The sequence below is a fragment of the Lissotriton helveticus genome (assembly GCF_964261635.1).
Source record: "Lissotriton helveticus chromosome 1_1 unlocalized genomic scaffold, aLisHel1.1 SUPER_1_unloc_1, whole genome shotgun sequence".
Lineage (NCBI taxonomy): Eukaryota > Metazoa > Chordata > Amphibia > Caudata > Salamandridae > Lissotriton > Lissotriton helveticus.
In genome coordinates, this window is record NW_027611648.1 from 4,444,492 (window position 1) to 4,732,849 (window position 288,358).

Below are 288,358 nucleotides of genomic sequence, written 5' to 3' on the forward strand. Positions count from 1 at the left end.
AAAACATCAGCGCAGTCGGCGACAGGGGAACCTGCACACAAACTGACAGATCCCGGATGAAGCATCAAGGGCAGTTCAGTGATTGTAAGACGCTGAGCTGTGCACCTCCACGCCACAAGACGAAGAAATTACCTTAGGAAAATTAAGGCAACAACAATAACAAACCACCTCCTGTACAAACAAGTGTCAAATACTAACTTTGATAAATGTATCGGTATGATGTGATTATCGCAGTGCTCTATTTTCTAAAAGGAAGACAAGCCATCATTCCGTGCTCTAGGAGAATTGTAAACTCTTTCTGGCCAAACCACAGTAACAAGCGGAAAGCACAACAGAGCGGAGGCAGACAACTGACGGGTAATGGAAAGAGGAGCTCTTCTATCTACAATACAATAGACTGTCCAAATTTGAAGCGGCCAGAAGGAAGATACATCTTTACCCGCAAGCGTGCATTGCCATAATCCAATCTAAAGGCACAATCGCCTACAAAGACACATTCTACGTATTAGGAGTGTGGCAAATATTTGGTGGCTATTGTATTTTATTGTTAAAACATAAATCAAACGTACAAAATACTGCGCACATATAAAGTGTGTGAGAAACACACAAGTGCTTTAACAGCCATGTCGGCCCATCAGGAAATACAGTCAAGGGATGTAGATAAATATATACCTGACCCACAGAGACTAACCAAGAAAGAAGAATCATACACATGCAGCAAGAGCTTTAGTTTGTCATCACTACTCAAGCTTCATCAGCACACGTACACAGGAGAAAAACCATTCAAGTGCAGTGAATGTGGGGAGAGCTTTAGTCGGTTATTAGGTAATGAGAGAATTTTTTTATTTAATTTAAAAATCTCTCACTATACAGGTGCTCCCCCTAGGTTAGGGGGGGACCCCAAAATCATCAGCTCTCTCATTACCTAATGTTTTCATTGTAATAGTTCATTTTTGTGAATTGGTTATATGCTGTTAAGCATGTAAAATTGCTTTATCAAAGCATCTGAGAATATTGTTGATTTGGATGCTACGCTACGTGATTAAGCACAGTTTTGGTACTGTACTACGTGCAAAGTGCGAATTAGTACAAACTTTGCATGCTCCGTCAGCGTAGCGTAGGCTCACAGGGCGAAGCTAAAAATGCTGCACCCTGCATGGAAGAGCAATTTTTTCCTCTGTATCTCTGCTCACTTCACAGCGGGCAGGGAAGCAATTGTAAAGACTGCTCCCAGCAGCCAGGTGTATTTGTTAATGCTCCTGCCTCCTGGGCGCAGACGTATTGTTTGTTCTCGCTTTTGCAGGAGCTTTACAATTGCTCCCACGAAGCGAGAGCAAACACAGGTTTTCGTGTCCGGACCAGTGCGGGCAGGGAAACTGCTATGCTCTGGGTGTGGGCACCCCAAGGCATAGCCAAGCTGGCAATGGAGTATGGGGTCCCCAGGCTTTTTAATAGCCCTGGGAGGGGTGCATGTTGCCCCATTCCCATTTGCTTTTACAGTCTGCCCCCAGGATGGGGTCCCTGGGGCTGAAATTGACCTTAGGGAGTGGGCTTCGTGTCAACCTCCCTCATGACTTTTGCTTCGTGCCTGGGGAGGTCCCCCTTTAGATCCGAAATTGGGGAGGTGGGCTGCATGGCTCCCCTTATTACAATTACGGCTGGGCCCCAGGTAATGGGGTTCCCCGGTCCGAAATTGTCCCAGGATAGGGGCATCTGCCCCCCTCCGCTCTGGTTTGGATAGCTAGGCCCCGGGGTGTTGTGGTCCCCAGGGCTGAAATCAGCCCGGGAGAGGGGCCACATGCCCCTTCCCCTTAAGTTTGGATGGCTGGGGAGTGGTGGTCTCCAGGGCCATAACTGGTCTGGGGAAGTGGGGCCACGTGCACCCCCTCTCTCCTAATTATGAAGCTAATTATCCCCCAGGATCTGGCCTACCCGGGGGCATTATAAAAAACAGCTCCTTCCTGGAAAGTTTTGTGGTGATCCATCAGGCGGGGCCGAGAAAAACAGGGGTCCCCACCTTGAATTTTTCATAGACTTCTTTAAACAGTGCTGTAGCAAAAACTGCTGAACAGCATTACACTAACTTTGGGATGAAGCTAGATCTTGGCCCGCAGATTTAGCGTTTTAGTTATTTTGTGTAAATCCGATCAGTAGTTTTTGAGAAATGAAGTATCAAAAATAATTGTATATTTAGGCAGTTGGTGTCCAGATGTGCTCTGATTGACCAAATCAAGAGGCAGTAGTCAATCCTGATTGGTTGGTTTCAACGTGAACAATACGTTTTGGCAGCCTTTATCATGCTCAGGGATATAATAAATTAATTAAACAAGCATTTTCAATGCAATAGGTTTTGCATCTGCAAGAGTTTAAGCTATAAGCATTGTAAATGACAATGCCTGTTATTTATCTTTTAAGAAACAAACGTAACTAAAAGGGATTATCATGTACAATGCCAATAACACAAACTCTCGTAAATGCGAGACCTAGTGCACTGGGAATGGGAACCAGCAGAGAGATATAGGGAAAGAGAAAGATGGAAAGAGCGAAGGAACGAGTACACATGTGGAGACAGAGAGAAAGAGTGAAAACATTGTGACCGTAGATAAATTTCATTCTACTGAAACTAAACGCAAATGTAAAACTTCAAAACATGAAAAGCATAATTATTCCACTTACCTTGGAGAAGTTGATTGAAGGGGGTGACTTGGTGACCAGTTGCAAACGGAGTTGCAGTTTCAAAAGTGCAGGACACTGTAAACATTTTAGAATAACACTGAAAGCGTGATTTGCGGGAGCTAAAGCAACCCAAGACTGGGTAACCAAAGCTGTTTTCATTGGCCCATATAAGTCCTGCAGTGGAGCAGCGAGCACTAGGATTGGCTGATGGCTTTCAAGCCAATCATAGTAGCTCTCCACAAAAAGTCTGGGCAACCATTAGAGGGTGAAAGACACCGCTTCATTGGTTGTCACCCAAAATAATGAAAATTACAGACAAATGACTTCGTATAGAGTCATTCTTATGGAGAGTCTGTGAAAAGTAGGGACGGTTAGTCACCATGGTTTTTGATGGGATTTGTGTGCAGAAATCCCATGCACCACGGCCACTACGGTGGTGATGAGAAGTCAGTTGCAGGGGCGGATCTAGGCTCATGGTGGCCCTGGGCAGAGAGCATAGGTAGGGGGCCCTGGAAGAGGGGGTCGGGTGGGACAGAGCCCCCCGGAGCTCAGGAAGGGGTTCAGGGTGTTTGGAAGTGGAACAGAGCCGGAGGTCGCCAAATCCCTGCCATAGGGGCGGCCAGGCAAATATGTATCCATCCTTAGAGGATTATTATATTAAGGATATATATTGGCGTGGCGGCCCCTGGGGTTTGGCGGCCCTGTGCAGGTGCACAGCTTGCACATGCCTAAAGCCGGCCCTGTCAGTTGTTATTCAGGATGCGATTGCAGTTGCAACCACCTCCGCTGTTTCTTTTGTGTTGTTTTGTGGCCACAATTTTGGCTGCTATGGTGATAGGAGTGTAAAAGGACACACATGATGATTTGTATGAGAGAGGCCTGGGCATGAATGACTTTTCGTGGTTATGTGTGGCACTGAATAGGCAACTGTGTGCAAGAAGGCGCATTTACAGATTACTAGTGTTTGCACGGTACATTGCTTGTGTGTTACTGTGCCTGAAGTGCAAGGCCGTTGGATTTTGGTGTTCTGCACACATGCAAGGAAGGGGGCAGAGGGGGAGCTGAAAATGACAGAATGCTGGCTTTGCGCTTCCTTTGTCTCGGTCTGCGTTGTACATCCCTGTGCCGTGAATGCTTCAGTACTGGCAGCAGGCTCCTGCTCACCTCTCCCATCCTACACTGGCACCACCAACCTCTATGCTCTGTGAAGAGGTGGTGACTAAGAATAGTACAAAACAAATATACACATTTTCAAAAATGCTTTATTATCGCTATATAGGCAGCACCCAAACAAACTGTTTTCTGGTGCAAAATGGCTTTGTTTGGCTTATATGACACAGTTATTTATTGCTGAAACATCAAGTTACTATTTGATGAGATTAGGAACGGGAATGACTGCCTTGAATGGAGAAGTAGAAACGGGCGCCCTGCGAAACATGACGCGCGGTTCCGGTGTGGAGAAAAGTAATACGGGTGTGGATATAACGGAGACCTGGACAAAGGTAGACTGCGGGGTAGAACTTGGATGGGCCTGTCCTCCAGGCTACCTCATAAAACATGCTCCTCGAGCATCTGGCAGAGGGGGGTGGAATAGGCTATATTTTTAAAGACTCAATTTCTCTTACACAGCTGGCGGTAAAAGAAGTTCTGGGGTTTGAGCTCATGGGCTTTTCCATCATGGCCCAGGGCGGCACTCTAGTAAAAGGTCTTTTATGTTACAGACCGCCCTCTTCAACCACCACGGCCCTTCAGCCATTGAGTGATCTGATTTACGACCTTTCGAACTCTCACACTAGATTTTTAGTGTTAGGTGACTTTAACCTCAGGCCTTCTGGCCCTCAAGATCTGGCATATAGAGAACTTTGCCAAGCATGTAGCAATATACAACTTGCACAGCTGGTTACATCACCTACTCATGTTAAAGGGCATACTTTAGATCTTGTATTTGCCGATAAGGATCTAGTTATAGTTGGAGAGGTCGTGGATCAATGCTGAACTGACCATGCACTGGTCTTAATGGCTATCTCCTTGCCCGGTTCGTTAAGGACAGGTTACTCGGGTGTTACCAAGATCAGTAGGCAATGGTCTCGTCTTCTGAAGCAACCGATTAGACCTACTTTGCTGCCCAGACCATCTATGGTGAAGGATAGTGTGGACAAGAGCTACTCGGTCCTTTGCCAGCAGATTTCGACATCCCTGGATGAGCTGGTTCCACTAAGGAAGGTGAGGGACAGACCTAGAGGAACTAACGCTTGGTTCACTGATGACCTTGGACAGCATAAACTTCGCTGTAAACAGGCGGAACGACTCTGGAGGAGAGAATACAAAGAATCAGACAAGGTCGCATATAAAGTGGCCTGGCAGGAATACAAGGTTCAGTTAAAGAAGGCCAAAGCCCAATTTCTGGCAGACACGCTGGCCAAGGCCTCTAACAAGTCGCAGGCCTTGTTCAAATTGGTCGATAATCTAGCCAATCCATCCTGTACTGTACCAGCCATCCCCGTCTCTCTGGCATCTGCGTTGAGGAGAAGATCAGGACAATTTTGACCGGTCTGCAGTCTTCTGATCAGCCCACATCTTCCTTGACTTCCCTTGCAGAACCCCTCCTTCCTGCGGGTTCTAAGAAGGACTATAATCGGGAGGGTCTCCCTCAGCTGTCTCGTTTTCCTAGTCCTGTCTTTTGGCTAACGGTGTGTCTTCAGGATCACCGCTTGATCCTATGCCACATAAGATCTGGAAGACTTTCCAAGATGAGCTGTTTCCTCCGCTCCACACCATCTGTTGCCAGTCATTGAGCACAGCAGTAGTCCCAGATAGCTGGAAGTTGGCGATAGTGAAACCATTGCTGAAGAAGGTTTCTTTGGACCCTTCAAGCCCGGCCAACTACAGGCCCATTTCGCTTCTACCATTTATAATAAAAGTTGTAGAGAAATGGGTCACGAGAGTACTATCCAGCTTTCTGGAAAATAACTCCTGCCTGGATACATCACAATTCGGCTTCAGGCCGGCTCACGGCACTGAGGCTGCATTGGTCACCGTGTTGGACGATCTACGAGCGCGTGTCGACATGGGCAAGTCAGCATTTCTTGTGCTGCTTGACATGTCGGCCGCGTTCGACACGGTGGACCATGCAGTACTATTGAGCCGTCTTCAGAGCACAGGAGTAACCGGCTTGGCTTTGAGATGCTTAACATCATATCTCAGTAACAGACAGCAGGCAGTGGCGTTACCACCTTTTCGATCTGCCATACGACAAGTGAATCAGGGTGTCCCCCAGGGGTCAGCGATCAGTCCGATCCTTTTCAATCTTTATCTTCGACCCCTGTTAGACCTGATAAAGTCATTCGGCATATCCGTCATCAACTATGCCGATGACACTCAATTGATTTTCTCACTTGAGGGCACTAAAGCAGTATCGAGGGACACTTTCCACTGCTGTATGTTGGCAAAAGCCGAGTGGTTGCGAGTTAACTCGCTTCAATTTAATGGATCTAAAACGGAGGTTCTCCACTGCTCCCTAGATCGTACCCCTCGCCCGCTTCCGGACGATTTCTGGCCTACATCCACCTTAGGTACGGTAGAGGCCGCCGAATCGGCCCGTAATCTAGGAGTTCTGTTTGAACCTAACCTGCAGCTTGGTGCCTCTGTGAACAGGACCACGGCGACATGTATGGGCCTACTTCGCGCCCTACGTAAGATCTTACCGCTCCTCCCCATAGAGGCCAGGGCAGAGGTAGTGCGCAGCTCTATTCTTAGTCGATTAGACTACTGCAATGCACTACTTCTGGGAGCCCCTAAAATTTTGATCCTAAAGCTGCAGAGGATCCAAAACATGGCGGCCAAACTGGCTCTATCCCGCCCTCGCTCTACTTCTTCTTCTGCTGCATTGGCCAATCTTCATTGGTTACCCGTCCAACAGAGAATTGCCTTTAAGGCTTTATGCCTTGTCTTTAAGGCTCTGCATGGACAGGGACCGATACCGCTCCAAAATCTTTTTTCCTGGTATCATGCTGCCAGACTTCTGAGATCCTCCTCCGCGTTCCTAGTGACGGTCCCTAGGATTAACAGAGTGAGGATGGGTGGCCGTGCTTTTAGCTTCACAGCCGCCACACTTTGGAACACCCTCCCGCTGACGCTGAGGAGTAGACAAGCTCTCACCTCTTTTAAAAAGGATCTCAAGACCTTCCTGTTTCCCAGAGCAATGCAATTGTGGTCTACCTGTAGGATTGATGTGGTCTCAGCGCCAGGATACCCTTTGGGTGGCAGCCGCGCTTAACAAGCAATAAATACATACATACATACATACATATAAAAGCAGTAGTCCCCAGAGGAGCATATATACAACTACAGCGTAACAAAACTGTAGTTGGCAGGTGCTCCTGAGAGAAAAACGCAAGTGATGTTACAGGAGTGCCAACAAATCAGAAGCCAACAAAGAAGAGTGATGGAGGAGTAAACCAATGGCAAGCAGCCAGGTGGGATCAGACTCCTTGTAAAGATTACAGCAGGTCTTGCAGACCCCGCATGCGCTGATGCTCAACCTAAAAAATATGCAAGGGGGCAGAGTGGGCACACCGGAAAGGAACCCCTCTTTTACAGGCTGGCCACAACATGGACAACATGCCGTGGCAGCCGTTACAGGTCTCTTGGACATGGAGCCAATTGAAATGAAAAGATGATGACAGTTACAATATAAATTATTTGTGGATGGTAATTTTAGGAATTGTCTGTTTTAAGGTGATTTTATCCTGTGAAATTAAAGGATGGTAACAGTTACAATATAAATCATTTGTTGTCTGTTCTAAGCTGTTCTAAGCTGATTTTACCCTGTGAAAAATGCTGAGCCTCTTATGAGATTTCTTAAATCATGTTTAAGAGAAAACAGTTTTCTCATGATTTTCTCACCGGGGTTATAGAAGGTGCTCCAAAAGCTAAAATGAGAGCATGCTTCCTGTAAATCCACACTATCCATGTGAGAATAAAGTCTGACATTTTCAGTAAATCACGCACATCCAACCGGAGCAGTGAATGTCAGCTGATACCCAGTGTTCTACTGCTGCCTCCCAGAGTGTTCTAAAGAACAACTAGAGCGCTAACAGTGTTCCTTATGACAAAACTTTAGCACACCTGAAGCCATCTTGATTGAATCAAACTGATAAACCTAAAAACATTTCATTTAAAAAAAGGAACAAAAAGAGGCAGTCCATTTTGTCATAGAAATGATGGTTAGTGCTGTAGAAAGCAAAATTAGAAAACCTTTTAAATGAGTTCTCAAATATCTTCGTCTATTTCATTAAAACGTTTTGGCATGCAGACTGAAACATGCACTTTCAACGCCAGCAGCAGATTGCCAGTTAACTCCCCGATGTCAGCAGCTCTACCACATTGTTCTTCCAACAGCCAGTGACGAAGCATTCCCTTGAATTGCTTCATTCGGGGTTTCCTGTGTTTGTGTATTAGTTTCCAATATTTTTAACAGGTTGGCATCGTTGGCTAGTGAAAAGTAGTACTACCTGTTCAACTGATTTGTTTGTTTTTCCTTCCAAGTACTCGTTTTTATTGTCCTGTTTTGGTATGTTGAGGGATTGATCTGGTGTACTCGGGCTGTTACAGTTGCCAACCTGCTTGCTGGAATTTCTATGCTTGATTTCTGTAAAGCTGAATTTTCTATTAGTGCGCTAATGATATTTGGCTGTTGCTGTATAGAAGGAGAACTTGTTTTAATGTCAATAGATGTGCACTTTTCTTTTGGTCAGTCCTTCCCGGATTAACCTGTCCTTTATTAGCCCTTGTGTCTGGTGCTATTGGATTTGGCAACCGGACTGTCTCTAAGGTTGATGCGTAAATGGCGGCCATTGGGTTCTTTACAAAGAAGAATTTTTGGATCCTAGTTTGTGATGTTATTTTGGGTGTTGGCGCAGACAAGCCTCTTTCTCCGTCTGGGGGTCTTTCTTTTTTGGCTCGTTAGTGGCCCTTGTTCTATAGGTTTTTTTTATTTTTGCCTTTAATCACCTGACGCACTCTCCTAGATCTCATGCTCCTTATAGCAGTATTGGATTGTTCAAGTTGTTTAGCTCATTTCCCCCTGGGTGTACCACAGCAGGGCACACTGGTGAGCTGCTAGCTAAGTCCAACCTAGTTGGACTGCTTCTGCAGTGTCACCGAGCCTCACTTATCGTCTGCCACTAATGGCTGCCGCGCTCACCACCCGGTGTTTCCCTCTGTATTAGCGCTGTTGTGGCAGTTGCTGTTGCTGCTATCTCTGCTGATCCTTAATTGTCCCTTGACCTGCACTGTCGCTAGCTCTGGCTTCTGTCACTTCTGTCATTCTTACTGCCAGGGTCGATGTGCTGTGTTAAAGTGGGTCGTTTGTAGCTTGTTGTCGATTTGCTCAAATTGTTCAAATTACTATAAGAACGTAGAGATGGTAAAGTTGCTGGCGGATTAAGTGATAACTTTCCAGCGTATTTTCAGTACTGGGGGACACTTCTGGTAAAGCCAAGGCAGTACGGGGCTAGATGGGAAAAGGCTGGGGAATGCTGGAGGTTTACTCAATTGCTGTGGATGGGGATGGCTGGGGGTTTGTGGCAAGCCAAATCAAGCCCACACGGTCCTCCCAGGTTCTCTCCCACAGCTCTCCTCTGTTCTCTGAACAGTTATGCTCCTGCCGCATTGAAAAACTGCCTCTCGACCTCTGCAAATGTTCTGCGGCTCCTGCCACGTTGAGCAAAAGTTTTGCCGCACCACCGCTGCACTGGAAAGTGACTTGCAGCCCCTGCCGCGCCACGTGAAGGTGAATGCCTCGTGGTTCCTGCCGCACTGTAAAATGCCCCCGCGGCTTTGGGCGTGCTTGGCAAATGATCTGTGGTTCCTGGTGCGTTGCACAGACTTTTGCGGTTCCCGCCGCGCCGGGCAGCAGGACAGCACGTCAGCGGTAGCCTCAGGCGAGGGAGGGCCAGTTGGGGAGCCAAGTGGGGGACCGAGCCAGTCTCGTCACCGGCTGCAGCTTTCCGGCAGCCCCAGCAGCGGCGTTTTGCAGCACTCTGGACCATCACCCCCTGAAGAACAATGTGAGACAGCTAGTGGAACTGATTCAGTCACCAGCAGCGACGTTGATGTAGCCCAAAGTAAATGAAAGATGAAAGATGGCTAAACAGACAAGGGAAAACTGGAGTCCCTACAACGTTTTTAGACAAGTTTCGCATCATGATGACAGAAAGACAAACTCCAAGAGTAACACCCACCCTGAGAACACGAGGAAGAAGCAGGGGAAAGCGAGGGAGAGGCCGGGGAAGAAACATGGACGAAACAAGCGGACAAGAAAGTGAGACAAACAGAGGGCACAGAAGAGGCTGCGGACGAGGAAAATGCCAGTGGAAAACAAGGCAACCACCTCCAACAATCAATGATGGATAATGACATGGTAAGCAAAACTATCGTAAACTTATCAAATAGACCACTCACTACACTAGAAAAAAGAACGTTGTGTCTAGCTCTTTCCTTTTGCCCCACCAACCACTTCAACTACCCAGAAACAAGAATTGACATTTTTAAATACATCGGAAAAGCAAAACTAAAGAAATGGCATATACTATATAAACCATGTCAAGTAGGATCAGAGATCTTGCCGGATTCCCTGAATTTACAAACCATGCCTCAAATATTACACCTACAGAGAATGCAACACTATGTATCAGAGACATAGGTCCCCTCCTAGTCATGCAAAGTTTACTGCCAGAAATAGACCCAGAAGAGACAGAGAAATTAACAAGTATGGACATCATCACCAACCAAGCGACCATAACAGGTTTTAAACCCAAATCTAAATTCTACCGTAACCTTTCGCACAACAGCATCGACACATTCCAAGAGACCATGATGCACGAACTCCTTAAAACCCCGAGAGCAAAAGAAACATAAAGCCACTAACTGGAATATATCCCAAACCCAAAATTATATAATGCAATCCTTGGCTAAAGACAACACTATTGTGATCCGCCCTTCGGATAAAGGAGGGAACATAGTGATTTGGGACAAAGAAATGTATATACAGGAAGCATTGAGGCAACTAGAAGACAAACACTTCTACTACAAAAAGCGAGATAAGGGAATACAAACAAAGCATCACAGCCATGTGGGAAAGACTAGATGGATGGAGAACCAATGGCATTTTACACTGGGAAGAGTTTTGTTATTTAAAACGTGACTACCCATGACTCCCTATTTGTTACCTACTCCCTAAAATACACAAGAATCCATCACACCATCAGGGAGACCCATTGTTTCCTCTATTGGGAGAAAACCAAAATTACAAGAGTAACGTTCCCTCAAATTTCTTTAAATAGTGGCTTCTCAAAGCTCAAACCTGGGGCATAGTAAACATTATTCTCCACACAGGACAGTTACTTGTTCTTACGTATTTTATTTCATATTTTTCTTTTTTTACTTTTGGTGTTTCAAATCGTATAGAACATTTTTGGGTATATATATATATATATATATATATATATATATATATACATGCCTGAATACTCGTTCCACCACTCCCGCCGTCCCCTCGTGCCCGGGACTCCACATGAAAAGAAACGAGGGCCGACCCAAACGTGAAGGTGAGAATTTTTATTTTAGTTTTTCAGCAGCCTGCTCGCATAACGTTTCAGCCTACAAAGAGGCCTTGGTCACATAACGCCCAATGAGAAGCAAACAACGTTTAAAGTGCAAAGTGCAAGAGAGCTAACACGTGATTGGTTGTCACTAAAACCAGCAGCATGGGCACTGAAAAACTACTTACAGGTTCATAGATGTATTAAAAAACCCATATTTTTAAGTAAAACATGCACAATAAAACCAGTCATTATTAAAAAAGGCTTATAAGCATTTTTAAAAGACTAAATAATTGGAAATGTTAATGAATAAATTCATTTTTAAAAAACATTTCCTATATGTGCAAATGTAATGCAGATGAGCAAAATAGAGCAAATACAAGAATAGAACCCAAGTGGGTTAATATGTTCTACTGTAGTGTAGCTCCTATTTTCCCAATAGGCTCTGCGCATTGGAATAGTACCTACAGCAGTAAAGGCCTAGGCCAGACGTTAACTAGGTCTACTACTGTCGATACTAGACTTAATTTTGGGGTTTGCCAGCTAAGCTCAGAGTTCGCTAGAAACTTTCTCGAATGTTCAAGGAAGGATTAACTTCCCTGATTAGACAAGAAGGGATTTAGTTTCTGACAACCATAGAACATGACAACTTTGCTCTCCCCTAATCAAGAGTCAATCTCAAGAGTCGTGTGAGCACAAGGCAATTATTTTACTCAGTCAGTACGTGCATTCTTAGTCTCATCAGAATGTAGAGAAAAGGAAGAGACGGGCGTGTTCAATAAAAAGGTGTTATTTATTGATCAGTCTCTTTTCTCGTACAAGAGAAATGGATCGATATTATTGCAATACTTATAGTTAAGTAAAGTGCATACATTAAAAGCAATAGTATAAAATAATACTGTAAAAACATTGATATGGTTTCTGAGCCATATAATGTTTAAAATGATTAAAATATATTTACATACACATATACATTTGACTAAACGTACTCAACTGGTGTTTCTAAATACGCCTACCCCGTGTACCTGACCTAAGTCTAATGCGTGGGCGGGAATAGAAAGTTACAGTTTAAGTTAAGTTTGTTTTTGCCAAGTGAATAACTAAAGAATTCTCTGTGAGGGGTTATTCAGTTCTGTACCTGGAAGTTAGGATGAATGAGGAATGGTATCTCTTTCTCTGCTCTCGATATTCCAGGCTGCCTGCGAGGGCTGCCCAGAAGCGCCGGTGCTGGGTCTCTCGGCTTGAGATAGCAGCGCGTCTCTCAGCGCGTCAGGAAGGCGGGGCTGCTGCCAGCGGGGTCTGCTTCTGCTCTCGGCTTCGGCAAGTATGGCTGCTCCGTCTTGTCACCACGCGTGTCTTTGCATAGGGCAAGGTCGGCAATATTTATACCTTAAAGGTGCCGAGATTGACGTAAGGATGGACATAGGTACGTCAATAAAGATGTCATACGACTTGCTCGTTAGCACATTCTTTTGCAAAAGTTCTCTGTGAAATCAAAACAATGGCCGCACGGATTTTCCAGGTTGTCATAGGTTTGATTTGTTATGAGAACGTCGTATGCCTTATCAGGGGCTGGAGGAATGTCGCTTGTCTAATTAGATCTCAAGCGTTATGACCTAATCAGATAACACGTTCCTGTGCCGTAGTGTGACTGCGTCAGATAACGGTATCTGCATCATGGGGGTTTTTCTTGCCTCATGGGCTGACTGTTAGTTAACTTGATAGTTAGTTTAACCAGAATAGGGTCAGGAATAGGGGGACTGATTCAGAACCTATAGAAATACACGACACCCACTCCACGCTAACTATGGTCATATCTACTAATCTATGCATAGTATAACATAGTACAACATACTATAGAGTATAGTGTATACCTTACCACCCCAAAATACATAAATGCATTTCGAAATTTTCAAATATACTGAAAAATTGCAGTCATATATATTGTATGCACTTAAGCTATGAATTAAATGCAAAAGTAAACACGCATTGTTATGCATTATTGCTTTTTGGTATATGAGAAATACACATGAAATGGCTCTTAATATGGCTATACAGAAAGGAAGTCCGAGACCATTTCATCACATAATAAAATATTTGTGAACCTACCAGCGGGCAGCTAAAGTCTATATAAAGTATCTAAAAATAGAAATCTTAGTTCTCTAGGAATAGTTTCTTACTTTAAGCAGAAGATCAGTGTCCCGGAAAAAATATAGGAAGAAAAATATTTTAGGGGCTTGCTGAAAAAATCGCTGTCCGTGAACTGGATTGTAATTGTTCATGTGACTTTATTTTTAAAGTTGAAGGCCGAATTCAGGGAACGCCGTGTGCGAGTTTACTCAAAAGTCTCTATTTCTGTTCTGGAGAGAACATCATATCATTCAGGGTTTCGAAAAAAACTGTCAACAGCTTCATGGGAAAGTTCCACTAAGTCGGAAATAGGGGTAACCATGCATTCGTGCGCATGATTGTCTCCATTGACATTCTGATTCGCATTGCTGACAGAAGGTCGTACCTGTTCGATGTTGCTTTCATCTTGAACTTCACTACTCTTCAATCGTAGTGGTGAAGATTCCAGGAATGCCGTCATCAGGATTGGCAGCCTTTGAGGGCAGCACAAAGCGTGAACCTTGGTAGGAACCAACAGTGTATCTGCATCCACTGGCGCATCCGATTGTAGCGTCAGACAGGTGTCTAACACGCATTCTTCTCCGCATAGCAGACACCTTAGTACAGGTAAAACACACCTTTGCCACATTGGTCGAAATGATAGAAACCAAGTCATGTTCAGGTCTCTAAGCCGGGAGAGTCCCAGGATTTTTGATATCCGGTCCCGGTATCCAATGGCTAGGATCGTATCTTCCATTGTCGCGAGAGTTTGATCTGTGACAAGGGTTGCCATAACGAAAAATAAGGACTAGGAATAGGATTCCTGCAATTAGTCCCAGGATCAGGGGAAGTCCGCCAAAAATCGAATGGACGAAATCTGGAAAAATACCCAGTATGGCTTTGAATGGTGTTAATGCCATCGAAAATACTGTCTTAAATACCTTTGAGACCCCAGTGGTATCAGAAATATTTAAGATTTCGCTCAGGATTTCCGCGAAATGTACGGGGGAATTAGTTGATAATAATGTATGTATCTCTGCAGTCGTCCTTGCGACTTGTAGATCATACGTTTCTTTTGATGACGTGAGCCTTGTAGGCGTCTGAAGAAGCACTGTTTTCATTCTGCTTAAAGTGTCTATTCGAATAGAAGTAATTTTCAAACTGGGCCATGCCCTCGCCTCCCTGTCTGGAAAGGAGCTGGGGAACAAAGAACGTCCACAGCACTTGACCTTCGCTGTTGTAGTTACTAGATAAGGAGTCCCGGGCATAAGACTGCAACATCTGCGGTCTACAATAAGAATGTAACTCCCATTATAGAGTCTTTGAAAGAATGGTTCTATTTCAGTTGCAGGTGCGCCTTGCTGGTGACATGAAAGGTTGTATGAATTCCCTTCACAGGCTCCGTGCAAACTAATTCCGTTACACAGAAGCGTGCCGCTTAGTGACATATCACAATTGTTGCCACTAAGAAACACTTTCTGTCCTTTATTACTGACACATGCATGTGAATAGGGCAGGTTCCAAGTTGTTTTAAGGTACCCCTTTCCCAATTTCTCGTACATGCCAGCCTGTATATATTTTTGGCAGTATTGAAACCTGAAGGTTGAGATTGGAATATTTATGATTCCGTGGATTATCCATTCACTGACAGGTCGTTCTGACATTGTCATTGGTAATCTTTCTAGTTTTTCAATGCTCAAGATTGTATAATCAGCACCCTTTTGCGCCATACCGATTTGTCTATCAGTAAGGTTAAAGATTTGGAATAGTGACGTTGTGTTGATTAAACGCCAAGGCACATAGCCTGAACGCAGATTTTGTAACGTCCAGCCAAGCTGTACAATGGAACGCAATTGTGACTGACCATGTTGTAATAACAGTAAGTCTTGCGATAATATATCGATTGCTGAAGACACAATGCTGTCCAATGAAAAAATTCTGGAGGACAGAGTCATTAACCCATTGTCCACTACAGAAAGTGATTTTTCCAAATTGATACGGTCAATTTCCCGTATTCTTTCTGCTGTCTCAATTTGAGTAACCTTCCAGGCCTCATTGTATGCTGCATATACAGAGGCTGCTATGAAACGCTTTTGACGCTGTTTGCGTGGTCCCATTATGAAATCACGCAAGTCAGCACCATCAGTAAGTAAAGTTAGGTGTTGCTTAATTTCAGGCAGTGTGGAAGTCTGTAGCCATTGAAGGCATAATTTGCCCACACTGTAGGTTGTTATTATCCCTGGGTGATGTCTTTGGGGATATCTAGGGTCTGGCCTGGTCATTTTGAAACCCTGTGTTTTATTCAGGAATCTATCTTGACAGTTATTTGTATCTGTGGGCCAGATCAACCATTGTTTCCAATCAGGATGTGTTCTGTTTTGGTTAAGTATATGGTTTACGTCTATCTCTTCATCTGTATCAGAGCTATTGCTAAACATTGTTGGCTTTGGAATAGACGGGTTATTTAAATCTTTGATTTTGGCTAAGCCAAGACAGGTGGTTTGTTGAACAGTGTCATTTAAAAATATCATTTGTTCTGGGATCATGCAGGCTCTAAACAAAGCTTCTAAACCCTGTACTTGCCATTCTTTTGTACCCCAAACACTTTTCAAATCAACATTTTTGTCCCAATAATCAAATCCAAAAGTATTCATTTTTTCAAAGAATGAATCTGAATATATCAATTTTGTGTTGGTTATCATGGTTTTCATCCCTGTCTTGTTTGACAATTTAAAATAAAATGTTTCAGCATTACTTGTGTTAAAACCTGAAAAATATGAATATTTGTCGTAAACGGTTCTAGAGCTTCCTTTAGGAGGCGTAGCACAATGTTCCCATTGATTATAATTTAAAACATTTCTAGGTTGTGCAGATTTATGCAAAAAATGGTTACCATAATGGTTATAGCAATACATACTATCATAATTTGTAGAACCTTGCAAATAATCATGTTTTGTAAATTTAGCAGACATTACTAAGTCAGACATCATGTTGTTAATACTCTCGAAGTCCCAATCATCAGCAAATGAGTTTGGTTTTGTAAAGTCACTCAAAGAGATCTTGATTTGGTGTGGATATTTCAGGATCTCGACCGGACCATAAATTTCATAGTCAGTGTTGTCCCAGGCTACCCCACCAGGTATAGGATTGGCTGTGAAGTTGGCTGAAGAAAGTTCTGAAGAAAGTTCTCTTTTCTCGACGTGTGAAGATGTGTGTGGTTTGAGGATCAAGTTGATGTTCTGACTTGCTGTGTCCATTTTAGCATATTTTCCCTCAATGAAGCGTCCCAAAGTAAATACCATGATGAGCCAAAGTATGAGGATAAATGTACCAAAACCCACCCAAAATTCAATCCATGGAGAAACCAGATATGTTTCTTTCAGTTGTTTCAAAAGTTCCTTCGCTTTGTCTTTAAAGGATTTTGATGATGGCTGTGTCTTTGATTCACTGAGGCTTTCAGAGGAATCATCGAAGTTGATGAAGTACCCGGATGCAGTTCTGTCAATTGTTCCAATTGCTTCAGGATTTTTGTTCCTTGCATTTTCACTTGGTACTTCAGTATAGATTGGTGTGTCTCTGCTAAATGTCTTTATTTGGGTTTTCAGAGGTCTGAGTTCTATTGCATTGTTGCATAGTCCTTCTTGTTCTTCTGTAGGCGTTTCGAATGTGATGAGCCTTTTTGTTAGGACCTCTGTGCTGGTAGCAAACCTTGGTGTTCTGCTACTTATTGGGAGTCCACTTGGCCTACTGTTTGTTATTGGCCACATGTTGTGGTTTTACCAGGTCGATGGATACAACTCGGTTCTCCTTTTTACCAGCAAGTGGCGGTAGTACAACTGATCTTGTCCCGTTGACAGACAAGACAGGAACTGCTTTTCTGTAAGAAGGCCCAAATTCCTTCTTTACCGCGATCTTCTCCCTGACTAGATCCCCGACTTTTGGAATCCAGACAGGTCTTGCTGGGACAGGTGGTGATTCTTCAGTGGTCGTTGGCTGTTGTTTCAACTGTATGTTGCTCAGGTCTTTTCTTGTTTTGTTTAAGTCCTGCAAAATAGCCAAACGGTCTTTGACATCAAAGGTTTTTTTTATTACCACTGAAGTCTGACTATCAAGGTCAGAGATCAACATCCTAGTTCCGAATAATAATTCGTACGGACTGAATCCCTTCAGAGAATTTCTTGGCAAGTTATTTAGACTACGTTGGACACTTATTAGATGTTTGACCCACCCAGGTCCCGAACCTAATATCCTTTCTATTATAGATTGCTTTCTGCCTTGGTTTTTTCTTTACACCATCCCGTACCCTCAGGAAGGAAGTGAGAAGATTCCCGCTGGACTGTGCTCATTTGGCCATGTTTCCCCCCCAGGCTGGATTGCCTGAGTGAAAACAATGGTCGAACGTAGCATGCTCTTAGCGTATATGCCATTTAGACTCGCAAATCTTGTATAACAGTCCGGACGTCAGCCGAGTGCTGGTGATCTACATTATAAGTGGAAACTAGCCTGTATATGTTAATCGCAAGCCATTCTTTTTGCTGGTAATATTATCTGCCTTGATTCGACGAGGTATTAAACTGCTTCTCTCCCCTCTGCGATCTCTGTTGCAGTTTGGGCAGTTTTTTACAAACATGGTGTAGTGCAGGCTCATGCCTGGCCACCAGTACCGTGATTGTAATTCTTCCAGAGAATCTTTTAATTTAAGGTGTCTGAGACCCTCGCCCATGTGTGCGTCTGCGATTAACAAGTTTCTCCTGTCCATGTTTGGAATCACTCTATCCCCCACTCCAGGGATTCGAGCAAAAGGGACGGAGTTTGCATCGATTATGTATGTATAATTGAGTGGATAGTTGATCGGTAACGCTGAGCAGTCGCCTTTTGATGACGTTTTCACCGCCAGCAATGTTTCACCGTCAATGTATTTTAATGTACGCTTTTTTCGATCTACGGGAGCCGATTTAGTGGCTGCCGCTGCGGCTGTTTCAGCCAATGAATTCCCCACAACGTGAACGCCATCACGTTGATGACTCAGTGAGTGTGTCACGTGAGTCTTTGGTAGTTCTTTTTTCAAAAGAGCTACTTGTTCCCAGAGCAGTCTCTGCTTTATTGGTGCATCTGTGTCATCTTTGTAACCGTTCTGAATCCATGTCTGCAAATCCTTGTTATATGCTTTGACGCAGTAATATGAATCTGACACTATAAGTGTCGGGAATTCGCGATCCGCATTATCTAGCGCCATTTTCAAAGCTATTATTTCAGTTTGTAGTTCTGAATTAGTTTCTACTGAATGTGATTTTGTTAATAGAGGTCTTAGTTTACCTCCGCGCCACACTTCTTTTGTAATCTCACATGTGGGATTGTATGCATGTTCTCCCCAAACGGAGGGTTGAGCATGTCCGTCTGTATAGATTACACAGGCGTAGTGTCGTAGAGGCAGAATGTCGATTGGCAGAGGATACGTCTTTTCATATTTTAGATTTTTTAATTCTTCTAGTTCTGGATCAAAGTAGTAGTATACTTTGTCCGTTGTGATTGAATTCACCCATTGTATCCATTCCGGATTCAATGTTGTTGTTGGTAAATTACACGGTGTTGTTAGTGCCTCAAAGGCTGATTCTGCTGTTCTGACTGTGATATGTCTACCGTCAGCTATGTCTTTTCCTCTGGCTATTGCGGTTTGAACTGCACGAATTATTTTTTCTGTATTACTGAATTTCTGTTCAGCTTCTGTGTACATGTGTGATTTGAATGCAATTGGTACCTTATCTCCCTCATTAGAGGTCAGGTATGTGAATCCGCATCTCCCTGGGATGACTCGGATCACAAGATTGCGTGTGTTATCACGTGTTTCTAATTTTGTTTTAATTAGCATGTCTGTTTGTAAGGATCTCAAAATTTCTGTGTGTGTTTGAGTCCAATTGGATCTTTTAAAGTCTGGTTTAATTAGATCATAAAGGGGTTTGACCCTTTCTGCGTAATTTGCAATGTATGTTCTTCCGAAATTTAGGAAGCCTAGAATTGACTGTAGGTTTTTTAGTGTTTTAGGAGCTTGGATTACGGCACATTTCTCTAGGAAATTGTCTGCCAGGCTTTTGCCTTCACTTGATAACTCATATCCTAAGAATAGGACCGTCAGATGGGCAATTCTGGATTTTTTAAAGTTGAATTTGTAACCCTCTGCAGCGAACCCAAGTATTATGGTGTTCACCCTTTTCAAGTGAGTCTCCAAGTCATCATCTGTTAAGTAAATGTCATCGACATAGGATAACGCTTCATCATCATATAGTTGTAGTAATTCTGTTACTCTCGCTGAGAATACCCCCGGGCTGTTCTTGTACCCCTGGGCTAACCGACAGAATTGTTTTTGAGTGCCATTTACTGAGAATGCAGTTAAATATCTGCTCTCTGGTGCTATGTTTTGACAAAAGAATCCATTGGAGATGTCCAAGGTTGTTTTGTATTTTTTGCGCACTATGTTATTCATTAGTGCAGCACTGTGTGAGTTTTGCACTGCAAAGGTTTTGCAACATGTGTTAAGGTGTCGGTAATCCAAAACTAGACGGTACGAATTGTCTGGTTTGGAGACCGGAAACAAAGGATTGTTCATTTGTGAGGTGCAAGTTTCAATCACCCCCTGGTATTCTAGCTGATCTAGTATTTCATTTACTTGTTTTTTAGCTTCTTGCTTAATTGGGTACTGCCTTTGTGCAGTTGGTTGTGATTTTAACTGGATTTTGTGAGGAGGAGAATCCTCATCCCATCCTACATGATTTTTATATAAAGCAGGTGCTAAGGCCACTGCCCACTTTCTAGCAAGTGTGTATTTTTTATGAATCGGTATTTGATTCGAGAAGGCAGGCATAATTACTTCTTCGCCATGAGGGCACTCCCTGACAAACTCTGGTGGCCAGTCTTTTTCAGCTAGAAGGATGTCATAGCCTTTGGAGAGGTTATCCCAAAATAGTCCCCTTATTTTCCTAGTCTTATCTCCCTCTATACGTAATGTTATCTCGTATATCTTGTGGGGCTTGCTAATTCTGGTGTCTGCAGTTTCCACTTGAAGGTATTCATTCGTGTCCACTGTCTCCAGATGATTCATAAGGACTTTGCGAGCTATGCTCACCTCTGCTGCGCTGTCTAGCATTGTCTGAGCCCACTCTCCGTTTTTCAGTTGTGTCCTCAGTATTCTCGGCATTTTTAACTACCTTGATACTGGCTACCTTCTTTTTTGGAAATTGTAATTTCTTTTTTAGTTGAGCAGGTTCCTTGTCTTTGGACTTGGCGTGCTCTTCTGATCGTCCTCTTCTTTCCGATTTCTGCGAGGAATTCTGAAAAGATTGAGAGGGACGTGTATCAATGTCTTGATATCTATCAGGTTTTTTAATATTATCCCTATTTCTAAGGTTATATCTATTCCCAGAGGGGTCACTCTGTGGTGACCTCTGTCTTTGGTTTGGAGATTTCTCTCTTCGCCTGGGAGACCTTCCTCTGGACTGGAATTTCTTTTCTTTAAGATTGGATTGTTTGTTTCCATCCCAGTTCTTTTTTGGTGAATTATTATTATTAAAAAATATTTTTTCTGGACTTGTAGTCAGTTGCGGTTTTACTGGTATTCCACCTAGACTATCTCTGCCTAGTTCTTCATAGGATTTTTCTATGATTCTGGCAATTTCAGCTGGTTGGTCTGCTATATCTGTCTCTTTTAACCTCTGGCGGATCGCCACGTTTGCTGCTTCACCTTTTATGTTGGCTAGTAATATAGCCGAGACCTGCTTGAAGTCTTTCAGTAATTTCATACCAAGAGTTAAAGCAGGTTCTGGACCGTATTCATCTTGAATTTGTTTTAGCACATCTGGTATTACCGAAATGGATGGAACACCGTGCGTTTTTGTGTAGATGGAAGCAAAGACTGTACCCCAAGTGTCACAGTCCTCAATGTGTGGTGCGATTCCCATTGGGAGACATATAGTCAGAATCCTGTGTTTTTCCAGCGGGGTGGTGTCAGGAAACACCGCCTCTATTTGGGTGATTTTTTGTGCCAACCAGAATGGTATTTGTTCCCGTTTAGCTGGAACTTTACCTAGGCAGGATTGGATGTTCTGTGGTGTAATTTTATTTGTGTTCCCCTGGTGAGGGGTCAGCTGTGGAAGTTTAATCGCTGGCTGAATTGTTGAAGTCCGCATTACATACTGAACTAATTGTCTGTGAATTTTTAGTAATTGTTTTAGCTGTATTAACAGCTGTGGGGCAGGCATCTCGTCGATGTCTGGATGTGGTGTGTATCCGGCTAAGACCGGCCACGTTGCTCCTGGTCTTCCTAAAGGACCGAGCCTTGTAATGTGATTGTTATGTTTTAGGGCGCCATCAAATAAGAGCAAATGCTCTTGGAATTTGAGTGGTACTTCCACCTCCTCGAAAGGAGTGTACGTTTCAGGAGGTTCCTCTACTTTGTAATAGTGGAAGTACTTTGTTACAGCATTTGCTGCTGGAAAATGTATCCATGAATAGTATACCTCTGTCTGCCGATATTCGTGTGCCTCAATTACGAATATGACTGTACCACCTCTAGGTGTCAGTCCATTTTCTATAAGTTTTAAGGTTATAGATCTCCTTTTAATGACCGGAATGAGTGTTATATTCGGGTCTGCTGCTTGCATGGTAGCATCAGCATCTGCGAGTTCAGTTGCTAATCTAACTGCCTCTCGTTCATCATCACTCTCTGCCATTTTACAGACAGGATGGTATTATGTTTGTTTGCAGATCAGGTTTCTTTATGGAACAAAGATAAGATGCACAATATTTTGGAACTGTTTATCCTTCAACGTTGACTTGACCAAGAACCATACATAGGAGTTCCCTCCTGCGAGGTTTTGGAGGATATAACCTTTCACCCACTCCAGACGTCTTTGGAGTATTCGGGAAAAGGGGTCTGAGTGAGAAAGCACGACTGAGTTACTCTAAATGTCTTACGTTAGTTTTATCGCCCTTTCCAAACACGTTGGGCGCCATGTAGTGTAGCTCCTATTTTCCCAATAGGCTCTGCGCATTGGAATAGTACCTACAGCAGTAAAGGCCTAGGCCAGACGTTAACTAGGTCTACTACTGTCGATACTAGACTTAATTTTTGGGTTTGCCAGCTAAGCTCAGAGTTCGCTAGAAACTTTCTCGAATGTTCAAGGAAGGATTAACTTCCCTGATTAGACAAGAAGGGATTTAGTTTCTGACAACCATAGAACATGACAACTTTGTTCTCCCCTAATCAAGAGTCAATCTCAAGAGTCGTGTGAGCACAAGGCAATTATTTTACTCAGTCAGTACGTGCATTCTTAGTCTCATCAGAATGTAGAGAAAAGGAAGAGACGGGCGTGTTCAATAAAAAGGTGTTATTTATTGATCAGTCTCTTTTCTCGTACAAGAGAAATGGATCGATATTATTGCAATACTTATAGTTAAGTAAAGTGCATACATTAAAAGCAATAGTATAAAATAATACTGTAAAAACATTGATATGGTTTCTGAGCCATATAATGTTTAAAATGATTAAAATATATTTACATACACATATACATTTGACTAAACGTACTCAACTGGTGTTTCTAAATACGCCTACCCCGTGTACCTGACCTAAGTCTAATGCGTGGGCGGGAATAGAAAGTTACAGTTTAAGTTAAGTTTGTTTTTGCCAAGTGAATAACTAAAGAATTCTCTGTGAGGGGTTATTCAGTTCTGTACCTGGAAGTTAGGATGAATGAGGAATGGTATCTCTTTCTCTGCTCTCGATATTCCAGGCTGCCTGCGAGGGCTGCCCAGAAGCGCCGGTGCTGGGTCTCTCGGCTTGAGATAGCAGCGCGTCTCTCAGCGCGTCAGGAAGGCGGGGCTGCTGCCAGCGGGGTCTGCTTCTGCTCTCGGCTTCGGCAAGTATGGCTGCTCCGTCTTGTCACCACGCGTGTCTTTGCATAGGGCAAGGTCGGCAATATTTATACCTTAAAGGTGCCGAGATTGACGTAAGGATGGACATAGGTACGTCAATAAAGATGTCATACGACTTGCTCGTTAGCACATTCTTTTGCAAAAGTTATCTGTGAAATCAAAACAATGGCCGCACGGATTTTCCAGGTTGTCATAGGTTTGATTTGTTATGAGAACGTCGTATGCCTTATCAGGGGCTGGAGGAATGTCGCTTGTCTAATTAGATCTCAAGCGTTATGACCTAATCAGATAACACGTTCCTGTGCCGTAGTGTGACTGCGTCAGATAACGGTATCTGCATCATGGGGGTTTTTCTTGCCTCATGGGCTGACTGTTAGTTAACTTGATAGTTAGTTTAACCAGAATAGGGTCAGGAATAGGGGGACTGATTCAGAACCTATAGAAATACACGACACTACCAGTGCCCCAAATCCAAGGTATGTTGGGCGACTGCGCCTGTCTGGTACTTTAGTGCAAGCAAAGTGATTTAGTGCAGAAATGTGCAAATTTTATAAAAACGTGAAAAAAGAAACTCTTTTGAAATAAGACATGTAAACAGGTATATTAAAAACAATGTGATCTGCGGGAGAAATGAGGGAGCACCATTGCCCATCCCAATGCCAGGTGGTTATCAAACAATGGGGAATTTCCAGTTACATTCAGCTCACAATGGTGCTTCTGTGCTAGGGATTTAAACTAGAGACAAGTATAAAAATAAAATCTTCACTAGAGTTCAGGCCTAGAGGGGTCTTGCAGTCTAATTCCACAATGTACCTAGTTTCTAGTGCGCGTAAGATGGCCTCACGGTTTCCTCCATAACAATGGGGCAACATCTCGCCCCAACAAACCACACTGCTGAATTGTGCCATCATAAGCGACATCATTGTACACAACTTCATCTTGGTTCATTTTTTATATTATTTCTCACTGCATTCTTGAAATTCCACACACGGAATGACACAGCATCTATAACAAAGTACTGTAACAGCTGACTTTTATTTTTATGATGTTCTTTGAAATGACGTGCAACCGGATAAGCGGCATCACTAGTGTTGATTGCCCTGATGTGCTGGAATATCCGTTTGTGGACCTGCAATTTGGTACTACCAACATATTGCACGCCACACTGACACTCCAGCACATAAACCGCGAATTCAGTCTTGCACGTCAGCTGTCTGTGGATGAATCGTGGAGTGTCAGAAAAAGGAATGTTGTACTCAGTTCTGCTAACCGCATGTTTACAGGCTTTACAAATAGAGCATTTCCTGAAGCCCTTACTGGCCTGCAACAATGTTGTGTTGGCAACAACCTCAGACTAGACTTGTCCAGAGCATCGCTCACTGAGCGTGCTTTCCTGAAAGAGATTTCAGGCTTGACTGTCATCATGTCCCCAATGACAGGGTCATTGCGCACTAAGCTCCAGTTTTTATTGATGATCTTATGGAGATAATATATCGATTGCTGAAGACACAATGCTGTCCAATGAAAAAATTCTGGAGGACAGAGTCATTAACCCATTGTCCACTACAGAAAGTGATTTTTCCAAATTGATACGGTCAATTTCCCGTATTCTTTCTGCTGTCTCAATTTGAGTAACCTTCCAGGCCTCATTGTATGCTGCATATACAGAGGCTGCTATGAAACGCTTTTGACGCTGTTTGCGTGGTCCCATTATGAAATCACGCAAGTCAGCACCATCAGTAAGTAAAGTTAGGTGTTGCTTAATTTCAGGCAGTGTGGAAGTCTGTAGCCATTGAAGGCATAATTTGCCCACACTGTAGGTTGTTATTATCCCTGGGTGATGTCTTTGGGGATATCTAGGGTCTGGCCTGGTCATTTTGAAACCCTGTGTTTTATTCAGGAATCTATCTTGACAGTTATTTGTATCTGTGGGCCAGATCAACCATTGTTTCCAATCAGGATGTGTTCTGTTTTGGTTAAGTATATGGTTTACGTCTATCTCTTCATCTGTATCAGAGCTATTGCTAAACATTGTTGGCTTTGGAATAGACGGGTTATTTAAATCTTTGATTTTGGCTAAGCCAAGACAGGTGGTTTGTTGAACAGTGTCATTTAAAAATATCATTTGTTCTGGGATCATGCAGGCTCTAAACAAAGCTTCTAAACCCTGTACTTGCCATTCTTTTGTACCCCAAACACTTTTCAAATCAACATTTTTGTCCCAATAATCAAATCCAAAAGTATTCATTTTTTCAAAGAATGAATCTGAATATATCAATTTTGTGTTGGTTATCATGGTTTTCATCCCTGTCTTGTTTGACAATTTAAAATAAAATGTTTCAGCATTACTTGTGTTAAAACCTGAAAAATATGAATATTTGTCGTAAACGGTTCTAGAGCTTCCTTTAGGAGGCGTAGCACAATGTTCCCATTGATTATAATTTAAAACATTTCTAGGTTGTGCAGATTTATGCAAAAAATGGTTACCATAATGGTTATAGCAATACATACTATCATAATTTGTAGAACCTTGCAAATAATCATGTTTTGTAAATTTAGCAGACATTACTAAGTCAGACATCATGTTGTTAATACTCTCGAAGTCCCAATCATCAGCAAATGAGTTTGGTTTTGTAAAGTCACTCAAAGAGATCTTGATTTGGTGTGGATATTTCAGGATCTCGACCGGACCATAAATTTCATAGTCAGTGTTGTCCCAGGCTACCCCACCAGGTATAGGATTGGCTGTGAAGTTGGCTGAAGAAAGTTCTGAAGAAAGTTCTCTTTTCTCGACGTGTGAAGATGTGTGTGGTTTGAGGATCAAGTTGATGTTCTGACTTGCTGTGTCCATTTTAGCATATTTTCCCTCAATGAAGCGTCCCAAAGTAAATACCATGATGAGCCAAAGTATGAGGATAAATGTACCAAAACCCACCCAAAATTCAATCCATGGAGAAACCAGATATGTTTCTTTCAGTTGTTTCAAAAGTTCCTTCGCTTTGTCTTTAAAGGATTTTGATGATGGCTGTGTCTTTGATTCACTGAGGCTTTCAGAGGAATCATCGAAGTTGATGAAGTACCCGGATGCAGTTCTGTCAATTGTTCCAATTGCTTCAGGATTTTTGTTCCTTGCATTTTCACTTGGTACTTCAGTATAGATTGGTGTGTCTCTGCTAAATGTCTTTATTTGGGTTTTCAGAGGTCTGAGTTCTATTGCATTGTTGCATAGTCCTTCTTGTTCTTCTGTAGGCGTTTCGAATGTGATGAGCCTTTTTGTTAGGACCTCTGTGCTGGTAGCAAACCTTGGTGTTCTGCTACTTATTGGGAGTCCACTTGGCCTACTGTTTGTTATTGGCCACATGTTGTGGTTTTACCAGGTCGATGGATACAACTCGGTTCTCCTTTTTACCAGCAAGTGGCGGTAGTACAACTGATCTTGTCCCGTTGACAGACAAGACAGGAACTGCTTTTCTGTAAGAAGGCCCAGGCTGGATTGCCTGAGTGAAAACAATGGTCGAACGTAGCATGCTCTTAGCGTATATGCCATTTAGACTCGCAAATCTTGTATAACAGTCCGGACGTCAGCCGAGTGCTGGTGATCTACATTATAAGTGGAAACTAGCCTGTATATGTTAATCGCAAGCCATTCTTTTTGCTGGTAATATTATCTGCCTTGATTCGACGAGGTATTAAACTGCTTCTCTCCCCTCTGCGATCTCTGTTGCAGTTTGGGCAGTTTTTTACAAACATGGTGTAGTGCAGGCTCATGCCTGGCCACCAGTACCGTGATTGTAATTCTTCCAGAGAATCTTTTAATTTAAGGTGTCTGAGACCCTCGCCCATGTGTGCGTCTGCGATTAACAAGTTTCTCCTGTCCATGTTTGGAATCACTCTATCCCCCACTCCAGGGATTCGAGCAAAAGGGACGGAGTTTGCATCGATTATGTATGTATAATTGAGTGGATAGTTGATCGGTAACGCTGAGCAGTCGCCTTTTGATGACGTTTTCACCGCCAGCAATGTTTCACCGTCAATGTATTTTAATGTACGCTTTTTTCGATCTACGGGAGCCGATTTAGTGGCTGCCGCTGCGGCTGTTTCAGCCAATGAATTCCCCACAACGTGAACGCCATCACGTTGATGACTCAGTGAGTGTGTCACGTGAGTCTTTGGTAGTTCTTTTTTCAAAAGAGCTACTTGTTCCCAGAGCAGTCTCTGCTTTATTGGTGCATCTGTGTCATCTTTGTAACCGTTCTGAATCCATGTCTGCAAATCCTTGTTATATGCTTTGACGCAGTAATATGAATCTGACACTATAAGTGTCGGGAATTCGCGATCCGCATTATCTAGCGCCATTTTCAAAGCTATTATTTCAGTTTGTAGTTCTGAATTAGTTTCTACTGAATGTGATTTTGTTAATAGAGGTCTTAGTTTACCTCCGCGCCACACTTCTTTTGTAATCTCACATGTGGGATTGTATGCATGTTCTCCCCAAACGGAGGGTTGAGCATGTCCGTCTGTATAGATTACACAGGCGTAGTGTCGTAGAGGCAGAATGTCGATTGGCAGAGGATACGTCTTTTCATATTTTAGATTTTTTAATTCTTCTAGTTCTGGATCAAAGTAGTAGTATACTTTGTCCGTTGTGATTGAATTCACCCATTGTATCCATTCCGGATTCAATGTTGTTGTTGGTAAATTACACGGTGTTGTTAGTGCCTCAAAGGCTGATTCTGCTGTTCTGACTGTGATATGTCTACCGTCAGCTATGTCTTTTCCTCTGGCTATTGCGGTTTGAACTGCACGAATTATTTTTTCTGTATTACTGAATTTCTGTTCAGCTTCTGTGTACATGTGTGATTTGAATGCAATTGGTACCTTATCTCCCTCATTAGAGGTCAGGTATGTGAATCCGCATCTCCCTGGGATGACTCGGATCACAAGATTGCGTGTGTTATCACGTGTTTCTAATTTTGTTTTAATTAGCATGTCTGTTTGTAAGGATCTCAAAATTTCTGTGTGTGTTTGAGTCCAATTGGATCTTTTAAAGTCTGGTTTAATTAGATCATAAAGGGGTTTGACCCTTTCTGCGTAATTTGCAATGTATGTTCTTCCGAAATTTAGGAAGCCTAGAATTGACTGTAGGTTTTTTAGTGTTTTAGGAGCTTGGATTACGGCACATTTCTCTAGGAAATTGTCTGCCAGGCTTTTGCCTTCACTTGATAACTCATATCCTAAGAATAGGACCGTCAGATGGGCAATTCTGGATTTTTTAAAGTTGAATTTGTAACCCTCTGCAGCGAACCCAAGTATTATGGTGTTCACCCTTTTCAAGTGAGTCTCCAAGTCATCATCTGTTAAGTAAATGTCATCGACATAGGATAACGCTTCATCATCATATAGTTGTAGTAATTCTGTTACTCTCGCTGAGAATACCCCCGGGCTGTTCTTGTACCCCTGGGCTAACCGACAGAATTGTTTTTGAGTGCCATTTACTGAGAATGCAGTTAAATATCTGCTCTCTGGTGCTATGTTTTGACAAAAGAATCCATTGGAGATGTCCAAGGTTGTTTTGTATTTTTTGCGCACTATGTTATTCATTAGTGCAGCACTGTGTGAGTTTTGCACTGCAAAGGTTTTGCAACATGTGTTAAGGTGTCGGTAATCCAAAACTAGACGGTACGAATTGTCTGGTTTGGAGACCGGAAACAAAGGATTGTTCATTTGTGAGGTGCAAGTTTCAATCACCCCCTGGTATTCTAGCTGATCTAGTATTTCATTTACTTGTTTTTTAGCTTCTTGCTTAATTGGGTACTGCCTTTGTGCAGTTGGTTGTGATTTTAACTGGATTTTGTGAGGAGGAGAATCCTCATCCCATCCTACATGATTTTTATATAAAGCAGGTGCTAAGGCCACTGCCCACTTTCTAGCAAGTGTGTATTTTTTATGAATCGGTATTTGATTCGAGAAGGCAGGCATAATTACTTCTTCGCCATGAGGGCACTCCCTGACAAACTCTGGTGGCCAGTCTTTTTCAGCTAGAAGGATGTCATAGCCTTTGGAGAGGTTATCCCAAAATAGTCCCCTTATTTTCCTAGTCTTATCTCCCTCTATACGTAATGTTATCTCGTATATCTTGTGGGGCTTGCTAATTCTGGTGTCTGCAGTTTCCACTTGAAGGTATTCATTCGTGTCCACTGTCTCCAGATGATTCATAAGGACTTTGCGAGCTATGCTCACCTCTGCTGCGCTGTCTAGCATTGTCTGAGCCCACTCTCCGTTTTTCAGTTGTGTCCTCAGTATTCTCGGCATTTTTAACTACCTTGATACTGGCTACCTTCTTTTTTGGAAATTGTAATTTCTTTTTTAGTTGAGCAGGTTCCTTGTCTTTGGACTTGGCGTGCTCTTCTGATCGTCCTCTTCTTTCCGATTTCTGCGAGGAATTCTGAAAAGATTGAGAGGGACGTGTATCAATGTCTTGATATCTATCAGGTTTTTTAATATTATCCCTATTTCTAAGGTTATATCTATTCCCAGAGGGGTCACTCTGTGGTGACCTCTGTCTTTGGTTTGGAGATTTCTCTCTTCGCCTGGGAGACCTTCCTCTGGACTGGAATTTCTTTTCTTTAGGATTGGATTGTTTGTTTCCATCCCAGTTCTTTTTTGGTGAATTATTATTATTAAAAAATATTTTTTCTGGACTTGTAGTCAGTTGCGGTTTTACTGGTATTCCACCTAGACTATCTCTGCCTAGTTCTTCATAGGATTTTTCTATGATTCTGGCAATTTCAGCTGGTTGGTCTGCTATATCTGTCTCTTTTAACCTCTGGCGGATCGCCACGTTTGCTGCTTCACCTTTTATGTTGGCTAGTAATATAGCCGAGACCTGCTTGAAGTCTTTCAGTAATTTCATACCAAGAGTTAAAGCAGGTTCTGGACCGTATTCATCTTGAATTTGTTTTAGCACATCTGGTATTACCGAAATGGATGGAACACCGTGCGTTTTTGTGTAGATGGAAGCAAAGACTGTACCCCAAGTGTCACAGTCCTCAATGTGTGGTGCGATTCCCATTGGGAGACATATAGTCAGAATCCTGTGTTTTTCCAGCGGGGTGGTGTCAGGAAACACCGCCTCTATTTGGGTGATTTTTTGTGCCAACCAGAATGGTATTTGTTCCCGTTTAGCTGGAACTATACCTAGGCAGGATTGGATGTTCTGTGGTGTAATTTTATTTGTGTTCCCCTGGTGAGGGGTCAGCTGTGGAAGTTTAATCGCTGGCTGAATTGTTGAAGTCCGCATTACATACTGAACTAATTGTCTGTGAATTTTTAGTAATTGTTTTAGCTGTATTAACAGCTGTGGGGCAGGCATCTCGTCGATGTCTGGATGTGGTGTGTATCCGGCTAAGACCGGCCACGTTGCTCCTGGTCTTCCTAAAGGACCGAGCCTTGTAATGTGATTGTTATGTTTTAGGGCGCCATCAAATAAGAGCAAATGCTCTTGGAATTTGAGTGGTACTTCCACCTCCTCGAAAGGAGTGTACGTTTCAGGAGGTTCCTCTACTTTGTAATAGTGGAAGTACTTTGTTACAGCATTTGCTGCTGGAAAATGTATCCATGAATAGTATACCTCTGTCTGCCGATATTCGTGTGCCTCAATTACGAATATGACTGTACCACCTCTAGGTGTCAGTCCATTTTCTATAAGTTTTAAGGTTATAGATCTCCTTTTAATGACCGGAATGAGTGTTATATTCGGGTCTGCTGCTTGCATGGTAGCATCAGCATCTGCGAGTTCAGTTGCTAATCTAACTGCCTCTCGTTCATCATCACTCTCTGCCATTTTACAGACAGGATGGTATTATGTTTGTTTGCAGATCAGGTTTCTTTATGGAACAAAGATAAGATGCACAATATTTTGGAACTGTTTATCCTTCAACGTTGACTTGACCAAGAACCATACATAGGAGTTCCCTCCTGCGAGGTTTTGGAGGATATAACCTTTCACCCACTCCAGACGTCTTTGGAGTATTCGGGAAAAGGGGTCTGAGTGAGAAAGCACGACTGAGTTACTCTAAATGTCTTACGTTAGTTTTATCGCCCTTTCCAAACACGTTGGGCGCCATGTAGTGTAGCTCCTATTTTCCCAATAGGCTCTGCGCATTGGAATAGTACCTACAGCAGTAAAGGCCTAGGCCAGACGTTAACTAGGTCTACTACTGTCGATACTAGACTTAATTTTTGGGTTTGCCAGCTAAGCTCAGAGTTCGCTAGAAACTTTCTCGAATGTTCAAGGAAGGATTAACTTCCCTGATTAGACAAGAAGGGATTTAGTTTCTGACAACCATAGAACATGACAACTTTGTTCTCCCCTAATCAAGAGTCAATCTCAAGAGTCGTGTGAGCACAAGGCAATTATTTTACTCAGTCAGTACGTGCATTCTTAGTCTCATCAGAATGTAGAGAAAAGGAAGAGACGGGCGTGTTCAATAAAAAGGTGTTATTTATTGATCAGTCTCTTTTCTCGTACAAGAGAAATGGATCGATATTATTGCAATACTTATAGTTAAGTAAAGTGCATACATTAAAAGCAATAGTATAAAATAATACTGTAAAAACATTGATATGGTTTCTGAGCCATATAATGTTTAAAATGATTAAAATATATTTACATACACATATACATTTGACTAAACGTACTCAACTGGTGTTTCTAAATACGCCTACCCCGTGTACCTGACCTAAGTCTAATGCGTGGGCGGGAATAGAAAGTTACAGTTTAAGTTAAGTTTGTTTTTGCCAAGTGAATAACTAAAGAATTCTCTGTGAGGGGTTATTCAGTTCTGTACCTGGAAGTTAGGATGAATGAGGAATGGTATCTCTTTCTCTGCTCTCGATATTCCAGGCTGCCTGCGAGGGCTGCCCAGAAGCGCCGGTGCTGGGTCTCTCGGCTTGAGATAGCAGCGCGTCTCTCAGCGCGTCAGGAAGGCGGGGCTGCTGCCAGCGGGGTCTGCTTCTGCTCTCGGCTTCGGCAAGTATGGCTGCTCCGTCTTGTCACCACGCGTGTCTTTGCATAGGGCAAGGTCGGCAATATTTATACCTTAAAGGTGCCGAGATTGACGTAAGGATGGACATAGGTACGTCAATAAAGATGTCATACGACTTGCTCGTTAGCACATTCTTTTGCAAAAGTTATCTGTGAAATCAAAACAATGGCCGCACGGATTTTCCAGGTTGTCATAGGTTTGATTTGTTATGAGAACGTCGTATGCCTTATCAGGGGCTGGAGGAATGTCGCTTGTCTAATTAGATCTCAAGCGTTATGACCTAATCAGATAACACGTTCCTGTGCCGTAGTGTGACTGCGTCAGATAACGGTATCTGCATCATGGGGGTTTTTCTTGCCTCATGGGCTGACTGTTAGTTAACTTGATAGTTAGTTTAACCAGAATAGGGTCAGGAATAGGGGGACTGATTCAGAACCTATAGAAATACACGACACTACCAGTGCCCCAAATCCAAGGTATGTTGGGCGACTGCGCCTGTCTGGTACTTTAGTGCAAGCAAAGTGATTTAGTGCAGAAATGTGCAAATTTTATAAAAACGTGAAAAAAGAAACTCTTTTGAAATAAGACATGTAAACAGGTATATTAAAAACAATGTGATCTGCGGGAGAAATGAGGGAGCACCATTGCCCATCCCAATGCCAGGTGGTTATCAAACAATGGGGAATTTCCAGTTACATTCAGCTCACAATGGTGCTTCTGTGCTAGGGATTTAAACTAGAGACAAGTATAAAAATAAAATCTTCACTAGAGTTCAGGCCTAGAGGGGTCTTGCAGTCTAATTCCACAATGTACCTAGTTTCTAGTGCGCGTAAGATGGCCTCACGGTTTCCTCCATAACAATGGGGCAACATCTCGCCCCAACAAACCACACTGCTGAATTGTGCCATCATAAGCGACATCATTGTACACAACTTCATCTTGGTTCATTTTTTATATTATTTCTCACTGCATTCTTGAAATTCCACACACGGAATGACACAGCATCTATAACAAAGTACTGTAACAGCTGACTTTTATTTTTATGATGTTCTTTGAAATGACGTGCAACCGGATAAGCGGCATCACTAGTGTTGATTGCCCTGATGTGCTGGAATATCCGTTTGTGGACCTGCAATTTGGTACTACCAACATATTGCACGCCACACTGACACTCCAGCACATAAACCGCGAATTCAGTCTTGCACGTCAGCTGTCTGTGGATGAATCGTGGAGTGTCAGAAAAAGGAATGTTGTACTCAGTTCTGCTAACCGCATGTTTACAGGCTTTACAAATAGAGCATTTCCTGAAGCCCTTACTGGCCTGCAACAATGTTGTGTTGGCAACAACCTCAGACTAGACTTGTCCAGAGCATCGCTCACTGAGCGTGCTTTCCTGAAAGAGATTTCAGGCTTGACTGTCATCATGTCCCCAATGACAGGGTCATTGCGCACTAAGCTCCAGTTTTTATTGATGATCTTATGGAGAGCTTGATGCTGTCTATTATATGTCAATATGAGTCTAGCTGGCTGGATGGTTGTGTTGGGGTCTGCTACCGGAGTTTTATATTGTTGTATCCCTAAGGAGTTAGGTCCTTATCAGTGATTGAGACTGAACCGTATACTTTTACACAACCAACAAAAATGTCCCAACCACAATAAATTCAAATCAGCTTCAATGGATGGAAAAATACTTATTCATTCCAAACCAGGCAAATCTTTTATTGCCATTTACTTCAAATTTTGTAAACAATTTTTACATTATACTAGCAAAAAACAAACACTGTACATTAGATATTTATACACTATTTACAAACATCACAAAAAATCATGAATCAATTAAGACGACATCAGAACAAGCTACAGAAAATACAAACAATTACAAAAAATACATATAAACAACACCAAATGAATTATTGAAATGTGCGTGGAACTGGTGCCAAATTAATGACAAATGATACAAATAACTGGACCACTGAAGCTGATTTGAACCGGAGTTTTATATAGCAGGGCCTCTTTCCTCGGGATGAGGTTGGCCTTCCTGATAGCAGTGTCTACTACTGTAGCAGTATATGCTCTAGCTAAAAACCATGCTTTGCTGGCCTCCTGAGCTTGCTGGCATTCAAAATCAGTGTTGCAAATGCGTCTGATATGCAGCATCTCCCCGTAAGGGATACTGCATATCAGATGAGCTGGGTGATGGCTCTTGGCATGCAGCACTGTGTTGCCTGCTGTAGGTTTCCTGTAAAGTACTGTCTCTTGTTTGTTATTTTTAGCAACAATTTCTACATCTAAAAAACAGACATGTTCCTGGCTAATGTTGGATGTAAAAACAAGGTTCAGTGCATTGATGTTGATCAAGTCAATAAAATCCAAAGCCTGCTGTTTTGTACCTCGCCATATTAAAAATATGTCATCAATATATCGGTACCAATGCACCACATCTTCAACAAAAATATCGTGATAGGTGCCATGGAGGACCTGCTCCTCCCAGTAGCCCATATGCAACCAGGCATAACTGGGAGAAAAGCAGGCCCCCATAGCTACACCCCTGATCTGTTGAAAATACTGGTTGCTGAACATGAAAAAGTTATTGAGCAAACAGTAGGAGATCATGGCTAGCAACATCTTGTTATGCTCAGACATTTGGATAGGTCTACTTCCCAAATAATGTTGAATAGCCCTCAGACCGTCAAGGTGGCGGATGCTACTATATAAGGATGACACATCCAACGTTATTAGCCAACAATATGAGTCCCATACTACACAATCTAGTTTCCTCAAAAAGTGACCAGAATCCTGTACATAGGATGGCAAAGCATTGAACTCCTGGAGGAAAGACTCAATATACATGGTGGTGTTTTCTAAGAGTCAACTGCGTGCAGAGATGATGGGTCTCCTTGGGGGTTTCTCAGAGTGGGAATAAGGTAGAACATGGGAATTACTGGATGTTCATTTTTGAGGAATTTAATTTTGGCTTAGTAATCCCGAGCTTCTCCAAGCCAACAGTTGTGCGTAGAAATCCGCTTGAACTTCTCCAAAAGTAATAACATCACACCGTTTATAACAGCGAGAGTCATTCAACTGAAGTTAAGCCTCCTCCATGTATAGAGAGCGTGGCCATAAAACATTACCCATTTGTCTGATAGGTGGATTATGATGTTATTATCCGCCTGTAGTTTTTTGACCAATTTTGCATAGCAGTTGTTTTGTGCAGAATATTTGCGCTTTTCTCTCAGTGTTGTTGCATAAAGTTTTTAATTCCTGTGATGGCCAGTTCATGAAAAATATCGAGGATATTATGCAACATTAATGGAGTGAAGATAGATTTGGGTTTAAATTTGGTGTTACCTGGAGTGCTTAAAACCAAATGTTCTTCTGACAAGCCAGAGCTGGGGATTTCATTGCGCAGTGCTTCCACATCCTGAATCAGTTCTAAATCATTAACATTAAAGCAAGGTAACAAGTCGGTGGTTGATGTCATATTTGCTTTGGGCTGGAATTTATTACATATGAAATATTTCTGTAGCTTCAATTTACGGGTATATTTAAAAAGAGTGCAGTGCAGTGCTGTCATTAAGAGTATATGGTGCTGGGAGTTTGTCATTACGAACTCCACAGCACCATAATGGCTACACTGAAGACTGGGAAGTTTGGTATCAAATTTCTCAGCACATTAAACCCACACTGATGCCAGTGTGGGATTTAATGTAAAATGCACAACAGAGGGCATCTTAGAGATGCCCTCTGAAACTCAACCAACTCCTAGTGACCTGACTGAGTGGCTGCTTAGGCTGTCAACACCAGACATGTTTCTGGACCCCTGGGTCGAGAGCTTGATGGTCTCGGGGGCCTGAAACAATGCTCATCCTGGGACGAGGTGCCATGCCTCCACCCCCAGGATGGGCAGGGCTCATGAAGGGAAAGCTTCAGAGGCATGCCATGCCGCCTTTGTGAGCCTCTCCAGACCATTTGCCGCTTACAGCCACTGTTCCCCACTGGTTCTACCCCCCCACTTTGGGCGGGAGAACACGCGGGAAAAACATGTGAGGAAGAGAGGTGTGCCCACCTCGGCGAACTCCACCCCTAAGGTGGGGGAGGCGAGTCGAAGCACTACCTTGAGTGCCTGCCATCTTGAGGATGGGGGGACCCAGCCAACCAGGGACAGGCTTCAGCCCCACTCTCACTGGAGAGTGGAAGAATAGAGGATGTACCCACCCCAGGGAAAGTACCCATTAGTCCCTGCCCTTTACCTACCTGTAATGCCCCAAAATTTTGTATTTAGGGGCACCCTGAACCTTCCTTACTCAGATCCAGCAACAACAAGAAAAGAAGAAAAGAAGAAGGACGAGAATCCGCGCAGAGCTAATAAGAGGACGACGCTCACTGACTTGGCCCCAGCCCTACAGGCCTGTCTCCCCTAGAACCTGCTCCTGCGAAACCCCGGCGTGTCCAGTAGCCAGCACCCTCACAAACCCCAGAGGACCTGCCTTCACTTTCAAGACTGTTTCTCTTGTGAACACCGCACATGTTTAAACTGCAGCTTCTGGTGCCAGCCAGAAACCGTGAATCCAGCCCACTGTGCACCTGCCGAACCTGGCACGAGGTTGAGTGAAACAACACCACGAGGAGGTCCCCCCGGCAATCCTGACTAGATATCCAGCGACCCCTGACCTGTCTCAAGCCTCCAGACGACACCTGCAGCCTCAATCCAGAGAACCCCCTACCGCGACCAGAGCGGGTAAGAAAAACTGATGTTGAAAGGGCCCCCTGCACTCCACGCCCCACGGCCTTGTGTGCCCAACCCAGCGGTGCCTAACCAACCCTCAACATCCCAACTTACCCCTCGAAGTGGTGGTCGCTCCTCGAAGATCCTCGTCCCCGAGCCTGCAGTGTTTTGTTTGTCCCGAGAATTTCCATTGAAATCAACAGGGCACCCGACCTCAAAACAGCCCCATGCGCCCGGCCGCCCTAGTGCCGCTGAGGGTGCACCTTTGGTCCCCAACTTGCCCTGAGCTAAACCCTAAGCGCTTTGCTCCCATAATCCCGTGGCCTGCTTGCCAACGGCCACAAACCGGTGCTCCCCTATTCTCCATAGAATAACATTGGGCCTCAACATTCTGCACCCGGCTGTCCTAGTGCCGCTGAAGGTGTAACAACAGTGCATCACTGACCCTGGGTCACCCCTGAGTCTAACCCCAGAACCTGAACACCCACAGTAGATTACTTACCTGAGAACCGTTATTCTGTTTTCCCTTCATAGGATAACATGGACACTTTTTCTCGAAAATGTTTTTAAGTGTGGAGTTTTGAAACCTCAAAATAGTCTTTAAAAAATGCACTAATAACCAAAACGTGTTTACTTACCTGTTTCTAGGGAATGTCTCAGTGCTGAATCTAGGTATCCAGCATTGAGTTAGAAAAGTAAAGCGACAAGTAACTTACCTGCAATTTATTGTAGAAGACCATTCATTTCAATGTGCTGCTCCAAAAAGTTTCCAAGTGTGGTGTTTTGAAAACTGAAAATATTCTTTAAAAATCATGTGAAGAACCAAAACGTAATTACTTACCTGTTTCTAGGAAATGTCCCAGTTCTGAATCTAGGTATCCAGCACTGAGTTAGAAAAGTAACGTAAAAAGTAACTTACCTGCAATTTACTGAAAAAGCCTATTCATTTCAATGTACTCTATTTGCTAAGTGTTGCATAATACTGCTCCCCTGTAAATCAAACAAAGTACAATTTCTACTGCATACTTGAACTGTGTTCATACAAGTAAATTATTACTGCAAAGTATTTTTATGCTTACCTGTGCCAGACTTGCATGGTTCTAGAAATAAAACAACAGTAATTTTTTTATACAAAAACAATTGGCCTAGAGTTCAGTTCTTGAGTGTGTGAATTCATTTTCTGACTGAGTGTGTACATCAAATGCTTTACACTGTCCTCTGATACTGCCTCACTGCTCGACCAAGCTACCACTTTAGAGAGTAAGTTTCTATCTAACTTTTAACTCTGCCTACCTCTGGAGATCCTTGGACTCTATACACACTGTACCTCACTTTAGTGCAGTATAGAGAGACAGTTTCTTACACTACCTCACTATATGTGTCTCTCCCAATTCACATGTGATGTTGTTGTCCAGTGGAAAGAGCAAGCTACTTCTGGGTAAACTATTACAACGCGGGAGTTACACACTCGGATGAGGGCTAAATAACTCTGTTGGCGTCTGTACTTCAGGATAGCATCCTGAAAGGTCAGAGTTATCACTACATTTTTCTAACAGGGGATTTTAACACTCATGTGTGTGGGGACATAAGGAAAGGAGGAGTGGAAGCTATGGACTGTGCACGACAAGCAGGCTTACACACGGAACATACTCCCCAGGGTATTGAGCTTAATTCCATCTTGCTTGAATTTGATCTAACATCTGTAATGAATAAGCTGCCTCCAGGGAAAAAAGACATTACTCCCACCTTTTTGGGAGATGTTGTGAGACCTTTATTGATTTCACCTTTGTATATACCCCCTTTTACTCTCTGGTTACCGAATTTTCTGAGCAGGCGAGTGAATAAAGTGACCACAACCCCATTTGTGTCTCAACAGGTGGGACCCAAACACTCAGACACACCAAGGTGGACGGGGGGCTGGTGCCCCCTTAAAGAGGTGGAAGCGGGAAGGAGCGTAAAGTGGGGGTGTATTGTCCCAGAGGTACTCCACGAGTCCCTTTTAACTCGATGTCGCAGCGAGTTTGCCACCTGTCTCGACGATGAGGCAAGTGCTCTGAACATCATGGGTGCATTTGGATCCATGTCTACTGTCATAAGGAAGTTTCTACGGGGCCGTTAGCAACCAGGTCCACAATGGTTTTACTCGGCGTGCTCCCAGGCTTCCAGGAACCTGTGACAGGCCTTGGGTGTTAAACCCCGAGACCGGGTGGAGGTCAAAGGCCTACGAAGAGGATATAAGACTGCTCTAGCAACTCGCGAGTCTGTCCTGAAGGAGGAGGCCTGGATCGATTTAGTGAAGGCTAGTACACTGCGTAATAGCTCAAAGTTTTGGGGTATTATTAACAGCCCATCTGTTAATCTGGAAAATAGAGCTAATTTACTGGATGCCCAAATCACACAGGACGATTGGGTATATCATTTCGAGAGTATCTTCCAGTCGGATACCCCTCCAATCGAGGGGCAGGAAAGGGTGGAAGGCAAGTCGGAACTTTTTTTCACCACGCAAGAGGTATTCTGGGTCTATCTAAAAACAAGGCCCTTGCGCCAGATGGGATCCCACCAGATCTCTACATCGCCCACTTAAAAACCTGGGTGCCTGTCCTCACAGCTGTCATCTATGCTGCAGTCCAGATTGGCCGCACAAATTCTTGGGCTTTATCGATTATAGTCCCGGCATTTCAAAAGGGATAACGGGACAGTACCTATTGTTATAGGCCCATTTCTCTGCTGGACTCTGTGGTGAAGGTGGTGGGCCACATGGTACTTGACACACTTGTATCATGGGTTGATGAAAACAACTTTTTATCCGATATCCAATACGGCTTTCGCCCAGGTCGTTCCACTGCGGAACAGTGTTTAAACTTGTACATGGTTCTGAACAAATACACTGTGGCTCGTTCCAGCCCCATATACCTAGCCTTCGTGGACCTGTCCTCAGCATTCCACTGGGTCAATAGGTCCAAGCTGTGGCAGTTGATGTCCTCCATTGGCATTGACAGTAACATCATTTTTATTTCTGAGGGATCTTCACCGTGATAATAATCAGTAGGGAAATCATTTACAGGGTAGCATGGTATCCCTCACAATAGCTCCAGGAGTCACAGTCCACACAATGTACGTTTTGTTCCCCCTAATTCCAACTTTACATGTACCCCCAATCACCTGCCCAAACCTCTCCATGCTGATGCCAATGTCGACCTCCGTCATCCCACAGACCAGATTTGTGGCCCCTTTGAAAGTGCCCATACAATAAAAATGTTGCAGTTGTAAATACATATCAACTACCATTTGTTGCGTTTGAAACATTTTATTGAATAATAAAACCTAATAAACATGAGCTGATTATTAAAGCAAAACATAACATCAGTTGCCATACACATAAGAGACGAAAGTTGTACATAAAAATCAAAATACTGTAACACAGCAAAGTTATGTAGAGCACAATTCTTAATTTCGGGCAATCTTTAAAGTTCAACAATAGAAACGTTCATAAAGAACAGGAAAGGAAAGAAAGAAGGTGGGATACAGTGGTTTCATTAATGTAATGCTTCCTACATATAGAAAAACAAATACTAATTATTTTCCTTAAGCAATAAAGTCCTCACATTAAAATACTAAGAGAAATATATTGAACAATGAACATTTCATGTGTAATTTGAATTCAATTTGAATATTTTAACCTCCTCAGCATTATTTTTTTTTCAGAACCAAATTTTTATTGACATTCGAAATACGATTCCGAGACATCCACAGTACTCCGAACACTGGAGGAGCTGTGAGCATGTAATCAAGAAGCAAAATATAGCAATCAGTACAGTAAGCAGGATAAGGCATTAACTTTGAACTACCCCCACCCCCTCAACCCACCCTAGCCCTGGTCACGATGGTCACCTGGAACTAAGCTAATCAGTCTATACAATATCGGTATTACACTCTCATCCTCGCCCCGGTTCTCAGAACAATCGGTCTTCAGTTGCATCTTGCCGCGGCGGCGGCTGCAGCCACAGCCCCCTGTATTCCGCCCACCGCTTCCAAATTTTATAGTGCTTTCTGGGGCAGCCGCGGGCCTCAAACACTGGACGTTCCAGTCCCATATAATAGTCCAAGCCCCTTTTCCATACCTCAATCGGGGGAGCCCTACTCCTCAGCATTATTTGACTCATGATTACAACCTGAATGATTTATGGAAAGGAACCGCCTCATGGGGTTAAAAATCACATCTTTTCCAAAAATAGGATTACAATGATAAACTTGAATTTCAATTCAATTTATTGATTTAGGCCTTTTTGGAGATCAACAATTTTAAATAAATTTTAAATCAAGCGCACGATTACCAAAAAGTCATCCTGGCTCTATTGTCATTTGAAAACCTGACAGTACGGAATATAAAATACCTAAACATTTGCCTAGCAGTTAGATGAGAGCATTAAACTATGGGCTGAAAAGAAAAGTCTTAAGTTCCTTCCTGAACTCCAATAGTTGAGGCTGACCTCAAGTGATTGGATAGAGTTCCACCATCTGGAGGTGGAGTAGCAGAAACGTCTTCCTCCCCAATGGACACTTTTTATTCTGGGTAAACATACCTGACTAGTATTGCTGGACAATAGAGTACGAGAAGGGGAATATCATTTGAACATCTTGTAGGAAGCGAGGGCCAACCTGATGCAGTGCCTTATGGGCACAGCATAAGGCTTTGAATTTAATTCTTTCCCTAATGGGCAGCCGATGGAGGTCTTAAATGGCTTCAAAGGCTGAGCAGAATCTGGGGAGGTTCTTTAGCACTCTTGCTGCCACATTTTGGACGGTTTGCAACTTATTAAGAAGACAACTGGGAGTCCATATAAAGTTCAATAAAATTTTCCCTTTTAGATACGACAACAGCCAGGATAACACTTTTCCTAAGCTCCATGGGAAGGAAGGGCAAGATTTTCTTTGAATGTTTTAACATAAGGAAACAGGAAGAGGTTACCTGATTGGAGTGGTCAATAAAAGTGAGGTTTGAGTCAAAGACGACTACCCAAATTTCTAGCCTTCTGGACTGGGAGTGGAAGGGGCTCGAGAATGTGTGGCCACCAAAAGGAGCTCCAGATGGAGGAATACTTACCAAATAGCACTAACTCTGTTTTTTCTGTATCCAATTTTAAGAAAGTCTTCTGCATCCAATTAGCAATGCTAGTCATACTTGTTCTAAAATCTTTTGCCACTTTTTCAGGTTCTGCAGTAACCAATACCACTATTTGGGTATCATTGGCATAAAAGAATGCAGAGAACCAACAGGATCGAACTAGTTCAATTAATGGAGTGCTGTAGGCGTTAGACTAAGTCAGACTTATTGAAGATCCCCGAGACCCCACAAGGAAGTGAAAATGGGGCAGAGGTAAAATCTTCCAAAGGTACCAATTGCTCTCTGTTTGACAAAAACAACCTGGTCAGTTTGAGAGCAGTTTCTTTGATGCTTATACTTACTAAACGGCTTACCAAATAGAAATGGTTAACTGTATCAAATGTGGCTGAAAGATCCAATAGGATCAAGGCCGTTTAATCTCCTCTATCCATAATGGATCTGATCTCTTCAGTCACTGCCGATATGGTTGACTCTGTACAGTAGTAGGGTCTAAAACCATGTTGAACAGGATCCATACAGTCCGTATTTTTGAAGAAGGCGGTGATCTCCTGATTCATGGCCTTTTCTAATATTTCATCGGGAAGAGAAAAGACCAATTTGGATCTGTAGTACTTTACATCTGAGGGATCAGGGGGGGGGGGGGGGGGAGTCTTTAGAAGCGGCAAAATCGATGCCTTTTTCCAAGGATCTGGAAAAAAGACAGATCCTGCCACCCCCACCCAAACTGACCCCTACCCTACCATTGTATGGGCAAATTGGAGAGGCGCCGATCTACCGTCCTGATGAGACTACGGTAATTAACTGGAAGGGTCGAAACATTGACTATATAGGGACTATTTCATATATATTATGTCTTCTAAGAATCGCCTTTGCTTAACTTGTATTGTACAAAAGTATTTACAGCCCTGTTTTTGTGTACAAAATGTGGATCGGACTGTTTTATCATCATATCACTTTCATCTTGAGCACTGTGCAGTCATCACTCAACGATTTATATATACCCTTACTGCTGAGAATACAATTAGAATTTTGGAAATGAAAAGACTTCATCTGAATTCTAATCATGATAAAAATGGTGAATTAATATCTGCCCAGGGCCTGCATATGTGATACAGACCTGTGAGATAATGAAATCATAGACCTCTGTAGTTGTTCACAGAGCGAATGGAAAGTGCTTATAGGAGTCTCTGCTTGTCACTTCTGGAGCAGAATGATGTCGACACTGAGTTGGATGTTGTCTCCTACTTTGCTTTAAAGTTGGAGGACCCAGTCTGGCGTGTGGGGGATATTCACAAGGTGAGGAATCTGCAGGTAAAGGAGTATCCACCAGAAAGAGCGTTACCGAAGGCAAGTAAATGGTTTGTTATGTTTTCATGGTGTCGTATATTATCTCATTCTGGGTGGTGAACTCTGCTCGCGGAGTTTTCCGCGGAGCTCGCATAGTTCCTAAAAACTCCGGTCCATGGAGCCTAACGAGGTTTTTACTACGCTCGAGCTCTTCAACGTCATGTGCCGGATCGGGGAAAATCCACATCCTGATGAGATTTTAACTTGCTCGCGCCCGCCATGGTCTAGTTGGCGAGCAAAATCAACCTCCTGGGGCTATTTCTCAAAGCGGGTGGTTGGATTTTTCAATGCGAGTGGTCGTGGCAGGTCACAACCACTCGCGTTGAGAAACCTTCCTTCACATTGACAAAGCTGCTGCTCGAGTAGAAGCAGCTGCTACCTCTTGCGCTGCACATGGTGCCATTCGCGATTATTTTTACAGGGCGGGACAAACACCAGGAGATCAAAATCACCACAAACGGCATGACTCTTACCCACTCCGCTGCTCGCTGAACTCCGCGTACACCGGCAGAGTTTTTTTATCACTTTGCAGAGTTCCTCATTGAGGAACTCTGCATAGGCTTAATCTTATCGTGAAAATATAGATATCAGTCATATGTTAAGAAACAAGGGTGAGTAGAAACCTTTTGGGTGGAGTAAAATTTAAGACATTATTATTGTGATTTGTTTGGCAATCAGTTGATTTTTGCAACCACTAACACTACTTTGTCTAAAGTAAAGACCTTGAGAGTTTTGTAACTTTCAGATACTCAAATTGTGAATTCTGTTGCAATTAAAAATATTTCCAGGCCTGAAATTTCTTTGGAGGTTGCATGCGGGCAGCCTAAATTATCCTGCAAGAGTTTCTTGATGAATCCTATTGCAACTACAATATGTGCTCTCTCATGTAAAGTCAGATTGTTAGAAGCTTTTCTGCAACTCAAGATACGCCTTACTTTTTACCTCATGTGGATGTATTTCTCATGTTTAGTGAGATCTCCTTTCTGAGTAAAACGTTTCTGGCTTTCCCCTCCTGTATAAGGCTTTAGTCCAGTGTGAATTCTCTCATGTGAAGTGACATTGTATTCAAGACTAAACCTTATCTGACATTCAGAAAACACATAAGGCTTTTATTTCCCCGTGTGAGTTCGCTCATGTCAAGTGAGAAGTAATTTGTAACCAATACTTTGCTTGCATTTCGAGCACTCATAAGGTTTTACCCCAGAGTGGGATCTCTCATGAAGCATAACTCTGTATTTCAGATTCAAGCTTTTATGGCATAAGGATTTTCTCCAGTGTCAATTTTCTCATGGTGAGATAGCGTTTTTCTCTGCAGCTTTTCTGGCATTCAGAGCACTCATAAGGGGGCCGATTCTGATCCTGGATTTTTATTTTCCATACAAATAGGATTTGTATTTTTTTCCATACAAATTGTAAAAGTCCCTTCCAACCCGTGTAGTACCATTTGTCCGGGAAAAATACATACAGATCGGCCCGATCTTACAAATCGGATAGGGAACAGTTGTACTACACGGACTTGTAAAAAAGACCATACAATTTGTAAAAAGGCTGTCCAACCCGTCAAGTACGATTCGTACCGGGTTGTCAGCATACGATTTGTATGGATAATGGCCTGTATACGGGGAATGACTCGTACCGGGCAACGAAGCCAACCCATATACGCCTCGTACCCTGGTATGACTCGTTCTGGGGGTATGACTCATACCGGGGTACGGGTCGTATAGGGGTATGAGGCGTACAGGGGTCCCCCCACATAAGAGGCGTGTGTATGGTGCGTACCCGAACATCGCGCATGTACGCACCGTACGTATGCGATTTTGGGGTATGGTGCGTACATATGCGATTTTGGGGTACGGTGCGTACATACGTGATTTTGGGGTACGGTGCGTACATACTCGATTTTGGGGTATGGTGCATACAGATGCGATTTTGGGGTACACGCGATTTTGGGGTACGGTGCGTACATACGTGATTTTGGGGTACAGTGCGAACATATACGATTTTGGGGTACATACGCGATTTTGGGGTACGGTACGTACATACTCAATTTTGGGGTACGGTGCGTACTAACGGGATTTTGGGGTACGGTGGGTACATACGCGATTTGGGGGTACATACGTGATTTTGGGGTACGGTGCGTACATGCACGATTTTGGGGTATGGTGCGTACATACGCGATTTTGGGTTACGGTGCTTGTACGGTGCGTACACGACCAGTACCCCTCCATCGCGTATGTACGCACCGTACCCCACTTTCCGTGTCATCCGTACGCACCGTACATACACACCGTACCCCTGTATTCATGGGGTGTATGACGCGTACATGAGGGGGTCTGTCTCGTACTGTTTTCGGGGCGTACAAGGTTTTTCCGGCACTTTTTGGCTCTTGTAAAAAAATTAGCCGTACGGAGTGCCGTTTGTACGAATCGTACTTGCCGGGTTGTAAACTGATGCCGGGAATACATGGGAACGCCGCGTACAGAGCAATCCGAATCGGAATCACTTGTATATACGAGTTGTATGTTTTTTTTACAATTTGTATGGAGTGCGTCTATTTGTACGGATCGTACTTCCTAGGTTGTAGGGGACTACTTACAAGTACGAGTTGTATGGGGAAAACACTCCATACCACGATTTGTACAGCGTTTTTCCAGGATCGGAATCGGCCTCAAGGTTTTCCATCAGTATGGAGTCGCTTATGGTTAGTGAGGCTGTGCCTATCAAATAGGAATTTCTGGCATTCACAGCATTGGTAATGTTTTACCCCTGTGTGCGTCTGCTCATGTAGAGTGAGATTGAGTTTAAAATGTATGCTTTTCTGGCATTCGGAGAACTGATTATTTTGATGGTGTGTTTGGCGCTTGTAACCATCTCTACCCCTGAATCTTTTCTGACATTTAGATCACTGATAATTTTTTTCACCAGTATGGATTCCCACATGTTCAGTGAGATGAGATTTTTGGCTGAAACATTTTTGGCATTCGGAGCACTGATAAGGTTTTTCCCCAGTGTGGATTCTTATATGGTAAGTGAGACTGCGTTTTTCACTGAAACATTTCTGGCATTCAGAGCACTGAAAAGGTTTTTCCCCAGTGTGGGTTCTTATATGATGAGCGAGACTGTTTTTTCCAATGAAACATTTGTGGCATTCAGAGCACTGATAAGGTTTTTCCCCAGTGTGGGTTCTTTTATGCTGAGTGAGACTTCTTTTTTTAATGAAACATATCTGGCATTCAGAGCACTGATAAGGTTTTTCTCCAGTGTGGGTTCTTATATGATGAATGAGACTGTTTTTTTGACTGAAACCTTTGTGGCATTCAGAGCACTGATAAGGTTTTTCCCCAGTGTGGGTTCTTATATGCTGAGTGAGACTGCTTTTTTCACTGAAACATTTGTCGCATTCAGTGCACTGATAACGTTTTACCCAAGTGTGAATCCTTGTATGTTTAGTGAGTCTCATTTTGTCACTGAAACATCTCTGGCATTCAGAGCACTGATAAGGTTTTTCCCCAGTGTGGAATCGCACATGTGCCGTTAGAAGTGATTTAACTTTGAAATCTTTTGGGCATTCAGAGCACTGATAAGGTTTTTCCCCATAGTGGAATCTCACATGTGCATTTAGAAGTGATTTAAGTTTGAAATCTTTTGGGCATTCAGAGCACTGATAAGGTTTTTCCCCAGTGTGGGTTCTTATATGCTGAGTGAGACTGTGTTTGTTTATGAAACATTTCTGACATTCAGAGCATGGATAAGGTTTTTCCCCAGTGTGGGCTATTGTATGTCGAGAAAGACTTCTTTTGTCACTGAAACATTTCTGGCATTCAGGGCACTGATAAGGTTTTTCCCCAGTGTGGGTTTTTATATGCAGCGTGAGATGTCTTTTTTCATTGAAACATTCCTGGCACTCAGAGCACTGATAAGGTTTTTCCCCAGTGTGGGTTCTTGTATGCCGAGTGAGGCGGTCTTTTTGACTGAAACATTTGTGGCATTCAGTGCACTGATAACGGGTTTCCCCAGTGTGGATTCTTATGTGCCGTGTGAGAGTACTTTTTACACTGAAACCTTTTTGGCATTCAGAGCACTGATAAGGTTGTTCCACAGAATGGGTCATTGCATGTTGAGAAAGACTTTGCTTGTTACAAAACCTTTCTTGGCATTCAGAGCACTGATAAGGTTTTTCCCCAGTGTGGAATCTCAAATGTGCAGTTAGAAGTGATTTAAGTTTGAAATGTTGTGGGCATTCAGAGCACTGATAAGGGTTTTCCCCAGTGTGGATTCTTGTATGTTCAGTGAGTCTGCTTTTGCAACTGAAACATTTCTGGCATTCAGAGCACTGAAAAGGTTTTTCCCCAGTGTGTGTTCTTCTATGCCGAGTGAAACTGTTTTTGTCAATGAAACATTTCTGGCAATCCGTGCACTGATAAGGTTTATCCCCAGTGTGGGTTCTTCTATGCCGAGTGAGCATGTTTTTGTCATTGAAACATTTCTGGCAATCCGTGCACTGATACGGTTTTTCTCCAGTGTGGGTCCTTGTATGTAGAGTGAGTCCTCTTTTGTCACTGAAATATTTCTGGCATTCCGAGCACTGGTAAGGTTTTTCCACAGAGTGGGTTAATACATGTCGAGAAAGATTTTGTTTGTTACAAAACCTTTTCTGGCATTCAGAGCACTGATAAGGTTTTTCCCCAGAGTGGATTCTCATATGGTCAGTGAAATAAGATTTACGGCTGAAACTTTTTTGGCATTCAAAGCACCGGTAAGGGTTTTCTGCAGAGTGGGTTAATGCATGTTGATATAGACTCGGTTTGTTACGAAACCTTTTCTGGCATTCAGAGCACTGATAAGGTTTTTCCCCAGTGTGGATTCTCATATGCTCAGTGAGATAAGATTTACGCCTGAAACTTTTTTGGCATACTTTGCACGGAGAGTTTTTTCCCCCAGTGTGGATTCTCATATGCTCAGTGAGATAAGATTTACGCCTGAAACTTTTTTGGCATACTTTGCACTGAGAGAGGTTTTTCCCAGTGTGCATTCTCTCAAATTCAGTGAGATGAGATTTATGGCTGAATCTTTCTTGGCACAGGTAACTTTTTTCTCCAACTTGGGTTATTTTGCTTTGATTAAGGTGGGTTTGAACACTGAATTTGTTCTCACAGCCCGTGTTTTTATAAGGTGTATTCCTTGAGTTACATTTAATTTTCTCTTCCTTATATGCCACGGTAAGAGTGAACCCGATTTTAGAGTCGGGCTTGTTTAGATAATGTTCAGTATTTATCTCTAAAAGAAATTGTGTGTTTTACACTTGAATTGAGCAAAATATGTCTAGAAGCAGCCCTGTAACACCTGTCGAAATGTTTCTAGCAGATAATAGTCTTTTGGTTATAGCCTCTCCGGCAGCAACTTATTTTGTGACTGAAGTTTCTCTCAAATCTATTTGTATAGGTTCTTAGCAATACAGTAATAAGGTGTTAGTCTGATGTTTAATTATTAAACTGAGAAGTACCTTTTTGCACTGATGTAATGGCAGTAACTGAGAACATTAGAAAATGCACAGTACTATTGTGGATCACGAGTCAAAGAGCATCAGTTCCTTTTACCCTTTTTATGTTTGGTGTAAGGTGTAGTTCTGAAGACGAGAATTTATTTACATTAGATATAGCGCAATGGTGCTCATTTAATCAGTTTTTACACATCACTCCTGCACAACAGATAATGTCGAGGCGATTTACATAGAATTACAGAACAGAATACATTAAAAAGGAAACATTCTGAGATGGTCATGAACACAATAAAGTGGTGGATTTTTAGGTTTTCGCCAGAGTGAGCAGAGTGGGTCGTGGTGTTCTATTCAGAGGCAGATAGTCTCAAACTTGCGTAACTGGTTAAAAACGGTTGTTAAACAAAGGTGATTTTCCAATATTTTGATTGTTTGCTTGTCAGCTTTGGAGTCTTCTTTTAGCGTCTTTTCTTTGATGGTCTGCAGAAGAAACCTTTTGTTATAACTTTCTTTTTTGCAGTGTCTGGAATTAGATGATGCTTTAGATGAACGTTATTCCGTCATGCTGCAGCAATTTGTCTTTCTGATAATATTTCAGATGAGGATGCTGTGATTGGTCTTTCTGGCATTATTCCTGATGCTGTGTGCACAGATATGACTTTGCTCTGGGTTAATGAAATGCAAAATTAGAGACTTCACTTACAGGTATAGTACTTTCCTCAGCTCCCACTTCCTCGCCACACCTAGGTTTTGGAAATTGTTTAAACTTAGAATGCTGGATGTCCATCAGTTTTTCCAAATAATCCTTCTTATGGCACTAACATTCAGTTGCCTGGTGCTAAATCTTGCTTTCTTCATGCGTAATTTCAATCACCTATAGTATTAAAATTAAATAGTTAATACATGTAGATTTCAACAAAAATAATTTACAAGCCAAATCAATGCAGAATTGCAGAATTTTGAAAATGTTGAGCTGTTCTTCAGACAGAGCAGAGTGTAGAATGGTAGCTTGAGAGTACTTGGATGAGTGAGGATTTGTAGAATTTATTAAGCTCAAAAGGATACATGTACCCTATGGACTTGTAACATAGAATCCCAAAGGCAGACATTAAAGTCATATGGACTGGCACCAAACAGATATTTAAAAAAGAATACTATTAATTAAGTTTTAATGTAGATTTCTGGGATGGGAATTTCTCCTCCACGGACAACAGGCGTTTTCCCCTGCCCTGAGTTACCACCTACTTGTAGCTGGTTTCCTGACTTTTGAGTTCTGTCCTCTGCCGGACGCAAATCTATTGTGTATTGCGAGGACTATGCCTAGACCTATCCCTCAACTATGGTCCAGAGTATGAATCAAGGGCAATGAAATTAAGGCATACTTTCATGTGTTCATTTTATTCCATCTGATTATCATTTGTTAGATTTTTCTGCACCTGGATGTACCGGGTGCAAAAAAAAATAGGACACACTTTTTTTCCAGACAGAAAATCTTTACTGAAATGACGCAGCCAAGACTTATGCTGTTTTTTTACTAACTGGGGGAAACACACAATTCTTCCCTCTGTTAGAAAATGCTTTCCTCTTCCCTCCCCTGCTTCACCCATCTCCCCCCAACCAACCACATGCATATATATACCACCTGCTGGTAAATAAAAGCAGGAAAACACTATGAAATAGTGAAGGGCATGTGGTTTGACAGGCAGAAGAGTCTGTTCCTCGTGGCAACTCCCCAGTCCTTGGCGTTAAACTTGTAACTGCACGTTACTGGGGTAAATGTACCACAAAACAATTACATGAGATTTTTCTGCCACTCCAGTACTGTGCAACTTCTAACAAGGGACTATGAGAGGTCTTGGACAGGTCCTGTGACCTGGAGGGTCACACCAAGTGTGCTCTTATTTAAGGCAGAGGACTGTCATGGGTTTAACAGCTAGAGCGGTGGTGGCAATGCACCCTGTTGTAAGGATCAATAGCCTGATGAGATCTTTGCATCATGTTCAGTGAAGTGGCTTCCTACTGACACAACCATGTAATGCTCCATTTATATACCTGTGCCCAGACTTTGCGCTAACATCAAGTGCATGTTTAGGGTGTCGGTGTGCGTAGCATAAATGCAATGTGAGAGTGCGACAGAGTAAACTGCATCTCCTGCCTGCCAGTTGTGTATACAAGTGGGACCATCTATCCCTCTTTTATACCCTAGTTCGAAGTCCTCTGTTACCAAGGAATAATGTGCTCTACAAAGTACCCAGGTGCCTGCTGTGACACCAGGGATGGTGTCAGCCTGACAGTCTATCTAAGTTGAAGGAACATCACCTGCAGGCTGACTTACTTAATGGAGAGCCTAAAAGTCTGCCTAGAAGCCTGCCTGTTTGGTAAGAAAGGGAAGGGAGTTTGACTGTCCAGCAGGAGGACAAGGCTATCTGTAGGGCGGGCCGGAAAGCCATCCAGCAGGACCAGCTAGTCTGAGGGATGCCCCCCCCCCGCCCCAAGACTCTCCCAACAGTTCAAGGCAGAAAATAAAACTCTACAACAACATGATTGTTGAGGCCCAGTAGGACGATTGTGTGCTGCCAACAGGCCCATTCAAGGTTGCATTTGCCAAATTCCTAACACAACAGAGTCTGACTCTACTGACTTCCTGGAGCGCATGTGTTGGGCCTTTAGCTGCTGAATTTCTGACTACTCTGTGTCAGAGGCCCATGAGGGACTACCACTACTCCAGTGTCGAACACCCTGTCTGAGCTTACGCCTGTGGTCCAGCCAGCCACAGTGTGGCCTCGATTGCTGACGATCGGGCCTCCAGAGGGGGCTGCACTTACAGACAGGTCAGGTGTGAATGCTACCTTGGGACTAATGAGCTTCAGGCAACTGCAATGAAAAGACAGAGTGGGTGCCCTACAGTATGCAGCCTTACATCCAGGACAAAACCGCTCCACAAAAGCCTGCTGGTGGGTCACTGCTCTCTCGAGTCTTCGGGCGTGCCATTCAAGTGTCGGGAAACAGGAAAGAGACCCAGATAAGACTGACTCATCCTGTGAAAGGGTAAGACACTTACGACTGAGCATACACGCATTGGGGTGACTGGACTGACAGAACTGACCCTATACTATATTCATGATACTCCTAAATGCCCCTAGAGGGGAAGAGGGTATCAGAACCGGACGCACCTGTCTTCAGCACATGGTAGTCTGGCATGCCTGCACTATCTTTTCACCCAGACTGTCCATAAAGTTGATTTTAGAGCCGCTACACACATAGCAGGGGGAATCTCAGACCGTTCGCTGGTGGAGGTGCAACTCGATGGTCCGGTTATGGACTTCATGCTACCCCCAAGTGTTGGTCCGTGATATTTAAAAGACAAGACGGTCAAAGCTCGTATGAGAGATAGAGCAGAATTCTATTTTAAGGAGAACGGGCGGCCTGTTGAATCAGCTTGCGTGCTATAGGATGAATTCAAACCAGTGATCCTTGAGGACACTGACTACAAGGGGACAGAAATAATGGGAGAGACTTCCTGAAAGACCTGACCCTGCCAATGCTAACGAATGAGGACCGAGACGCACTAGACCAAGACTTGACATTAGACTAAATAAATAAGACAATAAGAACCTTGCAAGCAGGGCAAGCGACGGGGCCTAATGAGCTCCCCATAGAATTATATAAAAGCATGATGGATAAAATCAAGGAGTACCTCCAGAGGAGGTTTCAGACTGCCTGAAAATAAGGGTGTCTCCCAGAGGACCAAAGAATGTCTGAGGTGGTGGTCATCCCAAACAAGCATTGAAAATGCAATAGGTCTCGCATTAGGAAAGTTTGAGCTATTGGTCTTATAAATTAAATTCTTTTTTATTTATGTGTTTGTTAAAATAGCTAAATTAATAGCTCTGTCATTTACAATGCTAATAGTAATAACTTTTGCAAATGTGACACCTATAACATTTGTAATGCAACATGTTTTTTATTTACGTGACTTAGATGTATTAATATTACAAATAACAATGGCTTTTATTTTTTTTGTTAAATTAATTGTTAAATAATTTATTTAATTTGTAATGGCAATATCTTAAACTTTTGTAAATAACTTTTGTGAAGATTATATTCAGTGTTTTTATTGTGACGAAAATCCAAGAACAGAAGTGAAATATTAACATCTTTTTTGTGATTTGTAATAAAGCTTGAAAGCTTGAAAACAGCTTGAAACAGTGTCGCCTGTCGTGAACTGAGGGCTGTAACTCACTGTGTAATGCACTATGTAAAGGCGACCACAAAATACAGAAACTGTGAATTGAACTTTACAGGAAATGGGAGCCGAACAATGGGGAGAGGGAGGGCGGGGTGATTTATGCTTCCAGAATATGAGGTGGAAGTGCTCTGGCGAACACACCGCCCCCTCCCCACAGTTGCAAGTCAAACTTGAGCGAAGAGAAGAACATGCAGTGTTGCAGATCCTGAGCTAACTTTTGTTTACCTTTGTCAGTGGCAGTGTAATCCCTGTCAAAGATTACATGTTGTTTTTTATTTATTATTTACTTTGTGTTTCAGCCTGCCGCTAGTTGTGCTAGTTGTGTGCGTGTGTGTCTGAGTGGGAGTATTTACTCCCTCGCTCATCTTACATGAAACCGAGCTGCATAAAGCCTTGGGGAGTCCTCAATACTTAGGAACCTCCGCTGTCCCAATACTAAGGAAACAAGCTTGGCAATGAAGCCAGCTGGTTTAAAAGGGGGAAGGCTGTCGTTTCTCTGACATCCAAGATAACATAAAGCACAGAGTGATGTTACTATAGTGTAGCCCACTTCTTGGTAAAGTTAGTGGCAAGTAACAAGACGGTTGATGCATCATAATCCTGGTCATGGGCAAAAGCTGGATCAAGGTTATCCAGGCAAAGAACTGGTCACGGGCCACTAGTGCGTGATCGCTCATTTTAATGAACCAAAAATAGCTCCCCTTAATACACTGCTGCCAGGTGAGGCTTGCTACCTTCTTTTTGTAGCCTTTCCTGCCTGTCTCCTGACTTACGGAGACTTTTTTTTTCAAATTAATTGTGAATCGGCAGCAGCTATTTGGCCATTTGTGTGGGTGCATAGCGGCAAAGAAGAAACACATTTAACTGCTCCTGGAAAAGGCAGAGAATGTCCTTGTCAAAGCTCTAGGGGAGCTAAGTATTTAATTACTCTTCTATTCTCTGAGTACTTTAGCATACAAAATTACATAAAAATACATCCTACGCAAGAGTTTGTGATATTTCCCGTATGTGGCAGAAAATATGCTGCACATGCTTTCCTTGTGATGGGAAAACATAACACTCCTTGGATGCCGCTAGTTGTGCTGTGTGTGTGTGTGTCTGAGTGGGAGTATTCATGTGAGTGTGAGTGTGTGTGCATGTGTGTGTGTGTGTGTCTGAGTGTGCATGTGGGAGTGCATGCATGTGAGTCTGTTTGCAAGTGCATGCGTGTGTGTGTCTGTGTGTGAGTGTGTGCGTGTGTGTCTGTGTGTGTGAAGAATTCTCTCATGCTGTATTTTGAGAAAGCTTTTGTGTATGCTGTCTATGTTCGTAAGCGCTGCTTTTAAAAAACAAGACGGAGGGAAGGCAGAGAAGGGGAGGGGGGAGGAGAAATGCGACACGGCGGGCAGGGGAGGATGCCGCTAGTTGTGCTAGTTATGTGCGTGTGTGTCTGAGTGGGAGTATTCATGTGAGTGTGAGTGTATGTGCATGTGTGTGTGTGTGTGTGTCTAGGTGTGCATGTGGGTGTGTGTATGTGAGTGCATGCATGTGAGTCTGTTTGCAAGTGCATGGGTGTGTGTGTCTGTGTGTGAGTGCGTGTGTGTGTCTGTGTGTGTGAAGAATTCTCTCATGCTGTATTTTGAGAAAGCTTTTGTGTATGCTGTCTATGTTTGTAAGCGCTGCGTTTAAAAAACAAGATGGAGGCTAGGCAGAGAAGGGGAGGGGGAGGAGAAATGCAACACGGTGGGCAGGGGAGGGGCGGAGCGGGTAAAAAAAAACAAGACGGAGGGAAGGCAGAGAAGGGGGGGAGGAGAAATGCAATGACAGACTGCTATAGCGCGATCACTTGCTTCAATGAGATCTTATCACTTCAGTTAATTTGCAGGAAATAAAAAGTCCAAGAAATCTACTACCACTAATCAAAGTAATCTTACAGGAAAAGGTGAAACAAAAGCATATTTGTTTGAACAAGACGGAGGGAAGACAGAGAAGGGGAGGGGGGAGGAGAAATGCGACACGGCGGGCAGGGGAGGGGGCAGAGCGGGGAGAGCGGTGATGAGGGTGTGAAGCAGCAGGGGCCTTTGAAGTGAAGCTAAGCTTCACTTCAAAGGTGTGGGAGGAGTGCTGCTGGGGAACAGATGGCGATTTGATAATATGCACGCGCATTTTAGGTCAATGCGCTTGCGCATTGACCTAAAATGCATGTGAATGTGATTCATTCATAAGCCTGGCTCTTTCGCCAGGCTTATGAATGAATCACTTAGTGGCAGGATTCCCTTGTCCGCAGCACCCTGAAACCTTGTGGTGTGCGTGCGCTTTATAAGTATTTTTAACATAACGTAACATTTAACATCGTCTAAATGGGACAACCTGGAAAGTCCATCTGCATTGGCAGTCCCAGGTCTCTGTTTCACTTCAAAGTCTATTCCCTGTAGGGAGATGGACTACTTTAGCAATTTGGGATTTTCACCTTTCATTTGTATTAACCATCGGAGAGGCCTGTGGAAGGTTTGAATTTGGAAGTGAGAGCCATACAGGTTTGAATTAAACTTCTCAAGGGACCAAACCACAGCAAAGGCACCCATCTAAATGGCACTTCGACGCTGATCCCTGGGGATTAGCCTTCTACTGATGAAAGCCAGTGGCTGATTTTGACCTTGTGGTACAAAAGGGGGTGGTGATGGACGGAGCATCTGAACCAATCAAACACTCACACCCAGTCAACAGATCTGGGTTTAATCCATCACCGTTCTTTAGCCCACTCTGCCACCCCAATTCAGACATGGCCAAATCAGTCTGAACCTGTGCCTCATGGGAACAGTCCAGCCCGAACTGCCAAGCCATGCCTTCCGTGGACCGGAATCAAGCTTCATAGGACCAGTTTCTGGCATTCCAGCCGTCTTCAGCCAGGCTGGCTTGAATCCAGTGGCAAAGTGAGCAAGGGACTCAACGTCTGAGCATACCCTGCCACACTTACGGCGGCCAAAAGCAGTAAAAAAGGGGGTGGTGATGGACGGAGCATCTGAACCAATCAAACACTCACACCCAGTCAACAGATCTGGGTTTAATCCATCACCGTTCTTTAGCCCACTCTGCCACCCCAGTTCAGACATGGCCATATGCAAATCAGTCTGACCCTGTGCCTCATGGGAACAGTCCATAGTCTGATAGGAGCTACTACAAGAAGAGCAGAGAAACAGGACCACAGACCGCCACAGAGTGACAACTGCCCAGAAGCTGAAGAAAGAACTCTGGAACAGCAAACCTACTGCACCCTGGAGATTCTCCAGGGTAAGCAAATGATGGTAATGAAATGCAAACTGCAGCATTAAGGTCACACACTACAACATCATTCCCTTTAAACAAAAGGTAACAGCCTACAAGAAAAAACGAAACAAAAAGCCACAAAACTAGAAAATGCATTTCCAAATGTTGCAAAAGAGAAACAGTTAATACAATTGAAAAATATTAAACTTTGTTGGTACCTTAGTAATGTGCTTTCTTCTGGGCTCCACTCCATCTGCAGCAATAACGCTCTGAAAGGAGAAATTACAGCTGTGAGTCTCAAAGTCTTCAGTATTACTGGTCTCAGTCACGAAGACTGTGGTGTCGGAAGATAACTTTCTTTTATTTGGCTTTATAGTTCCACCAGTCACGCCATCGCTTTTCGCAGACACGCTGCTGTCGGCAGCATCATAACTTCAGGCAGACCTGCAATGCGGACCTCACCACACACATTGGGTGAATATTCAACAAGCATGGTCTCAGCTTCCCAAGTAGAACAAAAGAATCGGGTCTCACAACATATACAGAGCCACAGTTAGCTCTGCCGCCACTTGAGCACACCCAAACACCTCAGCACTTAAGCACCAGTCCCAGGGGAGACCATCTGTGAAGTCCTTCTGAACTGGCACCACTCCTGGGTCAGCACAAGCAGCATCATGGACAGCGTCTAACACCGCTGCCACAAACATTCATGAACATCCAAATCCTCGTGACCAAACTACCCAAAAGTGGCTTTCTAGATAAGCAGCCAGCCCTGTAGTGTCTGTCTCTGTGTACTAATTTGATGCCAAAGTTGTAATTTTAAAAACAGCCTTAGCAACCTTACAGGGGCCTTACTGACACCATTAATGGTTCAAACCAAAGGGCTGTGGTCGGTGAACTTTAAAAGATGCATGCCCCCAGACCTCTTCTGGACAATAAAAACTGATGAAACCATTCAGAGGACTTGGTATCATAAATCATGTAAGAGTTCAGTAAGCTTACTCCGTAACCTCAGAAAAACATAGCGCACTCTATGAATGAGAGGTACTGCCTGAGCTTTAAGTTTGATACAATGCTCAACCCATTCACTGCACCCACTCGGGAAACATCAGGAGAATGTAGTAAAGTATTCTTAATGTCATTGGCATCAAAATCTACATTCGATACAGGCATGTCACTCAACACCGCTGGATTATCAGGAACCGGCCTCATAGCGAAACCAACTTAGTCTGATTCTGCCATTCCATCCCTTACCTTCCATTGATAGATACATACATTTTTGAGTGAATCTTTTTACCCAATCATTCCAGCAGACTAACAAAGTAATCCAGTATATATCGATAATCTGCTCACCTAAGGTGTGGGGATTTATACTGGAGCTGGCGAGCTGTTTCTCACGGCTCTAGTTTTATCAAAGGCTACATCACACAAAATCTTGATGGGTAGTCCTGAATCCGCCATTCCATTTAACAGCACCGCACCAGCATGAATGATACACAAGGGACACATTACCTGTCGCATGAAGGTGGAACGAACTATGGAATCAATGGCTAAAACTAAGTTATTCCCTCTGGGGACATTCTTCCTCATTAACATCAATTGTGCAGACTTTTACAGTAGTGCATACACTCATACTGCTTGAAAATGCCCCAACACTGCAACACTGTCCTTGATCCGGGCATTTCCCATTACTTCCCACGTGTGCCTTAAACCCACACCTGTAACTGAATTGCTTTTTTCTCCCCTGAGGCGGAAGCCGGGGGCTCTTTATGCTATCCCTGTTGCCCACTGGCATTTAATAAATTGATTTGCTGAAAATATTTTTAAAACATTATATTTTAATCGCTCATTTTTATCAGCACTCATCCCTAACCCCTCGTGGGAGAATTACGTCGTACCGAGGCCCCTCGCAGCCGTTCCTTGACCGGTACAGCCGATTCAGGTGCTGACGCCGGAAGGCTAGGAGGGGGGACGCCATCTTGGTGGGAGGAATAGGGTAGCGGTCCAGCAGTAGGACGCTTCCCGCCCGCCCAGGTTACTTAAGGGCCGTCTTGTCGTTTTGGCTTAGAATTGCTTTTTTTCTCCCCTGAGGCGGAAGCCGGGGGCTCTTTATGCTATCCCTGTTGCCCACGGGCATTTAATAAATTGATTTGCTGAAAATATTTTAAAAACATTATAAATATTTTAATCGCTCATTTTTATCAGCACTCATCCCTGACCCCTCGGTGGGAGAATTACGTCGTACCCAGGCCCCTCGCAGCCGTTCCTTGACCGGTAAGGCCGATTCAGGTGCTGACGCCGGAAGGCTAGGAGGGGGACGCCATCTTGGTGGGAGGAATAGGGTAGCGATGCAGCAGTAGGACACTTCCCGCCCGCCCAGGTTACTTAAGGGCCGTCTTGTCGTGTTGGCTTAGAATTGCTTTTTTTCTCCCCTGAGGCAGAAGCCGGGGGCTCTTTATGCTATCTCTGTTGCCCACGGGCATTTAATACATTGATTTGCTGAAAATATTTGTAAAACATTATAAATATTTTAATCGCTCATTTTTATCAGCACTCATCCCTGACCCCTCGGTGGGAGAATTACATCGTACAGAGGCCCCTAGCAGCAGTTCCTTGACCGGTACAGCCGATTCAGGTGCTGACGCCGGAAGGCTAGGAGGGGAGACGCCATCTTGGTGGGAGGAATAGGGTAGCGGTCCAGCAGTAGGACGCTTCCCGCCCGCCCAGGTTACTTAAGGGCCGTCTTGTCGTGTTGGCTTAGAATTGCTTTAGGACGCTTCACGCCCTCCTCCACTGAGGATAAAAGAATGACGCTTCCCCGACCGCGCAGCGGGCGGGCACAGCGGGCACGCCAGCGGCGCGCCAAAGGCAAGCCCGTCTGCGCCCGTCCGCACCTGGACCGGGCTTAGGGCCAACCCCCTTCATCGCAGCCATCAAAACCAAGGTATTATAGCGCGGAATCCCTTCACAGTATGAGGCCTTTAGGACCTGGTTGCTGTTCGAACCCTTTTTATGCCCCAGAGCTACCAGCGTTTTGTTCAAGGTCTAAAGAGATCCTTAAACCGATGCAGCCTCAGGAAGCGAAGCAGGACTATTGCATGCTATTTTTGAACTGTAGATCCCTTCCGAAACACAAGATAGAACTCGCCCTTCTGTTGGAAGAACGTATGCCAGATGCAGTCTTTCTCACAGAGACATGGCTTACGACGGACTCTGACCCCGATATAGCAACAGCCCTTCCCCCGGGTTTTCAAATTACGCGGCGGGATGGCCCCGAGGGGAGAGGAGGAGGCCTAGCCATTATATATAAAGAACAATATCACTGTCGAGTCATCCCTGAATAAATTCCAGACTGCGAGAGTCTAGCGTTCAGTCTGGAATTTTCCCCTAACAACTGCTTTTCCGGTACTGTTGTATATCGCCCCCCGGGACCCTCTAAACAGTTCCACAGCCACCTTCCGACCGTCCTAGCAGAACGAGCCAGAATCGCCTCTAACTTTACTTTGCTAGGGGACCTTAATTTTCATTTTGATGTCGCCCTGGACCATACTGCTATGTCACTTATAGATGATCTAGCAGCATTACAGCTAGGCCAACGAGTAAAGGCTCCCACCCATATTAAAGGCCACTTGCTGGACCCTGTGTTTAGTAATTGCACAGAGATCGCGGTGGGACTGCAAATTCCCCTCCCTTGGACCGACCATCTATTGGTGCCTCTCACCTGGACTATACACAAGGCAGTACCTTCTAGATCTATCGTAAGGAGGGCTAGAAGCTGGGCCAAACTACCAGTCGAATTATGGACCAGTAGACTTGAGATGGGCCAGCCCTCCTACAATGAGGAGCCATGTGTAGCCAACCAGGAATTTAAAGACTGGATTGCACAGTCCATCGATGCCACTCTACCCCTAAATTATACAAGCTAAGTCCAAGCCCAAGGAGATCTTCCAAATAGTGAAGAAGTTGACCAAACTTCCCTCCCCTATCATGTACTTGGACAAATCCACAGCCCACTGCAATAACTTGGCAGATTTCTTTTCTCAGAAAGTCACTCAAATCTATTATTTTTTCCCCTCTATAGCACCACGGCCCATAGCCCAGGACCAGACAATCTGGGAGGATATGCCATCCCAATCTCTTATTACGCTAGATCACTTCCCGCCACTAGACCCTGAATCTTTAGCTTCCATAGCCAGCAAAGTAAAATCCGGATCTCCATGTGAACCAGTACCCCCAGAAATCATGATGCTGGCACCTCAGGTTATTTTGCCGACCATCTTGAACCTTCTAAATGCCTCCATTACTTCCTGTATCGTGCCGCCTGCCTGGAAGCGGGCCATGGTGCGTGCTCTGCTAAAAAAAACTTAATCTGGACCCCGGTGACTTCAGTAGTTATCGTCCTATCTCTCTGCTCCCTTGGGTAAGCAAAGTTCTCGAGAGGCACATCAACGTCCATCTGGTGCATTTCCTTGAGAACAACCAACTTTTAGATGCTACCCAGACGGGCTTTAGACCCAGACATGGGACAGAGACCGCCCTGCTGGCAGTCACTGAGGCAACCAGAAAGATCTTGGATCAGGGAGGGTCAGTGGCAGTGATCCTCCTTGATCTAAGCGCGGCATTCGACACGGTCAGCCATGACATGTTGCTGGGACGCCTGTCGAGTGTCGGAATAGTTGTCGGAGCATGGCTATGGTTCAAATCCTTTTTGAGTGATAGTTCTTTCCAAATTTTTGATGGGGACTCCGTATCCTCAAGCAGGCCACTGAAGTGTGGAGTCCCGCAGGGTTCCTCTTTAAGCCCTGCGCTTTTTAACATCTACATGAGACCACTGGCTGAGGTTGTTCGTCCGTTTGGCATCAAGATCATCTCCTATGCGGACGACACTCAGCTAGTGGTCTCCTTGGCGCAGGAGCAGTGCTTGCCATCCCCAGGTGGTTGGCAAAATGCTTAGAGGAGGTAAAGGGACTTCCTCTCTCCTTAAGCTGAATGGGGACAAAACGGAGCTGATGCTCCTGGGTCCCACTAACCTTACTTCTGTCAACCCCTTGTGGCCCTCATGTCTTGGTACCCCCCCAATACCCAAGGACAATATAAAAAGCCTTGGGGTTTGGCTAGACAAGACCCTTTCTTTTGACACTCAGGCCACAAAACGTGCGGCTACTTGCTTCGGCCTCCTAAGGATGCTGAAGAAAGTTCTTCCTCTTCTGCCGGTGGAGGCAAAGCAGGTAGCCATTCAGGGTTTGATTCAGTCCTGCTTGGATTCTAACAACGTCCTCTATCTTGGCCTTCCGGAATATACACTGCGCAAGCTCAAGATTGTGCAAAATTGTGCGGCTCGCACCGTGCTCCAGCTGCCGCGCAGGCTGTCAGCCAAACCTGGTCTGCACAGCCTGCACTGGCTTCCAGTGCGACAAAGAATCGCCTTTAAGGCGATGTGTATATTCCACCAAGCTTTTTGGGACACGGGACCGGCCATTACTCGGGACCTAGCAACACAGTTTCATCCTAGCAGAATCCTTCGTTCTAGCCAGGCATGTAAGGCTATAGTCCCCAGAATAAAAAAGGCAAGAGCTGGCGGCAGGATGTTTATTTACAACGCCGCCAAGCTGTGGAATTCACTCCCGTTTCAACTCAAGTCCAATACAAACCTTTCCACCTTTCGGAAACAGCTGAAGACTTTTCTGTTTAATGCTCCTTTCTAACTCTTTTTTCTGCCTTTTAAGCAATTTTACAGCTGGTCGCTAGCGCTTGGACGCCCCAGGGCAGCAACCGCGCTTTATAAGTTGACATTTCATTTCATTTCATTCATTCGTAACAACTGCCATGATGAGCTTTATGAGCCCAATTCCTTTTTGCTCGGTCTCTGGAGTTCACAGAACAACCCAGAGCAGTCCCTAGAATGCGACTCACTGGTGATGCGCCCTCCTCAGAGGTCAATGTTCTAGATGGAAGCGTGTAGCGCTCTATGCTTTTAGGAATGTTCACCTCTCGGGGAGAGTTGGGTTCCTGCAGCTCAGTAATCTCTCCTGCAAATTCTTAGATAAACAGTTAAACACAAACTCGTCTCTGCTACATACATCCACTCTGTTCTCAAATTTGCTTGGGGCTGTCAAAATGCAAAGAGCTGCAATATATTTGTTTTAAAAAGTTGTGACGTTCAAGCGTGAAGCTTGGTTTATCTCTAAACTGAATTTTGTAGAGGTTCTGTTCCCATACGATACTCGTCCCATATTCCAAGTGCTTCAACCCTGGTAGGTTATCAACTGCCTATTTGCAGATAATTTCTAAAAACTCTGCTAGTTTCTGCAAGAAATTGAATTATTATTTGTGGTGAAAGAGGAAAAATCACAACCCCTGTCATAGTGAATTCTCAACGCCATTAAAAGTAACCTGGAGTCAAACCCTGGTACCTAAGACACGGAACAGGCAGGCTTAACATAGGACAATATGTAAAATATGTATGCAGAAACCAAAACAGTAAAAGTCAAAATGCAAAACAATAAATATAAAAAAACAAAATAGAAAAATAATGTAAAATGTAATGAACAAAATAACACTAAAATGACAAAACCCAATAAGCGGAATCTTAGATATGAAATGTAACGCTTCAAATAGCGATAGTGCCAAGAATCACAAGGTGCCAATCATACTCCATTGTTGCGGAAGACCTAGGCATAAATTGATGGTGACCACGATGGAAGTCAGGTCGGATACACCAACCAGGTTCGTGCTGGTCAAAGATTTTACCTTTTGACTTTAGTCCTTTAAGTCTTCTTCCATAATAGGAGTGCACTTCTATAGCCTCCCAGGACCTCAGGGGAAGCACGTAGAGCCTCATATGGGCTCAGTCAAGGACCAACAGCCGGGACCAGTCCAGTCCATGCCACTGGTCAGCTGGACAGTTGCAGCAAAGGCCTTTTTAGTGTTCTGTATCCTTGTAGATTGAACACTACACAGCACATGGGCACAGCTATTGTTAGTGCAGCAGGCACAGTGGCACCAGGGCTGAAGAAGGGGTAAGAGCTCACTGAAGCCTACCCTATGCCCACACAGGAGCAGCAATCATTAGTGAAGCAGGTGCAGGGAAGCTCACCAAGGTGCTATTTCCGTAATCAGATGTAGGATAGATATATAGGCAATCACCCGGCATACCCGACGAGACTACACGCTAGTACTTATCAAAGGCAATAATCCTTTCAAGATTTTATCTGACTGGATGCGATGGCGATTACCAGCTTATTGATATTGCATCCCTTAACCCCTTCCATGCTCATGAAGAGCTGAGCTCATCATGAGTTGCGCCGCTCGCATGCTCATGATGAGCTCTGCTCGTCATGTAACGCGGCTTTTAGAAAAAAGCCGCACAGGGTAAAAATAACCGCCGCACGCATGCGGTTAATAAGAATAAGCGACTTGGTGTTCCTCAATAAGACTATTTCAATATGGATCTAAGGCATTAAATCAATCATGAATGTACCAAACTGATGCTACGTTGATTGCCTATATATGAATACTACATCTGATTACATGCTTAGGTGAAAGAACATGGACAGTGGCCCTCTACTTCAGAGGCAATCATCAGTTCTATGCCCCTTTGAACTCAGTTGGATATCTCTATCTACACTCTCCTGAGACACTGAACTGACCCACGGGGAACTCTTCTCCTCATCTGTGCAGCACCTAACCGTAACTTGTTCACAGATACATCCCAGGTGGCAGACAGTACCACCATGGCAAACAAAAGTAATCTGGCTCAGTACACCCCTTGGATCAGACTTTTGTTCCCAACCCATGGTAAACTCTGTGAATTAAGACAGCAACCAACAGAGGCCCCTGACAGCTGTCAGCTGGCAAAAACATCAAAGACAAACTGGTACGTGCTAATACACAGGTGAAGAGACCAAAGGTTTCATACAGACCATTCTAGCACTACCTCACATTAAAGGACACCACCAATGTGGAAATTGCATCTCATGCTCGCGTGCCATCGAAGGAGATACATTTGAATACAGAGGCAAAAGTATCATACATGAAGAATTCACAAATTACAATAGTACCAACGTAATATATTGTGTAATATGCCTATGACTGGTTGCATACGTAGGTAAAACAACTCAGGCAGTAAAAAAGAGGATCACTCAACACAGATCAAGAATTAAATGCAAAGTCCAGAATGCACCCATGGTACGACATTGCGAAGAAATAAAGACATGGGACACAAGACATAAAATGGACAGTCCTAAAACACGTAAAAGGATGTTGCACTGATTCCATACTATCGCGCTTCGAAGTAAAAACGATCCTACGTCTGGGCACAACAGACTATGGACTCAATGAGAAGAGCGAAATAATGCATTGCATATGAGGAGCCAACTACATAACACACAGCACAATATGCATGTAACATACAAACTGATAGTTTTTCACTAGGTCCTGATGAATCGCCACTGATCCTCCAGACTATGAGGCAACAAACATGTCGACCCCTCAGAAGTAGAGCGCAGTTATCCCGAACCATTAATTCAGAGTCGCCACTCTTCCTTTTAACCAGGTGGTGAGCCAACCTGAATAAAAGTCAGTCTTTGGACTACCCAACCTGTTTGAATCACTTACCATTACATCTCATCTACACATTATAGGTCACTTACCTCCACTGCACCAAACGGCAAAGAACAAAAGATCTCTGCCAAAGAGCCCCTCTTTGGGTGCCCGTCAGGTATTGCAGCGCCGACCCAACGAGGAGCAGGCCCAAATGATGGAGCATGGCACCTAGCTGGCTGGGGGTGTGAGAGCCCTAGTTCCGAAAGGAGGAATTCCCCTCCCGACGATTATTTTAGGACTGCCATTTCTCCTAGTGACAATACACATTGTTGAACTCTCTTTACTTCTCTTGACCCACCTAAGGAACTGCGTCCCCTCTTCTCTAGTGTTGGCCTGGGCATGTATGCTGGACCTTCCAAAAGCCCTTCTGTCCCCCTCTTGTTGAATAACATAAGGGGATTGCCTCCCTACTGTCAATGTTCGTCTAGAACCTTCCTCTGTGCCCTCTGTCGATGCTGCTCTCCCGCCCGCTCTTAACATTCCTTGCATCGCACCCTCGACGCGCGCACCCCCCTCCTTGCGCCTCACTCTCCCAGCCCCCACCGCCCCTGTCCTTGCGCCTCACTCTCCCAGCCCCCCTCCTTGCGCCTCACTCTCCCAGCCCCCCTCCTTGCGCCTCACTCTCCCAGGTCCGCGCCGCCGCCCGCCTGCTGCCCCCGCCTCACCTCTCCTCGCACTCTGTCGACGCCCGCCCCCCCTCAACTCCCTCCTCTGTGCCCGACAAGACGTTCAAAGCTCGTATGAGAGATGGAGCAGACTTCTATTTTAAGGAGAACGGGCGGCCTGTTGAATCAGCTTGCGTGCTATAGGATGAATTCAAGCCAGTGATCCTTGAGGAGACTGACAACAAGGGGACGGAAATACTGGGAGAGACTTCCTGAAAGACCTGACCCTGCCAATGCTAACGAATGAGGACCGAGACGCACTAGACCAAGACCTGACAGTAGACTAAATAAATAAAACAATAGTAACCTTGCAAACAGGGCACGCGACGGGGCCTAATGAGCTCCCCATAGAATTATATAAAAGCATGATGGATAAAAGCAGGGAGTGCCTCCAGAGGAGGTTTCAGACTGCCTGAAAATAAGGGTGTCTCCCAGAGGACCAAAGAATGTCTGAGGTGGTGTTCATCCCAAAAAACGATGAAGCAGCAACTGAGTGTGGGTCTTATAGACCTATCTCCCTGCTTAATTTTGAGACTAAGGTCCTTGCGTAGGCTCTGGCGATCTGCCTGCGGACAGTAATTGCAACAGTGGTTCATCCAGATCAATCGGGATTTATGCCACACCAGGGAACGCGCTTATATCTCCGACACATTAATGGCATACCACATGCAACAGGGGATTCCTTTGCTGAACCAGTGGCGCTGCTGTCAAGCTCTTGTATGTGGCCCCTCTAGCGTGCATGCGCCTCAATAAAACAGTCTCCCGAGTCTTTGCCGCCGACAGGGATGTTCCTTGTCTCCTATGTTCTTCTCACGTGCGTAGGTTCGCCAGGACCTCTCATATGGGGTATTCCAGTTGATCAGGAGTGGGATGAGAGAATCTCCCCCTACGCTGACGTTTTGCTGTAGGACACGTAATCAGCCTTCTCGAGTGAATGAATCCTACACATTTTTCACATATTTAGAGATTATTCAGGATATAAGATCAACTGGAAGAAGTCCTTAACATTCCTGCTGGTGGCAGATACCCTGCGGCTGCACTCTAGGTGCACAGTTCGGGTGACACTACATGGCTTTAAATATTTGGGCGTGTTTATTACAAGAGAGCCACAGGCAGGAACATACTTCCGAAATTAGACCAGCTTTGCCCCACACTTGCGGGCACTCCTGCTTTCCTTACTTGGCTGGGTGGTCCTATTTAAAGTGATGACACTCCAGGGTCTCCTGTACATCGTGTAAAAAATGTCCTTTAAGATCCCACCAAACATTTTCTTTCAATGGGTAGACCGAGAACTTTGGCTCCTGTTGTGGGATGGTGGCACTTCGTGCTGAGTAAGGTGCACAGGGGAATTTATTAAGGTAGACTGGCGGTCCGGAGCATTCACAAGTACTACTGGGCCACGCAGCTGATGGCAGTCAACAACTGGGTTTTTGTGGACCGTGAGGCTCGAGCTTACCGGGTAGATAGATTGACCATGGGCAAGAGAGGTTACCCCACCCTGGTGCTGTATCGAAGAAAGTATGAGTGCGCCCTACATACTCATACCTAAACAGTGGTAAGGGTGTGGAGAGAGGCTACCAAGTGTTTAGGCTGAGAAGGTAAGCTGACTGAAATTATTCCACTGTATGGTGGTGATCTCTTAAGTGCAGTTGGAGGATTTCAGGGCTTCACAAAATGGGGATTGATTAGCTTAGAGCAGCCGGGCGATGTGTGGAGGGGACAGGCGCTTGTGCCCTTCACGATCCTACAACAAAAGTATGAATTAGGTGACTAAAAAAGGTTCTGACATTTGCAGCTGGGTCACGCTCTGCAAGGTCACGTCTGGGAAGGGGGGTGTTGGACAGGCCACATGAAGGGCCGCTCTCCCCCGGCCCAACCAGGCCCGAGCCCAGCCACGCAAGTACCACACACCACCATTGCACGTCCACCGTCCCCGCAGGGACCCCTACACTCGAACCTGTTGACCGCGTAGGCCGACCCACTACCGGCCTGCGCGCCCATCCTGGGCGCCATCTTGGACACTCCACCACGAGGCCGCCTGGCCCCCGATCGACCTCAACCCTGGGCCTGGCCAGGCCTCAGACATTCCGGCACCAACATCCACCCAGGAGGTGAGCGGGCTACTTGGTCAGTCAATGGGAGCAAGAGGTGTCGATGGCTCTCCCCCGCCAAGTGCCGCTCGCCCATCGCCTCCCCGGGCGCTGGCTCCACCCCCCTGCTGGGTGTCTGGACTCCCTCATCCCGGACCTCCCGACCTCCAAGTGCGAGGGTCCGGACATCAAAGCACACCAGCCCTATAACTGGGGCAGCTCCAGAGCAGGACGGGAGTTGTATCTTGGAGTCGAGAGACGCAAAGAAGAACTCATCCTTGACGGACTACTGGCGCTGCCGTAGCTCTGTCTTGTGCACCCTCGTCTTGCCTGCTGGCGCTGCCGCGGCTTTGGGAACCACCCTATCCTTCATCGTCATCGGGACCTGCTGGCGTGGCCGCGGACCGTTTGTAACCACCACCTTCATCGGGACCTGCTGGCTCTGCCGCGGACCGTCGTCTTCCTTCATCCATCTCGGGACCTGCTGGCTCCGCCGCGGCCCGTTCATCTACACCACCGAGCTCGAGGATTGAGAGCTATTTCCATCTTTTTGGTAACAAGACTGTCCCGCTACCCTTTTCCCCAAACAGAGACCAGAATAGAGGGGACCCCTGAGTCCAGACCTCCTTGTACCATTCTACCGTACTTGAAGAATTGCCTATAAAGTATCGTTGAACTTTATCCTTGTGTGGTGTCCGTCTGTGGGGGGGAAGTTACTTGTCTGTACGATTCACTGGAGACGGCTCTCCCCGGAGACCTCTCCCCTTATCCTCGGCCGACCCTCCCGGTCCGTCTAACATTGGTGGCAGCGGCGCGATCCGAATCACCGCATAAACCGTACAGAGAGTAGCTCACCCCACGGCGAATCACGATGTCAACTAAAGACAGCGGATCAACGGAGAAATTCCAGATGGAGAAATTGGATGAGTACAGCCATCGTGAACTTAAACAGTTCTGTATCGAATTAGGTATCGCTACCACCGGACTAAATACCAAAGATGACTTTAAGCAGGCCCTAGAATCTTGGGCAGAAACCGGGGCTGCCGGAACCCCGATCAAAACATCGCAGCACAAACCCCCATGGCCCCTGAAGAGCGAAGAACGGGTCTCTCGCCAGACGAGATCCAGGAACGAGAAAGAACCCGACTACACGAGCTGGAAATGGCCCGGCTCAAAATGGACGTTGAACTGAAGTTGGCCAAACAGAAAATCAACTTAGAGCACCTGCGTCTCCGAGAAGAAAGAGAGGAGAAACAGAGACAAAGGGAGCTCGAGGAAAAGAAACTGGCATATGAACATGAGCGGAAACTAGCTGAAATCGACCTACGCAAACAGAATAAAGAAGCAGGGGTGTCCGAGCAACCCCACACTCCAGGGGCAACAGAGAAGAAGGTACACATCCCCAAGGATGTCGTTCGAGAATACTTCCGAGAGGACGACATCCAGCAATGGTTTAAGGCCTATGAAATCGCTATGACTGCACACCGGATCGATAGAAGCGATTGGGGGGCCGGTCTGTGGGGGAGATTCCTCAATGAGGGCCGCGACGCCCTGCTGCAACTCCCGGACCACCAGATGACCTCCTATGACCATATGAAAGCTGCACTCCTCACCCGCTATGGCCTCACACCCGAGATGTACCGTCAGAGGTTCCGAGACTGCACCCGCATCCCGGGTACAACTTGGGTGGACTATGTCAATTACTTTAGCCGAGCCTTCGAGGGCTGGATCAAAGGAAGCAAGGTCACAACCTACGAACAACTGTTCAATCTTATGGTATGGGAGCATCTGTCGAACAATTGCTTCATTGAACTTCGCCAGCACCTCCTCGACAGCAAGTTAACGGATCCCCGGCAGCTCGCAGCCGAAGCTGACCGGTGGGAGATCACCAGAGTGGGTCGAAATGGGTCCTACGAACAGAACCGGAACAACAATGGTCAGCACCGTCCCCGAGGAGGAGGAGGCCAAGGACGCGGAAGAAGCAACGCTCCGGTCACCCCCACTACCAGCACCACCCCCCCGGCCAACCGGGGCAGCACCCCAGCGCGACCGGGATATCGAGCCAATGGTACCTGCCATCGATGCCAACGAGTCGGACACTATGCAAACGACCCAAACTGCCCCCAGTACCAGAGCCCAAGACCCCGCCAAGTAGCCGCTGCTGCTCTGGGGGAGGAACAGATCTCAGAGGAACAAGAAGAATATGAACAGGAACACCAAGAATGGGAGCCAGCCGCCATGGCTCTCGCCTGCCTAGGGGGGAGAGACATGGTCCCGCGGGTCCCCCTACCCGCTAATACCCAGAAGTACAGCCAATGGGTGGGCATCAATGGACGCCGGGCTGAAGCCCTTCGTGACACTGGGGCCAGTGTAACAGCCGTCCGCTGTCACCTGGTGACCCCCGAACAATACTTACCAAACATTCTCTGCCCTGTACGTTCAGCCGATAACTCAGAAAGTCTGTGTCGGATGGCCTGCGTCCCCTTCGAATGGGGAGGGGTCTCCGGCATGTTGAAGGTGACGGTCCGAGATGATGCCCCCGTAGACTGCCTCCTGGGTAATGACCTGGAAAGCTCTCCATGGGCAGCAGTCGAACGAAAAGAGCACCTGGGGATGTTGGGCGTCCCGGACTGGGCGTGCGTCACCACCCGGTCCATGACCGCCCGTGCCAACCCCCGCCCAGAGGAACCCGAATGGCCGGCGCCACCGCCTCCGGTCGCCCCCGCCGAAACCACCGACCGTGACGTCCCCCCCGAACCAGCTCAACCTCCAGACCTCGCTAACCCCGACCAGTGGCCTCAAGAGGGGGGGCCCACGCAAGAACAATTTCGCCAAGAACAAAAGACCTGTCCCTCCCTCGAGGGACTCCGCCAGCAAGCGCTAGCCCAAAGCGCAGGGGATACCTCCGGAACTCACTGGGTCTACTGGGACAATGATCTGCTGTACAGTGAGCAAAGAATCGCGGAGCTGGGGGCCAGCCGAGTCCTAGTGGTACCCCTCCGTTTTAGAGACTTTCTGCTAAACCTGGCCCACGATGTCCCCCTGGCAGGACACCTGGGTCAAGACAAAACCTATAGCCGCCTGGTGACCCACTTCTTCTGGCCCAAAATGAGGGACAATGTACACCAGCATTGCCGATCTTGCCCCACGTGCCAAGCCAGTGGAAAGAGCGGCCGCAAACTGAAAGCCCCCCTGCAACCTTTTCCCGTGGTCACCACCCCGTTCGAGAGGGTCGGAATCGATATCGTAGGGCCCCTGGACCCGCGCACAAAACAAGGCCATCGATTCATCCTGGTGCTAGTGGACCACGCCACCCGCTACCCGGAGGCTGTTCCCCTGCGGACTGTGACAGCCCCGGTAGTCGGCCGGGCTCTGATGGGGATCTTCTCCCGGGTGGGCTTCCCCCGGGAGGTCGTCAGTGACAGAGGCACGAACTTTATTTCGAAATATATGAAGTCTCTCTGGCAACAGTGCGGGGTTACCTACCGGTTCACGACCCCCTATCACCCTCAAGGAAACGGACTCGTTGAGCGGTTCAACCGCACGCTCAAAGGGATGATCGGGGGGTTGGAAGAGCCCCTCCGTCGCCAGTGGGATGTGCTGCTGCCGTGCCTCCTCTTCGCCTATCGAGAGGTTCCCCAGAAGTCCCTGGGCTTCAGCCCATTTGAACTGCTATATGGACACCCCGTGCGGGGGCCGCTCAGCCTAGTCAAGGAAGGCTGGGAGATGCCCCCTCTAAAGAACCCACCAGATGTTTTCCGCTACCTCCTAACCCTCCGCAACCAGACCCGGCGATTCCGAGAACTAGCAAAAGCCCACCTAGAGGCCAGTCAAGAGGACATGAAAAGGTGGTATGACCGGAATGCCTCCTCCATCGAATTTGAACCTGGGCAACAGGTATGGGTGATGTCCCCCACCGAACCCTGCGCCCTACAAGACAAGTGGACAGGGCCCTTCAAAGTGGTCGAGCGCAAGGGTCCGGCTACCTATCTCATCGACTTGGAATCTTCCCGGAACCCCCTCCGGGTCCTCCACGCTAACAGACTGAAACCGCACTTTGTACGGACAGAACTCAGCCTCCTGATGGCCACAGACAATGGGGCTGAAGAGGACTCCGAGCCCCTCCCTGACCTTCTACGAACTCGGGAGAAAGACGGCTCCGTAGATGGGGTCCGACTCTCAGAGGCCCTCACCCGAGAGCAACGCCAGGAGTGCCGAGTTCTCCTGTCACAATTCGCCAGCCTGTTCTCCCTCACCCCAGGTGTCACTTCCTGGTGTACGCACGATGTGGACACGGGGGACAGCCCCCCTATCCGCCACCGGGCCTACCGCGTGCCAGATCGGGTACGGGCCTGCATCCAGGAAGAAGTAGCCAAAATGCTCACGCTCGGGGTCATCGAGCCCTCAGACAGCCCCTGGGCCAGCCCTGTAGTACTGGTCCCCAAAGCAGCTGCCCCCGGCACCACACCAGAACTCCGGTTCTGCGTCGACTACCGGGGCTTGAATGCGGTCACCAGGACAGACGCACATCCCATCCCCCGGGCAGATGAACTAATCGACCGCATGGGAGCTGCCCGCTACCTCAGCATCTTCGACCTGACGGCGGGCTACTGGCAAATCGGCCTCACACCCCGGGCACAAGAACGTTCTGCCTTTTCCACTCCCGATGGCCATTACCATTTCACAGTCATGCCCTTCGGCATGAAGAATGCCCCAGCAACATTCCAACGGCTCGTCAATCAGGTCCTGGCGGGGCTCGAAGGATTCAGCGCCGCCTACCTAGACGACATCGCTGTATACAGCAACCATTGGTCCGAGCACCTCCACCACCTCCGAGCAGTGCTGCAAGCCCTTCAGCGAGCTGGCCTCACGATCAAGGCCAGCAAGTGTCAAATTGGGCAAGGGTCTGTAACCTACCTCGGGCACCAGGTGGGAAGCGGCCTGGTGGCCCCTCTGCAGCTAAAAATTGCCGCCATCCAGTCCTGGCAGCCCCCCATCACCCAGACCGAGGTACGAGCCTTCCTGGGCCTCACGGGCTATTACCGAAGGTTCGTGAAAGACTATGGTACTATCGTGAGGCCCCTCACAGAACTCACGTCAAAAAATCAGCCCCAGAAAGTCAACTGGACCCCAGAGTGTCAAGCTGCATTTGAACAATTGAAAGCCGCCATGTGCTCCGCCCCTGTGCTCCAGGCCCCCGACTACAGCCGGGAGTTCATCGTCCAGACGGATGCCTCCGACCATGGCATTGGGGCAGTCCTGTCTCAAGTGAACACCGAAGGCCGTGATCAACCGGTGGCCTTCATCAGCCGGCGACTCCTACCACGGGAACAACGCTGGAGCACCATAGAGAGGGAGGCCTTCGCGGTGGTATGGGCCCTCAAGAAGCTCCGGCCCTACCTTTTTGGCACACACTTTCGGGTACAGACCGACCACCGACCCCTGCAGTGGCTGATGCAGATGCGGGGGGAAAACCCGAAGTTACTACGCTGGTCCATCTCCCTACAAGGGATGGACTTCACAGTTGAACACCGGCCTGGGCCAGATCACGCCAACGCAGATGGCCTGTCCCGGTTCTTCCGCCTCGACGAGAAGAGTCCCCAAGAGGATGGGTAACTCTCCCCGCCTTCAGCTGGGGGGGACGCATGTTGGACAGGCCACATGAAGGGCCGCTCTCCCCCGGCCCAACCAGGCCCGAGCCCAGCCACGCAAGTACCACACACCACCATTGCACGTCCACCGTCCCCGCAGGGACCCCTACACTCGAACCTGTTGACCGCGTAGGCCGACCCACTACCGGCCTGCGCGCCCATCCTGGGCGCCATCTTGGACACTCCACCACGAGGCCGCCTGGCCCCCGATCGACCTCAACCCTGGGCCTGGCCAGGCCTCAGACATTCCGGCACCAACATCCACCCAGGAGGTGAGCGGGCTACTTGGTCAGTCAATGGGAGCAAGAGGTGTCGATGGCTCTCCCCCGCCAAGTGCCGCTCGCCCATCGCCTCCCCGGGCGCTGGCTCCACCCCCCTGCTGGGTGTCTGGACTCCCTCATCCCGGACCTCCCGACCTCCAAGTGCGAGGGTCCGGACATCAAAGCACACCAGCCCTATAACTGGGGCAGCTCCAGAGCAGGACGGGAGTTGTATCTTGGAGTCGAGAGACGCAAAGAAGAACTCATCCTTGACGGACTACTGGCGCTGCCGTAGCTCTGTCTTGTGCACCCTCGTCTTGCCTGCTGGCGCTGCCGCGGCTTTGGGAACCACCCTATCCTTCATCGTCGTCGGGACCTGCTGGCGTGGCCGCGGACCGTTTGTAACCACCACCTTCATCGGGACCTGCTGGCTCTGCCGCGGACCGTCGTCTTCCTTCATCCATCTCGGGACCTGCTGGCTCCGCCGCGGCCCGTTCATCTACACCACCGAGCTCGAGGATTGAGAGCTATTTCCATCTTTTTGGTAACAAGACTGTCCCGCTACCCTTTTCCCCAAACAGAGACCAGAATAGAGGGGACCCCTGAGTCCAGACCTCCTTGTACCATTCTACCGTACTTGAAGAATTGCCTATAAAGTATCGTTGAACTTTATCCTTGTGTGGTGTCCGTCTGTGGGGGGGAAGTTACTTGTCTGTACGATTCACTGGAGACGGCTCTCCCCGGAGACCTCTCCCCTTATCCTCGGCCGACCCTCCCGGTCCGTCTAACAGGGGGAAGTTGCCGGATGCATCCCCACTGGAGGACCAGCTGCTAAATAATCCCCTGACCGAAAAAACAATCTCAACCATCTATAGGAAGTTGATCTACAATTCTCTGGATCCCTTGGGGATGTTTCAGGTGGCCATTCACCAACTTTTGTTATTTTCAAGAACAAGCTTCCAAAGCTGGAGTTTGTTTTTAAAAAGCAATAACTAATGACCCTCACACCCCTGGAACTTTCTCCCTGATTAATATACTCCCAGGAAGTGGGATTCATTTAAAAACAAATTCTCATCACCACTGCCAGGTATTCCCTGGTGGTCCTGAATAAGAGAAAAAAACCTCAGACAGCCTGTTACAGGCGACCAGGTGTCTCTTGCCTGTGACTTCTGAGGAAGTAATGGTGCACAGTTAACAGCAGCAACATTGCAAAGTGTCAAGAGCCTGATTTAGAATTCGCTGGCCGGGTTACTCAGACACAAACGTGACGGATATCCTGGCCGCCGTATTACAAGCACCACTGAATATAATATGTGGGAGCCTCATTTCTTTCTTTCGTACTTTCTATGTCCCTTGTTTTTATTATCTTTATTTTACTCTTTTGCCTCTTTCTTATTTCTTTTTCTGTTTCTCTCTATTCCTGGCTTATCTTTCATTCATTTCTTAATTTAAGAAGGCTTAGCTTGCTAAAGCATTTTATTCATTCATTTGCATTTCTTCTTTCCTGTCATGGGGATGACTGCACAGATATCCTTACAAGAAGGATCTTTTGAATTCTGCATGAACCTATTTACTAATGGTCCTAGTTGAAGGTGTCATAAAGAAGTTAAATATATGTTTCTGATGTGAGGTAGGGTGGGTATGTGTGAGAATGTGTGTCAGAGAGAGTGTGTGTGTGTCTGTGTCTGTCTGTCTATGTCTGAGTGTGTGTGAGTACTTGAGCGTGGGGAGTCGGCTCTCACTATACTATACCAAAAAGAGGTTTTGGGCCAGATGTAGGTCGCCAATTACCGGTCAGTAACGGCCGATTTCGGCCGTTACCGACCGGTAAATGGTTTTCGAGATGTAGGGGCCATTATTTCACAGAATCGGTAAATTTACCAAAACGGTAAATTTACTGAATCTGTAAAATACCGAATCGGTAATTTTACCGATTCGGTAAAACCCAGATGTAAGTAGCACTGTTTACAGTGCCACAGGCCTTCAGAATTCAGTATTTTACCACCCAATCAAATTGGGTGGTAAAATACCGAATTCAGGTGTGCACGCACATCTGTGTATGCACACCTGTTCCATGTGACACACAGACATGCCCTTAGGGCATGTGTGTGTGCCACATGGCACACATGCCTGTATTTGGGGTGCTAGAGGGTGTCAAAGTGACACTCCCTGCACCCTTGCTGGAATCGGTATTTACCGAATCAGTAAATACCGATTCGGTATTTTACCACTTCTTAAATACCGAATCGGTATGATTCGGTATTTAAGAAGTGGTAAAATAAAATTACCTTCATCTGGCCCATAGTGTGCAGAGAGTCCAGTGGATCCCCAGAGATTTTACAGAGACTAAAGTAGATAATACTAATGCTCTTTTGTGGTAGTGTGGGGGAGCAGTTAGATGTATACGAGGGTAGTTTTAGCATTTGTTGTACACACAGTGGCAATAAATGACACACACTGTTGTACACACAGTGGAAATACATGACACACTATCAATGAATAAATCTGAGACCAATTTATAAAATGACACTTGGTTAGATTTATTTTGCGGAACCACAGAATTTCATCTTGAGTAAATAAGTTTTGCTATAGAAATTCTGGTCAATATAAAAAGTGGACAATTAGTGCAATTTTCAGACTTTGCAATGTTAACCTATGGGGTGAAGAAAATATTCAACAAACGTATAGCCAACATCTACTTACAAGGCCATTCTTCATAAGTTAAGGTCAGTATTGGACAAGGTTCACTTCAGAACCAACAGTGCACCACCAGCGGCACGTGGGCGCCCGGGTGCAGGTGCAAGTTCAAGGTTGGAAACCCAATACAAATGAAGGGGGTCTGGGGCAATCGGACAGAGGCTCCTTACAAGTAGGTAACAGCGGCTTAGGGGAACTAGGTGGTCAGGAACTGAAGTTCAGGGACTGGGGATGCCACCTGAAAACTTGATTTAAGGGCGATACAAGAAAGTGACAAGTAGTGTCCAATGGGCCCTTTGCCTGGGTGTCTAGGTCCTCTAACATGCCCACCTTGTGTGAGAGGCGGACACAGTCCTAGCCATAACTGAACATGTCCCACCATCTTCAAGATGGTGGGCACTGAAAAGTGTACTTGACCTAGCCTCCAGCACCCGAGGGCTGGAGTTGACAGAGGGGGGGCACATCTCCTATTCTATCAAAGGTTCCCCACCTGTCCTGCTGCCAAAAAGGGGGTGAGGACGCGACGGAGGCCCGCTCCTTCGAACAGGAGAGGCTGGGGTCGCATTACAAAGGGGGCAAGACCTTTGAAGCTCCCCACCACGGATGGCTCTTCCTGTCCAGGGGAGAAGTGAACACCTCCACCCAGGAAAGGCATTGTTCTCAGCCACAAAGTGTGCAGGCACTCTCCCCTGACTTGGGAACTGGGGATACGGGTTTGAGTCTCTGCTTCAGTGCAACATTCTGTGATTCTGGGCAAATCACTTTATCAGCCTGTGACCATAGACAGCATCTAGAAATCATCACGGGTGATGAGCCGCAATATATAAATCTGTGAATTTTAACTCACTGCCCGAGATATGTGTAAGACATCCCTAGAGTAGTGTTCATGGGAATGGCACAAAGTGATGTGTGCCAGGTCGTCTCTTCAGTTTTGTCAGTAGATGACGCAGTCTGAATTTAATAATTGTCCCACTCAGTAAGGAGGGATCTATCACCCACTCCCCTTCTTCGCTGTCATCGTCAGTTGTGTGTGCGTCCTCAGGGAGATGAGACATCGATGCCACCGGAGGGGTCGGCCTGATGATCGATGAAGGCAGAGGAAGAGGCATCTGTGGGACAAATGAGGCCGACTCCCAGGGAGGAAATCGGCGGTAGTAGTCATCAAGCACATGTTGCAAATTAGAGATGAGAGACATGGGCATCTGCACAGTTGGATCACAAGTGGTGGTTGAGTATTAGGCTCAGGGTAATAATCATATCCTTGGTCATCATCAATATCTTGTCATTTGATGAGAAGCTCAGAAGGAGTACAAGCAGCACGGAACCGGTCATTCTCTTCCGAAACCTCCTCATTAGCCCCATAGTCAAAAAGCTCCACAGAAAGATTTGGAGATGGTTGAATCGGCAATAGATCCAAAGAAAAGTTCCTACGTTGAAGTAAGGAAACATCCGACGTTCCTGAAGGTGGCAAAAGTGTTGCTGAAGATTTCAAGGGGACTAGAGACATCAAAGCTGAAGGTGGAACCAAGGATGCCGCCACCGACTCAGCGGTCGACGACGAAGAGAGGGGTTGAAGTTCCGTAAGGAAAAGCTTCTGTGCTGTCGACGAGGCAACCGTCGACGAGGCAACCGTCGACGAAGCAGGTGGAGCCTTGAGAGCCATCGACCGTCTCGTCGGCGAGAAGGCATCCGTCGACGACTGACCGGAGACAGACCTCTTTTTTGTCGATGATGAAGTGAGGGAGGTGGCAGACGAGCGAGGCTTCACCGACACCATGACAAACGTCGACAGAGAGGACGCCGACAACATAATCATTGTACGTTGAGGAGAAGAGAAGGTGGAAGTTCTTGTTGTAGCAGTGGCGACGGAAATCATCGTCGACGAGGAACCCATTTTTTAGGCAAATTTGTCTCAGGAAGAGACTTAGACGCCTGAGACTTAGATCTCGGAGGTGTAGAGGGCATGAGTAGTCCCTTAGAAGGAACAGGAGCCCTTTTTGAGGAAGAAGTCTGGTCTTCATGAGAAGAGGTGTGGTCTTTCTTGAGCAGCTTAGCCTTAGCAGATACCATCTCCGTCTCACAAGCCCTCTTCTTAGAGATGACAGTCCTGAGAGAGGAATCACTCTCAACATCTGATATACTTAGTCTTGAGTTTCTGTAACCACAGAAGTTGACCTCCCTCTCTGTCTCTTAAAGTCTTTTGAAGAAAAGTCCTGCAGATTTTACAATCTCTCACCTGATGTTCAGGGTGGAGGAAGTAGATACACTTTTTGTGGGGGTCTTCGGAATGAAGCCAGAATTTCCCACAAGACTCATAGTGTCTGATGAGTGACCTTTTTGTAGTAGACAAAGCAGTTAAGATATTCTGAAGAGTTTCTGAAGGGAAAAGGTAGAGTTACTGAGCAGAGCTCAGGGAGACTCCCTTCACACGACGTGCAGTAGAAAATCTGAGAGCCTGAGCCTCTGAGGAGAAGGTTCCAGAGGGTGCTGTTGCCTGATTGGCTGGAGTTTGTACCATATCTAGTAACTTGGACAAGTTATTAAAGTGACATGTTTTTTCCTATTAACGTCCATGTTACAATACTTCCTATTGCTCTTTTAGCTGTGCTTTCGGTATGTTATTGCTATATTGCTCTTCTATGTCCTGTGGGAATCCCACTTCAACGACGGGGAATGATTCAAGCATGTGAATCTATGAAAGATACCCCATCATTGGAGAACAGCAGATTTCTCACTACTGAAGCTCTTACCTAAGTTGCTTTTGCCTTAGTCATCTCTCACATTGACTACACTAACTTCATACTTTGGCATTCCGGCATATCAATCTAAAAAACTGCAACTAGTGCTGAACCAGGCTGCTAAATTAATCTATTGCCAGGCAAGAATGCAGTATGTCACCCATCTTATGAAAAAGTTACATTGGTTTCTGGTAGTCGAACGCGGTGCATTCAAGTTGGAATGCCTCTTCTTTAAAGCGCCCCATGGCAACTGCCCAGTCTCTGTATCTACTCAGGTACAGAGACATATCCGCATTCAGGATCTTAGGTCATCCCTTTTGAATCCCCTAGCTACTCCGTCCTTTAAACGCTAGAAATTGGGGGGACTAAGATTTACGGTTCTGGCCACTCAATTTCGGAATTCTCTCCCTCAGGACATTAGATCGATGATATCATATCCTCAATTTTGCAAACTCTTAAAGACCTGGCTCTTTCGCCAGGCTTATGAATGATTCACTTAGCGGCAGGATTCCCTTGTCCGCAGCACCCTGAAACCTTGTGGTGTGTGCGCGCTTTATAAGTATTTTTAACATAACGTAACATTTAACATCGTCTAAATGGGACAACCTGGAAAGTCCATCTGCATTGGCAGTCCCAGGTCTCTGTTTCACTTCAAAGTCTATTCCCTGTAGGGAGATGGACTACTTTAGCCATTTGGGATTTTCACCTTTCATTTGTATTAACCATCGGAGAGGCCTGTGGAAGGTTTGAATTTGGAAGTGAGAGCCATACAGGTTTGACCCAAACTTCTCAAGGGACCAAACCACAGCAAAGGCACCCATCTAAATGGCACTTCAACGCTGATCCCTGGGGATTGGCCTTCTACTGATGAAAGCCAGTGGCTGATTTTGACCTTGCGGTACAAAAGGGGATGGTGATGGATGGAGCATCTGAACCAATCAAACACTCGAACCCAGTCAACAGATCTGGGTTTAATCCATCACCGTTCTTTAGCCCACTCTGCCACCCCAGTTCAGACATGGCCATATGCAAATCAGTCTGAACCTGTGCCTCATGGGAACAGTCCAGCCCGAACTGCCAAGCCATGCCTTCCCTGGACCGGAATCAAGCTTCCTAGGACCGGTTTCTGTCATTCCAGCCGTCTTCAGCCAGGCTTGCTTGAATCCAGTGGCAAAGTGAGCAAGGGACTCAACGTCTGAGCATACCGTGCCAACTTATGGCGAACAAAGCGGTACAAAAGGGGGTGGTGATGGACGGAGCATCTGAACCAATCAAACACTCACACCCAATCAACAGATCTGGGTTTAATGCATCACCGTTCTTTAGCCCACTCTGCCACCCCAGTTCAGACATGGCCATATGCAAATCAGTCTGACCCTGTGCCTCATGGGAACATTCCATAGTCTGATAGGAGCTACTATAAGAAGAGCAGAGAAACAGGACCACAGATCGCCACAAATGATGGTAATGAAATGCAAACTGCAGCATGAAGGTCACACACTACAACATCATTCCCTTTAAACAAGGTAACAGCCTACAAGAAAAAACGAAACAAAAAGCAACAAAACTAGAAAATGCATTTCCAAATGCTGCAAAAGAGAAACAGTTAATACAAGTGAAAAATATTAAACTTTGTTGGTACCTTAGTAATTTGCTTACTTCTGGGCTTCACTCCATCTGCAGCAATAACGCTCTGAAAGGAGAAATTACTGCTGTGAGTCTCAGAGTCTTCAGTATTACTGGTCTCAGTCACGAAGACTGTGGTGTCGGAAGATAACTTTCTTTTATTTGGCTTTATAGTTCCACTAGTCACGCCATCGCTTTTAGCAGACACGCTACTGTCGGCAGCATCATAACTTCAGGCAGACCTGCAATGCGGACCTCACCACTCACATTGGGTGAATATTCAACAAGCATGGTCTCAGCTTCCCAAGTAGAACAAAAGAATCGGGTCTCACAACATATACAGAGCCACAGTTAGATCTGCCACAACTTGAGCACACCCAAACACCTCAGCACTTAAGCACAAGTCCCAGGGGAGACCGTCTGTGAAGTCCTTGTGAACTGGCACCACTCCTGGGTCAGCACAAGCAGCATCATGGACAGCGTCTAACACCGCTGCCACAAACATTCATGAACATCCAAATCCTCGTGACCAAACTACCCAAAAGTGGCTTTCTAGATAAGCAGCCAGCCCTGTAGTGTCTGTCTCTGTGTACTAATTTGATGCCAAAGATGTAATTTTAAAAACAGCCTTAGCAACCTTACAGGGGCCTTACTGACACCATTAAGAATTCAAAGCAAAGGGCTGTGGTCTGTGAACTTTAAAAGATGCATGCCCCCAGACCTCTTCTGGACAATAAAAACTGATGAAACCATTCAGAGGAATTGGTATCATAAATCATGTAAGAGTTCAGTAAGCTCACTCCGTAACCTCAGAAAAACAGAGCGCACTCTATGAATGAGAGGTACTGCCTGAGCTTTAAGTTTGATACAATGCTCAACCCATTCACTGCTCCCACTCGGTAAACATCAGGAGACTGTAGTAAAGTATTCTTAATGTCATTGGCATCAAAATCTACATTCGATACAGGCATGTCACTCAACACCGCTGGATTATCAGGAACCGGCCTCATAGCGAAACCAACTTAGTCTGATTCTGCCATTCCATCCCTTACCTTCCATTGATAGATACATACATTTTTGAGTGAATCTTTTTACCCAATCATTCCAGCAGACTAACAAAGTAATCCAGTATATATCGATATCCTGCTCACCTAAGGTGTGGGGATTTATACTGGAGCTGGTCAGCTGTTTCTCACAGCTCTAGTTTTATCAAAGGCTACATCACACAAAATCTTGATGGGTAGTACTGAATCCGCCATTCCATTTAACAGCACCGCACCAGCATGAATGATACACAAGGGACACATTACCTGTCGCAGGAAGGTGGAACGAACTATGGAATCAATGGCTAAAACTAAGTTATTCCCTCTGGGGACATTCTTCCTCATTAACATCAATTGTGCAGCAGTAGTGCATACACTCATACTGCTTGAAAATGCCCCAACACTGCAACACTGTCCTTGATCCGGGCATTTCCCATTACTTCCCACGTGTGCCTTAAACCCACACCTGTAACTGAATTGCTTTTTTTCTCCCCTGAGGCGGAAGCCGGGGGCTCTTTATGCTATCCCTGTTGCCCACGGGCATTTAATAAATTGATTTGCTGAAAATATTTTTAAAACATTATAAATATTTTAATCGCTCATTTTTATCAGCACTCATCCCTGACCCCTCGGTGGGAGAATTAGGTCGTACCGAGGCCCCTCGCAAACGTTCCTTGACCGGTACAGCCGATTCAGGTGCTGACGCCAGAAGGCTAGGAGGCCATCTTGGTGGGAGGAATAGGGTAGCGGTCCAGCAGTAGGACGCTTCACGCCCTCCTCCACTGAGGATAAAAGAATGACGCTTCCCCGTCCGCACCGGGACCGGGCTTAGGGCCACCCCCCCCTTCATCGCAGCCATCAAAACCCAGGTATTATAGCGCGGAATCCCTTCACAGTATGAAGCATTTAGGACCTGGTTGCTGTTCGAACCCTTTTTTATGCCCCAGAGCTACCAGCGTTTTGTCCAAGGTCTAAAGAGATCCTTAAACCGATGCAGCCTCAGGAAGCGAAGCAGGACTATTGCATGCTATTGTTGAACTGTAGATCCCTTCCGAAACACAAGATAGAACTCGCCCTTCTGTTGGAAGAACGTATGCCAGATACAGTATTTCTCACAGAGACATGGCTTACGACGGACTCTGACCCCGATAAAGCGACAGCCCTTCCCCCGGGTTTTCAAATTACGCGGCGGGATCGCCCCGAGGGGAGAGGAGGAGGCCTAGCCATTATATATAAAGAACAATATTACTGTCGAGTCATCCCTGAATCAATTCCAGACTGCGAGAGTCTAGCGTTCAGTCTGGAATTTTCCCCTAACAACTGCTTTTTCGGTACTGTTGTATATCGCCCCCCGGGACCCTCTAAACAGTTCCACAGCCACCTTCCGACCGTCCTAGCAGAACGAGCCAGAATCGCCTCTAACTTTACTTTGCTAGGGGACCTCAATTTTCATTTTGATGTCGCCCTGGACCATACTGCTAAGTCACTTATAGATGATCTAGCGGCATTACAGCTAGTCCAACGAGTAAAGGCTCCTACCCATATTAAAGGCCACTTGCTGGACCCTGTGTTTAGTAATTGCACAGAGATCGCGGTGGGACTGCCAATTCCCCTCCCTTGGACCGACCATCTATTGGTGCCTCTCACCTGGACTATACCCAAGGCAGTACCTTCTAGATCTATCGTAAGGAGGGCTAGAAGCTGGGCCAAACTACCAGTCGAATTATGGACCAGTAGACTTGAGATGGGCTAGCCCTCCTACAATGAGGATCCGTGTGTAACCAACCAGGAATTTAAAGACTGGATTGCACAGTCCATCGATGCCACTCTACCCCTTAGCAAAATTACATTGAAACGTTCTCAAAAAACTGCCCCCTGGTACTCAGAGCTCCTTAGGGATAAGAAACGCCAATGTAGGAAAATGGAAAGACGCTGATGTTTAGGCTACGCACTGGACGATAAAGTCCAATATAGAGAGGCAATTAAAATCTATTAAGCTGAGGTCAAATCTGCGCAATCTATATACTTCGCTGATAAAATTATACAAGCTAAGTCCAAGCCCAAGGAGATCTTCCAAATAGTGAAGAAGTTGACCAAACTTCCCTCCCCTATCATGTACTTGGACAAATCCACAGCCCACTGCAATAACTTGGCAGATTTCTTTTCTCAGAAAGTCACTCAAATCTATTCTTTTTTCCCCTCTATAGCACCACGGCCCATAGCCCAGGACCAGACAATCTGGGAGGATATGCCATCCCAATCTCTTATTACGCTAGATCACTTTCCGCCACTAGACCCTGAATCTTTAGCTTCCATAGCCAGCAAAGTAAAATCCGGATCTCGGTGTGATCCAGCACCCCCAGAAATCATGATGCTGGCACCTCAGGTTATTTTGCCGACCATCTTGAACCTTCTAAATGCCTCCATTACTTCCTGTATCGTGCCGCCTGCCTGGAAGCAGGCCATGGTGCGTGCTCTGCTAAAAAAAACTAATCTGGAACCCGGTGACTTCAGTAGTTATCGTCCTATCTCTCTGCTCCCTTGGGTAAGCAAAGTTCTCGAGAGGCACATCAACGTCCATCTGGTGCATTTCCTCGAGAACAACCAACTTTTAGATGCTACCCAGATGGGCTTTAGACCCAGACATGGGACAGAGACCGCCCTGCTGGCAGTCACTGAGGCAACCAGAAAGATCTTGGATCAGGGAGGGTCAGTGGCAGTGATCCTCCTTGATCTAAGCGTGGCATTCGACACGGTCAGCCATGACATCTTGCTGGGACGCCTGTCGAGTGTCGGAATAGTTGGCGGAGCATGGCTATGGTTCAAATCCTTTTTGAGTGATAGGTCTTTCCAAATTTTTGATGGGGACTCGGTATCCTCAAGCAGGCCACTGAAGTGTGGAGTCCCGCAGGGTTCCTCTTTAAGCCTTGCGCTTTTTAACATCTACATGAGACCACTGGCTGAGGTTGTTCGTCCGTTTGGCATCAAGATCATCTATGCGGACGACACCCAGCTAGTGGTCTCCTTGGCGCAGGAGCAGGGCTTGCCATCCCCAGGTGGTCTGGCAATATGCTTAGAGGAGGTAAAGGGATGGATGACTTCCTCTCTCCTTAAGCTGAATGGGGACAAAACGGAGCTGATGTTCCTGGGTCCCACTAACCTTACTTCTGTCAACCCCTTGTGGCCCTCATGTCTTGGTACCCCCCCAATACCCAAGGACAATATAAAAAGCCTTGGGGTTTGGCTAGACAAGACCCTTTCTTTTAACACTCAGGCCACAAAACGTGCGGCTACTTGCTTCGGCCTCCTAAGGATGCTGAAGAAAGTTCTTCCTCTTCTGCCGGTGGAGGAAAAGCAGGTAGCCATTCAGGGTTTGATTCAGTCCCGCTTGGATTCTAACAACGTCCTCTATCTTGGCGTTCCGGAATATACACTGCGCAAGCTCAAGATTGTGCAAAATTGTGCGGCTCGCACCGTGCTCCAGCTGCCGCGCAGGCTGTCAGCCAAACCTGGTCTGCACAGCCTGACAAAGAATCGCCTTTAAGGCGATGTGTATATTCCACCAAGCTTTTTGGGACACGGGACCGGCCATTACTCGGGAACTAGCAACACAGTATCATCCTAGCAGAATCCTTCGTTCTAGCCAGGCATGTAAGGCTATAGTCCCCAGAATAAAAAAGGCAAGAGCTGGCGGCAGGAGGTTTATTTACAACGCCGCCAAGCTGTGGAATTCACTCCCGTTTCAACTCAGGTCCAATACAAACCTTTCCACCTTTCGGAAACAGCTGAAGACTTTTCTGTTTAATGCTCCTTTCTAACTCTTTTTTTCTGCCTTTTAAGCAATTTTACAGCTGGTCGCTAGCGCTTGGACGCCCCAGGGCAGCAACCGCGCTTTATAAGTTGACATTTCATTTCATTTCATTCATTCGTAACAACTGCCATGATGAGCTTTCTCAGCCCAATTCCTTTTTGCTCGGTCTCTGGAGTTCACAGAACAACCCAGAGCAGTCCCTAGAATGCGACTCACTGGTGATGCGCCCTCCTCAGAGGTCAATGTTCTAGATGGAAGCGTGTAGCGCTCTATGCTTTTAGGAATGTTCACCTCTCGGGGAGAGTTGGGTTCCTGCAGCTCAGTAATCTCTCCTGCAAATTCTTAGATAAACCGTTAAACACAAACTCGTCTCTGCTACATACATCCAATCTGTTCTCAAATTTGCTTGGGGCTGTCAAAATGCAAAGAGCTGCAATATATTTGTTTTAAAAAGTTGTGACGTTCAAGCGTGAAGCTTGGTTTATCTCTAAACTGAATTTTGTAGAGGTTCTGTTCCCGCACTATACTCGTCCCATATTCCAAGTGCTTCAACCCTGGTAGGTTATCAACTGCCTATTTGCAGATAATTTCTAAAAACTCTGCTAGTTTCTGCAAGAAATTGAATTATTATTTGTGGTGAAAGAGGAAAAATCCTAACCCCTGTCAGAGTGAATTCTCAACGCCATTAAAAGTAACCTGGAGTCAAACCCTGGTACCTAAGGCACGGAACAGGCAGGCTTAACATAGGACAATATGTAAAATATGTATGCAGAAACCAAAACAGTAAAAGTCAAAATGCAAAACAATAAAAATAAAAAAACGAAATAGAAAAATAATGTAAAATGTAATGAACAAAATAACACTAAAATGACAAAACCCAATAAGCGGAATCTTAGATATGAAATTTAACGCTTCAAGTAGCGATAGTGCCAAGAATCACAAGGTGCCTATGATACTCTATTGTTGCGGAAGACCTAGGCATAAATTGATGGTGACCACGATGGAAGTCAGGTCGGATACACCAACCAGGTTCGTGCTGGTCAAAGATTTTACTTTTTGACTTTAGTCCTTTAAGTCTTGTTCCATAATAGGAGTGCACTTCTATAGCCACCCAGGACCTCAGGGGAAGCACGTAGAGCCTCATATGGGCTCAGTCAAGGACCAACAGCCGGGACCAGTCCAGTCCATGCCACTGGTCAGCTGCAGCAAAGGCCTTTTTAGCGTTCTGTATCCTTGTAGGTTGAACACTTCACAGCACATGGGCACATCTATTGTTAGTGCAGCAGGCACAGTGGCACCAGGGCTGAAGAAGGGGTAAGAGCTCACTGAAGCCTACCCTATGCCCACACAGGAGCAGCAATCATTAGTGAAGCAGGTGCAGGGAAGCTCACCAAGGTGCTATTTCCGTAATCAGATGTAGGATAGATATATAGGCAATCACCGTTGCATGCAAGGCCGTCTGTCTATCAGATCGGATAGACGGCCTTGCATAACCGATGAGACTACACGCAAGTACTTATCAAAGGCAATAATCCTTTCAAGATTGTATCTGACTGGATGCGATGGTGATTACCAGCTTATTGATATTGCATCTCTTAATAAGAATAAGCGACTTGGTGTTCTTCAATAAGACTATTTCAATATGGATCGAAGGCATTAAATCAATCATGAATGTACCAAACTGATGCTACGTTGAATGCCTATGTATCAATACTACATCTGAATATTAGCTAATAGAACGTGGACAGTGGCCCTCTACTTCAGAGGCACTCATCAGTTCTGTGCCCCTTTGAACTCAGTTGGATACCTCTATCTACACTCTCCTGAGACACTGAACTGACCCACTGGGAACTCTTCTCCTCATCTGTGCAGCAGCTAACGTAACTTGTTCATAGATACATCTCAGGTGGCAGACAGTACCGCCATGGCAAACAAAAGTGATCTGGCTCATTACATCCCTCGGATCAGACTTTCGTTCCCAACCCAAGGTAAACTCTGTGAATTAAGACAGCAACCAACAGAGGCCCCTGACAGCTGTCAGCTGGCTAAAACATCAAAGACAAACTGGTACGTGCCAATACATAGGTGAAGAGACCAAAGGTTTCCATACAGACCATGCTAGCACTACCTCACATTAAAGGACACCACCGATGTGGAAATTGCATCTCATGCTTGAGTACCATCGAAGGAGATAAATTTGAATACAGAGGCAAAAGTATCATCCATGAAGAATTCACAAATTACAATAGTACCAATGTAATATATTATGTAATATACCCATGCCTGCTTGCATACGTAGGTAAAACAACTCAGGCAGTAAAAAAAGAGGAGCACTCAACACAGATCAAGAATTAAATGCAAAGTCCAGAATGCACCCATGGTACAACATTGCGAAGAAATAAAGACATGCGACACAAGACATAAAATGGACAGTCCTAAAACATGTAAAAGGATGTTGCACTGATTCCATATTATCGCGCTTCGAAGCAAAAACTATACTACGTCTGGGCACAACCGACAATGGACTCAATAAGAAGAGCGAAATAATGCATTGCATATGAGGAGCCAACTACATAACACACAGCACAATATGCATGTAACATACGAACTGATAGTTTTTCACTAGGTCCTGATGAATCGCCACTGATCCTCCAGACTATGAGGCAACAAACATGTCGACCCCTCAGGAGTAGAGCGCAGTTATCCCGAACTATTAATTCAGAGTCGCCACTCTTCCTTTTAACCAGGTGGGGAGCCAACCTGAATAAAAGTCATTCTTTGGACTACCCAACCTGTTTTAATCACTTTCCATTACATCTCATCGACACTTTTTAGGTCCCTTACCTCCACTGCACCAAACGGCATAGAACAAAAGATCTCTGCCAAAGAGCCCCGCTTTGGGGTCCCGTCAGGTCTTGCAGCGCCGACCCAACGAGGAGCAGGCCCAAATGATGGAGCATGGCACCTAGCTGGCTGGGTGTGTGAGGGCCCTAGTTCCAAAAGGAGGAATTCCCCTCCCGACGATTATTTTAGGACTGCCATGTCTCTTTGTGACAATACACATTGTTGACCTCTCTTTACTTCTCTTGATCCACCTAATCAATCAATCATTCACTTGTAAGCGCACGACATACATAGCAGACGGTAAATATCACGCCCATGGAGCGTGGAAGCGGGGCCTGCTGCGGCCAGGCTCACGCGCCGTGCAGCGGGGCCTTGTTTATGGTTCTCACGGGCTGGATGTGGCAGAACGGCCGGAGTGCGCGAGGCCCAAACAAACACCAGGAATCAGACACCAGGATCACCTGGGATAACAAACCACCCACGGGGACGGGATTATATGAAACTATTTGACTATGGCGATGGCAGGGTCTCTCTTTTGTTATTCATAAATAAAAACAAAAAAAAATTTTTTTAAACATAATAGCCAATAAAAATATTTAAACCTCACACACATGGCTGGGCGCTTTGAGGTCTCCTCCCCTCTCCTTGTTCACCGCTCAGTGGGGGCTGCAGGGCCTGGGGGAGAGGTGGGGCACCGGGGGCTGTGAGAAGGGAGCCGGTGCGTTATTCCCCCTCCGAGTGACGCGCAATCTCACGACGCTGCACGAGCCACCATCGCGCACGAAAAAAACATGGCGTCTAAGACCGCGCGTCTCAGCTGCGCATGTGCGGGGCGAAGACACTACATCCTATCGCCGATTTAGGACCTTGCACGGGGTACAGACTGAACTGCCCTGGACAGAGGGCGCTCAGCCTCACTGCGCCTGCGCAGAGGAGAGACACCAAATTCCCATAGAGAAGCTTTGCACAGAAATACATCTCAGCGCGTGCTCCGCTGCGGGAGCCAGCTGTTGTCTCTCATTCATTTTTGTCCCTGTGCGGCCCCCGTCCCACCTGTCCTGGCCCTGAGCTGTGGCCCCTTCCTGCGCTCCGTGCTGTCGGGGCCGGTGCTGTGAACGAAATAAAGAAAACTTTCTTGCACCGACTCCCGGAGTTACATTGTAGTAACAGCGTGTCTGTCCTCCGCGCATGCGCAGTTGTTCATCCATAGGGCCGTCTTTCACCGGGTCCCGCTGTAGGAGGCAGTGTCTATCTCCAGCGCATGCGCAGTTGTTCATCCATGAGGCCGTCTTTCACCGCGTCCCGCTGTAGGAGGCAGTGTCTATCCCCAGCGCATGCGCAGGTGTCCATGATCAGGCCCTCTCTACCCCGTGCTCATGGTTCAGTCCTGGCCTCGACCCCAGCAGGGCCTACAGCACCCACAGGAAACCCCAGGTGAGGGAATGACATACAAAGATGGGCTTCTTGAAGTGTATTTCTCCGTTTCACTCTACAGTCATACAATGTTGCACAGGCGGGGTGGCGAGCTCTTCCAAGCCACGTTGAGTGGGCACCTTTCAGTACAATGAGGTATTGCCTAACGAGATGTTCATGACATACCCAGTAATTGAAATCCTGGGTGGGGAGGGGTTAGCTGAGAGAAGCAATACTGTGACAGATCTATCCTATGTAGCCTGCTCCGGTTCTTGAGAGGACAGGAGAGTCTCTCCCCTTGCTGAGCTATCCACAGCCACTGCACATTTCCTACACATCTCTGTCAGGCATCCGGTCAACAACCCTACGCCACATCTCCCCCCCCACTACAATGACTGCGGGTGGAGCCCACGCAGGAATATGCAGTGAATGGCGTAGCAAATTTGCCATAAGCAAGTAGGAAATTGGAACCCTTTCGGTCCACAGTTTGGGCGGTGAAGTGCAGCTATAGTGGGGTACAGTGGGGCCCTAAGACTCCGGTGCCACTGCACCTGCTGCACCACCGATAGCTGTTCCTCTGGTTAATATTTAGTACCACCGCCATGATTTTCTAAACTTTGTTTGCAGTACATATATAAATATTATCTTTACATTTCTATGGTATCATAGCACCCTTTGCAATGTAAATGGTCTAGCCCCTTAACAATCACTCAGTGGTTTAATTCATAGTTAATGATGGAACACATCATAACTAGTCTGGGGTATGCGGACGAGCCTGTGAGGGAATGGAGGGAGAATGAGAGGCAGATTGCTGGTGGCAATGAGGCAAACAAGGGGAGGTGGAAGGACTGTCAGACTGCCCAAGAAAGAGGTAATGAGAGAAAGGTCAAATGTGAAATGCATGCAATAATAGAAAAATATTGCATTTATGTAAGGACAGCATCTGTTCTATTAACCAGCATCAGGTAATTTTTCACCCGAGGAGTTCTGTCTATATTTTAAATTTGAAAGTGCTTGTACTCTATCCTAAAGTGTTTTTATTGCAGAACTGAGAAGCACAGGTACTCTCCTTTTCAAATTACTCAGTACCGGACCACTTAAAGCACTGATAAAGCCACAACAAATCGCTAGTTTAAGTGAGCGCATGTGTGCATTGTCAATTTAAATGAATGTGGATACATACTAGCTGTAGCATTGTCTTTTACTTGTGGCAAAAATAAATGTGGCTAAATACAGAACCAATGCCCCAAAAGTAAATATGGATAAATACAGACGGAAATGGCAAAAAAATAAATACCATAAAACCGGGAGCCCTACTTATAAGTGTTTAGCCACGCAACAGTTGATGTGGTTGCACCAAGGATATTGTGCTGCATAACTGAATACTTAGAAGGTCCCAAAAGCGAGACCTATTGGCTATGCCAATGCTTGTTCTTGTAGGCTGTTACCTTTGGTTTGAGGGGAAAGATGTTGTGGTGTGTGACCTTAATGCTGCAGTTTGCATTTCATTACCATCATTTGCTTACCCTGGAGAATCTCCAGGGTGCCGGAGGTTTGCTGTTTCAGAGTTCTTTCCTCAGCTTCTGGGCAGTGTTGCTCTGGGGCGATCTGTGGTCCTGTTTCTCTGCTCTTCTTATAGTAGCTCCTATCAGAGCTTCATCCTCCCGCCAACGATAATAAGATGCCAGGCATCACCCAGCACACAACACAGACTATGTTGAGCTACGTCTATCTGCTCGGCGCAGTTAGAGCGAGGATAAAGTTATCCGGATCTATCAGGCTTGACTGTAACCTAAGGGCTTAAGATGAAATGAAGAACATACCTCCTTCCTGAGTGGCTCCAGTCTGCTGTGTGCAGACCCGATAGCTGGCAGCACCCTGGAGTATGTATTTATAAATCAGAATATGTTGGAAGTAACCTGCAATATAGTGGCAGACAGCACCCAGCCATAGAGTAGGATTTCGCATAGTGTTTTATTTCCTGGCACATTAATGGTGATAGTCTTTTAACTGGCAGAAGAACAACACTAACCATACATTTTCCTGGGTTTGTCTTTAAAATGATGTACACATTAGGAATGGCATTTCGTTCTGCTGGAATAATAACACAAGTTATCTTGCACTCTGCTATGATGTTGCATAGATTGTTGGCTGCAATGCATTCCATGTTTCATTCAAACATTCTTTCTACAGGGCACATACATGATTTGCTGCTGTAGAGAAATAATGCTCCTGTGTACTGTGGCAGACTCAGAAATATTGAAAAACTTCATGATTTCTCTTTCAGCACTTCCTAGTAAAATCTTTCACTTTTTGACTCAATCATTTGGCAGAAACATAACTTACTACCATTAAAATAGTTGTGATGGGGAACATTCATGTGGGGTTAGGACTGGCTCGACCAGAGTGCTTGCTGACTTGGAGGAGTATGGAGTTGACCACCTTGCCTGGTCCGGTGTGGAACCAAGCCAGCGAGGCTTTGCTGCAGGCTCATTTGCCCTGATAGCTGGTCAACAGTTTGAGGAGGAGGAGGTGAAGAGCTGGCTAAGTGTGCCATGAGGCTGGCATTTCAGTACATCCCTGAGAAGAGAGCTTTGAGTCGATGTAGTGTTCCTCTTATACCACGTGCAATTCATCCTCTCCAAAGCCTCAAGAATTCCTGGGTGTGACGGGCAGCTGATTCTGATTGGGTGCTTGATAGTTTTCCAGAAACTCATGTTCTTGATTGTTCATGTTTGTCAGTAGTTAATTAAACACGTCCAGGGGTTTTATCTCTTCAGTTGACACAAGCTGCAATAAAAGTTTCTTTGTCGTTGCAAAAAAATATGAACGGCTGACGAGCCTCTTTCTGTCAAAGAATGGAAGGGCTGGGGAACTGTCAGTCATCTCACTGCTAAGCAGAGCAGTGTCATGCTTCACCCTCACTCAGGCCTCTGATTTTAACTAACATCGCTTAGAACACTGGGACTTTAGAGCCCATCCTTTTAATGAGAAAAACAAAACTACAAGTCCCATAAGCAATAGTGGTGGGAGGTGTCGCACGTGACCTGGGGCATCATCGATTCAGCACATCCAGTTCCATTTTTTAAGTATTTGACATAATATTGAATTTATAACCTTTGTTTTGATGGTCATGAGTCACCAGAATACTAAAAACGTGTTTTTTATTTTCAGGGTCAATTAAGTAATGGTCACCAGCTTGGAAGCTCTGTTCATTCTTCAGTATTTGTCATTGATCTCCACGTGTGGCTGGTTTGGGTCTGCCCCCTGCATCGTTCCCGATAACTCGCACAGGTAAGGAGCTTGTAGCAGCAACATGATAACCCCATTGTCGTCAGTAAGAAGTGCGCTCCGAGGCAGGTATCCGATCATTTTTGTGAAACAAACAAGCGCCAATATCTTCTATGTACATTTTTTAAATAAAACACAATCAAATCACAGTATACTGTTCCGGAGGTTCAGTCCCAGAGTCATTATCTGTAACTGAACGCAGACACCCTAGGAAGCATGTGCTTTTAAGGCAAGTTGCGTTCACTCACCTGATGGTGACATGCTTCATCATTGGGCTATACTCCTCACCAGGCAGACGCTACAATGCCTGGCGGGCACCACCAGAGGGCACTTTGTTGGCGATCCTTTATTAAGTACGCCGGATGAGTATAGTAGGACAGAGGATGTTGTCATAACATGTGAGATTGGTGAAAGTGTGAATATAAGATCAACTATCGACCAGTTGCCGCAATATAGTTAATGTGATCTTCCTGGTCCATGTTGAGATTAAAAACAGTGACAGAGAAATTGAGCAACTAATGGCCCCTATCACTGTGTGAAAGTGTCGATCACCTATGGACCTGCTGGTAAGCTGGGGTCTATACTTCAGGTTAACTTTTTTCATGCATTGTGTAGTCATGGAGCAATCTGTTGGCATTTCATCAGGACCAAATATGGGAAAATGGGTAAATGTGACCTAATCTTCTCCACAGCGAGGGGAAGTCTGTAATTCAAAGCCCTGCACGGGTCATAGGTGATAAGGTGCCTATTAACATCTTACTACCACAGGTGAGCGCTGCCTAACAGAGTGCACTAGATACGGTAACCCTTCTAAAATTCAAGACATACTGACTTATCCAATAGCGAGGACGCCGCATCAGAGGGCATCTGGTTTGAAAAGCACATGCTTCCTAGGGTGTTCAGTTAGACATAATGTCTGTGGGACTGAACCTCCAGAACAGTATACTGTGAGTTGATTTATATGAAGAATGTGTATACTGGACTGTCATGTTCCTCAGCATCTCCTGTGCTATGTAAAATAAAACACAACACACCGGGAGGCCAACACATCTATCATACATTTAATGCAAAAATAGCAAAAGGCCAAGCAAACAAGTGATAATTGTCTTTGCAATGGACGAGAGCATCCACCCTAAAGCAAGTTGAAGTATATAATGCTAATGCTACACAATGCATTTTTATACACTTTTCTCCTAATACAAATCAATGAAACATGAACACGTGATAGAAACAGTTACTGAAACAACACTAATGAGTAGGAGGCAGGATCTTCTCTCGAGAGGAATGTGAGGAGTCTGTGAGGTGCAGAATCCTTGAGGTGCAGATAAAAGATACACAATCTGCAGAATTCACTGTTTCTGGAAATAACACTTTTGTTTGTCAATATTCAATTTACTACAGCATGCAGGAAAGTGTGCAGATGGACTTCACTAAATAAAATGGTTCTGAGCCCTAATAGAATTGTGTAACTTTGCAGGCATATTAAGGCGAACAGTCACATCAAATTATTATAAGAATATTGTAATTTGGTGATGTAATATATCAATGCAAGTTGTGACAGTGATGTGTAAACAATTATCGGTATTAAAGAAACCAGTATGTCCAGTTATGCTTTCTCTATTCCTTCTTCCTAGAGGCCACCACTGCTGCTAGCCAGCTGTATTCAGCAGTGCCACCTGTGACCTATAATCCTGCATTTAATCAATACCAAAGGTTGTCAATGCTTCGAGCCAACTCCGGTCACTGGTGCCACTCGCACCCCCACCATCCTTGGGCCTGTTATTCTTTTAGCCAGCTCCAGTCAGTAGTAGCCCCATGGGCCTGTATGTAAGCCTACTAGCCAGCTCCTGTTTGTACTGGCCCCTGGGACCTGTTATCATTCTAGCCAACTTGAGTCATTAGTAGCACCTTGGGACTAGTGATCATACTAACCAGCATCAGGCAGTATTGGCTCCCTGAGACCTATTATCCTGCTAAGTAACTCCAGTCAGTAGTGACCCCTGTACCTTAAATCCTACAAATATTCAAAACCAGAGGTCAACTCTACTGCCAACCAGTTCCAGTCAATATTGACATGCATTGTTAGCCTGCTTGTCATGAATAGCAGAGGCTAGCGTTGTTGCTAACCAGCTTCAGTCAGTATTGGCTCCCTGAGACCTATTATCCTGCTAAGTAACTCCAGTCAGTAGTGACCCCTGTACCTTAAATCCTGCTAATATTCAAAACCAGAGGTCAACTCTACTGTCAACCAGTTCCAGTCAATATTGACATGTATTGTTACCCTGCTTGTAATGAATACCAGAGGCCAGCATTGTTGCAAGCCAGCTCCAGTCACCAGTGGCCCGTCACATATTATCCTCAATAGGATCAATGCCCAAGGCCTGTGCAGCCGCTAAACTGCCCCAGTCAGTAGTGACCTCCCAGACCTGTTATTCTGCATATAATCAGCAAGGCTTCGGCCCTAAATACACTCACCCCCACATCCTTACCATATAATAGCAGTGTAATTTATTTACTTACATCATACGGTAGGTACCGCACTACATCACACAATCCCAAAAACAAAGAAAATAAAAAATCCCCTAACCATTCAGCACTCCACCTTATCAAAAATGGCTAAATCACACCAAGCACTATAGCTTGCCACATCACATGACACACTCAGCCACAACATGACAAGATACCACGGCAGGGATTTGGGGCCATTAATCCTATGTTCGAGGCATGTGTGCTGTAGATGCACATGCTTTGCATACTCCTGCCATCTTGTCTTGGGTCCGCATGTTTGCAAGTTGTTTTTCTTTGAAGAAGTCTTTCCAGTCATGAGGTAAGGTGATGACTCCTTTCGGTGATAGTGCACATGGGCATTGACTCCATTGTTAGATTGTTTTTTACCCCCAACGGGTTTGGATGTGTATTGCTGCGCTCCGAAACCATTTCTTTGGGTTCCCCTCGGTGCGCAGTCCACTCTACCCTTGACAGTATTGTTTCAGTAGGCATTTCTTTGTTCTCCGCATTTCAGATTGAGCGACAAACTCTCCATTATCGATAGAAAACCTTGTGGGCAACCGTTGGGCTACGTAGGGCCAGCCTTCTAAAAATGGAACGGGCTCCATTTCATTTCTTTCCTTGGTACCACGCCAAGTACCCTTGAACTGACCTACATCAAGTTTGTGATTTATGCCTCTCTCCGGAGCACAAGGAGGAAGACTGCGACGCCTGTAAGTTGTTTCGGTCCAAGAGGACTCTACCCGATCATCAGGCTCGATGATGAGAGAGGCAGAGCCAAAGCATTCAACACACTCTGGATATCTTTGCAGAACAATCTGACCTAGAAGAGATAGAAGCGTCCTCCGTTGAAGAAGAGGCCCTCTCGATTCCAGAGTCCGATTCCGAGCTCAAAATCTATCTGGAGTCCCAAGATGTGCCTTTTGGACATGGTGCCGTGAGTACCGAAGACCCCTTGCTCCCTAAATCCTCTTCTAAAACACATAAGGCTACAGCACTACCTCTGCCTTCTGGCCAAAGTCGGCACAGAGACAATATTTCCAACGTCACGTCCCTCGGCTCGGTACCAAAACAAACCGTCAAGCCTTCCAGCTCCGGATCGAGTCAGAAGAAATTACCTTCGGATCCGAAATCATCAGGCTCCAGGACAAATCTGGTTTGGAGCCGAAACCCTCCGCTTCGAAACACCATCTCGCTTCTGAGCTGAAACATTCTAAAGACTAGCCGAAATCCGAGGACAATGTTCTCGAGCCTCCAGAACCAATTTTAGACGTTCTTAAGGCCAAATTGGATCCCAAACAAAAGAACATTTTAATTAATCCTGATACTGGACATAAATCCAGCGAACCACAAGCATCCTGGAGAGGACACTTCTGATAAGATTCCCTTAAAGAAGAAGGACATGGCTACTAGCCATGTTTATCCTGCCCCACAACCCTCCCCACCGCCACCTTCTTCTCCACAGGTAATAATTGAAGAGCCCTTATGTTAGAAGGCGACCTCAGGGGAGCCAGGAAGTGTACCCGGGCACCCTAGGATCTACCCTCAAAGTATCGTAGCCGAGCACTGGCGAGAGACTCCTCAGGAGGAAGAGCCTTGAATCTAGGATCGTACACGCTGCACAAGCACCACACGACAAAGAGGCACCACACTGTAGATGCTTAAGAACAGATCTTTATCAAAAATATCGGAGGATCTTTATGATCAGGCAGGTTGTAATATATGCAAGGGAGCACGAGGGCTCAAGAGTCTTGGTAGGGAAAAGGGTAGCGGGACAGTCTTTGTAGATCAGGGTCACCTGCAGGTGCGTATCCGGCGCACAGCTCACAATCCTCGAGCCGGGGGATACGGTACGGTCTTTGGGGTCCAGCCGGACCGAGAGTATCGTAGGAGCCGCGAGTCACTCAGCAGGGCTCAAGCCAAAAGGGTCGGAGTTCTTACGAGTTCAGGGGAGCCGCGAGTCACTCAGCAGGGCTCAGGTGTTCCAAGGTTGCAAGGGAGCCGCAAGTCACTCAGCAGGGCTCAAGCACGATGTCGGCGGTCTTACGATCTTTAAGGAGCCGCGAGTCACTCAGCAGGGCTCAGGTGTTCCAGGGTTGCAAGAGAGCCGCGAGTCACTCAGCAGGGTTCAGAGGTGTCGGCAGAAGTCCTTCTCTACCTGGGGAGCCGTGACCACGTCAGCAGGGCTCTCGTCGTTCCAGAGTCGAATCTGCCAGATAGGCCCAGAGCACCCCTGGTTATAGTCCACCTCCGCTTTGATGTCCGGAGTCTGTCCAGCAGGGGTCGTGACACCTGGGGGTTGCTGGTTGGGGTTCCCTGCCATGTCGTCCTTTGATCCTTTCAGGACCGGTTCGGAAGGAGTCCCAGACACACAGCAGTCGTGGAGCCAGGCATCAGGGAGGCCGGAGGGGCGATCGAAACCCATCTCCCAGGGGGAGGTCGAAGGTGTGAGAGATACTGCTCCTCCCTCTCTCACTCGATGGAGCGCGTTGTTTTCTAGACTGGGTGGCGCCGCTAGGCCGGGGTCGGGCTGGGGCTGGGCGGCCATCTTAGGTGCTCGAGAGTGGGCACACGGGCCTTGTGGTGCTGGGGAAAATGGAGGGCACGGACGGGGATGTCCGGGTTTGTGTATGCGTGTGCCCTAAAGGGAAGGGTCGGCTAGGCCGTGTAATTCGGGGTGTGAGGGATGTGCACGAATCAGGGTTTGTGCTGGGGTCTGGAGGGCCACGCTAGGCGGCCGGGTCTAACACGCGTCCCCCCCCAGCTGAAAGCCGGAGAGAACTACCCATCCTCTTGGGGGTTCTCTTCGCTGAGGCGGAAAAACCTAGAGAGGCCGTCAGCGTTGGCGTGGTCTGTACCTGGGCGATGTTCCACGGTGAAATCCATCCCCTGGAGGGAGATTGACCATCGCAGTACTTGGGACAGTACTGCTCCAATCCCGTGCTCGGAGGCATCGGTCTGTACCACGAACTCCTGGGAGTAGTCGGGGGCTTGGAGCACTGGGGCGGTGCACATGGCCCTTTTCAGGGTGTCGAATGCCTGTTGGCAGGTGGGGGTCCATTGTGCACGCTTGGGGTGCTTTTTGGAGGTGAGTTCGGTGAGGGAGCCTACAAAGCTGCCGTACCCTCGGATAAATCTCCGGTAGTAGCCGGTGAGGCCCAGGAAGGCTCGGACCTCGGTTTGTGTGGTTGGTGGTTCCCAGGCTAAGATGGCGTTGATCTTAGACTGCAGAGGGGCGACCTGCCCGCTTCCGACCTGGTGCCCCAGGTAGACCACCGAACCTTGCCCAATTTGACATTTACTCGCTTTCACTGTGAGGCCTGCCTGGCGCAGAGCCATCAACACCTTCCGGAGGTGCTGGAGGTGCTCACTCCATTCGGTACTGAAAACCGCGATATCGTCCAGATATGCGGCGCTGAACTCTTCCAGCCTGGCCAGGACTCTATTCACCAGTCGCCGGAAAGTGGTTGGGGCATTTTTCATACCGAAGGGCATTACGCGAAAGCGATAGTGCCCATCCGGGGTGGAGAAGGCGGACCGCTCCTTGGCTCCCTCTGTGAGCGCAATTTGCCAGTATCCGCAGGTCAAATCAAATGTGCTAAGGAAACGAGTAGCCCCGAGACGGTCAATTAGCTCGTCTGCTCGGGGAATGGGGTGAGCGTCCGCTCGGGTGACTTCATTGAGGCCCCGGTAGTCCACGCAGAATCGCAGTTCTGGGGCTACACCGGGGGCGGCTGCTTTCGGGACCAGCACCACGGGGCTGGCCCAGGGGCTGTCTGAGGGTTCGATCACCCCCAAGGTCAACATCTTCGAGACCTCGGCCTGGATGCAGGACCGGACTCGATCAGGGACTCGGTAGGCTCTGTGCTTCACCGGCGGGCTGTCTCTGGTGTCCACATCGTGGACACACCAGTCGGTGACGTTGGGGACAAGAGAGAATAAATCAGAGAACTGCCCCAGGAGCTGGCGGCAGTCCTCGCGCTGTTGGGGCGTGAGGGATGGAGAGAGGTTCACTCCTTCCACTGAGCCATCCTTCTCCTTGGTACACAGGAGGTTAGGGAGAGGATCGGACTCCTCTTCCACCCCGTCGTCTGTGGCCAACAAAAAGCTCAACTCCGTCCGCACGAAGTGAGGCTTGAGGCGGTTCACATGCAGGACCCGAAGGGGGTCTCGTGGGGATTGGACGTCCACCAAGTATGTGACCTGGCTCTTTCTTTGGATGATTTTGAAGGGACCTGTCCACTTGTCCTGGAGGGCGCACGGTTTTACTGGGGCCATGACCCATACCTGCTGGCCCGGCTGGAACTCGACCAGAGTGGCATTCTGGTCGTACCAGCGCTTCATCTCTTCCTGGCTCGCCTCCAGGTTGGCTTTGGCCAGCTCTCGGAACTTCCTCGTTTGGTTCCGGAGGGCCAGGATGTAGCGGAACACATCTTGGGGGGGTCTCCGGGCGCCGTCTCCCAGCCTTCCTTGACCAGGCTGAGGGGCCCCCGGACGGGATGACCGTACAACAACTCGAACGGGCTGAACCCCAAGGACTTCTGGGGAACCTCCAGGTAGGCAAACAAGAGGCAGGGGAGCAAGACGTCCCACTTACGCCGGAGGGGCTCTTCGAGTCCCGCGATCATCCCCTTCAGGGTCCGGTTAAACCGTTCGACTAGGCCATTTCCTTGGGGGTGATACGGTGTGGTAAATTTATAAGAAACTCCACACTGTTGCCACAGAGATGTCATGTATCTTGAGATGAAGTTCGTCCCGCGATCGCTCACGACTTCGCGGGGAAAACCTACCTGGGAAAAGATTCCCATCAACGCCCGGCCCACCACGGGGGTCGTGACGGTGCGTAGGGATATGGCCTCAGGGTATCGGGTGGCATGGTCCACCAGGACGAGGATGAATCGGTGACCTTGCGAGGTCGGGGGATCCAGGGGTCCCACAATGTCGATCCCGACCCGTTCGAAAGGAGTACTGACAACCGGAAAGGGTTGGAGGGGAGCCTTGCGCTTACCTCCACTTTTCCCACTATCCTGGCACGTGGGGCAGGACTTGCAGTGGGCCTCTACATTGCTCTTCATTTTGGGCCAGAAAAAATGGGTCACTAGGCGACTGTACGTTTTGTCTTGGCCCAAGTGACCTGCGAGGGGGACATCATGGGCCAAGCCCAGGAGGAAGTCGCGGAAGCGTAGGGGTACCACCAGCACCCGGGCTGATCCTAGTTCCACGGACTTCTGCTCGCTGTATAGGAGGTCATTCTCCCAGTATAGTCGATGGGTTCCAGATTGGTCGCCCGTGGCTTGGGCCTCTGCTTGCTGCCGGGGTCCGACCAGGGAAGGACAGGTAGCCTGTTCACGGCAGAACTCCTCTCGGGAGGGGCCCCCCTCGTGGCGCCACTGGGCAGATCGCCTAACTCGGTGACCTATGCGGGGTCAGAAGGTAGGGGTTCGTCGGTGGGGACAGATTCTCCTCGTGGGGAGACGTCTGGGACCTCGACGGGGTCGATCCTGTTCTCTTCGGGTGGAGAGTCCTCGACTTCCCCGGGAGGGGGTAGTGGGCCGGTCATCGATCGGGTGGTGGCGCACACCCACTCGGGGAGACCCATCATCCCTAGGTGGGTCCGGCACTCGACGTGCTGCCAGGGGGAACTCTCCAAGTCATTCCCCAGGAGGCAGTCAACCGGCTGGGCGGTTCGCACTGCTACCTTCAATTTGCCCACTACTCCTTCCCACTCGAAGGGTACCAGGGCCACTCGACATAGGCTCTCAACATTATCTGCGGAAATCACCGGGCAAAAGACATGGGGAAGGATCGGATCCTCCCGGACTAAATGGCTGAGGACACTTGTGATACTCGCCCCGGTGTCGCGAATGGCTTCGGCCTGCTGGCCATTGATCGTGACAAGCTGCCTGTACTTTTTCGTGTTGGGGGGTAGGGGGTTCCCAGGGACCATCTCTCTATCTCCTAGGGACACTAAGGCCATGGCGACGGGCTCCTGCTCCCATTCTTCGATTTCCTCGATCTCCTCCCCTAGGGCGACATTGGCCATCTGTCGGGCTGGGGGCGCTGCAGCGGGGACGCGCGGGGCCATGGGGCACTCGGGGCACTGGCGTAATGGCCAGGCTTCTGGCAGCGAAAACAGGTAATGGTCACCAGGTGCCCTCGTCTAACCTGGGGACAGGATACAGCTGGCGGGGGTGCCGGGAAGTTCGGGGGTTGGCTCTTGGGCGGATTCTCGCTGTCCTCCTTGGTTTCCTCCCCCTCTCTGGCGCTGGGGACCCTGACTAGAGCGGGAGTGTTCTCCTATGGGGCCCCGGGAGACCCGGGTATTCACCCAGCGATCTGCCTCGACAGCCAGCTTCCTCGGATCCGTGAGCTTGCTGTCGAGCAGGTGCTGGCGTAGTTCTACAAAACAGTTCGTAGCCAGGTGTTCCCACAACATGAGGTCGGTTAGTTCTTCCAGGGTGGTTACCTTGCTGCCCTTGATCCACCCATCAAATGCACGGCTGAAAAAGTTTACGTATTCCACCCAGGTGGTGCCGAGAATCTTTGTGCTGTCCCGGAACCGCTGGCGGTACATTTCTGGGGTGAGGCCGTACCTTGTGAGGAGGGCCTCCTTCATGTGGCTGTAAGAGGTTTGCATGGAGGATGGCAGGTCGAGCAGGGTGTCCCTACCCTCACTCAGAAATCTGCCCCACAACCCGGCCCCCCAATCCTTCTGCGGGACTCGGTTGGAGGTCATGGCGACCTTGTAGGCCTTGAACCATTGCTGGATATCATCGTTTTTGTAGTATTCTTTGACGACATCCTTGGGGATGTGGACCTTCCGTTCCACCGGGGGGGCGGCCTCTCCGGATCGCGGGGGTCGGGACTCTTCTCTCCGGGCCTTGAGTTCAAGTTCCTTCAAGCTCCGTTCGTGCTCCAGTTGGAGTCTCCGTCCTTCATGCTCCCGTTGGAGCTTCTTCTCCTCGAGTTCTCCTTGAACCCGTAACTGCTCTACGGCTAGCTTCTTTTCAGCTAGTTTGAGTTTGCCTTCGATTTTTAATCTTGCCAGTTCCATTTCGTGATGGCGACTTCTTTCTCGATCTGCCAGTTCTTCTGGGGATAGGCCCCCGTCTGGTACGAAGCTCCGTACCGGGGTGCTGCTGCTCTCTCTTTGTGGGAGTTCGGCTTCGTCGTGCAGCCCCGTCGCTCCTCCTGTGCGGGGTGCTCCGGAGTCCACCCAAGCCTTTAGCGCCTTTTGCATGTCTTCTTTAGTCTTGAGACCGGTGGTAGCGATTTTTAATTCTTTGCAGAATTCTTTCAGTTCTTTGTGTGTGTACTCTTCCAATTTTTCTACCTGGAATACAGTACGCGCATCGGTTTCTGTGAGGCTCATGGTGGTTTCTTCTGTCGTCTCTGTCGGTAGTGTGTCAGCCGTTATGGTACGATCTCTAGATTATGGGTTGTAATCCTTTCGCTGCCACCAATGTTAGAAGGTGACCTCAGGGGAACCAGGAAGTGTACCCGGTCACCCTAGGATCCACCCTCAAATGTATCCTAGCCGAGTACTGGCGAGAGACTCCTCAGGAGGAAGAGCCTTGAATTTAGGATCGTACACGCTGCACAAGCACCACACGACAAAGAGACACCACACTGTAGATTCTTAAGAACAGATCTTTATCAAAAATATCGGAGGATCTTTATGATCAGGCAGGTTGTAATATATACAAGGGAGCACGAGGGCTCAAGAGTCTTGGTAGGGAAAAGGATAGCGGGACAGTCTTTGTAGATCAGGGTCACCTGCAGGTGCGTATCCGGCGCACAGCTCACAATCCTCGAGCCGGGGGATACGGTACGGTCTTTGGGGTCCAGCCGGACCGAGAGTATCGTAGGAGCCGCGAGTCACTCAGCAGGGCTCAAGCCAAAAGGGTCGGAGTTCTTACGAGTTCAGGGGAGCCGCGAGTCACTCAGCAGGGCTCAGGTGTTCCAAGGTTGCAAGGGAGCCGCGAGTCACTCAGCAGGGCTCAAGCACGATGTCGGAGGTCTTACGATCTTTAAGGAGCCGCGAGTCACTCAGCAGGGCTCAGGTGTTCCAGGGTTGCAAGGGAGCCGCGAGTCACTCAGCAGGGCTCAGAGGTGTCGGCAGAAGTCCTTCTCTACCAGGGGAGCCGCAACCACGTCAGCAGGGCTCTCGTCGTTCCAGAGTCGAATCTGCCAGATAGGCCCAGAGCACCCCTGGTTATAGTCCACCTCCGCTTTGATGTCCGGAGTCTGTCCAGCAGGGGTCTTGATACCTGGGGGTTGCTGGTTGGGGTTTCCTGCCATGTCGTCCTTTGATCCTTTCAGGACCGGTTCGGGAGGAGTCCCAGAAACACAGCAGGCGTGGAGCCAGCCCGCAGGGAGGCCGGAGGGGCGATCGAAACCCATCTACCAGGGGGAGGTCGAAGGTGTGAGAGATACTGCTCCTCCCTCTCTCACTCGATGGAGCGCGTTGTTTTCTAGACTGGGTGGCGCCGCTAGGCCGGGGTCGCGCTGGGGCTGGGCGGCCATCTTAGGTGCTTGAGAGTGGGCACACGGGCCTCGTGGTGGTGGGGAAAATGGAGGGCACGGACGGGGATGTCCGGGTTCGTGTATACGTGTGCCCTAAAGGGAAGGGTCGGCTAGGCCGTGTAACTCGGGGTGTGAGGGATGTGCACGGATCAGGGTTTGTGCTGGGGTCTGGATGGCCACGCTAGGCGGCCGGGTCACTTACACTTAACACCTAAGGGATCTCCACATCCAGATGTGGACAAGGTGGTGATGATACTCATTTGCCTGCACACCCATGGAATGATTACACCATTGACCTCCAGTAGACAATGAGCCAGACCTTTACCCAGCAAAGCCATCACCACCAGATGAGCAGAGTATCATGGGAGTACCATTACATAAAGAAACATTAGAGGAGGACTTTCTATTTGAAACACTTGAGTCTACGCACAGGTCAAGTCAAACACTCCCTATGCTTGAAGGCATGATGAGGCATGCAGATGATATCTTTAACCCCTCCCACGCTGGTGACGGAACCGCTCCGTCACTCCCCTCAGGTGGGCTGTGCTGGTGACGGAGCGCTTCCGTCACGGCCCGCTCGCCGTGCCTGCGCGGCGCAGATTTCGTGCCTGCGCAGCGCGTTCTATTGAGCGGGCGGGGCCGTGACAGAACCGTTCCGTCACAAGCGCAGCCCACCCGAGGGCCGTGACGGAGCGGTTCCGTCAGCAGCGTCGGACTGCCGCGCGGCCCCCCCGCCCTCTATCGCTGCGGCGGAATAGCCGCTGCAGCGAAAGGGTTAAAGACCCTGTTAGAGCAGGTATTATAACTCCAAGGTTAGATAAAAAATATCAACCCTCACCATCAGATCCTGTGTTTATTAAGGGACAATTATCGCTTGACTCTCTACAACGCTCGCAAAAGAGCTAACCCCCAAACCTGTGGGGATCCACCTCCCCCAGATAAAGAATCCAAACTTACAGATGCCTCGGGGAAATGAGTAGCTGTTCAAGCCTCTAACCATTGACGCATCGCAAACATACAAGGCCTACTAGCTAGGTACGACAGGGCTCACTTGGATGAGATGGAGCAACTGCTCCAATATCTCGGGCGATCAATACCAGCATTCTCCTCAGAAGGCGTGCATGGCTTAGGATCTCAGCTAGGGAGATCAATTCCAGCATTCTCCTTAGAAGGCGAGCATGGCTTAGGGTCTCAGCTCGGGAGATCAATACCAGAATTCTCCTTAGAAGGCGTGCATGGCTTAGGGTCTCAGCTCGGGAGATCAATACCAGCATTCTCCTCAGAAGGCGTGCATGACTTATGATCTCAGCTAGGGAGATCAATTCCAGCATTCTCCTCAGAAGGCGTGCATGGCTTAGGATCTCAGCTCGGGAGATCAATTCCAGCATTCTCCTTAGAAGGCGTGCATGGCTTAGGGTCTCATCTCGGGAGATCAATACCAGCATTCTCCTTAGAAGGCGTGCATGGCTTAGGGTCTCAGCTCGGGAGATCAATACCAGCATTCTCCTCAGAAGGCGTGCATGGCTTAGGGTCCCAGCTCGGGAGATCAATACCAGCATTCTCCTCAGAAGACGTGCAAGGCTTAGGATCTCAGCTCGGGAGATCAATACCAGCATTCTCCTTAGAAGGCGTGCATGGCTTAGGATCTCAGCTTGGGAGATCAATACCAGCATTCTCCTTAGAAGGCGTGCATGGCTTAGGATCTCAGCTTGGGAGATCAATACCAGCATTCTCCTCAGAAGGCGTGCATGGCTTAGGATCTCAGCTCGGGAGATCAATACCAGCATTCTCCTCAGAAGACGTGCAAAGCTTAGGATCTCAGCTCAGGCGATCAATATCAGCATTCTCCTTAGAAGGCGTGCATGGCTTAGGATCTCAGCTTGGGAGATCAATACCAGCATTCTCCTCAGAAGGCGTGCACGGCTTAGGATCTCAGCTAGGGAGATCAATTCCAGCATTCTCCTTAGAAGGCGTGCAAGGCTTAGGATCTCAGCTCAGGCGATCAATACCAGCATTCTCCTTAGAAGGCGTGCATGGCTTAGGATCTCAGCTCGGGAGATCAATACCAGCATTCTCCTCAGAAGGCGTGCATGGCTTAGGATCTCAGCTCGGGAGATTAATACCAGCATTCTCCTCAGAAGGCGTGCATGGCTTAGAATCTCAGCTCGGGAGATCAATGCCAGCATTCTCCTTAGAATGCGTGCATTGCTTAGGATGTCAGCTAGGGAGATCAATACCAGCATTCTCCTCAGAAGGTGTGCATGGCTTAGGATCTCAGCTCGGGAGATCAATTACAGCATTCTCCTTAGAAGGCTTGCATGGCTTAGGATCTCAGCTCGGGAGATCAATACCAGCATTCTCCTTAGAAGGCGTGCATGGCTTAGGATCTCAGCTTGGGAGATCAATACCAGCATTCTCATTAGAAGGCGTGCATGGATTAGGATCTCAGCTAGGGAGATCAATTCCAGCATTCTCCTCAGAAGGCGTGCATGGCTTAGGGTCTCAGCTCAGGAGATCAATACCAGCATTCTCCTTGGAAGGCGTGCATGGCTTAGGATCTCAGCTTGGGAGATCAATACCAGCATTCTCCTCAGAAGGCGTGCATGGCTTAGGATCTCAGCTCGGGAGATCAATACCAGCATTCTCCTCAGAAGACGTGCAAGGCTTAGGATCTCAGCTCGGGAGATCAATACCAGCATTCTCCTTTAAAGGCGTGCATGGCTTAGGATCTCAGCTTGGGAGATCAATACCAGCATTCTCCTTAGAAGGCGTGCATGGCTTAGGATCTCAGCTTGGGAGATCAATACCAGCATTCTCCTCAGAAGGCGTGCATGGCTTAGGATCTCAGCTCGGGAGATCAATACCAGCATTCTCCTCAGAAGACGTGCAAGGCTTAGGATCTCAGCTCAGGCGATCAATACCAGCATTCTCCTTAGAAGGCGTGCATGGCTTAGGATCTCAGCTTGGGAGATCAATACCAGCATTCTCCTCAGAAGGCGTGCATGGCTTAGGATCTCAGCTCGGGAGATCAATTCCAGCATTCTCCTTAGAAGGCGTGCAAGGCTTAGGATCTCAGCTCAGGCGATCAATACCAGCATTCTCCTTAGAAGGCGTGCATGGCTTAGGATCTCAGCTCGGGAGATCAATACCAGCATTCTCCTCAGAAGGCGTGCATGGCTTAGGATCTCAGCTCGGGAGATTAATACCAGCATTCTCCTTAGAAGGCGTGCATGGCTTAGGGTCTCAGCTAAGGAGATCAATACCAGCATTCTCCTCAGAAGGTGTGCATGGCTTAGGATCTCAGCTCGGGAGATCAATTCCAGCATTCTTCTCAGAAGGCGTGCATGGCTTAGGATCTCAGATAGGGAAATCAATTCCAGCATTCTCCTCAGAAGGCGTGCATGGCTTAGGATCTCAGCTCGGGAGATCAATACCAGCATTCTCCTTAGAAGGCGTGCATGGCTTAGGGTCTCAGCTCGGGAGATCAATACCAGCATTCTCATCAGAAGGCGTGTATGGCTTAGGTTCTCAGCTCTGGAGATCAATACCAGCATTCTCATCAGAAGGCGTGTATGGCTTAGGTTCTCAGCTCTGGAGATCAATACCAGCATTCTCATCAGAAGGCGTGTATGGCTTAGGTTCTCAGCTCGGGAGATCAATACCAGCATTCTCCTTAGAAGGCGTGCATGGCTTAGGATCTCAGCTCGGGAGATCAATACCAGCATTCTCATCAGAAGGCGTGCATGGCTTAGGATCTCAGCTCGGGAGATCAATACCAGCATTCTCCTCAGAAGGCGTGCATGGCTTAGGATCTCTGCTCGGGAGATCATTACCAACATTCTCCTCAGAAGGCGTGCATGGCTTAGGGTCTCAGCTCGGGAGATCAATTCCAGCATTCTCCTCCGAAGGCGTGCATGGCTTAGGGTCTCAGCTAGGGAGGTCAATACCAGCATTCTCCTCCCAAGGCGTGCATGGCTTAGGGTCTCAGCTCGGGAGATCAATACCAGCATTCTCCTTAGAAGGCGTGCATGGCTTAGGATCTCAGCTCAGGAGATCAATACCAGCATTCTCCTTAGAAGGCGTGCATGGCTTAGGGTCTCAGCTCGGGAGATCAATACCAGCATTCTCCTCAGAAGGCGTGCATGGCTTAGGATCTCAGCTAGGGAGATCAATTCCAGCATTCTCCTTAGAAGGCGTGCATGGTTTAGGATCTCAGCTCGGGAGATCAAGTCCAGCATTCTCCTCAGAAGGCGTGCATGGCTTAGGGTCTCAGCACGGGAGATCAATACCAGCATTCTCCTTAGAAGGCGTGCATGGCTTAGGATCTCAGCTCAGGAGATCAATACCAGCATTCTCCTCAGAAGGCGTGCATGGCTTAGGATCTCAGCTCAGGAGATCAATACCAGCATTCTCCTCAGAAGGCGTGCATGGCTTAGGGTCTCAGCTCAGGAGATCAATACCAGCATTCTCCTTAGAAGGCGTGCATGGCTTAGGGTCTCAGCTCAGGAGATCAATACCAGCATTCTCCTTAGAAGGCGTGCATGGCTTAGGATCTCGGCTCGGGAGATCAATACCAGCATTCTCATTAGAAGGCGTGCATGGCTTAGGATCTCAGCTCGGGAGATCAATACCAGCATTCTCCTCAGAAGGCGTGCATGGCTTAGGATCTCAGCTCGGGAGATCAATACCAGCATTCTCCTCAGAATGCATGCATGCCTTAGGATCTCAGCTCGGGAGATCAATACCAGCATTCTCCTCAGAATGCATGCATGCCTTAGGATCTCAGCTCGGGAGATCAATACCAGCATTCTCCTCAGAAGGCGTGCATGGCTTAGGATCTCAGCTCGGGAGATCAATACCAGCATTCTCCTTAGAAGGCGTGCAAGGCTTAGGATCTCAGCTCAGGCGATCAATACCAGCATTCTCCTTAGAAGGCGTGCATGGCTTAGGATCTCAGCTCGGGAGATCAATACCAGCATTCTCCTCAGAAGGCGTGCATGGCTTAGGATCTCAGCTCGGGAGATCAATACCAGCATTCTCCTCAGAAGGCGTGCATGGCTTAGGATCTCAGCTCGGGAGATTAATACCAGCATTCTCCTTAGAAGGCGTGCATGGCTTAGGGTCTCAGCTAAGGAGATCAATACCAGCATTCTCCTCAGAAGGTGTGCATGGCTTAGGATCTCAGCTCGGGAGATCAATTCCAGCATTCTTCTCAGAAGGCGTGCATGGCTTAGGATCTCAGATAGGGAAATCAATTCCAGCATTCTCCTCAGAAGGCGTGCATGGCTTAGGATCTCAGCTCGGGAGATCAATACCAGCATTCTCCTTAGAAGGCTTGTATGGCTTAGGATCTCAGCTCGGGAGATCAATACCAGCATTCTCCTTAGAAGGCGTGCATGGCTTAGGGTCTCAGCTCGGGAGATCAATACCAGCATTCTCCTTAGAAGGCGTGCATGGCTTAGGATCTCAGCTAGGGAGATCAATACCAGCATTCTCCTCAGAAGGCGTGCATGGCTTAGGGTCTCAGCACGGGAGATCAATACCAGCATTCTCCTTAGAAGGCGTGCATGGCTTAGGGTCTCAGCTCGGGAGATCAATTCCAGCATTCTCCTCAGAAGGCGTGCATGGCTTAGGGTCTCAGCACGGGAGATCAATACCAGCATTCTCCTTAGAAGGCGTGCATGGCTTAGGGTCTCAGCTCAGGAGATCAATACCAGCATTCTCCTTAGAAGGCGTGCATGGCTTAGGGTCTCAGCTCAGGAGATCAATACCAGCATTCTCCTTAGAATGCGTGCATGGCTTAGGATCTCGGCTCGGGAGATCAATACCAGCATTCTCATTAGAAGGCGTGCATGGCTTAGGATCTCAGCTCGGGAGATCAATACCAGCATTCTCCTCCGAAGGCGTGCAGGGCTTAGGATCTCAGCTCGGGAGATCAATACCAGCATTCTCCTCAGAATGCATGCATGCCTTAGGATCTCAGCTCGGGAGATCAATACCAGCATTCTCCTCAGAAGGCGTGCATGGCTTAGGATCTCAGCTAGGGAGATCAATACCAGCATTCTCCTCAGAATGCATGCATGCCTTAGGATCTCAGCTCGGGAGATCAATACCAGCATTCTCCTCAGAAGGCGTGCATGGCTTAGGATCTCAGCTAGGGAGATCAATACCAGCATTCTCCTCAGAATGCATGCATGCCTTAGGATCTCAGCTCGGGAGATCAATACCAGCATTCTCCTCAGATGGCATGCATGGCTTAGGATCTCAGCTCAGGAGATCAATACCAGCATTCTGCACAGAAGGCGTGCATGGCTTAGGATCTCAGCACGGGAGATCAATACGAGCATTCTCCTCAGAAGGAGTGCATGGCTTAGGGTCTCAGCTCAGGAGATCAATACCAGCATTCTCCTCAGAAGCCGTGCATGGCTTAGGATCTCAGCTAGGGAGATCAATACCAGCATTCTCCTCAGAAGGTGTGCATGGCTTAGGATCTCAGCTCGGGAGATCAATACCAGCATTCTCATTAGAAGGCGTGCATGGCTTAGGATCTCAGCTCGGTAGATCAATACCAGCATTCTCCTCATAAGGCGTGCAAGGCTTAGGATCTCAGCTCGAGAGATCAATACCAGCATTCTCCTTAGAAGGCATGCAAGGCTTAGGATCTCAGCTAGGGAGATCAATACCAGCATTCTCCTTAGAAGGCGTGCATGGCTTAGGATCTCAGCTAGGGAGATCAATACCAGCATTCTCCTTAGAAGGCGTGCATGGCTTAGGATCTCAGCTTGGGAGATCAATACCAGCATTCTCCTTAGAAGGCGTGCATGGCTTAGGATCTCAGCTTGGGAGATCAATACCAGCATTCTCCTCAGAAGGCGTGCATGGCTTAGGATCTCAGCTCGGGAGATCAATACCAGCATTCTCCTCAGAAGACGTGCAAGGCTTAGGATCTCAGCTCAGGCGATCAATACCAGCATTCTCCTTAGAAGGCGTGCATGGCTTAGGATCTCAGCTTGGGAGATCAATACCAGCATTCTCCTCAGAAGGCGTGCATGGCTTAGGATCTCAGCTAGGGAGATCAATTCCAGCATTCTCCTCAGAAGGCGTGCATGGCTTAGGGTCTCCGCTAGGGAGATCAATACCAGCATTCCCCTTAGAAGGCATGCATAGCTTAGGATCTCAGCTCGGGAGATCAATACCAGCATTCTCATCAGAAGGCATGCATGGCTTAGGATCTCAGCTAGGGAGATCAATTCCAGCATTCTCCTTAGAAGGCGTGCATGGCTTAGGATCTCAGGGTTTAAGCCTGAGGTTCAACAATCCATTGTGAACACTCCCTTTGACAAAGAACACCTGTTTGGTCCTGTAGTTGACCAAGCCTTAGAAAAGAAGGAAAAGGACACTGAAGTAGCAAAATCCATTGGACCACGCCAGTCCCCATCCAATAGAGGCTCCTTTCAACGCTCGTTTTACATAGCTGGGTCCAAAACAACATCCTCAGACTCAAATGCTTCCTCTTACAAAGGTAACATCCAATCCTTTTCCTCAAGAGGTTTCTACAGAGGAGGATATAGAGGAAACAATTCCAAGCCCTCAGCGTCCCCACCGACCTCAGAAACTACCGACCCATCTCCCTCCTCCCCTTCGTGACCAAAGTCACAGAGAAGATCGTCCATGCCTAGCTAACAAAATTCATCGAAGAAAACTCCATCTCGACCTCTCCCAATCCAGATTCCCAAGCAACTACAGCACCGAGATCGCTCTCCTCACTGCCATAGACAACATCCACACCCTGCTCGACCAAGGGCACACTGCTGCTCTGATCCTACTCGATCTCTCTGCGGCATTCAACACCGTCTCCCAAAGTCTTCATGCATCTTCTGGCAATGATGGCATCCTGCATTTCAATCGTACCTCATGCAAGGCTTCCCATGTGTACTCTGCAACAATGTCTAGCGAGTCAGTGGAATCAATCACAGGGGGCCAGATGTACAACGTGATTTTGCATACGCAAATGGGTTTGCGAACCCGCTTGCACATGCAAAATCACTGTTGGCCATATACAATTCCAAAATAGCGAGTCGCAGTTTATTTTCGACTCGCTATTTAGGAAATGTCAGAGGGACGGTCGGAAGCAGAAGTGAGGAGGCCGTATGAGGTCAATATTGGAAGGGGTTTATTTGGGATTGTAACAAAAGTGGATAAAAGTAATCGTCTTGGCAGTCCCAAAATGTAGCAAACAAAGAGGAGTTGAGGTAGCTTCTTCAAGGTCCAGAGGGCTCCCTGGTAGGTTGGTCTTCTACATGGCCCAGAAGCCTATTACGGGCTTCTACAGTTGTATCTCCGGGAGTGTCTCAAAACAAAAACAAGAGAGAATTCGGTTAAGATTCCCCTGTTTTATTCTTTTCAGGATACCATCACCAAAATGAACCATGTGAGTGGGAAAGAGCTATGACTGAGGGAAAACGGCGGTTGTGTGGGTACTCGAGGTAAGGCTTCTAGGTAGAGCAGGCAGTATAGTGCACGGGAAGAGTCGGACAGAGCGTGATTCAGGCATTAAGATCACCCATTGACCCTTGGTTGCACACATACACCACTGCGTCTATCCAATGCCACCCGCCGCCCTTAACACACTCCCTTCTCCCTCCCTAAGCCCTTTTCCCCAACACGTACCGCTAGGAGCCACAACTCTCCTGAGTTGTGGCGGCGGGCGCGACTTTCAGAATCCACCACTCTTCGGTCCACGTTTCCGCGTCGTCGTCTCCAGGACCCCAGGCTCCGGCGTCGTGGGCTGCGAAGTCTTCCCGGTCCGCTGCTTGGGTGTCGGCTTGGTTGCTGGGCTAGTCTTCGGCCCGGCTTACTACGTCTGCTCCTAGGCTGTCCGACAGCGCACCTTCTGAAGCGTCTTCCCCATTTTACAGCCAGTCGTGACCTCTTTCTTCTCTCGGATTGGTTGGCTGAGGTTTCGTTCCCGCCTCCTACGTGAGTGAGCGCTTCCGCTTCCGGGTAACTTCCTGGGTTCTGCGGAAGGGAAGAATCAGCAGTTAACAGGAGTGGAGCTGATTCTTCTTCGTACCAATAAGGAGTCCAGGCTGGCTTTTGATGGTCGCTGCACATATTGTTAGAGGTATGTCCGGGGTCTACCTCACAGGAATTGTGAGTCGCAATTAGGAAGGGGAATTCCCTTCCTAATTGCGTCCTCAATGCTATGTGTGAATGTTTGTGACCACAATTGCAGTCGCAAAACACTTGCAAATGACCACCCTCTTCAAGAGGGTGGTAATGCAGTCGCAATTTCAAAGGGGTCCCCAGGCTACCCCTTCCACTTTGTGACTGTGTCTAAAAATATTTTTTAAGGGCCAGCAGTGGTCCCAGGGACCACTGCCCTTAAAGAATGAAATTTTTTAAATGCATCCTGTTTTCCTTTAAGAAAAGTGGGCTGCATTTAAAAAAAAAAAAGAAAGAAAAAAAAAGCTGCTTCATTAGAAAGCAGTCCCAGACATGGTGGTCTGCTGAGCAGGCCACCATCCCTAGTAGGGCTGGTATTCCCAATGGGTTTACAAATTGTGGGAGGCTCATTAATATTAATGAGCCTCGCAATTTGCGACCCCGACCTAGTGTTGGTAGACAGTGGCAACCATCGCTCGCTGCAGTGGTGGAAACCTCAAAACTTAGCAAAAGGGCAGCCTTTCATAGACCCGATTCCACAGTAACCGGTTGGGGTGCCCATCTTCAACTTTACAAAGTCCAGTGGCTGCGGTCAGACAAACACAAACGTCTCCACATCAACTACATGGAACTTCTAGCAGTGTTCTTAACACTCAGCTTTTCTCACGCAACTTGTAGGCAAGACTGTCTTAGTTCGCACGGACAACATGACAGCAATGTACTACCTACAGAAACAGGGAGGGACTCACTCTCTCCAGCTGTCGCACCTTGCACAAAGCATTTGGGATTGGGCGATTCGCCAGAAAATCTATCTCCTAGCAGAACACCTCCCAGGAGTAGACCATCAGATTGCAGACCTGCTCCGCAGACGCAGGCAGCAAATACACGAGTGGGAACTTCATCCCCATGCTCTTCTTCCCTATGTTCAAAACTTACATTTTCCACAGATAGATCTGTTTTCCACAGTGCACAGCGCAAAATGCCCAAACTCTGCATCCGGGTTCCCACACCCAGCATCCGAAGGCAATGCCCTATGGATGATTTGGTCAGGGATATTTGCTTACGCTTTTCCGCCTCTCCTGCTAATTCCATTACTAGTTCGGAAGCTCAGACAAATGTCCCTCACTGATCTTAATATGTTCTCGTCAACCTTGGTACTCTCATCCTTAGAACTACATCATCAAAAGCTACATCTCACACCTTGTCTCCTCACTCAGAGCCATTGGGAAATCAGACATCCAATTCCCAGAGAACTCAACCTAGCGATTTGGCTCCTGAAGTCATAGAGTTTGGTTATTTACAACTACAACCAGACTGTATGAATATTCTCAAGGAAGCTAGAAAGCCTACTACCAGAGCATGTTATGCAGCAAATGGAAACTTTTTGTTGCCTATTGTAAAACAATATCAATCGTCTTGATGCGTTTGTGCAGAACATCATTTGTTAACTGTTGTATTTACAGTAATGTGGATTCACTTACACATCCATTTGATGCATACTTGCAAATTAGACAACACCTATCTCTCTTCAGAGTACCAGTGATTAAAGCCTTCATGGAAGGATTAAATAGGGTTATACCGCCAAGTATTCACCCTGCTCCAGAGTGGAACTTAAACAGTACTTACAAGGCTAATGGGCCCGCCTTTTGAACCAATGCACAAATGTCCGTAGAGTTCATGAACTTCAGGCATTACCTATACAAGAGCCTTTCTTTCAACTTCACAAAGATAGAGTGGTACTACGTACCAATCCTAAATTTCTCCTTAAAGTAGTTTCTGCTTAGGGGTAATTCGTGTGCAATATCAAATTAAAATAACATAACATTTGCATTTTCATTATTAATTGAACTATCGTAATTCTTATATAGAATTTATGTGCTGCAATGATAATAGAGCAAAAGACACACAATTGATGGACGGAATGCAGAACAAATCAAAACATTCACCCCCAGTCAAGGGATCTGGGTTAAATCCATCATTATTTTGCTCACCATGCCATCCCAGTTTAGACCTGGCCATATGCAAATCAGTCTTGACCCTGTGCCTCATGGGAACAGTCCAGTCCGAACTGCAATGATAATAGAAGCAGATAAAAGTAATTAGCAAAATAAGCACATTGAACAGAATAAATAGTTCCACCATCTTTCTAAAACAATGTAAAAACGGTATATAGCGTTTTCCTACTATGCTTTCCCGTGTGTGTGTGTCTGTGTGTGTGTCTGTGTATCTGTCTCCCATTCCCTGTAGGGAAAGTATGTAGCTCCCCGTTGTAGAAGAGTCGGTCAAGAGGGAGCACACTGCATTGAATAGTTTCTTGGTATGCACTATTTATTAGTATTACAGGAAATCACAATGATTGATTGTCTCCGTTATATTCTTCTTTCCCACAGGGTCTTCCTCTTCAGTCCCTTAGGTGTGCCTCGGCCGCCGTCGTCCCTCGGACAGAAGGAAAAGACTCTGGTAAGTGTTTTTGCTTTATGGTTTAGTCAAGGGAGGACGCGAGGGATAAATAATAGCTATGCATAAATGTGAAGGGAGGGTGTAGAGGTTGGAGCAACCAAAAGAAAAAGAGTAGCCGATGATTTCTGCTCTTGTCTTTGTTTCCGTCTCACTTATTTACTTTTCCCTGGGTCCCTTTCACCCCTCAGCCTCCCCTCCTGTCCCTCTCTTACTCAGCCCCTTTCCAAGAACCCCGTAGACGCCCACGCACCTGGAAGAGCCACGTCCCTCCGGGGCCATGGCGTGGTGACTCCGCGTCCTTCAGTGAGGTCTGGTAATCTGCTTCGGCTTTCCCTCCTCCGCCAGGTTCGGGTGTTCTGCTCGCCGACAAGCTGTGACCTCCCCTGGGCTCCGGTTCTCTCTCTTGTAAGGCTGTCAGTTCTTCTCTGTCTTTCCGGTCTTCCCCCGCTGGTTTCTCCGCCTCGCGTTCCCATACCGTGTGTAGCTGGACCAACTACTGACCAACCTGATGCGCTCTCCGTCCCCGCCTTCTTCAAGTGTGTATCCCCTGATGTCCGTCCTCAGCTCTGGCTTAAAGGGGCCGCCTGCCGATTCCCCTCTCTGCACTTCTTGATGACAGCAAATCGGACAACTGGTTAAAGGGGACTGTGAATATAGGAGGGGAGAAATATATGAAGGGATGGCATGGCACTCCTTATCCTCTATCCCATCGTCTACCACAAGGGCTACCTGACACACCCCACCGCCAGACGCACCCAAAAATAGCTTATCCTAAAAACCCACCTCCCAAAAACAAGATACCAAACAAAAGGAAAATCTTAGGAGCTTCAGGTGATGTCCCTAGTGTCTTATTATTGGTGTTTGTTTAGGTTTACAGGAGTCCAGATGTTACATAGCAAACCTTGTCTATGCATGCCGTGTATTTTTCATTAATTATTGTCGTATTTATGAAATCCACTCATCGCGTGCCAGAAAGTAGATGTATTTGGCTACATTTGTTTATATAGCTCCAGATTAGATCTGGTCTGTGTCTCCTGCTCCACAGCTTGTTCCCGTAAAAGTGCATCAATGTCTCCTTCCCTTGGAAGCAAATCCACCTGTATTCCAGTTTAAGCATATTTATTCTCATCAAATCACTTTCAAAATCCACTGTTCCGCAAGTAAATTCAAATTCAGTCTGCCCAATTCATTTTGGGGGTTCTCCCTTCATCAGGGTATGCATGTGAGGAATCTATGTTGTATGTTGTGTGCGGAAAATAGTGACATAAGAATGAACTTGCATTGCAATCTAATCCTACAGATACATAAATTAATAGTTTACTGCATGTCCTGGTAGAGCCTAACCGCATGTCTGCGTTTGTGTTATACCAGGGTCTTTGCCTTTTCAATAGTGAGAGCTACTTCTGATCGAGGAGAATCATCCTGATCTACTGCCTATGTCACGTGGCTTTGCTAAGGGTAGATGAATGCCAAGCAACTTAATTGCGCCCCTAGAGCGCCCGGTCCTGCTGCAATGAGCACATATCATTTGTAGCACTGGCTTAGGAAAGGTTTACCTGTAGGGCCCCTAAGCCTTTGTAGCACTGTTAGGTTTACCTGCTGGACCCCAAGCATTTATAGTACTGGTAGGAACGGTGCATCTGTGGGGTCCCCAGGGACGCATTATGTTCATTTTATTCTTATTAACGAATCACATCTGAGAGGTGAGTGTTTCACTGAGGGTTGTGGTCTCTTTGTCATGCAATACATGGGATGGCATTGTTCTCTCTGAGTGAGTGTGAAGACAGAAGACTTCTATTATCTGCTGAGTTGCCCTCCTGTTCATTGGCTCCCGTCCAGATCCTGGCCCTGCTTTAACAATTCAAGATTAATGTTCAATAGTGGCAGTCACAGTATAAGGACTGTGAGCAAGGCCTGCTGTAGAGTTTTCGCTGTCCTAGGAAAAATGTCTCAATGTAGGAAAGGGCCTGTTTTGGACATGGTTAGCCTTCACTTTTTACCTGGAAAATGATATAGTATTTACTGGAAGTGCACAGGGTCCCTGCCAACCAGGTCTCCTGAGCCAGATCTCCTTCCCTAAAGTGTACCTGTCGTTTCCACGATTGTCACCCCATTAGCTCACTTATAAGTCCCTTGTAAAAGATACCTCTGGTACCAAGGGCCTTGTTGTTAAAGAGGGTCTCTAAAAGCTGCAGCCCAAATTATGACACCCTAAGGGACGCCTCGCCAAGCACATACTGCCACTGCAGCTGTGTGTCTTGGTGTAGACAAAAATGAAGAGTCGACGTGGCACACATCCCTGTATGCGATGCCCATAGGGACTGTCTGAGATGTAGATAAGACACCCTTCTAGCAGGCCTTATAGTGCACGCTGCTTTAGGGATATCTCCTGTGAGGGCATATCTGCATGAGCAGATATGCCCCTGCAATATCCTTGTCGATTCCGGGATATTGCAAGTGACCAGGGAAACTCTATAGCAAGTACGTTGGCTGGACACTTGTCATTACGAGTTCCACTGCTCCATGAAGGTTTCACTGAAATATGGGATATTTGCTACCAAACATCTCAGCTTAATAAACCTGTGCCGATTGCAGTGTCCAATTTATTAAAAATTGCACACAGAGTGCCCCTTAGAGGTGTCCCCGAAGATCTACCAATCCTTAGTGTGGTCATCGACTGGCCTGAGCCAGCCTGCTACCACCAGACAGTATCCTGTCCTCTTGGGGAGAGTGCCTGTGCACTCTGATGTCGAGAACAACGCCTTTCCTGTGTGGAGGTGCTCACACCTCCCCCTGGTCAGGCAGAGCCATATGTGGCAACGATTTTCAAAGGCCTTGCCGCCTTAGTAATGCGACCCCAGCCTCTCCTGTTAGAGGGAGCAAGCGATCTTCCTGTCCTCACCCCCTTTTAGGCGCAAGGACAGGTGGGAAACCTTAGATAGAACAGGAGGTGCGCCCCGCGCTCCCTCTGTCAACTCCACCCCTCAAGTGCTGGAGGCGAGGTGAAGTACACTTTGTAGTTCCCACTATCTTGAAGATGATGGGACTTATCCAATCAGGGCTAGGACTGTGTCCCCTTCCCACAGGAGGTGGGCATGATAGAGGGTATAGACACCCCAGGAAAGGGGCCCATTAGCCTCTACCTGTCACTGCCTTGTAACACCCTTAAATCAAGATTTTAGGTGGCATCCCCAGACCCTGAATTTCAGTTCTTGGCGACCTAAGAATAGCCGGGCACTGCGGCCTTCTCTGCTGGTGAGGATCTGTGGAGAACTATGGACTTGCAGCCCAGCGACCTCCAGAACCTTGGGAGGACTACCTGCCTTCAATAAAGGGCAATCTAGTTTTGTGTAGTGGGATTTGGCCAGGGAGTGTCAGGACAAGCCAAGCTATGTTACTCACTCTATATTGGCAGACTTTGTGTTTTTGGTTCAATCACTCTCACTAATGTGCCCCGTATTTTCGGTGTCAACACTATCGATTGAGCACTAGTTCAATAAAAAGAGTTTTACAAAGTACCTGTGTCTTGGCAAGATAAGCAGTGTGCAGGTCATTTATTCAATCCAGTCTGTTGTTGAGCTCTGAGTTCAAGCTGCCCTTTAATGTAAACAGGGTAATTGATTTGGCAGTATCAGTATCTGCAGTTAAATTAGACAAAAATGAGTTCTAAATGCCACCTGCCTGGCATCCTGAATGGCCTCCACCCAATCGCCATCGCCAAGCGTGCCTAGATCCCTCTCCCTCACAGCTCTCTGCGTCCCCAAGGGATCCAGAGAATTGTAGATCAACTTCCTATACATGGTTGAGATTGCTTTTTCGTCCGGGATTAGTTAGCAGCAGGTCCTCCAGTAGGGATGCATCAGGCAACTGCCCCCCTTCCCGGATGTGACTTTGCAGAGCGTGGCCACCTGCAAATGTCAGAACTGTTTTTAGTCCCCTAATTTATACTTTTGTTGTAGGATCGTGAAGGACACAAGCGCCTGTCCCCTCCACACATCGCCCGGCCGTTCTAAGCTAATCAATCCCCATTTTATGAAGCCCTGCAATCCTCCCACTGCACTTAAGAGATCACCATCTTACACTGGAGTCATTTCAGTCAGCTTACCTTCCCAGCCTAAATACTTGGTAGCCTCTTTCCACACCCTTACCAATGTTTGGGTATGAGTAGGTAGGGTGCACTCATACTTTCTTCGATACAGCAGCACCGGGGTGGGGTAACCTCTCTTGCCCATGGCCAATCTATCTACCCGGTAAGCAGGATCCTCACAGTCCGCAATAAACCCAGTTGTTGACTGCCACCAGCTTCGTGGCCCAGTAATACTTGTGAATACTCCGGACTGCCAGTCCACCTTAATAAACTCCCCTCTGCACCTTACTCAGCGTGACGTGCCGCCATCCCACAACAGAAGCTGAAGTTCTCAGACTACCTTTTGAAAAAAAATGTCTGGTGGGATCTTAAAGGACATTTTTTGCACAATGTACAGGAGACCCTGGAGCGTCATCACTTCAAATAGGGCCACCTGGCCCAGTAAGGAGATCGTCCGCAAGTGTGGGGCATCCCAGCGAAGACTGTCTAATTTCGGGAGTATGTTCCTGCCTGTGCTCTCTTGTAATGAACACAACCAAATATTTAAAGCCATGTAGTGCCACCCTAACTGGGCACCTAGACTGCAGCCGCAGGGTCCCTGCCACCAGCAGGAATATTAAGGACTTCTTCCAGTTGATATTATATCCTGATCAACTGGAATACCCCATATGAGAGGTCGTGGTGAACCCAAACAAGTGTGAAGAGCATAGGAGACAAGGAACATCCCTGTCGGACGGCAAAGACTCGGTAGACTGTATTATTGACGCCCATGCGCGCTAGAGGGGCCACAAACAAGAGCTTAACAGCAGCGCCACTGGTTCAGCAAAGGAATCCCCTATTGCATATGGTACTCCATTAAGGTGTCGGAGATTTAAGCGCGTTCCCTGGTGTGGTATAAAGCCCGGTTGATCAGGATGACCACTGTTACAATTACTGTCCGCAGGCAGATCGCCAGGGCGTTTGCAAGGACCTTAATCACAATATTAAGCGGGGAGATAAGTCTATAAGACCCACACTCAGTTGCCGGTTTGTCCTTTTTGGGATGACCGCCACCTCAGACGTTCTTTGGTCCTCCGGGAGACACCCTTATTTTCATATACTCTGGAGGTACTCCCTGATTTTATCTATCATGCTTTTATATAATTCTAACGGGAGCTCATCAGGTCCAGTCGCTTGCCCTGTTTCCAAGGTTCCTAATGTCTAATTTATTTAGTCTACTGTCAGGTCTTGGTCTAGTGCCTCTAGGTCCTTATTTGTTAGCATTGGCAGGGTCAGGTCTTTCAGGAAGTCTCTCCCAGTGTTTCCGTCCCCTTGTTGTCTGTGTCCTCAAGGATCCAGTTCCGTCCTTTGTCTTGTCTCTCTAACCATGTAAGCAACTCATTGGCTTTATCACCGACATCATAGAGACAATGCTGGGTAGCCAGCGCATGAGTGCCCGCTATTTTCCATTAGTGCTCTTAATGTGTGCTGCTTCAGTTGATGGTGTAATGGGAGAGAAACTGATTCCCCACTTGCCAAGCGAACCTCCAGGAAAGCACATTCCTTGTCCTGAGCCTCGCACTTCAATTTACGTTCCTTCGACATTCTCCCAATCAAGGCTTGTGTCTGGCCTCAAATCACTGCCTTGAATTCACCCTATAGCACGCAAACTGATTCAACAGGCCACCCATTCTCCTTAAAATAGAATTCTGCTCTATCTCTCATACAAGCTTTGAACGTCTTGTCTTTTAAATATCACGGATCAACCCTTGGGGGTAGCATGAAGGCCACAACCGGACCATCGAGGTGCACCTCCACCAGCGAATGGTCTGAGATTCCCCCTGCTATGTGTGCAGCGGTGCTAAAATCAACTTTATGGCCAGTCTGGGTGAAAGGATGATGCAGGCATGCCAGACTACAATGTGCTGCAGACAGGTGCGTCTGGTTCTGATACCCTCTTCTCCTCTAAGGGCATTTAGGAGTATCATGAATATAGTATAGGTGCAGTTCTGTCACTCCAGTCACCCCAATGCGTATATGCTCTGTCGTAAGTGTCTTATCCTTCCACAGGATGAGTTAGTCTTGTCTGGGTCTCTTTCCTGTTTCCCGGCACTTGAATGGCACGCCTGGGCACTCGAGAGAGCAATGACCCACCAGCAGACTATTGTGGAGCGCTTTTATCCTGGATGTAAGGCTGCATACAGTAGGGCACTCACTCTGTCTTTTCTTTGCAGTTGCCTGAAGATCAGCAGTCCCAAGGTAGCAGTCACACCTGGCCTGTTGGTAAGTGCAGCTCCTGTGGATGCCCGGCCGTCAGCAATTGAGCCCACACTGTGGCCGGCTGGACCACAGGCGTAAGCTCAGACATGGTGTTCGAACCTGGAGTAGTTGTAGTCCCTTATGGGCCTCTGACACAGAGTAGTAGGAAATTCAGCAGCTTAGAGCCCAACACAGGCTCTCCAGGAAGTCAGTAGATTCAGACCCTGTTGTGTTAGGAATTTGGCAAATGCAACCATGAACGGGGTGTTGGCAGCTCACAATCGTCCTACTGGGCCTCAACAATCACGTTGTCGTAGAGTTTTATTTTCTGCCTTGAACTGCTGGGAGAGTCTTGGCAAGGCGGGGTCCCTCAGACTAGCTGGTCCTGCTGAATGGCTTTCCGGCCCGCCCTACAAATACCGAGGATGTGTCGGACCTTGCTTCTTCCAGGACAGCCTTGTCCTCCTGCTGGATAGTCAAACTCCCTTCCCTTTCATACCAGACAGGCAGGCTTCTAGGCAGACTTCTAGGCTCTTCAGGACAGGTACACAGCTTCTCCATTAAGTAATTCAGCCTGCAGGTGATGTCCCTTCAACTTAGATAAACTGTCAGGCTGACACCATCCCTGGTGTCACAGCAGGCACCTGGGTACTTTGTAGAGCACATTATTCCTTGGTAACAGAGGACTTCAAACTGGGGTATTAATGAGGGATAGATGGTCCCACTTGCATACACAACTGGCAGGCAGGAGATGCGGTTTACTCTGTCGCACTCTCACATTTCATTTATGCTATGCACACCAACACCCTAAACACACACTTGATGATAGTGCAAAGTCTGGGCACAGGCATAGAAATGGAGCATTACATGGGTGTGTCAGTAGGACGCCACTCCACTGACCATGATGCAAAGATCGCATCAGGCTATTGATCCTTACAACAGGGTGCATTGCCACCACCGCTCTAGCTGTTAAACCCATGACAGTCCTCTGACTTAAATAAGGGCACACTTGGTGTGACCCTCCAGGTCGCAGGACCGGTCCAAGACCTCTCATAGTCCCTTGTTAGAAGTTGCACAGTACTGGAGTGGCAGAAAAATCTCATGTAATTGTTTTTTTTTTACTTTGTGGTACATTTACCCCAGTAACGTGCAGTCACAAGTTTGACGCCATGGACAGGGGAGTTGCCACGAGGCACAGATTCTTCTGCCTGTCAAACCACATGCCATTCACTATTTCATAGTGTTTTTCTGCTTTTGTTTACCACTAGTTTTAGGCAGATGGTAGATAAATGCATGTGATTGGTTGGGGGGCGATGGGTGAATCAGGGGAGGGAAGGGTAAAGAAATGTCTAACAAGGGGAAGAATTGTGTGTTTCCCATAGTTTGTAAAACAAAACAGCATAAGTCTTGACTGCTTCTGCTGCACCCAGAGTCTTGTGCGTCTTTTCAGTCTAATTTTCCTGTCTGGAAAAAAATTGTGTCCTGTTTTTCTGCACCCGGTACATCCAGGTGCAGAAAACCCAACAACTGGTAATCAGGTGGAATAAAATGAGCACATGAAAGTACTCCTTAATTTCATTGCTCTTGATTCATACTCTGGACTATAGTTGAGGGATCTGTCTAGGCATAGTCCTCTCAGCACACAATAGATTTGCTTGAGGCAGAGGCCAAAACTCAAAAGTCAGGACACCAGATACAAGTAGGTGGTACCTCAGGGCAGGGGGAAACACCTGTTGTCCATGGAGGGGAAATTCCCGTCCCAGAAATCTACATTAAAAATTAATAAATAGAGGAGGAGCTACGCGGGCATCCAAGATGGTCGCGTGAGCACAGAGCTCCCCGGACCCGTGCCGCCCCTCATGATTATCCAGGCTTCATCCTGACTTCATCGACGGGCCTTTGTTCGCTAATCCTAGCTGATCGTCGAACTCTTTGAAAATTCGAAATTGGACTTCGGGGTCCACTTTTACTCCGTTTCTACATTCTGAGGCCCACCCCGAGACGGACCGGGGGTTCGGGTTTGGAACAGGCCGTGGAGCAGTCGATCAACAACGGCCACCAGGGTCCCCACAGGGTCGGCCCCTCCTGAGTTTCGGTTTCGGTTTCCTGGCTCGACTGGCAGGGGCGCGGCTTCTTCTTATTCACGACTGGCCCGTTGCTCTCTCTCCTGTGTGGGGTTCCCTGGCCGCCTGCACCCGGCTCTGTCTACTTTTGTTTGCAAAGTCTGGACTTGGTCTTACTGATTCTTTGGACATTTCCACCCGGCCATTTTCACAAGGTCGCAGGGACCCCTTCGGGGTCCCTTTTCCAAGATGGCCACTGGCCTGCCTCTCGAGAAGCGGAAGACTAAGGCGCCTCAACGGGGCGGTCAGCAGCAGACCAACACCATGGATCACTACGCACATGCCAAGGGATCGCCCGGTGCTGTGAGCCGTGTCTCGGACACTTCTAAGACCCTCCTCCCAGAGGCCTCGGACCCGTCATTGTAGGATGTTATGGGAGCCATTGCCGCCATGCAGGCCTCTATGGTGCAACAATATGAGGCCTTGGTGACCAAGATCGACACGATGGCCATCGATATCACGCTGATTACAGCGGATCTTTCGAAAACTAACGAAAGAGTGGAATCGTTGAGGCTGAAAACTTCTAGTTTGGTCACCGATGTCTCGGATGCCCAAGCGGAACTTGGTAACCTTCGGTCCTCACACGACCTCATGGCTCGCCGTCTTGAGGATTACGAAAATAGGGCCCGCCGCAACAATGTACGCCTTATTGGTGTTCCGGAGGGTTCCGAGACCGAAGGGGCTGATCTCCTGGTTGAAGACCTGATATCCAACCACTTGGCCCCCGGGGGACTTAGTAAATTCTTTGCGGTGGAACGTGCTCATCGTGTTCCCAGCGGGAAGGCTAAGCTGGTTCCCCTCCGAGGCCCATCATCGCGAGGCTGTTCCATTTTCGTGATCGGGACGCAGTGCTGCAATCTTCCCGGGACAAAGGACCGGTGAAATTTGAGAATGCCTCCATTTCCTTTTACCCTGACTATTCGCCTCTTGTCCAGAAGCAGAGACTTGGATTTCAAGGTGTCAAGAGGCGGTTACGAGACTTGGGCTTGAAGTACTCCTTACTGTTTCCTACCAGGCTGAGGATTGTGTATCGGGAACGTACTTTCTTTTTTGACCGCCCTAGTGATGTCAGTGACTGGCTTGATACTCTGCCTGAGGGTCGGGATCGCTCCGGATACCGTGGCGGCGCTGATGGAGGTGTGGCCGAGTGATGACCTCGTCGTTGGACCCCGTCGTCTGGACTTTTGTCTGCTGTATCAGCTGAGTTTGTCCTTGGAACTTATTGGACCTTGATCGGCCCGGGGGTGGCGGGGCGTGAACGGGGACTCTTCCTCCTCCTGGGTTCTTAGCGTAGTTTAGTTTAACTATGGGGCGACAGGCACACTGCAAGTTGGGGTGGCTTCTTAGTCTTATGCAGGGGTGCAGGGTGGGGGGTTTGTCATGGGTGAGTTTAGGGGTGGGGGGTGTTTGTGTGTTTTTGTTTCTTCACGAGGCGTCGTATTGATTCTTGTGTTCTATGTGGGTCTTGCTCCTTTCACGCATTGGGGATGTGGGCGGTGAGTTGAGACTTTTATCCTGGAACGTCAATGGTTTGGGAGATAGGATTAAACGGGGTATTGTTTTGAGGTACCTTAGGCGGCATTCCCCCGATATAGTCCTCTTGCAAGAGACCCATCTGATAGGTAACGCTTGTCAGGCTCTTAACCGACGTGGTTACCGCCTAGTGGCCCACGCGGGGTTTACTTCTGGGTCAAGGGGGGCTGGCATACTTCTTAGGTCTTCCCTCCCTTTTGCTGTTGACGAGATCAAGCTTGATGATAGGGGGCGCTACGCCATGCTCACTGGGAGGTGGGAGGGGAAGACCTTGTCCATACTTTCGGTCTATGTTCCCCCTGGCCTACAGACCTTAACCTTCGCTGACTTGTGTGGTGTCCTTTTGGGTCTTCCTGAAGGGCTTCTAATCATGGGGGGGGGACTTTAATTCTGTTGTCTCTGGCGCTTTGGACCGACATCCACCTAGAGACCTGCCTATGGCGCACATGTGGCTTAGCGACTTGTTAGAGACCTTCGGGCTTGTTGATGCTTGGAGGTTGCTGCACCCCACGCAGTTACAATACACTTTCCACTCTGGGGCCCATGGCAGTTTGTCCAGGCTTGACTATTTTTTATTGCCCGCAGTTCAGTCCACCGCTATCAGGGAACTTCGTCTGCTTCCTAGGGGAATCTCGGATCACTCCCCATTGTGGCTCCGCTTTGAGGTTGGTGTGGGGATTGAGGGTAGAGTGGCTCCGATTAACCCGTGGTATCTTCATGACCCCCTGATTCGTTCCAGCCTTGTTACAGCCATTGAGAATTACTTTGACGAAAATGTGGGGTCTGTCTCATTGTCTATCTCGTTGTGGGAGGCCTTTAAAACTGTGATCCGTGGGCAGTCCTTATCCCTGATTGCTGCTGCGAAGAAGGCTTCTGCTGGAGAGGTGGTGCGGGTGGAATCCGAGATTGCTGCCTTGGAGGATGATCTCAGTCTTGGTGTAACTAGCGTAAAGTTGCACTCCCTTGCTTTGAAACAGGCGGAATACAAGGCTCTTGTTACGGATGCAGCGAAAGTGATGTACAGGGAGCAGCAGGGGCGATTGGATGACGTTGGTGATAAAGCGGGCAAGTTGTTGGCTTGGTTGGATAAGAAGGAGAGAGTGAATCGTGTTGTACCAGTGTTGGAGAGACTTGATGGTGAGTGTGTCACGGACCCTGTTGGGATCGTTCAGTGCTTTGCGGACCACTTTGGGACTGTGTACACCTCAGTCTATGATCGAGACGAGGAAGACTCTCGTTTATTGTTACGGGATATCGCTTTGCCTCGCCTTTCTGATTTAGATAGGGACCTCCTGGATTCCCCGTTCACTGTGGATGAAATCGCAGTGGCGATCCGTTCACTTCGTTCGGGTAAGGCGCTGGGCCCCAATGGTTTGCCTATCGAGCTGTACAAGCTACAGCCCGACAAAATTGCGCTTCATTTAAGGGACATGTTTCTAGAGGCCTGGGAGTCGGGCTCCCTTCCTTTGGACCAACGGCTTGCCACCATTGTTGTTATTCCTAAAGAGGGTAAGCCTCGGGACCGCTGTACCTCCTACAGGCCTATCTCTTTGCTCAACGCCGAACCCAAGATATTGGCAAAGACACTGGCTAACAGATTGGTCACTGTGATCGGAGACCTGATCCATCCGGATCAGTCCGGCTTTATCCCGCATCGCAACACTGCTTTAAACCTGCGTAGACTACACGGAGTTCTCGCGAGAGTTGGGGCGCTTACGGAACCAGCCATTTTGGTCTCTCTAGACGCTACCATGGCCTTCGACATGATCGAATGGCCCTACCTGTGGGCGGCCCTCTCGAAATTCGGGTTTGGGCCGGGCTTCATAGCCTGGGTGAAGCTCCTTTATGAGACTCCCCTAGCCCAGGTAGTGGTTAACGGACGAGTCTCTAGCGTCTTTGAGCTTGGACGGGGTACCCGGCAGGGCTGTCCGTTGTCTCCATTGCTCTTTGCTCTCGCTCTTGAACCGTTGGCGGAATGGCTCCGTTGGGAACCGTCCATGCGGGACATTCGATGGTCCCCTGATTTCGAGGATCGCGTCTCCTTGTACGCAGACGATATCCTCCTATATCTTACGTCGCCGCAGAAATCCCTCAATGTGCTTTTTGACGTGCTTGCTTCCTTCGGCAAGAACGCCGGTCTCGTGATCAATTGGGCTAAATCCTGCGTCTACGTTTTGGCAGGAGATCTTCCTCCGTTGCCGCGTAGATTTCCAATCCCGGTGGCGAGGACCGGTTTTAAGTACTTGGGGATTTATATTTCCTTGGATCCCGTAATGCTCTATGATCTTAATCTGTTGCCCCCTCTTCAGCGACTTAAACTTGATGTAGCTCGCTGGCGTAGGTTGCCACTGTCGCCCCTTGGCAGAGCGGCGCTCTTTAAAATGATGTCTTTGCCCCGTTTTTTGTACGCGCTACAGAACTCCTTCGATCCTATTCCCTCCAGCTACTTCCGTGAAGTGGAAAATTTGCAGAGACAGCTTGTCTGGGACGGACCTGCTCGTATCGCCCTCTCCAAGCTCACGCTTCCATGGTTTGATGGTGGCATAGCCCTCCCAGACATCAGACGTTATTACTGGGCGTCCCAGCTCAGCGCAATCAACCATGCGACCTACGCTCCGGGCCCGGCCCCGGCTTTTTCCATGGATAGGCTTATCCTTCCGGGAGGGTCTTTCAGTAGAGCACTGTACTCTGGGGTCCGCCGTGGAGCACTGACCGGTCCCACTAAGATCGCTGTGAGAGTGTGGCGCGATGCGACTGCGGCCTTGGGCTGCAGTGGTAGATTTACTCGAGCCACCCCCCTGTACGATTCGGAATGCTTGGGTTCTCTGTGGCGGACGAAAGGGTTTGATAAATGGGACATGATTGGCATTAGCAAGGTTGGTGACTTGTGGTCGAAGGGGACAGTCAAGTCCTTCGACGCGCTGCGTCTGGAGTATGACCTGGGCGGCACTGAATTCTTCCGGTACGCTCAGGTCCGTCATGCTTTGTTGTCGGTGTTCCTAGTGGGCACCGATATTCCTGAATCCTCCCCGTTGGAAGACCGCATCCTGGATGGACATGTACCCGACAGTACGATCTCCTTAATTTATAAAAAGCTTATTAATAACAGAGCTGATCTACTAATTCGCCTTAGAGACGCATGGTGCTCTGACGGCTTGGAGTTAGATGACAAGGACTGGCAGTCGGCTTTGTCTTCGCCTAAAGAGGTCGCTATCCCTGCCCGACTGCGATTTGTCCAATTGAAGATACTGCACAGAGTGTATGTCACGGGGCCCGGTTTGGTTCGTATGGGATTTTCTGTGGATGGGTTGTGCAAGCGTGGCTGTGGTATGACTGGCACCTTTCTCCACATATTGTGGGAATGCCCGGAGATGGTACGACACTGGGCCAGAGTACATGATGTCATGAGGAATGTTACGGGTGTGTCCCTGCTGCCCGAAGCCAGGCGTTGTCTGCTCAATGTTTGGGAGCCTACTGACTACAATTCCGCACAAACTAGGTGGGCGGCCCTTGGTAACATGGTCGCCAAAAGGGACATTGCTCAGCTTTGGGGTTCACATAGGCCGCCTACCCTTTCCACGTGAAAGGAGAACATGGATTGGTGCATGTTTCGAGAGAAGACTGTATACCTATCCCGGGGACGTCCCAGACAATGGGGTCGTATCTGAAATGCATATCGGGGTAATATCTGTACTCCCCCACACGATTTGTCTACCGAAGTGCCTTTGTCCCCCTAACCTGACGTTCACCTGTTATCCCCGATACATTTGCTGTTTGTCTCCTCGTCTGCCCCTCTTCATGTTTTCATCGATTGTCATATGTTGATTTCTTGAGCTCCGCCCACATGGACCCATGATGATGTGCTATTTATATTTTTTGCCTTGTGAAGTTTTGTTGTTCTTGTATGTCTGTTATTTTCAATAAAAACTTTAAAAAAAAATAATAATAAATAGTATCCTTTTTTAAATATCTGTTTGGTGCCAGTGCATATGACTTTAATTTCTGCCTTTGGGATTCTATGTTACAAGTCCATAGGGTGCATGTATCCTTTGTGAGCTTAATAAAATGTTGAAAATTCTATAAATCCTCACTCCTACATCCAAGTACTCCCAGGCTACCATTCTACACTCTGCACTGTCTGAAAAACAGCTCAACATTTTCAAAATTCTGCAACTCTGCATTGATTTGGCTTGTAAATTATATTTTGGGAAATTTTCATGTATTAACTATTTAATTTTAATACTATAGGTGATTGAAATTACTGACGAAGAAAGCAAGATTTAGCACCAGGCAACTGAAGTCAGTGCCATAAGAAGGATTATTTTTGAAAAACTGAAGGACATCCAGCATTCTACGTTTAAACAATTTCCAAAATCTAGGTGTGGCGAGGAAGTGGGAGCTGAGGAAAGTACTATACTGTAAGTGAAGTCTCTAATTTAGTATTTCGTTAACCCAGAGCAAAGCCATTTCTGTGCACAGAATAACGTGCACATAAAACATCATGTAATTCCAGAGAGGAAGCACACACTGCATAAAAGAAAGTTATAACAAAAAGTTTCTCCTGCAAACCATCAAAGAAAAGACGCTGAGAGAAGACTCCGAAGCTGACACGTTAACACCCAAAAGATTGGAAAATCACCTTTGTTCAACAACCGTTTTTAACCAGTTACGCAAGTTTGAGACTATCTGCCTCTGGGTAGAAAACCGCGACCCACTCTGCTCACTCTGGCGAAAACCTTAAAAATTCACCACTTTATTGTGTTCATAACCATCTCAGATTGTTTCCTTTTTATTGTGTACTGTTCTGTAATTCTATGTAAATCGCCTCAACATTATCTGCTGTGCATGAGTGATATGTAAAACTGTTAAAGATAAAAATCGAATAAATGAGCACAGTTGCGCTATAGGTAATGTAAATAAATCCTCATCTTCAGAACTACAAATCTTAACCTTACACCAAACATAGAAAGGGTAAAAGGAACTGATGTTCTGCGACTAATGATCCACAATAGTACTGTGCACGTTCTAACGCCTTCAGTTACTGCCGTTACGTCAGTGCAAAAAGGTACTTATCAGTTTAATCATTAAATATCAGACTAACACCTTATCACTGCATTGCTAAGAACCTATACGAATAGATTCGAGAAAAACTTCAGTCACAAAATAAGTTGCTGCTGGATAGGCTATAACCTAAAGACTATTATCTACTAAAAACATTTCGACATGTGTTACAGGGCTGCTTCCAGACATATTTTGCTCAATTCAAGTGTTAAGAAGATTACACACAATTTCTTTTAGAGATAAATGCTAAACATTATCTAAACAAGCCCAACTCTAAAATTGGGTTCACTCTTACCGTGGCATATAAGCAAGAGAAAACTAAACATAGAGATATTAACTCTAGGAATACACCTTATAAAAACACGACCTGTGAGAACAAATTCAGTGTTCAAAACCGCCTCAATCAAGGTAAAATAACCTAAGTTGGGGAAAAAAGTTACATATGCCAAAAAAGATACAGCCATAAATCTTATCTCACAGAATTTGACAGAATGAACACTGGGGAAAACCACTTTCAGTGCAATGTATGCCCAAAAAGTTTCAGGCGTAAATCTTATCTCACTGAACATATGAAAATCCACACTGGGGAAAACCACTCTCCGTGCAAAGTATGACAAAAAAGTTTCAGGCGTAAATCTTATCTTACTAAGCATATGAGAATGCACACTGGGGAAAAACCTTATCAGTGCTCTGAATGCCAGAAAAGGTTTAGTATCAAACCGAGTCTATATCTACATGCATTAACCCACTCTGGGGAAAAACCTTACCAGTGCGCTGAATGCCAAAAAAGTTTCGGCCGTAAATCGAAACTCACTGAACATATGAGAATCCACTCTGGGGAAAAACCTTATCAGTGCTCTGAATGCCAGAAAAGGTTTTGTAACAAACCGAGCCTATCTCGCCATGCATTAACCCACTCTGTGGAAAAACCTTATCAGTGCTCTGAATGCCAGAAATGTTTCAGTGACCAAAGGAGTCTCACTCGGCATATAAGAACCCACATTGGGGAAAAATCTTTTCAGTGCTCTGAATGCCAGAAATGTTTCAGTGACCAAAGCAGTCTCACTCGGCATATAAGAACCCACACTGGAGAGAAACCTTATCAGTGCTCTGAATGCCAGAAATGTTTCAGTTACAAAATCAGACTCACTGAACATACAAAAGTCCACACTGGGGAAAACCCTTATCAGTGTTCTGAATGCCCAAAACATTTCAAACGTAAATCACTTCTAACTGCACATTTGAGAATCCACACTGGGGAAAAACATTATCAGTGCTCTGAATGCCCAAAACATTTCAACCGTAAATCTATTCTAACTGAACATTTGAGATTCCACACTGGGGAAAAACCTTATCAGTGCTCTGAATGCCAGAAAAGGTTTAGTTTCAAAGCCACTCTATATCAACATGCATTTACCCACTCTGTGGAAAAACCTTATCAGTGCTCTGAATGCCAGCAATGTTTCAGTACAAAAAGTAGTCTCACACGGCACATAAGAATCCACACTGGGGAAAACCGTTATCAGTGCTCTGAATGCCAGAAATGTTTCAGTGAAAAACGCTCTCTCACACGGCACATAAGAATCCACACTGGGGAAAACCGTTATCAGTGCTCTGAATGCCAGAAATGGTTCAGTGAAAAACGCTCTCTCACGCAGCATATAAAAACCCACACAGGGGAACAACCTTATCAGTGCTCTGAATGTCAGAAATGTTTCATAAACAAATGCAGTCTCACTAAGCATATAAGAATCCACACTGGGGAAAAACCTTATCAGTGCTCTGAATGCCCAAAAGATTTCAGACTTAAATCACTTCTAACTGCACATGTGAGATTTCACACTGGGGAAAAACCTTATCAGTGCTCTGAATGCCAGAAATGTTTCTGTGACAAAATAAGACTCACTCAACATACAAGAATCCACACTGGGGAAAAACCTTATCAGTGCTCTGAATGCCACAAATGTTTCAGTGAAAAAATCAATCTCACTCAGCATATAAGAATCCACACTGGGGAAAAACCTTATCAGTGCTCTGAATGCCAGAAATGTTTCAGTGTAAAAAGCAGTCTCACTCAGCATATAATAATCCACACTGGGGAAAAACCTTATCAGTGCTCCGAATGCCAGAAATGTTTCAGTGACAAAGGCAGTCTCACTTACCATATAAGAATCCACACTGGGGAAAAACCTTATCAGTGCTCCGAATGCCGAAAATGTTTCAGCCAAAAATCTCATCTCACTGAACATGTGAGAATCCACACTAGAGAAAAAAAATTATCAGTGCTCTAAATGTCAGAAAAGATTCAGAGGAAGAGATGGTTAGAAGCGCCATAAGAAAACACACCATCAAAATAATTCAGTGCTCCAAGTGCCAGAAAAGCATCAATTTTAAACGCAATCTCACTCTACATGAGCAGACGCACACAGGGGAAAAACATTACCAATGCGGTGAATGCCAGAAATTCCTATTTGATTGGCACAGCCTCACTAACCAAAAGCGACTCCATACTGATGAAAAACCTTATGAGTGCTCTGAATGCCAGATAAGCTGCAGAGAAAAACGCTATCTCACCATGAGAAACTCCACACTAGAGAAAATCCTTATGCCTTAAAAGCTTGTATCTGAAAGACTGTTCTGCTTCATGAGAGATCCCACTCTGGGGAAAAACCTTAGGAGTGCTCGAAATGCAAGCAACGTTTTGGTTACAAATTACTTCTCACTTGACATGAGCGAACTCACACGGGGGAATAAAGCCTTATGTGTGTTATGAATGTCAGATAAGGTTTAGTCTTGAATACAATGTCATTTGACATGAGAGAATTCACACTGGACTAAAGCCTTATACAGGAGGGGAAAGCCAGAAACGTTATACTCAGAAAGGAGATCTCGCTAAACATGAGAAATGCATCCACATGAGGTGAAAAGTAAGGCGTATCTTGAGTTGCAGAAAAGCTTCTAACAACCTGACTTTACATGAGAGAGCACATATTGTAGTTGCAATAGAATTCATCAAGAAACTCTTGCAGGATAACTTAGGCTGCCCGCATGAAACCTCCAAAGAAATTTCAGGCCTGGAAATATTTTTAATTGCAACAGAATCCACAATTTGAATATCTGAAAGTTACAAAACTCTCAAGGTCTTTACTTTACACAGAGAAGTGTTAGTGCTTGCAAAAATCAAATAATTGCCAAAAAAATCACAATAATAATGCCTTACATTTTACTCCACCCAAAAGGTTTCTACTTACCATTGATTCTTAACATATGACTGATATCTATATTTTCATGATAAGATTAAGCCTATGCAGAGTTCCTCAATGAGGAACTCCGCACAGTGAAAAAAAAAGTCTGGCGGTCTACGCGTAGTTCCGCGAGCAGCGGAGTACGTAAGGGTCATGCTGTTTGTGGTGATTTTGATCTCCTGGTGTTTGTCCCGCCCTGTAAAAATAATCGCGAATGGCACCATGTTCAGCGCAAGAGGGTGCAGCTGCTTCTACTCGAGCAGCAGCTTTGTCAATGCGAAGTAAGTTTTCTCAACGCGAGTGCTTGTGACCTGCCGCGACCACTCACATTGAGAAATCCGACGACCCACTTTGAGAAATCCCCCCAGGAGGTTGATTTTGCTCGCCAACTAGACCATGGCGGGCGCGAGCAAGGAAAAATCTCATTAGGAGGTGGATTTTCCCCGCTCTGGCACATGACGTTGAAGAGCGCAAGCGTCGAAAAAAACCTTGCTATGCTCCATGGAGCGGAGTTTTTAGGAACTATGCGAGCTCCGCGGAGTACGGAAAACTCCGCGAGCAGAGTTCACCACCCAGAATGAGATAATATACAACAGCAGGAAAACATAACCAACCAGTTACTTGCCTTCGATAACGCTCTTTCTGGTGGGTACTCCTTTACCTGAAGATTCCTTACCGTGTGAATAATCCCCACACGCCAGACTGGATCCTCAAACTTTAAAGCACTCCTGCTGCACACAGTAGGAGACATCATGCAGCTCAGTGTCGACATCATTCTGCTCCAGAAGTAACAAGCGTAGACGCATAGAAGCACTTCCCATGCGCACAGTGAACAACTAAGAGGTCTATGAGTTCATTATCTCACAGGTCTGTATCACATATGCAGTCCCTGGGCAGATATTAATTCACCATTTTGATCATGATTAGAATTCAGATGAGGCCTTTTCATTTCCAAAAATTCTAATTGTATTCTCAGCAGCAAGGGTATATATAAATCGTTGAGTGATGACTGCGCAGTGCTCAAGATGAAAGTGATATGATGATAAAACAGTCCGATCCACATTTTGTTCACAGAAACAGGGCTGTAAATTGCTTTTGTACAATGCAAGTTAAGCAAAGGCGATTCTTAGAAGACATCATTTATATCAAATAGTCCCTGTTTAGTCAATGTTTCAACCATTCCAGTTAATTACTGTGGACTCATCAGGACGTTAGATCACCGTCTCTCCCATATGCTTCTCACACTATATTCAATACAATCCAGTAAGGATTCTTCTGTATTTCGGGGCAGCGTACCTGGGAGCCAGTGAATCCTGGGCTCGCTGTCAAACACGTTCAAGTATGACATTTCCTGATGAGACCACTGTCATTGACTGTCTTGTCTGTGAGAAACTGCACCCACCCTCCTGTGATGGTGGGCAGGAAGACCTTCACCGCCAAGTGAAATGCTCCCAACTCCAACAGCTTGATGTGGAGTTTGGTCTCTGCCGGTGATGAGGGTTCCCTAATCTCTGTCTCCCATATGGCCTTCCCATCCCAGACGTGATACATCCGTCACCACTGTTAAGTCTGGGTGGAATAGGGAGAGGGGTCTGCCACTGGCATAATCTAATTCACTGGAGAAAATGTTGGATGCTTCCTACAATAGGGCGAGTCGGTGTCTGGAAGGACACGAAGAGGTTTTGCAGCTGTGCCAGCTGTAGCAGCAGGTCACTCAGTGGCATGATGTCCTGGACGTTGCCTTTGTGTGCCATGGCCATGAAAGAACTGGGAGACCTGCTGTGTTTGCAGCAGGGTCTGGCGCTGGCAGTGTTGCAAAACCCTACTGTAGCCAAAAGGGGACGAGATTTGTGATGAAATTGCGTGGCGGAGGCAGACAGACCCAAGGAATCTGTGTGGGGCCTAGTCCGCTTTCTTGCTTAAAAGGTGAGAGCCATCGAATAGCTTGTCCATTAACGATGCTTGGGTATCTTTAGAGAAGCATATAGATCTAATCCAGGCAATGCACCGAAGTTCCACACTCATGTCAATCGCCTGACCAAAGCAATTGGCTGTGTCCAAGTCACAACATAGTACAAACTTTGCTGCAACACATCTATCCTGAATAGCTTGTGTTCGTCGGCAGAGTTTAGGCCACTGTTTCCCACACGGCATGAATATATTTGGGAGCATTGTCATTCAGACCCTCCTGGATATAGCGATGTGCAAAAAAAAATCGCCAGTTTTGTAACAAGCCTGCACTTTTCATAAAAATGCCAGTGAATGCTACCTCGTCCTTGCATTGAGCCAGCGCTCGCCAATGGGCCAATAAAAGGTCTGCCTGCTGTTTTGCATTCATCAATTATTTTATTTTGGGGATATTAAGTGTTTACAACAGGGGTCTTCAACCTTTTCTGAAGTGAGAGCCACTTCTGATCAGTGAAAGTCTTGAGCTACTTAAGGCTAATGATCTTGCACATTGTTACCAGACAGTTTGTCAAGTAGGGCCTTTTAGATTGAAGACTAACCATCTGTCTGCGCCTTCCGCGCCATGGTACTCCTATGATCTCAAGAAATGTAAAAGAAAATGTAGGCACCAACAGCAATGTTGGAGGAAGAGTTACAGCCTGTTGTTCAACACAGTTAAATCACTTTCATCCTTTGGTTATAAAAACTTAGCAACTCCCAGCCGAAAAGCTGTGATGAACTAACCGAATTCTATTTTCCAAAGTAAATAAAATATTCCTGAATTTTAAGATAAAACCAGATAATCTTCAGGGACAGATACAGTGGAGTAACGTACGGTGAATAAACTAACTTTCCATTTCCTGGTAATAAGTACATTCACCCCACTTTCTGAAGAGAAAGTCTCTAATCTTATCAACACTATGAAATTTGGAGCCCTGCAGATTCTTACCCTCCATTCAGTAGTTTCAGCTACCATTTCTGCTCATCTCACTTTGTTATTAAAATGGTGCTCAAGTCTGGCTTGTTTCCAGATGCTTGGAAAAAGGTTTTCCAGATGCTTGGAAAAAGACATTGATTTTGCCACTTCTAAAGACTCTTTCCCTCGATCCCTCAGATGGAAAGAACTACAGATCCAAATTGGTCCTTCCACTTCCTGCTAACATTTTAGAAAAGGACATGAATCAGGTAATCACCACCTTCTTTGAAAATATCCTGCTCGACATGAGTTCAGACCCTACTACTGTATAGAGTCGACCTTATCGGCAGTAACTGAAAAGATCAGATCCATTGTGGATAGAGGAGATTAATGCAGGCTTGATCCTATTGGTTCTAACAGAACTCCACCAAGCATTCCAAGTAGGAGATGTCGTCTGGCGCCATGCTCTTCAAATCTCCCTCCTAGCCAGCAAAATTAAGTAAAACACCAGTTTTTGTTGGGGCCCTATCGGGTCTGAAGCTCCCCCCAGTGCAGGAGTAAAACCAAATAGTATAAGAGTTGGGCTTACCTCAACGATGCGACCCAGGGCTCTAGAGATAGTCTTACCCACATTTGTCAAAAATTCTTGTATCTTGAAACAGGACGCGAATACATGGACATCATCTGCATTCTGAAGGCCGCATCTCATACAGCTGGCTTCTCCACCTCCCTTTATCTTGGATAACTTAAGGGGAGACCAATAGATTCTATGGAGTGTAAAAAAGTTTTTTTTTCTCAGTGCAGCAGATTTAATCAGGGGGTAAAGAGTATCTAGAGATACTTGCCATAAAGTTTCCAACTCCTCGCTCGGCAAGTAGTTCTCCCAGATTCTGTATAGTTGATCCATCTTTCTGTCTGTAGCTGCCAAAAGATGGTTATACCATTGCGCCCCCTTTTTTTTCCCTAGGAACTAGATCCTGTAGTACGCTTTCCATACTGCTATCCTCTATAAGTGGCCAGCTTTGCTTCCTACAGCAGGACGAGAGCTGATAAAACTTGAACCTGGACAAAGTACAGTTAGTAATATGGTTCCAGTATTCCCAGGAATGGCATTTGTCACCCAGTACAATGTCTTTCCAATATACAACTCCTGCCTCTTTTAGTGGGTAAGCAAGAGAGTCCAAAATACACTCCGCTGTACCAGGATATCCCAAACTGGTGCCCAATCACTATAATAGGATAGTCCTAAACAATTTCGAAAGTCCGATCTCGACCTAGCCGCCGAACGCATAGTCTTTAAACACATTTTTTTTCAAGAATTTACGAGAATCGAACTTGTTCATGAAACCTAGCTCCTCTTCCCCTACTAACATGGCTTTAAACATGCAGCCTATCAGCGAACTGTCCGGAGAGAACAATAGCATTCTACAGCTCTTTAGTTGATAAGCCCAACAGTACAGCTGGAAGCCTAGTAGGGCCACCCCCCTCGCTGGAGTTTGCGCCTTAATTTCTTCCAGGATAACCAGATCGCTTTACTTGCCCAGATAAAGGAAGATATCTTGCCTTGGATTTTTTTTCAGAACAGAATTTTATTGAGCTGTTAAAAAATTACATAAGACATACAGTGTTCCGAAAACCCGGAAAGACTGTGAGCATGAGATCAACAATCACATTGCAAGCAATTCAATAAGTCATTTATATGTAAGAACTAACCCCAAGTCTCCCCTCCCCTCATCCCCCCCAACTCCCTTGCCCAGGCTCCCCCATCCCTCCCTCTGTTGCCTTGAATTTTAAAAATATCAGATTTTCCGAATTCTAAATAAATGTTGTCAAAAAGATAAGCGTATTTTGGGAGGACACACATCTTGATGAGATTAACTCGCCCATACAATGATAGTGGGATGCTCTGCCATCGTTTTAGTAGGACATTGACCTCTTTTGAAACTCTATTTGATTAATCTTGGGGATTAGGGCGGGGTCCTGAGATATTATAACTCCTAAGTATCTAAGTTCTTTAGCAAAATTCCCCTCCTGATTGGTTATGATCCTGGCCATAACCTTGGTTTTCTCATTGTATATCTCATAACCTGCCAGGCTTCCAAAAGTTTGGGGTTCAGCTTCAAGCTCTGAAATTGTAGTGCTGACATTGGATGATAGAAGGATCAGGTCGTCAGCATACAGTGCTAACTTTCGTACAAACCCATTTATTTAAAAAGGGACAATCTTCTGATTCAGCCTTATGCTCTGGGCTAGCGGCTCTATATATAAATCAAATAAGATGGGGGGAAATCGGGCAGCCCTGCCTTGTTCCATGCCCTATCTTAACTACAGGGGAGAGATTGACATTAACCAGAATCTGGGCCCGAGGGGATTTCTATATTTCTTTCGACACTTCCCTAAAACTACCGGCAAAACCAAAGACCTTAAGAACCCTATCCAGAAGGTGCCAATTCACCGGGTCAAAGGCCTTGGCTGCATCAACGGTAATGATTGATAGAGGGAGACCCTGCGACGAAGCCAAGTCAATCGACCCAATTAAGCTATGTATTAAATCGGACTTCTGCCGGCCTGGCAAGAAACCCTTTTGATCCATGTGAATTATTGGCCCAACAACTTTGCTAAGTTGGGCATACAGAATTCCAGCAAATACTTTATAGTCAACATTTAGCAAAGAAATTGGCCGGTATGACTGACATTGAGTTGGGTTCTTCCCTGGCTTTAAAATCAGTGCAATAACTGCATCACTCCAAGAGTCAGACAGGCGAGATGTACCTTCTAAGATCCCATTAAACAGTTATAGCCAGACCGGGATAATCTCCTCCCTCAAAATCATTCAAAACATTATCACTAAATAGGAAGATAACATAACAAGTGGTCCTGTGATGCTTGCTGGAATAGGCAGTATTTAATCAGAAAGTGGATTGAATTAAAGTTTAGGTGAAAAATTTACAAAAGTGTATGGATTGTGTATATATTTAAAATTGTTGATCTCCAAAAAGGCCTAAATCAATAAATTGAATTGAAATTTAAGTTTATCATTTGAATCCTCTTGTTGGAAAATTTGTGATTTTGAACCCCATGAGGCGGTTCCTTCCCAGAAAGCCTTCAGGTTGTAATCATGAGTCAAATAATACTGAGGAGGTTAAAATATTCAAATTGAATTCTAATTGCACATGAAATGTTTATTGTTCAATATATTTCTCTTAGTATTTGAATGTGCGGACTTTATTGCTTAAGGAAAATAATAGTATTTGTTTTTCTATATGTAGGAAGCATTACATTAATGAAACCACTGTATCCCACCTTCTTTGTTTCCTTTCCTGTTCTTTATGAACGTTTCTATCGTTGAACTTTAAAGATGCCTGAAATTAGGAATTGTGCTCTACATAACTTTGCTGTGTTACAGTAGTTGATTTTTATGTACTACTTTTGTCTCTTATGTGTATGGCAACTGATGTTTTGTTTTGCTTTAATAATCAGCTTATGTTTATTAGGTTTTATTATTCAATAACATGTTTCAAATGCAACAAATGGTAGTTGATATGTATTTACAACTGCAGCATTTTTATTGTATGGGCACTTTCAAAGGGGCCAAAAATATTGTCTGTGGGATGACGGAGGACCACATTGGCATCAGCAGGGAGAGGTTTGAACAGGTGATTAGGGGTACATGTAAGGTTGGAAGTAGGGGGAACAAAGCATGTACATTGTGTGGACTGTGACTCCTGGAGTTATTGTGAGGGATACCATGCGACCCTGTAAATGAATCCCCTAGTGATTATTATCAACAAACTTTATTCGGTTTTATAAAAGAAAACCATAAAAGTCATGTATAAAATGATAAAACATCTTTCAAGTTACAGATTGACAAATATAACATGTCCAAGTTAATCAGAACACAAGATAGAAATTCATGAATTACAGTACAGAAGTTAATCGCAGCTTGACCAGAGTCTAACAGCGACCCGTAAAAAGTAAAGCGTATTCAAAACAGTGTCATTAGAGAGCAGTTGTAAAAAGATATGAGCTGCTCTCACCCTCCTAAAAACCGCTTTTTAGGGCTCGACCTCTGCAATGCGCTTGCGCATTCAGAGGTCGAGCCATATAGCGGCCTAACCAGAGTTTAACTAAACTGGCGATTTGATGATGTGCCCGTGAAGCGCGTGCACATCAAAGCCAGCCATCTGTTCCCCAGCTTGGTGCCACCAGCAGCAGCTCTTCAAAGGTATTCGCTCCGCCCCCCTGGTGCATCAAAAGCTTTCATTTCGCGGCCGTGTTTTTTTTTTACTTTCATTTCGCGGCCGCAAGTCTTTCCTGCCGAGCGTTTACATTTTATTTTTTTCTGCACCAGTAGGTTTATTATAAAGGCTCGCATAAATTAAGTGACCCACTGTTCGTAATAGGGCCTAATTAATAAACGTGCTCCAAGGTCCTTTCAAGAAAGCACAGAAAAAACATGCATGCATGTCTGTACAGAGGTCACATTACATGGGCACAGAAGTCCGCTTTTCACTTCAGCACTGTCCTTGGGAAAACGTAGCATTTCTATTACTAGGTACACTCAAATAGGAGCAATAAACCTTTTCTTCTAAAGACCCGGTGCAAATATGGCTGCCTTCTTATCCAGCTTTTAACGGTAATGTCCGCCGTCTTGGTTTTTGTAGCTGATTAAGTGCCTGTTCCTATTAGGCAAGGGAGTAAAGCATGTCTTCAAATTACTTCTTGTGTAAGAAGATATTTTTTTTAGATGGCTGCATACTACGTCACGCCCCTTATCCAAGGAATGCCACAAGCAGTTTCCGTGTTTCGCATTTCACCAAGGACGTTGTGGTAAGTTTGGACTGTGATTTATACCAAACTGAAAATCATAATCTTTGACAACACAATTTGAGCTTGATTGAGGTGATGCCAACATTCGGAGCAAAAACCTTTTCTCTGTTTTGGGAGTGTCCCACCACATCTAATTTTACAGCAGTTGTCTTTGCAACATATATTTTCAGTTAAGGTACATATTCCACACCCTACATTCTGGCAAGGTTCCGTATACCACCATTCACTATGGCCAGATTGGTAGCTATTTGGATTAATAATACCGTCAGTTCAAGTTTGCATTACAGGTAACCACCAAATCACCGAACGACCCACCACACAGCTCCACCGATGCACCCATCACACAGCTCTACCGATGCAGCCACCACAGCTCCACCGATGCACCCACCACACAGCTCCACCGAAGCACCCTCCACACAGCTCCACCGACACAGCTCCACTGATGCACCCACCACACAGCTCAACCGATGCACCCACCACAGCTCCACCGAGGCACCCACCACACAGCTCCACCAAGGAACCCACCACACAGCTCCACCAATGCACCCACCACACAGCTCCACCGATGCACCCACCACACAGCTCCACCTACACATCTCCACCGATGCACCCACCACACAGCTCCACTGAGGCCCCCACCACACAGCTCCACCGAGGCACCCACCACACAGCTCCACCGAGGCACCCACCACACAGCTCCACCGAACGACCCACCACACAGCTCCACCGATGCACCGTAACAAACTCTGTAGTCAGATACCAGGACACCGAGGCACCCACAATAAAGCTCCACTGATGCACCCACCACACAGCTCCACCGATGCACCCACCAAACAGCTCCACCGATGCACCCACCACACAGCTCCACCGATGCACCCACCACACAGCTCCACCGATGCAACCACCACACAGCTCCACCGACACAGCTCCACCGATGCACCCACCACTCAGCTCCACCAAGGCACCCACCATACAGCTCCACCAAGGCACCCACCACACAGCTCCACCGATGCAGCCACCACACAGCTCCACCGATGCAGCCACCACACCGCTCCACCGACACAGCTCCACCGATGCACCCACCACACAGCTCCACCGATGCACCCACCACACAGCTCCGCCGATGCACCCACCACACAGCTCCGCCGATGCACCCACCACACAGCTCCACCGAGGCACCCACCACACAGCTCCACCGAGGCACCCACCACACAGCTCCACCGAGGCACCCACCACACAGCTCCACCGATGCACCCACCACACAGCTCCACCGAGGCACCCACCACACAGCTCCACCGAGGCACCCACCATACAGCTCCACCGATGCACCCACCACACAGCTCCACCGAGGCACCCACCACACAGCTCCACAGCTGCACCCACCACACATCTCCACAGATGCACCCACCACACAGCTCCACCGATGCACCCACCACACAGCTCCACCGATGCACCCACCACACAGCTCCACCGATGCACCCATCACACAGCTCCACCGAGGCACCCACCATACAGCTCCACCGATGCAGCCACCACACAGCTCCACCAATGCACCCACCACACAGCTCCACCGATGCACCCACCACACAGCTCCACCTACACAGCTCCACCGATGCACCCACCACACAGCTCCACCGAGGCACCCACCACACAGTTCCACCGAGGCACCCACCACACAGCTCCACCGAATGACCCACCACACAGCTCCACCAATACACCCACCACACAGCTCCACCGATGCACCATAACGAACTCTGTAGTCAGATACCAGGACACCCACCACACAGCTCCACTGATGCACCCACCACACAGCTCCACCGATGCACCCACCACACAGCTCCACCGAGGCACCCACCACACAGCTCCACCGAACGACCCACCACACAGCTCTACCGATGCAGCCACCACACAGCTCCACTGACACAGCTCCACTGATGCACCCACCACCCAGCTCCACCGATGCACCCACCACACAGCTCCACCGACACAGCTCCACCGATGCACCCACCACACAGCTCAACCGATGCACCCACCACACAGCTCCACCAATGCACCCACCACACAGCTCCACCAATGCACCCACCACACAGCTCCACCGATGCACTCATCACACAGCTCCACCTACACAGCTCCACCGATGCACCCACCACACAGCTCCACCAATGCATGCACCCACCACACAGCTCCACCGAGGGACCCACCACACAGCTCCACCGAACGACCCACCACAAAGCTCCACCGAGGCACCCACCACACAGCTCCACCGAATGACCCACCACACAGCTCCACCAATACACCCACCACACAGCTCCACCGATGCACCATAACGAATTCTGTAGTCAGATACCAGGACACCCACCACACAGCTCCACTGATGCACCCACCACACAGCTCCACTGATGCACCCACCACACAGCTTCACCGATGCACCCACCACACAGCTCCACCGAGGCACCCACCACACAGCTCCACCGAACGACCCACCACACAGCTCTACCGATGCAGCCACCACACAGCTCCACTGACACAGCTCCACTGATGCACCCACCACCCAGCTCCACCGATGCACCCACCACACAGCTCAACCGATGCACCCACCACACAGCTCCACCAATGCACCCACCACACAGCTCCACCAATGCACCCACCACACAGCTCCACCGATGCACTCATCGCACAGCTCCACCTACACAGCTCCACCGATGCACCCACCACACAGCTCCACCAATGCACCCACCACACAGCTCCACCGAACGACCCACCACACAGCTCCACCGAACGACCCACCACACAGCTCCACCGAGGCACCCACCACACAGCTCCACCGAATGACCCACCACACAGCTCCACCAATACACCCACCACACAGCTCCACCGATGCACCATAACAAACTCTGTAGTCAGATACCAGGACACCCACCACACAGCTCCACTGATGCACCCACCACACAGCTCCACCGATGCACCCACCACACAGCTCCACCGAGGCACCCACCACACAGCTCCACCAAATGACCCACCACACAGCTCTACCGATGCAGCCACCACACAGCTCCACTGACACAGCTCCACTGATGCACCCACCACCCAGCTCCACCGATGCACCCACCACACAGCTCCACCGACACAGCTCCACCGATGCACCCACCACACAGCTCAACCGATGCACCCACCACACAGCTCCACCAATGCACCCACCACACAGCTCCACCAATGCACCCACCACACAGCTCCACCGATGCACCCATCACACAGCTCCACCTACACAGCTCCACCGATGCACCCACCACACAGCTCCACCAATGCACCCACCACACAGCTCCACCGAGGCACCCACCACACAGCTCCACCGAACGACCCACCACACAGCTCCACCGATGCACCGCAACGAACTCTGTAGTCAGATACCAGGACACCGAGGCACCCACCATACAGCTCCACTGATGCACCCACCACACAGCTCCACCGATGCACCCACCACACAGCTCCACCGATGCACCCACCACACAGCTCCACCGATGCACCCACCACACAGCTCCACCGACACAGCTCCCCCGATGCACCCACCACACAGCTCCACCGAGGTACCCACCATACAGCTCCACCGAGGCACCCACCACACAGCTCAACTGAGGCACCCACCACACAGCTCCACCGAGGCACCCACCACACAGCTCCACCGAGGCACCCACCACACAGCTCCACAGATGCACCCACCACACAGCTCCACAGATGCACCCACCACCCAGCTCCACCGATGCATCCACCACCCAGCTCCACTGATGCACCCACCATACAGCTCCACCGAGGCACCCACCATACAGCTCCACCGAGGCACCCACCACACAGCTCAACTGAGGCACCCACCACACAGCTCCACCAAAGCACCCACCACACAGCTCCACCGAGGCACCCACCACACAGCTCCACAGATGCACCCACCACACAGCTCCACAGATGCACCCACCACCCAGCTCCACCGATGCATCCACCACCCAGCTCCACTGATGCACCCACCATACAGCTCCACCGAGGCACCCACCACACAGCTCCACCGATGCAGCCACCACACAGCTCCACCAATGCACCCACCACACAGCTCCACCGATGCACCCACCACACAGCTTCACCTACACAGCTCCACCGATGCACCCACCACACAGCTCCACCGAGGCACCCACCACACAGCTCCACCAAGGCACCCACCACACAGCTCCACCGATGCACCGTAACGAACTCTGTAGTCCGATACCAGGACACCGAGGCACCCACCATACAGCTCCACTGATGCACCCACCACACAGCTCCACCAATACACCCACCACACAGCTCCACCGATGCACCATAACGAACTCTGTAGTCAGATACCAGGACACCGATGCACCCACCACACAGCTCCACTGATGCACCCACCACACAGCTCCACCGATGCACCCACCACACAGCTCCACCGATGTACCCACCACACAGCTCCACCGAGGCACCCACCACACAGCTCCACCGAACGACCCACCACACAGCTCTACCGATGCAGCCACCACACAGCTCCACTGACACAGCTCCACTGATGCACCCACCACCCAGCTCCACCGATGCACCCACCACACAGCTCCACCGACACAGCTCCACCGATGCACCCACCACACAGCTCAACCGATGCACCCACCACACAGCTCCACCGAGGCACCCACCATACAGCTCCCCCAATGCACCCACCACACAGCTCCACCAATGCACCCACCACACAGCTCCACCGATGCACCCATCACACAGCTCCACCTACACAGCTCTACCGATGCACCCACCACACAGCTCCACCAATGCACCCACCACACAGCTCCACCGAGGCACCCACCACACAGCTCCACCGAACGACCCACCACACAGCTCCACCGATGCACCGCAACGAACTCTGTAGTCACATACCAGGACACCGAGGCACCCACCATACAGCTCCACTGATGCACCCACCACACAGCTCCACCGATGCACCCACCACACAGCTCCACCGATGCACCCACCACACAGCTCCACCGATGCACCCACCACACAGCTCCACCAATGCACCCACCACACAGCTCCACCGAGGCACCCACCACACAGCTCCACCGAACGACCCACCACACAGCTCCACTGATGCACCGCAACGAACTCTGTAGTCAGATACCAGGACACCGAGGCACCCACCATACAGCTCCACTGATGCACCCACCACCCAGCTCCACCGATGCACCCACCACACAGCTCCACCGACACAGCTCCACCGATGCACCCACCACACAGCTCAACCGATGCACCCACCACACAGCTCCACCGAGGCACCCACCATACAGCTCCCCCAATGCACCCACCACACAGCTCCACCAATGCACCCACCACACAGCTCCACCGATGCACCCATCACACAGCTCCACCTACACAGCTCTACCGATGCACCCACCACACAGCTCCACCAATGCACCCACCACACAGCTCCACCGAGGCACCCACCACACAGCTCCACCGAACGACCCACCACACAGCTCCACCGATGCACCGCAACGAACTCTGTAGTCACATACCAGGACACCGAGGCACCCACCATACAGCTCCACTGATGCACCCACCACACAGCTCCACCGATGCACCCACCACACAGCTCCACCGATGCACCCACCACACAGCTCCACCGATGCACCCACCACACAGCTCCACCAATGCACCCACCACACAGCTCCACCGAGGCACCCACCACACAGCTCCACCGAACGACCCACCACACAGCTCCACTGATGCACCGCAACGAACTCTGTAGTCAGATACCAGGACACCGAGGCACCCACCATACAGCTCCACTGATGCACCCACCACACAGCTCCACCGATGCACCCACCACACAGCTCCACCGATGCACCCACCACACAGCTCCACCGATGCACCCACCACACAGCTCCACCGATGCACCCACCACACAGCTCCACCGACACAGCTCCACCGATGCACCCACCACACAGCTCCACCGAGGCACCCACCATACAGCTCCACCGAGGCACCCACCACACAGCTCAACTGAGGCACCCACCACACAGCTCCACCGAGGCACCCACCACACAGCTCCACCGATGCACCCACCATACAGCTCCACCAAGGCACCCACCACACAGCTCCTCCGATGCAGCCACCACACAGCTCCACCGACACAGCTCCACCGATGCACCCACCACACAGCTCCACCGAGGCACCCATCACACAGCTCCACCGAGGCACCCACCACACAGCTCCACGAGGCACCCACCATACAGCTCCACCAAGGCACCCACCACACAGCTCCACCGAGGCACCCACCACAAAGCTCCACCGAGGCACCCACCACACAGCTCCACCGATGCACCCACCATACAGCTCCACCGATGCACCCACCACACAGCTCCACCGATGCACCCACCACACAGCTCCACAGAGGCACCCACCACACAGCTTCACAGATGCACCCACCACACAGCTCCACAGATGCACCCACCACACAGCTCCACAGATGCACCCACCACCCAGCTCCACCGATGCACCCACCACCCAGCTCCACCGATGCACCCACCACCCAGCTCCACCGATGCACTCACCACACAGCTCCACTGATGCACCCACCACCCAGCTCCACCGATGCACCCACCACACAGCTCCACCGACACAGCTCCACCGATGCACCCACCACCCAGCTCCACTGATGCAACCACCACACAGCTCCACCGACACAGCTCCACCGATGCACCCACCACCGAGCTCCACAGATGCCCCCACCACACAGCTCCACCAACGCACCCACCACACAGCTCCACCGAGGCACCTACCACACAGCTCCAACGATGCACCCACCGCACAGCTCCATCTATGCACCCACCACACAGCTCCACCGAGGCACCCATCACACAGCTCCACCTACACAGCTCCACCGATGCACCCACCACACAGCTCCACCGAGGCACACAGCTCCACCGATGCACCCACCACACAGCTCCACCGATGCTCCAACTAAGCTCCACCAATGCACCCACCACACAGCTCCACCAATGCACCCACTAAGCTCCACCGATGCACACACCACTCAGCGCAACCACAGCATCACTCAGCACAACCACAGCATCACTCAGCACCACCACAGCATCACTGGTTCAAATATGTTCTTTCAATGTTTCAAGCTTTCGTGCTTTATTACAAATCACAAAAAGATGTTAATATTTCACTTCTGTTCTTGGATTTTCGTCACAATAAAAAACACTGAACATAATCTTTACAAAAGTTATTTACAAAGGTTTAAGCTATTGCCATTACAAATTAAATAAATTATTTAAGTATTAATTATTTTAAAAAATTCTTTGTAATATCAATACATCTAAGTCACGTAAATACAAAACATGTTGCATTACAAATGCTATAGGTGTTTGCGAAAGTTATAACTATTGGCATTGTAAATGACAAAGCTATTAATTTAGCTATTTTAAAAAATAACATAAATTAAAAAAAAAATCATTTATAACACCAATATCTCAAACTTTCCTAATGCGAGCCCTATTGCATTTCCAATGCTTGTTTGAGAATGGGAATAATAAATAACTTTCTAGGGACAGCATAAAAACTACGAAACAAGAAAAAGTGCGTCATGTCCTGAGGAGACTCACGGTTGCAGCCACAGGGCATGAGGCACAGGCCTCTGTGGGAGCCGCAAGTGTGTGCCATGAGGTAATGGAAGAGGTTGAGCCAAAACCGGGTCAATAGAAAACGATCATGGACGCTTTTAAGCCCTAGAAGATAAGCTTTGGTGGTTGGTACAGTTTTTACCACAATGTACTTACGCACACTAGCCTTAACAAGTACTGATCATTTTATGGCTTTTTTATTAATTATTAAAAAGGGGAGTGCCAAGCCACAGACATAGTTTCAACTTTCCAAAAAAATGATACATTGGTTTGACAAAAATGACTGAATTAAAAGAAGTGAAGCCCATGTCTTTGTATCACAAGTAGCACTTCTCTCTCCATCAACACAGGAGAGCTAGTCCCATCTCAAAGAAACCTTGTCAGTCATGTGAACGCCAAAAGCAGAGCCGTTCTGAAAGAAGTCACACTGACGAGGCAGGAACCCCTTCTAATGCAACCTCTATCAGACTACCTGCTGACAGCAGTCACACCTTCGAGACAGGACCACCTTCTAATGCCACCTGTGCCAGACTCCCTGCTGTCATCAGTCACACTGTCGAGACAGGGCACCCTTCTAATGCCACCTCTGACAGACTCCCTGCTGATAGCAGTCACACTGTCGAGACAGGACCCCCTTCTAATACCACCTCCGCCAGACTACATGCTGACAGCACAAATTATATTGAGTTTAGGGGAGCAATCTCATTTCTTTAAAATCAGCAGTCAAATGTCAAAATCAAAAGAATTTTTTTATTCTATTACATATGAAACAACATGCATTTCTTTTTAACATGTAAAATCTAGTAATTATTGTGTACGTTTTATAGCATTGTGATTGGTTCTAGCTATATATTACTTTTGTGCAATCAATCTTTTTTTCATTTCTTTAGTGGAACAATCATTTCAAAGTGCGGCTCCATTAGCCATCTAGGACTTGTCCTCCAAGAATGTAAAATGGTGATTTTGCCTGGCTATCAAATAGTGTGAGGCTCTGTGACTTTTGTTAATGATCCCCTACTGTTCTGCAGAAAAGTCTTATGCTCAGCCTGACTATAACACAACAGGCGGCTCAGTGACATTTATAAATGATTCCTCACTTTCCTGAAGAGAAGCAGAGTGCTCACCCTGTCCATCACACAGCATGAGGGTTGGAGACATTCATTAATAATCTGTATCTGCTGAACTGACACTGTGTGCTGAGCCTGGATATCACACAGCTGCAGCTCTGTGACCTTCAGTATTGATCCTGTACTCTTCTGAAGTGTGCTCGCCTGGCTATCACACGGCTGCAGCTCTGTGACCTTCATTATTGATCCTGCACTCTTCTTAAGTGAATTACTCAGCCTGGCTGTCACACAGCTGCAGCTCTGTGACCTTCATTATTGATCCTGCACTCTTCTGAAGAGTGCTGGGCCTGGCTATCACACAGCTGCAGTTCTGCGACCTTCATTATTGATCCTGCTCTCTTTGAAGTGTGCTCGGCCTGGCTATCACACAGCTGCAGCTCTGTGACCTTCATTATTGATCCTGCACTCTCTGAAGTGAAGTACTCGGCATGGCTATCACACAGCTGCAGCTCTGTGACCCTGATTATTGATCCTGCACTCTTCTAAAGTGTGCTCGGCCTGGCTATCACACAGTTGCAGCTCTGCAACCTTAATTATTGATCCTGCACTCTTCTGAAGTGTGCTCGGCCTGGCTATCACACAGCTGCAGCTCTGTGACCTTCATTATTGATGCTATACTCTTCTGAAGTGTGCTCGCCTGGCTATCACACAGCTTTAGCTCTGCAACCGTCATTATTGATCCTGCACTCTTCTGAAGAGAGGCTGACGTCTTTGTAGCTTTGAAAGTTGACAAAAGAGCTTCACACATTTACTTCAATGACATGGCTTTTCCCGTGTGTGTTCGCTGATCAATACTTAATATTGAATATTCATAAAACCTACTTCAACATTCACTGCACTTGAATGATTCCTGTGCGTGTTTTCTGATGCCGTTTTGGACCTGGATATATATATATATATATCCATTGTCACATTCCTTGCACTTGAATGGTTTTTACAGTGTGTATTCGCTGATATTTTCTTAATGTTGATGATTCACTAAAACTACTTCTAGATTCATGGCAATGATATGGTTTTTCCCTAGTGTGTGTTCTCTGATGCTGTTTTAGTTGTGATAATCGACTAAACCTCTTCAAACATTCTCTGCAATTATATGGTTTTTCTCCTGTGTGTGTTCTTTGATGGTGCTTTAGGTCTGATAATCGACTAAAGCTCTTTAGACATTCACTGCACTTGAATGTTTTTTCCCGTGTGTATTTGCAGATGAGTCCTTAATGTTGAAGATTCACTAAAACTACTTTCACATTCACTGCACTTGATTGATTTTTCCCCTGTGTGAGTTCTCTGGTGCAGTTTTAGTCTTGATAAATATATAAAGCTCTTCCCACATCCATTGCACTTGAATGGGTTATCATTATCTGATGTTTTTATTAAAATAAAAGACTCTTACAGCCCTGAATATGTACTGGACAGTATGACACCTGTGTATGTCCGGAAAATCTATATGCAATGGAGGTATGGCTGTCTCCCACTTAGAGCCTTTACCAAATCCTGGGAAGGTAATTCGGAATCAGGGGCATGCCCTGCATGTAATTACAAAATGGAAAGTGACCTCCATGTGGCCCTGTTTTGCAGAGCCTATAATCGTCCTAGGAGGTACTGGCTGGTCCCCTACCTAAGGAATTTGGGTTTTAGAACTGTTGCCCCCGCTTATAGAGTCCTCAAAACAGATCTAGCACCCCCTACTGTGTTTGCAATGGCTAAATTTTTGACTGCAATGTGGCGAACCCGGACCTTAATCATCAAGAATGCTAAGGCTATATGAAATATCTCTATATTTCCCCACTAACCCTCTGGTATTATAAATGTTTTAGTAATTAGTTTTAATCCTGAGTGTTTTATAATTACAAATGTTTTATGATGTAAATCACTTGTACATCTTTTATGGTCTTTCTATGACCGAAATAAAGATTCAAAAAAAAAAAAAAAAAAAAAAAGAATGGGTTTTCCCCAGTGTGTGTTCTCTGATGCTGTTTTAGGTCTGACAATCGAATAAACCTCTTCTCACATTCACTGCACTGGTATTAATTTTCCCCGGTGTGTGTTTTCTGATGCTGGTTTAGGTGTGATGATTGACAAAAGCTCTTCACACATTCACTGCACTTAAATGGTTTTTCCCCTGTGTGTGTTTGCTGATGAATCCTTAATGTTGCTGAATTACTAAAACTTTTTCCACATTCACTGCACTTAAATGGTTTCTCCCCTGTGTGTGTTCTCAGATGTTTCCTTAATGCTGATGAATCACTAAAACTTCTTCCACATTCACTGCACTGGAATGGTTTTTCTCCAGTGTGTGTTCCCTGATGCTGTTTTAGGTGTGATATTTGATTAAACCTCTTCACACATTCAGTGGAATTATATGATTTTTCTCCAGTGTGTGTTCTCTGATGCTCTTTTAGGTGTGATAATCGACTAAAGCTCTTCAAACATTGACTGCACTTGAATGGTTTTTCCCCTGTGTGTATTCGCTGATGAATCCTTAATGTTGAAGATTCACTAAAACTACTTTCACATTCACTGCACTGGAATCGTTTTCCCCCTGTGTGTGTTCTCTGATGCCGTTTTAGTCCTGATAAATATATAAAGCTCTTCCCACATTCATTGCAATTGAATGGTTGTTCCCCTGTGTGTGTTCGCAGATGTTTCCTTAATGTTGATGAATCACTAAAACTTCTTTCACATTCACTGCACTGGAATGGTTTTTCCCCAGTGTGTGTTCGCTGATGCAGTTTTAGGTGTGATAATCGATTAAAGCTCTTCACACATTCAGTGCAATGATATGGTTTTTCCCCTGTGTGTGTTCGTTGATGTCTTTTTAGGCCTGATAACTGAATAAAGCTCTTTACACATTCAGTGCATTTGAATAGTTTTTTTCCCTGTGTGTGCTTGCTGATGGGGTTTTAATATTGATGACAAACTAAAGCCCTCACTGCATGTGCCTAAGACTTCTCTCTTGGTTAGCGTCTCTGGTATATACGTGTTTACATCCCTTGACTGTGCTTCCTGAAAGGCCAACATGACTGATAAAGCACTTGTGTTATTCTTGCATTCCCTGTATGAGTCGTATTTTGCACGTTTGTTTTCCAATTAAAGAATAAAGTGCAATGGTCACCAACTACTTTCCAATCTCATAACGTGTGTAAGGCTTCTTCGTGGGCGATTGTGTCTTTAGACTGGATAATGGTTCTGCATGCTTCCTTGTCCTTCTGGTCGGTGCACACTGGGACAGTGCTCTGTATTTTAGACAGCAGAACCCTTATTTCTTTTAACCTTCACTTGTCTGACTCCACTCCGTTGTGCTTTTCAATGGTTGCTGTGGATTGGCCTGAAACAGTTTGCAATGCACCTTTAGCACAGAATGGTGACTTGGTATTATTTAAGGAAGCAGAGCACTGTTGTAACCACCTCATACCGACCTCATGATCAAAGCTGTTATTGGACATGTTTACACAAGAGGAGGTTTATAAGTGTTGTCTTCATTTTCTGGAGGTTATTTCTTCGTTTTGAAGCATGGAGGTGCACAGCTGAGACTCGTGGAATAACTGAATTTCTCGTGTCCCTTGTCCCTTCTTTCAGGATGTCTCAGTTTATGTTCGGGTCCGGCTGGCTCTGACGGCACTTATGTTTTCCTGAATACTGGAACTCAATATTTCAGACTTCGTCTTTGCAGATTTACAGTGTTATCTTCCTTATTTTGAAATATTTCGTACAATCAAAGATTGTTTTCTGTCAGATGTAAAAAGATTTCAAATTACTTAAAGGGAAAAATAACGGAATGTGCACACACAATTTTTTATAGATTGTATAGATATCTCTTGATTACCATTTTTGAAACTTATGAAGGCATATTTAACCATACACAGAAATTTACATAAATGTTTCTTTGACTATGTCACATCTTACTTATTTCAGCAAAGTTGTTCATGTGTAAGTTAGTAAAAAGAAGGGTGCTCGCATAGCACTCATACACTAGTTACAGCTTTAAGTAGAGGCATATGGTCAAGGTTTTGTAAAACAAGAACAGCTCTTTGAGTAAGAGATGTGAGATGGATCAGGAAGACTTGAGACCAAAGGGTGGACATCAGAGTGTTGTGTCATGAATCAAATATTGCTGCTCGCAGAGGTGCCTGGCTTCATCCACTACACCCACAATATGCAGTAGAGCAGCAGTTTAATGATTGTATTTACTTTGTGGTTTTACTTCTCTCACATATATTTTTAAGTTTGTCGGTATTATCCACCTGGGTGGGAGTTTCCCAGCTGGACGAGGAGTGGCGGCCCACTAGTTGACAGCTGTGTTGCGTCAGCATAGCAAGAGCACAGATGGTACGCCAAAGCCAAGCCTGTTAGCACCCTTTCACCCCTGGACAATGCTCAGCACCCGAAACACTCTCTTAAAAACATCTCTTAAGTCAAACTGCTCTGTTCATATATCCTACACCTCTGCTGCCCTCCATACAAGGTAGGGCCTGTTCTCAAATGTATTCACCTGTACCTCACATGCATAGCCCTGCTTTCAACATTCCATTTCCAGCACAAAACCTGCGAACAATATTTTCCAACCACGTAATTCCCATGACTTTTCATAGGTCTCTCCTCCTACTCACGCTTTTCAACATCACCTGTACAGATCACTGTGGCCACCTTTAATGGTACAATCCTGAGGTGCGCTCATTCTTCCCACAAGATGGAGAATGCACCACAACAGGGCACGCTGCACATAAGATAAAGATAAAGTGCCTTCTGCGACTCTCACACATGCCTGGCAATGACACAGTCCCTACACAGCTTTCACAAATGGCCACAAACCTAGCACTGCTTTTCAAATACACACAAAATGCCATAGGCACAGTGTGAAATGCACCGCCAAATGATCCAAAGCGTGCTGCATGCCACCAAGGTTCTTTACTATCTCAACTGCGTTATGCAGCAGTAAAGTTTGTTGTCACCAAAGTGTCCTTCCTTTGAAAAAGGTGCTATGCATGTGGTATTTGTACAGCACAAACCTAACCTAAAGCAGCTGAGCTCCCTACCGGTCAAAGGCAGGGACAGAGTCAACGAGTGATGGGTGAGGCGGCGGGATAGTAGATTGTTACTGCATTTTGATCGAAGAGCCTGAAACTAGCAGCGTGTGTGATAATTCCTCAGGAGCTTTCCCTCTATGACATGTAGAGCGGGTGCAGGCCCAGATCAGACAGAAATAAAACATTTATATCTCAGTAATATTGAGAGATATAGTAGCGGAAAGTAGGATGCTGGCTTCCAATAACACAGCACTGAGCACTTCACCTCAGCCAATCTTTAACGATTGTTTGAAGAACAGAGCAACAGGAAGGTGTTTTAAATGCCGACCATCGACCTTTCACCAGCTGCACACGGGGGACTGCAATGGCTAGATGAACGCTGTGCTCCCGCAACCGCTCAAGTCATGCATACAGGCGCTACAACATGTTAGCCAAGTGTCCTGGAACCCCCGATTCCAATTCACTCAATGAAACTACACACATTACAGTTAACTCTACCCCCACCGTATCAAGAGTGCGTTTCCTGATTCGACACCAGAGTGTCCGTGCTGTAAACTGTCTGATGCTGGCTTCTAACATATGGTTGGGAGTGCCCACCACTACAGGTGTCATGGCTTGAGGTTACAGCCACCATAGCAGAACTCACAGACCATACACTGTCAACTACCCCTGAATCCTGCCTGCTAGGCCTTCACCCTAAAGCAAAGGAGGGCAAACACTTACACAGGTTCATAGACCTTGCATACATACTTTTCAAGTGACGAATAGCAATGTCTTGGAAAGCGGCCTCTGTGCCGGACACTAAGAGGTGGCTGCATACTCTCCTGCACTGTGCACTAGCAGAGGATAACACACTACACATGCTACTCTCTAGAGGAGTGGGGAGAATGGGTGGAGGTGTGGGAAAGTAGGATCTACTTTCATGGCTACCCCCACTTTTTGCTGGTGTCATACAGTTTTTCTGACTAATCTGACTGAGATCCTGCTAATCAGGACCCCAGTCACTGGGCTTCCTCCCTATATTGGCTATGGTGAGTACCTTGGTACATTCCTAATTGGTTGCTGGTGTACCCTTGTACGTCCCTAGTATATGGTACTAGGTACCTAGGGTCAAGGAACTCCAGGGGACCCCCATGGGCTGCATGATGTGTTATGCCACCCATAAGGGACCCTCCAAACTCTGACTACATTGCAGCCTGTGTGAGTTAGTGCATGTACAATTGTACCCAAGTATGATGTATACCCTCCTGTTCATGTGATCTCTGGTCCCCTGTGGACAGTGGGGCCGGGAGCCGCGCTGGCAGATTGCGTGGATTAGACATTATGTTGATCTACACTTAAGTGTTCCCGGCAGCCTCCTCCTTACATCCTACTTCCTTATAATGTATTGTTTTATTGACGCACTGTCTGCTATTAGGATTGGCATGTTTCATAGTCCTCACCATCCTCCTTGCCCTGTGGTCACCCTTTACCTTAGCCCCCTCGCTGCCAGGCCTTTTGTCCCCCTGTGCCACTCCCTTTTTTGGTTATTTGGGGGGGGGTTGCGCTTAGGCACCCGTACCTTTTTGTCCACATAAATTAGCGTCCTTTTCTTCTAACATCCTGAGGATTTTAAAGGCACCCAGGGTTTGTGGATTACCCTGTAGGGGAGAGAGAAATTAGGCAAAATACAGCAAAAAAACCTTTCATGGGAAAAAAGTGCTGCAGAAGCCAGCGTCAGTTTTTTTCCCTGCAAATGGTATCAACAAAGGGTCTATGGTGTTAAAATCACCATCTTCCCAGCTTTCAGAAACAGGCAGACATTTGTCAGAAAAACAACATTTTCTACACAGTTTTGGCATTTTACTAGGAAATAGCCTATTTTGCTATTTTTGGTGCTTTCAACCTCCTTCCAGTTAGTGGGTGGGTGTGAGTGTTTGATTGGTTCAGATGCTCCGTCCATCACCACCCCCTTTTGTACCACTTTGTTCACCAGAAGTTGGCAGGGTATGCTAAGATGTGAGTCCCTTGCTCACTTTGCCACTGGATTCAAGCAAGCCAGGTTGAAGACGGCTGAAATGCCAGAAAACAGTCTCCGGAAGCTTGTTTCCGGTCCAGGGAAGGTATGGCTTGGCAGTTCGGGCAGGACTTTTCCCATGAGGCACAGGGTCAGACTGATTTGCATATGGCCATGTCTGAACTGGGGTGGCAGAGTGGGCTAAAGAACGGTGATGGATTAAACCCAGATCTGTTGACTGGGTGTGAGTGTTTGATTGGTTCAGATGCTCCGTCCATCACCACCCCCTTTTGTACCACTTTTTTCGCCATAAGTTGGCAGGATATGCTCAGACGTGAGTCCCTTGCTCTCTTTGCCACTGGATTCAAGCAAGCCGGGCTGAAGACGGCTGAAATGCCAGAAACCGGTCCTCGGAAGCTTGTTTCCGGTCCAGGGAAGGCATATCTTGGCAGTTCGGGCTGGACTGTTCCCATGAGGCACAGGGTCAGACTGATTTGCATATGGCCATGTCTGAACTGGGGTGGCAGAGAGGGCTAAAGAACGGTGATGGATTAAACCCAGATCTGTTGACTGGGTGTGAGTGTTTGATTGGTTCAGATGCTCAGTCCATCACCACCCCCTTTTGTACCACATTGTTCGCCATAAGTTGGCAGGGTATGCTCAGACGTAAGTCCCTTGCTCACTTTGCCACTGGATTCAAGCAAGCCGGGCTGAAGATCGCTGAAATGCCACAAACCGGTCCTCGGAAGCTTGTTTCCGGTCCAGGGAAGGCATGGCTTGGCAGTTCGGGCTGGACTGTTCCCATGAGGCACAGGGTCCGACTGATTTGAATATGGCCATGTCTGAACTGGGGTGGCAGAGTGGGCTAAAGAACGGTGATGGATTAAACCCATATCTGTTGACTGGGTGTGAGTGTTTGATTGGTTCAGATGCTCCGTCCATCACCACCCTCTTTTGTACCACTTTGTTCGCCATAAGTTGGCAGGGTATGCTCAGACGTGAGTCCCTTGCTCACTTTGCCACTGGATTCAAGCAAGCCGGTGTGGAAAAGTAAATTTTGCCATGTTCTGTGTCCCTACGCCTCATCCATCATATGTTATGTGTGCATGACCAATATGCATATGTTATTCCCCATGTCTGATTAATGACGCAATTATAGTTGTGTCCACCTCTAGTATGCCAGTTTCCAGTCCTCGTGAATACTACGAATATCAGGCCTATGTAAAGTAATGTTGCCACGTTTCTCAGTGTGCACGTTATTTCATTATAAAGTCCCCGTTTCCAGGCCTCAACAGGGCCCGGACACTCGATTCAGCTCCTGTCTCCTGAAGCCTCGCTGAGGAGCGATACAGCCCCCACCTGTATCCTCGACCTTTCACTTACTTCCTGCCTCGCAGTGCCCGGTGCAGCTTGGCTCTGCCTCTGAGTCTGCCAAAAGTATGTTATAGTTCCAGTTATCAGTTCAGTCCTCCTTCTCTGCATTCCTAAGCTACTGAACTGCATCAATAGTTTCCGTCATTGTCTAGCCTTCTCGTCTCCATGTTAAGAGAAATACTGCATTTAATGGTCATTTAATATTCTTCATCACGCACTACATGTAGAATAATGCATGGTCCAGTCTTAGAGTCAAGTTAGCTTTTCCCCTCATGACTTCTAGTTTATATCAACATGTTCCCTAAACATCAGATACTAGATAGAGTTTAGGTACATGTCGCTCCGACCCTCCAGACTTTAGTCTCTGCTCCTAGCACAGAGTTCATAGCCCCCAGCTTCTCCTCGTAACACGTCATTGTCAGTTTGCGCGCACCATCAGGTTAAAGGTCCCGGCTCCTTAGGTAGCCCCCTCCAATGTTTCCGCCCATTCATGACATATTCTGTTACGTCTGCACCACATGTCTATGTATACGCCCAGTTACACCTACTTTTACTGTTATCTTTCGCGACTGCTACGCGTCACGCCTTCTGCTCCACCCACTGCTACGCCTACTGCAATGTAATGCTATGTGTTTGCGTTATGTATATAAGTTCATGCATTGTTATTAAAAGCTAGCGCGCTCATCCCAGACCCAGCCCCAGCAGCTGCTGGGCCCCTGTTCCTATGCAGGTTGTCCTGTTCCTGTCCTTATGCTGTAATAAACCTGCAAAACTCCTACTACCTCGAATCTTGACTCTTATTTATTGAGCTATCTGTTATGATATTTGTCCAGTCAAAAATAGGGTATTATTTATTTATTTACCACATAATGGCGCCCGAATAGGAACTTGCCCTTTCCCCACGCGTCGGTGAAGCCACGCCGACCCCCTGACCCTCTGCAGTCGTGACGGAACCATACTGGCCAAGTGCAGATATTTCTGCTTCAAGTATCCCTCAGGCCCACGGAGGAGACGGAGGAGGCGGTCCAGCATCCAAACGAGACGGTGGAGGAACGCGGCGAGTCCCGACCAGAGCCCAAGCCGAGAGTCCAAGGTCCGAGGTATCCGGAGGCCCACCCGTAACTAAAGTCCGAAGTCCGAAGTTCGTCGTCATCAGTCCAGTCCAGTCCGAGGCCTTCCGTTCCGTGCTGCCCGGTGAGTACCATTGCTGGGGTAGTATCTAGACAGGACCAATCTAAATTGACTCCTGGTCCGTGGGTTGGTGGTACCCAGACTCACAAACGAAGTGTTCACCTAGGTGGATACGGGTCTTGATGCGTCCCTTTATGGGACCGGTATGTTCCGTACTGTTACAGCAGTGCATCCAGTAACTCTAGTCTGTTCCGTTCTCGAGAAAATTCTTGTATTTCTGTTCTCAGTATTCCAGGTAATATTCTGTTCGAACTGTTATGTTATGATATTGTTTAATGTATTTTCAATGTCGTGGTATGCCTGAATTGTTTTCCCAATTGTTATTGTTCTTTGTGTATTGTATTGTGTTCCGATTCAAGTTTACAATGCCGCTCTTTTCCAAGTTACGTCAGTTAAAAACTAGAAAGGGTTTATTAGAAGAAGCAGTTCCTGTTCCGCCGAGGGACAGTCCAGGTCATTTTATGTATCAGAAACATGGCATAAGTGCCATATTGTATCTAGATTTATGGGTAGAGTATACCAAACAGTTAGAAGAAAAGTATAGATGGCCTGTATCGGGTACATGGGATGCCGAATGTATCATGCGAGTAGAAGAAGCATTATGGAAAAAGAAAGCCAGACAGTCACAGAAAGATGCCATCGAGTTATGGCGTAAAGAAGCGCATAGAAGAACCGAAAAGGAAGTCAGAAAGTCAGAGTTAAGTAGGGAATCCCAAGAACGAGCCCAAGAAAGAGAATTAATCGAGATAGGTGAACAAGTCAAAGCCGAACAGTCAGACAGACAGAGGCATGCCCTTATTAAGGGTATGTATCCTCTTCTTGCCGAGGGCTTGCCAAAAGCGACCCCAGAGGCATCCAGTAATTTCCCGCCACCATTAGTTCCGACCAAGCTACGTCACAAACAGACCGCAGCTGATATTTTTATTTCGTCCTATTTGGACGACACAGTCCCAGAATATGCAAATCCTGTTCGCGCTCCGCCAGTCCCTGTAAATCAGGCACTTCCCGCTCTTCCAGACACCGGAGTACCTGCTACGGTACCCCCGGTCCAGCCAGCATTTCAACTTCCCGCTCCGCCACGAAGAATGTCCGTCGATGATTCTAGTTTAGGGGCCGCAGGAGGAGGTCCTCCTCAAACCCCGCCGCCACACAAGCGTTTAACGTTAGCCGAATTACATGCACAAGCGTCACAGCGTACGCCTAGACATCAGACGGTAGCAGAAATAAGAAAATCCCTTGCCGAATGTGTCTATGATCCAGTCCCAGGCGAGGATAATATGGTTTTATATTCGTTCCGTGTAAGAAAGGTGGCCGAGTATCTAGTCACCTTACCGAATATGAAAGAAGATCTAGACAGAATATATCGTTTCATCCGTACAGGGGATGATCCAGAAAGCATTAGTGATGCCATGTCTCAAAGGAAAGCCGAGATCCAGCTCATGATATTAAAGTTTCTGATAAATTGTCTAATAAGAGAACAAGATTACCCGTCTAAAGATTCTGCCGAAATGAGAATCCTGACAAGGTGGAGTGATAATATAGCCGAGGGTAAGCACAAGACCGTCGGTGCCATGGAAAGTATGTACAAGAAAATCCGTAAAGAAATAATAAAGATACACGAACAGCGTAAAGCAGCACAAGTAAGCGAGAAAGAAAGTACCTCTGATCCTGAAGAGGAAGACGACGAGAATTCCGCCAGAATAGCGTATGTAGGAAAATCTAGATTTCCAGATCGCCATTTACGTCTAGAACACAAGTCTATTTTCCATCATTCAGCACCAGAACAAGGTTCTCTAGAACAAGTATTTCAAGCTACCGATCACATTCTGAAATCACGAATCGGTTACAGTGAATTAAGTACCATGCATGAACAGGAAATAGCCCGATCAGCAGTCCGATGGATTACTGATTCTACCACTTTTCCAGACGAAATAGTGGCACAAATGTTTCTGAAACTGCCCCCAGCCGAGCAGCGACTGGTGGGTATGTATATGATCCAGCACCTCATTACTCTGTATGAGGGTCAGCACTCTGATCCAGGCCCGTTACATGATGTCCTGAACGAGTTACTCCAGTACAAATGGAGAGGTCTAGGTACCGATTTAATTAGTGTCATTCTAGAACAGCGTCACAAATATAGAACATTCTTGAACCCACATTTTGTTCATGTCTCACCCCCAGAAAGTAAACCGTTTTACATAGACAGACAGAATCCGTTACGAGAAGTCCACCCAGTCAAAGGAACGGGTGGCGAAATGCAACGAGTGTTTGTATACACTCCAATCACAAAGATGGAACTCCTTGAGATGAAGAAATTAATTCCCTGTCATGACAAAGATCCAGCAGGGTTCCATCGAGAATTAAAAGACATGCTCCGTATGGGAGAATACACTTACCCAGATATCATTAAAATGTTAAAGGTCCTGTTGCCCGCAGGGGTGTATGAAAAGCTAAAGGAAAAAGAATGGGAGGTGGGAGAGAAAAAGATAGATTGGACAGCTCTAGAAGCTGAAGACAAGGCACGAGTACCAGGTACCGGTCTTGGAGATAAATGTAAAGAATTACCAGAATTATTGATTCAAGTTTTACCCAGATTATTGACAACTAGAAAAGAAGACTGGGATGCAATCTCAGCCTGTAAACAGAAACAAGATGAAGATATTAGTGATTTTTATTCGAGGTTTGAAAAATGTTTCAGTATTAACAGTGGCCTCAAGACAAATAGTGAGTCATACCCTCACCTTTTCGTTACTAAATTAGTCGAGAATTCAAGTCCACCAATTAAAAACCGAGTTTTGAAAGTCGAAAGCACCTGGCAAGCTAATACTCCGTCCCAGATGCTCCAGATGCTTCAGTATCACCAGAATAGAATCAGGGAAGAGCAAGAACACGAGAGAAAACGTATGAAAGATACGAAAATGAAAGTGCTAGTTGCACAATCTGTTCCTCAAGACAGTCAGAAGAGGGGTCCGAATCAAGCCAGTCATCCTGCAGCTCCCGTTAAAGGGAACTGCAATTATTGTAAACAGCCAGGTCATTTTATAAATGAGTGTGCAGTTCTGAAACACAACATAGCTACTGGTAAGACTAAAGAAAGACCACGTCCGCCTAGACAAGAACAAGTTTCACAGATTCCTCAGCCACAGAATGCACCACAGACAGTTACAGTACCGCAGCCTATCGCTGCAACACAGCATGTCACATCACAGATGTACCAGTATGCACAGTCAGAGTATCCAGAGTACCAGCCATATTCATGAAACAGCCTAGAGAGGGAGGTAGGCTTGCCTCTCATCGAGATACCTGTAGATCAAGAAGGTCCCTATGTTCACAGTCAAGTATTAGGGAAAGACAGAAAGTTTTTGATCGATACAGGGGCAAGTAGGACCACAATTAGTCATGCCGAAGTTCCAGGGGCTCCTCTCTCAGGCTCAAGAAATGTTTCCCTTGGATTTTCAGGAAAGCCGATCGTTAACGAAATATCAAAGCCAGTTACTCTAGAAGTAGGTCCATTGTCCCGCACTACTGATCTGTTACTTACTAAGTCATGTCCAGAAAATCTGTTAGGCATTAAGACACTGAAAGAGTTAGGTGCAGTCATTTGCTGTTCCCCAGAGGGAATACGATTGTTCCTACGTGACTTTAAGGGTCACTATGTATTACGAGATTTTGATTCAAGACTGTCTAATGTTCCGCAGCATCTATGGGCGCAAGGTCCAACTGATGTAGGTTACATGCAAATCACACCCTATCGTGTGACTCTCAAACCAGGTGTAGTGTTACCACGAATCAGACAGTACAGATTGCCACCCGAGGCTGTAGCAGCCTTATCCAAAATTATTGACGAGCTCATTGCACAAGGAGTAGTTGTAGAAACTGACTCCAATGTATGCAATTCTCCGATCATTCCAGTCATGAAACGTACTGATCCAAATGCACCCCCAGTATATCGATTAGTGATTGATTTACGAGAGCTTAATAAATGTATTATTCCACAGTACCCAGTTGTCCCAGATATCTCTTCCCTGTTGACAGCCATTGATTCCGAAGCCACGTTCTTCACTGTCATAGACCTTAAGAATGCATTTTTTAGTGTTCCCATTCATCCAGACAGCCAGTTTCTTTTCGGATTTTGTTTAAATGGAAGGAGCTATATGTTCACACGCGCTCCTCAAGGTTTCACAGAAAGCCCTAGTATTTACAGTCAAGCACTCAAGAGACAACTAGACAATATTCACATGCCAACTGACACTGCCCTGCTCCAGTATGTCGATGATCTCCTGATCACAGCCCGTTCTGAACGTGCTTGCGAGCGAGCATCCCTTGCAGTTCTGTATTTCCTAGCCGAGATGGGGCACAAGGTGTCCCCTTCGAAGCTTCAATTCTGTGTCCAGCAAGTGGTATACTTAGGACACTTGCTGTCCAAGAGGGGTAGGCAGTTGACACCAGACCGTATCCAGTTAATAGCGAGTCTTCCCCAGCCCAGAACCCAGAAGGAGGTGCGTGCCTTTATCGGCCTTACTTCTTATTGCAGACAATGGATTCCCCAGTATGCATTTCTAGCGAAGCCACTGATACAGTTAACGACACAGGAGGCAGCCGTATCGACTGTCCTCCCTTGGACATCTGAACATACACTTAGTTTCAACGAGTTAAAGAAAGCCCTATGTCAAGCTCCAGTTCTAGCTACACCGAACTACAGTAAGCCTTTTACACTTTTCGTCACAGAACGTGAAGGTACAGCATTATCTGTTCTCACACAAGATCAAGCAGGTCAATACAAGCCCTGTGCTTATTTTTCGAGCACATTAGATCCAGTCGCCCAGGCGTTGCCTGCGTGCCTCAAGTCAGTTGCAGCCACAGCACTAGCTATCAGACAAAGTGATTCCATAGTTTTAGGACACTCCTTGACAGTACACGTTCCACATTCTGTGGAAGTTCTTTTAAACCGAACACAAACTCAGCACTTGACAATTGCACGTTTAACAGGTTATGAATTGACACTGTTTCAGCCACACATAGAAATTAGACGCTGCAACGTCCTGAATCCTGCTACACTGTTACCATCAGTTAATTCAAATCCTGACACACATGACTGCGTGGAAGTAGTTAACATTACGACAAAGCCAAGACAAGACCTGACAGACATTCCGTTACCAGATCCTGACCTGACACTTTATGTGGATGGTTCATGTATGAGAACTAGTACAGGAGAACTAGTCGCCGCGTATGCAGTGACTACTGACACCGAAGTTATTGAAACACACCGTATTGATACCCTGTCCGCTCAAGCAGCAGAGCTAGTTGCTCTGACACAAGCCTGTATACACGCCAAGAACCAGAAAGTTAATGTTTATACAGATTCACGTTACGCATTTGGAGTTGTACACGACTTCGGAGTGCTCTGGCAGGAGAGAGGTTTCATGACTTCTCATGGAACCAAGATTCAGCATGGTCTCCTTATTCAAGCTCTGTTAGATGCCATACATTTACCGACATCCATTGCTATCATGAAATGCAAAGCACATACGAAAGTTACTGACATTATTTCCCAAGGTAATGATCTAGCAGATCGCACAGCCAAGCTTACAGCTCAGACTCCAGACATTCAAGCTAATCCGACACAGACACATACTCCAGATCCGACTACATGTATGACAGTTAAGGACCCTACTCAAGATGTCATAGATATCCAGTTACATGCTACTCCTGAAGAAATCAAGAAATGGTCCGAACAAGGAGGGGTCCAGACAGAGCAAGGATGGTTAACGAAGGGTAGAGCCACATGGTTTCTCCCCGACTCTATGGTTCAAGTCATCATTAATACCGCACATAGTCCAGCACATTTAGGAGAAAAAGCTATGTTAGACAGTATCCAGAACATTTGGTTCAACAAGCATTTACGAGCTGCAGCCAAGCAGAAAGTCCGTACCTGTATGATATGTTGTCAGTTTAACCCAGGTAAAAGTGTCCCGGTGGAACAAGGTGGTTTCCAGCCTCCTGACCACCCTTTTGAAGTCCTCCAGATGGATTATATTCCGATGGAGCGATGTCGAGGTTTCAAGTATGTCCTTGTAGTTGTATGCGCTTTGTCCAGATGGACAGAAGCATATCCAGTCCCTGATTACACAGCCGCGACCACTGCCAAGCAGTTGGTTCGTGAGTTTTTCCCTCGATATGGACTCCCTAGAGTCGTATATTCTGATAACGGTCAGCCATTCTCATCCGAACTCATGAAGCACGTTTCCCTTTTGTTAGGGTACCAGTGGAAGTTCCATTGTGTACGCCATCCTGAAGCAGCCGGTCTCGTAGAGAGACATAATCAAACTCTGAAAATCCGTATCGCCAAAGTATGCAAAGAAAAGGGTGTGGACTGGCTAGTAGCTCTGCCAGTCGCTTTATTTTATATGCGCATGGTCGCACATTCCAGATCAGGTCTGTCCCCGTATGAGGTCGTTTTCGGCCGCCCCCCTAACATGTGGGGTACTCCTAGACCCCGAAGTATTACTGATGTTTCATGTAATATGCTGACAGATTACCTAGCTTCCTTGATGTCTGCCCTCAACTCATGTCGTTCACAGGTTGCCGCCGCATTTCCAGACAATACCGAGGTGGCACCGCATGAAATCGTTCCAGGTTCGCTGGTGATGATCCGAAACTTTGACAGATCAAGTCCGCTGGAACCTCGTTGGAAGGAGCCCCGTCAGGTCCTCCTCACCACCCGTACAGCCGTGAAGCTGGAAGGCCGAAAAGGATGGATACATCTTTCTCATGTAAAACTTTTCAATGGATTGAAACCCGTTTCTAAAAACATTTCCAAGGATTCCCAGGATTTTAAGGACTGCCGAAATATTGTTCCTAAGGACTGTCCCGCAAAAGACATTGACACAACCCCTTCCCTGTTAGAGAAAACTCCGCAGCAGGAGTATAAGCAAAAGTTAAGGTCTAGTAAATTAAGTCAGTCAGTTTGATTGTATAAGTCCTCCCCTAGGTGAAACGGTTAGGCTGTTTCTGACATGTATAAAATAGACCCCCATAGTGAGAGAGTCAGTCAAAGTTCAATTCAATGTATCATTTTTCTAAGTTTCATATTATTCATCAGCATTATGATTTCTTGCATCAGCTATGCATTTTTCCTGTATTTTTCAGTTCCTCATGTAAATAAGTCTGCTAATGTTACAGTAGAGCACACGTTTAGTGATCTGCCTCCTCACGAATATGCTTACCGCCTCGCTATGCGTAATAACTCATTTATCCGTATGTTACATTACTCACACCAGACCAGCAATGCCACTAATTGTTGGGTGTGTGGTCGACTCCCCCCTTTCCAGACACCGAAGGGAGTTCTGCCACTTTTTCCTTATCCATTCTCACATAATGGTTCGTGTGGAGCATGGTCCACGTTAACGTCATCCTCAACAGATATGTCTTTTCTTAACAGCACATGTTTCCCAGACAAGCAAGGTTTCCCCCACAGAACAGGTTTAGATCTAGAAAATGAAGTGTATAATTTAGGTAATTATTCGTCGAATTTTATGGTCCTGAATGTCCAGTCTGATACTACTCCAGACACACCTGCTATTTCAGTACTACCAGTCAAAGGCGAATTATGTGTCCGTAGTCATGGTTCTGTACACGTAGGACATAGTGATTGTACTACTATTATCAAGTATAGTGACAGTGGGAAATCTAATTTTAAAGCTTCACGTCATTCTTATTTTGTTTGTGGTCAAACTGCATATGTTCATCTGCCCCTCGATTGGGAGGGAACCTGTTACATTGCTTTCCTACTGCCACCAGTTTTTCTAGCCCCACCTGACTATCATAGAAACACACACCTAGTACACACTAGACACAAGAGAAACCTTCCGATTGTCGATTATACTGAAACTGCCGCAGAGCAATTCATTGATATAGATAAAGGTGTGTTCCCTTATTTAGGTACAGTTGTAAACAGTAAGCTAATCCGTAGGTTAACAAGAACCCTTGAAGCTGTAGTAGATGAGACTGCCTCTGCTCTAGGTAACTTAACTGAAGAGCAATCCTTTATGAGAATTGTTGTGCTCCAGAATCGTCTCGTCCTTGACGTCATACTGGCCGATAGGGGCGGGGCCTGTAGAGTTCTCGGATCTAGTTGTTGCATTTTCATTCCAAATAACGCGCCGTCTGTTTATTCAGCTATAACCAGACTCCATAAAATTGCCCATCTGTTACACCAAGATCCAGGCACCTGGACATGGTCCGGTTGGTTCTGGAATATAATTTCCGCCTGGGGATGGAAAATCCTGTCCTTTCTAGGTATTGCAGTAGCGATCATATTCAGCTGCTGCCTCTGTATACAATGTGGCCCTGCGATTTGCGGCATTTGTGCTACCTCTTGTATTCCTAGTCCCAAGCCCCGTTCTAAATCTCGTTCCAAGACAATTCGAGGCGAGCAAATGGTACTGTATGAAATGATAGATGGTATCATGAATATTGATGTTTCCTGATGTAAACGTAGTGACAAGGAGGGAATGTGGAAAAGTAAATTTTGCCATGTTCTGTGTCCCTACGCCTCATCCATCATATGTTATGTGTGCATGACCAATATGCATATGTTATTCCCCATGTCTGATTAATGACGCAATTATAGTTGTGTCCACCTCTAGTATGCCAGTTTCCAGTCCTCGTGAATACTACGAATATCAGGCCTATGTAAAGTAATGTTGCCACGTTTCTCAGTGTGCACGTTATTTCATTATAAAGTCCCCGTTTCCAGGCCTCAACAGGGCCCGGACACTAGATTCAGCTCCTGTCTCCTGAAGCCTCGCTGAGGAGCGATACAGCCCCCACCTGTATCCTCGACCTTTCACTTACTTCCTGCCTCGCAGTGCCCGGTGCAGCTTGGCTCTGCCTCTGAGTCTGCCAAAAGTATGTTATAGTTCCAGTTATCAGTTCAGTCCTCCTTCTCTGCATTCCTAAGCTACTGAACTGCATCAATAGTTTCCGTCATTGTCTAGCCTTCTCGTCTCCATGTTAAGAGAAATACTGCATTTAATGGTCATTTAATATTCTTCATCACGCACTACATGTAGAATAATGCATGGTCCAGTCTTAGAGTCAAGTTAGCTTTTCCCCTCATGACTTCTAGTTTATATCAACATGTTCCCTAAACATCAGATACTAGATAGAGTTTAGGTACATGTCGCTCCGACCCTCCAGACTTTAGTCTCTGCTCCTAGCACAGAGTTCATAGCCCCCAGCTTCTCCTCGTAACACGTCATTGTCAGTTTGCGCGCACCATCAGGTTAAAGGTCCCGGCTCCTTAGGTAGCCCCCTCCAATGTTTCCGCCCATTCATGACATATTCTGTTACGTCTGCACCACATGTCTATGTATACGCCCAGTTACACCTACTTTTACTGTTATCTTTCGCGACTGCTACGCGTCACGCCTTCTGCTCCACCCACTGCTACGCCTACTGCAATGTAATGCTATGTGTTTGCGTTATGTATATAAGTTCATGCATTGTTATTAAAAGCTAGCGCGCTCATCCCAGACCCAGCCCCAGCAGCTGCTGGGCCCCTGTTCCTATGCAGGTTGTCCTGTTCCTGTCCTTATGCTGTAATAAACCTGCAAAACTCCTACTACCTCGAATCTTGACTCTTATTTATTGAGCTATCTGTTATGATATTTGTCCAGTCAAAAATAGGGTATTATTTATTTATTTACCACACCGGGCTGAAGATGGCTGAAATGCCAGATACCGGGCCTCGGAAGTTTGTTTCCGGTCCAGGGAAGGCATGGCTTGGCAGTTCGGGCTGGACTGTTCCCATGAGGCACACGGTCAGACTGATTTACATATGGCCATGTCTGAACTGGGGTGGCAGAGTGGGCTAAAGAACGGTGATGGATTAAACCCAGATCTGTTGACTGAGTGTGAGTGTTTGATTGGTTCAGATGCTCCGTCCAACATCAACCCCATTTTGTACCACTTTGTTTGCCATAAGTTGGCAGGCTATGCTCAGACGTGAGTCCCTTGCTCACTTTGCCACTGGATTCAAGCAAGCCAGGCTGAAGACGGCTGAAATGCCAGAAACCGGTCCTCGGAAGCTTGTTTCCGGTCCTGGGAAGGTATGGCTTGGCAGTTCGGGCTGGATTGTTCCCATGAGGCACAGGGTCAGACTGATTTGCATATGGCCATGTCTGAACTGGGGTGGCAGAGTGGGCTAAAGAACGGTGATGGATTAAACCCAGATCTGTTGACTGGGTGTGAGTGTTTGATACGTTCAGATGCTCTGTCCATCACCACCCCCTTTTGTACAACTTTGTTCGCCATAGGTTGGCAGGGTATGCTCAGACGTGAGTCCCTTGCTCACTTGCCACTGGATTCAAGCAAGCCGGGCTGAAGACGGCTGAAATGCTAGAAACCGGTCCTCGGAAGCTTGTTTCCGGTCCAGGGAAGGCATGGCTTGGCAGTTCGGGCTGGACTGTTCCCATGAGGCACAGGGTCAGACTGATTTGCATATGGCCATGTCTGAACTGGGGTGGCAGTGTGGGCTAAAGAACGGTGATGGATTAAACCCAGATCTGTTGACTGGGTGTGAGTGTTTGATTGGGTCAGATGCTCCGTCCATCACCACCCTCTTTTGTACCACTTTGTTCGCCATAAGTTGGCAGGGTATGCTCAGACGTAAGTCCCTTGCTCACTTTGCCACTGGATTCAAGCAAGCCGAGCTGAAGACGGCTGAAATGCCAGAAACCGGTCCTCGGAAGCTTGTTTCCGGTCCAGGGAAGGCGTGGCTTGGCAGTTCAGACTGGACTGTTCCCATGAGGCACAGGGTCAGACTGATTTGCATATGGCCATGTCTGAACTGGGGTGGCAGAGTGGGCTAAAGAACGGTGATGGATTAAACCCAGATCTGTTGACTGGGTACGAGTGTTTGATTGGTTCAGATGCTCCGTCCATCACCACCCCCTTTTATACGACTTCCAATAACACAGCAGTGAGCACTCCACCTCAGTCAATTTTTAATGATTGTTTGAAGAACAGAGCAACAGGAAGGTGTTTCAAATGCCGACAATCAACCTTTCACCAGCTGCACACGGGGGACAGCATTGGCTAGATGAACTCTGTGCTCCCACAACCGCTCAAGTCATGCATACAGGCGCTACAACATGTTAGCCAAGGGTCCTGGAACCATCGATTCCAATTCACTCAATTTAACTAAACACATTACAGTTAACTCTCCCCCCACCGTATCAACAGCGTGTTTCCTGATTTGACACCAGAGTGTCCGTGCCGTAAACTGGCTGATGCTGGTTTCTAACATTTGGTGTGGGAGTGCCCACCACTACAGGTGTCATGGCTTGAGGTTACAGCCACCATAGCAGAACTTGCAGATCATACACTGTCAACTACCCCTGAATCCTGCTTGCTAGGCCTTCACCCTAAAGCAAAGGGGGGCAAACACTTACACAGGTTCACAGACCTTGCATACGTACTTTTCAAGTGACGAATAGCAATGTTTTGGAAAGCCAAGCACCATCCATGCACACCACCAGCCAAGCACCATCCATGCACACCACCAGCCAAGCTCCAGCCAAACACCATCCATGCACACCACCAGCCAAGCTCCTGCCAAGCACCATCCATGCACACCACCAGCCAAGCGCCATCCATGCACACCACCAGCCAAGCACCAACCATGCACACCACCAGCCAAGCGCCATCCATGCACACCACCAGTCAAGCACCATCCATGCACACCACCAGCCAAGCACCATCCATGCACACCACCAGCCAAGCACCATTCATTCACACCACCAGCCAAGCACCATCCATGCACACCACCAGCCAAGGACCATCCATGCACACCACCAACCATGCGCCATCCATGCACACCACCAGCCAAGCACCATCCATGCACACCACCAGCCAAGCGCCATCCATGCACACCACCAGCCAAGCACCATCCATGCACACCACCAGCCAAGCGCCATCCATGCACACCACCAGCCAAGCACCATCCAGGCACACCACCAGCCAAGCGCCATCCATGCACACTACCAGCCAAGTACCATCCATGCACACCACCAGCCAAGCGCCATCCATGCATACCACCAGCCAAGCACCATCCATGCACACCACCAGCCAAGCGTCATCCATGCACCCCACCAGCCAAGCACCACCCATGCACACCACCAGCCAAGCACCATCCAAGCACCATCCATGCACACCACCAGCCAAGCGCCATCCATGCATACCACCAGCCAAGTACCATCCATGCACACCACCAGCCAAGCGCCATCCATGCATACCACCAGCCAAGCACCATCCATGCACACCACCAGCCAAGCGTCATCCATGCACCCCACCAGCCAAGCACCATCCATGCACACCACCAGCCAAGCGCCATCCATGCATACCACCAGCCAAGCACCATCCATGCACACCACCAGCCAAGCGTCATCCATGCACCCCACCAGCCAAGCACCACCCATGCACACCACCAGCCAAGCACCATCCAAGCACCATCCATGCACACCACCAGCCAAGCGCCATCCATGCATACCACCAGCCAAGCACCATCCATGCACACCACCAGCCAAGCGCCATCCATGCACACTACCAGCCAAGCACCATCCATGCACACCACCAGCCAAGCGCCATCCATGCATACCACCAGCCAAGCACCATCCATGCACACCACCAGCCAAGCACCATCCATGCGGACCACCAGCCAAGGACCATCCATGCACACCACCAACCAAGCGCCATCCATGCACACCACCAGTCAAGCACCATCCATGCACACCACCAACCAAGGACCATCCATGCACACCACCAACCAAGCGCCATCCATGCACACCACCAGCCAAGCACCATCCATGCACACCACCAACCAAGGACCATCCATGCACACCACCAACCAAGCACTATCCATGCACACCACCAGCCAAGCACCATCCATGCATACCACCAGCCAAGCACCATCCATGCACACCACCAGCCAAGCGGCATCCATGCATACCACCAGCCAAGCACCATCCATGCACACCACTACCGAAGGACCCTCCATGCACACCACCAACCAAGGACCATCCATACACACCACCAACCAAGCACCATCCATGCACACCACCAGCCAAGCACCATCCATGCACACCACCAACCAAGGACCATCCATGCACACCACAAACCAAGCACCATCTATGCACACCACCAGCCAAGCACCATCCATGCACACCACCAACCAAGCGCCATCTATGCACACCACCAGCCAAGCGGCATCCATGCACACCACCAGCCAAGCGGCATCCATGCATACCACCAGCCAAGCGCCATCCATGCACACCACCAGCCAAGCACCATCCATGCACGCCACCAGCCAAGGACCATCCATGCACACCATCAGCCAAGCACCATCCATGCACACCACCAACCAATGACCATCCATACACACCACCAACCAAGCGCCACCCATGCCCATCACCAGCCAAGAACCATCCATGTACCGCCAGCAACACAACATCCACGAACATCACCAGCCAAGCGCCATCCATGCACACCACCAGCCAAGCACCATCCACGTACATCACCAGCCAAGCGCCATCCATGCACACCACCAGCCAAGCACCATCCACGTACATCACCAGCCAAGCACCATCCATGCACACCACCAGCCAAGCACCATCCACGTACATCACCAGCCAAGCACCATCCATGCACATCACCAGCCAAGAACCATCCATGTACCTCCAGCAACACAACATCCACGCACATCACCAGCCAAGCGACAGCACACACACAAATCACAAGACATGGTCCAGCCATGCAGACCGATAGCCAAACAACAGTCCACGCACACTGCCAGCCAAGCACTAGCCAACACACACTGCCACCTAAGCACAGGCCACACACATCACCAGCAAAATGCAGGTTCACACACAGTCAGCCAAATGCCAGTTAAAACGGACCATCAGCCGCACTCCAGTTCACACACACAGAAGCTAGTGTCTTTTCTGCAGATTAGCCTAAAAATATCACTGATTTGCCCCCAAGAGGGTGGTGGTGGGGGAGGGGGGGGCAGAAGCAGAAAAAATGTGTTCACAAACAGGGGACCAACCCTGCCTAAGCCCATAAACATTTCTCTGGTTCGTAGTGGGCTTTCTGCCATCCAGGGAGCAGATCAGGGGCTATTGCCCCTTTGGGGGAGTGGGCATTTGCATCACAGCCATCTTTTATTACAAAAAATCCTGGTGTCTAATAAGCTTACTGCCTCCGGGGGGAAATCTAGGGCAATTACCCCCATCTGCCCCCTCAAGGCAGGCAGAAAGACAGTTTTTTTTTTGTTTGGAGGTGGGGTCATTGGCACACATATTGAAAACAACAAATCCCTGGGGCCTAGTGGGCTTTCTGCCACCCTGGGGGCAGATCGGGGGTTATTACCCTCAATTGAACCTGAGGAGGGGCAGAAAGACTTCCATTTTTATACTTGAATGGGGGCATGGCTTTGCCCATTGTGGGTAGCTCCAATCCCATTTTTTCAATAAAAATGAAATCCCTTGTGTACGTTTATCCTGCTTTCCCTCTCCTCGTATTAACTTTGACACTCTACTGTTCTCTGGTATTCCTGTTGTGACGGCGGTCCGAATGGATGTAATCAACGTGAAGAATCATGGTGATCTGTGTGTGCTGGAAGGGGTTTTCGTGATGGATCGTGAGGGTTTGGGCTGAACTTGATCAGGCATCGAGGCAATGTTTCCCTTTGTTTTTGCTGGGTTGTATCTGTGGGAGCGGGGCCGGCTGTACGTTTGATTAGCCTGGTTACTGTTTTTCTAATGTGTCTCGACGGGGTTTGCTATTTCTGTGGAGCCGGGGTCGGACGGGATGTTCTCTCTTTCTTTGTTTGCGGCTCCCCTACAGATTATCTCTTGATTTGCTGCGATTTGCCTTTCTGACGGTAGGGGGTGTCTGCTTTTGGTGGGGGGATGGGAGTCTGGGAGCTCGTATCGTACTGTAACATTCTCCTCCTCCACCTTTTTCCCCATCCTTGGGGTGTAGTTTAGGGGGCGACAGGCACACTGCTAGTGGGGTTAGGTCGTAGCCATAAGCAGGGGTGTAGGGTGGTGGGTGGTGGTTTTTTTTTTCCTTTGTTATTTTCTATGACCTTTCTATTTCCCTTTTCCCTCTCCGCAAGAGCTGTAGCATATTCTCCTGTTTTTCCTAGCGTATCTGGGTGTCACGTGTATGCATCGTATATCCTGTATTTCTGGTGGGTGGATGAGGTGGGGGGATGCCTGCAGTCATGGACATTTAACTGCTTTGCTCCAGCTTTTTGCTGGTATTGATTTTTCTTCCGCTAATGATTGTATGGTGTTTCGTTGCTTCGTTCGCTCATCCACAGCTGCGCTGTGTTTCGTTTGGTGGCGCCCGATATGTGTATTATTTCTCTTGTGTTAAAATAATAAAAATACATGCAAAAAAAAAAAATGAAATCCCTGGTGTCTAGTGGACTCACCCCACCCCTCCCCTGGGGGGCAGATCAGTGGTAATAACCCCTTTCTGCCCCAGGGAGAGACAGAAAGCCTGTCCCTTTTGTTTTGGGGTGTAGAGATAATAGCAAGCCCATTCTGGGAAGACCCCACTTCTCTTTCAGAGAGGAGAAAAAAATCCCTGGCATCTAATGGGCTTTCTGCCCCCCTGGGGGGGCTGATTGTAGGTAACCTACCTCCCAGGGGGGCAGGCGGACTGTCCCTGTTGTGTTTGGGGTGGGGGCATAGACATGCCCATTTTGGGCAGCCCCCACCGCTCCATTATTAAAAAATAAAAAATAAAAATTCCTGGTGCCTAGTGCCTTTCTGTCCCCCAGGGTGAGGGGAGCAGAAAGACTGATCATTTTCCGACAGCTGGGGGCAGTATAATGCCCATTTAGGGCAGCCCCTACCCCTAAGTTAAAAAAAAGCCCTCCTGTGGCGATCCCCAAGCAGAGATCTACTAGATTCTCCAATGATACCTCTCCTGTCTGACTACGTGCTCGGTGGACTGAGATAGCCCCAGGAGCATGTAGGCAGTGAAAGTGAAAGTGAAATGAACCTATCAGCTTATTTCACTTTCACTGTAGTGGCGTCAGCACGCCATGCACGCTGCTCGTCAGTACACTGAAAGAAAAGTGCCTCGGGCAGCTGGGTAAGCTCTTCACCTGCTCCCAAGGCTGGAGAAAAAAAAGGAAATTCCTGTGCTGTTTGCAGCAGAGGGATTTCAAAATAGTGGGCCTTGGACGTAACGGTTACATTTGGCACCGGAACGCCACAACCTTGGACGTTACCAGTACGTCCAAAGAATGGAAGGGGTTAGTAGATCTTGCTCTGACACTGATGTAACTGGCAATGCTTCCCAACCAGGATGTGTTCTACATATGCCACACATATTATGTAAATGATGATCCCTGCAACCTGTATCGCTCAAAGAGTTTCCTCTTTGTTGATGTTTTACAAGAATAAAAAATGCAATCAAATATTTATGAGATAATGAGATGCAAACATACCTCCAGCCGGCACATCCTGGGACTAGACTGCTGGAAAGAGATCGATGGGAAGGTTTGTAGGTGAGCAAAACACTGAAACATGACCCGAAAGAGCAAATTCAAAAAAAATGTTAGGAGAAGATAGATGGAAATTAGAAATGACAAAAGGGACAAGCAAGAGAAGTAAATAAACTCACTAGCCCTATATTTTTTTACAGAGCATAAAAATAAGTAAAAAATGTTTTAAAAGTTTGGATAACACTGAAAAACCCAACAATTTAGAAAATGAAAACAGAAAAGCCAATGAATCTTGTTTTCAATGCGCATTTTTAGAGAAGAAGACTTGTTGCATGCATAGGAGGAATAAATATGAGATCTAGTGTGTCATGACGGTGCACCAGGTGTGGTTTTCTGTAGTCAGGCATTCCAATGGGCTCTGGGAAGAGCAGTCTTTTTATAACTGTGTTTAACGTGAATGCTGATAAAGCTAGGAATGAAATGCATAATAGTCTAGATTTCTGAATCTTTAAACTTAGGAACATCTCAATTCTGAGCATGCATACAACACATAATGTGAAGTGCGCAATTGGATTTGAACAAACAGATGGCAGACAAGAAAAGAAGTGGAGAAGAGCTGAAGGGAAAGGGAGAGAAAGAAGCACATTGGTCGTGGCATTCTTTCTGTTAACCTTAGAACCTCTCACATTCAGCATATACTGCTCTCAAGACATTTGGCAAACTGAAATTATAGCCGGCGACCCGAAAATTAAGCTGTATGTGGACAACATATTCCTCACTTTACCCTCTCCAGAACGTTCGCTGCCAGCACCGACGTTCACCATATCAGACTTTACAGCACTTTCCAGGTACAAAATGAAATGTAACAAAAGTGAAGTCTTACCCTTGATGGTCAATACAACGAGGGAAGCCCTCCGTGCACATCCATTTTGGGAAATCGCCACCAAGATGAAATATTACGAGTATTGATTACTACCAATTTTCCAATGATGATCAAAGACAATATGACTGCACTGACTTATCAAATGCACAGGGATTTCACTAAATGGATCAAACTGCAATTGTCGCTGTGTGGACGAGTCCAAACTATGAACATGGTGGTAGCCCAAGGTTTAACTATATTTTCAAACAGTGGGCCTGTGTTTTTGGAAAAAGACTCAGTTGAAGTTTGGAGTCATAGATTGGAAAATACCAATACCTGCACAGAACCTACTTTCATTCAGGTCTTAAAACTAATAGCCACTTTATAGCGTGTAGAAAAGCTTATCCAACAAACACCATCCCAAGTGAAAATGATATACTTTGATAAAAAATAGACATCTATATTTAGACAGGTAGAGCAGGTAAGCACACCAGAAAAATTGAAAGTGATAACAAAAATTTATTAAAATACCTCCCACTAGGGGTTACATTCTAAAATAAAAACAATAAAAACCATAAAAAGGTCAAAGTACAAAGGGTCGACGCTGCGTTTCGGTGCAATTTCCAAGTATGTACACCTTCTTCAGGACAACTTTGACAGTTTCATAAATAATCTACAAATTAAAAACATAATTTTAGATACAATTCTTTGTAACACTTTATCATATTTACAACATTTCTATGAAATTACTGGTGCTACTAGGGATATAACATTTTGCGCTACCTGTTGTCCTAAGGATGAGATTTTAAACAAACTCCATTCAGTGATATTATCTTAAACCATCAGCGTTCTTTCTCTAATGTCTTTGGGTCTTCGCCTCCCCGCCTTTATCAAAAATTGAATTTCAGTTAGGCAAAATCTGTACCTGTTAATTTTCTCTTTTCTATCTTAAGAGAGACTTCCACTGTTCAATAAAGGTCGTCAGTGCCTTCACTCTTGCTCAATGGCTTTGGTAAGGAAATAAAATAATAAAAATAATTTTAATTTTCACTTTCAATTTTTCTGGTGTGCTTACCTGCTCTACCTGTCTAAATATAGATGTCTATTTTTTATCAAAGTATATCATTTTCACTTGGGATGGTGTTTGTTGGATAAGCTTTTCTACACGCTATAAAGTGGCTATTAGTTTTAAGACCTGAATGAAAGTAGGTTCTGTGCAGGTATTGGTATTTTCCAATCTATGACTCCAAACTTCAACTGAGTCTTTTTCCAAAAACACAGGCCCACTGTTTTTAAATGTAGTATAATCCCCCAACCTGTGTGCAAAGTAAACCAGGGGAACCTTCCGCTTTATTTTTGATGTTAACTATATTTTCAGCATGCTGCCTATACTGGTCCTGGCATCCGAACTATGCCTAACAGACGCAGCCATTACAACATACTTCCGGCAAGGTGAGACATGCGGACTGGCCATGTCCAAACTCCAAGCCGCTACTTCAGGTGAACTGAGACTTCCAAAGATGTAAATATATCATATGGCGCATCAGCTCTCACAGGAAGCATATCATTCTGCCACAGATCTGGAATGCACCAATTGAGTACGACTGAAACAACAACGGTGGGTGGGCACAGGGACAGCAGGTGGTATATCTGCATCATCCCTCACAGATACCTCAAACAGAACTGCTTTGTGGGCCCATTGCTGCAGAAGCGAAGAAGGGGAGAAATCTTTGCCACCACGTACTCCGCCTTTGGTGGAGGTGCTAGTCTGTATCCTTCCTTCCCCATTTCTCTCACAGATCGAGATCATTGACCCAGAAGGTCACTATGTGATATTAGCAGTCAAACTGGATGGTAAAGACATAGCCTTAGTAAACAGTTATGTCCCCAATGTGGGCCAAACTATCATTCCTATTCTCCCAAACTTTCTTGTCACCCAAATACATCATTACTCTATTTTACTTGGAGGAGATTTTAACTGCATGGCTGGTGTCACTTTAGATAGATTACACCCCCACTGCCCACATCCCCACTACATAAAACTGCCCACGCATTTCGATGTTGGATTAACAATTGAAGATTTGTTGATACCTTGAGACCCTAACTCCAGAGGGCGGCTTCGACTCTTATTACTTGGGTACGCACAAGCTATCAGTACACTTAAATACTTTCTTATGCTCGGCTAGCGTACATACGAGAGCTAGAAGGGTCAAATGTCTGGTGAAAAATACTGTGACCACCACCCGTTATTACGGATTCTGGTCTGATCGTTGTCCAGACCCCTGTAGGAGAGTAGGGTCAGCTATCATATGGTCACCCCAATTTTTGCTTTTTGCTTCACTGGTTTTCGACTTAATGTGGATGTGGGCCTGCTAATCAGACCCCCAGCCTGCTGTTCTCTCTCTAAATTCACAGACATGTACTATAGGTACATAACCCATTTGGTACTGGACACCTTGTCAGCCCCTATCCAGTGCACTATAGGTGCCAAGGGCATAGGTGCATCCAAGGCCTAACAGGGGCTGCAGCATATCTTTTGCCACCCCTGGCTGGTACTTAAATCGACACAGCTGGCTGTTCCCACAGCTGGGGCAAGGTGGTGTACTCACCCCTTGCTTAGATGTAGTATACCTATGTCTAAACCTATATCTGGACACATCTATACCTATAAGTCACTCCTATGGCAGGCCTTTACAGTCCTGGAGGCAGAGTGCTTGGTTTTATGTGAGATGGTGCTCTAGCATGAGCTGAGCCTGACTGCAGTGTTGGGACCAATTCCTTAATGCTGTTCCAGTGATACTGCCATACCATATACTCTTAAGTGCATTATAATCCTTACGGTTATTGCAACTCTGGTTTGGCTTTATCAAAACATGTTGTGTTTGGTGTTATACACATTGGAATACTATCCCCTTGCCAGTCCTGGTAATGGGGATAGCATGCCACCCTTCTAGAGGGAGAAGACATGTACTTTAGAGAAAACACGGTTAATCCTAACCAGAGCCCCAGCATCACAAAATGGATGCTGCTGCCACAGACACATGTCTGACCTCCTGCTGCTGACCGAAACTTGGCAGAGGACGCCTGGACAAAGGGTTTCCTGTCACAGGGAGGTGTCACACCACCCCAGACAGGAGATAGTGGATTGTAGCAGGGAGGTTTGAATGACACTGCCTGGGGCGCACAAGGTGTCCCTGGGCAGATTCCAGTCAAACCGGTTCTGGGGCCATCCAGCCCCAGTCCTGGCGCGAAACTGGACAAAGGGAAGGGGGTGTAACCACCCCCTCCCCAGGTCCCACCCATAGGAGGGACCTAGCAGGTAGTCCAGCCCCCAGATTTGGAATATAGGTGGGAACAGTGCCAATGCACATCAGATTATCCTGACTGAAACTTATGAAACGAAACTCTGGACCCTTCGACATCCCACTCCTCGTGGAAGACTGAAGAATCTCCTTTGTGGTCAAGGAGTGACCACCCTGTGCAAACAGGCACCATCCAGCACCTCGACGTTTGCTTTGTTGGAACTCGAGCGACAGAGATCGACAAGACCCAGCGTGCCTGCCTTCTAACAGCCCGATCCACAGTCCTGGGCATTCATATTTACTACAACTTGGCCGATCTTGAGCAATCTTCAACTGGCAATGATTTTTGCAGACTTCCTCTATCCGTCGCAGGCAGGGTCATACTGCAAAGATGGTTTTCTTTCCCAGTCTCTTTCATTACTTTGCAGCTCGCCCTATTTGGCTCACAAAATCCATCTTTTGGGAGATTAACAGCCTATTGATATACCTCATATAAGGCACAGGACACCGTAGACTGGCATTAACCAAACTATGGCTCCCCACTGATGGAGGTGGGTTAGCGGTGTCTGACTTGGAGCTTTATTGTCTGGCGGCGCACCTGAAATGGGCAGCTTACTGAAGACATTGTTGATGGGGGAGGGGGCGTGATAGTGAGTGGCGTACACTTTCTCTCCACTAGTACCATGCTATGGGCCAGATTAATTAGCCCTAACGCTCAAACAGGCGTTAAATATTCTGGTCTCTTGCTGGATACCCTGCAATTTCAATGGGCCTGGGTCTCGCAGCGAACACAAATGATGGTTCTGTATGCGAAGTACCTTACACGGTCGGCATTACTACAACCCCTCGCATGAGGGATATTGGGCTGGGTTGCGGGAGAGAAAGGGTAGGAAAATGCTATGGAACTAGTAACAGGTGGAAAACTAAGGAGCTTTGTGAAACTCGAAAACAAATATAAGTAAAGTATAAGTAAACAAATATACTCTACCCTCCCACCAGTATTTACTGTATGGGGCAGTGGCAGCAAACATGTGGAGGCCATGGGGGAGGACAGGTAAGAACCCCCGAAACAGAGGGGAGAAACCATGTGGAAGTAACTCCAATCCACAAGGTGGGGGGGGCGGGGTGGGGTAGAGTTCTGAGAAGGTCCTGAAGAGCCAGTTACACAGGTGTAGAAGCCCCAGCGGATCCTTGCATCTGTAACACTATTCAAACCATCACATAAGAAATTCCATAACAGAACACAACATGACCAATGTCTGTACACTGCAGTATTACATCATTTAACAATAAACAGTAAAGGCATCCTATCTGCAGAGGCTACACATCTTCTCCCCTTTTTAACACCACACACAGACACACACACACACACACACACACACATAGAACCACAGAGACAAAACCACACACAAATCAGGACAATAATTCAACCCAGAGAACCACAGAAAGCAATACCCAAAGTAAATATAAAAAACTAACCAGATGCCACTCAACATGTAAGAGGAGAGTGTCTTTTAGGTACTTTGATAACACGAGAACTCCTTCTTAACCAAGAACTCTGCAGCATTCCCTGCAACAGACACTTGTTTGTCACTTACATGTTTTTTCACTTTCATTATCACATTTTCCATTTCTAGCAACTCTTGCCATATTGCACCATTGCCCATTCGAAACACGAACAGCAATGCCTCTAACCTTGATGACTCTAACAGGATCTCAAAATTTCGAAGATGCCTTTCTTAACAAAATGGTGTCTTCCTGATACGTGCCAAATCACCCATTTCGAATTTGACCTCCTGGACATATTTTTCCTTACACCTTACGTCCCTCTGACACCGAGCACAACTGTTTGTCTCTCAATTTCCCGGCATCATCACTTGCTGTAGACATTCATCACAGCCTTGGCCCATCATTTCCATCTTCAGGACATCTCTTTCCTCCCCCTCATGAGTGTAAAAGCTGCTTTACCAGAGATCAAATGAGGGAAACCTAGGGGACATCTCTTTTCTCCCCACCATGAGTTTAAAAGGTGCTTTACCAGAGATCGAATGAGGTGTAGATCTATAAGCCCACCCTAAATCGCTGGTTGTTACTTCACAGTCAACTCTGGATGTCACCGCGCTCTGGATACACTCCACTAGAAACCTGTTGAATCTCTCCACTTTTAGTTAGCCTGAGGGTGGTACAATGGCGTGCATAAATGTTTCACTCCACATTTGCCTAAAAACTCTGTCATGGTGGAAGAAGTAAATTGAAATCCATTGTCAGTGAGCAGCACCTCGGGAGTCTCTTCTTTTGCAAACACTTCACAACCAAAAGGAATCACAGAGTTTGTGTTGGGTTCGGCTATACCACGTACTTTCACCCACCTGGAAAGATGATCCATCATGACAATAAAGTGTCTCATATTTAATTTAATTTAATTTAATTGCGGGTTTATATAGCGCTAGGAATCGACTCCCGGAGGAGTATCTCCGCGCTTCGACCGCTGGGGAACCCGTCCTGGCTCACCCTGAGAGATGGTCCCTGATGGGTATCCCTAAGGTGCGACCAAGCATCCCCGGCGGTCTGGGGGGGCCGTTGTGAAGATGAGGCAAGCTGATGCCCAGAGTTGCCGAGTGTGGTTTCTGACTAGAGTAGGCACCGAGGCGAGAATTATCGAGTCCACTGACCCTGGTCCACGACCCTGCCGCGTCGGGAATCGAACCCTGGTCCCGGGCCGTTCTCTGCTTATGGGTCTGCCGCCTCTAACCAGTGAGCCACACTTCTCCACTGGAAGGTAATACATGAAAAGGGTCGGAAAAAAAATCAACCACAACTCTCTGCCACACCTTACCAGGACATGAAACAGGCACAGCAGTAGGCACAGAGGTCACCAAATGTTTCTCACTCAAACAGCATGGCGCACAATTTCTCACTAATCGTTCTACCTCCACATCCACTCCAGGCCACCAGAAATCATTTCTTATCCTGCACTCAGTGACACTCAGTAGTATTCTTGCATCTTGTTTATATGTTATACATGCTTTCTCCACTACTAGTCCAGCTTGTAGAATGCTGCAGCTATGATGCGCAAGAGAATGTTGGGATTCTGTGGGATGAGGTCTTCAGTTGACATTGGGCTGAGCATCATGCTGGATGCTCCTGGTGGAGTCAGATCACCAACATTCTGATAGATACATCACATGAACATTCCATTGGTGGTAGAGAAGGATTGCATTGAGAATATCAGGATACAACACACTCATACCCAGATGGCCTACATGAACTGTATCCAAAATCTTTTGGTGGAAACATCCTGGGGGAATTAACTTATCACCTCTTACCAACAATCCTCCTTCCAAAGATAACTCATCCGCCACCTTGCAATAAGATTGCAAAGAAGTCTCCAAAGTTTTTCCCTCAGCCCCCTAAATTTCCCAAAATTCATGACCTTGTTCAATACAGTATCCTCCCTCAACCGAACACACGATACCATTATATCGGAACAAATGACCAACTCTTCAACTTATGCAATGATACATGCCTCAATTTCTTCCTTCAAATCTACTGAACACAAATCTAATGGTAACCAAGACAGAAAGTCCACTCTAATGTTCTTTCATCCTGCAATTTGAATCACACTAAAATTCCAATAATTTGATAGATAATCTGGCTGAGGATCTTAATTTGGATTCTAGACAAAATAGCAACGAGTGGTCTGTGATCGGTCCTCAAGCTAAATTTTCTTTTCAAGAGATATGGCTTACACTTGCCGACACTCCAAACGCATTCCAACATATCACTTTCTATTACAGAATATTGTGTTTCCAAATCTTTCATGCTTCTGGAAGCAAACCCTTCCGTCCCATCCATTACTTGTAGCAAAAAAACTCAATGCCATATTGTAGGAAACTGGATATATATACTACACAAAAATGAGGTCTAGTGTGTATAGAGACCAAGTGAACCCAGAGGTAGGCAGAGGTTAAAGTTAGATAGAACCTTACTCTCTAATTGTGGTAGCATGGTCGAGCAGTGAGGCAGTATCAGGGGACAGTGTTAAGCATTTGATGTACACACTCAGTCAGCAAATGACAAATAAACACAGCATGGGTATGCATTAAATATTTTTCAGTAATAAGTTACTGGATATAGGCCAGTTTTAAAATGCAATAGAAATTGTACTTTGTTTGATTTACAGGGTATGCAGAAGGATGCAACAGTTAGCAAATACAGAACATTGAAATGAATATGCTTTTTCAGTAATTTTCACTGCCTGTAGGGAGATGGACCACCTCAACGTTTTAGGATTTTCTCCTTTTATTTGCATTAGCCATCTGAGAGGACTGTGATCAGTTTGAACTAGGAAGTGAGTACCAAACAAGAATGGTCTCCACTTCTTCAGGGACCAAACCACAGCAAAGGCCTCCCTCTCATAGGCACTCCAACGCTGCTCCATGGGGAGACGCCTTCTGCTTATAAAAGCAACAGGTTGGTCTTGGCCTTCATCATTGGTCTGGGATAGGACCGCTCCTGTCCCTGGCTCAGAGGCATCAGTCTGCACTATGAATTGCTTGACATAATCTGGAGCCTTCAGAATTGGTGCTGAGCACATTGCTTCTTTCAGGGCGCCAAAAGACTTTTGACAACTAACTGTCCAGTTTACCTTTATGGGCATTTTCTTGGAGGTGAGTTCTGTGAGGGGAGACACAACGGACCCATATCCCTTCACAACCCTCCTGCAGTACCCAGTCAAGCCAAGGAATGCCCTGACTTGGGCCTGGGTTATTGGAGATGCCCAGTCCAGGATTACCTGGCTTCTGGGCTGTAAGGGTTGTACCTGGCCTCCACCAACAAGGTGGCCCAACTACACCACAGTGCCCTGCCCTAGCTGGCATTTGGATGCCTTGATGGTTAGGCCTGCAGTTTGCAGGGCTTTTAAAACCTTCCCAAGGTGGATCAGGTGGTCCTGCCAGGTGGAACTAAAGACAGCAATATCATCAATATAAGCTGCACTAAAGGACTCCGACCCAGTCAGGACTTGATTCACCAACCTCTGGAAGGTTCCAGGGGCATTTTTTAAACCAAAGGGCATAACAGATTTCTCCTAGTGCTAATAGTGCTCTAACAGTGTAGCAGAAAAGCAGTGAGGTACGCACACATTACTAATTGATCAGGACAAATCTCAGTAGTGTTAAAATATTTTTCAAAGTGTATTAAACAGCAGTTCAGAATGCACAATCCATTGTGCACATATTTCTCATACAGCAGCGTTGTGTGTACAGATTCCAGAGTACAGTAAACATCACTGAAGTGTACACAGATTTCTCCTCGAGTAGCGTCCCATTATTTCTCAAGGTGTAGCAAACAGTAGTGCAGTGTGCACATATATATCATTGTGCAGTAAACAGCAGCATGCAATGCTTTATCATAATCAATTACAAGTAATGAAGTGTGTACACAGAGCATAGTAAAAAGCAGTGCAGTGTGCACAGATTTGTCAGTACAACAAAAAGCAGTGAAGCCCATATATTGACGTCACACAGAAAAAACAGGGTGGTGTGAACAGATTACTCAGTGTAGTAAATGCAGTACAGTGTGCACAGATCCCTCACATTGTAGTATGATGCAGTGCAGCGTGCACAGATCCCTCATATTGTAGTAAGATGCAGTACAGCATGCACAGATTTCTTATAGTGCAGTAAGATGCAGAACAGTGTGCACAGATCCCTCATATTGTAGTATGATGGAGTGCAGCGTGCACAGATTTCTTATAGTGCAGTAAGATGCAGTGCTGTGTGCACAGATTCTTCACATTGCAGTATGATGCAGTGCAGCGTGCACAGATTTCTTATAGTGCAGTAAGATGCAGTGCTGTGTGCACAGATTCTTCACATTGCAGTATGATGCAGTGCAGCGTGCTCATATTTCGTAAAGTGTAGTAAAAGCAGTGTGCACAGATTTCTCAATGCAGGAAAAAGCAGCGCAGCATGCACAGGTGTCTCCCAGTGCAGTAGGATGCGGTGTAGAATGCATGGATAGTGCAGTACAGATCAGTGCAGCGGCACTGATTCCTCACAGTGCAGTAGTATGTAGAGCAGCATGCACAGATTCCTCAAACTGCAGTAAGATGCAGTACTGTGCACAGATTCCTCATAGTGCAGTAAAATGCGGTGCAACAGTGCAAGCATCCCCTCTTTAACACAAATGATGCCAATAAACACCCCTAGGGCCGGAAGGAAAGCCCCCCAGGGCACCCAGATAGAAGAGCCCAGCTCAGCCCCAGGGGCCCCTGATAGAAGAGCCCAGCTCAGCCCCAGAGGCCCCCAGATAGAAGAGCCCAGCTCAGCCCCAGGGCCCCCGGCTAGAAGAGCCCAGCTCAGCCCCAGGGTCCCGGATAAAAGAGCCCAGCTCAGCCCCAGGGGCCCCGGATAGAAGAGCCCAGCTCAGCCCCAGGGGCCCCCAGAGAGAAGAGCCCAGCTCAGCCGCCCAGGGGCCACCGGATAGAAGAGCCCAGCTCAGCCCCAGGGCCCCCGGATAGAAGAGCCCAGCTCAGCCCCAGGGCCCCCGGATAGAAGAGCCCAGCTCAGCCCCAGGGCCCCCGGATAGAAGAGCCCAGCTCAGCCCCAGGGGCCCTCGGATAAAAGAGCCCAGCTCAGCCCCAGAGGCCCCCGGATAGAAGAGCCCAGTTCAGCCGCCCAGGGGCCCCGGATAGAAGAGCCCAGCTCAGCCCCAGGGGCCCGCGGATAAAAGAGCCCAGGTCAGCCCCAGTGGCCCCCGGATAGAAGAGCCCAGCTCAGCCCCAGGGGCCCGTGGATAGAAGAGCCCAGCTCAGCCCCCCAGGGGCCCCCAGGATAGAAGAGCCCTGCTCAGGCCCAGGGGCCCCGGATAGAAGAGCCCAGCTCAGCTCCTGCAGAGATTCCCCCCAGCATTATTCAGTCTATTTCTTCAAACTCAGCAGAAGGTGCTGACAATCTCCTACCTGAGCAGAGACCTGTGCAGACGTGTCCAGGCTCTCTCCTCCTCCTGGGGGGCTGATGGGGGGGGAGATCTGGACTCTGAGTGGGGACAGGGGCAGATCTGGGGTCTGAGGGGGGTCTGTGGGGGTCTGAAGATGAAGGTATCTGCCCACCATACAGACAGGGCTCCTTCCTCCTCTGCAGCAGGCTGCACACACCAGGAGAAGGAAGAAGTGATGTCACCCCCGCTGCTGGTGCTGTCTCTGCCGCCACTGACCTGGAAGAGGAAACCCTTCTCTCTTTCATCCAATGACCAGCTTAGTGGTTTCATCCGCAGGCGAGGAGCGCCCTCTGGGGGCCGCTGACGGAACCGCCGCCTCCAGGCTCCAGCAGTGAATACATTTCACACAAACAAGCATTTATACCTGTAAAGACCTGGGGTTTCAGATGTCACAGACGTGAATGCTTTTAAGGGTCAGACAGTTCAAGTACAGGCCTCACACTTGTTTGCTGCTGAAAAAAGGTATTTGTAGCTTCACTTCAGATGAGCATCTTCCAAACACTGATGTAAAGGACTTAAGAGTATTTACAGAAAGGTGTCAACTGGAAGTGACAGTCTGTATTTCAATGAATATATCTGTATTTCAATGAATATATCTGTATTTCAATGAATATATCAGTATTTCAATGAATATATAAGTATTTTGGTTAGTTTTGCAATTAAACTGGATAGCGTATTAGTTTTTTAAAATTATTTATTTGCAGTTTTTTTCAAATCCACAGCGTGGTACATAGGAAAGTAAACAGAGGAAAATACCATGGAGTTTTAAACACCAGATCAGTGACAATGCAGCATAGGTCATGTGTCAAAGCGACAATTAAAGAACATAGCTGCCAAGGTTTCATATTGCTATGTGTGACATTTTCATAATTTCAGTTTGATTATGAGTGACATTTCAATGACAATGAGTTACACTTTTCTCGCGAGAAAAAATCAAGCAATGAAGACGAGGGGAACATATTTAATTAAATAAAATTTGAGCAACAAAAAAATCTTTAAACTGCTGCGAAGCACTTGAAACTCATTAAGCCTCACTGAGGCGCAGAGAAGTCTAAGGCATAGCCAACAGCTAGTGCGCTGTAGTGTTAATAATTTTATAAATGGGACTCCCTCAACATTTACACAGTTGTTACGATGTATTTCAAGGAATGGCTTGTTCAACTCGAGGCAGCTCAGCAAGAATTAGTAAATATACAAAATAAACTACCTGTTCTATTTTCCATCCACATGCTCCAATAATTGGTGAATTTTTGCTGCACTTTAGTTTAGCTAGCATTCATGTACCACACGTATACATCCGGGTACGAGCTGCCTCACACACATGGGCACTACCTTCGAGAGACCCCTACCAGCCTCTTGAGAGCGCTGAAATTAATTTCCCCAAGTAAAGCACAATTTTGCTGTTGGCTCACCAGGATAAAGTCAAGTGAAAACTAAGGGGGGGGGGACAGACTGGAGCAGTAGCACGCACCCCAGGCATTTTGGTTGAGGCAGCCTCAGGCTCTTTGAAGCACACACTTAGAGGCTCATTAGGATGGCGGGAGGATCGCCACCTCCGGGACTTGGAATCGTCTGCCGTATGTGCTTTATAGATCCACTCCGGCATCCAGTGTAGGAACCTGAAATAACTGAATTTCAACCTGACCTCCTGGAGAAAACTTCCATGGTCTTTCCAAAGGTCGTGCCTGTCCTGCTCAGACAGTGAGAGGCACAGCCTCTGCTCCCACAAACAGCATCAATTGTAGGCAGTGGTGCTCGAAAAAAGGCTGTCCACAGCTGTAACATACAATCCCACCATGGTGTCCATAGATCCTTTCCACATCAGGATATAATGCAACATTGGGGCAGTATCAAGATCATAAGGGGGAGAACCCAGCATGTGTCGCAGGCTATGCAGGAGCTGTCTGTACTGTCAGTGATGCAATTGTAGCAGCCCATAATCACGCATGAGAGTAGCAAAGGGGGCCAACTCACCGTCCCCTACTATATCGTCAACAGAGCGTATCCCTCTGGTCTTCCACTGTGTAATCAGAGTTCAGATCATACTTTGTTCCAAGCAGCTCCTTGAGAAGAGCAGGGATCAGCAATGCGCTATACGTCTGAGCCAGGTGAAGCGGGAGGTCAGTCAACCACCACTGTTATGCCTCACAGTAGCAGCTAAATTGTTCATCGAATTACCTCTCAAGGACCTTCCTGCCCTCTCACAGCACCTGTGCATAGGAGAAGGACCTAACATTTTCCTCCAAGTTAGGGGAGAGGAGTTGGCCTAACGGCTAGGGCGGTCGACCTCGAACCTAGGGAAATGGGTAGTCTCGGCAATGACGCTGAACATCCTGTGATTCTGGGTAAATCGCTTAATCTCCCCGTGCCTAACAAAAATGAATGTGTCCTAATGTAACGCAACTGGTGCTATGTAATTCAATCTGATACCCTATTCGGGTCAAGTTTGCACTATATAAAACTCTATTAAAAAAAAGAGTACTGGCTCAGATATTGGCACCATCTGTGCTTGTCTTTGTCGTGATTTCAAATAGGTTACACTAACCTGTTCAGCCAGGTACAGCGGGAGCGATGAATGTGGCTAGTTGTCCCTATAATCTAGTGGTATCACAACCTGTGAGAATATAAATAAACTCTACCAAGCGTAACAACACCAGGGAAGGGGAAAAAAGGGACAAAGGAAACAATAAAGTCGCAGCAGCCAAATAATCTGATAGGTGCCGTTGGATACGTGTATGAAGAAGGAACATCAATGGTATCAGACTGGATTTCCTGGAGAAGGAGAGAGAAAGGGGAAATCACACACACATACAGAACCACTTAACCAGATCAATATACTATGTGTGTACAGTCACTTACAACATTATGCTGCCACGTGCTCTCCATGGAAAACAGAAAAAGAGAAAAAGAAATCATAAAAGAAAAAAGCTCTATTCCTTCCAACAGCAGCACTTGCGTTGTCCTGAAGTATGTGCCACTCATTAATTCATAGAGCATATATATCATCACAAAAAGTCCTCTCAGTCTGGCATCAATTAAGGATAATTATCGACCATAGTGATTTCATCACACGTTAGCACTCCTGCAGTCCTGTGCTATCGTTTATCGAGTTTGTCAGAAAATGCCAGAATAATAATATGTCTGTTCTCCTGTACACAGTTTGTATTCTATTCATACAGATGACTCCGGAGTAACTGATACTTACTATGTCCAAACAAGGATTGAACATGACACAGGGTTATAACTCCACCCTTCACAAACAACTCACAATCCTTTGCTTAACTTGAGCCTTCAATAGTCGCAGAGCATTTCCATAGTCATAGAGCAACAGCTCTATCACGGTGTTCGATAACTAGGTCGTGCCACAGGCGCCTTACCTCCTCTGGCAAGGAAACAAAGTCTTCAGCTGATACTAATGTACCATGCCGCGCTCCTTCCCAATCCCAGCGCGTTCAGTGCACGATCGGGGAAAGCACCGTACAAACCTCCACAAAACGAAACAAATGCTCCTGACTTGCTGGCAACAGGAAAACAGTAAAAAACGGCTAGGAAATCACCGCGGCGGCTTCACTGGACTTGCGGTGCTTCCTGCTGGAACTGACTCCACAGTTCAGGTGACAAGCACCGGATGACGAAACAGGAAGAGTACAAAAAGGAAAGTAGGTAACAGAGAGGTAGGACATCGCCCCTAAGCATTCTGGGCCATGTAGTTCAACTTAATATCACAGCCATTCCTCACATACAGGACCTTCACGAGTGAGATGTGACAGAACCCCCTCTCCATGACCGACGTCCCGGCGGTCCACTAGGCTTCCCAGGGAAACGAGCGTGGAAACGCCGCAGTAGGGCAGGACACCGCAAATTGGTACGCGGCTCCCAAGATCGGTCTTCAAGGCCATACCCTTTCCAATCTACTAGGTACAGTATCCTCCCTCTCACATGCTTGGAATCTAAGAGGGCCCTCACTATGTACTCATCTTCCCCCTCTACTACCACTGGTGAGGGTCTAGACGGTAATCTAGTGTGTGGACTGCAAGGTTTTAGGAGGGAGACATGGAATACAGGGTGAATATGCCAAGTCGCAGGCAGAGTAAGTTTCATAGCCACAGGATTACCAATGCTATGAATTAGGTAAGGTCCTACAAATTTAGGCTTCAGTCTAGTGTTTCTTTTGAACCTTAAATGTTTTGTGTCCAACCACACCCTATCTCCTACTTTATACAAAGGTTCGGGTGTTCTCTTCTTATCTGCCTGACACTTATCCCTGTCTCTGGATGTCTCTAGATGTTGTGTAGCCTCCTGTAACATTTCCTTCAAATGGGCGTGATGTTCCTGTATGGATGGATGCATAGAGGTAACAGGCTGCTCAAATGGCATCATATTAGGATGATATCCATGGAGACAGTAGAAGGGAGAGCATCCTAAGGAGGAATGATTCGCATAATTGTACGCGAATTCAGCCATCCAAAGAAGCATACTCCATTCCTCACTGTGTTGTAAGGTGAAACATCGAAGGTACTGTTCTAATGTTTGATTTAGCCTCTCTGTTTTGCCATCAGTCTGAGGGTGATAACTAGTTGACAACCTAGCATCAATTTTCATTGGCATGCACAGTGCTTTCCAAAATCTAGAGGTGAATTGAGAACCCCTGTCAGTGATTAAAACGGAAGGAAGACCATGTAGTCTAACTACCTGCTGCAAAAAGGTCGTGGCCAACTCTCCAGATGATGGTAATTTGGGTAATGCTATAAAATGCCCCATTTTAGTCAGGTGGTCTATGACTACTAAAATGGTATCATACCCTAAACTAGGGGGCATTTCCACGATGAAGTCCATGGAGACAGTGTGCCATGGCGCTGGAGGAATCGGTATGGGCCTTAATAAACCACTAGAAGGCTGATGCCTAGCCTTGGACTGAGCACAGACAGTACAGCCTTGAATATAGGTCTCTGTATCTTTTCTCATTGTGGCCCACCAGAAGTACCTAGACAGAGTTTGCAGTGTCTTTTCTTGTCCCAGGTGGCCCCCCCAAGGGAGAATCATGAGTCCATTGTAGCACCTTATGTTGCAGAGACACATGAGGAATATACAGCTTCTTGTCATGGAACAACAGAGCGCTCACCTTGGACCTCAGCAGTGGAACACCATCCAACCACTCCTGTTCGTTCAATGTCTTGTAGTGATCCTTCACCTCATCCAAGAACTCGTCGACTGTCGTCACAGCGGGAATTACCGATGGAAAAGATGCATTTTGTAATATGCTAGGAGCTTCTTCCATTGAGACCATGCTGCTCTCCACCCCACCAGGAGGTCTGGACAAGGCATCTGCTTTACCGTTCTGGGGTCCTGATCTGAATTTAATTACGAAATCGAAATCTGCAAAGAACAGAGACCAACGAAGTTGTCTAGGCATCAGGGCCCTGGCGCTCTTTAGGAACAGTAGGTTACGATGGTCGATTTAAATCTCCACTGTGTGTCTTGCCCCCATCAGATGATGCCTCCATTCTTCGCAGACCCTTTTTATCTCTAACAACTCCTTATCCGTGATGCTGTAATTAATTTAACATGGTGACAACTTCTTAGAAAAGTAAGCAACGGGGTGTACTTGGCCTGTGTCAGGATTCCTCTGAGACAAGATACCACCTAAGGCATAGTGAGAAGCGTCAGAATAGGTGCACTGGTAAAACACTCCTTCAATTGCTGGAAAGCTTGTTCCGCCTCTGTTGACCATTTAAACGGAACTCCTTTTCTAAGTAGAAGTGTCATAGGCTGAATGGTTTTCGAAAAATCCTTAATGAACCTACGATAGAAATTCGAAAAGTCTAAAAAGCTCTGGAGGCTCTTCACACTTGAAGGAGATTCCCACTGTACGATGGCATCAGTTTTCTTTTTGTCCATACAGAGACCTCCAGGTCCTATAACATACCCCAGGAACTCAACTTCTTTAGTGTGAACAAGACACTTCTCCAATTTGGCAAACAAGCAGTGCTTCCATAGTCTTTCCAGTACTGCTGCTACGTGTTGCACATGCTTATCCACAGAAACGGAATAGATCAAAATATCGTCTATATAGACAATGCAACACACGTCCAGTAACCCTCTCAGTACATCATCCATAAAGTATTGGAATGCTTCGGGGGCATTGCATAGATGGAAGTAAGCATGGGCGTAAAATCCGCTCCGCTCGCGGATTTTTCGGATTTTCGGCAAATCCGCAATCCGCGAACGCTCGCGAATTTGTCGAAAATCCGTTAATCCGCTCGCGGCGGATTTTTTTGCTTGGTTGCGGCGCGCGGCGTGGTGCACGGCGTTCACTTTCCGTCATTTTAGCGTTTGCCGAGTTGTTTTTCTTTGCGAGTGACGCGCCATTTTAGATCTTGCTGCGTGTTCCCGCGGGAGTTTGTCGCCCGCGAATACGTACTCGCGGCTTGCCACCTTGCACAGCACACCTCGCGAGAGTTCGCAATTGCGAACACGTAGTTGCGGCGGAAAGGAACAATCTCGCACTTGCGAAATAGAGATTTTGCAATTTCGCACAAGAAAATCACCAGCAAACAGGATAAACCTTCAGAAAATTATGATTTTTATCAGAATCACTCCTCAGGTTGACATTTGCATGGCTTTTTTTTTTTGCAAGGAGTCCATTTTGGGGGGGGGGAGGAAGGAAGTGCCCCACAGTCTCCAACTTCCTGTTCCTGTCCAGCAGGCTCCTCCCAGTGCTTTGTCCATCTCCTGGTCACTTTCATTTGGATCTGGAGCTGGAAGGATTACTTTTTGTGGGTGCTGCTGGATATTTGGATTTGAGGCCTTTTTGACTGTCTTTGGATCACTTTTGGATTAGAAATCAACTTTCACAAGTAAGTTTGTTTGGGGCATTACAGTTGCTGCAAGTACAATTTTGGAACTTTTTCAGAAAATTAAATAAATTATATTGTGGGTAGCCACAGTATCCAGTAGGACCAGGGTTGGTTATGGGTGCATGATACAACTGTTTTGTTGAATTTAAACACCATTGAGGCCATGGATGGGCTGGGATTGTGCAGATTTTATTGTTTTTTGTCGTTTTTTTAGGCCTGCTGGTGTGGCCCTTTGCCCAGGGGTGGTGAGTGTTGCATGGGCCTAGTCTTTCTGTGGGGTGTCTTCTTGAATTTAAACATAATTGAGGCCATGGATGGGCTGGGATTGTGCTTATTTTATTGTTTTTTGTCGTTTTTGGGGGGCTGCTGGTGTGGCCTTTTGCTTGCCCAGGGGTGGTGGTGGTGCATGGACTGAGTGTGCCTGTGGTGTTGTCTCACTCTCTTTGATGTAAACATCATGGATGGCATTGGATTGTGGTGATTTCTGGCTGTTTTTCTGTTTTTTGGGGGTGTACTGTTGATGTGGTCTGGCCATGTGGGTGGTGGTGGTGGCCATCTTGAGTGCTGGCTGGTACAGGCAACATGTGCTTGGGGTGTAAGGGGGCCATTTTGAGGAGAGGCAGTGTCTGAGGCCTGCACTTATTTTGCCTACTTTTCATCCCTTATGCCCAGGGGTAGTGAGTGTTGAATGGGCCTAGTGTTTCTGAGGGGTGTCTTCTTGAATTTAAACACCATTGAGGCCATGGATGGGCTGGGATTGTGCAGATTTTATTGTTTTTTGTTGTTTTTTTGGGCCTGCTGGTGTGGCCCTTTGCCCAGGGGTGGTGAGTGTTGCATGGGCCTAGTCTTTCTGTGGGGTGTCTTCTTGAATTTAAACACCATTGAGGCCATGGATGGGCTGGGATTGTGCAGATTTTATTGGTTTTTGTCGTTTTTTTGGGCCTGCTGGTGTGGCCCTTTGCCCAGGGGTGGTGAGTGTTGCATGGGCCTAGTCTTTCTGTGGGGTGTCTTCTTGAATTTAAACATAATTGAGGCCATGGATGGGCTGGGATTGTGCTTATTTTATTGTTTTTTGTCGTTTTTGGGGGGCTGCTGGTGTGGCCTTTTGCTTGCCCAGGGGTGGTGGTGGTGCATGGACTGAGTGTGCCTGTGGTGTGGTCTCACTCTCTTTGATGTAAACATCATGGATGGCATTGGATTGTGGTGATTTCTGGCTGTTTTTCTGTTTTTTGGGGGTGTACTGTTGATGTGGACTGGCCATGTGGGTGGTGGTGGTGGCCATCTTGAGTGCTGGCTGGTACAGGCAACATGTGCTTGGGGTGTAAGGGGGCCATTTTGAGGAGAGGCAGTGTCTGAGGCCTGCACTTATTTTTCCTACTTTTCATCCCTTATGCCCAGGGGTAGTGAGTGTTGCATGGGCCTAGTGTTTCTGAGGGGTGTCTTCTTGAATTTAAACACCATTGAGGCCATGGATGGGCTGGGATTGTGCAGATTTTATTGTTTTTAGTCGTTTTTCTGGGCCTGCTGGTGTGGCCCTTTGCCCAGGGGTGGTGAGTGTTGCATGGGCCTAGTCTTTCTGTGGGGTGTCTTCTTGAATTTAAACATAATTGAGGCCATGGATGGGTTGGGATTGTGCTTATTTTATTGTTTTTTGTCGTTTTTGGGGGGCTGCTGGTGTGGCCTTTTGCTTGCCCAGGGGTGGGGTGCATGGACTGAGTGTGCCTGTGGTGTGGTCTCACTCTCTTTGATGTAAACATCATGGATGGCATTGGATTGTGGTGATTTCTGGCTGTTTTTCTGTTTTTTGGGGGTGTACTGTTGATGTGGACTGGCCATGTGGGTGGTGGTGGTGGCCATCTTGAGTGCTGGCTGGTACAGGCAACATGTGCTTGGGGTTTAAGGGGGCCATTTTGAGGAGAGGCAGTGTCTGAGGCCTGCACTTATTTTGCCTACTTTTCATCCCTTATGCCCAGGGGTAGTGAGTGTTGCATGGGCCTAGTGTTTCTGAGGGGTGTCTTCTTGAATTTAAACACCATTGAGGCCATGGATGGGCTGGGATTGTGCAGATTTTATTGTTTTTTGTCGTTTTTTTGGGCCTGCTGGTGTGGCCCTTTGCCCAGGGGTGGTGAGTGTTGCATGGGCCTAGTCTTTCTGTGGGGTGTCTTCTTGAATTTAAACACCATTGAGGCCATGGATGGGCTGGGATTGTGCAGATTTTATTGGTTTTTGTCGTTTTTTTGGGCCTGCTGGTGTGGCCCTTTGCCCAGGGGTGGTGAGTGTTGCATGGGCCTAGTCTTTCTGTGGGATGTCTTCTTGAATTTAAACATAATTGAGGCCATGGATGGGCTGGGATTGTGCTTATTTTATTGTTTTTTGTCGTTTTTGGGGGGCTGCTGGTGTGGCCTTTTGCTTGCCCAGGGGTGGTGGTGGTGCATGGACTGAGTGTGCCTGTGGTGTTGTCTCACTCTCTTTGATGTAAACATCATGGATGGCATTGGATTGTGGTGATTTCTGGCTGTTTTTCTGTTTTTTGGGGGTGTACTGTTGATGTGGACTGGCCATGTGGGTGGTGGTGGTGGCCATCTTGAGTGCTGGCTGGTACAGGCAACATGTGCTTGGGGTGTAAGGGGGCCATTTTGAGGAGAGGCAGTGTCTGAGGCCTGCACTTATTTTGCCTACTTTTCATCCCTTATGCCCAGGGGTAGTGAGTGTTGCATACTTGCATGTCCCTAGTCTTTCTGTGGGGTGTCTTCAATGTAAACATCATGGATGGCATGGGATTGTGCTCATTTTTCTGTGTTTTGTCGATTTTTTGGGGTGTATAACTGAACTGATGTTCCTCTTGTCTTCCATTGCTTTTAGGTGCACAAGAAGACTCAATAGAACCACCAGTGCCAGGAAGAAGTCCTGCAGCGGTGTGTGCAGCATAACGTCACGCGACGTCACGTCTGGACACAGAACCCTCTGCAACTCGTGCAACTGCTGCCTGCTGACCTGCTCTGAAGAAGATGGCCCCAAAAAAAGTAACCCGTAGCTCCTCTAGCAAGAAAGGTGCCAGTAAGGAGCAGAAGAAGCAAGTTACCAAGGACACTGGTGTGCCGCCCGCCCCTTTTTTTGTGAGTAAAAAAAAAAGTATGCCTGCAGCAGCTGCAGCGGGATCTGCTGGGGACCAAGCTGGCAGCAGCACCCCCGCTCCATTGGGCTCAGTGCCACCACCACCACCACGCCAACTTAAGTCCAAGCCCTTGAGTGCTGCAGAGGCAGCCAGTATACTTCTTCAATCACCATCGACCAGTGATGTTGGCTCATCGCAAGAAAGCAGCAGCAATGTCCCTCAATCAACACAGGTTGTTGTAGCTCATCTGACGAGTGTTGAACAACCACAGCGGCAACAACAATCACATGTGCAAGTACAAGCCCAAGTACATGTGGAAGGAGAGGCAGCGCAAGGAGATGCGCAAGCAGAGGTGCATGGAGGGTCACAACAAGTGCCCACAATAGTTGTTCCTCCCGAAGTAGGGGCACATCAGGAAATCGACAATCAAGGCGAGGTATCATTTGAGGAAGCCACTCCTCCTGATGATCCTTCATTGTCTTCCACACCCCTAGCAAGGAAGAGATCAAGGGTGGTGTCTACATCCTCTTCAAGCACACCTCCTTCTGATGATACGGATCAAACTTGGGAACAAACAAAGGTAGTTAAGCGTAAAAGGAAGCTCGTCCAAAGTCTCAGAGTTATGGAGTGTGATGAGTCTCAACAAGAAGTGGCGGATACTGCTGCTGATGAAGACTCTGCCAACGACGACCCAGTCATCATAAAGGTCACTGCAGCCCCAGCGGGCATGCAGCAAACAGACATTTTGACCCTAGCCCGAAGAGCTGCTGAGCGTGATGATGATGTTGTCGATGAGGAGGCAGTGGAAACACCACAATCATTGGAGTTAAGTAGTACACCAACTCGTCCCGCTTCCATATTTCTTTCTGGCAAGAAGAGACCTCCGTCAACCTCGACCTTAATTAGTGGCGGTGAAAGTGCAAAACGTACAAAAGTTGGGCAATCCACATCCTCCACTTCATCTGGCATTAGCTTCATGACCACCACCACCAGTATCGCCGCCTCCTCCATGTCCCACAGACACTTCAAGTCCCCAGTTTGGGACTTCTTTACTGTTTGTCCAAAAAATCCAAAGTTTGCCATTTGTACCCTTTGTAAGCTTGCAGTTAGTCGTGGTAAGTCAGGTACCAACTATGGTACCGGCGGCCAGAGAGGTCATCTTGAGAGAAAGCACACTGTCAAATGGTTTGCGCACCTAGATGCGATCAAGAAAGGCCAAATTCAAGGAAACGTTGATGTTTCATCTGATGATGACGAGCAGGAAGAAGACGTGTCAAACACTTCCCTTACACCCAGTACCCCTGTCAGCAGCACACCCAATGTGAGGCACACTAAGAGTGTTGGAGCGAGTGAGACACCAACGCACAAAAGTTCACCAGCGAGCAAAATTGGGTCAACGAAGTCATTATCAGCCCGTAAATGCTTGGTCCAGGGCAACATTAGAACAATGCTTACTTCGGACGTGCCATATGAACGCAACCACCCACTGACGCGTCTGTATAACACTAAGCTGGCTAAAATGCTAGCTGTGGACCTTCTACCTTTTTCTTTTGTAGAAGCGGTAGGTTTTCTTGAATTAGTGGCAACGCTCTGCCCTAAATGGAAGGTTCCGAGCCGGTTCTATTTTGCCAGAGTTGCGGTTCCAGCACTACATGAAGATGTGCTGCAGGCGATTGGGGCAGCTTTGCAGAAGAGTGCTGTTCACACAATACATCTGACAACAGACATGTGGACCAGTGGCCCAGGCGATGATTACATGTGCATCACTGCACACTGGGTCTCTTTTTCAGGTGTTATAGCAAAGCTAAACGCAGGTGTTGACCCGGACCAAGTTTTCAAAGCTGCTCGGAAACATGCAACACTAGCCATGTTTGGCTTGGAGAAAAGTCACACAGCAGAAAACCTTTTGGAAGAGTTTGACAAAAAGGTCTTGACAATGCTATCCCCCCTAAAACGCAAGATTGGTTATGTTTCCACGGATAATGGCGCCAATGTAGTTAAGGCCATGTCGAAGGGTGACCATGTTAGAGTGCCGTGTTTGGCGCACTGTATCAACCTGGTAGTTCAAAAATTCTTGAGTGATAAAGAGAGTCCAGCGTTCGAGGTAATGGCCACCTGCCGCAAAATGTGCAACCATTTCAGCCATTCTTTTAAGGCCCGGAAGCATCTGCGGAGACTGCTACTTGAACGTGGAATGCCAGTGAAAGCACTCATCCAGGAGGTGGCAACACGTTGGAACTCAACCTTCTACATGCTTGAGCGTCTGTATGAGCAGTATACGGTACTCGATCACTATTTCTTGACAGAGGCTACATCTCAGAAGGAGGACCTGCGGATGAGTAAGGCGCAATGGGCCATAGTTAAAAGCCTGACAGACATGCTTCGTCCTTTTGAGTTCTTCACGCGTGCAGTCAGCCAGGAGGACTGTAATTTGGGAAAAGCTATCCCATTGTTGTGCATACTGGAGCACCAACTGATGGCGGTTTCTTCTGAGTTTCAAAAAGATGAAAAAAAAAAACCCATTTCATTTTGTCTGAGAAATTATTACATCGCCTACGTGGTGATGAACGTCTTAAAAACATCAACTCAGATCAGCATTACATTTGTGCTACTATTCTGGATCCACGCTACAAAAAGGCGCTGGCAGACAACGCATTCTTTCCTTTCGCTGATGCAGATGTTCAAAAGTACAAACATTGGTTAGCCTGGTCAGCCAAGAGGTTTGAAAAAGAACGGCAGGTTATTGAAGGAGAAGCCAGTACATCAGCATCAGCATCAGCAGGCCATCCGCAGTCACAAGAATCCACTTCTGCACCTGTGGCTGGGGCACAAGTGACCTCTCAGCCGTTAAAGACACCGGCAACTGGATCATCTGCACCACACACAATGACAACACTAACAGTGGCTGGGGAGGAGGATTGGCTAAGTTTGATGGGGTATGGTTCTCGAAAAAATGTCACAGCCAGCACAGCAAAAAGTAAGCAAAGTGGAGGAACAGTTGATGACCTTGAGTCGATGGTGCAGGACTATCTGAATGACTCAACAGTGGTCTTTCTTAATGAGGAGCCATTGCAGTATTGGCATGGCAAAAAACAATTGTGGCCACAGCTCTACAACCTGGCTATAAACTATTTGTCTTGCCCACTCGCAAGTGTGTCTTCTGAACGTGTTTTCAGTGCTGCTGGTGGCATTGTAACTCCCAAACGGAGCCGCCTCTCGCCCAAAAATGTGGAGCGGCTGACAATGATCAAGATGAATCAGCACCTCATACCACCAGATTACAAAGTACGAGAAAGCACGCCGCATGAAGACGAGGAGGACAGCAACGTAGATGAGGGGATTTTTTCTCTGTTCGGTGCCACTGACCTCATCCAGCCTGAATTCGCAGAGTATGATGACGAAATCTTGTTCTTATTCCCTGACACCGAGCCCTGAAAATGAGACAATCAATCAAGAACTTTCTTTTTCGTCCTTATTCACTTTTATTCCTGTGTGCTTTGTGTCTCTCTTTCTTTGTTTTGCACAGTTAATTTAATTCAAACTTTAATCACCTAATCCCAAAAACAAGACCATCATCAGAACTGTCTTCACTTGTTTGCTTATTGATTTGAAGGTGCCGCAGTCTACATTCCTCAGGTTCACAAGTTCTGAAGAACATGCTCCTCTATCCTCCTCCTCCAGACTGCGATTTCCCTCCAAGCAGAGTGCTGGATTACGCACAATGAAGAAAGACTCAGCACTTGTGGTGGTGTTGTACTTCTTTGCGGGTGAGTTGACGGTTTTGGGCCCATTGCTGTGAAGCTCTAATAATGGACAAAAGTGTTTTGGACCAAATATGAGGTGGAAATTTCTTGCCGTTTTTGCTGACTTGCTTGCCTTTGAGGTGCTCTTTGGCGGGGTTCCGGGGGTTTGTGTGTAATTTTTGGTGTTTGTCGAAGCACTGCTGCGACAGTCTAATCTTGATTGCATTTGCTTTTCAGGAAATCCGTGGTGGAAAACAGGAGTTATGATGATTGATGATGATGACGACCTAGCTGCACAGCGCCGCGTTTGGACCGAAGGCCGAGAGACATTGTAAGTATGAGATTTAGCTTTTCCGCTGTTTGGGGGTGTTGTGTCGGGTGTTTTTTTGCGGGTGGGTTGGCGGGTCTTGCCTGGGGCATTCCTGGGAAGGTCTAATACCGGATACAAGTGTTTTGGACAAAATCCATAAGGAACAGCCTTTTTTTTGCCATTTCTTCAGACATCTTGCTCAATGTAGCGTTTTGGGGGGCTTCCTGCTGTTCGTGGGTGGGTTGCGGCCGGGGTCTCTGTCGAAGCACTGCTGCGACAGTCTAATCTTGATTGCATTTGCTTTTCAGGAAATCCGTGGTGGAAAACAGGAGTTATGATGATTGATGATGACCTAGCTGCACAGCGCGTTACTTTGGACCGAAGGCCGAGAGATATTGTAAGTATGAGATTTAGCTTTTTCGCTGTTTGGGGGTGTTGTCGCGTGTTTTTTTGCGGGTGGGTTGGCGGGTCATGGCTGGGGCATTCCTGGGAAGGTCTAATGCCGGATAGAAGTGTTTTGGACAAAATCCTTAAGGAAAAGCCTTTTTTTGCCATTTCTTCAGACATCTTGCTCAATGTAGCGTTTTGGGGGGCTTCCTGCTGTTCGTGGGTGGGTTGCGGCCGGGGTCTCTGTCGAAGCACTGCTGCGACAGTCTAATCTTGATTGCATTTGCTTTTCAGGAAATCCGTGGTGGAAAACAGGAGTTATGATGATTGATGATGACCTAGCTGCACAGCGCGTTACTTTGGACCGAAGGCCGAGAGATATTGTAAGTATGAGATTTAGCTTTTTCGCTGTTTGGGGGTGTTGTCGCGTGTTTTTTTGCGGGTGGGTTGGCGGGTCTTGCCTGGGGCATTCCTGGGAAGGTCTAATACCGGCTAGAAGTTTGTTGGACAAAATCCATAAGGAAACACCAGTTTTGGCACTTTTTGTAAGTTAGGGTTCGTTAGGGTTAGCCCTAGCAGCAGGATTGCATGTGTTTAGGGGGGTTCTATTGCAACGCGGTTCTGTTGTTGTAGAGCACTGTTGGAGCGATGCTGGCTATGGATACTTTTGCTTGCAGGCAAGTGGTTTGAATACAATCCACGGTCTGTATTTGGGTCTACTGTTACTTTCAAAGTACGTTTTGTAACCATTTTTCTGCTAGGCATCGTTTTTGGAGATATGATTGGGTTCTTCTACATTTTTGCGACTGGCTTTAGTAAGGGTCTTGGTGGGAGCATTGCTGGGAAGGTCAAATTTTGTTCTAAAACACAGTAGTACACCCACCTTGAGGGGAAAGATCCGCTATAATATTTTGGCCATACTTATTGATCCTTAAAAAGGTGACTCAGACAGAGCACGCAATTTCAAAAATATTGTACTGTCTATTAGGGAAATCAAAGTGTCACTTTTTGAACCACACAGCGTACATACCTTTTATTTATTTATCAGTGGTATTGTAATAGCACTTCCTGTTTTCCGTTCAATAATTACAGGCCGGGTTTCAGTCAACATCCGCCAGGCAGGCAGTGGACAGGGTGTCTCTTCTGTCAGTGGTCACCACCACATTGATGGACGAAGCGTCAGCTGGAATGGAGGAGTGCCGCCAATAAGAGGAATTGTTTGCTGCATGCAACTTACTTACCAATTTCAACAGGACAACTCCAACAACATACGCAATACAGATATAGTATCCATTGTTGTCTTTTATTCTATGAGTGTGACTGCATGTGCTTACCTTTAGTTTGTAACCAAAGATTGTCTGTAAACTCTGTATCTTCAATTATTGTTTGTCCATGCTCTGCTTTTTTTTTCTTCTCTCAACAAAACCTACCCAAAAAGAAACCCCCATTCCCATCCATTTTACAAACCCTAACCCTCTTCCCCCGGGCTGTGTTGTTTTGCTTGATGTCTGACTAAAATGACATCAATAAATCCACACACTTGCTGGGGAGGATAAGGTGATAGCAGCAACAGGCTGGTGAAGGAATACGAGGATATCTTCTAGACTTACTCAGCTTCAGTACTATATCTTCTAGTAGTAGTAGCCAATGTCAAATAAATTCAACGCAAGTACTAGTTATACTTGCAATACTTTACCATTTGTTAGGCTACATTATGGCACTGTTCTAGTGTACTGTCACCTGCTATTTTCTCGATCGTACCGTAACCGTTGTAATGCTACAGTAAGGAGTACAAACAAGGTTTCGTTTTCTTTTTTTCCATAGGCATGCAACTGCCACTGTGTCACACCACTAGTACCACCGCAATGAGGAAATGTCACCCGCCCAGGAATGACAACGTTAATCCCCATTTCACCTGGAGCCAGCCCTGGGCCTAGCCCTAATTTCTAACACAAATTACAGGTAAGATAAGCGTTTGGTGGGAGGTAGTATAATGGAGTATTATTTCGGAGTAGACAAGAGATTGACGGTTGTACTACTAAAGTCCTACGACTGTTCAGGAAAACAAAGTTACTGTTACACCCCCGCCCCCCACCCACCAGACTGAAAAGCAGTAAAAAACAGGTATGGTCAGATAAAGTTGAAAAATATATTTATTTATCCCTAACAAAATAATCTCCCTCACCCACCCTAACCCCAACGATTGTCTCTGAAACGTCCCAAAACGATCCCAACTCCCAAATCCCACCCCCCAAAAGTCTATAAAAAAAGGGCAAGGGACACTCCACTACTGGAGGGTGCTGGTGCTGGTGCATGATGCGGCATGGGCATCATACTCCTTGCGGAGGGTGGCAAGCTCGGAGCGGAGGCCCTTAACCAAGGTCTTATACCTCAGGACCTCCTGCTCCAGGTTGGACATGCGGACTCGTAGGCGGCGTTGGCGTTCCTTGCAGCTCCTGTGGGGGGCAGCTGGTATTTCGGTTGCTTGGCGGTGGCGGTCGGCTTTCTTAGCCCGGCTCGGTCCCGCTGGCTTAGTCACGGAGGAGGATGCAGTGGTCACAGTCGAAGATGTTGCCCCGCTCGACTGCGTGTCCTCCTCCTCCTCCAGGGCCACCAGCCGCCGATACTCGGCGACTGTGGCCTCCAGCCTCCGTTGCCGGGCCAATCTAGCCTGCTCCCTCCTTGTTGTTGATTTGGAAGGAGCAACTATATGAAGAAAGAAAGACATAGTCTGTAACCAATGCTCCTTATTAATAACACAAAGTGATTGAGCCGAAAGTTGGGTCACAGAGTACAAGTAGCAAATTGAAAGCACAGTACATAACTATTGAGGACAGTATCTATGTAACCTCCCACTTCTGCATCCTTGCTCTAACAGTAGTGGTAGTTTAATGAACTAATTCTACGACCACTATGGACTTCCATTACAGTCGACTATGACAGTACACCAGTCTTATTCTTCTTCTTCTCTCTTGTTTAGGGAAATGGGTACGTTATCTTATGCAAGCCGGCAGAATGACATGGACACAGCACAGTGAAGTTGCACCCGAGAAAAAAAGTTGCACACCATGATGATGGAGACAGACTTGCGTTACTGTACCGGTCCAGTACATGCAGGTGGTGAAGCTATTACTTTTCTATTACGGGTGGCACTGAGAATACTCTGTTACAAGGGCTACTGCTTAATTAATTTACCTTTCACCCTACAGTGCAAATGAGTACTAGAAAAGGAAACTGAAGAAGCTAACTAATTTGATTATCTATCACTTCACATGGGACGTATTTAATGACAGATGAGATGACTTTAGGTGCTTTGCTTAATATTGAGTGAACAGTGATACACCCACACATGAATGACGTACTACAAGTAAACTAAAGTTATTAAGAGAGGTACGGAGTGTCCACCGTAATAACCAGATATATGCTGTGAATGCAAACGCAATACAAAGTACTGCTACTATTCATGGTAGTATTGGACACATTTACAATTTCTTTTCCTTGCCTTCCCTGCACTGGGACGGACGTGCGGGTGCGGTGGTACATGCTCTTCAAGGTAACACTTACTTCACCTGGCGACCATCTACTCTCTCTAGATACACATGTGCTATGTAAGAGTCAGAGAATACCATGCTCCAGGCATCCATTCAGTCAAAGTATACGCACACATACAGTTTCTGTTTCACCCACCCAGGCTGCTGTCCTTCCACCCATCCTTGCTTCATCATTGACCCAGCCATGCACCATACCATATTCTTTCCTTCCCAGCCACCTCTGGGTCCAAGCAAACACATATCGTTCTTCTTTGCCAGCCATCATACAAGTTCGCGTCCCACTTACTTACACCCTTCTTTCGCTTTTCGTTCATCCCATCCATCACGTTCGTCTAAGAACTTATTGGGATTCTTCTCACCAAAAACTTCACAGCTAAGTCGAAGTACATTTCGAGGAGGCTACTACCTGGTTGATTTGTAATTGTAATACACCCGTGCAGAAAGCACACTATGCAGTCTTCAATCTCAATAAGTAAGGAATATATAGCTTACCTGTTTCCGCCACCACCGTTTGATCCCCCACAGGAACGGCCACCAGCTCTTCTAACGCCGCCTCCTCCCCAGAGGCCTCCGAGTCCAAGTCCAACACAGCCACCTCCGCGCTGGCCCCGTCACCAGATGTTACACCTACAAAGTACATTTAAGAATGTTAGAATACACCACTCACTACTATATAATATTTGGTCTAGGAGAAATGTTAAAAAAACAGAATACAATGTAATAATTTGTGACTGTCTACTCCATAGTAAAAATGTCCCATTTTCCAGGGAAGGCTGTTGTCTTGCTGCACTTTTATGCACAACTGATGAATGCTTGCTTTTGATTTTTAACACGCACCACTTTTTCTCCTAACAGACAGAAGCTTGACTCCTGAGTCCTAAGAACACGACCAGGATCAAGTTCAAACTAGGTGAGAGTTCGGCTCGACCACAAGAAATGTGTCCAATTAATCGTCAGCACTAACCACTTTTCCGTTTACAGTTAAATAGTTTTATGACAAAGTAGATTTTAATAAATGTGTTTACTTTTAATAAAGCTTTTACACTTAAATAGACTCTGTGGTTTTTGTTCCTCTAGACTAGAGTGGATGGGCTAAAGGTTTTGGAATTTTTGCAAGCATGAGTGCCTCTGACACTTCTTGACTGTGCTGTGACTCCGTACTACTCTCTTGTCCTGCGTACGATAATCTAGAGATCATTGGGAATCTATAATCGGTGACTTCGGGAGCTGAATGACTCTGCCACACTATCTAGTCAGTAAGGAGACAGTGCATAGAGGTATTGCTGAATATAATGGGAGTCCAATGGAATTGCCAAATGTCCAATCTTAGTTAGCTACACAGACAGACTAATAAGAATAGTCTAGTAATACCACAGGGAGTCATATTCGAGGCAGGATAAGAATATATATCCAGTCTACAAGAAGATCAAAGACGATTTAGAAAAAATCGAATGAGGAACGCTAGGAAAAAATAGGTACTGTTTATTAAAATGTAAACTTACTGGGGCCAGCAAAGGAGCCCTCGCCTGCCCGATCCTGGCCTGCATCCTCAGCACCCTCCTCCTGTGTCCTCTTGCCCTTGGGGGGAGCTGATGTACAACATGAAAGAAAGAAAAACCAGAAAACATGGATGAGATTTTTCAACCAAATCAAACATTTGAAAAGAACAATAACAACATATTTTGGAAAAATAGCAAATAGATAGACAACTATTCCACGGGATCTATCTCATGTGGTATACTACGTTATTCGTATTGCCTGATTTGCGGAACGTTGACTTAGAAAGTTCCTATGTAACTCAAAAAACAGACTACTAAAGAGGTTTGCCTAGGCCTGGCACTGCAGGCAGCAGTGCGCAACACGTGACAGACAAAGTCCATCCTGCTTGCAGATCAGTGAATACTCAAACTATCAATCCACCCGCCACCACCGCCACTATTTCTTCTGATAGCCATGTGACTGTCTAAAGGAAGGACTGGACTTCAGTCTGTTGGGGCTGATTTATAAGTCCCTTGCGGAAGTTGCGGCTGATTTTCCTCCATTGTTGCGTGCCTTTTCTGACGCAGCGGCAGAACAAAAGACTCGCCATGGTGTTGGTGCGGCGTATATATTAAAAAAAAAAAACACATATGGGCATATGGGCGATGCATCACGTTGTAAAGCCCTGCGCCATCAGGGGGCATTCCGGCGCAAGGGAGGGCGTACCTGCGCAGGAACGAATCCTAAAAGTGGCTGAGGGAAATCTACAAGATGTCAATCAGTCACTTTTAGGACAATGATGCATGACTCAAACCCTGCGCGCTTGAAGCCGACGTACGGCTTGATGCAGCATTGGGGAGATAGGGTACCCCAGAGCATTGCTGGAGCTGCGCCATCGTTGGCACGCAACTCCAGCAATGCGCTGCCTTTACGGCACAGATGCGTAAGGCTTCTGTGACGTTTTGGGCCAATGGGTGGTGGTGGCATGGCACACAATTACTGGCGCATCCCTGCTACTTTGCAGGGATGCGCCGGTAATTGAAAATATGACCCTTACTGTCTAGCATTACGCAGTTCTTTTCTTTACAGTACACTCATACATAATTTCTCAGGCCAATGAAATGCTTCTGAACACAACATACAAAACAAAGAAGCATAGTAGCAAGCAAGGCTACTGAGAAGGAGAGCAGTGCACCTGAAAATGAAATGCATAGAAGATTTGCAAATAACAGAGCAGGATAAAACAGAGTAGTAAATGTACTACTACTACTACTCACCAAGCCCGGGGACCTCTACGCCGAGCGCGTCCAGCAAGTCCCGCTCCCGGTCCATGACATCGGTCCAGCGGTGGGTGGCCTGGTTATATGTGCGCCGGACCCCAGAGATCTTGTACATGGCCCGGCACACCTTCTCCCACCGCTGGCGGCGCTCCCGGATGCCATAGCCGGTCGCGATCTTGCCGCCTCCCAGGATCGTCTTGGGGAGGCGGCGCTGGACGTGGAAGATCAGTGCCGCCACTTCCTCCGCGCTGAAGATCTCCCTCGGGACCACTTGCTCCCCCCTTAAACGCCCGCACGGGAGCCGGGCACGGGGTGCGGGACCCTTCCCCTTCTCAGGGTGCTTCCCGGCTCCCTTTACCATGGTCTGGGCAGAAATAAACTTAAATGATAAAGAAGAAATAGAATAGTGAAGAAGAAAAGAAAAGAGTTTAAAAAAGTAGTTTAAAAGTAACTAAAAGCTGCAGAAAACACAAAAAATAGAGCTAGAAAAATAGAGGGTTAGATAATAAGTAAAATTAGATCAAAAAAACTTCAAACAAGCAAAGGATGGCAGAGATTGAGAGAGGATAGAGAAAGCATGCCCAGAACCATAGCAATGAATGAGAAACAAGATGGCCGCGCCCGTTCACGACCGCGTGGGTAAGTTCGCGCGAGATTTTCCTTGCGAGTACGCGCGAAATTGTACTAGCGAGCAGCACACTTTGCGAGATTACACATAGCGGGCGGAAACGGAATTACGTCACGCCAACAAGATGGCCGCGCCCGTGTACGACCGATAGGGTAACTTGGCAAACGTATAGCTAGAAGCGCCTCGCGAACACGCGCAAGATCACGCGAACATACACGTCGCAACAAAAACAATTTTGTATTCGCACGTATTCGCGGCTTCCGAAATCGATCTCGCACGGATTCGCGCCCCAAAAAACGCGCGAAATTGCAGAAAAAACGATTTTAGCTAAACTGAAAGCAATGAGCAGGTGCAAAAGTTCAAACTTAACATTAGTAACATTCAAGGTAGTGCTTCCTGATGGGCCCCTCCAGAGTTTGCAACTATTCTATGACCCTGCTATGACCCAAACAGCAGGCTCATAGAATAGCACCATAAAGGTCCTGTGAAAAAAAAAATTCACTGCAACAAAAAGCAAATTACAGATAAGGAAGGAAGCAGGTGCCAGCCAGACTGGAACTTTCAAAATTACTGACACATTAATGAAACACAAATTAATTGATGGCAGTTGAAGAAGGGCAGGTGTGCTTGCTTTTTTCAACCACCATAATCTACAGTGATAAATAAACCTAATAGGTGCCACTGAGGATGTACTAGAGGGTGGCATGGGTGTCCCAGAGGGTGGCAGTGGTGAAACAGAGGGTGCTGTGAACCTGTGATGATAAACCAGACGTAGAAACAACATAGTCGCGGCCGTTGCAAGCCGAAAAGTAAGTTCGCAATTGCGAACTTGTCCCAAAATCGGCGCGAACACGCGCCAACACAAAAAACGGAAAAATCCGCAAATCCGCTAGAGTTCGCGGATCTTCGCGGATTGCGAATCCGTAAATACGCAAGTTCGCGGATTGCCAATCCGCAAAATCCGCCCATGCAGGCATTACCCGGTATTCAAACAACCCATACTTGGTGCGGAATGCCGTCTTCCATTCATCCCCCGCCGCATCCGTACCAGGTGGTAAGCCCCCCTCAGGTCCAATTTAGTGAAGATGGTGGATCCCTTCAGCTGATCGAGTAAAACTGGAATTAATGGCAACGGATACCTGTTCTTTCTGGTAATACTGTTGATGGATCTGTAATTGATGCATGTGCGTAGGCCTCCCTCCCGTTTAGGGATAAAGAAAAGAGGCGACGACGCAGGAGAGGAGGAAGGACGGATGAACCCTGAACTCAACAATGTCTGCAGATAACTTTGTAGATAAGTGTTTTCAGCCTCTGAAAGGGCATAAATCCGACTGCAGGGTATAGATGCTCCGGGTTCCAAATCTATGACACAATCATATGCCCTGTGGGGAGGCAATTTACCCACTTCTTGCTCATCGAATACCCCTCTATACTCCAGGTACTCCTTAGGTATGGTGCTGACTAGACACACGGACGGTGTGCTGCAACTAGAGGCCAGGAAAGCCGCAGGTTTGTCCAGTATCTGGATGGAAGGACTTCCTTCGTGATTGCAATGTTCCGCACAAAAGGAGGAATTCAATTCAATGGTACGAGCCGCCCATTTCACTAGAGGATCATGTAATGTGAGCCAAGGCATTCCTAAAATGAGCTTGAAGTTGGGGGCATCAATGAGGTCGAATTGTATGACTTCGTAATGTGTCAACCCGACTTGCATGGTCATCTTTTGAGTGTGATAACACACGGGTCCGGAAGTCAAGGCAGTTCCATCTACCGCCTTAACAGGCTCAGGTTTGAGCTTTCTGACGCACTGGATACCTAATTCGTAGGCGTACTTTTGATCCATAAAATTTCCAGTAGTGCCGGAATCCAATAATGCATGAACTTGAACAGGTCCTGTAGCTGGAATTTCCAAGGACACGCACACATTCATATGTGCTACAGCAGATTGTATAGTGTTGGCCAGGGTAGGGAAGACCTCAGTAACATCCAGCAGCAAACAAGGGGTCTCCTTCTTGTTTGCGCTTGTTAGTTTTCCGAATGGTCTGCCAAGTGTTCAACTACAGACGCCTTTTGTAATCCAGGAGGGCTTTTATACGGAGGACGGACCCGAGACTTGCAGTCTTTAATAAAGTGACCTGCTTTGCCACAATACATACATAACCGCAACGTACGTCTGCGATTTCTTTCCTCAGTGTTCAAAGGCCCTCTTATTCCGCCCACCTGCATGGGTTTGGCTCCATCCGGACCCGAAGAACGCTCTTCTGTGGCTGGCTTGGCTCTAGAAAATAGAAACCGAGTGTCAGACCTTTGTTTATCGTCTTTTCTATCCAGGAGACGATGATCTAATTGGACCGTCAGATCTATTAATTCTTCACATGTAGAGGGCATGTTCACCACCTGGGCCAATACGTCTTTCAGTTCGCCCCTCAGTCCTTGATAGAACATTGACGTTCTCTTCTCCACTGGCCATTCCGTTTCAATTACCAACCGGTTAAATGTGGTGATATAAGTCAATAGATCCTGTGAACCCTGCTTGAGTGTAATGAGCTCCCTATCTAGGGACAACTGGTGTGCCTTTCGATCAAAGAGCTTACGCATCTCCTCACAAGAATTGTGAAAGTTGTGTATGACAGGATCATTCTTCTCTATCAAAGGAAAGGTCCAGCTAGCCGCATTCCCTCCCAGATAAGACATAACGAAAGCTGTCTTTGCTTGGTCATCAGGGAATACCGCAGGTTTGCACATAAAGTGCAGTTTGCACTGCCCCAAAAATATACCAAACTTCTTTGGATCACCAAAGTACCGCTCAGGAGGGGCGAAAGGGAGCTGTAGGGGTTGTATCACCTGAATAGAGGAATGCCCAGACCCTCCCATGGGTGCCGGTGTTGTAGTGTGAGTAACCTGAGGTGGTAAAGTTCAGTCCCTAATATAAGAAGACCCTCGCGTACCTAAAGGACCACCCCAAGAGAGACCTGCCACCTCTCTTCTCATAGTACCTAACTCGTTCTTTAATTCCAGATTTTCTCCCCTAAAGGCATCTACCTCCATACGCAAGGCTGTCAGAGTTTCTAGTACCGAAGTGAGGACCGTGTTTGTATCCATTGCTCAGGCTGTACAGTACCGTGGGCTTGTCACTCTGTCGTGATTTCAAATAGGTTACACTAACCTGTTCAGCCGGGTACAGCAAGAGCAATGAATGTGGCTAGTTCTCCCTATCCTCTAGTGGTGTCACAACCTGTGAGAATATAAATAAACTCTACCAAGCGTAACAACACCAGGGAAGGGGAAAAAAGGGACAAAGGAAACAATAAAGTCGCAGCAGCCAAATAATCTGATAGGTGCCTTTGGATACGTGTATGATGAAGGAACCTCAATGGTATCAGACTGGATTTCCTGGAGAAGGAGGGAGAAAGGGGAAATCACACACACATACAGAACCACTTAACCAGATCAATATACTATGTGGGTACAGTCACTTACAACATTATGCTGCCACGTGCTCTCCATGGAAAACAGAAAAAAGAGAAAAATAAATCATAAAAGAAAAAAGCTCTATTCCTTCCAACAGCAGCACTTGCTTTGTCCTGAAGTATGTGCCACTCATTAATTCATAGAGCATATATATCATCACAAAAAGTCCTCTCAGTCTGGCATCAATTAAGGATAATTATCGACCATAGTGATTTCATCACACGTTAGCACTCCTGCAGTCCTGTGCTATCGTTTATCGAGTTTGTCAGAAAATGCCAGAATAATAATATGTCTGTTCTCCTGTACACAGTTTGTATTCTATTCATACAGCTGACTCCGGAGTAACTGATACTTTCACAATGTCCAAACAAGGATTGAACGTGACACAGGGTTATAACTCCACCCTTCACAAACAACTCACAATCCTTTGCTTAACTTGAGCCTTCAATAGTCGCAGAGCATTTCCATAGTCATAGAGCAACAGCTCTATCACGGTGTTCGATAACTAGGTCCCGCCACAGGCGCCTTACCTCCTCTTGCAAGGAAACAAAGTCTTCAGCTGATACTAATGTACCATGCCGCGCTCCTTCCCAATCCCAGCGCGTTCAGTGCGCGATTGGGGAAAGCGCCGTTCAAACCTCCACAAAACGAAACAAATGCTCCTGACTTGCTGGCAACAGGAAAACAGTAAAAAACAGGTAGGAAATCACCGCGGCGGCTTCACTGGACTTGCGGTGCTTCCTGCTGAAACTGACTCCATAGTTCAGGTGAAAAGCACCGGATGACGAAACAGGAAGAGTACAAAAAGGAAAGTAGGTAACAGAGAGGTAGGACATCGCCCCTAAGCATTCTGGGCCATGTAGTTCAACTTAATATCACAGCCATTCCTCACATACAGGACCTTCACGAGTTAGATGTGACAGTCTTCAGGGGCTTTATTATTATTTTGAATTTGTATATCAGCTCACAGCTACCCAAGAGGGTTTCCGCAGTCTATTGGCTGAAAAGCCATGTTTTCAAGGATGTGCGAAATGAAACAAGATTAGGTTGCAGACGGAGGGGCAACGGCAGGGTGTTCCATGGGGTGGGGCCCAAGTAGGCAAAAGAGCGCCCACCCATGCGAGAAAGTTTGACTTTTGGGATTCGACATTTTTCTTGGGTGGAGGATCAAAGACTACGGGAGGGAACATAAGGGCAAACTAAAAGTTGCAAATAGCTGGGCGACTGTGAGTGCTTAATGCGGAACATGTAGGTTAGGGCTTTGAATTTGACCCGCTTTTCCACAGGCAGCCAGTGGAGGTCAACCAGCAGTCCGGCTGTGGGAGTATATTTGGGAGCGCGGCAGAGTAGTCTAGCTGCAGAGTTTTGAACTCGCTGTAGTTTTCGTATTACCTCTTTGTTAACGCCCAGGTAGAGTATGTTCCCATAGTCCAGCCTAGAGGTGACAAGGGCCTGCACTACGGTACGCTGGGCATGAGATGGGAGCATCCACACAATCCTACTCAACCATTTCAAAATGGTTAAACATGTGGCAGCAACCTTGGTGGCTTGCTGTCGCATGGAGAGAGAGTCATCCACATTGAAGCCCAGGTTACGTACATAGGTGGACGGCTGAGGAAGTGGACCCATCTCAGGCGGCCAATGTTGGGGGGCCCCAGAAGTCTCGATCTTTACCCAGGAGCAGGACCACAGTCTTATCGCCATTGAGCTTTAAAAAATTGGCATTCATCCAGGTCGCAACTTTACAGAGGCCGGATCTAAGAGCAGAGGGCTGGGTGGTGTTACCTGATGAAAGAGAGAAGAGAATCTGGGTATCGTCGGCGTAGGAAAAAAGCGACAGACCGGACTCCTCTACCATAGCCGCCAGTGGTTTAACATAAATGTTAAATAGTAGAGGGCTGAGAATTTAACCCTGGGGGACTCCGTGAGGAGAGGGACGAGGCTTTGATTTTGATGTGGTGGAAAAGACCTGGAATGTGCGGCCAGTGAGAAAAGAGCTAAGCCACTTTAAGGCTGCCCTGGTGATACCCGACGATTCAAGGGCCTTTATGAGTACGGTATGATAAACCGTATCAAAGGCCGCACTAAGGTCAAGTAGTATCAAGGCCATGGTTTCTCCTGCGTCAATCTTATGACGCAGCATTTCTGTCACTCCAAGGAGAGTGGACTCTGTACAATAGCCAGACCGGAAACCGGACTGGGAAGGGTGTAGGAGCCCATTTGTTTCAATGAACTTAGATAAATGTCCTTTGATATGTCTCTCCAAGATCTTAGAGAGAGAAGGCAGAAGTGAAATAGGACGGAAATTGGAAGGAAGAGAGGGGTCTGCATTAGCCTTTTTTAATAATGGGACGGCAATAGCATGTTTCCAGTCAGGGGAAACAGTTGAGTTCGTAAGAGATGAGTTGAGAAACTGAAGAATATGGTCAAGAGAAGGTGATTCAATTTGTCGCAAAACTGTAATAGGCAATAGATCACAAGGAGAGCCAGATTTGATTTTGCTGAGATGTTGAATGAAAGATTCCATGTCCAGAAGTGGCCAGGAGTCAAGATTAATCGTTGTCTGTGTTGAAACAGAGCGATTATCAGGCGCTAAGGAAGAGCAGATAGCGGACTACGCAAAGGAAGGGACAGGAGGGGTGGCAGTGCTAGCCAGGGCCGAATATATAGTGTCTACTTTTTTAAGAAAGAATTGAGCAAGCTCTTTGCATTGTGTGGTATTGAGAATAGGAGGTGGTGGCAGGGTGGTAGCGCCCGATAGATCCTTGACAATGTTGAATAGGGTTTTAGCACAATTATTCGCCTGCATAATAGACAAGGAGACATAGTTAGCGTGTGCAGCCCTGCAGTGGGAATGGTAAGAACGCTTAATGGTAAGACGGTGATTATTTAGCTTCTTGGTCGAAGGTGGGAGGCAGATATCAAGGGTAGTCTATATCCAGGTGCGGAACGCTAACAAATCCAAAGTAAGATTATATAGGGCTTAGGGACATTATTATATAGCAATAAATTAAACTTAGTAATGTCCAGGTTTTTCCAATTCCAAAGGGTATAGCCATGGGGCTGCTATTTGTGGGTGCAAGGTGGGGGGCAACTACATTAAAGCCCACTAAAAAGTGATCAGTCCAACTAAGTGGAATGGCCGCTGGGTAATGTAAAGAAGGCAAATTGGAGAGAATAGGGTCAAGGAGATGGCCAGCTTTGTGTGTAGGCCCCCAGTTTTGAAGTAAAATGTTCAAAGCTGCTAGATCGGAAACCAAGGTATTACCAGTAGTGCAATTGGGATCCTCTAGATGGAGGTGGAGATCACCAATGATTGTGAAATTAGCTTAGTGTAACAGAAGCGGGCGACAAAGTCAGGGAAATTAGAAGCCTATGAACCAGCAGGGCTTGGAGGGCGATACACTAGTAGCCCAGACAGGGTGAACTGTGGTGTCAGAGTTACTTTAAAAGTTGCAGCTTCACAATCAGGAATTGATAGTTCATCAAATTTGCAGCACAGATTATTTTTTAAATAATAGCAATTCCTCCGCCCACCCTGTCTCCTCTATCTTTTCTTACAATCACATAGTTCGGGGGCAGGGCTCTGGCCACATCAGGTCCCGATTAACTGTTAAGCCTCCGTTAAGAAGATGGCATCGGGTTGGAGATCCACGAAGAGATCAAAGATGTCTGCCTGAAGTTTGGGATGGGATCGACCATTATTGCTAAAAAAAAGAAAAATATTTGGGGGAGCTGGCTTACATTTCTTGGCTAATTGGGTAGGCATATAGGCAGAAGTGCTGGGTGTAGTGGTGTGACTGAAGTCAGTGGGGGGTGTTTAAGAAGAAAGTTACAGCCTGGACAGACTGAAGTGTTGGTGTTAGCATCCCAACTGACGCACATTGAACGGGGGTAAGTGCGAAGGTTGTGTAGCTGAGTGGAGGAAAACTTGATTTTGGTGTTGTTTTGAGGGTTAGCAGGGGCAGGGATTTGGGCCCCAGGTTCCGGCCTGTTGCAGACGGGCGCAGACGGGCTTGCCTTTGGCGCGCCACCGCCGCGCCCGCTTCGCTCGTCCGCTACGCGCTAGTTCCATGGGCTGTTTTTAAAGAGCCCGCCAGGGCAGGGGATGCAAGCACTAGAGCTTCCCTTGTCTAAGATGATGGCAGCAAATGGCACAACCCGGAAGTGGGTACAAAATTAGCGCGCAAAGTTTCCCCTTGGCCTTCCTTCACTCAAACAGTCCGCTCTTGACTGCGGTGGACCGGGGGGGCAGAGGAAAAGTGCACGATGCCACACCAGTACGAGGCAGCAAAAATGAAAGTACCATAAGTACACACAGGTAAAATATAAAAATTTCAAAGGCAATATTTCCCACAGTTTTTTAAAAGGTAACAAATCACGGAGGCATTAAAAATTAAAAGGATGCAGAGTGCAAAATGGTAGTCAGCAACAGAAGCGTTTATGGTCGAGTTCTAGAAGATCATGATCAGAGGTACTGTTTGGAGGATCAAGGCGTAAACACTCACAATGGACGCAGGAGGTAAAAGTATAGTCCGCAGCCCTCTGGTGCGTCAATCACCATGGATCCATCAAGGCATGATCATCAATAATGTCAGAGAGGATGAACCGGTCTCGGGGCTGCCTGTCGTATGGTTTCTGGACTTGTCAAGGTGCCATATTCCAGCACCACCCCTCATGAACACCCCGGCTGTCCCGAAGGAGACCAGGAGTTTGATCAGCCCCCGGGTATAGATAGAGCCCACACACAAAGACTCATTGAACATCTGAACCGTGGCAAAACTATATCTGCCCAGGGGGGTCCCGCCACGTCCGCAGTGTGCAAACCTCCAGGGATTTGTGAAATAAGATGTCCAACCCACTCTGCCCCTGTTCCAAAGGAGTATATGGCTGTGTAAGCGTAGTCTGGATCCTGCTGGCATGTAGTACCATACTCATCCAATCCCTTCTGAGTTTATCATGTTCAATAGGTGACAAGTGTGTGTCCTGGAGCAATGCTTCATCAAGGCGGTGCATCTTCTGAAATGAGAGGATTTTCTGACTCTTGATAAAATGTGTCAGGCTGTTGACATTAAGGGGCATATTTACAATCAAGTGGCGGAGCACGGCGTTGGCCTCCTTGGCTTAGCGCCGTGCTCTACACTTCCGAAATACAGGGCTGTACTGTATTTACAAGAATACGGTGCAGCCCTGCATTTCTCCCTGTGCTGGTGCTAAATTTAGCTGCCTAGCGTCAATGCAGGCAGCCTTGTACCATAGTGCAAGGATTCCTGCGTTGAGGGGAACAGGCCTGACAAGTACTTTGCATCAGGGGTTAGACTAACGCGATTCAATGTGGTGGTCTGCATCACTGTAATGAAATGCAGTCACACATTTTTATGGCTTTCTGAGCTGTCAAATGCAGGAGCGATGCTATAATAATTAGAAGTCAAACTGAGCAAAGCTGATCTCGTACATTTAAGGGTTCTGGTTTAGCTACATTCAGGCACAGAACTCTGATCCATCACATGAGACAGCCTGTGATTCTGGGCAAATCATTCAATATCCCCGTGCCTAACAAAAATGAATGTGTCGATCTGTAATGCAACTGGTGCTCATATAAAGCACTATGATCCCCGATACCTCTGGGTCGAGTGCGAGCTTAACCACTTGGTTTCTAAGGCTTTTCCCCTCCTGTGCTGATATTTATTGAATCCCATTATACATGACGAGTTCACCTTGTCATGAGCACAGCTCCAGTGTGCCTCATGACGAGCTCACCTTGTCATGAGCATGCAAGAGGTTAATGAAACTCCGAAATAAATGCAGGGGACATTCCTATTCCAACTCTAATGCTAACCTTATGAAGCACCCTGCAACTTTAGGGCTCTTCAGTCCATGAGCAACCTGCTAGACAAAATGGCCCCATTGCAACTGAAAAGAACTTCCGCAAAAGACTCAAAACCATGGTATGATGGGAGGCTGAATGTTGACAGGCGCTCGCTTAGAGTAATTGAACGACGCTGGAGAGCTACACCCTCAGCCGACCTCCTCAAACTTCTAAGAACTTCCAGAAACGCTTATTTTAGAAAGATCAGAAAATCCAAAATCGATTTCTTCAGGTGTCAACTAGACCAAGCCAAGCTATTCAATCTCATCAAATCCCAAACTAAGAGCCTACCTAATGTCCTCAATGCAAGCCCAACTGTGATGAAGTTGTCTCCTTCCTCGCCTCTAAGACAGAATCCATTAAATCAGATCTACTCGAGGACCTAATATCCACCTCAGACTTGAAAAAGAGCCCATCACTGACCCTGGCTGGTGCTCTTGCGAAAAACCTCCCATTATTTAAACTAAAAAACAATGCAACTTGGTCCAACTTCAAAACTTACAGTGAAGACACCATATTAAAGACGCGAAACGCGCTGAATCCCTCCAATCACTTCATTGACACGCTCCCTGCGAACTACCTAAAAAACGTCATCCCTCTCTTACTACCCCACTGGACCAAGATCATTAACACATCCCTCCTTCAAGGATCCATTCCAGACATCCTGAAAACTGAGCAGGTCTCGCCTATCCTTAACCCCTTCCATGCTCATGACGAGCTCAGCTCGTCATGCAGCACAGTGTTCGTGTGCTCATGCCGAGCTGAGCTCGTCATGACCACACCCGTTTTTATTGGTGTCCAGTACAGCAGGGGACTCTCTCTAGCAGCGATGCGGTTAAGAAAACTACAGCGGATCCCTCGGACCCTAATAAATATCGTCCGATCTCTAACATCCCTATGTTAGCCAAACTCCTGGAGTAATGCATTAATATACATCTGAACAATCACATTGATCGATTCAACTTGTTGAACCAATTTCAATCAGGCTTCAGATCACAGCACCGAATCGGCCATGACACAAATATTAGACGACGCTCTAAAAATCCTTGACCAAAATGAAGCCTGTCTACTAATCCTACTTGACCTGTCATCAGCTTTTGACACCGTCAAATACGACAACCTGCTTGATCTCCTGAAACACAGAATGGGAATGTCTGGAAATGTATTTAACTGGTTCGCCTCCTTCCTCCAAAATAGATCCCAAAGATTCAAGGTCAACCAATACCTGCTCTTGGGCTGTCTGGTAACTACAATATACTCTTGCTGCTTCAAGTCTCCGGTCAGTCTGGGGTTCAGTACACTTCTGGGAAACTCAGAACCTTGTGGGGTGGATCCATATTTTTGAACTCCCACTAGAAAAGGGTGGAAGTAACATGTGCCCTCTCCCTTTCACAATTTGCATCATGCGTATCCTACCTATCCTAGACAATTGTTGCAAGTGTAAAAATAAGCCCCCTTTCACAGGACTGGCCCAATGGAAACTCTTTGTTTTGTAGCACATTACTGTTGTTTTATGCATTTCTCAAATTATTTGATTTTGGGGATATTAAGTGTTTACAACAGGGGTCTTCAACCTTTTCTGAAGTGAGAGCCACTTCTGATCAGTGAAAGTCTTGAGCTACTTAAGGCTAATCATCTCACACATTGTTACCAGACAGTTTATCAAGTAGGGCCTTTTAGATTGAAGATTAACCATCTGTCTGCGCCTTCCGTGCCATGGTACTCCTATGATCTGAAAATGTAGGCACTAATAACAATTTTGGAGTAAGAGTTATAGCCTATTGTTCAACACAGTTAAATCACTTTCATCCTTTGGTTATAAAAATATAGTAACTCCCAGCCAAAAAGCTGTGATGAAGTAACCAAATTCTTTTTTCCAAAATAAATAAAATATTCCTGAATTTTACGACAACACCAGATAATCTTTAGGGACAGATACAGTGGAGGAACGTACGGTGAATAAACTAACTTACCATTTCCTGGTAATGAGTACATTCACCCCACTTACTGAAGAGAAAGTATCTAATCTTATCAACACTATGAAATGTGGAACCCCTGCAGATTCTTGCCCTCCATCCGGTTTCATCTAACATTTCTGCTTATCTCATTTTGTTACTAAGAATGGTGCTGAAGTCCGTCTTTTTTCCAGATGCTTGGAAAAAGGCATCTATTTTGCCACTTCTAAAGACTCCTTCCCTCTATCCCTCGGATGTAAAGAGCTACGGATCCAAATTGGTATTTCCTCTTCCCGATAAAATTTTAGAAAAGGCCATGAATCAGGAGATCACCGTCTTCTTTGAAAATACGGACTGTATGGGTCCTGCTCAACATGGGTTTAGACCCTACTACTGTACAGAGTCGGCCTTATCGGCAGTAACTGAAGAGATCAGATCCATTGTGGATAGAGGAGATTAATGCGTCCTTGATCTTATTTGATCTTTCAGCCATATTTGATCGGGTTAACAATTTCTCTTTGGTAAGCCGTTTAGAAAGTATAAGCATCAACTGTACTGCTCTAAAACTGACCAGGTTCTTTTTGTCAAACAGAGGGCAATTGGTACCTTTGGAAGATTTTACCTCTGCCCCGTTTTCTCTTCCTTGATTGGTTTCGGGGATCTTCAATAAGTCTGACTTTGCCTAATGCCTACAGCACTCCATTAATTGATCTAGTTTGATCCTGTTAGTTCTCTGCATTCTTTTATTCCAACGATACCCAAATAGTGGTATTGGTTACTGCAGAACCTGAAAAAGTGGCAAAAGATTTTAGAACTAGTATGACTAGCATCGCTAATTAATGCAGAAGAATTTCTTAAAATTGGATGCAGAAAAAACAGCGTTAGTGCTATTTTGTAAGGATTCCTCCTTCTGGAACACCTTTTGGTGGCCACACAGTCTTGAGCCCCTTCCACTCCCAGTCCAGAAGGCTAGAAATTTGGGTATTCGTCTTTGACTCAAAACTCACTTTTATTGACCACTCCAATCAAGTAACCTCTTCCTGTTTCCTTATGTTAAAACATTCAAAGAAAATCTTGCCCTTCCTTCCCATGGAGCTTAGGAAAAGTGTTATCCTGGCTCTTGTCGTATCTAAAATGGAATCTTTTATTGAACTTTATATGGGCTCCCAGTTGTCTTCTCAATAACTTTCAACCAGTCCAAAATGTGGCAGCAAGAGTGCTGAAGAACCTCCCCAAATTTTGCTCAGCCTTTATTGCCATTTAAGACCTCTATCGGCTGCCCATTAGGACAAGAATTAAATTCAACGCCTCATGCTGTGCCCATAAGGCACTGCATTAGATTGGCCCTTCCTTGAAGACGTTCAAATGATATTCCTATTCTCGTACTCTATGGTCCAGCAATACTAGGCAGGTAGGTTTATTTTATTTATTTTATTTTAAGAGTTTTATATAGCGCTGGCTAGACCCGGAGGTATCAGAGCGCTTTATATGAGGTTCCACAATGTTACACGGTTACATCAGTTACAAGTTACATTTGTTGCAAGAAAACATTTAAAGAGAATAGAAGACGAGATAAAAGGAGTGTAGAAGGGTAGGGGAGTAAGGTAGATGGGTAGGAGGGAGATACGGTGGAGAGACGAAGGAAAGTCTGTCCAAAGTCCGGCTGGGTAGGTGATGGCCGAGGGGGAAGCCCAAAGCCCTTCTCCTCTATAGCTATCAAGGTAGCTCCACTGGGCATCGGCCAAACTGCTAGGTCTCAACGGTCGGCGGCAAGTTCGCAGAGTCAATGTCTTAATGGGTGAGCCGGATAGGGGATATGCTTGAGGACTGGTCGATGTCCAATAGTAGTAGCACAACGTGGTAAAGGACCACTATGGGTACGAGGGGGTCGCTGGTGTCTTGATGAGGCGCGGGTATTTGGTAGGTTTCCCAGTGTAGTTTCTGGTCCCGTCGCGTTCTGTGAGAACTTTGGTTTCCCCATTTTGCTGCGTAGAGCTGGTGCTACCTGATGGTCCTGTGTAGTGCACTGTCTGTTGTCTGTGCGGCTCCCCAGCTCAGAAAAGTGTGTGTGGCCTCCCACTCAGTAGTCACTTCCACGCAAGCGTAGTCCACACCCCACTTCCCAGTGGGTACTCAATGCGCGGGTGATGGATTGCGCCTCAGGAACTCAGTCCATCTGGCAGGCGCTGGGAAGCCTCACTCCAAAGAAATCAGTGGGGAGGGAGGTTGATCAAACTGGGTGCAGACCGGGCGGTCCGGCAGCCATCTTAAGGTCAGGCGATGACCTCCTGCCATGCCTCTGACCGGTCTAGGTCAGTAAAGGGGGGGTTGTACCGGAGACAGCAGGCGGCTCAGTGGGGTCTCACAGCCTACCTCCCAAGCTCCGCTGCGGTGTCCTTACAGAGTGTGCTGTATCACCTCTCCCGGGCCGTCTCAGCCACGAAGTCCCTCAGGCGCCATTTTGAGTCCAGGCAGCCCCGGTGTTGGATCGCGTCTAAACTGATGCTGGGGCCGGGGGTGAGAGTGTGCTCCGTGCCCTCCGATGAAGGATGCTGAAATGACCAAGTGTCCGTGGTTTATACTGCAGATATGCAGGGGCCTTATCTGCCCCTGGACGATGCCGCCATGGGAGGGGGGAGGGGACGGTTCGGCGGCAGCTCCGCATCGCTGTCCCGATTTCCAGCTTTTCCCCTGAGCTCGCGGTGGCCTCCTGCGGAGTTTATGCTCATATTGTCGCCCCCTCTGTCCTCTGCTCCTTGTATCCCGCTGCGAGGGCCGTATCACAGAAGCCCGATGTTTGGTGCTAGACTGGCCGATCAGGAGAGAGTGTCAGAGACGGGCAGGCGCCTTTTACATTTCCAGAATAAAAAGTGTCTATTGGGGAGGAAGAAGTTTCCCCTACTCTACCTCCAGATGGTGGAACTCTATCCAATCATTTGAGGTCAGCCTAAACTATTGAAGTTCAGGAACTTAAGCCTTTTCTTTTCAGCCCATAGTTTAATGTAGTCATCTAACTGCTTAGCAAATGTTTAGGTATTTTATATCCGGTACTGTCAGGTTTGAAATGACACGAGTGCCAAGATGCCTTTTTGGTAATCGTTCGCTTGATTTAAAATTTATTTAAAATTGTTGATCTCCAAAAAGGCCTAAATCAATAAATTGAACTGAAATTCAAGTTTATCATTTTAATCCTATTGTTGGAAAAGATGTGATTTTGAACCCGATGAGGCGGTTCCTTTCCAGAAAGCATTCAGGTTGTAATCATGAGTCAAATATTGCTGAGGAGGTTAAAATATTCAAATTGAATTCTAGTTACACATGAAATGTTCATTGTTCAATATATTTTTCCTAGTATTTTAATGTGAGGACTTTATTGCTTAAGGAAAATAATTAGTATTTGTTTTTCTATATGTCGGAAGCATTACATTAATGAAATCACTGTATCCCACCTTCTTTGTTTCCTTTCCTGTTCTTTATGAACGTTTCTATTGTTGAACTTTAAAGATTGCCCGAAATTAGGAATTGTGCTCTACATAACTTTGCTGTGTTACAGTACGTTGATTTTTATGTACAACTTTTGTCTCTTATGTGTATGGCAACTGATTTTTTGTTTTGCTTTAATAATCAGCTTATGTTTATTAGGTTTTATTATTCAATAAAATGTTTCAAACACAACAAATGGCAGTTGATATGTATTTACAACTGCAACATTTTTATTGTATGGGCAGTTTCAAAGGGGCCAAAAATATGGTCTGTGGGATGACGGAGTACCACATTGGCATCAGCAGGGAGAGGTTTGGTCAGGTGATTGGGGATACATGTAAAGTTGGAAGTAGGGGTAACGCATTTACATTGTGTGGACTGTGACTCCTGGAGTTATTGTGAGGGCTACCATGCTACTCTGTAAATGAATCCCCTAGTGATTATTATCAACAAACTTTATTTGGTTTTATAAAAGAAAACCATAAAATTCATACATAAAATGATAAAACATCTTCCAAGTTACAGATTGACAAATATAATATGTCCTAGTTAATCAGAACACAAGATAAAAATTCATGAATTACAGTACAGAAGTTAATCGCAGCTTGACCTGAACAGTGACCCGTAAAAAGTTAAGCTTATGCAAAACAGTGTCCTTAGAGAGCAGTTGTAAAAAGTTAAGAGCTGGTCTGACCCTCCTAAACCCCGGTTTTTTGAGAATGGGAATAATAAATAACTTTCTAGGGACAGCAGAAAAACTACAAAACATTAAAAAAGTGCATTATGTCCTGAGGAGACTCACTGTTGCAGCCACAGGGCATGAGGCACGAGGCCTCTGTGGAAGCTGCAAGGGTGTGCCAAGAGGTAATGGAAGAAGTTGAGCCGAAACTGGGTGAATAGAAAAAGATCATGGATGCTTTTAAGCCCTAGAAGATAAGGTTCGATGGTTGGTACAGTTTTTAATACAATGTACTTACGCACACTAGGCTTACACAGCTCATTTCCCTTTCTATCACAGCAGCTCATTCTTTAAAAAACACTCTTTGACCAGAGAAAGGTCTCTCTTACATATGCGCTCAGGGTTAGCAAATAGTTCCTACCTACCCTGGAGAGGCCAACTCTTCTATACTGGAGCCATCGGATGCTTGAGACATGGTCAAGTGAAAGGCATTCCTGTAGGACGTCTTTGCTAAGTGTATTTTATTAATTAGCCCATATATTAGGCCACAAAGCTAGGGGATGGAAAACCAGTAAATCTGAGAGGAAAGGCATCCCCAACTCTACGTGCACAACATAAAACGGGGTGCTTTGTGGGACAGAAACGGCCCATCGCAGGAAAGAGTTTTCAGCACTTTGCAATGCCCCTACCCCAATGTGGCCCCATATCTCACTCCCATAACAAACCTGTGAGATATATTTGTCTTCATATGTCTTCAAAAGAGCCCCTATTGGCTTCCCTCCCACTCTGCTGGCAAAGTTAAAAACAGCTGCAAAAGCTTTCACTAGATCCCCTTTCTTTCAAGTAAGCAAAGGAGGCAGACATTCCAGCACCTCCCCAGAGGGCGACTAGCTTAGCAGCAGGCAGCGGCAGTGAATGTACTCTTTCCTGGTGTGCTCGAGCCTGCCATGGTCAGGTCAAGAGAGCAGGCGGTCTGCAGCATCCTAGCGCCAGATGTCAGTGACAACTTGGACGACTTCATGTCTGCAGCCAGCAGACTCGCATGCAGGTGGACTTACAGCAACCCTGAGCCTGGGCCTCAGCACGAGCACCACTGCCACGTCACCAGTGAAGCGCTCCGATGGGCAGACACGCTACCCCACGCTACCCCACGCACTTGTGAAGTGACAGCCTGAGGGAGTCCTGCAATAGGGCCCAATTCACAAATGTAAACTGAGACGAAAGTCTATCTACTTGCCAATCCCCTTTGTGAATACCGAAAGTCATAAAGTTAGACCTTTTTTCTCAGTTTCCCTTTGTGAATCGGGCCCGGAGTCTGTACTGAAGTTCACTCTGACCGCTGCAGGCATATGTTTTAACATATGTTTTCATATGTTTTCAAGATCCTCAAGCTGGCCTCTCCCCAGATTCTTGATAATCTTCTGAGGCCTTATGTGCCCTCGCGCCCCCTGAGATCTTTGGGCCAAAACCTGGTTGTGGTTCCACGGTTTAGACTATGTAGAGCGGGAGGTCGCTCCTTCCGGGTCCTGGCCGCAAAACTGTGGAACTCTCTTCCGTCTGACATTCGTGAAATTGATGAGTTGCTGAAATTTAGGAGGGCTATCAAAACGTATTTGTTCCCTCATAGTCCTTAGGTTCCAGATCTGTGCGTCTCTGCTCTTGCACGGCTGTGTTGTGTTTGGGTACTCTTTCAGAAGCCCCGGGACGCCCCTTTGCTGGGGCAGCTGTGCGCTATAAAAGTGTTATTAACATAACATAACATAACAGTGGTAGGCCGTAATTCCAATAGGTTTACACCACAATGAGACAGAGGCATGGTTTTCTTCATTTATATATCTCACTCATTTGAAACGGACAAAAATGTTATGCAAGAGTGAAGGAAACATGCACGAAAAATTTGAGATGGATGTTGTGTCTTCCGTGACTTCTTAGAGTTTGTCTTTGCTCAAATGGGTGTAATTTCTGATATTTATGTTCCCTATATGTTTCATTGCTTGATTTTCCTTGCGAAAAAGTGCCACTCATAGTCATTGAAATGTCACTCATAATTACACTGAAATTATGAAAATGCCGCACATAGCGATCTGAAACCTTGGCAGCTCTGTGGATGAGGCAGAACGCCACTTGACTAGCGAGAGAACGGACACAAACGACACGTACACGTGTGGAGATTATAAATATAATTGGAATACAAGAAGTACACTTAATCGAGACTAGGAGGATAAGACGTGAATAGATACCGAAACACACTTTGGAATACGGTGAAGGATACTTGAATATGGAGCCCTGAGGAAGTCAATGGTCCTACTGACCAGACGAAACACGTGTTGGCTGCATCGTTTCATATCTTGGATGTATGATTTGGAATACAACTTGGATTGATGATTTATGAAACAACTGAAGAATCTGGATATTAAATGGACTGGTGAAAACCGTAAAGACTTTTTTGTGATATTGAATGAGTGCTCAGATGGACAATTCCTAGTTTATACCCTTGTGGTTATCTTTGGGGTTGTGGTAACCAGCCCCCGCATTCTTTGAGCACCGATATTATTTTGATTCTAGATTTTACTTGTACCTATACTGTGCTGAGCGCTCATATCAACTGTTACCACTGAGAATTGAGCTCTGTGGATATTTTCAAGATACGCTCATTCAAGTGCAGGCCTCACACTTGGTTGCTGCTAGAAAAGTAGTTGTAGCTTCACTTCACGTGAGCATCTTCCAAAACCTGATATTGAGAACTAAAAGTCTATACAGAAAGTTGACATCTGGAAGTGACAGATTGTATTTCATGGGATAAATGAGAATATAGGTCAGTGGTGCAATTTTTAAGACCTTTATCAGGTATTTTCAAATGCACAGTGTGGAACATAGCAAAGCAAACAGAGAAAAATGCCACACAGTTTTATGCACTAGATCAAATACAATATGTGGCATAGTTCATGTGTCAAAGCAAACATTTTAAGGAAAGATTGCTAGCTTTCCTATGTCTGTGGAAAATTCCTAATATTTAATATGGTTTGACATAATTTTTTTATTTTTTTTGCAAATGTTTTCTTTATTAATGGAAACAACTTACAATAAGACTAACAGTCCCAGCTCAGAGACAGGCAGAATTCCTATATTGAGATCCTACTAAAAGTGGGTCATGACAACGAAGCTCACACATGAGGCGGAGCTTCATAATAGAAAATCGAAAACCAATTCTTGCCATGGGCACTTGGCCTGTTCGATCAGCTTAACAATTAGCTCTTCTGATATCTATTTTTAAACAACTGGCACCAACCTTGGCCCGTTTTTGTTAGGTGCTACATTCACAGATCTCACCAGTACAAATTGCTTCCTGCCTCCAAAAATCTTTTTTTTTTAACTTTATTTTTTCAGTTTATGTAACAGATACAAAAAAAAACTCAATTTGCATCATTACAACACATGTACACAGTTCGACCCTCTCATTATGGCACCTGGGTATATAGGCTTCACCTGGATAGGTACGGACACATGAGGAATAACAGATTAGCAGGCAAATAAATAACATCATGAGGAAGCAGCCAGGCCACGCACAACTCCCTGTAATAAATAAACACTAGGAAACCCCCCTCCCTCCCCATCGGACCCCGACCCTATTGGCGACAACAATTCGTCTCTTGCCCCATCAGACTCGCCCTGCGAAGATCGCCCTCTCTCCACCAGTCCCGAGGTACACATGCTTCACCAGGCAAGTAAATCTTCCTGCAGTTTCTCATCCCTCCGAGTGAGCTGCGTATGAGTTTCCTCAGCCAGGGACCACTCTCTCACATCTCTAAGCCAAGTGCGCACCTCTGGGGCCCTCTGTCCCATCCAAGTAATCGCCACCCTACGCCTGGCAAGCACCAACATCAGTTGCAATAGTTCATAGGAGAGTTTCCTTTTCTTGGGATTGGGGACTAACACCAGTAAACAATGCAAGGGATTCATTGCTATCTGAAGGCCTGTAGTGGTGACTATGTGATCTACCACTCAAGGGCGGTCCCAGGCTAAATGCAGGAAGCCCGCTCCCCCTGCACTACATCTGGGGCAGCTGTCCCCCCTGTCTCCAGACAAGCGCCTCAACGAGATATGGGTTAGGTAGGTGCGTGCAGGAAATTAAAGTGTATCAATTTGAATCGTGCATTGCTCGATACCTTGCGTGTTTGGGACCCTATTCGCTTCCGCTGCCCCTGTTCCAGTGGAGCACCAAGATCTGCCTCCCATGCTGCCCAGGATTGCGGCACCGGTGGGGTGGAGTCCTGTTTCATAGCCGCATATAGCAGAGAGATTAGTCTACGCCCCCTGCCGCAGGAAAGGAGAATGTTTAAGGTGTGTGTCATTGGTGGGGCGTCCGGGCACTGTGGCCAGGTCACCTTTATCACATCCAGCAGTCCCCGATAGTGCAGGTACTGCCCTCTTCCTAGGCCGAAAGCCTCCTCCGCCTGCTCATAAGTCAGGAAGGACTTGTTGGGGTAGAGAGCGGCCAGAACCTCGCATCCCCCCTCCCGCCAGTGTGAAAGGACATATGTTTTTCGATAGCAACAAAAGGGGCCAGTATCCAGACCGGTAGCTCCCTATGGAAGGGCGCCAGCTGCAAGACTCTCTCTCCAAACCGCTGCCAGATGCCCGCCGTGTGATGCACAACATAAGGCAGAGTTTCGTCCGCTCCCCTTCTCTGCATCAATGCGACCTGTAGCTCCTGTACGGTCGCTCTGCCTGCCAAAAGGCACGTCTCCCATTTATCCGCGTCTGCGAACCACCTGGCCGCAGGCTGTAGTTGTGCCGCGTAATAATATAAGTTGAAGCGCGGTGCCTCCAGGCCTCCCTCTTCATAGTTACTCACGACAGTGTGGAGAGCTACCCTGCTGAGCCGACCCGCCCAAAGCAGGGACGTGAGCAGCACGTTGAGAGTGCGAAAGACTCGTGGGGGCAAAGGACACAGCGAAGTCTGGAGGACGTATAGCGTCCTGGTAAGCATTACAATCTTGGCGACGGCTAGCCGTCCCATTAAAGAAAGCGGCAAGGAATTCCAAAGGGACACCGATTGCTGTAGGGACTTAAGTATCTGATCGATATTCCGGGCCAGCAACTGTGAGTCCGCCGGGGCCACCTGAATTCCGAGATAACGGAATCCCTCCGGTTCCCGGCGCAGCCCGAGATCTGGAAAGTCTTCTAGTGGCACCGAGTCAAAGCCCGCCAGCGGGAAAATCAAAGACTTGCAGCGGTTGAATTTCAGTCAGGTGGTGCAGCAATATCGGCAGTGCCTCTCTCGGAGCTGTCAAATCAAACAAGGCGTCATCCGCATATAAAGAGATGACACTGCATGTGTCTCCCACCTCGATGCCCCACTGTGCCATCTCTGTTCGGACTCGAACAGCAAAGGGCTCTATGGCCAGGGCAAACAGGAGTGGTGAGAGGGGACACTCCTGGCGTGTACCCCATCCTAGTCGCCACTCTTCCGACCGTGCAGCTCCAAGTCTTATCCTGGCACGAAGGGCCATATATAGGATGCGAATCCAGCTACAAACGTTGGGGCCCAACCTGTCTGCCCGGAGGACCTCCAATCAACTGTATCAAACGCTTTAGCAAGGCCGATCGACACCAGAACCATCTGCTCCTCCCCGCCACGCACCTCATGCATAATGTGATTTAATCGCCACAGGTTCATGGCCGTGTTGCGCCCTGGAATAAACCCGCACTGGTCTGCATAGACCAGGTGGGACATATACGGCGCCAGGCGCGTGGCTAATAGCTTGGTCAAGATCTTCACTTCTGTGTTGATCATCGTGATCGGACAATACGAAGAAGGGTCATGCTTGTCCCCCCCTCCGGCTTCAGGATCATACAGATTTCCCCCTGTGTCATAATCAGCGGGAGAGTTTCGTGCTCAAACGCCTCGAGAAATACTTGCAAGATGAGGCGGGAAAGTGTACCCTTGAATGCCTGATAAAATTCAGGAGGGAAACCATTGCTCCATGGGGACTTAGCACGCGGCAAGCGGCCCAATGCTGCACGCACCTCACTCAGTGTTAGGGCCTCATCTAACTCCTGTGCCACCTTGGGAAGGGTCTGCAGGGTCAACCTCTGGAGGTAAGGGAGATAATAGGCCTCGGTGATAGCGGGGTCTGCGGCATATACCTGTCGTAAGTGGGACTGGGGAACTCGGAGGATGCCCACTTTTTTTTTGTGAACCATGGCCCCTGTAGGGTCCCTCAGGGCTACAATATGCTCCGGGGCCTGCTCCCGCTGAAGGATCCAACCCAAAAGGTGACATGATTTATTGCATTCCCTGTGAAGGCGCTGTCTATATTGGCCGAGGGTATATTTGTTAAGACGATCAAGGATGTCATGTACGCGAGACTGAGCAGTCTGTTCCTCCTCCCGCTGTAAGGCATCAGGGGTCGTCGAAGTTTGCAAGTTTAAGAGATTATCCTCCGCCTTCCGTAGGTCCTGGTTGAGCTGTCTCCGAACCCCATAGGTGAGACCCATGCACGCCCCTCTCACCACCGCCTTCAGGGCATCCCACCTAGTGGCTAAGGGAAACCCCCCCTCCCAGTTAAGGTCCACGTAGACGTTAAGACCTTTCCCCACCTGGTCCTGAAGGATATCTGCCAGCAACCTCCAAGTCCGGGGGCGGGAAAACGGAGCACCACGCACGCCACTGGGGAATGATCAGATAAGAAACGAGTCTGAGGGGTAACCTCGAGGGACATATTTGACTCTGTGTTTGCCACTAGTACCCTATCCAAGCGACTATGTGTGTTGTGAATGGGGGGAAAGCAGGTGTACACTTTCTGTGTCAGGTTTCTCTGGCGCCAAACATCAAGAGCTCCTATATTCCCCATGACCTCCCTAAGCTTCGCAGTCATACGTGGCTTTGTGCCAGCTCGGGCGGAAACCTATCCAGTGCGGGATCGAGGACACAGTTAAAATACCTGAACCAAAGCACCGGCGCCTCCAGGTCAGGGATTAGGACTTCCTGAAGGGTCTGGAAAAAGACAGGGTCATCTGTGTTGGGTGCGTATGAGTTCAGTATGGTGACATCCCTGCCATCCAGTTTCGTCCGGAGGAGCAGGTAACTTCTGAGTATGTCCACCTCCACATATTGGATAGCAAACGGGACCCCGGGTGCCACCCATATCAGGACTCCTCTGGCATATGTGGAAAACGAAGAGTGGAACACCTGACCCCGCCACTTTTTCCTCAATTTTTGGGCTCCATCATCTGCAAGGTGGGTCTCCTGGAGGCACGCAATGGAAACCCTATGTCTGAGAAGAAAGGACAGGACCCTATATCCCTTACTGCATGTGCCTAGCCCCCTCACGTTCCAGCTCATAAACTTATACCCCATGTCTGATGATTGGGAGAGGAGTTGGCTTAACGGCTTAACGGCTAGGGCGCTCAACCTCGACCTGGGGAACCTGGGTTCGAGTCTCGGTATTGACGCCAAAACATCCTGTGATTCTGGGCAAATCACTTAATCTTCCCGTGCCTAACAAAAATGAATGTGTGTCCTCATGTAACATAACTGGTACTATGTAAAGCGCTCTGATACCAGATTCAGGTCTAGTTCGCGCTATATAAAACTCTAAAAAAAATGTACAAAAAAAAGTTGGATGGTAATCTTTCCATGCAGGCACAGATCCAATCGGTGGCTGGTTCTTGCGTTGGCCTGCTCAAAATGCTGAAACAGTTCCTGCCCCTCCTGTCTATCACCCACAGAAAAACGGTGGTCCAGGCATTAATAATCTCCAGGTTGGACTACGTGAATGTACTCTATCTGGGGCTGCCTGAGTATTTACTGACTAGACTGCAGGTGACCCAGAACGCTGCAGCAAGAACCATACTCATGCTTGGCCCCGGAGCCCGCATGTCCACACAGCTGAAATCCCTACACTGGCTCCCGGTCCACAAAATGATCCATTTCAAAGCCATGGTTTTGGCTTTTAAGTCTCTCCACGGTTTAGGGGCTGGGTACATCACAAAGAGAGTCCAATTTTACCACCCACACCGTGTACTCAGGTCTGCAGCACTGCAACTGGCTTGGACCCCCAGATACCTTCGGGCACGTATCGGGGGTCGTTCCTTCCAGGTGCAATTGTGGAATAATCTACCGGTGGATTTAAGGTTGACACATGATCTCCTTGTGTTCAGAAAATCTCTAAAAACGTGGTTGTTTCAGCTGTAAAAATTCCAGAGCTTGGTTTTCCCCACCTGGCTTGGCCTTCATCCTGCTTCAGCGCCGGGACACTCAATTGAGTAGTTGTGCGCTCTACAAATAATCATTTAACATAACATAAGATAGTCCAGACGGCTTAGCACAAGAGCCTGCATCAGGGTTTTTCTTATGGAAGAAGGTAGCATGGGATACACTCCTCCATGAAGGCTGAGTGTGAGATAGCAGGTACCAGCGGTGGTAGTGGTGTGTGCTTCAAGGGTAAGATTCTTGTTGATCCGGACACCTTGGTTCTTGACCACTCCTTTTGGAGTGGGAGCAGATCCCACTTCCTCCGGCCACCAGCTGGGAGTCCGGCTTAGTGTTGCACCTCCAAACAACATGAACTCCAACTTTTCAGCATTAAGTTGCAGGTATTTAGCTCTCATCCAGGCAGCGATGGTCTTTATGCCCTCCAAGAAGGAGAATTGTATATTGGAAATGGATTTGTCGAAGGTGAGTAGGAGCTGGGTGTCGTCTGTATAAGAGATTGGACTGAATCCCAGGGTTCTCATCAGATTTTCCAAGGGAGTGACATAAATATTAAAGAGGGTAGGGCTCAAGCAGGAGCATTGGGGTACTTTGGTGGTCTTAGATCTGAAAGTACACAAAGTGACTGTGTTCTATCTGTTAGAAATGCTGTCAACCATTTTAGAGTGACCCCTTGAAACCCGATGTCCTGGAGTCGCTCCAGGAGTATTTGGTGAGAGATACTCCACACTATGCCACTCCATTGTAAGACACTCCAATCTATCACACTCCACTCACCCCACTGCACTCCTCCCCACTCCACTGCACACCAATATACCCCACCCCCTTCAGTTTACAGCAATATACACCACTCAATCTATCCTGTCCGAATCTACCCTACTCCACTCCAATCTACTCCACTCTCATCTAATCCTATCGACCACTCCCCACTGTACCACATCCCACTTCTATCTACCACACTCCACACCACAGAAGATTACCACACTCTGCTACAGTCTACTCCAATCCAAACCATTGTACTCCAATCCAACCCACTGTACTCCAATCCAACCCATTGTACTCCAAGCTACCCCAGTCTACTCCAATCCAACCCATTGTACTCCAATCTACCCCAGCCTACTCCAATCCAACCCATTGTACTCCAATCTACCCCGTCTACTCCAATCCAACCCATTGTACTCCAATCTACCCCAGTTTACTCCAATCCAACCCATTGTACTCCAATCTACCCCAGTCTACTCCAATCCAACCCATTGTACTCCAATCTACCCCAGTCTACTCCAATCCAACCCATTGTACTCCAATCTACCCCAGTCTACTCCAATCCAACCCATTGTACTCCAATCTACCCCAGTCTACTCCAATCCAACCCATTGTACTCCAATCTACCCCAGTCTACCCCAATATAACACAATCCAGTTTTCCACACTTCATTCCAATATTCCACTCTAAACTCCACTGCAAACTATCCCATGCCGTATCAATCTACTCCTCTCCAATTGACCCCACTTCAGTCTAGCACGATGTACTCCATTCTAGCACATTCTACCCCTGTCTACTCGACTCTACCCAACTCTACCCTTCCCCGAAGTACTCCATTCTAGCACATTGTACCCCAGTCCACTCCACTCTACCCAAATCTACCCTATTCCAGTCTACCACACTCCACTCAAATCTACCCCAATCCACTGCACCCCAATCTGCCCTATTCACTCCAATCCAGCCTTCCCCCCGCAATGTACTCAACCCCCACTCCACCCTAATGTACCACTCTACACTCCAATCTACTGCACTCTACCTCACTCCACTCCAATCTCGATTCCTTTCCAATTTATCCATCTCCACTCCCCCACTCTACCCCATCCACTGCCCTCACTCTTCCCCAATATATCCCACTCTACCCCACTCCAATCTGGCACACCCCAATCTACTCTAATATACCCCACTCCAATCTGCCCCATTCTACCTCTTGCACTCTACCACACTTTACTCTACTCAAACGCTGTCTGTAGTTTGTACGTTTTTTACACTAGGAATTGCGATTTCTTAATTGTGAATCGGTAAAAATCGCAATTGCTATTTTTTGTACAAATGGCCCTGGTGAGCAGAGAGGTCAATGAGAGGGTTAATTCCGTGACATGTGGAGATGACCACTGGGTGGGGAGGAGTGGCACAGCTGTCCTTGAAGAAAGAAAACATCCCATTGTGTAACGGGATAAACTGTTGATGTTTCTGGAAGATACAGCAGGGAGCATGGTTTTCTCCCCACAGTCGGCCTCTACTGGTAATTTCTCTTAAGCAGTGCATGGTGACTGTGCAGTGGTCCGTGCATTTACACAGTTTAGCCAGTGCACACTTTCCCTCAGTGCTCTGTAAGCGGCCTGCAGATGTGCGCACCTACCTGTAGAGAGGGGTGATTTAGGATGTACTGAGTACCTCCAGGAGTCTGGGGCATGTAACGTGCTGTGCAATGGTGTGTGCAGTGCACACGTGCATTTACACAGTTTAGCCAGTGCACGCTTACTTTCAGTGCTTTGTAAGCAGCCCGCAGATGTGTGCACCTACCTGTTGCGAGGGGTGTTTGAGGGTGTACTGCTGAGTACCCCCAGGAGTCTGGGGCATGTCACGTGATGTGCAATGGTGCGTGCAGTGCACACGTGCAGCCCTCCCTTGCCATCACCTCGTGCCTGAGGCCCGTGCCTTGCACTGTTTCTGCCTCGGAGGTAACATGTGCTCTCGGTGGGCCTCAGTCTGCAAACCCTGGCTGCGGCTCAAACATTAAACGAACCCACATTGGAACCGAAAACCATTCGGAAAATAATAATACGCAGAATTACTGCGCCCCTCGCATCTGGAGACGAAAACAGCCAAATATGAGCTTTCCTGCAGTTTCCAGAACTGGATTTTTTCGTAGAATAGTCTTTAATCAAATCCACGTTGCGCGCCTCACAAATATTTAGAGTCGAATAATCCCGTCAGCAATTAGAGCAAAGAAACGCGGCACACGCCGCTTCTGGCTGGCGGCATCCCGGGGGGGAGTGGAGGCCCCGGTGCCCCTTCAGCAGGTTTACTCCTGTCCTGTGGTCCACGAGGGTCCGTGAAGGTGCACTCTCTCTCAAGGCCTCCTGGAGCCAGTGAGAGAAGCGCCAGGTCACCATCACTCTTGGAAACATGACGTCATGGCACCTTGACGTCACGCGCCTCGTGCCTGTGACATATTTACTCCAGAGGAGGATCGAGGTGGACCTTGTTAGAAAAGTCTGATATGTACTTAATAGCCAACAATCCCGAGGAATGCAATGAAACAAATCTATAATTAGGGTGACCATATTTTAAAAAACAAAAAACAGGATATTTATCAACAAGGCGGACTCAGCCTTTCGAGACGAGACACAGGAAACCAGGCAGGACTGCCCGGGACTTCCTGCTTGAGGGAGGGGCCACCAGCACAGACAGGAAGCGTACGGGAGCCTGCCCCGCGCTCCTGTGACGAGGAGGGAGCCAGCGTGTTACACCAGCGGGGCTCCCGTGCTAAGAGAGAGCCCCGCCTGCTGCTGGGCCTGGACCGCTGCCACCAGGAGCATGGGGAGAGAAGCGGAGGGGGCTCGAGGCACATTACCGGTGCCTGCCCCCGCCGCCTACCAAGTCCATGCAGTCACCACCACCGTGGGACGAGAGGAGCCTGAGAGACCCGGTGAGTGGGGTGGGGCTGTGTGTGTGCGCGTGAGCCCGTGAATGGGGTGGGGGGTGTGCGTGCATGGCTATGTGTGTGCGCATGAGCCCGTGAGTGGGGGGTGTGCGTGGCTGTGTGTGTCTGCGCGAGCCCGTAAGTGGTGGGGGGGTGCGAGCGTGGCTGTGTGTAAGCACGTGAGCCTGTGAGTGGTGGGGGGTGCGAGCATGGCTGTGTGTGTGCGCGTGAGCCCATGAGTGGGGGGGGTGCGAGCATGGCTGTGTGTGGCTGCAAACCGGTTAGTGGGAGGGGAGAGGGGGTATGTGTGTGCGTGTGCGATCCACTTATTCAATATTAGCCAGCTTGTGAAGCGCACTCACAACAGCAGAACGCCAGCGCCCAGCAGTACACGTGATGGGAAGTACAAAAGCGCGCACACACGCTGAAATCTCAAACGGCCCTACGCGACCGCCCACCACCAAAAGCACGCACACACGATGAAATCGCAGTCAGCCAAGCGCGTGCCCACACTGTCTCACATTACCGGCAACCCGACAACAATAGATGCTTCGCTGGTACACCAGCTGGACCTAAAAATGGAAGCACAGACATCCTGTGAATCTCTGCAGATAACACCCACTGGACAGGCCTCAACTGTCTTGCACCCCTGGACAGGCCTCAACTCCTCTGCCTCCCTAGGAAAGGCCTCACCTAATCTGAACCCCCTGGACAGGCCTCACCTCCTCTGCACCCCCTGGACAGGCCTCACCTTCTCTGCATCCCTAGGAAAAGCCTCACCTCCTCTGCACCCCAGGACATGCCTCACTTTTTCCGCACCCTGTGGACTGGCCTTACTTCTTCTGCACCCCGTGGACCGGCCTTACTTCCTCTGCACCCCCCTGGAGATGCCTCACCTCCTCTGCACCCTAACTTGACAGGCCTAACCTCTTCTGCACCCCTCAAGCGCAGGACAGGCCTCAGCTGCTCTGCCCCCTCTGGACAGGTCTCACCTCTTTTTCATCGTTAAGGTGTGATGTATTCCTATAGGTTCTGAATCGATCCCCCTATTCCTGACCCTATTCTGGTTAAACAAACCAACAAGTTAACTAGCAGTCAGCCCATGAGGCAGAAAACCCCCATGATGCAGATACCGTTATCTGACGCAGTCACACTACGGCACAGGAACGTGTTATCTGATTAGGTCATAACGCTTGCGATCTAATTAGACAAGCGATATTCCTCCAGCCCCTGATAAGGCATACGGAGTTCTCATAACAAATCAAACCTATGACAACCTGGGCAAAACCCTGCGGCCATTGTTTTGATTTCACCGAGAACTTCAGCAAAAGAATGTGCTAACGAGCAAGTCGTATGACATCCTTATTGACGTATCTATGTCCATCCTTACGTCAATCTCGGCACCTTAAAGGTATAAATATTACCGATATTGCCCTATGCAAACACACGCGGTGGTGACGAGACGGAGCAGCCATACTTGCCGAAGCCCAGAGCAGAGCAGACCCCGCTGGCGCAGCCCCGCCTTCCTGACGCGCTGAGAACGAGACGCACTGCTTTCTCCTGCCGAGAGATCCAGCACCGGCGCTTCCGGGTAGCCCTCGCAGGCAGCCTGGGATATCGAGACCAGAGAGAGAGATACCATCCCTCATTCATCCTAACTTCCAGGTACAGAACTGAATAACCCCTCACAGAGAATTCTTTAGTCAGTCACTTGGCAAAACAAACTTAACTTAAACTGTAACTTTCTATTCCCGCCCACGTATTAGGCTTAGGTCAGGTACACGGGGTAGGCGTAGCTAGAAACACCAGTTGAGTAGGATTAGTCAAATGTATATATGTATGTATCTATTTTAATCATTTTAAACCTTCATATGGCTTAGAAACCATATCAATGTTTTTACAGTATTATTTTATACTTCTGCTTTTAATGTATGCACTTTACTTAACTATAAGTATTGCAATAATATCGATCCATTTCTCTTGTATGAGAAAAGAGACTGATCAATAAATAACATCTTTTATTGAACCCGCCCGTCTCTTCCTTTTCTCTACAATCTGATGAGACTAAGAATGCACGTACTGACTGAGTAAAATAAATTGCCTTTTGTTCACACGACTCTCGAGATATACTCTTGATTAGGGGAGAGCAAAGTTGTCATGTTCTATGGTTGTCAGAAACTAAATCCCTTCTTGTCTAATCAGGGAAGTTAATTCCTTCCTGAACATTCAAAAAAGTTTCTAGTGAACTCTGAGCTAAGCTGGCAAACCCAAAACTTTAAGTCTAATATCGACAGTAGTAGACCTAGTTAACGTCTGGTCTAGGCCTATACTATTGAAGGTATTATTCCAGTGCGCAGAGCCTATTGGGATGATAGGAACTACACTACATGGCGCCCAACGCGTTTGGAAAGGGCGATAAAACTAACGTAAGACATTTAGAGTAACTCAGTCGTGCTTTCTCACTCAGACCCCTTTTTCCCATAATACTCCAAAGACGTCTGGAGTAGGTAAAAGGTAATATCCGCCAAACCTCGCAGGAGGAAACTCCTATGTATGGTTCTTGGTTTAGTCAACGTTGAAGGATACACTGTTCCAAAATATTGTGCATCTAATCTTTGTTTCCATAAGAAACCTGATCTGCAAACAAACAAAGTAACCATCCTGTCGGAAAAATGGTAGACAGTGATGACGAAAGAGAGGCAGTTAGATTAGCAGCTGAAATAGCAGCAGCTGACACTGCAATGCAAGAAGCAGACCAGGATATAATACTCATCCCGGTCATCAAAAGGAAATCTATAACCTTAAAGCTTATAGAAAACGGACTGACACCTAGAGGTGGTACAGTCATATTCGTAATTGAGGCACACGAATATCGGCAGACAGAGGTATACTATTCATGGATAAATTTTCCAGCAGCAAATGCTGTAACAAAGTACTTCCACTATTACAAAATAGAGGAACCACCTGAAATGTACACTCCTTTCGAGGAGGTGGAAGTACCACTCAAATTTCGAGAGCATCTGCTCTTATTTGATGGCGCCCTAAAACATAACAATCACATCACCAGGCTCGGTCCTTTAGGTAGACCAGGAGCAGCGTGGCCGGTCCTAGCCGGATACACACCACATCCAGACATCGACGGGATGTCTGCAGCAGAGCTTTTAACACAGCTAAAACAATTAATAAAAGTACATAGACAATTAGTCCAGTATGTGATGCGGACTTCAACAATTCAGCCAGCAATTAAAATTCCACAGCTGACCCCTCACCAGGGGAACACAAACAAAATTACACCACAGAACATACAATCCTGCCTAGGTAAAGTACCGGCTAAACGGGAACAAATACCATTCTGGTTGGCACAAAAAATCACCCAAATAGAGGCGGTGTTTCCAGACACCACCCCGTTAGAAAAACACAGGATTCTGACTATCTGTCTTCCAATGGGAATCGCACCACACGTGGAGGACTGTGACACTTGGGGTACAGTCTTTGCTTCCATTTACACAAAAACGCACGGTGTTCCATCCATTTCGGTAATACCAGATGTGCTAAAACAAATTCAAGATGAATACGGCCCAGAACCCGCTTTAACTCTTGGTATGAAATTACTAAAAGACTTCAAGCAGGTCTCGGCTATATTATTAGCCAACATAAAGGGAGAAGCAGCAAACGTGGCGATCCGCCAGAGGTTAAAGGAGACAGATATAGCAGACCAACCAGCTGAAATTGCCAGAATCATAGAAAAATCCTATGAAGAACTAGGTAGAGATAGTTTAGGTGGAATACCAGTAAAACCACAACTAATTGAAAGTCCTGAAAAAATATTTTTTAATAATAATTCTACATCACCAAAAAAGAACTGGGATGGAAACAAACAATCCAATCCTAAAGAAAAGAAATTCCAGTCCCAAGGAAGGTCTCCTAGGCGAAGAGAGAAATCTCCGAACCAAAGACACAGGTCACCCCAGAGTGACCCCTCTGGGAAAAGATATAACCTTAGAAATAGGTATAATATAAAAAAGCCTGATAGATATCAAGACATTGATACACGTCCCTCTCAATCTTTTCAGACTTCCTCGCAGAAATCGGAAAGAAGAGGACGATCAGAACAAAGAGAAGAGCACGCCAAGTCCAAAGACAAGGAACCTGCTCAGCTAAAAAAGAAATTACAATTTCCAAAGAAGAAGGTAGCCAGCATTAAAATAGTTAACAATGCCGAGAATTCTGAGGACACAACTGAAAAACGGGGAATGGGCTCAGACAATGCTAGACAGCGCAGCAGAAGTGAGCATAGCTCGCAAAGTCCTTATGAATCATCTGGAGACAGTGGACACGAATGAATATCTTCAAGTGGAAACTGCGGACACCAGAGTTAGCAAACCTCACAAAATATACGAAATAACATTGCGTATAGAGGGGGATAAGACTAGAAAAATAAGGGGACTATTTTGGGATAATCTCTCCAAGGGCTATGATATCCTTCTAGCTGAAAAAGACTGGCCACCAGAGTTTGTCAGGGATTGCCCTCATGGCGAAGAAGTAATTATGCCTGCCTTCTCAAATCATATCCCAATTCATAAAAAATACACACTTGCTAGAAAGTGGGCAGTGGCTCTAGCACCTGCTTTATATAAAAATCACGTAGGATGGGATGAGGACTCTCCTCCTCACAAAATCCAGTTAAAATCACAACCTACTGCACAAAGGCAGTACCCAATTAAGCAAGAAGCTAAAAAACAGGTAAAAGAAATACTAGTTCAGCTAGAATACCAGGGGGTGATTGAAACTTGCACCTCACAAATGAACAACCCTTTGTTTCCGGTCTCCAAACCAGACAATTCATATCGTCTAGTTTTGGATTACCGACACCTTAACTCATGTTGCAAAACTTTTGCAGTGCAAAACTCGCATAGTGCTGCACTAATGAATAACATAGTGCGCAAAAAATACAAAACAACATTAGACATCTCTAATGGATTCTTTTGTCAAAACATAGCACCAGAGAGCAGATATTTGTCTGCGTTCTCAATAAATGGCACTCAAAAACAATTCTGTCGGTTAGCCCAGGGGTACAAGAACAGCCCGGGAGTATTCTCAGCGAGAGTAACAGAATTACTACAAATATATGATGATGAAGCATTATCTTATGTCGACGACATTTACTTAACAGATGATGACTTGGATACTCACTTGAAGAGAGTGAACACCATAATACTTGGGTTCGCAGCAGAGGGTTACAAATTCAACTTTAAAAAATCCAGAATTGCCCATCTGACAGTCCTGTTCTTAGGATATGAATTATCAAGTGAAGGCAAAAGCCTGGCTGACAATTTCCTAGAGAAATGTGCCGTAATCCAAGCACCTAGAACACTAAAAAAACCTACAGTCGATTCTAGGCTTCCTAAATTTCGGAAGAACATACATTGCAAATTACGCAGAAAGGGTCAAACCCCTTTATGATCTGATAAAACCAGATTTTAAAAGATCCAATTGGACTCAAATACACACAGAAATTTTGAGATCCTTACAAACAGACATGTTAATTAAAACAAAATTAGAAACACGTGATAACACACGCAATCTTGTGATTCGAGTCATCCCAGGGAGATGCGGATTCACATACCTGACCTCTAATGAGGGAGAAAAGGTACCAATTGCATTCAAATCACACTTGTACACTAAAGCTGAAATGAAATTCAGCCCAACGGAAAAAATTCTAACTGCAACACAGACAGCTATAGCAAAAGAACGAGCCCTGGCACAAGGTAAACGAATAATAATCGTGACACCGATACCAGCCATAGAGGCTGTAACAAAAGCGAGCATTCCAAATGCTAAAGCGCTCCATCCAAGATGGATACAATGGGCTAATTCTCTTGCTGCAACAGACGTGGCATACGAATTTGATCCTAACTTAAAAACACAAGAATTTCTCCAATATGAATTTGAATGTCCTCCGCCGACCGAAATTCTGCCTCTAGAAGATTACGGCTGTATAATATATACAGACGGATCAGCACAACCCGCAGTAGGGGGTAAACAAGCCTACAGTGCTGCGTGCGCGATCGTTAAAGGTCACTGGCACGAAGGGAAATTTAAACCAGCTATCACTAAAACACAATCTTTAGGAGATTGTACAGCTCAGCGAGCTGAACTACTGGCGTTCAAGATGGCGCTTGAAAATACCGATCGAGAATTCCCCACACTCATAGTGTGCGATTCGTATTATTGCGTTCAGTCTTACAATGAATACTTGCAGATCTGGCTTCAGAATGGTTTCAAGGATGCGAAGGGTGGCACAATCAAGCATAAGATGCTCTGGGAACAAGTAGTTCTTTTACAAAAAGAACTACCAAAGACTCACGTGATACATACACTGAGTCATCAACGTGATGGCGTTCACGTTGCAGGGAATTCATTGGCTGATGAGGCCGCGAAGGCAGCTGTGCAAACGGCTTCCGTAGCTGCCATCACCCGGTCAAAAACAAAAATAGACAGCGAAATATTACAAGCTGTCAGCGCTTCAGAAAAGGATTCGATAGAAACACTCCCGAAAGGCTTTCCAGTAAAATACTCATACATAACTGATGCAAACAATGTTCCTTTTGCTCGAATCCCTGGAGTGGGGGATAGGGCAATTCCAAACATGGAACATAGGTTAGGACTAATAATAGCGGCACATGAAGGGCTTGCTTCTATACATGCTGGCGTCTCAGCCACAGTATCATTATTAAAACAGAGATACTGGTGGCCACAAATGAGAAGACAAACAAGGAATTATGTTTTAGAATGTGAAATATGTCAAAAAATGAAAGTATCAACGGTGAGACGACCAGCACAGACGCCCCTTCTAATCTCAGATAAACCATTAGCCTGTGTTTATCTAGACCACTGTGGTCCCTTGCAAAGGGATGGTAACTATAAATATATCTTGGTTGCAGTGGACTCATGTACGAGATTCATATGGATGTGGCCCCAGCGAACGGCTGACGCCAGAACTGTTATAAAAGATTTGCGAGTCTTTATCGGCACATACGCAATTGGCATGCTGCATTCAGACCACGGTCCTGCTTTTATCTCTCGGGCTTATAAGGAGGCCATGGTCAGCATGGGCGTGACATTGCGGTACTCTTGTCCATTTCACCCTGAGGGGAACGGAATTGTTGAAAGAAAAAACCGTGACATAAAGCAATCTATAACGGCAAAGGTATTAGGTTCGGGAGCTGGGTGGGTCAAACATCTAATAAGTGTCCAACGTAGTCTAAATAACTTGCCAAGAAATTCTCTGAAGGGATTCAGTCCGTACGAATTATTATTTGGAACTAGGATGTTGATCTCTGACCTTGATAGTCAGACTTCAGTGGTGAAAGAAAAAAGCTTTGATATCAAAGACCGTTTGGCTATTTTGCAGGACTTAAACAAAACAAGAAAAGACCTGAGCAACATAAAGTTGAAACAGCAGCCAACAACCACTGAAGAACCACCACCTGTCCCAGCAAGACCTGTCTGGATTCCAAAAGTCGGGGATCTAGTCAGAGAAAAGATCGCGGTAAAGAAGGAATTTGGGCCTTCATACAGAAAAGCAGTTCCTGTCTTGTCTGTCAACGGGACAAGATCAGTTGTACTACCGCCGCTTGCTGGTAAAAAGGAGAACCGAGTTGTATCCATCGACTTGGTAAAACCACAATCATGTGGCCGATAACAAATAGTAGGCCAAGTGGACTCCCAATAAGTAGCAGAACACCAAGGTTTGCTACCAATACAGAGGTCCTAACAAAGAGGCTAATCACATTCGAAACGCCTACAGAAGAACAACAAGGACTATGCAACAATGCAATGGAACTTAGACCTCTGAAGACCCAAATAAAAACATTTAGCAGAGACACACCAATCTACAATGAAGTACCAAGTGAAAATGCAAGAAACAGTAATCCTGAAACAATTGGAACAATTGACAGAACTGCATCCGGCTACTTCATAAACTTCGATGATTCTTCTGAAGGCTTCAGTGAATCAAAGACACAGCCATCATCAAAAACCTTTAAAGATAAAGCTAAAGAACTTTTGAAACAACTGAAAGAAACATATCTGATTTCTCCATGGATCGAATTTTTGGTGGGTTTTGGTGCATTTATCCTCATACTTTGGCTCATCATGGTACTAACTTTGGGACGCTTCATTGAGGGAAAATATGCTAAAATGGACACAGCAAGTAAGAAAATCAACTTGATCCTCAAACCACACACATCCTCACACGTCGAGAAAAGAGAACTTTCTTCAGTCAACTTCACAGCCAATCCGATACCGGGTGGGGTAGCCTGGGACAACACTGACTATGAAATTTATGGTCCGGTCGAAATCCTGAAATATCCACACCAAATTAAGATCTCATTGAGTGACTTTGCAAAACCAAGCTCATTTGCTGATGATTGGGACTTCGAAAGCATTAATAATATGATGTCTGACTTAGTAATGTCTGCTAAATTTACTAAACATGATTATTTGCAGGGTTCTACAAATTATGATAGTATGTACTGTTATAACCACTATGGTAACCATTTTTTACATAGATCTGCACAACCTAGAAATGTTTTAAATTATAATCAATGGGAACATTGTGCAACCCCTCCAAAAGGAAGCTCAAGAACCTTCTATGACAAATATTCATACTTTTCAGGTTTTAACACAAGTAATGCTGAAGCATTTTATTTCAAATTGTCAAACAAGACAGGAACTAAGACCATGATAACAAACACAAAATTGATATATTCAGACTCATTCTTTGAAAAAATGAATACTTTTGGTTTTGATTATTGGGACAAAAATGTTGAATTGAAAAGTGTTTGGGGTACAAAAGAATGGCAAGTGCAGGGTATAGAATCTATGTTTAGAGCCTGCATGATCCCAGAACAAATGATATTTTTAAATGACACTGTTCAACAAACTACCTGTCTTGGCCTAGCCAAAATCAAAGACTTAAATAAACCGTCTATTCCAAAGCCAACAATGAGCAGCAATAGCTCTATAGACACAGAGATAGACGTAAATTATGTATTAAACCAAAACAGAACACATCCTGATTGGAAACAGTGGTTGATCTGGCCCACAGATACTAATAACTGTCAAGACAGATTCCTGAACAAAAAAAAGGGGTTCAAAATGACCAAGCCAGACCCTAGATATTCCCAAAGACATCACCCAGGAATAATAACCACCTACAGTGTGGGCAAATTATGCCTTCAATGGCTACAGACCTCCACACTGGCAGAAATTAAGCAACACCTATCTTTACTTACTGATGGTGCTGACTTGCGTGATTTCATTATGGGACCGCGCAAACAGCGTCAAAAACGTTTCATAGCAGCCTCTGTATATGCAGCATACAATGAGGCCTGGAAGGTTACTCAAATTGAAACAGCAGAGAGAATACGGGAAATTGACCGTATTAATTTGGAAAAATCATTTTCTGTAGTGGACAATGGGTTAATGACTCTGTCCTCCAGAATTTTTTCTTTGGACAGCATTGTGTCTTCAGCAATCGACATATTATCGCAAGACTTACTGTTGCTACAACACGGTCAGTCTCAATTGCGTTCTATTGTACAGCTTGGCTGGACGTTACAAAATCTACGTTCAGGCTATGTGCCTTGGCGTTTAATCAACACAACGTCACTATTCCAAATCTTTAACCTTACTGATAGACAAATCAGTATGGCACAAAAGGGTGCTGATTATACAATCTTGAGCATTGAAAAACTCGAAAGATTACCAGTGACAATGTCAGAACGACCTGTCAGTGAATGGATAATACATGGGATAATAAATATTCCAATCTCAACCTTCAGGTTTCAATACTGCCAAAAATATATACAGGCTGGCATGTACGAGAAATTGGGAAAGGGGTACATTAAAACAACATGGAACCTGCCCTATTCACATGCATGTGTCAGTAATAAAGGACAGAAAGTGTTTCTTAGTGGCAATAATTGTGCGATGTCACTAAGCGGCACGCTTCTGTGTAACGGAATTAGTTTGCATGGAGCCTGTGAAGGGAATTCATACAACCTTTCATGTCACCAGCAAGGCGCACCTGCAACAGAAATAGAACCATTCTTTCAAAGACTCTATAATGGGAGTTACATTCTAATTGTAGATCGCAGATGTTGTAGTCTTAAGCCCGGGACTCCTTATCTCGTAACTACGACTGCGAAGGTCAAGTGCTGTGGACGCTCATTGTTCCCCAGCTCCTTTCCAGACAGGGAGGCAAGGGCATGGCCCAATTTGAAAATTACTTCTATTCGAATAGATACTTTATGCAGAATGAAAACAGTGCTTCTTCAGACGCCTACAAGGCTCACGTCATCAAAAGAAACGTATGATCTACAAGTCGCAAGGACGACTGCAGAGATACATTCATTGTTATCAACTAATTCCCCCATACATTTCGCAGAAATCCTGAATGAAATCTTAAATATTTCTGATACCAATGGGGTCTCAAAGGTATTTAAGACAGTATTTTCGATGGCATTAACACCATTCAAAGCCATACTGGGTATTTTTCCAGATTTCGTCCATTCGATTTTTGGCGGACTTCCCCTGATCTTGGGACTAATTGCAGGAATCCTATTCTTAGTCCTTATTTTTCATTATGGCAACCCATGTCACAGACAAAACTCTTGCGACAAGGGAAGAAACAATCCTAGCCATTGGATACCGGGACCGGATATCAAAAATCCTGGGACTCTCCCGGCTTAGAAACCTGAACATGACTTGGTTTCTATCATTTCGACCAATGTGGCAAAGATGTGTTTTACCTGTATTAAGGTGTCTGCTATGCGGAGAAGAATGCGTGTTAGACACCTGTCTGACGCTACAATCGGATGCGCCAATGGATGCAGAAACATTGTTGAGCCCGATCAAGGTTCACGCTTTGTGCTGCCCTCAAAGGCTACCAATCCTGATGACGGCATTCGTGGAAGCTTCACCACTACGATTGATGGGTAGTGAAGTTCAAGATGAAAGCAGCATCGAACAGGTACGACCTTCTGTCAGCAATGCGAATCAGAATGTCAATGGAGACAATCATGCGCACGAATGCATGGTTACACCTTTTTCCGAGTTAGTGGAACTTTCCCAGGAAGCTGTTGACAGTTTTTTCGAAAGCCTAAATGATATGATGTTCTCACCAGAGCAGAAATAGAGACTTTTTGAGAAAGCTCTCACACGGCGTTCCCTGAATTCGGCCTTCAACTTTAAAAATAAAGTCACATGAACAATTTTACCTCCAGTTCACGGACAGCAATTTTTCAGCAGCCCCAAAATATTTTTGCATATTTTTCGGGACACTATCTTCTGCTTAAAGTAAGAACTATTCTTAGAGAACTAAGGTTTCTAAATTTTAGATAGCTTATAGAAATTAGCTGCCCGCTGGTATGTTCATAAATATTTTATTCTGTGATGGAATGGTCTCGAACCTTTTTTCTGTATTAAGAGCCATTTCATGTGTAAATTCTCATATACCAAATAGCAATAATGTATACAAATGTGTGATTACTTTGGCATTATTCTACAGCTTGAGTGCATACAATACATATGATTGCAATTTTTCCGTATATTTGAAAAATTTCAAAATGCATTTATGTATTTTGGGGTGGTAAGGTATACACTATACTCTATAGTATGTTTTACTATACATAGATTAGTAAATATGTACATAGTTAGCGTGGAGTGGGTGTGATGTATTCCTATAGGTTCTGAATCGATCCCCCTATTCCTGACCCTATTCTGGTTAAACAAACCAACAAGTTAACTAGCAGTCAGCCCATGAGGCAGAAAACCCCCATGATGCAGATACCGTTATCTGACGCAGTCACACTACGGCACAGGAACGTGTTATCTGATTAGGTCATAACGCTTGCGATCTAATTAGACAAGCGATATTCCTCCAGCCCCTGATAAGGCATACGGAGTTCTCATAACAAATCAAACCTAAGACAACCTGGGCAAAACCCTGCGGCCATTGTTTTGATTTCACCGAGAACTTCAGCAAAAGAATGTGCTAACGAGCAAGTTGTATGACATCCTTATTGACGTATCTATGTCCATCCTTACGTCAATCTCGGCACCTTAAAGGTATAAATATTACCGATATTGCCCTATGCAAACACACGCGGTGGTGACGAGACGGAGCAACCATACTTGCCGAAGCCCAGAGCAGAGCAGACCCCGCTGGCGCAGCCCCGCCTTCCTGACGCGCTGAGAACGAGACGCGCTGCTTTCTCCTGCCGAGAGATCCAGCACCGGCGCTTCCGGGTAGCCCTCGCAGGCAGCCTGGGATATCGAGACCAGAGAGAGAGATACCATCTCTCATTCATCCTAACTTCCAGGTACAGAACTGAATAACCCCTCACAGAGAATTCTTTAGTCAGTCACTTGGCAAAACAAACTTAACTTAAACTGTAACTTTCTATTCCCGCCCACGTATTAGGCTTAGGTCAGGTACACGGGGTAGGCGTAGCTAGAAACACCAGTTGAGTAGGATTAGTCAAATGTATATATGTATGTATCTATTTTAATCATTTTAAACCTTCATATGGCTTAGAAACCATATCAATGTTTTTACAGTATTATTTTATACTTCTGCTTTTAATGTATGCACTTTACTTAACTATAAGTATTGCAATAATATCGATCCATTTCTCTTGTATGAGAAAAGAGACTGATCAATAAATAACATCTTTTATTGAACACGCCCGTCTCTTCCTTTTCTCTACAATCTGATGAGACTAAGAATGCACGTACTGACTGAGTAAAATAAATTGCCTTTTGTTCACACGACTCTCGAGATATACTCTTGATTAGGGGAGAGCAAAGTTGTCATGTTCTATGGTTGTCAGAAACTAAATCCCTTCTTGTCTAATCAGGGAAGTTAATTCCTTCCTGAACATTCGAGAAAGTTTCTAGTGAACTCTGAGCTAAGCTGGCAAACCCAAAACTTTAAGTCTAATATCGACAGTAGTAGACCTAGTTAACGTCTGGTCTAGGCCTATACTATTGAAGGTATTATTCCAATGCGCAGAGCCTATTGGGATGATAGGAACTACACTACAAAGGACAACCCTGCCTCCGCTGCACCACCTGAACAAGTCTAACCTCCTCTCTACACTGATGGACAGACCGTACTTACTCTGCACCTTTCTTGGACAGTGCTCACCTTCTGTTCACCCCTATCAGGACAGGCACCCCTCCTGGACAGTCCTCACACCCTCTGCACCCCACAAGCACAGGACAGGCCTCACCTCCTTTGCACCCCCAGCACATGACAAGCCTCACCTCCTCTGCACCACTTGGACAAGCCTCACTTCCTCTGCACTCCGAAGCACAGGACAGGTCTCACCTCCTCTGCACCCCTCTGGACATGTTTCACCTCATCTGCACCCCCTGGACAGGCCACCCCTTTTCTGCAACCCTGGACAGGCCTCACCTTCTCTGCACCTCTGGACAGGCCTCACCTCCTCTGCACCTCTGCACAGGCCTCTCCTCCCCTGCACCCCTGCACAGGCCTCTCTTCCTCTGCACCCTTGGACAGACCTCTCCTCCTCTGCACCCCTGGACAGGCCTTGCCTCCTCTGACCCAATCCGCCTAAACCCCCGGAGAGGCCTCAACTTCTCTCACCCCCCCCACCCCACAGCAAAACAGTGGACAGACCTAAACTTCTCTGAAACCCCCAGCACATGACAGGCCTTACTTCCTCTGCACCCTCTGGACAGGCCTCACCTTCTCTGCACCCCCCTGGACAGGCCTTACCTTCTCTGGACCCCTAATTGACAAGCCTCACATCCTCTGCACCCCCTAGACAGACCTCACCTCTGCACCCCAGCACAAGACAGGCCTGACTTAATCTAAACCCCCCCCTGGACAGGCCGCACCTTCTCTGCACCACCCCTGTACAGGGCTCACCTCCTTTGCACCCCCCTGGACAGGACAGGCCTCACCTCCTCTGTATCCCTTGGACAGGCCTCACTTTTTCCTCACCCTGTGGACTGGCCTTACTTCTTCTGCACCCCGTGGACCGGCCTTACTTCCTCTGCACCCCCCTGGAGATGCCTCACCTCCTCTGCACCCTAACTTGACAGGCCTAACCTCTTCTGCACCCCTCAAGCACAGAACAGGCCTCAGCTACTCTGCCCCCTCTGGACAGGTCTCACCTCTTTTTCATCGTTAAGGACAACCCTGCCTCTGCTGCACCACCTGAACAAGTCTAACCTCCTCTCTACACTGATGGACAGACCTTACTTACTCTGCACCTTTCTTAGACAGGGCTCACCTTCTGTTCACCCCTATCAGGACAGGCACCCCTTCTGGAAAATCCTCACACCCTCTGCACCCCACATGCACAGGACAGGCCTCACCTCCTTTGCACCCCCAGCACATGACAAGCCTCACCTCCTCTGCACCACTTGGACAAGCCTCACTTCCTCTGCACTCCGAAGCACAGGACAGGTCTCACCTCCTCTGCACCCCTCTGGACATGTTTCACCTCATCTGCACCCCCCTGGACAGGCCACACCTTTTCTGCAACCCTGGACGGGCCTCACCTCCTCTGCACCTCTGCACAGGCCTCTCCGCCCCTGCACCCCTGCACAGACCTCTCCTCCTCTGCTCCCTTGGACAGACCTCTCCTCCTCTGTCCCCCTGGACAGACCTCTCCTCCTCTGTCCCCCTGGACAGGCCTCTCCTTCTCTGCACCCCTGGACAGGCCTTGCCTCCTCTGACACAATCCGCCTAAATCCCCGGGGAGGCCTCACCTTCTCTCACCCCCCCCACCCCACAGCAAAACAGTGGACAGACCTAAACTCCTCTGAAACCCCCAGCACATGACAGGCCTTACTTCCTCTGCACCCTCTGGACAGGCCTCACCTTCTCTGCACCCCCCTGGACAGGCCTTACCTTCTCTGGACCCCTACTTGACAAGCCTCACATCCTCTGCACCCCTGGACAGACCTCACCTCTGCACCCCCAGCACAAGACAGGCCTGACTTAATCTAAACCCCCCCCTGGACAGGCCGCACCTTCTCTGCACCACCCCTGTACAGGCCTCACCTCCTCTGCACCCCCCTGGACAGGACAGGCCTCACCTCCTCTGTATTTCTTAGACAGGCCTCACCTCCTCTGCATCCCTTGGACAGGCCTCACCTTCACTGCATCCCCCTGGACAGGCTTCAGCTCTTTGCACCCAATGGATCGGCCTCACATCCTCTGCACCCCCTGGTCAGGACAGGCCTCACCTCCTCTGCATCCCTCCTGGACATGCCTCATCCCCTCTGCATCCCACAAACACAGGACAGGCCTCACCTCCTTTGCACCCGTTAAACAGGCCTCACCTCCACTGCAACCTACACGACAGGCCTCACCTAATCTGCACCCCGTGGACACAACCGTGGCACCCCTTTGGAGAGGCCTTATCTCCTCTGCACCCCCTGGACCGGACTCTTCTCCTCTGCACCCCCAGCACAGGTCAGGTTTTACTTCTCTGCACACCGCAGGACAGGCCTCATCTCTGCACCCTGAAGCACCGGACAGGCCTCATCTCTTCCTCACGGCCCTCGACAGGCCTCACCTCCTCTGCACCCCCCCGGACAGGCCTAACTTCTTGTGCACCCCCTCAAGCACAGGATAGGTCTCAGCTACTCTGCACCTTCTGGACAAGCTCCTCTTCATCACTAAGGACAAGCCTTGCCCCCTCTGATGCACCCCTTGGACAGGCCTCATCTCCTCCTCACCCCCTGGACAGGATTCACTTCTTCTGCCTTCCCCTCGACAGGCCTCACCTCTTCTGCACCGCCTGGACTGGTATCATCTCCCCTGCACCCTTCGGAAGAGGTGTGGAGTACCAGCCAGGGATCAGCACTATGTGACTCTGTGCAATAGCTCGCTTAATTTTCCCGACGGCCCCAGCGCCTTGACGCCCTTGGGCAATTGTTCGCGCTTTTCAAATATTGGATTTATTCCTGGACACAGGCCTCACCTCTTATTCATCCCCATGAACAGTGCTCATCTCCTCTGCACCCACCCTCCCAAGAAGAAGACAGGCCTCAACTGCTCTGCATCCCTTGTACAGGCCTCACCTAATCTGCACGCCCTGGCAGGCCTCACCTCCTCTGCACCCCTCGACCGGACTTATGGCATCTGCACCCCCTGGACTGACCTCACCTCCCTCCCCCGCAGCCAAACACAGGACAGGCCTTACTTCCTCTGCACCCCCCTGGACAGGCCTCACTTCTTCCATAACCCCTGGACAGGCCTCTCCTCCTCTGCACCCCTGGACAGGCCTCACCTTCTATGCACCCCTGGATAGGCCTCACCTCCTTTGCACCCTCTAGACAGGCCTCACCTCCTCTGCAACTTCTGGAAAGACCTCACCTCCTCTGCACCCTCTGGACAGGGCCCACCTCATCTGTACCCTCTGGACGGGCCTCACCTCCTCTGCCCCCGTCTGGACAGGCCTTAGCTCCTCTGCACCCCCTGGACAGGCCTCACCTCCTCTGCACCCCCCGGACTGGCCTCACCTCCACTGCTGCCCCTGGACTGGTCTTACCTCCTCTGACCCCCCTCTATCCCCAGAGAGGTGTCACCCTCTCTGCACCCCCAGCGCAGGACAGGCATTACTTCCTCTGCACCCCAGGACAGGCCTCATCTCCTCTACACCCCCTAGACTGGACTCACCTCCTCTGCAAATCCTAGACTGGACCTACCTTCTCTGCACCCCTTGGGTATGCCTTACCTCATTTGCAACCTTGGACAGGCCTAACCTTCTCTACACCCGAATTGGACAGGCTTCACCTCATCTGCACTCATTTGACAGGCCTCACCTCCACTGCACCCTCCTGGACAGGCCTCACCTCCTCTGCACCTTCTGGAAAAACCTCAGGTCCTCTGCACCCCTGGACAGGCCTCATCTCATCTGCACCCCCTTTGGACAGGCCTCACCTCCTCTGCACCCTTGGACATGCCTCACTTTCTCTGCAACCCCTAGACTGGACTCACCTCCTCTGCACCCCCTGGCAGGACTCACCTCCTCTGCAACCCCTAGACTGGACTCACCTCACCTGCACCCCTTGGACAGGCCTAACCTCCACTGCACCATTCTGGATAGGCCTCACCTCCTCTGCTCCCCCTGAACAGGCCTCTCCTCCTCTGCACCCCTGGACAGGCCTCACCTCCTCTGCACCCATGGACAGGCTTCAAGTCCTCTGCACCACCCTGGACAGGCTTGTGCTCTTCCTTTATTTCTGTTGTTTTGAGACTGCTGTCAGGCTTACTAGCAGGTTTACTTGCTCTCAGTAGGCAACGAGCAGACGTAGACGCCGGTATCTACATCTAGGTACGTGCTTGTTAGCTGGTACGCTTTGTAAGATCTAATATATAGACAATACAAGGGAAGCCAGGGTGCAGTAAGCTAGGGACCTTGGGTAGATACTAGTTAACAGAGACAATGGTCCCTAGACAGAAGTTGAACCAGAACACAATAAATATAGACTAGATAGTGCTATATTTTCTTGGTCCAGCCGGACAGTTTAATTTCTAGTAATCAGAAGTATAAAAGTTACGATACAATGTGGTACAAGTGGGACACCAGCCGATGCCCGACTTCCACACTAGGGAAACAAGAACAACACAAGGTTGTAGGCAAAATAAGGTCATCTGGTTATCATAAATCATAAGCAGATAATCCAACAGAAACACATATGCATGCAAACAGTCATTATTACACTATGCATTTAGTGTTTTGGGTCGAGAACCACGACATCATTATCCACGAATAACACGAACAACGATTTTCCAAAGCCACAAATAAAGTGATCTTCTAACTGGCCAATAGATGGCACTATTGTTAACATAAGATAAAGCAAAATTAAGGAAAAGCATTTCCCCAAGGGGTGACACTGAAAGAGGAAAATACATTGAAATAAAAGCAGTACGTTATACAAATTTGGCACCATCCCCACTGGACAAAGAAATCTGGGGAACATAAGGAAAAAGCAAAGAAAAAAGGGCTTTGTAAAATCATCTCCTTTAAGAAACGATTTAGATTTGTATGCCCTGATGCACTGCCTGTAATCTCTCACAAGTGTTCATTAGTTACATATATGTATATGGAGTTGCTACAGAGAAAATATAAAATCTCTGGCCCATGTCTCCTCAAAAAGAAAAAAGAAATATATGCAACATATGAGTATATATTTAAATACATGGCATTGAAAGTCTCTGCTTTGCGCTTCTATGAAGACGATGGGGTATGTTAAAAAATTGTCCTTGCATCGTGGTTGTCAAAGGCTGTCAGCAAAATAAGACACAAAACCGGGGAGGGATAGGCTACAAAAAAACAAGTAGGTGCGGGCATTTGATTTTCTGTCATTTCTGTTTCCGAGCAAAAGGCTGCATTTGAGCGAGGATTTTAAATCACTATAAAATACCACAGCTGTGACTTCTTTGCACAGCGTTCCTCTGTTCAAAGTGTTGTATCTGGTGAAATTGGATGGTTTTTACATGAACTGTCAATGGTATTTTAAGGAAATGAGCAAATAGAATAATTCTCGTTGTTTAGGAATTCGTTGTTAAGAATGTAGTGGTTGGGAAATGGTCGTGGTTTATCATTCGTGGTTTAGGAATTCGATGTTAAAGTAGTAGTTGTTCAATCATACATCCATGTCTGATTTAATATTCCTATTACAGCGCCTTCTGCCTTGAGAATGCTCATCCTGGAACAACATGAGGATAAAACACATACCGTCAAATTGACAATGAAGGGATTGTGACATGGTCTAGGAGCACTAACAACATATCTTACATCAAACCTCACATGTTTAAGTGATGGAGCACAAAGAGTGATATAAAGTGAAAAACTGAGAAAAAAGTAACCTGGAGAATTGCTGCAAATTAACGTAAATCAAAACTAATAATGACATACATAACCACAGCTGTATGAACTGGAAACCTATTATTTCTCAATATAGCCCTTGTTTGTTATTACGTTACAGTTCTCACATTATCATCCGCGCTAGAAGAGATGGGAGCCTGGGGTATCTGGTCACAGAAGCTCATTTACATTCAAAGGGAGGTGACAGTCTGTTTACAAAACATAACACAACGTGTTTATGTAAAATGCTTGTACACAGCACAGGGTAAAGTGACTCAGGTACCAGTGAGAGTGTTGTTGGACAGGAGCGAGCAGTCTTAGTTGTTGAGACCTGAATGTCTGACGGATGCATCTTTAAATCTTTCGACTGTTTGAGAGAGGGTGACAATCTCAAATTCTGGAGACACGGTTACCAACAGCTCTCCTCATAGTCTTTTCTTTTTGCATCTGCAGTCATTACAGATTCGACAAAAGACAGTAACCTTTTCAGTCAGGTGGTCTGCTTCCTGGAATCTGCCTGAATTACTTTTCCCATACTTTGGTCAGTAAAGGTGAATGTTTCTTCCACTAAAGTGTCCATAGATCGCTTTGGGTAACGTGGCTTGAGCAGTACGGCCACGTTTGATGGTAAAGCAAAACAGTGGAAGTCACAAATTTCAAAGAAAAAAGAGACAAGGACTTCAAGATTAAAACCAAAGTTAGACAAACAAGAATATTTAACAATTATTCAAAAGCAAAATTTTGTGAGTTATGGATTATTAATTAGCAAAAACAACTGTCCTAAAGTAAATAAAGGATACTATTAGTCATGTATTCTAAACCAAAAACAAATGCTAAAATAATTAAAATTAAAATGCAGATCCACTGATGCAATATTGAAGCCACATACAAAATAGTAGTTGTCCTCGCTAGCCATGCTCAAGGGAGAAAGGTAAGTCTAGTCTCCGGTAATAATTAACACTGGAATTTGATGCAAGGGCTTGGGCTGAACCAATCACAGAAGGTGCCGAGCTGCACAGAAGTGGCTTGAAAATGCCCTTAAAGTAGAGTTGAGTCATCAAGTCAAACCAGTATCTATGGCCATCAAAATGTGTGAAACTTCAGACAGTTACAACAGCTGCGAAATCTTCCGAGCTTCCAAATTATGGAGATGGTCCAAGTTTGATGTTACGAGCCAAAGCATGGAACGTGGTGTGAGACAAGCAGCGTACTGGAGCTCACGCTGGCGGCTCAAACATAAAACTTGTAACCGTCAAATTGCGACACAGTATGTGCAAGGGGCAACCAGTGATTAGACCCAAATCTCAGGTATCCAAGTGGAAAGGCAGAATACCAATAAAGGCAGATCAAGGAGCAGGAATCTCAGGTTTTGGGGGCTCGGTGCTTCTGGTGTAGCCGTACAGCGAGGGAAACAACTGTTTATTGCATAAAAAAGGATCAGAGTGCCTCAGAACCAGTTAACTGGAAAGGATATTTCAGCACCAATGTGGTGGTACACACAGTTTAATCAGGGAAAAGGAAGAGGAGAATGGAAAATATGAAGCCAAATCATGATAACATGGAGAAATTACATGATCCTACTACAGCAATATCAAATAGCTGCTACAAGAGTCCCTCAGGAGGTTCAATGATGTAACAGGTACAGTAAATTACTTCAAGATATTCGTTGCCGCTCCTCGGCCAAACAAGCACATTGGACGAGTGCTCTGGTGTTCGTGCAGGATCATCCCACTCACTCTAATAACAGCCCAAGTGCCTGCGTCCCCTTTAGCATTACCACAAAAGTGAAACACTCGAGTTGGACCCCTCGAGAGCTATTCACAAAGGTATCTTACATCTATAAGTAATGTATTTGTGCAAGGATGCTCTTAGAGTGACTGCGCTACTTTTAGCTATTCACCATTACGAGTATAAAGTGACTCAATTCAAATACAGCTTTATTTGATTTTTTGTAAAATAAAAATGATAAAAGCAGAGTTATTAAAACACATTCACTTATATTCAATAAATATATATCAGGCAAACAAGAGTTACATAAGTTATATCTTTACATTGTATTCCTGTACCTAATAACACTCTTTAAACATAAGAAAATAGCCATTGTAATCAATTGATTTTCTAAAGGTTGTAACTTCAGGTAAGCTATTCAGCAATGTCTTAGATCCATACTCTTCAAAATTGGTATTAAAAACCTTTTCCTAGGAAATATATAAAATGTACAAAATAAAATACTATGCATCGTGGTTTAGGTTGAAATGTCATCACAAGGACATGGGAGTAGGTCTCTTGACTAGTCATTAACTTCTGGAAAGGTAATTAATCTATGGAAAGTCCCAAAACAAAAGCGAGTTAAAAGCATGTGAACAAAGCTTCCCTGTACCTGTTCCAAATAGGGTTGTGTACCTGGGCGTATTGTCATCAAATGGTTATCCATGACTTTTCTTTTTATCTCTTTCTTGAAGCCATCACTTATTCTCTATGTAGGTCAAACAATCTGCTTTTAAGGTTTTTCCAGGGATTGTTACCATGGTCTCCGGTGTTTCAAAGAATTCAGGATGGCCGATTTCATTCGCCATTTTTTTAATATAACCAAGCCAAGGTATAGTAGCAACCCTATCGACTTTTAAACAATTAATTATGACATCACGATTAAAACCAGTCTCAGTTGTTACCCAAACCTTGTGCCAAAGTAAAAGAGGGTTAATTCTAATGATATCAGTGATAAAAGGTAGACCAAGTTCCGAATGGCAATTAAAATTGGCAGGTGAGCTATGTACCGCCAGCAGATAACGCGTAAATGCATTTTCACAGCATTGTAGATGTTGAACATCCGCAAATCCCCATATACCTGCCCCGTACATAGCTGTTGATAGACATTTGGATTTGTAAATAGCTAGTAACACAGGGACAGGTCTGCAGCCTAGTTTCCTAGAAAAAATAATCACTGCACCTATTGCTCTGGAAAACATTGGTTTTCTTGCGTGAATAGCGGCAGTCTAAGACCCTGTCCGATCAAAGTTAATCCCCAGATAGGAGAATTTGTCAGTGCTTTCAATTTTATTATTATTAATATAAATGTCACATTTTTATGTCATTTTATTTCACAATTCATTGTATAAGTCTTACTGATATTCACATTTAGACCCCTATCTTGCATAAAATTAACAAAATTAGTGACAGTTCCCGTATTGGCATCTGCACCATTATAACCGTGTCGTCCGCATAAAGTAAAATGGGGACAGGTGTATTTTTAATGATTGGCCAAGACTATTAATATATATTGAGAAAAGAAAGGGGGTAAGTACACAGCCTTGCCTCACTCCCTTCTCATTTGAAACTTAGCTGGACACTCCCCCTGCCTCCCAAATCGAACCCTTGCCCCTGCGTCCCTGTACAATTCCTTTATAAATAAAAGCAAAGGTTTATCAACTACCATCCCATTAAGAACACCCCATACCTTTTCATGTTTTACGCAGTCAAACGCAGAACTAAGGTCAACGAATGACAATAATAGTTTTCCCTCCTTTGCTAATGTATATTTACTTATAATCAGGGTGAAATTGAGTCCTTGCTCTATCGTGCCAAGCCCCGCTCGGAACCCATATTGCAGATTAGATAACACTCCTGTCTCAACTGCCCATAATTGTAGTTTATTTAGAATTACCTTCCCTACTACTTTCAAGAGGGAATTTAACAGGGAAATTGGACAATAGCACCTTGGTTCGTTTCTATCTCCCTTTTTAAAAAAATGGGGATTACTATTGCGTCCGACCATGTGGGAATGAAACCGTGTCGACTACATCTAGCTAAAACATTAGTTAAAAGTGGGGCCCACAGCTCAATATTAGTTTTATATACATCCACAGGGACGCCATCCGGCCCGGTGCTTTACCAGATGCTCTCATTTATGGTCCTAGTTACTTCCTCTAAAGAAAAACAAATATCTATGGGAAATACTGTAGTCTTTACACTATCATCAGTCACCGTAACTACTGAGGATGCCTCATCATATCTGTTGATCTCATCATTATAGGGACCAGTAAAATACTGGACCCATTTATCCTCAGTAATGGCAATATCTACAATGTCAGTATCCCTGTTAGCAAACAATGGTGCATTAACCGCTTTCCAAAAGCAATTATTATCTTTCCTTAAACATGCCTGGTGTAGCGTCTGCCACGTCTCCAATCTTAATTGTACCTTTCGCTTTTTTATCGCCTGCCGAAATGTAATTCTAGCCTGTCTTATTTCCTCCCTATTTCTAATTTCCCTATGCAATACTTTCTTCAAATGGATGTGCGCCTTACTACATTCCCTATCAAACCAGCCCTGTGTCTAGTGCGTTCCCCATTTCTGCTCCCTAATTAATAATTTCTGTACCTCTCCAGTAATTTTAAGGAAGGCATTTAGAACATTTTCGTCATCCCTTTCCTCAGAGAGATAAGCTTCAAGATCTTCTCTGGACCTTTTTACAAGTTGCTTAATAAAAACAATGGGATCCACTTTTGACCAATTTTAAGAATACTCATTTGTGCTGGGAAGATTGATATTAAAATTATAGTGTAAACCCGTATTCTTCTTGGTTCTATCAGAACGCTCTAGATCGAAAAAATACTGATTGGATAATGATCACTCATTATAATACAATGGGTTTCAAAAGTACGGACATTTCTTGAGTACCTATTTGACACTAGAACAAAGTCAATAATTGAATTACAACCTCTACCATTAAAGGTAGGCTCAAAAGGTACTAAGGGAGTACACAACTCGTAGGTATATCCCAAGTCAAACTGAAAAACAATTTCATTTAACAAATCCTCCAGTGTTATACGTGACAAATGGGCCAGCGTGTCTTCTTTGTCTTTTCCTAGGCCACGAATACCCCTTTGACTATGTTGGCACAAGAAGCATTCATAATCAAACGCCCTCCCCTCCCCCATATAATACACATATCACCAGACATCTTGTCTTTCAAATTACTCAATGATTGACGTAAATTCATTAGCACACTCATTGTCTGAATTTTGGGGATATTATTATAGAAGTTGAGTAATACTGAACAGAACCCTCCTACCATACTCATTACTAGGATCTGGTAATGATCAGTCTCAATTGTAAGTTTCAAGTTGGTCTCCCCCACAGTGTTAGAGACATAAGTACATAATCCACCTTTGTTACGCCCGGTCTCACTGATGACTGCCGGTGTATGAAAAGTTTGCTAGCGATGGATATGTTTTTCCTTAACTGTCCAGGTTTCTTGTAGACAGATTATAGAATATTCTTCTACAAAGGTTAACCACTGAGGGTCCCTCACTTTTGTGGATAACCCAGCAATATTCCACAAAAGTATTTTGCGTGCCTTACCTGTGTCTTCCTTTTCCTCTCCCCCTCCTGGGATCTTAGTGTTCACTTCTCCGTTGGGGTTGTCTCCACCCATTATAGATGGTACTATATGTTTAGGACTAATTTCAGTATTTCCTTCAGGGTTAATTATGTTTACGTCAGTGTCCACACCCTCATTTATTTGATCTATTTTCAAATTGCAATCTATCCCAGTAACAAACCCAATCCCTTGACCAAGGAGCTGCTCCTGTGAGGTATCACCAGGGAATGGTAGATATTCCAGCCTAGTTTGGCCATCCCCTCTCATATGCTGTGCGCATGGTCAATCTTTATCTTTAAGTGTGGTTAACAAATCAAAACAATTATACAATGGGACATAGCATGAGCTCGTTGTGTCAACATAGGGATCCCTTATATGGCTTTTAAAATGCTTCACAAATGGGGGCTGATAGAAAGGGCTTAGGGGTAAGACGCTAATTCCTGTATAATTAAAACGTACATTCCCTGGCCTTGTGAGAGCTGCATGCATTAACATAGGGTCGCTAAAAGTCAAAACAATACAATCTCCCTGAAAGAAATTACGGCCATTTCCACCCATGTAACCCGTCTAACCATTTTGAATTTTTAAAATAATGCATCAGTAAGACTGTTTTTTTACCAAGCCAATAAAGAGATTTATTTTGAAGACCATCCCACGTTTCATACACGGATGTATTCAGTGAAGGAACATTGGCTAGGATTACTATGTATGATGTGGCAGCCGGTGGTAAAACAAGAGGATTATATCCTAGGTTCTTTGGGGATTCCCTCGTCCCAATTGGGTGTCTCCCTGTTCTGATATTAACTCCTTTCTTCTCAATTATTGGCTTTTTATGATCATTATTAACTTGCGATTTATTACAAGGAGGTATTGATCTATGTGTGGCCAATCTTGTTGTATCAGACATGGGATCTGTGCTCGAAGTTTCTTTGGGTACAATACTGAGGGAATGGTTCCGTACATGTGGGATTACGAGTGAGCTACGGGGATGGTTAGCATTACATTGTGTATTCACACCCCCAGTGGTAACCCTATTGTCTCTGCTTAAATATCTCTCTATAACAGCCACTCTCTCTATTAATTTCCCCAAAGCACCAATCACATAATTATATAAATTATCAATTTTCCTCGTAATTTTATCAATTTCAAGAGTTTGAGCCTCAATTAGCATGTTCACGGTGGGTCTCCCTGAGCTAACAGACCTTCTAGGTTTGCCTGTTTTGAATTGTTTACCAGTATTTTTCCTTTTCTTAGATAACAACATTTTACTTAGGCTCACGGGACACTTCCCAGCATGGTTTACTGATTGTATCCCCACAGATACATCAGGGTTCTTACTACGTTTCGAGGACGGTTGGGGCTCATCCTCTGGGTCACTCACATATATATATTCTGATGTCTCCTGTATGCATCCATCCTCAACGCCCTGGGCAGCTTGCCCATCACATACTGCAGTAAGAGATTTATATGGGGAACTAGCACGTGTATTACTTGCATTTACCGTACCCAACCTGCCTTGGGTAAGAGTCTCTTCGACTCTATTTATTTGTTCCTCAATGGCCCCCATTGCACCAGTCAAAGAGGTCATCAAGGATTTTTGTCCTCCCACTCTTGGGGCTATAGTGGGTGTGAAGCCTGTCTTCCTTTTACTCATTATTTTACTGTGTTCTAGCAACCTAAACATTTCAATGTCAGTGTCTTTTAGCTAAGGATTTTTCACCTTCTCCTGATTTGAAAATGTGTGTAACAAACATGGTATGAAAATATCTTCACACTGGATGGTATTTACCACACTGTACAAATTCTGACTCCGTAGAGTTGTATTTTATTTGGTGCTATAAATAGCTCACCAATTACAGACCACATGCAGTAAGGGACCGAAATGTATAAAAAACACCATATGATGTGAATTCCTGCGATGTCGCTTGGTCAAAGGTTATCTGAGGTCACTGACTCAAAGACCATGTAATGTTCACTTGCTATGATGTTTAAGGGTGGGCGAAATTTGCGAATTCGCGGTCCGCAAATTCGCGTAAAATCACAAAAAAATCTGCGGATTTACCCGGGAAATCACTGATTTTTTTGCGATTTGCACTGGAGTACTTTCTACAGGCTAATCCAGTAAGTGCTCCCTCGTTGGGTAAATGTATAGGGCTTTTACTACACTGCAGCTGCGTAGAAGGGCCAGAAGAGTTGTCTCCAGTGACCATGTGTGCCTGTAACTTTGCCACCGCGCCAAAAGGCGCCGAGGTCCCTTGAGTGAGCTGTCCATCATAGTTGGGAAAGGGCGGGAAGATGTTTGATACCTCTAGTGTGTGGTGGGTGGGGCCAAACGGGCTGGGCTTCTATGCGTGTTCACATGCCTCCTATGTAAAGGGTCAGAGAGCGAGCAGGGCAGCAGATATTGAGAAAGCAGCCTCCTGTTCACAGGAACTACACGGGGATTGCGCTCGAGAAACTCGTGGATGCAAAGTCCTCCCTCAAGTATTACAGCAAATTTTTGATGGCAGATATGGGGTTAAAGCACACTTGACAGGCATCGAAAGAGCTCACTTATGTTTTGGGCTGATTAAAACGTTGCTGAAATTGAGCTTCAACTCGGGCACCTGCTTTATTTATATCTGTAAGTGCTTCCTGTTGAGGTTTAATTTTTGTGTCAAAAAGCCTCGTGCCAGAATGAATCCTGCCCTGCATAGTTAATCACGAAGATGCCACCATGTTGTGCAATACCTCTACTCAACTGTAGTATTTTCTACTGGCTAATAAGTAAGTGCTACCTCGTTGAGTAAATGTATAGTGCTTTTCTTACACTGCAGCTGCGTAGAAGGGCCAGAAGAGTTGTCTCGAGTGACCATGTGTGCCTGTGACTTTGCCACCGTGCCAAAAGGCGCCGAGGTCCCCTGAGTGAGCTGTCCATCATAGTTGGGAAAGGGCGGGAAGACGTTTGATACCGCTAGTGTGTGGTGTGCGGGGCCAAACGGGCGGGGCTTCTATGCGTGTTCACATGCCTCCTATGCAAAGGGTCAGAGGGCGAGCAGGGCAGCAGATGTTGAGAAAGCAGCCTCCTGGTCACAGGAACTACACGGGGATTGCGCTCGAGAAACTCGTGGATGCAAAGTCCTCCCTCAAGTATTACAGCTAATTTTCGACAGCAGATATGGGGTTAAAGCATACTTGCCAGGCCTCCACCGTGCTCACTAATGTTTTGGGCTGATTAAAACGTTACTGAAATTGTGCTTCAACTCGGGCACCTGCTTTATTTATATCTTTTAGTGTTTCCTGCTGAGGTTTAATTTTTGTGACAGGCGCCTCGTTGCCTACTTGTAACTATTTTCTGACCCTGCTTCAAGGGTCAGAGCAGGGTCAGAGAATAGTTATAAGTAGGCAATGAGGCGCCAGGAAGCACTTACAGGGTTACAGCAGCAGGTGCCCAAGTTGAAGTTAATTTCTTTGTAACCCTTTTGTAAATGGTTACAAAGAATTTAGCTTCAACTTGTGCACCTGCTGCTGTAACCCTGTAAGTGCTTCCATGAAAATTCGTCCCGCTCGAGGATTCGCGGATTTTCTGCGATTTCGTGAGATTCGCAGATCGTGAAATCGCGGGAAATCTGCAAATTCCGCGAGCGGAACTAATTTTCCGCCCATGCTTAATGATGTTGCTTTGCGCGAAGATCTGCTGATGTGGCTTCAACCTGCTCTGAAATGTTGATATTCATGTTATATGAAATGATCTGTAGGAGGCTTGTTGACCCTAAATAGCTGATTTAAGATAGTTGATAGATTGTTAGAAATGGGATTCCTGTTTGGCTGAGGTATGCACCCAGGCCAGGCAGGAACCACCGCTCTCTACAGGGTAAGCTAGATACACACTAAAAGATAACCTGTGTGCACCCTCCGGTCACCTGGCATAGAGCAGTCAGGCTTATCTAAAGATTTGTCCACAATTGTCTTCACTGGGAACCAAACACCCCATCGTAGTGCTTGACTCTCATAGGTTAGCTATGCGGAGCAGTCCAAGGCCTACTCAAGGGAGGTGGTGATGGCTAGTAATCACAGGCACGCAATGACAATACCTAATAACTGATTGTCCAGTCAGTACCTTTTCTTTAGAATAAGGAGAAGTACATTTATTACACACACTACTAAATACTACACAATAGTTTACAAATATGTACATTGTCAAATGGAACATACCATAGATGCCATTGCGTAATCACTGGGGACCCCTTAAAGGGTCACCCAAACATCACACATTAGTTCAATCATTTGTTTCGTAATAAACACATACCTTTTGCAAAAATCATTAACATTACTGGGATAATCAATAAAACATCAGCAATCATAATGGTAACACCATTAAGAATTTATCAGTAATTAACCTTGTGTTTGTGTATTCTTTCATGGGTTTGATATCAAAGCTGCAATGGTAAAAACAACCCATAGAGGGCATCACATTGAAAAAGCATTGCATTGCAACCATATAGTCAGCCCCTAGAGGGCATAAGATCAAGAGGCCTGATTAAATGGCATTAAATTACCATGCATGTGGCTCCTAGAGGTTGAAACACTACTGGCTATAAAGTAAAGCTACAGCCGTGGGAGAGCTAAAAAAGAAATGAAAATCCAGGGGAGGTGATCATTTTGGAGTCCCCCCAACTTAGGGTGAGGACTCTGACAGTACCTTTAAAAGAAAGGCTGCTTTGTGTTGACTTTTTGGTGGTGGTTCCATCATCCCCGGACCACCACAAGTAGAGATATGGACCAAAGAGTGTTCAAACAGCCCAAGCAAGCATGTCCCCATCTCGCCTACCTGGTGTAATACTCTGTCATGCTTCTTTAGGGAAAAGATCCGGACTATTCAGGCGGCGTTCACTTCCTGTGGTACCAGCATTGTGGTGTCGGTGGAATCCCAATCTGCCGACCCGGTCCACTCTCTGTCCACATTTAGGACAGTTGACCCATTGGAATTCCTAAAAATTCAAAAGGGTCTAAAGTCTGGCTCGCCCTCGGACCCCTGTACAGCTAGGCTATTTGCATCAGCGGCAGTGACCATGAACAGAGAAGTGAATGCCATCATTAATATGTCCCTTCAGAAAGCTGCTGTGCCACAGGCTTGGAAGTTGGCTAAGATCTTGCCACTTCTAAAAAAGCTGTCATTGGACCCACTTAGCTCAGGGAGCTATCGGCCCATCTCCCTCCTTCCTGCTCTGGCTAAGGTGTGTGAGAATGTGGTTAATAAACAGCTCACGGAATTTGTAGAAAGGGAGACGCTCCTGTATCCAGCCCAATCATGGTTTCAGGCATCTTATAGTACAGAATCAGTTCTGGTTGAGGTGTTGGAGGCCATTCGTGGGTGTTTGGATGCCGGCGGGAGAGCTGCATTATTATTGCTGGACCTCTCGGCGGCATTCAACACGGTCCCGCACTCACTTCTCCTGGTACGTTTGGCTAGGATCGGAGTGTCGGGTGAGGTCTGGGGCTGGCTTAAGTCTTTTTTGGAGGGTCGAGTTGAGCAGATTTGGCTCCTACCATCCTCCTCCTCCCCTAAGCCAGTGACTACTGGAGTCCCCCAGGGATCCTCCCTTAGCCCCCTTCCTTTTAATATCTATTTGACTCCGCTGATACATCTGGCGGAAGAGTTGGGGCCAAGGTGATGGCTTATGCTGATGACACCCAGCTTCTTTTTACCTGGGACAAAGATGCAGATTCGGTGCTACTGGTTCAACACTGTCTATCCTCTATTTTAAATGGTTGGCAGGTGCACAGCTCAAGTGCAACGAAGAGAAGTCAGAGATTTTGCTGTTTGAGAAAATAGCTCCTAAATATCGAGAGCACCTTTGGCCTCCTGAGATTCCATTGCCTACCTCCACAGGGAAGCCCACTAAAAATCTGGGGGTATGGTTTGATGAGGGTCTCTCTTTTTCAACACACATTTTGAAGCTGGCCGGCTTTACCTCAGGCAGCGAGGAAAACGGTTACTTGTGCACTGATCCTGTCGCAGCTGGACTAAGCCAATGCCCTTTTTGCTGGCATTCCGGGCTACCTGTTGAAGAAGTTACAGGTGGTTCAGAATATGGCAGCTAGACTCCTACTGGGCACTTGGGCTGGGAACAGTGTTTGACTTCAGTTACGATTCCTCCAATGGCGGAGAAATCACTGGTACTGGCCCATCATGCACTTCATGGCTGTGGCCCTCTCTACTTGCAGAGACGCTTTTCGTTCTATGTTTCTGCGTGATCCCTTCGTTCCTCGTCTCTATGATTTGCTAAGATTCCCCACTTCAATCTTCAGAGGCTTGGGTGCAGATCCTTTGTAGTGAAGGCTGCTGCTGCCTGGAATGCTCTTCATCTTGACCTGCGTATTATTCAGGATCCAGTGGCTTTTAAGAGGAAACTAAAACACATCTCTTTGCTTGATTCACGTTTCACACCCCGCTAGGCTCCGCGCCCGGATACTCATGAGTAGCTGTGCGGGTTATAAATTTATGTAACATAACATAAGGTCCCGAAGGCATTATGGGGTGATTTTCTGAGAAAGCAGTAAATACGGTAGCAGGAGCTCTCTTGCTGTGCTGGGGAGAGATGCGCAAGTTTTGTTCCTTTGTTTTCCTTTTTTTTCAGCGGCCTCGTGCTGCGCTTTGTTTAGGGTACAACAGTCAGCAGACAAGACAGCATTTGACATTTGATCTCAGTTTTCATGCGCATTGTGAGGGGCAAATGCACTGTATGGCGTGGGGATGGGGCGGCGCATAAAACGGTGTACGGGACGAGTGGGACAAAGTCAGAACACAGGGCGGAGCCATTGTATATGTGAGCAGTCAGCAGATGAGGCATTGTCTGACATTTGATTTTGGTCTTCAGTTTTCATGCACATTGTGAGGCACAAACGCACTGTATGGCGGTGGCGAGTGCAGGTAATGTGAATGGGGCGAAACAAATGGGCGGAACTCAGGGCGGAGACTTTATGTATGTTAGCAGTCAGCAGATAAGACAGCATCTGACATTTGATCTCGGTGTTTGAATGGACATGAGACAAGAACAAGATTTACATCACTGTTTACAGCGGTGCTCCATAAACCATGAGCGCTCGTCTCAAGTGCTCTAAATTAAAGAAAAAAATAGCACTGATAACAAATGCTAAAATTGCAGCTGGGGATGGACAGTAGTAATTGGTAATTGGTCTATGCTCTCGTAGGTAAGACATGACAAATGTAAGCCATGGACAAATGGGGATAAATAAAATTAGATCGATGGTGGAGCCAGCAAATGGAAAGTCTGTGGGTGGGCTGAAGCTCATAAAGGAGATAAGCATGTAATGATAAATTAAAATAATGTATTTTGTCTTTTCAAACTATTGAAAAAATAATTTCAATTAATTCTATACAAACATTTTTGTAAAGCTGTGTCCCTTCTGAACAGAGGTACGTAAGGCAATTTAGTAATTTAGAATACATAATAAGAAAATACAGTGATTTTACTTAAAGTGGGATTATTTTTAAGCATGGGCGAAATTTGCGAATACGCGATCCGCAAATTTGTGGATTTGCGAATTTGCGATCCGCAAAATTCGCGATTTTTTTTATTTTTGCGTGTTTGGGGGGTGATTTGCGTGTTCGCGGGTTTTTTTTGTGCGAGACCGCGATGCGCCCTCTGGTTTATCACTGCCACCCTCTCGTTTTTTGTGCCCTTCTGCCCTCTGTACCACTCGTTTTTGTGCCCTTCTGCCCTCTGCCCCACTCGTGTTTGTGCCCTTTTGCCCTCTGCCCCACTCGTTTTTGTGCTCTTCTGCCCTCTGCCCAACTCGTTTTTGTGGTCTTCTGCCCTCTGCCCCACTTGTTTTTGTGCCATTCTGCCCTCTGCCCCACTTGTTTTTGTGCCATTCTGCCCTCTGCCCCACTCGTTGTTGTGCCCTTCTGCCCTCTGCCCCACTCATTTTTGTGCCATTCTGCCCTCTGCCCCACTCGTTGTTGTGCCCTTTCTGCCCTCTGCCCCACTCATTTTTTTGCCATTCTGCCCTCTGCCCCACTCTTTTTTGTGCCCTTCTGCCCTCTGCCCCACTTGTTTTTGTGCCATTCTTCTCTCTGCACCACTCGTTGTTGTGCCATTCTGCCCCTTGCCCCACTCGTTTTTGTGCCATTCTGCCCTCTGTCCCACTCGTGTTTGTGCCCTTCTGCCCTCTACCCACTCTTTTTTGTGCCCTTCTGCCCTCTGCCCCACTCGTCTTTGTGCCATTCTGCCCTCTGCCCCACTCGTTGTTGTGCCATTCTGTCCCTTGCCCCACTCGTTTTTGTGCCATTCTGCCCTCTATCCCACTCGTGTTTGTGCCCTTCTGCCCTCTGCCCCACTTGTTTTTGTGCCATTCTGCCCTCTGCCCCATTCGTTGTTGTGCCCTTCTGCCCTCTGCCCCACTCGTTTTTGTGCCATTCTGCCCTCTGCCCCACTCGTTGTTGTGCCCTTCTGCCCTCTGTCCCACTCGTTGTTGTGCCATTCTGCCCTCTGCCCCACTCGTGTTTGTGCCCTTCTGCCCTCTGCCCCACTCGTTTTTGTGCCATTCTGCCCTCTGCCCCACTCGTTGTTGTGCCCTTCTGCCCTCTGTCCCACTCGTTGTTGTTCCCTTCTGCCCTCTGCAACACTCGCTGTTGTGCCCTTCTGCCCTCTGCCCCACTCCTTGCCTTTTATTTTAGAATGGCGCCGGCAAGCTGCCAGCACCATTCTAAAATAGTTACTAAGTTAGCTTCATCAGGAAGCACTAATAGATAAAATAAAGCAGGTGCTCGAGTTGGAGCTCAAATTCAGTTAAACTCGAGCACCTGCTTCATTTTATCTATTAATGCTTCCTGTTGAAGCTAACTTAGTAACTATTTTAGAATGGCGCTGGCAACTTGCCGGCGCCATTCTAAAATAGTTGCAAAAACTGAGCTTGAACTTTTGCCCCCCGGATCCGTTCCGCTCGCGGATTTGCGAATTTTCGTCAAATTCGCGGGAATTCGCGGATCGCAAATTTGCCAAAAATCCTCAAAATCCACGAGCGGAACGGATTTTGCGCCCATGCTTAATTATTTTAACAAATCTTTCAAAAGCATTTTTGACACATTTAAAATCAATTAAATATTTAGTTAAAATACAAGTTAATAGTGTTGAGGCATTTTACTCTACATTTAATGTATATACAATTAATTTACAATAATGTTTAACTTAAAAAGATTTATTCCTTTATATTTTAGCAGAGGGAGAGCTCCAGTTGAACATATTAAAGATTATCTTTTTTCTTGAGATTAAATTAAACGTTTCCCATCTAAAGCAAAAATTTTATTATGTATTATTAATTATTATATGTGCTGTAGAGAGTTCATTTTAACACATGTAATTAGACTTTACTAATAATGAATGTTATATTAGTGTTTACATTTTTAAAAAGTTTGTAAAACATTTAAGAATAATGAAATGTTTTCTTTTAGATGTGTTTTGCCATTAAATTACATTTATTTTGATTTTTTTAAACTCGTTTTAAATATTTAATTTAGCATTATTTCCTTTGGGGTTTTCTTTTACGTCTCTACCACCATTATTATTTATGGGTGTGTACTGCAGTTCCAGTGAATGGCCATATATGATGTGTTTCTTACTCCCGCTCTGAGCACTAGTACATTTACGATTGTTTTAGGTACATTATGGCTTAGTGACTTTAGAGTTGTGGTTTGTAAACAGCAATGGGCTTACTCTTTAGTGGGTGAGTGCCTGTCCTTCCCCAAACCCCTCCCTATACTCCTCCTTACTCCTGCCTTAAGCCCTCCCCTTTATTCATAAGTATTTCACATTTTACACCCACTCCCCTCTGTCACTCCCACATTTACTACTAAAAACTATACTAGCATGTGCTGAAACTGTGGAAGTCAGGGATGACAACTCCATACAGAAAAAGATAGGAGAGGCAGAACAATTGCAGATACTTTGTGAATAGCTTTTTGTAGTTTTTTAGTACTACTAAACATGTACAATTCAGATTATCTGTGAGACTCTCTTGGATGTATCTGATGTGATTCTAAAGCTCATGAAACTGTCTTCAGCAGATGAGAAGCAGGATCTATTTGTAGCAAAAATGGACATGAAAAGAGGCCGCTAAAGTGGATCTTGTAATACGAGGCTGTGTCCCATTGGAACAGAAGTCATTAGAACTTTTTAGGGTGGGGCCAAGAATGGTTTGCATATGGTTGGCCTTGTCTTTAGTGCCACGGAGACTAGAGATTGATGTTGCAGGATATTGCCGAGATTAAAGACCAGTCCTTCCATCACCTTTAGCTTTTCTCAATGATCAGCCCTGCGTGGCACAGAACAGATGTTGGTCCCATAGAGACCTACGACAAAGGAACTCCTGCCGCCGGCACCTGCTGAGGCTCATTAACGGGGGACACAGTTTGAAGTTTCTTGGATTCTAGATCCTATGGGCGTGGCTTCAAAGTTCAGGATCGAATGGACTTTGTGGGTCAGAGCCATTGCTTATAAACTCAATAAGGAATGAGGTAATTCACAAATTTCTATCCCCGCAGTGCGCTTTTCTCAATAAACAGTTAGTTGGATGACAAATTGATTGATGCCTTTGTGGCTGCTTCATGTAAATGCTTTGCGATCCTGAAAGCCCCTCCTCAGGGTTTACAGTGAGCACCTTTTATTCTGCCACATTGTGTCTCTCAGGTAGAAAGATTACATTTACAACTAGCGTTTTTGTCACACTGAGAGCACTGATAATATTTTTTCTCGCTGTAGATTTTCTCATGTTGAATCAAAATGAGTCTCCAGCAGATGCTTCACTGGCATTTAGACCAATGACAAGGTTTTGCCCAGTGTGAGTTTTCTCATGTTGAGCGAGACCAGATTTCTGACAAGCTTTTCCAGCATTTAAAGCACTGATAAGGTCTTTCTCCAGTGTAAGTTCTCTCACGTTTAGTGAGACTTTGTTTTAATTTGAAACTTTTGCAGCATTCAGAGCACTGAAATGGGTTCTGCCCAATATGGATTCTCTCATGTTGAATTAAAATGGATTTCCAACTGAAGATTTTTTTTGGCATTCAGAGTACTGATAAGGTCTTTCACCAGTGTGAGTTCTTTCATGTCTAGTGAGACTTTGTTTCGATTTGAACCTTTTCTGGCATTCAGAGCATTGATACAGTTTTAGTCCAGTGTGAGTTTTCTCATGGCGAGTGAGATTACTTTTCTGACTGAAGCTTTTCCAGCACTCCGAGCACTGATACGGTTTTAGTCCAGTGTGTGTACTTTCATGTTGAGTGAGATTACTTTTCTGACTGAAGCTTTTCCAGCATTCCGAGCACTGATACGGTTTTAGTCCAGTGTGTGTACTTTCATGTTGAGTGAGATTACTTTTCTGACTGAAGCTTTTCCAGCATTCAGAGCACTGATAAGGTCTTTCTCCAGTGTGATTTCTTTCATGTCTAGTGAGACTTTCTTTCAATCTGAACTTTTTCTGGCATCTAGAGCACTGATACGGTTTTAGTCCAGTGTGAGTACTTTCATGTTGAGTGAGATTACTTTTCTGACTGAAGCTTTTCCAGCATTCAGAGCACTGATACGGTTTTAGTCCAGTGTGAGTACTTTCATGATGTGTTAGATCACTTTTCTGACTGAAGCTTTTCCAGCAGTCAGAGCACTGATAAGGTCTTTCTCCCGTGTGAGTTGTTTCGTGTACAGTGAGACTTTGTTTCAATCTGAACCTTTTCAGGCATTTAGAGCACTGATACGGTTTTACTCCAGTGTGTGTACTTTCATGTTGAGTGAGATTACCTTTCAGACTGAAGCTTTTCAAGCATTCCGAGCACTGATACGGTTTTAGTCTAGTGTGAGTACTTTCATGTTGAGTGAGACCTTTTTTATGACTGAAGCTTTTACAGCATTCAGAGCACTGATACAGTCTTTCTCCAGTGTGAGTTCTTTCATGTCTAGTGAGACTTTGTTTCAATGTGAACCTTTTCCAGCATTCAGAGCACTGATACGGTTTTAGTCCAGTGTGAGTTTTCTCATGGTGAGTGAGTGTAATTTTGTGACTGAATCTTTTCTTGCATTCAGAGCACTGAAAAGGTTTTTGCCCAGTGTGAGTTCTTTGATGTCGAATTAATGTGGTTCTCTCGCTGAAGCTTTTCTGGCATTCATTACATTGATAAGGTTTTTGCCCAGTGTGAGTTCTCTCATGGTGAGTGAGAGTTCTTTTCTGACTGAAGCTTTTCCAGCATTCAGAGCACTGATACGGTTTATGCCCAGTGTGAGTTCTTTCATGTAAAGTAAGGCTGAATTTCTGACTGAAGCTTTTCCAGCATTCAGAGCACTGATATGGTTTAAGCCCCGTGTGGATCCTTTCATGTAAAGTAAGGCTGAATTTCCGAATGAAGCTTTTCCAGCATTCAGAACACTGATAAGGTTTGCGCCCAGTGTGGATTCTCACATGTTGAATGAGATCGCTTTTCCGGCTGAAGCCTTTCTGGCATTCAGGACACTGATGCGGTTTTTGTCCAGTGTGAGTTCTCCTGTGTTTAGTGAGGTGGGATTGATAACTAAAGCTGTTCTCACATTCATTGCTCTTATTCGAGTTGTTTGTATCTCCAAATTGGGGTTGTTCCTGGATACATGCCATCTTACGACTGAATCTGATTCCGGAGTCTGTACTTGTTTATGTCAAAACTCAACACTAACTTCTAAAATACACTGCGGAAGCTCTTCTTCACATTTACATTTAATTAATTATAGCTTTTATTTGGAGATCAATGTTCTTACCTTTGAAGTCAGCCTATCTAACTTGTCTTATAAACTTTCACTGAGGGGCCCCTTGTTTTTATTAAGATGCCCCTCATGGATTCATTTTCTCCAAGTTATGCCCACAAGGATTCTCTCAAGTAGAATTAAGCTCATTCTGACTGCAGTTTATCGCATTTAATTTAGGAGTTTTAAAAGCAGTGATAGGGTTTTTGGGGATTCGTACTTACAAGTGGGGTAAATTCTTTTATACAAGTAACAAACAGGGATTACAAGATGCCGGGGTAGTTTATGAATTATCAATAGTGTAACAATGGCCTTTTTTAAGCTTCCTATTCCGGTGAGGCCCAAACAGGTACCCCATTAACTTTGGAGGTCTGGCACACTTGGAAACAACATAGATCAACCGAAGAGACAGAGTTAGTGGGACAAATCTTTCTATATTGTAGATGTCAATCCAGTGTCTTTGCTGTAATGACATCTGAGAAGAAAATGTTTAATTATTTTGAAATGCAATGTTTTCTCTCCTCCGAATCACAGGAGATGGAAACAAAAGTTGCTCTTGTAAACTGAGGTTATTAGCCTTCCTGACACTTCTGTCACATCACGTCTACTGATACTGATTTGCTGGGAGAGGCTTACGTCTCTAAGGCATTTCTCATAAACCATCAGACAGAATTATTCCCAAGGGCTCTGTGTGAGGATCAGTTGCTGCCTATTTTCTTTGATCGACCAATCGTGAAATGCTTTCTTTAAGTAAAAATATTCTTATAATTAGTAGCTGCAGTAGATTTTCAATTTACTTGCGGGTACAGTTATTATTTCAGAGGTTATTCAATCCCAATAACTGACACTTGGTAAATGTTCCTGGTCATTGTACTTCAAGGTTTGACAACAAATAATGATTGTAAGAAAGTCGATAAATTACTTTCACATTCAGCAGTTTCTTCCGCACCAAGTTCCTCACCATTCCTGGTGCATAGAACTAGTTTCTTCTTTAGAGATCAAGAATGTTCCTACTTTCCTCAAAATATCCCTTTTTAGAATTGTTTCCAAAATTGCGACATTTCTTTTTCTTTTTGTTGCCTCAGTGACCTGTAAAAATAGAGTTAGAAATTATAAATGTGTTGCACTCCAAGGGGGTTAAACAGTTCATGGATACTGCATAGACAGGGAACTTGGGACCACTGAAACTCAATGCCGTGAGAGCAAAAGTAGTGAATACTGTAGAAAGAAACACAAGTTACACATGCATCATGACACAGATTCTCAGAAGCATCCAACACCAACAGTTTACTCTTTCTGTGATGACGACTGGCATCACAGTAAGGCATTTGTACCTCCTTTAATGAATTATCAGATTTTGTGTACTCCACTGCCCATTTAAAGGACTCTTCTATTCCTTATTTCAGGGATCCATGAAGGGACATTTCATTGAACAAAGGAATCTTCCTTGTTGTAATCACTGCTCCAAATGCCACTGGTGGAGCGTGATTATTTTATTAAGAGTGTTTTGGTCATTCAATTTCTTACCCTTGGGTGTGATACTATACATAATACATACTTAAGAAACATGACTAACAATGTGCCTCGTAAAACATGAGAGTTTAAAACTGCATCGTAAAAGCATGCAGAAGGCTCACAAACTGGTTTGAGGTTAAGTTATTCATGACAGAGAGAGAAACGTACTAATGTGCTATGAAAATAATATTAAAGGTAGTAATGCAGTCTGTAGTTTTAAAACAAAATATGATTATGAAATTGCTCAAGTAAAATGAGTCCTGCTTATGTTTTCTTTGAGATGCAATTCCGAGAGAAAGTTATTGCACATTTCTTAATGAAACGTAATTAGGCTATGCTTACAAGTATAATGAAATGGTGTTTTTATATTATTTCTTGTGCATCTCTAGTTTTTTAATGTTTTCAACATTAGCATGTTTTTTCTTTAGAAAATAGTGATTTAGTGGTTTTCCATGTAGGCCTCAAAAATTTATTTAGTCTTTCATTATTTCCTTCGAATGGACTAAAAATGTTGACCTGATTGCACTGTAGCTACGAGTATTATCGCTGAAGTTTCTGTCCTACAGTTTGAAAAATGGACATCCTTTCTGTTAGAATTAAACTGTATTGACTTTGTTGCAAACTCAGAAGAGAGCGAGTGGAGTGGACACGTTGAGTTGCAAATGTATTTACTATTTCCGAAGGGAAGTGATATTGCACATTCTTAAAGAACAATGACCACTGGGTAAAAAAAAAAAAAAGAACAATGACCACTGAACAAAGGTATTACGTATGGGTTCCAGACGATTTGGGGTAGAGAACGATCACACCTCGGTTGCACTATGGATTTTGACCAATGGAAATCATGCAAACTACCTAGAAGTTATTTTGTGGGCAGGAACTGAAATCGTTTAGAGGCATAATTGCCCCTTGGGAAAAGGACGGCACGCTGCTATTTTCCCTTGCAAATCCTGGGCCTGACCTGTTGTCGGTCTTAACTCTGATTTTTCCCTGAACTGAAATCTCCTGATTACCTCCGCACTTTACCGGCTGGTGAAGTTGAGCAGGTCAAATCTTTCAGCTGAAGAATATATTAACCGTTGTGTAGTAAAGAGCCACTACATATGTGAGTTTCAAAGTACGACTTTATTCAGTCAAGTACAACAGGTGCTCCCAGCTGGGCGGCAGTCATGACTCCTGAACATTCTAACACACACTCCGGGAAGCAGAGTGGGCTGTACCAAGAGGAGAGAAGAAAAGAGGGGTGGATGGGGAAAGAGAGGGAGAGGTCACAACACACCTTCCCCCCTAAGGAAAACAGAAGAGAGGGAGAGAAGGGGCTCCGGACAGGAGAGGAAGAATACCAACGAAGGAACGCATGGAGAGGGGGTGGGGGTGAAGGGAGGAGAGGATGAAGGGTGGGGAGAAGGCCGGTGGGAGAGAAGAGGAGGGAGGAGGAAAAAAGGAAACAGGGGTATGTCATAGCAATCCCATAAACACAAACTGTGAAACCCACACGAAAACTTCGGTGAGGAACTGACAGGAAGAGTCTAGAACAATAGGTTCCTTTGGTCCACTTGGACCCGGGACGTGTCCTGACCTTTCTACCTAAGGGCGAACACTTTGATACAACAATGGGTGTAGCAGGTAGTGCCGATCCCTGAAGGTCCGTTTCTGCCACCCCGCCACTGCGCCTCTGTCAACAGCGGGATCAGTCTCTCGGCAGGGGTGGATAGCAGGGAAAGATGCAAATTACTTTTGTTTCCCTTGGTTCCTCTGAGTATGAACAAGCTGTACGGTTTCTTCCAACCTGTAATTAGGTGCTCCTCTACGAGACTTCATGTACCCCTCCGGTTGGTTGTCTAGGCAGTGACGCTGTTTTATTCCTTGGCAATAACTGGGGTCCAAACACACCCTGCCTGATCCCTCTGACATGGTGGAACTCTCTCTCAACGTCATCCTCGTAGGCTGGTCTGGTCCCTCTCCTACCCTCCTTGCCTTTGCCGTGGGCGGAGTCCCGACCTTTACGAACTCCGTTTCAAAACACTCCAGATCATTGTAATCAGTCTCGGCTGACCTCAGTCTGTCATCCTGCTCTCTTCCTTTACTCCCCTGGAAGGCCTCCGTTGTATTTCCTGGGCCCCGGCATTCCCGCTTGCTAAGATAATTTTCAAGTGGACCCTTCTTCCTTGACATGCCTCTTAGTGAGATACCTTTTATCATTTTCTGCATTTCCCCACTCTCACTCTCCATCTCTCCGCTGTGATGCCATAGAGAGTGTCTGGCTTCCTCCTCATCCTTTTCCTCCAGCAAACTCATATCCATTACTCTTTTCTGTCCTCCATAGTCCACACTTTCTTCCCTTGTTTCAGTACTGAACTCAACCAAAGTGGTATTACGCTTCCTCTCACTGCAACTAAAGTGGTTAATCCTACATTTTATTTTCCCTTGCTCAATGGTTGCATTTTCTATGCATTCTCCTTTACTCTCGAATTCACCGTTTTTCGCAACCTCACTTCCTCCACCTTTCCTCTCGTATTTCTTTCGTATTTCTCTTTCGTCCACCCAGCTTTGGTACGTCTTTATTTTTATTTTTAGTTTGTCCTTTGCTACTTCTTTTCTACATCCTCTATTGCTTGCCGTGTGAGCGATCCATGTTTCGCCCTCGGTTGTAACCATGTTGATCATTCTCCATATAACTGTTTTCTCTCGCCCCAGTCTGTGGAGATCAATATCTCTTTCTAGTTCATATTTGTCTTTATTTTCCTTCATCATATTGTTCCTGGACTCAGACGATATGGTTCTTAGCCACGTCCCTTTGTGATTGAATTGGTTATCCTTGCACTCTATTCTTTGCCGTTCATTAGTTATAGTAATAATGCATTCTCCTTTTCTTTCGGATTCTTCTTTTTCCCCACTTATTCCTTCTCTGCCATTGCTCTCATATTTCTCTACTTCTTTTCCATACTCTTTATTACATGTAGCTTCTTCCATAACACACGTACCCTTTGATGTCGGCGCATGAGTCTTCAGTGCTTCACTATTAGATCCCTGCACGCTTTGGATAAGCGCCCGTTCACCCTTGTGTTCTTTTCTTCTTCCATCACCTTTTATTTTCAAACTCTTTAGAACACCCTTGTGCATTAAATCCATTATTTCGTTACCTACTACGTTGAAGTTCTCCCCGGTGTATGTTTTTTGGGATAAGTTGGCACCTTTAAATTCATCCCCACTTTTTTTTTTTAGTTCTATTTTCCATTCCCTCTTGTTTACCAACTTATAATGCCTTCCTGAAACTAAGACATTATCTGTCTTTACTCCTCCTAGGAAGATGGCACACTCCGGGTTTATTCTTCTAGTATTAGCTTCCTCTTGGCTATCCATTATATCCTTGCTCACTTCAACCCTTCTAGCCTTTACCCACGAGACTTGGTTTTCGTTTTCATTCCATGCACCCAAGATGTCTTTATGTACATTTCTGTCTGACCCTTTCGTGAGTGTATTTCTCGTTTTGTGGTACTTTTCCCGTTCTTCAGTTCCTAGACTGCGAAATGCTGTTTCGGCCTTTTCCTCTGGTATGAGAGCTACATCCTCTTCCTTAACAACTGATATGTGCCTCTTAACATATGTTTTCCTCTCACCCCCTTCTGCCGTGTTTCTTTTATACTCCTCCATAAACGGCATTGGTGGCGGAGAATTATACCTTAGGGCTCTCTCCATGTTATTTTTAAAACTCTATCTAGGAATTCACGTGAAGATATAATGTCCACCTCGAGAAGACAGGTAGCGGTGGGTGTGCACTATTGTAGAGTTCTCTGTCGCCCTGTTCTGATTGAAAGTAATGCACGGGCTGTGGGCGCTGGGGTTTTGAATGTGAAAGACACGTTACCTACTTCACCTACTATTGTCCTTCTTGTTTCCCCCCCCTTGAAATCACAGAATATGTATTGCTTGCGCCGTCTGTAGGTTTATGGCCCTTGTAAATTCTCTGTCGCAGGACGTGCTGCCTCAAATCAGTATTGAATCTGCCACCGGGGTTTCTTGCACAATCCTCACACCTCTCAATGCACTGCTGCCGTCGGCTTCACATGAATACCACACACTGTGTTACGTTCCTCACTCCTCAAAATGTTTCAAAGGCCAAACGCGACTGTGAGGTTCAACTAGAGTCCAGTGTCAATCCCTTCCCCCAAGGTTCTACACACGGATACTCTCCACGTTATACAGTTAATTACTAGAATGCCTTCGTAATCTTGTATTTCCAGTAAGGGTGGAAGGAAGAGACTAACTCAATTAGATTTTTTCTTCAGAACACCTTTCTTTTCTCATCTCAATTTTTTTTCACAAAGTCATACCTCAACTCTTTCAAGTGTGAGCGATCCAACCGACAGGCTCACTACTTGGAACAGATTCTTTCTGGGAACGCTTCTCGGAGGAGTGCCGTGCACAACGTCTCCTCCGCACAGCTCACGGCAGGGACCAAATTTCAACCTTTCATCCTTCCTCGTTTGAAATCCCCCGCTTTCTCTTCACCCAGAAACTCAGTTAGCCCCACATGCCCACTCGGCTAGGAACTGCCACAGCTTGACCTACATGCCTCTACGCATGTCACCTCTCACCTCGTAATAGAGCCTTCTCCCACGACGGCTTGCCTCCTTTGTAAGTGGTACGGTTAACCCACCGGATACTCCGCAACCTTCCACAGCTTAGACTTCATCTGCTACACACTCAGGGGCGTTTACAGTTGTCCTCTTTCTTTGTCCATGTCCTGCTGCATGGGAGTGACGCAATGCCAGGAAGAATGGCGGCGATGTTATCGGGCCAGTGTCTTTCCTCAGGTAAGGACTTTCGCGTTTTACCCGTGCTCACTATTCTTCTATGCCACTTACACCAATTTCGTCCTCCGCTCAGCCCAGCTCTTCTCATGCGTTTCAACAGCTCGCTTCACGAGCTTTCGCCGCGTACTTGGGTCACACTCCTTCCCGCTTTTTTTCCTTTTCCACAGACTTTCAACATAACCTGAACCCCGCTCAGTTCCTATATTTAGTTTAAGCTGCTCTCCTCACGATATCTCGTCAATTACAATGCTCTCCCACTTACTCCTCTTCACCACCTCAATTTCCATGGGACGCCATATAGATCCTCACATCTTATGCCTCCGTTTCTCATTTAACCGTCTTTCACCTACAGAGCTCTTTAGTCGACTACTTCACCAAGGCTTCTGTTTACACTTCAAAACGCGGTGGGAACGATTAACAACAATTTCGTCTCCCACTCCGCTCAGCTTTCCACATTACTTCGGCTGCTCACCTGACGAACTTTCTCTCCGTTCACAGTTCATCCACTCGGGTCTTACTCCTCTTCAACTTCTCAAAATCCTTGGGACGCCCGACGCAGCTTTTCAAATCATTTCTTCCTCTTTTCTTTCTCCAGTCACTGGTTACACGAACCACATCTCCAGCGGACCTCAAATCAGGGAGAAACGTTTTTCTTCTCCACACGGCACCAGTACTTTCACCGAAACTTCACACCCGACTTCCAGAGGGTTTACGGAATCGAGAATTTTACGTCCCCCTCAGAGAACACATCGGTGAGTACAGCCTGGTTTACCGGTCTGCTTTCCAGTGAACTTTCAATTCAACTGATGAGTCCTTCATTTCAATTAACAACTCCGCCCAAGCCTCAAATCATCCAGGGGGGAGAAACACCACGCTGACCCTGGCTCAGCTCCTCGTCCTCGTCGCCAGAAATGTAGTAAAGAGCCACTACATATGTGAGTTTCAAAGTACGACTTTATTCAGTCAAGTACAACAGGTGCTCCCAGCTGGGCGGCAGTCATGACTCCTGAACATTCTAACACACACTCCGGGAAGCAGAGTGGGCTGTACCAAGAGGAGAGAAGAAAAGAGGGGTGGATGGGGAAAGAGAGGGAGAGGTCACAACACGTTGGCAATGAACTCAGCTCCGCTAGTGGAGGTTGCAGAGATTTGCTAACTACGCATAACATTGAAAACATGGAGTTCATGCAAAAACCCCCACACTGCTACGTAGGGAGTTAGCTACTACACCCACAACCCTTTGATAAAACAACTTTACCTTTACATGCTAAAAAGCATATAACCAATTCACAAAAGTGAGCTTCGAAAAAATCAGGCAATGAGAGAGGTGATGATTTTGGGGTCCCCCCTAACCTAGGGGAAGGGAGAAGCAGATGCCTTGAACACAGAGAGCATATCATGCTGACCGATTCAGTGGTGGTCCCATCCTCCCAGGACCATCCCAAGCAAAGTTATGGGCAAAAATACAATCCCAACCAAACGCCCAACAAAGCATTATGGGGCGAGATTCTAGAGTGCAGTGAATATTATACTATTAGCTCTCATCTGACCCGCAAGAGATGCAGCTTGAGGAATGTTTTGATATTGCATACTATAATATTCAAAGCACTCTAAAATCTCGTCCCATAATGCTTTGCAGGGCCTTTGGTTGGGATTGTAATTTTGCCCATAACTGACTGTGCTTGGGGTGGTCCTAGGAGGATGGGACCACCATTGAATCGTTCAGCCTGATATGTTCTTTGTGTCCAAGGCTTCTGCTTAGTTCTCTCCTTAGGTTAGAGAGGACCCCAAAATCATCAACTCTCCCATGCTTGCTAAATTTTCTTTTTCACTTTTGTGAGATGACTATATGCATTTTAGCATGTAATGATAGAGTTACTTGTTGTTTTACCAAAGGTATGTGAGGTTTCTGTTTCATTAATTGGGATGAGACGGGACGGAGTTACGGAGTGGAGTTTCACAGAGTTTTTGTTCAACTCCGCAGAATTCTGCGTAGTGGTACTCCGCCAACTTCGCCTACCCTTAGAATTTATGACTCCGGCTGTTGCACGCTGTGCTCTAGCATTCTACTGGGTCCACCTTGTGTCCTGATACATCTATAACCAATTCTTAGTTTGTATGATTCCAAATTACGTGTTCTATTTTGCAATATGTTTTCTCTCTTTTTCTCTCTTCCTTCCACAGTAGGTGTTATTTCATGATGTATTTGGTCTGAACTGTGATGTGCTGTGATTTACCTGTATACAAAAGAATAACCATTATTGAACGATTCTAGTGCATGTTTGTGCTTTGACCATTCAATCTGAAGTTTAGGTAAAGATAACTTGATAACTAGTCCATGTGTTTGTCCTTACTTATTGATGATTTTATTAATATTGTGTGAATATTATTAGCTAGGCGCTTCTTTATTACAGGTCCTCATGAAGGAGTGGCTTTCCATCTCTAGTTATCTGAGTCCCTATTAGCTCATACGGAGGACCTTAAGATTCTGATTAAATTGTTGAGTTTCTATGGGACAAACTCTGTGTTATTGTGAATTGCGTTGCTGAGGATTGAGTTTACGATGTGGTGGGTAACTTATATCTGAGCTCACAAATTTTACACCTCTTCCCCTGGATCACCACCGTAGACTGAGGCTGTTTCCAGTTGGCTCAGAGGAATTCACCATTTCAAATTATGTGGAGGATAAGGATTTACCTGGTGGCCCGGAACTTGTCACACTCCTTTGACAGGACCCGGACGATGCAACACCTAAAAAAAGAAAAAAAACAGCATAACGGGAAAGGAAACTAAAATGGGATAAGAAAAGACGAATACTACAGAAACAGAAGAATAAGAAAAAAGAGGCTATCTTCCACTCTTCTTCAAAGAGATCCAGTGTGGCCCTGGGGGTGACAAACAGGACAGGAAAGGGCAGGCTGGGAGGACGCAAAGAGCTGGAAGTCAGATCTAGAGAGAAAGGATGGGGAAGGTATAGACCAAGGAGAGGATAGAATCATGGGGTGTAGAGGAGACAAATGTGTCGACAGTCAAGGGACTGCTTGGGAACATGGGAGGCAAGCATGCTCATGGCCCAGTGCCTCCCGACCCGAGAAGGGCCCAGACCTGCGCTAGGGCCCCACCACATTCATATTCCTTGAGAATGTGGCTGCATCAGGTGGGTGCCAGGGTTAGTGGAAACTCAAAAATTGATGGGGGAGGTTTGCAGGAACATGGGGAGGCTGGCCACTGCTACAACGACCATGTGTGGTGGCACGCTTTGCCAGATAAACCTTAGTATTTATAAGAGCCCTACAGTAAGAGGCGGAAAGAATAAAACTGGTATGAAGAGAATACACTGAAAGAGTTCAACAGTTCCTTATTAGCTTCCATACCTTCAGGCCAACAGATGATAGAGCATTCCAAATGTGGCAAGACAAAGGGGGAATGGAGGATTGTACCAAGTAGGTTAATTATAACAAAAATATCACACAATTCATGAAACTGGAGATAATTAGCCTGACCCTGAAGTATACCAACATTTGTACAGAAACACGTTTAAAACAGCTAGCATAAAAACAAATAAGGAAGAGGACTACGTTAAAGCCACGTATTTATTTTATTTTTTTAAGATCATATGTGTTAGACCTGTCTGGCCCTTTGCGTAGTCCCTCCAATTTATTATTTATTTTGTCCCCTTTTTGCCCCTCATGTCTTTATATATTTTGTGTCCACTAAATTTTTATGGTGTTGGTCTGGGGAATAGGTGCTCTTTCATCTTCATAATCCTTCACCTCAGGCCTAGATGCCTTTCCTGACAGGAGTTTCCTTGGAGTCACAAAATGGTGGCTACCAACTGTCACAACTGACATACCTGGGACCTGTCCCATAGGATAGAGTAGGGCATTCCAGAACCTTCTGGTCCCTTCTGGACCTCTGAGGGTCAGCCTATAAAAGGCGGAATGCTGGGCAACCATTTTGTCTTGTTAGTGAGGAGCAGCTGGAGTATAGGTCAAGGGTCTGGAAAGGGGTAGGATCTTCACAGGGTAACTTACCTCTCAAGGGTTGGCCCTCTTAGGATTCACCCCCCCTCCACCTCTGTAGGTCTGACCCAGTTAGTTCCATCCTGCTGACCCTGGACAGGGGGACCCAAGCCCAGGAGGGTGTGAGGCGTAAAACCAAGTCTTCACCCATCCTTGTCCAGTATGAAGGGATAGAACAGTTTGCAGGAGATAGAGGGTTAGAGCCTTGGGGTGTGGAACTTTACCCCTGATCCGTTCCTCCTTTGTGTCAGTGGGACCGTGGATTGACTGTGTAAAACCGGGACCCCATTGCTTGTAGGAGAAAGCACAGCCAGAGAAATCTCCTCTCGCCTGTGGAATCTGAGGTGGGAGAACAGGCGCTGCCGCGAAGGTAGTGTGAAGCGGAGTGTTGTGCTGACTGAATTCTGGCAGCGCGCTTCTGCACAGACTCTCGGCGGTGATCACTGTCCTGACAGGAGGGGCCTAGGACCGAGCAGGCCCGGAGGTGAGCCACTTCCCGTGTTGTCGAAGGGAGCAGCCGCCGTTTCGAGCCGCTACTCTCCCGCGCGTGCGCAGGAGCGCTGCCGGGGAGAGAGGTGTCCGAGGCGGACCGAGGCGGGGAGCGGGCCCTGCACTGAGCGTGAATCTAGCGCGAACTCCTCACGGGGCTGGCAGGTGCGCTCTGGAAACCAGCCCCGAGGTACGCGCCGGTAGAGATCAGCGGGGGCCCCTGAAATCGGAGCGGAGACCGGAGAGAGAGGCGCTTTTACCGGCTCAAGTAAGGAGAGTGGGGAAATTGCGTTGGGCCTAGACTTTTCCCCCCTTTTTCATCCAGCAAAGTGACTAGAGGCGCCGGAACTCGGTGTAAAAGTTCGGTTCTGGTATCCCAAAGGATTCCCTTCACAGAACTCAAAAGAGGCAGAGTAAGAGAAGGTTTCAGAACTGAGAAAGGCCAACTGAGGAACACTACTAACCTTGCTGGGGAGCAGCCTGCGTAGAATGCCTGTGGTTCCTTAGAGGATTGTCAAATCGAACTTGTTAAATCTAAGGCTCACTCAATAGATATTGTGTTCTTCTGCTAAAAACCTGATGTGGGAAAGTGGCCCTAACAAATCTGTGTACTCCTATCTATAGAGAGTTCAGCCACAGGAAACCGTCTGACAGAGAACCCATTGGGGGGAAGGAGGGAATTGCAGGGATGCTGTAAGAGTTGGCTATGTTAACCTTGTGACCCCATAAATAAGGTACCTGGTGACTGATAAGAAAGTAGTTCCTATGAATGTTTCAATGCTGTAGACTTAAACACTGCTGAAGTGGGTTCTCCTGATGTTATCAGATTTGTGGGTGGAAATGATAAGAATTGCGTAGTGTAGCTATTTGTAAACTACTAAATAAGGAGAGTACTGGTGTAAAAGTGATAAAGAAGAACAGTCTTATTTTTATAAAACAATTCGTATTTTTACACAAAGATTGGTGTAGCGTCATTTTTGAGTGGTATTGCATTAAATTACTGCTGGGTGGTTTGCAACCTTTACACATGTGCCTTAATTAGAGATTGTCTTACCCTAGGCCAGGCTACCCTAAGTGACCTGACAACATTAGGTTCCAACATATTGGTGTCTAGCGGTGGGATGTTGACTGTGGTTGCGACTACTCTGCAGTCACTATATGTAATCCACTAACCTACACCTGGAGTTTTCTCCTGGCGGCCTTCTTAATTTTTACTTTTGCTTTTTCCAAATTTATTCCTGGTGGTGGGGTGGAGGTAGCTTCAGGTTGCCCTTGCAACTCTATTCTTTTTGTGTGTTTAACCTTGTGTTGCCTTTTGCAAAATGGAATTTGCACTGGAAAAACTGGACACTTATTCATTGGCCCAGCTAAAAGATTTCTGTCAACAAATGGGAGTGTTCTTTAAGCGTGGTGCCAAAAAGGGGGAACTCCAGACCAGTTTGAGGGCTTGGGTGGAAGCGCGCAGTGAAGAGAAGGAAGAGGATGGGGAGACAGACCGGGGCACGGTCATAGGGGTAGAGGGATTGTTCCATCCAGAGGTGGGAAACCTACTCCCCGAACCAATGACCTCTTCTAGGAGGGGCAGTAGTGTCTCCGGGGGAAGCTTGACCGAAGCTGAACTCACAGACAGGAGGGAAAAAGGAAGCTGAAGTGGGAGTAGCCAGGTTAGAACAGGGGAAGGAGGAACAGAGGATGGCTCATGAGCTTAGACTAAAAGAGCTAAAACTCAAGGCTCTACAGTTAGGACTCGCCAACTCTCCAAATGGTGGCAGCGAAACCAGAGAACCAACCAGGGAGTCCAGACCCTACCTGCCTAAGGATATAATTGCCAGCTATAGTCAGGGGGATTACATAGCCAAGTGGCTGGCTGACTATGAGGTCTCCTTAAGAGCCCATGGGATCCAGGAGAAACACTGGGGGGGTGGGTTGTATAAGTATATGCCTCCTACTGGTCGGGATACCTTGTTAGCCTTAGAACCGGAGGAGCAGACCAACTACCCCACCATGAAGCTAGCATTGATCAGGAAGTTTGGGTTAACCCCAGAAAGGTATCGCCAGAAGTTCAAGGGGAGCCACAAGTTAAGCACCCAGAATTGGGTGGACTTTCTAGATTATGCAAGGAAGGCATTGGAGGGCTGGGTACAGGGTAGTGAGGTGAAGGATTATGAGGGGTTGTATGATCTTTTTTTGAAAGAGCATCTACTCGAGAAATGTTTTCCTGAGCTGCGCCAACACCTGGTGGACAGCAAGCTGACCAACCCCCGGAAGCTTGCAGAGGAGGCAGACATCTGGGCAAGTACCCGGGTGTCCTCAAAGGGGACTGGAGGGGATTCCCAAAAGGCCGGACAGGGCGAAGGAGGGGGGAGATAAAAAGCGGGAGTTCTCTAAAGGTCCCCAAAACAGTTGAGGAAAATTGAATTTTGCCTTGTCATGTGTCCCTACGTGTTCCCCATTATATGTTATATGTGCATGATCGATATGCATATGTTCCCCCTTGATCGAATAAAGACGCAATTATAGTTGTGTCCAACGTTAGTATGCCAGCTTCCATTCCTCGTGAAAGCAACGAGTATTAGGCCTATGTTGCCAACGTTTTACATTATGCACGTTAATTCATCGAGTTGTCCCCATTTCTAGGCCTCAAAGGGCCCGGACACCAGATTCAAGCTCCAGTCTCCTGAAACCACTCCGAGGAGCGATGCAGCCCCTCCCGCATCCCTAACCTTCCCTTACTTTCTGCCAAGCTGCGCGGTGCCCGGCCTGGCCTGCCTGCCTGTCTGCCAAGAATATGTTATGCCTCTAAGTTATCAGTTCAGCTCCCCGGCTTCACATTCCTAAGCTAACGAACCGCATAAACATCCTCAGCTATAGTCTAGTCTTCCTGTCTCCATGCAAGAGAATTACTGAATTAGTATTCATAGAAGATTCATAGCACACGCAATACATGTAGAATATATGCATGCACCAGCCTTAGTGTCAAGTAGCCTTTGCCCTGATGACTTTTAGATTCCATCAACATGTACTCCAAACACGAGATACCAGATATGCTATAGGTACATGTCGTCCTGACATCCCAGACTTTAGTCTCCTCTTCTAGTGCAGAAGTCAGAGCCCCCAGCTCTCCCTAGTTACACGTCATGGCCCGTTTGCACGCACCAGTAGGTTAAAGGTTCCAGCTGCCCAGGTAGCCCCCTCCATGTATCCACCCATTTATGACACTTCTGTGACGTTTTCATCACATGTCCCCGTGCACGCCCTGTGCACGCCTTCTTTGTACGCCCATATGTTCTTATCTTATGTTTGTCACTTGTTACGCCTACTGTATGTAATGCAATTATACTGTTTTCCTATATATACTGTATAATGTTAATGAAACGTTGCAGCTGCCATTCTATTCCATTGCGTGCCACTTTATGGTCTTTAGGCTCGAGCCATCCGATTAAAGCCCATTCTGACTCAGATATCACGGATCCTGCCTCTTATTTATTGAGCTACCTGTTTTAGTTAATGCATAGAAAAATAGTACCGGTAATTAATTATTTATTTACCACATAATGGCGCCCGAATAGGCACGAGCCCCTTCCCCACGCGCCGGCGATGTAACGCAGGCCCCCTGACCCTTCTACAGCCGTGACGGAACCTCTACCGTGCACGTGCAGATATTTCTGCTTCAAGTCTCCCTCAGGCCCACGGAGGAGACGGAGACTGCGGTCCGGCATCCAGACGAGGCGG

At 46.5% G+C, this 288,358-nt stretch overlaps 3 protein-coding genes across 5 annotated transcripts; 1 reads left to right on the forward strand and 2 right to left on the reverse strand.

Moving 5' to 3' along the window:
* Positions 1-40,375: 40,375 nt before the first annotated feature.
* Positions 40,376-89,349, reverse strand: LOC144805432 (uncharacterized). 3 transcript variants are annotated; one of them, XM_078671987.1, is made up of 4 exons: positions 89,193-89,349; positions 80,900-80,950; positions 56,771-56,821; positions 40,376-49,931 (listed from the first exon to the last, which is right to left on the reverse strand). In XM_078671987.1, the coding sequence occupies exon 4, from the start codon at positions 48,590-48,592 to the stop codon at positions 46,463-46,465; it is 2,130 nt and encodes a 709-aa protein (XP_078528113.1). In that variant the 5' UTR covers positions 48,593-49,931; positions 56,771-56,821; positions 80,900-80,950; positions 89,193-89,349; the 3' UTR covers positions 40,376-46,462. The 3 variants fall into 3 exon arrangements, with proteins under 3 accessions (XP_078528113.1, XP_078528114.1, XP_078528115.1); XM_078671988.1 differs by lacking the exon at positions 80,900-80,950; XM_078671989.1 differs by lacking the exon at positions 80,900-80,950 and having other exon boundaries at positions 89,189-89,349.
* A 574-nt stretch (positions 89,350-89,923) lies between these two features.
* Positions 89,924-141,687, forward strand: LOC144805401 (uncharacterized). The gene is made up of 4 exons (XM_078671963.1): positions 89,924-90,015; positions 93,169-93,288; positions 115,875-115,944; positions 130,174-141,687. The coding sequence occupies exon 4, from the start codon at positions 131,640-131,642 to the stop codon at positions 133,275-133,277; it is 1,638 nt and encodes a 545-aa protein (XP_078528089.1). The 5' UTR covers positions 89,924-90,015; positions 93,169-93,288; positions 115,875-115,944; positions 130,174-131,639; the 3' UTR covers positions 133,278-141,687.
* A 130,360-nt stretch (positions 141,688-272,047) lies between these two features.
* LOC144805424 (uncharacterized) lies at positions 272,048-274,022 on the reverse strand. Its single transcript, XM_078671983.1, has 2 exons — positions 272,997-274,022; positions 272,048-272,828 (listed from the first exon to the last, which is right to left on the reverse strand). The coding sequence occupies exons 1-2, from the start codon at positions 273,656-273,658 to the stop codon at positions 272,048-272,050; spliced, it is 1,443 nt and encodes a 480-aa protein (XP_078528109.1). The 5' UTR covers positions 273,659-274,022.
* Positions 274,023-288,358: the final 14,336 nt, after the last annotated feature.

Bases quoted from the DNA above. Each gene is read 5' to 3' on its own strand.
- LOC144805432 (XM_078671988.1), bottom strand. From the start codon at position 48,592: ATGCACACTGGGAAAAACCTCTCTCAGTGCAAAGTATGCCAAAAAAGT.
- LOC144805401 (XM_078671963.1), top strand. From the start codon at position 131,640: ATGAGAATGCACACTGGGGAAAAACCTTATCAGTGCTCTGAATGCCAG.
- LOC144805424 (XM_078671983.1), bottom strand. From the start codon at position 273,658: ATGGCATGTATCCAGGAACAACCCCAATTTGGAGATACAAACAACTCG. The intron at 272,829-272,996 runs GTTCACATTGAA...ATGCTTGAAAAG, and splicing joins TGCTCTGAATGCTGGAAAAG to CTTCAGTCTGAAAGGTAATC.